The sequence below is a fragment of the Pseudonaja textilis genome, chromosome 5, assembly GCF_049901715.1.
Source record: "Pseudonaja textilis isolate UNSWEBS1 chromosome 5, rPseTex1.2, whole genome shotgun sequence".
Classification (NCBI taxonomy): domain Eukaryota; kingdom Metazoa; phylum Chordata; class Lepidosauria; order Squamata; family Elapidae; genus Pseudonaja; species Pseudonaja textilis.
Genome location: NC_141994.1, coordinates 20,771,029 through 21,059,386, shown reverse-complemented (window position 1 = coordinate 21,059,386; position 288,358 = coordinate 20,771,029). Strand labels below are relative to the sequence as shown.

Genomic DNA, 288,358 nt, shown 5'->3' with positions numbered 1-288,358 from the left:
CAGTTGTAACCCCATCTTGGAGGTCTTCTAATCCAAACCCAACAGCTCAAGCATAGATAGTCATTGTCCGGAAAGGTATAGAGTCTCCTGCTTGAGAAGGGGTTGGACTAGAAGACCTCCAAAGTCCCTTCTGACTCTTATTCTTTATCCCGCACAGGTCTGTGCTGCAGAAACGTGTTCAGTGCAATGCAAACCACATTCACAATGTGCCAACTTTTCCATCTCAGTGTAGTTTTTCAACCACGGAGTGGTGCTGTTGTGAAAGCCAACCCTTTGCTTTAGAAGTACCCCAATTCCTTTTGCCAGCAACCATTGGCAACGGCCCAGATTAAGATACTTCTATTCTGACCTGTCAATCTTTGTCTCTTGTCTGTTGCATGATCCACCAGCCGGGTGCCACATCATGTTCTTCTCTGACGGGGGCCTTCCCAGATTAATTTGAACACACAGTTTTGTACCCTTATCCATCCCCTCTAGTACCCCAAACATTATCCAGGTCTCAGTTCCTCAGATGCCCCAGGCGGCATCTAGTTTAATTTCAATTAGCCCTTCATCAAGGCAGATGCTATTTTTAATACCCTCAAAGTCTCTGTGCTTCCAAAGGTGCTTTTTTCTTTTTAAGAGGCAGCTGGACTTCCTTGTTTTTTTCTTTTGAAGACGTTGCACTTCTCATCCAAGAAGCTTCTTCAGCTCTGACAGGATGGGGACAGCTGGTCATTTGCATTCTTTTTAGAGAGTCGTTGAGGCCGCTTGGAGGTTTATCTGTGTCCTCAGGGTCCCCTGAGTGGTGCAAATGAGTGTGGAGAGCCTTCTTGGAAGTGTTGAAAGGAACTGTATTGAAGACTGGAGATGGAGGATGTCGTATCCTTTATTTTATTTATTTATTTATTTTTGTCAAGCGATTATAAGATATAAGTATAAACATAGTTATGAATAGATGAAATGGATACATGTAAGAAAAATAAAAAAGAAACAATAGGACAGGGACGGTAGGCACGTTGGTGCGCTTATGCACGCCCCCTACAGACCTCTTAGGAAGGGGGTGAGGTCAATAGTAGACAGTCTAAGGTTAAAGTTTTGGGGGTTTGGGGAAGAAACCACAGAGTCAGGAAGAGTATTCCATTGAACACTCTGTTGCTGAAGTCGTATTTCCTGCAATCAAGTTTGGTGCGGTTAACCTTGAGTTTGTATCTATTGTGTGCTCTTGTATTGTTGTGGTTGAAGCTGAAGTATTCATTGACAGGTAGGATAATTTTATATACTATACTTAGATCGGACTGAAGGTGGCATAGTTCTAGGTTGTCTAGGTCTGGAATTTCATGTGTGGGAAGGCATAAGGTATCCTTCCCCCTCTGTGCAGAGAGGGCTGTCCAGTTTTGACCTAGATGGCCACTTTGACCCCTCTTTCAAACCAGCAGTCCTCTCTGTCCAAAGTGTGGACTTTGCTGCCTCCAGGTGGCCTCAACGACCCTGTAAAAGGATGTAAATGACCAGCTGTCTGCAAGGAGTATAAATCCTTCCCATTTTCTTCAGCCAGAGCTGAAGAAGCTTCTTGGATGAGAAGCGAAACGTCTTCGAAAGAAAAAAAAATCAGAAAATCCAGGTGCCTCTTGAAAAAAGCTCCTTTGAGACAAACCGTGACCTGGAGGACCAAGAATCTCCATAGATATCTCCAGGCTTCCTTTTTCAAGCCCCACCCCAACTCTAAAGCAGCTTTAATTCACAAGTTGACATTAAAATGAAACGTGATTAAAGCTGCAGTGGAAGCTATTTCTTTATAAAGAAAGAAAGGCCAAGCTTTCCCCCCATGGACCTGATTCAGGATCTCTTCCTGGGCAAGTCTGGGAAGCCCCCTCCCCGAAAAAGGGATGGGTGAATCCCTGCTGAGGGCAGGTGGGAAGGGCAGCCTTTGAACTCGGAAGTAACTCCCCTTCTCCGAGAGCCCCTCTAGGAGATGCCTCTCGTGGGATTGGCTGCCCTCCTTCCTTCGCAGCCACTCCTGGTAGCGCAAGGCTTGCCAGCGCCTGGTCCTTTACATCAGAACGGGGTGGAAGGGTGCAAAGCAGGATTTTTAAATTGGGACAATTTAGAACAGGGGTGTCAAACTCGATTTCATTGAGGGCCACATCAGGGTTGTGTTTGACCTTGGAGGGATGGGGGATGGGTGTGTCCATGGTGGGTGTGTCTATGGTAGGTGTGGCCATCTCGGGGGCACCTATGGTGACCAAGTGCTACCCTCCCTCCCTCCCTCTCATTATTATCTCCTTCCTTCCTTTTCTTCTTTTTCCTTCCCTCTTCCCTCTCCTTCCTTCCTTCCCTTCTTTCTTTCCTTCAGTTCACTAAGTGAACTGTTGTAAATCGAGGACTGCCTGTAAATAATGTTGTTCTGTTGTTCTGTACTGTGCTGTGCTGTATTCTGTTGGATGGATTCCACGTGATGCTAGAAAGGATAACAGAACAGAATAATAGAGCTGGAAGGGTCCCTGGAGATCTCCCAGTCCAGTCCCTCACCCAAGCAGAAGACTTTTTGCCCCCACCAGAATAAATTTCCCTTCCTTATTCAAGGCATTTGTTTAGTGTGTTCAGAAATCCTTCGAAATAAAATTGGCTCGATTAAATAATTAGTTTGAAACATGTATTATGCGGGTGAAGGGGGAGAGCGCAAAACTTGGCTTAAAACAGTAAGAAAACTAAGATCAGGGCATCTGGCCCTCTCCATTCCTGGCAAATAGATGGGGAAGAAATTGAGGTAGTGACAGATTTTATTTTCCTGGGCTCCAAGATCACTGCAGGTGGGGACTGCAGCCAAGAAATTAAAAGATGCTTGCTCCTGGGGAGGGAAACTATGGCAAATCTAGACAGCACACTAAAAAGCAGAGACACCACCCTGCCAACAAAAATGCATATAATCCAAGCTATGGTTTTCCCAGTTGCAACGTGTGGCTGTGAAAGTTGGACCACAAGGAAGGCTGAGCGCCAAAGAATGGAAGGCTTTGAACTCAGGTGCTGGAGACGACTCCTGCAAGTCCTTTGGACTGCAAGGTGATCCAACTGGTCAGTCCTAGAGGAGACCAACCCTGACTGCTCTTTGGAAGGCCAGATCCTGAAGATGAAAGATGAAACTCAAACACTTTGACCACCTCATGAGAAGGAAGGACTCCCTGAAGAAGAGCCTAATGCTGGGAACTATTGAGGGACAAAGAAGAAGAAGAAGGGGACGGCAGAGAAGGAGGTGGCTGGATGGAGTCCCTAAAGCAATTTGCATGAGCTTAAATGGACTCCAGAAGATGGTAGAGGACAGGAAGGCTTGGAGGAACATTGTCCATGGGGTTGTGATGGGTTGGACATGACCTCGCAACTAACAACAACAACCTTCATTTAGTAAATTTATTGATCGCCCATCTCACTCCAGGGGTAACTCCGGCTGGTTTACAACATTAGAAAGACAACCTTTTACAAAACCTACGCACACCATGAACTAAATAACATAAAAAGATAACCGCTCAACCCCTAACTAAAAGATGAGGAGAAGGAATGTTTGCAGAGGGGGGGGGGCGCACATTAGAAATCGGAAGCCCCAGAACATAGAATCATAAGGCATAGAACATGGAATCAGAGAGCTAGAAGGGACCTCCAAGGTCATCTAGACCAACCCCCTGTTCAAGGCAGGAGACTTTTATATCATCTGAGTCAAACTGGTTGTCCAGTCTAATTTTGGAAAACCTCCAGTGAAGGAGTACCCCCCCAAATTCCGGCAGGCAAACTACTCAATTGAGAATCCTAGAGTGAAGGAAGGAAGGAAAGAATTCTTTATTGGCCAAGCGGAATTAGACACACAAGGAATTTGTCTTGGTGCATAGGCTCTCGGTATACATAAAAAGAAAAGATGCATTTGTCAAGAATCATAAGGTACAACACTTAATGTAGTCATAGGATACAAATAAGCAATCAAATCATACTAGGATACAGTCAATAAAAATCATAAGGATACAAGTAGCAAAGTTACAGTCATACTGTCACAAGTGGGAGGGGATGGGTGATAAGGAGTGATGAGAAGATTAATAGTAATAAGTGGTGCAGACTTTGTAATAGTTGAACAGTGTTAAGGGAATTATTTGTTTAGCAGGGCGATGGCGTTCAGGAAAAAACTGTCCTTGTGTCTAGTTGTTCTGGTGTGCAGGGCTCTATAGCAGCGTTTTGAGGGAAGGAGTTGAAACAGTTTATGTCCGGGATGTGAGGGATCTGTAGATATTTTCACAGCCCTCTTTTTGAGTCGTGCAGGATACAGGTCCTCCATGGAAGGCAGGTTGGTAGCCATTGTTTTGTCTGCAGTCCAAATTGTCCTCTGAAGTCTGTGTCTGTCCTGTTGGGTTGCAGAGCCAAACCGGACAGTTATAGAGGTGCAGATGACAGACTCCATCATTCCTCTGTAGAACTGGATCAGCAGCTCTTTGGGCAGTTTGAGCTTCCTGAGTTGGTGCAGAAAGAACATTCTTTGTTGTGCTTTTTTGATGACGTTTTTGATGTTAGGTGTCCATTTTAGGTCTTGAGATATGATAGAACCTATTTTGGGGCTGTAGGGAGGAATATTCCTAATTCATAACTAAGATTCTAGTAGGGGAGCGAGGTATATACAAATGGCTGGGAGAATTCTAATTTTTGGACCCAGCAAAACATTAATATAGGAAGTGTATTTGGTAGGAAGATGGGGTAGACTCTGGAGAAGACGTAAAATAAAGAATACCTCTGAAAGATTTCTTGCTCGCTTGAAATGAAAACGTGAACCGTGTCTTCTCTGAGAAATGATTCTAAGGGGCATATAATATATCCCCCTTGAATTATCAGAAATGTGACAAACAACAAGGGGTAATCCTCATTTTTCACAGTTTAATGGCAAAGTAACTGTTAAAAACGTTCAGCTTAAATTAATGGCAATTATCTATATGTGTCAGCAGTCAAGTCTTTTAATATTTGTGGTGGCCCTTATCTTATAAGGGAGCTGGCGTTTGGGTGAAAGGGAAGGTCCTGGATTAAGAGAGAGGAGATCTGGGTTCTAATCAATTAATCAATCAGAATGGAGCTGGAAGGGACTTTGGAGGTCTTCTAATCCACCCCCCTACTCAAGCAAGAGATCCTACACCATTTCAGACAAGCGGCAGTCCAATCTCTTCTTAAAAACCTTCTGTCATGCCCTTGTTGGAGTCTAATTCTGTGGGGGAGATTGAGCAGCTGACAGCGAGTGGGAGTGTGGCTCCGGTGGCTGTGGAAGAAATGGGGGAAGGGCACAGTCTGGCTTGGCATTCAGAGGAAGACCCAGGCCCACCCACTCTTCATCCTAGGGCATGCAGGGAGGAACGGAGAAGGGAGCAACCTGGCTTATGGGAGAGAAAAGGGCCCTGATGCCTTTCATTAGTTGCAGCTGGGAGAACAGGATATAAGTGGGGCGTTTGCACACAGCACCTTGCTGGAAGCAAAGTGTGCATTATCTTTGTCTGGGTGTGCTTCATTATCTTTTGGAAGTCTGCATTTTATTGTCCTGGCCTGTGGTGTTAATTACTTCAGTGTGGTTTGTGATGTTTTTTTTAATTTCTACTTTATCTGTATTTTGGGTTCGGACTGCATTTCTTCCCTTTGTAGACTGTTTTTGGAAGTTTGATCCACCAGCTGAGGATAACTGGACATTGGAAGCCAAGTTGGAGGTATTAAAAGGAATTAATCTACTTTTGTGACTTGGTTATTTTTGTGCCACACCCCAGGTCATCACATCTCCAATGATGGAGCACCCACAACTTCTAGTGGCAAGTTGTTCTGCTGGTTAATTGACCTCATTGTTACTACATCACTTTTTTGTTTATTAATAAATATGTTTTTTATTGATAAATAAATAATAATTCACTTTCCTCCAGCGCTGTTGTAAACTTTGAATGGTCGCTAAATGGACTATGGTAAAGACTATCTATTAAAAAAAAAAAGGCCAGGCCAAACGAGGGGAACACTGCAGCTGAGGGGTTCATCAGTAGTAGACTGACATCTTAAAAAGCACCCGCACGGGTTGACTTGGGTTGCTCCTCCGTTGCTCCTCCTCATATCCGTTTAAGAACTGGGTGGCTACTCACGAAATAGGATAAATTTGCTTTGGGGGTGACATTTCTCTGTGGACCACCAAAATTTTCTCATGGACCACCAGTGTCCCTGGCCCACTGGTTGGTGACCATTGTCTTAGAAGATGCAATATGGCTCTCTTTGCCTCCCACTCCGCACCCCCTTCTTCCCACGGGACCTGAAGCCACCTCCCTGCAGGGATGCCCCGGGGCGACCCCGGGCCATTGATCTCCCCCGGAGGGGCAGAGAGCCCAGCCTCCAGCAGAAGGCAAGAAAAGACGCGAGACCACGCGGTGAGCCAGAGGAGTGTGGCTGGTCCCGGAGGAGACAGAGGGAGCCGAGCGGGAGAATTAGAGGGGGCAGGAAACCCCCTCGCGTTTTCTGGGTGAGCGGGAGGGGAGGAAGAGGGCTACTCGGTCGGGCCGGGTCACCCCAGAGGTCGAACTTTTTCTCTGCCGGGAATCCGTCGTTGGCCCGCCAGGGCTATCCATCCATCCATCCATCGATCGTTGAGGCCAAAGAGAGAGCGATCCAAGGCAAGACGCGTCCGGTGCTCCGTTGGCAACCATGGTTGGGCCACCCCGCCAGGTTTTTCCACGCGTGTCCGGGAAACTGCGGCTCTTTGGAAGCGTCGCGGGCTCGCTGAAGAGCATCTAGACCGCGGCAAAGGCGCAGAGCGAGGCTGGCTTCGAAGGAGCGAGCCATCCTTTCTCCATCGGAACCACCGGGACGGTCTTCTTGCCCCGGGGGTGGGGGGAAGCATCCTTTGTCCAGTCCCCAGTCCCGCGGTTGGCCAGCCCCCCACACACACACCTAGGGCCACCCGGCGCAACCAGTAAAGGGTTAACGCTGCGCGCTTTGGCCCACGCTGGTGCCTTATAGCCGCGCAGCTCCTGCCCGAGGCGCAGAGGCTCTTCTCTCGCCGGGCGCGGGGCTTCCCTCCGCCCCTTCCTCCTCTTTCATGCCGCCCTCCCACCCCCGGCGAGGCTCCCCACGGATGCCAGGCTCGCTTCTCCCGCGGTAAGGCACCCGAACCCCCAAACCGGTCGGCCCGCGAGGCGATCCCGAGCGGGGGAGGGAGGGGATCGAGGGGAGGCGCCCGGCCCCTCCGGCCCCCTTCCTCAACCTGGCGCCGGGCGGGGGGGGGCGGGGGCGCGCTTCGTTCCGCTCGGCTTCCAAGGGAGCCGCGAGTCGGTGAGCGGCAGAAGCTCCCCGGCCCGTTCGGCCCCGGGCAAGAGAAGGGGGCTTCGCCCGGCCCCCGGAGAGACACAGGCGGGCGCGGGGAGAGGGGGACAGCGCGCTCCAGGCTTCTCGGGACTCCAGGTAACTCCGTTGAAGCTCCGCCGCCTCCTCCTCCTCCTCCTCCCTCCGTCCTCTGCCCAGCTGGGGTCGCCTCCCCCCTCACCCCCGAGAGACACAGGCGGGAAACCCATCTCCGTTTGGATCGCTCGCTCCCTTCCATCCCGGCGCGGCCGGAGACAGTCGGGCGAAGTTGGCCAAGGCGGGAAGAGGACCGGGAGGGCTTCATCCAAGGAGAGGAGGGGGCTTCCCTCCCCGGGAGCCTTGCAAGGCCAGCTCGGGAGGGGAAGGATGGTGAGCCCACCGCGCTTCTCCCTTTCTCTCTCTCTCTCTCTCTCTCTCCAGAGCCATTGGGCTGGACTCGCATCCCCGGGTGCTTTGGGGCTGCTGACTCGGATCCCGCGCGGCGCGGCGTGGCCCAAGGACGGGCGCTTGGCCGGGGTTTGCAGGGGCTGGGGGCTTGCGGGGTCTGTGGTACGTGGAAATGAGCGCAGGGCGGGGAGGGGAGGGGGCAAGGCAGGTCCAGGGAAATGGCTGCAAAAGGGGTGCGGGTGGGTGGGAGGCCGTGGCCACCCTAAACTCCCCCGGGGAAGCCCGGGCCGGCCGAGCGCGTTGCAAAGTTTAGCCTGGAGTCGCTTGCGCGGGGCGCCCGGCCTCGAAGGGGGAAAAAATGGAGGAGAGAATCTACAGTCAAAAAAACACCCGCTGGAAGAGTTAAAAAAAAAAAAGGGTCCCGCTTTTGATAGTTGAAGGGAGTTTTTTCTAGGATCTCGGAGGCTGTCGCGGAGTTGCGCCTTTTGGAAGGGCCAAGGAAGCGCGCAAGAGCAAACCTACTTTGCGCGCGGGAGTTTAAGCGGCGCCGCCCTCCTCCTCCTCTCCTCCTCCTCCTCTTTCTTCCCCTTCCATCTTCCCTTTCTAGGTGGAGCTTTGGGCCAGGGAAGGCGGCCCTTTCACCTCCTCCAATCCCTTCCTCCTCCCTTTCCACCTGAAACCACAGTCGCCAACGCGATCCGACTGGGGAGAAGTTGTCTGTCCTGGATCTGCAAGCCCTAAGGGCTCAAGGGGGGAAGGTGGGTGGGTGGAGGTGCCGAAAGGTGACTGTGAATGGAAAACGGTCCCCCTCGAAGGCTGTTTGGGAGCACCGTCGTGCTTGGAAGGTTATGGCCGAGCGTCGGAGGTGGAAATGAGAAAGGCGGCGGAGGCTCGGGGTAAGTTCGGTTTTTTTTTTTCCGCCTTTGACGCTTGAATCCTTCGAAGAAAAGCGCTCCGGGCTGAGCTCGGCGCGGTGGAGTTGGGGTGTGTGTGTGAGGGCTTCACCTGCGCAATCCTTGCAGGGGTGGGGGAGATAAGCAGGAGGGGGTGGATGGGAAGGGAGACCCACCTCCCCGGGTTTTTTTTTCTCTCTCTGTCTCGGGGCAGCCTTTTTTTTTTGCATCTCAATTTTTGCTGGGAAACAGAGAAAGTGTCACATTGCTGGAAGCGATTGTGCGGATTCCCCCCCAGATGTTGGGGAGGGATGGGGGCTTATTTATTCTCCCCCCAGCTCAAAAACTCCACGGAACATTCCCCGCCGGCGGTAACTTCGGGATTCGAAGAAGCCCTGGCTCAAAATCTAGATAGAAGGCGCAGTTTCAAAGCCGAGCCGACGGAGAAAAGGCGCTCCACGTGCAAAACAGGTGGTGCCTTCCTCCCAGTCCATTAACTCGGAAGGGGGAGGGGAGAATCTCTTTTGTTCCTGAAGGGTGCAGTGGAAATGCTTTTAAAAATGTCAAGTTTGAACAAGGTTGGCTCGCGTTTCTTAGAGAGGAATCTAGCCTAGGAATCTGCAGGCTAGGCTGCAGTCCCGGGTAGCAAGAGCCTTTAGACTCATATACCGCTTTATAGTGTTTTACAGCCCTCTCTCTAAGGGGCTTACGGAGTCAGCCTCTTGCCCCCAACAATTTGGGTCCTCCTTTTACCCACCTCGGAAGGATGGAAGGCTGAGTCAACCTTGAGCCTGGTGGGATTTGTAGGCAGTTGGCTGCAGAAGTAGCTTGCAGTACTCTAACCACTGCACCACAGAGACTCCTTGGTAGGAGGAGTAAAGTACTTGGTAGCTGGTATTTTCATACAAACGTCAAGCGATTTCTCTGCCTTCTCAGCTTGACATCGGAATCCCACTGGCATTTTGGGCTCAAGGATTAAGACAACAACACCCATGTTTAACAGAGGGGTTTGGTGTGTGTGTGTGTGTGAGGGTAGATTCTCTCTTGGGATGATGGACTCTCACCTTGGAGCTCTGGTGGGGCAGAAGGAAGGGAGGGAAGCGCAAAAGGTTTCAGGTTGCAAACCCTTCCAGACAGTAGTGGGATTAAAAAAAATTTTTTTTTTACTACTGGTTCTGTGGGTGTGGCTTGGTGGGTGTGGCTAGGCTTTGTGGGCGTGGCTTTGTAGGTATGGCAGGGAAAGGATACTGCAAAATCCCCATTCCCTCCCTACCTCACTAATCTGCTTTCCAGCTCTGTGCAGGGCAACCAAAGAAGACCCAGCCGATCAGCTGGGACTCAATGGGAGGCAGAGAATGGATGGGGTTGGCAGGGCCAGTCAGAGGTGGGATTTGCCGGTTCTCCGAACTACTCCAAGTTTCCGCTACCGGTTCTCCAGAACTGGTCCGAACCTGCTTGAAGACCCCCTCAGCTTCCAGACAGGAAAACGGTGGTTCTGGGTGGGTCTGGTTGGAGCCAAAGCTTGTCAGATGGCATCATTTTGAGTCTTGACTCCGTGGCTACCTTGGTTTTAATTCTTAACCATAGCCATGAAAATAAGAGGGATCAGCTATTAAGCGGAGGAAATCAGGAGTCTAGGGCAGTTCAGATGAATATAGCTTTATTTTATATTTTTTTTATAAAGGGTTTCACCGCAGCATTTTAGTAACGAATTTACATGTGCACAAGTTAAAAGTATAGGTGGCTGGCTTTTATTTGTTCTACAAAATCTTTCCAAATTGTGCACTGGGTGATTGCTGTGTGCGTGTGAAATGACTGAGATGGGAGATTGGCTCTCATCCCCGAAAGTGTTTCTTTTTCTCCCTCTGATAAAGTCATCCCGCGGGCAAGTTCAGCGCTTGTGGGAGTTACACAGGGGAAAATATAGGTTTATTGCCTGCTAATGCCAAAGGTCCCCAAACTTGGAAACTATGCTGGCTGGAGATTTCTGGGAGTTGAAGTCCACAAGTCTTAAAGTTGTCAAGTTTGGAAGACCTCTGCTAATGCTCTCTACAAGAATCTGAGCTACTATGGGTCAAAGCAAATTGGAAGTCACTGAGAGGCAATAGAAATTCAAGCCGGGGTGTGAAGGGACTCGAGACTGATGACACACTTGATCCCTCCCTCAGGCTCAGCCTGGTTGTCTCCTATACCGGTTCTACTTCAGTTGCTCTTGGCCAAGTTTGGTGGGGAGCAGCCCTGGCCGGCTCAGCATAAGAGTTGTCGAAGGCCACACTCAGATGCCTCCTGTAAGACACACTGACTGCTTTTCTATAGACAAATATTTTGGGGAAGTTATAGCTCTTGTGTGCATTTTGGGGCGGTTTGCTCTGTTGTGTTTTGAGGTGTGTGTGAGATGTAAATCGGAGCCCTGAGAATATTACAGGAGTGTTGCTAATAAGTGCTGATGAAGCCTTCCGGTTGGAAAATGAAAGCTCATGTTGCCTGGTTGTTGTTTTTGTTGTTGAGTTGTGGCTGAGGATTAGTATGCGACATTGAGCTTCTGGGCTCTATGTTGAAGAGTAAGGGCCCTCCTGCTCTCTCTTTCTCTCTCTCTCTCTCTCTCTCTCTCTCTCTCTCTCTCTTTTGGCTTTTGGATTATTGCTTCCTTTTAAGGACAGTCAGTGCTTTGGAAATCTGGTGCAAATAACCGGAAACAGAAGTAGAGTTCAAAGCACTAAAGATTTATTCCATGCTACCTATGCAATTATTGTCAGAGTACAACATATGTGTGCAATGAGATTGGCTGACCCTACAACAAGAATCTGATCTATTAACGGTGGGCACTAAATTGGGGCCAAATAAAAGACAATAGACTTCAAAGGCGGAGGGGAACTGGACTTGGGTTTTTTGTGGGAACTCAACAATTTCAAACTGATGATGCCTTTAACCCCGCCCTCAGGCTCAGCCGGCTCATCTCCCATGTCTGCGTCACTCTGCGCCAGCTCCGTTTGATCAAATCCCTCTTTAGAGTGAGGGTCAGCCAATGGGGCTCTTTTATCCCATCCCATCCACAGTGCAAATTACCAGCCTTCTAGAAATGACATTGACTAGAAAGCAGATAACATAGAAAGCAGGACATAGTATTAGACTTAATTTGACATCTGTTCCTTTCTCTGCAAAGAAATAAACACCTTTTCTTTGGGGGGAGGGTTTCTATTCTCACCACAGTTGAGTCCAGGGGCACAGCGGATGCTTCCATTTCAGAGGTGGTCTTTAGCAGGTTCTGATCGGTTCTGGAGAACCTGTAGTGGAAATTTTGAGTAATTCGGAAAACCAGCAAATCCCACCTCTGACTGGCCCCGCCAACCCCATCCCTTCTCTGCCTCCCATTGAGTCCCGGCTGATCGTCTGGGTCTCCTTTTGTTGCCCTGCACAGGAGAATGGAGCTGGAAAGCAGGTTAGTGGGTTGGGGAGGGAATGGGGATTTTACAGTATCCTTCCCCTGGAGTGGGGTGAGAATGGAGATTTTGTAGTATCCTTCCCCTGCCACGCCCACCAAGCTACACCACGCCCACCAAGCCATGCCCACAGAACCAGTAGTAAAAATTTTTGAATCCCACCACTGTTCCATTTACATCCTGTAAATCAGTGGCCCCCAGCCTTTTGGGCACCAGGGACCGGTTCCATGAAAAGAGGTTTTTCCGTGGACCAATGGTGGCATGGTTTCACATGCTGTCGATATCCCACGGCTTTGTTTCTTTGGGTGGACCGGTTGCTGGGCCATAGACTGGAGGTTGGGGACTCCTGCTGTAAATCCTACCAATACCATCCCACAAGTGGTGGGATTCAATTTTTTTAACTCCCAGTTCTGTGGGCGTGGCTTGCTGGGTGTGGCAGGGGAAGGATACTGCAAAATCCTATTTCCTCCCGACCCCACCAACCTGCTTTCCAGCTCCGTTCTCCTGTGCAGGGCAACCAAAGAAGATCCAGCCAATCAGCTGGGACTCAGTGGGAGGCAGAGTGGGAGGCAGGGTGTGGGGCCAGTCAGAGGTGGCAGTTGCCGGTTCTCCGAACTACTCAAAGTTTCTGCTACCAGTTCTCCAGAACTGGTCAGAACTGGCTGAATACCACCTCTGCATCCCACCATATTCCAAAATAATATGTGGGCAAAATATAGGTATCTTCAACATGAGCAAATTGAGCCCCACGTTTCTGTGGTTAAGTGAGACATTTGTTGAGTGAGTTTTGCCCCATTGTAGGACCTTTCCTGCCACCACTGTTACGTGAATCACTGCAACGGATCAGTTAGTCACCCAGTTGTTAAACGAATCTGCCTTTCCCCATTGGGCTGTACTTATCAGAAGGTCGCAAAAGTGGATCGCCTGAGCTTGGGACATGGCCCCACCGGTCATAAATACGAACCGGCAGCCAAGCGTCTGAATTTTGATCGCACGATCATGTGAAAAACGGTCCGACGTCACTTTTTTCAATGCCGTTGTAACTTTGGAACGGTCAGTAAACGAACTGTTGTAAGTCGAGGACTGCCTGTGTTTGGCTGATGGAAGGGAGGACCCAAAGAGGGTTCTTGTTGTTCAGCTCTTATTATTTGAAGAGTTTAAAGATGCACTGGTAAGAAGTTTGCTGTCTGGTTGGCTGGATAATTATCCGGTTAGCTCAGAGGTTGGTTCAATAATATAATAGAGCTGGAAGGGACCTTGGAGGTCTTCTAGTCCAGCCCCCTGCTCAAGCCACAGAACCTATACCATTTCAGATGAGTGGCTGCCTAGTTTCTTCTTAAAAACCTCCACTGATAGAGCACCCATGATTTCTGTTCCACCGCTTCATTGTTTTCGCTGTTAGGAAATTTCTCCTGAGTTCTAGGTTGCTCCGCTCCTTGATGAGTTTCCATCCATTGCTTCTTGTCTTGTCTTCTGGTGCTTTGGAGAATAAATTGACCCCCAGTCTTCTTTGTGGCAGCCCCTCAAATACTGGAATACTGCTATCATGTCACCCCTAATTCTTCTTTTCTTTAGCCAGACCTTAGAGCCGACCAGGGAAATAAACAATCCCTTCGGGTGGTTCACAGTCACAGAACTTGGGGAATAAAAAAAATCAATGCCTTCAACAGTAGCATCATTAAAGTCAGCCAACGGTTCAAAGCTTGGAAGAAGACACAGGATCTTATTCTTTGTCTTTATCTGGGGAGCTTGGAGTCCAAACCGGAGGTGGGTCTTCAGCAGGTTCTGACCCGTTCTGGAGAACCGCTAGCGGAAATTTTGAGTAATTCGGAGAACCAGCAAATACCCCCTCTGACTGGCCCCGCCCCCATCTCTTCTCTGCCTCCCATTGAGTCCCAGCTGATTGGCTGGTTTCCCTGCAGAGGAGAACGGGGCTGGAAAGCAGGTTAGTGAGGTGGGGAGGGAATGGAGATTTTACAATATCCTTCCCCTGCCACGCCCACCAAACCACACCCACCAAGCCACGCCCACAGAACCGGTAGTAAAAAATTTTGAATCCCACCACTGCACCAGCCTATTCCAGAGATCTGCCTGACCTCATCGAACAGTTTTCTGTAGCTGCCAGGCAGCACGGGGGCCAAGATAGAACCCTGTAAAACAATCCAGACATTGAACAATTGTTATATCTATAATTTAACTTCAGATATATCTCTTCTCTCAATCATCGATGCCCTGGTTATTTCCTGTATGGACTATTGCAATCCGCTCGACATGGGTCTACCTTTGAAGAGTATCCAGAAGCTTCTGTTGGTGCAGAACACGGCCGCATGAGAAATTTTTGGCACCCCCTCCAAGGATGGCACATGTAGCAGCTTAGGATCTCGGAGTGAGCTACACTGGGTGCTGGTTTGCTTCTGGGTCCAAGTCAAGGTGTCAGTTATTACCTTTAAAGACCTATATGGCATCTCATCCTCAGCATATCAGCCTATCCCACCTGGTCAGGAAGGGAATTATGGACCCGATCATCAGGGGTGGGATTCAAAAATCCCAGCAACCAGTTCTCTGCCGTTTGCATAAGAACCGTTTGCCAAGCCTCTGAAGGTCCTAACTGTGGAAAAAAAATGGGCCTAAGTTTTCAGTGCCATTGTAAGTTTGAACAGTCACTAAACAAACTGTTGCAAGCCAAGGACTAACTAACCTGTTTTCCCCAAAATAAGACCCTGTCTTATATTTTTTGCTACCCAAAAGGGCACCAGGTCTTATTTTCGGGGGATGTCATTCACTGACTAACCTCACTTGCGTGCATCGGCCCTGGTCTCCTTTTTGCTGTCAGAGGCCTTCAGGAATTTCTTCTTCTGCAGCTGGCAAGGCTTTCCTGAAGGCCTCTGCACTCGATAACAGAGCTCTGGATTGATCCAGAGCTTTGTTATCAGCTGCAGAAGCCTTCAGGAAAGTCTTGCCAGCCTTGCTGGCTGCAGAAGAAATGGGCCGGCAAGGCAGGTGTCAGGGTGTGAGAGGCCTGGCTACAACTTCCCAAAGGCAAGTAGTAGTGCCTGCATCCTCACCCTAGCTTAAATTTTACCCGTGCAGTCTGGAGTGGGCAAGATTTTAATTAGGGCTTACTTTGGGGGCAGGGCTTATATCTGGCAAATGTGTAAAAATTCAACTAGGACTTACTTTCAGGGTAGGTTGTATTTTCGGGGAAACAGATTATATCTCCCCCTTGAGTTTCGACCATCAGAGTAGTAGTTTGGTAGAGGAGAAAGTTGGCTATCAGGTTCTCAGGAACAAGAATAATAGGACATTGTACGGGTGGACAGTTGCTGGCTGCAGGTCACAATGTTGATTTGAGCGGTGATCAGGGAAGGCACTAATGAAACGAGTTGAGTTTTCTCCTCTGGCCTTCAACTGGCAGGTGTTTGGTTGAAAAAAATCAAACTGTCAGATACCTTTAATGGGGTCAGAGCCCTCTTCCAATCCACGAATGTTTCATAATCCTGTTTAGCCTGTTCTGATTGTACTTTCGGGACTTTGAGAACGGCTTCCAATTCCTGAAGAACCTGATTGACTGCAAGGTTCTAAACTCGGGGTGATTCTGCCCCAGGGAGAAAGCGTGTGAGCTTGTATGGCGTGTGCATCGAATGGGGTCGATGGCTGTGTTGCACAGCTGGGAGAGAGAGGCTGACCCAATTATCCTGGGATAATTAGCATGGCAGCAGAGGTATTGTTCCGGAAAATCACGAACGCGCTCTGTTTGCGTATCTGATTGGGAAAGTGGAGACAAATGTTCTCAAGATGGTATCTTCAATAGACTGCACCAAAACTGCGCGCTGAATGGAAACATTTTTCCGCGAGGGATTAGTGCATTCTCGCAGCCTGTTATGCAATTGGAAACTGTGTGCTTCAGAAAGTAGTGGGCCATGTTGCAAACTGAGGCCAGACAGAGAAGCAAAAGAGCTTCGGATGTCGAACATAGACTAAGGGAACCTCAGAGGTCTTCTGGACCAACCCCATGCTTGAGCAGGAGAGCCAATACCATTTCAGATAAATGTACGTCCAGTCTCTCTTTTTAAAGCCTCCAGCGTTGGAGCATTTACAACTTCTGGAGTCAAGCCGTTCCACGGATTAATTATTCTCACTGATAGGAAATTTCTCCTTAGTTCCAGGTTGCTTCTCTCCTTGGTTAGTTTCCATCCATTGTTTCTTGTCTTGCCTTTGGATGCTTTGGAAAATTGACGCCCCCCCGCATCTTTGTAGGAGTCCCTCAAATATTGGAATTTGCTATCGTATCACCCCATACCTTCTTTTTATTAAACTAAACATACCCAGTGCTTGCAACTTCATTCTTCATACATTTGTTGCGGTTAGCCGGCAGCAGGTACGGATGTCTGAGGAGAGCGAGGACTCAGATGAGGGGCCAGGACCATTAAGGAGTGGACTGCTGCCTTCAGAGATTGTGGGGGCTGGCAGCAGCGATGAGGAGGTTCCCGAGGAGCCTGTGCCAAGTGTATGTGCGCAAAGGGTTGCTTGCAGGAAAGAGCAGTTGCAGCAGCAGGGGCGACTCGGGAGTAAGGGTGCAAGGTGATGGCCTCTCCTTCAAGAAGATAAAAGCCAGCTGTGAAACGAATGTACTTTGCAGAAGGCAAAGATGTTTTGAAACCCCAGCCTCGTGGACATTCCAGTATGCTAAGTTTATATTTGAAGATTCTTATATTGCAAATTATTTCTTGTCTGTTATCTTTTGGCAAGTTTGGCACAGTTTGGCAAGACTTGTGTTTATCACAGCTAATTATTTTATAAAAGCATTACAAGTTTTTTGTTCCTTTTGGATTGTGTTTGATTTGTTGGAAAAGGGCGTGGGTCAGAACAATATTTTAGTCTCCAGTTGCCCCTTAATCATCTTTGTTGCTTTTCTCTGCATCTCTCTTTATATATGTGTGAGAGTGTGTGTGTGTGTGTGTGTGTGTGTGTGTGTGTGTGTGTGTGTGTGTATCTTTGGTTATTCAGGTTTTCTCCCATGTAAAATTGGAAGTATCTTGGCGACGTTTTGATGAAATCTCATTCGTCATCTTCAGGCTTGTGTCTTCGGCTTTGTGCTTCTTGGAGGACAAGAAGCACAAAGCCAAAGACATAAGCCTGAAGATGATGAATGAGATTTCGTTGAAACGTCACCAAGATACTTCCAATTTTATGCGGGAGAAAATCCGAATAACCAAAGATCCACATACAAATACCCACGAAAACCTCAGAAAACATATATATATGCAATATATATATATATATTGCAGTGACCAGAATTGAATGCAGTATTCCAAGTGTGATATTCTGGTCATGAGCACATGGGAACTCAGTAGTAAAATCCAGAGAAATAATCAAGGGCAAATTGTGTAAGTAGAGGCATGAAGAGATCTGTAGGTTTATTTTGTCCATTTCAGTATTAGAATTCTGTGATAGAATTCCAAGTCTCTTCCTTGATCTGTGACCACCAGAACTTGTGTAAAGTTCCTGCAACCATTCATCGTATGTTTTAGTTTCCAGTCCCCTAATCATCCTGGTTGCTCCTCTCTGCACTCTTTCTAGAGTCTCAACATTTTTTTTATAGTGTGGGGATCAAAACTGGATGCAGTACTCTAGGTGTGGTCTTACTAAGGCTTTATAGAGTGGCATTAATACCTCATCTGGATTGTATCCCTCTGTTAATGCAGCTTAGGATTGCATTGACTTTTTTGGCTGCCACCGCACACTGCTGACTCCCATTTAGCTGGTTGTCCACTAAGACTCCAAGATCCCTCTCACAGTTACTGCTATTGAGCCTGGTTTCACCCAGTCTATATGTGTACTTTTGGTTTTTCTTGCCTAAGTGTAGGACTTTACTTCTCTCTACATTGAATTTCATTTTGTTAAATAGGGCCCAGTGTTCTAGTCTGTCAAGATCCATCTGGATCTTGAGCCTATCTTCTTGGGTGTTAGCTATTCCTGCCAGCTTAGTATCATCTGCAAATTTGGTAAGTTCCCCTTCTATTCCCTCATCTAAGTCATTAATGAAGATATTGAAGAGTACTGGGCCTAAGACGGAACCTTGTGGCACCCCACTGCTTACTTCCCTCCATGTAGATTTATAGACTGTAGAACCCAAGAGCTACCTCGGTGATGCTGAATAGCAAAACTTTTCCAGTGGCTCATGCAATTGATTGGCCTAATTGAATGCACCTTGGAAAGGTGTGCACCCTGGGTTAGGTTATCAAAGCCCTTCGTCCTCCAAGTCTTCCTCATAGAACAGGTTCATTCCAGGTATGGTGCAACAGCTGGAATTCAGGAATATTGGTGGCAACAGAAAGCCCAGTCCTCTTGAAACCACCCACACCCGTGAACCAAGGATTCGGTCAAACGCCGTGATGTCTATTTAGTAGCAGAAGCCCAAAATGGGCGAATGAGGAATGCCATCCAAGGGCTGCCGATCTGTCAGCAGATCCAAAACCACATAGAGCAAGGGTGTCAAACTGAAGGCCCGCGGGCTGGATGTGTCTGCAATGCAGTCAGATCTGGCCCATGAGGCCATCCTGGTCTAAACTAGTGTGAAGAGGAAAGATTAGGTCAATGTGGCTTCGGCCCAGTCTACCCAATGCGAAGAGAGAACATGCCAGCAGTTTGGGGGAGTGGCATCAAGCTGGCCACACCCACCCAGTTGGTCATGACCACCTGCCCCCACTGAGGTCACCCACAGCCCTGATGTGTCCTTCAATGAATTTGAGTTTGATACCCCTGGCATAGGGGGTACTCGTAGCTCCATCTGGCATTTGCCTCTACGTAGCCCAGGTATTGATTAGCCTCAGTCTGAACCTATGCCAACTTGGCCTGTGTATTCTGACTCTTGGCTGCTCATTTACCTGTCCCTTCAGGGCTCAGTACTCATGCATTCATATCATCTCGTATTTGTCCATTATATTCCATTCTCTTTGGTTTAACAAAACTTTAACTTTCATTCCTGTAAAGCGTCAACCCTTTCTTTCTTTTTCCTTGACTCTAGCCATTTATGATTCTTGATTCTTAACGAATGTATCTTTTCTTTTATGTAAACTGAGAGTATTTACACTAAGACAAATTCCTTGTGTGTCCAATCACACTTGGCTAATAATTCTATTCTATTCTATTCTATTCTATTCTATTCTATTCTATTCTATTCTATTCTATTCTATTCTATTCTATTCTATTTATACATTTTACTCCAGACTTTATAATACTCTGTCTCACCCTTTGATTTCTAAAGTTAGTGTTGAGGTAATTCCCCATTAGGAGAATGAGCGCATACAGGGAGACGTATTTGAGAGAAGTGTTTGAATAATACACACACAGTACATAGATATACTGTACAGTAAATGTAGGTTTTTACTTCCAGAAAGGTTTAAGCAAAGTCCAAAATAAGCAGTCCAAAGTCATTCATAGGTAAATCAGTCAGTTTTTCAATCCAGGGATAATCCAATAACAAATTCCAGTGCCAAAAACAGTTCAGTAACAAACTTACATCAAATCCAGAAATAGCAGTCAATTAGGAAAAATGGAGGAACAGCAATACTTTCCAACAGAAGGAAACAGAGATACACTCGCACTCTCTTCTGAGACTCAGACTAAGACAAACCAGGTTTCTGGCTCCATCTTATGGCAGTTTGAGAAAAACCACACCCAATTGCAGTTTTTGCAATCTCTTAAAGAGACAGTAGTAAAATGTCTATCCTGGCTTATATATTTCTAACCCAAATACCTGTTAGGTGACTTATATTCCTAACAGTTAGTCTATCCATCTCTGCACAGACGAATATTTTCCTTATTATTTCACTTTCTGTTTCTTCCAGTTTTGGGCATACACCAATCTCGCAGCTGTTATTATAGGTATCATTAAATATATTGTTCCTTTACTGTATTTCTCATTAATAATTCCCAGTAAGAACGTTTCGGGTCCAAGGCTCAGTTTTCATGTATCAACACTTCCATCTATGCTAATGTCCCAAGGTTCAAACCAGGGGGCAAAAGCCAATCGGTGGGTCAAATGCTGGGGCAGAGTTCTTAAAACAGACCCTCTTGACCTCAAACTCCAGCTCAAATGAAAAGGTTCAACAGGCAGAGCTGTCTACTTAAAAGTGAATTTTCCAGAAATACATGGGTCCCTGCAGGGGTGGGATTCAAATTCGTTAACAACCAGTTCTATGGGCGTGGCTAGGTGGGCATGGCCATGTGACTAGGTGGGCGTGGCTTCTTCTTTTTAGTACCTCCCCATGCTCCGTTTTTGGGCCTTCTGGGCCTCAGGGAAGCCTCCTGGGGGGTGGGGGCATTTTTGCTCCCAGGAAGCTTTCCTGGGCTCCGGGAAGGCAAAAAATGGAGCGAGGGGGGGATGTAGCCCCCCCACGCCCCTTTTTGCCTCTTGGGCCTCAGGAAAGCCTCGTAGGTGAAGCAGTAAGACAGCGAGGGGGATCCCAGCACTCAGACCTGTTATCCTTACTTCCTTCAGTTCCAGCTCCCCCCCCCCACACCCCCTTTTCCTGCTCTTCTTAAGGAAAACTTGGCTAAAGGGGCAGTGAACAAGGTCGTAGAATAGGAGCTGGCAAAGTTCAAGAATAATATATTGGATCTGCATGAGTATTGAGAATAGAAGAGGATGAGATGATGACATGGATACCTAGGGTAAATGAAAGAAAGGAAGGAAGGAAGGAAGGAAGGAAGGAACAAAATAAATAAAGAAAGAAAGAAAGAAAGAAGAAAAAGAAGGGAAGGTAGGAAGGAAGGAAGAGAGAAGGAAAGGAGAAAGAAAGGAAGAGAAAGAAGTAAAAAGGGCAAAAAAAGAGAATGAGAAAGAAGAAAAAGAAAGGAAGAAAGAAAAAAAAAGGAAGGAAGAGAGAAAGGAAGAAAGAAAGAGAAAGGAAGGACAGGAGAAAGAAAGAAAGGAAGGAAAGAAAGAGGGAAAGAAAGAAATAGAAGAAATGAAAGGAAGGAAGGAAGGAAGGAAGGAAGGAAGGAAGGAAGGAAGGAAGGAAAAACTGAGATAAATTGCTATGAGTTGCCCAAAAGTGCCAGAAATCTTCAAACAGGGAAAACCACGTCATGTGAAGAATGCCCTTAGTAGAACATAACACCCTTCTTGTAATCCAGCATTTGGTTTCTGAAGGTCACCAGTGAGATAGTCATTTCTGAGTATTCACAAGTACATTCAGATCCTGATAACAGCCTTATCTCCTTCCCTAAAGTCTGGAAACAAACAGTCCTGTTTTGAAGATAAATGGGTATGGATGTAATTCATTTCTCTGGAGCAAAAACTGAGCATCCCCATCAGGTAAACATAGCAATGTCAAGTTTGGGTATTGTACTCTGCATATGTTGGGGGCTATTGTTTTAGCCTAGAAACTCTTGCTGGTGGCACAATGGTGCATGCTGGGGATCGCAGGCGTATACGCAAAGATGTGCGGCGCACGGCGAGGGGATTGCGCCCGCAGGGGCAGTGTGTGTGTGTGGGGCCCAGCATGCATTGCCTTCTGGGTGCTGGCACACGAGCGCCGCCCATGAGCACGTATGCAATTATCTATACGGCAGCCGAAAAAGGTTCTCCACCATTGTCATATACATTGATACATTACAGCAATTTCCCATATTTCTCATCTGCTACCTTAATATCCTTATTTTAATTTTAATTTTAAGTCCTTCCTTTTTTCCCCACCATTGGTAAAATCTATCCCATACTTTATAGTATTCAGTCTCGTCCTTATTTTTTTTATTTCCAACGTTAGTTTATCCATTTCGGCGCATGTCCATATCTTTTTAATTATCTCGGTTTCATCGGGAATTTCCTTAACTTTCCACTTTTGAGCATAAACTGATCTTGCTGCCGTGGTCATGTGTATTATTAGATAGTTCCTTATTGTATCTGTCTGTATTGATTCCCAGCAAAAAAAAAATAAAAAAAATTCCGGTTTATATTCAAGTTTAATCTCACCAATTTCTTCTAGCCAACTTTGAATTTTATGCCAGAATTCCTGGGCTTTCCTACAAGTCCACCAAACAGGATAATACAATCCATTTTCGGTGGCTATGACTGAGTAGATATTAGAGATATAATGTGATGACCCGGGGCGTGGCACAAAAATAACCAAGTCACAAAAGTAGATAAATTCCCTTTAATACCTCCAACTTGGCTCCCAATGTCCAGTTATCCTCGGCTGGAGTTCAAACTCTTTCAAAAACAGTCTGCAAAGGGAAGAAATGCAGTCCGAACCCAAAGTAAAGATAATTAGAAATAAAAAAAAAAACCAACACAAACCACGCTGAAGTAATTAACACAACAGGCCAGGATGATAAATTGAAGACTTTCAAAGGATAACAAAACACACGCAGTTGGGAGGACACCAAAACCCAGATAAGTCTCGACAAAAATAATGCACACTTTGCTTCCAGCAAGGTGCTGTGTGCAAACGCCTTTCTTATATCCTGTTCTCCCAGCTGCAACTAATGAAAGGCATCAGGGCCCTTTTCTCTCCTGTAAGCCATATTGCTCCCTTCTCCTTTCCTCTCTGCATGCCCCAGGATGAAAAGGTGATGGGCCTGGGTCTTCCTCTGAATGCCCAGCTGGCCTGTGCCCTTCCCCAGTTTCCTCCACAGCCACCGAAGCCACATTCCCGCTCCCTGTCAGCTGCTCAATCTCCCCCTCAGAATCAGACTCCAACAAGGGCATGACAGATAAACATATGCTTATTTTATGTGGAGCGTTTCTGTTTTGTAGGGAGCAAAGCTTCGTGTCTATAATTACAACTGGAGAGATGCCATAAGTGACCTTCTCCCAGCTGCTGTTTGTTTGTTTGCTTGTTTGTTTGTATGAGCTCATGCCCTTTACTCCTACAAAAGGTCATGGCATAGATATCCCTCTCTGAAGCTACGGTTCCCTCAAATGGCATTTGTGGGAAAGATTGGTTGGGTTACTCATTGAGTTTCCAGAGCTACGTGGGAATCAAATCTTAAACATTGCACCTCGTCGGCTCTTTTGTTTCTAATCTGCTGAGGTTCCAGATGATCTAGAAGAGAGGTCTCCAAACTTGGCATTGAGTAGATTTCAACTCCCAGGATTCCTCAGCTAGCCAACTCCCCTCAGCTCTGCTGGGGGGGAATTGACTGGCTGAGGGCAGTTGGAAATTGAAATCATGCTGGCTGGGGAATTCTGGGAGTTGAAGTCCACAGATGCAGTATGGAAGTTTACCTGGGTTCTAGATCAGGAGTCTCTAAATTTAGCAAATTTAAGAGTTGTTGACTTCAACTCCCAGAATTCTTCACCCAGCAAACTCTCCTCCGGTATGCTGGGGGGAGTTGGCTGGCTGAGCGGAGTTAGAAGTTGGCTGGCTGGGGAATTCTGGAAGTCCACAGATGTGGCATGGAAGTATACCTTGGGTTCTAGATCGGGGCTGTCCAAACTCAGCAACGTTAAGACTTGTAGACCTCAACTTCCAGAATTCCTCAGCCAGCAAACTAAACTCCCTGTCAAAGTAGTGATTTAAGAGCTGACCAAGGGCTGCAATGATGTAATGATGGAAATGAGTCAGCAAGGTTTTTGGCTGTTATCCCTTTAAGAGCCTGTATAATAATAAGAGGCCCCTGTTAGGGAATGTCTCTCATGGTGTGTGGAAGTATCCCTGAGTTCTAGATCAGGGTTCTCTAAACTTGGCAACTTTAAGACTTGTAGACTTCAACTCCCAGAATTCTTCAGTCAGCTATGCTGTCTGGCTGAGGAAAGTTAGAAGTTGAACCCATGCTGGCTGGGGAATTCTGTCTTAAAGTCTTAAAGCAGCCAAGTTTGAAGACCCCCTGACCTAGAACCAGTGGTAGGATTCATTATTTTTACTACCGGTACTGTGGGCATGGCTTGGTGGGCGTGGCAGGGGAAGGATACTGTAAAATCTCCAGTCGGAGGTGATATTTGCTGGTTCTCCAAACTACTCAAAACTTCCGCTACCGGTTCTCCAAAACTGGTCAGAACCTGCTGAAGACCACCTCTGCTTAGAACTCAGGGATACCTCCACACTGCAGCTGTTGAGCATGTGAATCATCTTTTTTTTTTTTAACAAATTCCCTTGACTTGTAATTAAAATGGAACTTCCAAACAACATGCAAACCAGAACCATCACGATTCCAACAGCCACTTGCCGTGTTTCTGGAAAAGGAAATGAACTGATGAGTACATTTGGTATTTTGAAAGGATGTTGTGGGCTTTTTGCAAAATGACACATGCAGCCACAAAACATTCCTTGGCCAGATGGCTGCGTTGGTCCCTTTCAGCGTCCACTGATAGCTTCTTTTCCGTTACTCAGAGAGGCAGGAGGGAATATATGGGAAGAAAACGAGGGATGGATCCAGCCAGCCTTTTTCATTTCCCTAAGGTTGCCTCTTGGGACGATCAGGTTTCTAGGAGGTCGACATACAATATGACTTTTTGGAATTAAACAAGATTTAGGCCACCCACTGTGAAGAGTTGGGCATCGGCGGAGATGCAGAGAGGCCCCCTCTACTGATTTGGGGGAAGGGTGCAACCAACTTGAATTTCGGACAAGTATCTCGCTGGTTAAATTGGGACGCAACCAAACAGCATCCTTGTGCCATCGCTTTGCTGTCCATAAACTATCAGTTTCCAGGAAGAGCCGAGAGTTACCAACTCTCAAAAAGATTTGAGGGCTGGTTATCTGAAGGACCACCCCTTCCTGCCAATACTCACTCACTGGAACATGTTTTCATATTTTTATTTTATTATTTTACTAGCTTGATACCCATGCTTCGCTACAAAACTATGTGGTCGGGCTTAGTTTTTGGGGAGGAAAACGGGGGGTGGGGGGGGGAATTCTGCCTCTGCCTACCAGCATCCATCGGTATTTATCTGGCTAGCTTCCTGTCAGTGTGTGAGAAAGTTGAGGGCTGTTTGGAAACGGAAAGAATATTTGCTGTGTGAGCGAGGAGACAGCAAGGAGCCTGGGCGTGGCTTAGCTCAACTGTTCTGTACTAAAGCTGCTTGGTTCTGTGAAACTGAAACTCCTCTCCTCTGCTTGTGTTTTGCATTTGGAAGAGATTTCTTTTCAGGTGGGGAAGGGGAGTAGAACTCCTTAGCATCAGAGCATATTAATAATAATATAGAAAATAGTAATGCTCTGGTGGTCATTTGGAAAAATCCTTTCCTAGTGAGCACCTCAAAACCAAGAGGAACATACGTGCCAAATTTCAAGTTTGTAGGCTTTACGGTTCTGGAGATTTTGTGATGATGTGTGTGTGGTATTTCACTTCTATATATATATATATATAGATTTTATTTACTATTTTTACAAATAACTTAAGGCAGTGAACATACTCAATACTCTTTCCTCCTCCTATTTTTCCTACGACAACTCTGTGAAGTAGATTGAGCAGACAGAGAGCGACTGGTCTGAAGTCACCCAGTTGGTTTTCAGGCCTAAGGAAGGATTAAAACACATGGTCTTTTGGTTTCTAACATGGTGCCTTAACCACTAGACCAAACTGCTTCTCCTGTTTGCCCTTCTAGACAGGGGCATGATTTGTAACTCACTCCTTCCTCAGTTGCCTCCAGTTAAAGAACTTTTGTGGTCCTTCAACAGGATGTAAAAATGCTTTACCAAATGCACCCAAATGATACTCATCGAATAAGTGGAGTTGGAAGGGATCTCAAAGATCATCTATTCTGCAGGAAAAACAATGAATGGCAGCCTATTTTGTTTTTTACTCCACTTCTAGTATTAGCACCATCAGATCTATTCAGTTCTATTCTGTCCTGTCCTTACCCCTTCCCCTCCCTTCCCTTCCCCTCCTATTCTATCCTACCCTGTTTCCCCTAAAATAAGACCCAACCACAAAATAAACCCTAGCATGATTTTTCAGGTTGCTTATAATACAAGCCCTATTCCAAAAATAAGCCCTGGTTAAGATTGTCAGGCAGATGGACACATTTAGTAACCACATTTCTCCCAAAATAATACCTAAGTGGAAAATAAGCCCTGATGCATCTTTTGGAGCAAAAATTAATATAAGACCAGGTCTTATTTTCGGGAAAACACAGTATCATTCCTTCCATTGTCTTAGTCCCTCTGATTGATTTAACACTAAAAAAAAAAAAAGAAATCACTCCAGTTGACATTTCTTGAAATGTTCATTAAGTACTGATCTTCCAATCATTCCCTCTTAATTCACCCCACTGGGAAGCTATTCTTGGTGTGGTCCATTGAAATAAAGGATAGCAACACATGAAGACCATTGCAATTATACTTTTTTTTTTCCTGAATGCCATTTTCGTTCTTGTTTTCTCTTATGCAGTTTCATATTGCTTATTTGGCTTTATCATTTGTTTTGGAAAGCTTTCCACAAAAGAGCATTATTGTTTTCCCCTGTGGCAGTTTTGTCCATAATAGTTACTTTAGATTAGTGCAAAATAAGAGGCAGTTGCCAGAAACTTGATTCATGGAGGTTTCATTCCCTCAGAATAATTGGTAGAATTCCCTTGATTTGATGTCATCCCATTTTTTAAAAAAATTTAGGGATGTGCTGAATGTTTGGTTTCAAACTACTTCAACTGTGTAACTTCCTAAAACTTCCTAAAAGTCTAATTTTTCCTGAAAGACCCTTGCTTTATATGTTTAATAGACTGTTCTAAACGTTTTGGAAATACAGAAATACAAATCCCACCAGGCTCTAGGTTGACTCAGCCTTCCATCCTTCCGAGCTGGGTAAAATGAGGACCCAGATTGTTGGGGGCAACAGGCTGACTCTGTAAAGCACTTAGAGAGGGGCTGTAAAGCAGTATAAAGCGGTATATAAGTCCAAGGGCTGTTTTGATAGCTATTATGGTAAGCAAAATATCTTGCTCAAAGGAAGCGGAAATGCAATTTTGAATGTTGAAAGCACCATGTTATATACGGTGTACATTTCTTTCTTTTTCATTTTCAGATCACAATATGAGTTTGAGTGAAATCATTCTGTCATATATATATTTTGGGGCCAAACAGATTTGTAGTTTCCCACCTTTTCTTAATATATCTGCCTCCACTTGACAAAAGTGTGTAGCCTGTGTGTCCGTGTGTGCTCAATACTTTTAGCCTGATTAAAAAAAAAAACCTACATTTTTAACCTTCCTTGGGTATCTTTGTTTGGTTCTTTTCATCAGCACTGTTTGCAACGTATCTCAGCTGAAGGCCATGTCTAACGTTGAATGTGACGCCGTTGGGCTTGCATCCACGTAATTGTGTTGTTGTTGTTAACGATAACAAGAAGTTAGGCAAATCCCGATGCTTATAAGAGCTGTTCTTCACTTGGCGGCTTGTTCTTGGGGCTTCATTTCAATCCATCCTTTGAGTGCAGATGCAGTTTGTGTAACATCTTGTGAGACAAATTGGATCCCCGATTCGCCGGAGAACTCTGTTTTCATCAATCTAACAGTTTCCAGGTGCCTGGGGTACTTGCCTTCCTCTCAGACAAATCTTGTAAACTGAGGTAATTCTTTTGCCGACAGCTACAGTCTTGTTCTCACTCTTGAGTTCCTTCATCAGCTCCCTGTGTTCCTCCTTCTCCACCGCTTCCTCTTCTTCCTCCTCTTCCTCCTTTGATTTTTTTTTAATATATATATATTATTTGTTTTCTTATTACATACAATATGTGCTTAATTAATAGCGTACTGTCTGGGTGAATTCGTTTACATAGTAATAACAAATGCCTATAGAGTGGTAAATGCTTAACAGAAATACTTCTACATCTACAAGAGAACAAATGCCTATAGAATAACTTTCTACTTAATGCTATAATATATTCTACATTTCTTTCTTTATTATTACTATTCAGCTTCACTACTTTTATCCAGCCATTGGTAAAACAAGTTCTAAGTTCAAAAATATTCTGTGTCTTCTTTTTTTTTAATCTTCAGTGTTAGTCTGTCCATTTCTGCACAGTCTAATGTTTTTTAATAATGTCTTTTTCCATAGAGGTTCCCTCACTTTTCCTTGCTGCTGTTCCTCCTTTCAACTTCAGCTGCATGTTAAAAAAATATTTACCAGAGTCTAGTAGTCCTCGACTTATAAACCATTCATTTAGTGATTGTCTGAAGTTACAATGGCAGTGAATAAAGGGGACTCATTTCCGTTTTCCACATTGGCGACCATTGTAGCATCGTTGTGGTCACATGTTCGATATTAAGGCACTTGGCAACTGACTTGAACTTATGACAGTTGCAGAGTCCTGGGGAATCCCGTGATCCCAGTTTGTGACCTTCTGATAAGATCAACGGGGAAGCCGGATTCACTGACCATGTTACTAAGTTAACAATTCCAGTGATTCATTTAAGAGCTGTGGCAAACAAGGTCGTAAAATGGGGGCAAACCTCGCTTAACAAATGTCTCACATAGCAACCTAAATTTCGGGCTTCAATTGTGGTCCTAAGTTGAGGACTCCCTGTATTCTCAGTGGAAAACAGAGTGGTTCAAAGAACAGTTCTGTTTCAAGCTGGAAATAGATCCGCAATTCTTAAAATAAGATGGTTCCTGCTTGAAGGTTTGCAGCAAAATATTTGATGCACTCCAGTTACATTTGTCTCGGTTTTCCTTTCTTTGGCCTAAAAATGGGGGAGCTGGTGGAGAGATATATATAACCACTGGCGCAGTGGTTAGAGTGCAGTACTGCAAGCTACTTCTGCTGACTGCCAGCTACCTGCAATTTGGTAATTCGAATCTCATAAGGCTCCAGGTGAGAGTCATCAGCCTTCTGTCCTTCCAAGGTGGATAAAATGAGGACCCAGATTGTTGGGGGCAAGAGGCTGACTCTGTAAACTGCTTAGAGAGGGCTGTAAAGCACTATAAAGCAGTATATAAGTCTCAGTGCTATTGCTATTATGGTAAGCAAAATATCTTGCTCAAAGGAAGCGGAAATGCAATTTTGAATGTTGAGGGCACAATATTATTACATATGGTATAAATTTCTTTCTTCTTCATTTTTAGATCACAATATGAGTTTGAGTGAAATCATATTGTCATATATATATTTTTGGGACAAACAGATTTGCAGTTTCCCACCTTTTCTTAATATATCTGCCTCCACTTGACAAAAGTGTGTAGCCTGTGTGTCCATGTGTGCTCAGTACTTTTAGCCTGATTAAAAAAAAAACCTACATTTTTAACCTTCCTTGGGTATCTTTGTTTGGTTCTTTTCATCAGCACTGTTTGCAATGTATCTCAGGTGAAGGCCATGTCTGACGTTGAACGTGACGCCGTTGGGCTTGCATCCACGTAATTGTGTTGTTGTTGTTAACGATAACAAGAAGTGAGGCAAATCCCAATTCTTATCAGTGCTGTTCTTCACTTGGCGGCTTGTTCTTGGGGCTTCATTTCAATCCATCCTTTGAGTGCAGATGCAGTTTGTGTAACATCTTGTGAGACAAATCTGATCTCCGATTCGCCGGAGAACTCTGTTTTCATCAATCTAACGGATTCCAGGTGCCTGGGATACTTGCCTTCCTCTCAGACAAATCTTCTTGTAAACTGAGGTAATTCTTTTGCCAACAGTTAAAGAACTGTAATGTCTTGTTCTCACTTTGAGTTCCTTCACCAGCTCCCTGTGTTCCTCCTTCTCCTCCGCTTCCTCCTTTGATTTCTTTTTTAATATATATATATTATTTGTTTTCTCATTACACACAATATGTGCTTAATTAATAGCGTACTGTCTGGGTGAATTCGTTTACATAGTAATAACAAATGCCTATAGAGTGGTAAATGCTTAACAGAAATACATCTACATCTACAAGACATACATCTACAAGAGAACAAATGCCTATAGAATAATTTTCTACTTAATGCTATAATATATTCTACATTTCTTTCTTTATTACTACTATTCAGCTACTTTTATCCAGCCATTGGTAAAACAAGTCCCAAATTCTAAAATATTCTGTGCCTTCTTTTTCTTTTATCTTCAGTGTTAGTCTGTCCATTTCTGCACAGTCTAATTTTTTTTAATAATGTCTTCTTCCATAGGGGTTTCCTTGCTTTTCCAATGTTGTGCAAATACAATTCTTGCTGCTGTTCCTCCTTTGACTTCAGCTGCCTGTTAAAAAAAAGTATTTACCAGAGTTTAGTAGTCCTCCCCTTATAACCATTTATTTAGTGATTGTCCAAAGTTACAACGGCACTGAAAAAAAGGGACTTATTTCTGTTTTTCACATTAGCATCGTTGTGGTCACATGATCCAAATTCAACTGCTTGGCAACTGGCATGCATTTATGACAGTTGCAGCGGCCTGGAGTCATATGATCGATCCCATTTTGTGACATTTTAACCACCAGTCAATGGTTAAAATGGCCTGATTTACTTAACAACCATGTTACTAACTTGATATCTTAGTTGGTTTGTCACACTGTACTCTTTTTCCTAAAAAAGGATGTTTTCCTCCTAGGAATGTAAAAGCTAATTATATATTTATAAGTGGTTATTTTATGTTTAAGGTATGAAAAATCAAGTTTGGGCTAAGTCAGTGCAGAAAAAGTGTGTTTATTCATAACCAAATGTCTATCAAATCTTTCAGGCTTGGCTCATGGTTAGTTTGATCTGATTTGGGAGTTTAGCATCTTGGTTAGAATCAAATTGTTGAATCATTTGAAAAGCCAGACTTGTGTGGCCCGCATAGACTAGTCTTTTGCATTTCATTAAGGCCTAGTTTGAACTCAGCCTGAAGTCTCAAATGTTCTGAAAACAGGGAACACGCTCATCTGCTGCTATACATCTGGCTGGCTTCACAAGTCATGGGAAACATCTGAAAAGCAGCTGCAAACTTTTTAAAAAAATCTAAAAAAACAGCCCTTCACTGAATCATGAGGTTTCAGCTGCTCTTCCTGTATTTTCTACCGTCAACTGAAGGTCAGAAAGCGAGATTTTCTTGGTGGATACAAAATTAGCTGTGCGAATTAGGAGAAAGGCAGCTTAGGATCCATCCTCTAATAGTCTAACTTTCCACCTGGAGGGAAATTATTCTTGTTTTAGTGCAGGAAACCTTGAGTTCATGCGCCTAGCTTCTTACAGGGGTGCGGGCCCCCTTGTCTTTTCTTCTGGTTTCAATTTTCTGCTTCTGTGTGACTTATGGGCCCTTTGCAATGAGATTGTATTGTCTTTAAAAATTGGTTGAAGTGGAAAAAGGCCCTGAGTTTGATTTTGCCTTAAGTGTTTTTGCAAGCTGTATGTTCATATACTCTTCCCGAATCTCTTTGATAGTGTTTGTTCTGCCAGATGAACTTCTAGGCAAGGCTTAGAAGTGGAATCCATGCAGCTTAATGAATTAACCAGTAAGCAGGCCTCATGGCCAGTAAGACAGGGATACTACGGCCCTAACTTGCAGGATATGATGATGCAATTCAAATAGTCCTTGACTTAGAGGAGTTCATTTTGTGACTGTTCAACATTACACAGGCACTGGAAAAAGTGACTTAGGACCAGTGGTGTGCTGTAAATTTTTTTAACAACTGGTTCTCTGGCTGGGTAGGCATGTCCGGTTGGTCATGTGACTGGGTGAGTGATGTCACTCATCACACCCAGGCGGCCATTCGCCTCAAAGGAAGAAGTAAGATTCAGCCGGTTGGGGCTAATTCCACCACTGGCTGGTCCTGCCCCCACCCATTTTTTGGACTGTTTTTAGCCTGGAAAATGGCTTGAAAATGGCCCCCAAATGGCCTGAAAACTGCCAGAAAAACTGACTGAAAACAGCCCACAAAAACAGGCTGTTTTGGGGCCATTTTTCAAGCTGTTTGGGGGGCATTTTCTGGACATTTTGGGGGCTGTTTTTGACCTGAAAAAATGGTTGAAAACAGCCTGAAAATGCCCCCCAAAATGGTTTAAAAACAGGGCAAAAAACCAAGCAGGGGTGGGGCCAACCAGTGGTGCGATTTGCTGGTTCGGCGAACCACACCTAATCTTAACTACCAGTCCACCAGAACCGTTGCAAACCGTCAGCATCCCAATCTGCTTATGACCAGAGTTATTATATTATTTTATTAATTTTTTTGTTTGATTATTCTCTTTTATTAGTTTTATTTTTATATATATATGAGGTTTTTATATTCCTGTAAGCCGCTTTGAATCACCATGGGCGAATAGATGGCAATATAAATTTCCTAAATAAATAAATAAAGAGACTTATGACCATTTTTCATCCTTACAAATCATTGTGGCATTCCCATGGTCACGTGATCAAAATTCAGATGATTGGCAACCGGTTCATATTTATGATGGTTGCCGAGTTCCCAGAGTCATGTAATCCTATTTTGTGACCTTCTGACAAGCAAAGTCTAGGGGGATTCATTTAACTGATTCATTTAACAGCTGTGGCAAGAAAGGTTGTGAAAGGGGACGAAATTCACTTAATAAATGCCTCACTTGCCCACAGAAATTTGGAGCTCAACTGGGGTCACAAGTTAAGGACTACCTATGCCCTAGCTCACTTCAGCCTTGGTATCATGTTTCATGGATTGCTAGCATTGTTTAGCAGAGAGAAAGATTCCTCTGGTTCATAAACTTGCTTGATCTGGATCTATTCGGTTGAAGGTAGGATCAGAAGGTGGACCTGCCCAGGGGTGGGATTCAAATTTCTTAACAACCAGTTCTGTGGCCGTGGCCCAATTTGTGGGTGTGACTTGGTGGTCGTGTGAATGGGTGGGCATGGCTTGCTGACTGGGCGTTGCTTGCCAACATGACTGGGTGGGTGTGGCTTGTGTGTAAATATTGTAAACATTTATGTAAATATTGCATTTTTTTTATAAAGAAAAGAGCAACTTTTACCCAAAATCAAGCAAAGCAGGCAGGCAGTTTGAGTTGCTTGAAGAATCACAGATTCACTCAGAGATCTACCTTTCTGCAGTCTGCTACCTAAGTCTGCACTGAAAAATAGAAGCTTCAGTCTTAAGGAAAGTTCAGCTCGGCTTTTAGATTAGGTAGAAAGCAAGAAACTCAACTATTTCCTGCTTTCTAGCTAATCTAAATCTCCCGGCACAGCTGATGGTCAGGGAAAAAAAAAAAGGAAAAATAGCAACTTACCAAAAATTGGGAGAAAGCACAACGCAGTCAAGTTGAATGGCGTGCATGCCAGGTAAGAGTGAGTGGGTGGGATGGGACGACCAGATAGAACCGGTCTGACCAGGTAGCATCCCACCCCTGGACCTGCTTTCTCTGTCTTTTTTTTTTTTTTTTATCATGGACACATTCTTCTCTGATCTGTAAATTGAGGCCACCTCTAAGAATAGTAGAAAGCTGATTAAAACAGTATTATATACAATATTATTATAATATACAATACTGATATAGTACACAATATTGTAAGTCCTGTTGATCTTTCAAGAGACTTCAACACTATTTGGATTGATGCCTTATAGATTTGAGTCCCCAGGAGCCATGTATGGCTGCAAGAGTTGGACCATAAGGAAGGCTGAGCACCGAATAATTGACGCTTTTGAACTGTGACATTGGAGAAGACTCTTAAGAGGAAGACCTTGGACAGCCAGGAGATCCAATCAGTCCATCCACAAGGGAATCCCCCCTGACTGTCCTTTCGAAAGGACAGATTCCGAAGCTGAAGCTCAAATACTTTGGCCACCTAAGGAGAAGGAAGGACTCCTTGGCCAAGACTCTGATGTTGGGAAAGATGAAAGGCAAAAGAAGAAGGGAAATGGAAGAGGACGAGAAGGTTAGATAGTGTCATCGACGCAATGAACATGAATTTGGACAAACTCCGGAAGACAGTGGAGGACAAACGGGCCTGGCATGCTATGTTCCATGGGATCGTGAAGAATCAGGCATGACCTAACAAGCAATAGCAATAGGATTTATACCGCTTCACAGTGCTCTCTCTAAGCGATTTTACAGTCAGCTTATTGCCCTCAACCATCTGAGTCCTCATTTTACCGACCTCGGAAGGATGGAAAGCTGAGTCAATCTTGAGCCGGTCAGGATCAAACCGCCGGCAGTCAGCAGAAGTAGCCTGCAGTACTGCGTTCTAACCACTGTGCCATCATGGTTTACCGAACAACAAGAACAGCTTTGGGTCAGGAGTGGTACATTCCCCAAACTTTTTTTATCTTGGGGCAATCAGAGTGTTTTTTTTTTAAACTGTGCTGAAGTTCTAAAAATGAGGGGCTGCCATTATCTTGCTGCTTTGCACTTTTTATCCTAACTGGCACCTCTCCCCACACCCCGATAAATAGTCTCAAAAACCTTATTTTAATTGCCCCAACTCTCCAAAATCATCATCTCCTTTTAATGACCTCATAATCCCTTGTGGAGTCTGGAGCTGAGTATTTTAGTGGCTGGATGCTCTTCCCGTCACCAATGCGGAGTTTTGTTTCAGCAGATATATTCTCAATGTGCCCAGAGAGAGAAATATCCACCTCTAACTGCGATCGAACTCACAGCCTCCTGATTGTGAGCCGAGAGTTCCATCTCTAGTCTACTGCACCAACCCAACTTTCCAAAACGCTACCCTCAATATTGGGCTGAACGTGTTATCCCCACATAGCCCGGTGCTGTCCCCCAAATGGGCATCCTCCTCTGTACCCCTTAGAAGCCCAAAAGACAGGAGAAGGGCATAGAAAGTGGCCAGTTTCTGATCATGCCATGGCTGGAATCCATTTTTCTAACCATCCATGTGTCTATTGTAGCCAATGGTTTTCCACGGACCAGAAGGCTGATTGGCCCCCATCTCCTGCCTGGTCCAGTCCCCAGAAAATGCCTCACCTTGATTCAATCAAAAGGAGCAACCCCCGCACTACACTTCCACACGGCTCCGTGAGTCCCCTCCTTTTCCATGTGTTTTAAGGTTCTTAATTGCACAGAGAAAAGGCCCTTCGTGAACCCTTGGAAACAGTGTTTGAAGTGCCAGAATTTTAAGACCAGAAAGTGGCGAATCTCTTTTTCCAATTAAACACTGTGTAGAGATTGCACGTACACCCAGCCTGGGTCTGCCTAAGGAGAGGGAGAAAGAGAGTGCGTGAGGGAGATGCTTCATGGTGCAAGAGGAGGTATGAGATTCAAAGAAAGAAGGGCCTTTGTCATAAGCCGGCAAGGTCTTGAGACGAACCTCAATCCAAGTGTTGAATACAATGTTTTATGTACGGATTAGGATGAAATGTAATGCAATATCGGTAGTGCAGATTTCAAATCTTGGGATGGTCATTCTGAAAACAGCTTGGCAGCATATGTCAGCATTACAATTTTCATTATTTTGTAAGCTTTGAGAGCAATTGCCAATTCCTTCCTTCTATTTCCCCTTTTTTCTATCTTTCATTCTTTCTTTCTCTCTCTCCTTTCTTCTCTTTTTCCCTCCCTTTCTTTCCTTCTCTCTATTTTCCTCCCTCCCTCCCTCCCTCCCTCCCTCCCTCCCTCTCTCTCTCTCTCTCTCTCTTTCTTTCTTTCTTTCTTTCTTTCTTTCTTTCTTTCTTTCTTTCTTTCCCTCCCTCCCTCCCTCCCTCCTTCCTTCCTTCCTTCCTTCCTTCCTTCCTTCCTTCCTTCCTTCCTTCCTTCCTTCCTTCCTTCCTGAGTCCTTTTATACTGGTTCAGCCATTAACTGGCTTAATTTAACATCTGTACACAACCATCATATTTATTACAGCAAAACTGCAGTATTTACAACCAAATGTCTTTTCCACCTTTAAGGATGAATTAATTCTTTAAAAGAAATCATCTTACTTGAAATTTTTAAAAAAGGAAAGATCAAGCAAATCTACAGTTATTAACAGAGGACTTCTCTCTGTAAAACATTGGAAAAATATTTTTGCAAGCGTATGTGAGATAGTTTTCAGTAAGAATATCCAGTGTGTCCCCTTTTATTTGAAACAGAGTACTATGGCGCTTGATTTATAATAGGACAAATACAAGAGGAAAAGCTACATTTTCCAGACCCAGAGATGACTTCACCTTACTAGAGACATTGTGAGGAATACTTACATAAAGGTAGCATTAGTGATAGACGCAGAAATTACAATGCATTAAAAACGTTTTACTTTTTTTCTTCCCTGGAATTTATATTTAACGGAGAGCCTTTGGGTGATTTTATTGTGAAGAAGTCACAATGTCATCGCAGGCCATATTATCTGACTCTTTCCCCAATCTCATGTTAATAATACAATAACAGACTGGATAGAAGGAGATGATGTAAGGGAAATGGATTGAATGATATAAAACACTTGTAATATTTTTCATAATTGGATAAGAGACTGGGAAATTGCTGTAAAGTAGTAAAAACATAAAACTAGACTAAAATAAAATAAATAAATAAGAGAATTGCATTGGTTTTTGGGAGATCCCTAGCATCCACTTTTGACCAGTGTGTGTTCTGATAGACATTGGAAATGGATCTCAAGGCCATCTGCGAGATGTAGGCCATCAACATGTTGAAATGGACACCTTGAGTAGAGGAGGAGGAAGAGGAAGAAGAAAAGGAAGAGGGAGGAGGAGGAGGAGGAGGAGGAGGAGGAGGAGGAGAAGAAGAAGAAGAAGAAGAAGAAGAAGAAGAAGAAGAAGAAGAAGAAGAAGAAGAAGAAGAAGAAGAAGAAGAAGAAGAAGAAGACGACTCAGGTCTTACTCATCTCTTTGGCTTCTTTAACTAGAGGTATAACCTCATCTAATTAATATACAGACCAGCCTCCCTGCACATTAACATCTTGGCCCAAACATAGGAAGTACATTAAGGAATGTACATCTCTTATCTACTCGTAAAGTGGAATTCAGTTCCTTTTCTTCTCCAAACTCTGCCCATGCTTACATACTTCAGAGCTGACAAGCCCATGCCTGTTCCTTGGATTTGTGGCCTGAATGGAGGCTTCCACCCTCAGTGACTTCACCGTTGTTTTAACATCCACCGCACAGTAGGAGGGAAGTGCTAAGTTCGGATCCTCTCAGCCAATTTCAGCACCCTGCCGTGTGGCCAAGCATCTTGTTTTGCTTTCTATCCCTGGGGAAAACTTTGGATGATGGAGATGTAGTGCTTACAACAAAACAAGCAGTCAACAAAAATTCTTTGGAATATCCCTTTATTTTTGTTTTGGATACCAAGGCGTGGACTGCTTCTCTTGAAAGCAACAATTGGATAAACTGACTCAGAGAAATGTACCCTGTAATTGATGTATCAGATTTTACACTTGTTTTCTCCACTTTTCTCCTGCTTTGCTTACATGCTCTTTACGGGTCCCTTCCCTTGCTGTCTGCTGGAGAAATTCCTCTCCCTTTGTCCTCATATGTTCCAAATTAATGGGCTCTCCTTCCCTCCCTTCTCGTTCTGTGCCCAATGTTTTTCTCATCTTGAGAGAGTTCACTGTTTTTTGCTGTGAAAATGTTTGGCCGCAAACTTTAAACCACTTTCTTGGGATGGCACTGAAATTTCAAGGAAGCCAACCCGAGAGGCACGTTCTAAGAGAAAGAAAACCAGCTTGGAAAGGTGTCTTCGGCAGCACAAATTCTTCTCGCTGGCAAATTCTTGTGTAGTTAACGGAGCCCAAAATTCCTGTTGCTAAGCCAGACAGTTGTTAAGTGAGGTTTGCCCCATTTTGCAACCCTCCTTGCCATGGCTGCTAAGTGAATCAGTGCAGTTGATTCTAGAACGGGTACAGAGAAGAGCAATCAGGATGATTAGAGGACTGGAGGCTTAAACATACGATGAACGATTGTAGGAACTGGGCCTGGCTAGTCTAGTGAAGAGAAAGACCAGGGGAGACATGATAGCAATTTTCCAATGTTTGAGTGGCTGCCCCAGAGAGGAGTGAGGCAAACTATTTCCCAAATCACCTGAAGGCCAGACAAAGAATAGTGGATGGAAACTGAACAAGGAGAGATTTGACTTGGAAATAAGGAGAAACTTTCTGACAGTGAGAACAATCAACCAATGGAACAGAAGTTGCCTTCAGAAATTGTGGGAGCTTCATCACTTGAGACTTTCAAGATGAGACTGGATGGCCATTTGTCGGAAATGGTGTAGGGTCTCCTGCTTGGGTGGGGGGAGGGGTTGGACTAGATGACCTACAAGGTCCCTTCCAACTTTGTGAATCTGTAAACTCTGCAAACAGCTGTTCAGTTAGTGAGATGGTTGTTTAAAAAAAATCCATTGACTTTGCTTATGAGAAGTTTGCAAAAGGGGATCACATAAACCCTGGGACACAGCAACAGTCATAAATCCATGCCAGTTGCCAAGTGTCTGGATTTTGATCATGTGACCGTGGGGATGCTTCAACAGGGTGAAAAAAAAGTCAAGTCATCGATCTATCTATCCATCCATCCATTCCATCCAAGTCCATCCTATTTATCTGTCTGTCTGTCTGTTCTATCCAGTGGTGGTATTCAAATTTTTTTACTATCGGTTCTGTGGGTATGGCTTGATGGGCGTGGCTTGGTGGGCATGGCAGGTAAGGATACTGCAAAATCTCCAGTCAGAGGTGATATTTGCCTGGACTATTCAAAATTTCCACTACCGGTTCTCCAGAACTGGTCAGAACCTGCTGAATACCACCTCTGATTCCCATCCCACTCCAGAGGATGGTTACTGTAAAATCTCCATTCCCTCCCCACTCCTGTGGGAAGGATATTGTAAAATTCCCATTCCTCCCCACCCTACTAACCTGCTTTTCAGCTCCGTTCTCCTCTGCAGAGCAACAAAAGAAGACCCAGCTAATCTGCTGGGACTCAATGCAAGGCAGAGAATAGATGGGGGCGGGGCCTGTCAGAGGAGGTATTTGCCGGTTCTCCAAACTACTCAAAATTTCCACTACCGGTTCTCCATTTTTTAAAACTGCAGATTAATAACTAAAGGAAGGAGAAAAGTAGAAAAAAGAAACACAGTGGATGGAATAATAAAATATCAGTAAATAAACAGGAAGCTTACAATCAACATGGAATTTCACGTTCGTTATTTCGTTAACAGATTAGCAGCTGATTATGTAGAACTAAGATTTATTTATTTATTGGATTTGTCTGCCACCCATCTTTTCTAGAGGCAACTCTGGGTTAAAACAAAAAACAAAAAAACCCCAACCGTATCATTTTAATACCCTAGCCGTCTATCATTATCATTATTTCAAGTATAAATGACAGTAATCGTCTAAAAAGAAAAAAAAAGAGAAAGGAAAAACAGAAAGAAGAGGAAAACTATCAATATAAACAATAATTATTTAATTTTAAGTTCCCCCCTATTGTATCCTGGCTGATAATTACATCAGTGTTTATAAATGTTGGAATTATTTCCAGTTATAGTCCTTATGTAAATTGCTTCCTCTTTAAAAATAAGCCTCTAAGTGTCTACCTTGCTGTATGATGTATCATATATAAGGGATATTAGCAGGCATGAAAAAGTTCAATTTAGCTGATTTAATTGCTTAAAGTCTGTTCACAGAATCTTTTCAACTAATAACCAAGCACCTAGTTACGGTACTGTTAGGTAAGTTTAGTGGCAATTAAGGTGGTTGGACTTACTTTGTGGCTATATTCTAGCGTAATGCCTCTTTTTATTCATCCACGGCTCTGCCAGCCCTTCTCCTACAGATATATATATTCAGAAGAGAAGCTTGACCAAATTTAAGCAAGAATATATATATATATTCTTGCTTAAATTTGGTCAAGCTTCTCTTCTGAATAGTGTTAATTTTGCCATTGCTGCATGCAAGCTTAATTTCCCAGTCTAATTTTGTTAGCAAAAAGTTTCTCTTCTGATATTGTGCCAGACTGAGCCTTGTAGCTGTCAGCGTACATCATAAAAGATTATGATATGGTTTATTTACATGTTCTCAGACAATTCCTAATTTTAAAAACAAGGTTTCAATTCAAACTTTGCTTTTAAAATGTTTTGAATAACACTGTATTTCTTTCCTGTACTCTTTAAGTTAATATTACATGGCTACCACATAGGATAAAATGCTCCTTCTGCCTCACAACATTATCCGTATGTATTATACAATGCATTAAAAAAAAACAATTGATGGGATTATATGGTGTCTATAAAACACTTTGTGTTTCTCTTGAGTTATTGTGCGGGAGAAATTTTATTGATTTTTCCCCCAAGCATGCTTCCTGTAATTGTGTCTTCAAAATTTTGCAACCACTTTATCATAACCTTTTAACTTGTTCTGTCTCTGGGTCATAATAATTTCATAGTAATGAGTATTTATGAGCGTGTGTGCATCTATCTTGGTAGGTGGTCTTGGTTCTGTATAAGTGTTTTGAATTTGCCTTATTCTTAAGATCATTTTTATTTTTTGCTCTTCCAGCAATTTGTAAATTCATTAACCATGCTAGATTTCGGACATGAGAGGATAATTCTGGCTGTCTCTTTTAGTCTGTTTCTGGAGTCTGGATGCACCCTAGCGAGACAACGGGATTTTTGAGCCAAACTGTACAACTGTTTTAACAGACCAGCTCCACTTTTCCGTTTGAAACAAACTTCTGGGATGTTGGTAAAACCAGGATTCATTTTGAAGGAAGCGTGTTAATTTTTCCTCAGCCGCTTTCTTTGATTTTTCTTTTTTTAAAATAGCCACTCAGGAATGGAGGTGGATGGCCTACACATTTTTCCTGTGTTCCCTTCAGTCTGGTTTATTTTTTTTAAGTGAAATTCCCTTGTTGTTTTCCACTTTCTGTCCTCATTTATCCACTCTTTAATTTCATCTGGTGCTGCTGGTGTTCCCTTTCGTCTCCTCAGTTGGGAAGACGCCATTTCTCCCCCCACCCTCAAAGGACTGATCTTACTTCCAGCATCCTCGCTAAATCTACTGGGATCTGGGCTGAATTTTCCCTTCACACGAAGCCCCTTAGTTTCTGGCTGCCCTTTAAATTTATTTTCACCTCTTTTCAGGGTATTTGTGATGACCCGGGGCATGACACAAAAATAACACAGTCACAAAAGTAGAATAAATTCCCTTTAACGCCTCCAACTTGGACTCCAATGTCCTATTATCCTTGGCTTGATATCAAACTATGAAGAGAGTAAATGCAGTCCAAACCAAAAGTAAAGATAATTAGAAATAAAAAAATCCAACACAAACCACACTGGAGTCATTAACACGACTGGCCAGGATGATAAATTGCAGACTTCCACAAGATAACACAGAAACCATAGTTGGGAAGATGCCAAAACCCAGTTAAGCCTTGACCAAGATAAAGCACGCTTTGCTTCCAGCAAAGAGCTTATTTAAAATGCCCCACTTATATCCTGTTCTCCCAGCTACAACTAATGAAAGGGATCAGGGCCTTTTTCTCTCCCATAAGCCATGTTGCTCCCTTCTCCGTTCCTCCCTGCGTGCCCTAGGATGAAGAGGGGATGGCCCTGGGTCTTCCTCTGAATGCCAAGCCAGACTGTGCTGTTCCCCCCATTTCTTCCACAGCCACCGGAGCCACACTCCCACTCCCTGTCAGCTCCTCAATCTCCCCCTCAGAATCAGACTCCAACAAGGGCATGACAGGATTGAATCCAACTGGATCTCCTCGAACATTTGATGACCTGGATTTGCTGGTCTTCTAAGCTCAGACAAGATCCAAAACATGCCTCCAAATCTGTGGGAGATCACGTTGATCAGCGCTTATGCGTGGATGTAGTCATCACAAAGCTTTTGACTCTTATCCAGAAATGAAGTGTGCAGTTTACAGGTAGACCTTGGTTTACGACCCACATTCACGGCCAAAATTTCTGTGGCTTAAGTGAAACATTGGTTAAGTGAGTTTTGCCCTATTTTATGGCCTTTCTCACCACAGTTCTTAAGTGAACCATTGAAGTTGTTCAATTAGTAAGATGGTTAAGTGAATCTGGCTTCCCCTGTTGATTTTACTTGACAGAAGGTTGCAAAAGGGAAACGGTCATAACTATGAGTCAGTTGCCAAGCCTCTGAATTTTGATTATATGACAATGGGGATGCTGAAACAGTGAAAAATGTAAAAAACTGGTCCTAGTTCACTTTCTTTCAGTGCTGTTGTAACTTCAAACGGTCACTAATGTTGTAAGTCCATGATGGCGAACCTATGGCACGCAAGCCCTAGCCAAACTTACTACAGCTGATTTTTGCCCCCTTTGAGGCCCTTTTCAGCCTTCTTCAGCCTCCCAGGGGCTCGGGGGAAGCCTCTGCAGCCTTGGGAGGCCGAAAAACGAGCCTACCGGAAGCGCCGGAACTAGAAGTGATGAAACCGGAAGTGATGAAATGAGCCCGTTTTTCGGCCTCCAAAGGCTGCAGAGGCTTCCCCTGAGCCTCTGGGAGGCCGAAAAAGTCCTCAAACAGGCAAAAAATCAGCTAGGAGGCACTCGCATGCGCAGTGCAGGTAAGGGGGCAGGGTGGTAGTATTGTGCACGCATGCGCAGGGGGGCACACCACAACAAAAAGGTTCGCTATCACTGTTGTAAGTCAAAGACTACCTGTGTTTTGCCTGTAGGGTCCTTGATGCTCTCTGAGCTTGGTGGTTATTGTGGTTTTTTTTTACATTTTATTACCCAACTAGGTAATATCATCAGTGCTAGTAGAGAGTGGGGTTTGCTCTCACTTTATTTACCAGTGGTTGGTGAGAATGTTTTTGATGGTTTCTTAGTTAGGCTATTGTTTGCTGTTTAATTGTTATCTATGTTGGCTAGTTTCTTGATTGGGTATTGTCTGTTTCTTGATTGTTAGTCTAATATTAATCTCAAGGTTAAGCTTTGCTTATCTGGGTGTTGACTGTTGGCTCTTTGGGTGGGTAATAAGTTACATATTTACTATGATTACTTCTTCTACAGAGGCCCGTCTCCATCAACTTTCTGTTTGAAGATCACTTCACTGGATTACAAGACTTTTGGGGGCCTTGAACCTCCATCCTGGCTCTGGATCTCCATTTGCTAAGGTTTTAGTTGTAGCTTGTTGGAATCTATTGCCAACAAAAGACACATCTCAGCACAATTTGTACCTGGAGATAATCTTAAGTTTCTGTTGTGTTGACTTCCTATTACCCAGCACTCTACTCTGCGTGTAGTTTTTGAAGTATAAACTTTTACCTACACATCCTCCTTCTAATCTTTCTGACCTTGGTTTGCCTGATATCTCTGTTTCCTTGTTCCTGTTGTGGCCCGCCAGACTCGGACAATGAGGAGGTTGGGAGGAACTTGGGCTAGTCCTGGAGTCTGGGGAAGGCTCTGATGAGGGCTCTGCGTCAGAGGCAGAGATGGAGCTAGGGACGTTCAACATTTATCAGATGCTTTCAGAGTCAGAGATAAGTGGGGAAGAACAGCTGAAGCCTGTTCCAGATGCGTGTATGCACAGAGCTGTCAGGAGAAGGGACCAACTAAGGAACAGGGGTCGACTTGGAAGAAAAGGCACAAGTGGACGCTGAATGGCTCCTCTCATAGGGAATAAAGAGGAGCAAAAGGGGAGAGGTGTTTGCAGGAGACAAGTGGTTCGCTTATTAGTGTGAAGATTTGCTTATCTGAGTTTGTGCCTCACAGAATTTCTTTGCCCAGTATATCATTTTACAGTTGGGACTGGAAGCTCTTGGCCGGGCCACTATCTAAAGACTGATAAGGTCTGTTCGTGCAATTAAACCTTTGAAGATTTTAATTTTTCTGGGTGTGAATCTCAGGATGGAAGGCTGAGTCAACCTTGAACCTCGTGAGAATTGAACTGCCAAATTGCCAGCAGTCAGCAGAAGTAGCCTGTAAGGCTGAGTCAACCTTGAGCTGGTCAGGATCGAACTCCACATTGTGGGCAGAGTCAGACTGCAATCCTCACTGCCCTGGTGTTCTAGTCTGTCAAGATCCATCTGGATTACGAATGATGATACCTGTAGCCCTCCCTAAAAAAGCATCAGCAAAATATTTAAAGGCTGAAGAATTGAAATTAAATTTAACAATTTAACCTGGGTATTTCCAGAGACCAGGAGAGGAAGAATATTCCACACTGTATTTGTTCGCTTCTCTGGTTTTGTTTCTGCATCTGAAGGTTTCTCTGTATCTTCCGATTTTTGTAAGTTGCTTTGGTTTTTGGAAGTTGGAGCGACCTCTCTGCATGTTAAATATTTGTCAGGGTTTGAATTTATTTGCGACAGATGGGTGTTTTGCTGGGCTTGAGGGGAGTACAGGTAGTCCTCGAGTTACGACCACAATTGAGCCCAAAATTTATGTCACTAAGTGAAACGTTTCTTAAGTGGGGTTTGCCCCGTTTTACCACTTTTCTTGCCCCTGTTGTTCGGTGAACCGCTGCATTTATGAAGTTAGCAACATGGTTGTTAAATGAATCTGGGTTCCCCATTGTTGGCTCGAAGGTCGCAAAAGGGGATCACGTGGCCCCTCTGAGACATGGCAACCATCATAAGTATGAGCCTGTTGCCAAGCATTTGAATTTCGGTGGTCACAGGACTGCCACGGTCGTAAGTGTGAAAACAGGTCATAAGTCCCTTTTTTTCAGTGCCATTGTAACTTTGAACGGTCACTGAATGAAGGGTTGTAAGTCAAGGACTACTCGTAGTTTGTTTACATTTAAATAAGGAAATTTTACATGAATGTACAGGGGTCCCTCAGCAGATAACCATTCATTTAGTGAACAAAGTTAAAAACGGCACTGAAAAAAATGATTTATGACTGTTTTTCATAGTTATGACAGTTGCAGCATCCACATGGATACGTGATCAGAATTTGGGCACTTGGTAACTGGCTCAAATTTATGATGGTTGCGCTGTCCTGGGGTCATGGGATAACCTCTTGCAACCTTCTGACAAGCAATATTAATGGGGAAGCACGGTTCACTTAACAATCTTGTTGCTAACTTAACTGAGCCAGGATTACTTGTACCTGGGATCAACCAAGATGTGATGACCCAAAGGGGCGTGGCACAAAGGCAACACAGTCAGATAATCAGTAGGAGTCCTTTTATTAGCTCCAACTTTGCCCCCAGTGTCCTGGTTATCCTTCTGGGCTGGAGAAAAACTCTCCCAAGAACAGTCTTTGGCTGCAGAGAATCAAGTCCAAAATGTGGGCAACAAAAACCGTAACTATAAGTCCAATCAAGACAGGGCAGGAGAAGGAATTCCAGACGTGAAGATATGGCAATAACTCAACACGGTTGGGAGGATGCCAGGAACGCAGATAACCAAAGTCAACACAAGATAAACTCACGTTTGTTCCCAACAGACGCCACACTCAGCTTGCATCTCTTTTAAACTCTCATTCCCAGGTGTGGCTAATGAAGGGAATCAGGGCCCTTTCCGCCCTCGTAAGCCATGCAACCCATGTTGCTCTCTCTTCTGTTTCTCCCTGCGTGCCCTAGGATGATGAGGGGATGGGCCTGGGTCTTCCTGTGAACCCCCCTCTCCCTTGTTCCACCTCTCCCCTGCTTTGCCCAGCCGGACTTTGCCCTTCCCCAGTTTCCTCCACAGCCACAGCTACACTCCCACTCCCTGTCAGCTGTTCGTCTTCCTCCTCGGAGTCAGACTCCGTCAGGGGCATGACACAAGACTTCTTTCATGAAGGATCCAGTACTGGTTTCACAATATCCATTTTGAGATTGGAGGGCAGAGTTCCTTGCTCCGAAGAGGCAGTCACCCCTCTGCCTCTGCTCAGAGAGATCTCCTCAGCTGATCTCGTACCACCAGTAATCTTGTCCACATACTCAGATAATCTGTCATTCGAAACCAATCTACAACACCGAACATAGAACAACAGAGTTGGAAGGGTCCTCAGAGGTCTTCTAGTCCAACCCCTGCTTGAGCATTTATACCATTTCTGACAAATGTCTGTCCTGTCTGTTCTTAAAAACCTCCAGTGGTTGATATCTATGGAGATACTTAGTCATTCAGGTCCTGGCTGTCCCAAAGGTGCTTTTTCAAGAGGCAACTGGACTTTCTGGTTTTTCTTTGAAGACGTTTCGCTTCTCATCCAGGGAAGTTTCTTCTGCTTTCCGTCCCTTCAGTCAGAGCTGAAGAAGCTTCTTGGGTGATAAGCTTCTCCTTAGTTCTAGGTTGCTTCTCTCCTTGATTAATTTCCATTCATTCCTTCTTGTCTTGCATTCTGGTGCTTTGGAAAATGGTTTGACCCCACGCGTCTTTGTAGGAGCCCTTCAAATATTGGAAGACGACTATCATGTCACTCGCAACAGCTTCCTTTCACTAGACTAGGCTTCAGAGGTGGTTATTCAGCCGGTTCTGACCCGTTCTGGAGAACCGGTAGTGGAAATTTTGAGTAGTTTGGAGAACCGGCAAATACCACCTCTGACTGGCCCTGCCCCCATCTCTTCTCTGCCTCCCATTGAGTCCCAGCTGATTGGCTGGTTTCCCTGCAGAGGAGAACGGAGCTGGAAAGCAGGTTAGTGAGGTGGGGAGGGAATGGGGATTTTACAATATTCTTCCCCTGCCACGCCCACCAAGCCACGCCTACAAAACTGATAGTAATTTTTTTTTGAATCCCACCACTGCTAGACATGCCCAATTCCTGAAAACATTCTTCGTATGTTTGAGCCTCCAACCCCCCTAATCTTTTCTGTTGCTCTTCTCTGCGCTCTTTTCTCACCATATGAGGAGATTTCAGTAGCATGAATTCAGTAGCCTCTTTGAGGCAAAGTAACCGAGTCTTACTACAGGCCAGAGATTTTATAGTAGTTTCCTTTCTGTTCCCTCCTTTGTAATTCACCCCCACCATTTCCCAAACAGGTCAAACTAAAGAGGATTTCAACAGAATTAGTTTTAAGCATCTTCTCCCATTACGGCAATAAAATAAAATAACAGTCTACATATGTGGGAATATTGGCAAGCTTTAGGATGGAAATAGCCCAAGTCATGAGGATGTCCTCTTAGCTTTTCAGTTATTCCACTTGTGTGTGTGTGTGTGTGTGTGTAATGAAAAGTTTCTGCTCTATTCCAGCTGCATTTTGCAGTTCTGGGAGGTGAGAAGGAGTTCTGGAGCTCTTTGAGAAGATGTACCAAGATGGCAATGTGGCGGGACAGTAATTTGGTTCCTACATGTTTTATTGGGCTTGAGCATAAATGTCGACTAGTTGCCTCAACGAGAAACCGCAGTCCCATTTCCAATTCCTTCCCATGTGTTAGATTTGTGTGCAAGGGATAACATTTTGGACTCTTCCACTTCATAAACGATCCACATGAAAGAATTACTACCTGGGAATTAATGGTGATCGTAATTGTTTTGAGCAACACTCATGCAAAAGTTATGTTCCCGTTGAGGCATGTCACTTTCGGAATTTAAACCATTGAAAGTAGGATATATAGTCTATTAACTTTTTACCACAACCTTGGTTTTGTTTTGTTTCTTTTTTAATTTATTTATAGAAGGCCAGAGAGTCCACTTCTAGTGTAGCTTTCTTGGCACGGCAATTTCTGTGAAGAGAAATGTGGCCGTTGGATGTGACGAGAGCATTCAGTCATGCAACTTCCCTATCTGAGAGCTAAATTTGGACAGCCTGGAGGCCCTGAGAAGATGCTAAAGAGGGCAGCTAAAATAAGAAATTGATAAGTTATTCCCATTAAAATAGAAGTTTGCCCAGACGCCGTTGAAGATTACAATGAAAAACAGATTAAAAATAAAAAGTCAACTTAAAAACAGCAAAAGTGAAACAGGAATAAAGTACAGGTAATCCTCGGCTTGCAACCATTCATTTAGTGACCAAAGTTACAAAGGCATTGAAAAAAGTGGCTTATGACCGTTTTTTAACCCTTGTGACTAAGCTGCTGAGACACATATAGCCGTTTCCCGTGATGTCTTATTGTGCAACCTCCCCCAAGAAAAATTACTTTTGGAAAATTTGTGAGGTATCTGTCTTACACAAATGAGAATCAGAAACTAATTTAAAAAAAACAAGGACAGCATATGGTTTATTTTAACGAGCCCTTAGAATTCAGCCCAATACATTTTCTGCTTGAAGGACAAAACCCTTTTGTGTTCTCCCAGTTGTGTAAAAAGTTGCATTTCACTGCAGCTCAAGACAAGTCCTGTATCACCCTTTGCAAAGGGGCCACACACAAGTCAGGAGATGCAATTTTGCCCTTAAATCAGTGGTTGCCAACCAGTGGGCCGGGGACCACTGGTGGCCCACGAGAAAATTTTGGTGGTCCTCAGAGAAATGTCACCCCCAAAGCAATTAATCCAGGCTGCGCGGGAACACAAGGCTGCGCCGCCCACATGGCCTGTGGGAACACAAGGCTTGAGTCGCTTGCATTGCGGACAACACAAGGCAGTGAGGGGAGGGGGGAAAGGACGGGGGGGAACTTGCCCCACTCGCCCCCCCCACACCTGGCCTGGCCACTGGTCTGCTTCTTTCCATTTCTTTCTTCTGCTTTTGGCTACACACAAGGAAAGCAGCAAAAGTCTTTCTTTCTCTCCCCCAAACTCCATCAGAAATGAATCTTTGGGACCCTGCAAGGCATCCTGCTCCAAGAGGCTGTGCTGGTGTGACAAGTCTCACAAAGACTCATTTCTGGCGGAGTTTGGGGGAGAGAAAGACAGACTTCTGTTGCTTCTGCTGCTTTCCTTGCATGAAGCCAAAAGTCTCTCTCTTTCTCTCTCTCTTTCTCTCTCTCTCTCTCCCTCCCTCCCTCCCCCTGAGAACGGAGCTGGAGAGAGTATCCTGAGATCCCAAATAATGATTGATCTGTAGGAAAATGGGGTGGGGAATTTTCCTGCAGACTTTTTGGGGGATTTTCCCACGGTCTCTGGTCGGGATTTAAAATTATGAGTTTGGTGGTCCCTGAGGTCCAAAAGGTTGGAGACCCCTGCCTTAAATCAAGGGGACACATCCAGGGATGGGCTGCTGAGGGTTTGCAGGGGTTTGGGAGAGCCCCTAGCAAAGATTCTGTGCAGTTCAGAGAACCCCCAAATCCCACTCTTAGTTGGCTCCACCCACCCTGCCCTTCCCCTCCAAGGAGTCCCTACGTGGCCAGATACGTGCAGGACGCACGCGGAGGCTTGAAGAGGCCAAAAAACAGGCCTCACGGAAGTTCAGGAAGACCGGAAATGGGCCTGTTTCCGGCTCCCAGAGAGCCTCCGGAGCCCGGGGAAGCTGTTTTCGCCCTCCTGGAGGTTCGAGGAAAGCCTCCAGAGCCCGGGAAGGGCAAAAATGCCCCACCCCCATCATAGTGCAGGAAGCCAACTCGCCCACGCCCATCATGGCCACACCCACCCAGCAATCGGGCAGAGAATCCGTTGCTAAAATTTTTGAAGGCCACCCCTGGACACACCTGCAGATTCAAAGGAAAGGCCGGGGAATTTCAAAGTCCCATCACCATCACATTGCCCCTGGCTGTGCCATCACAGGTAGCCCTGAACTTAACAGAGTTCATTTAGTGACCGTTCAAACAATTGCCACGGCCGTTTTTCACACTTATGACCGTTGTGGCATCCCCATGGTCATGTGATCAAAATTCAGATGCTTGACAATTAGATGGATGGATGGATGGATGGATGGATGGATGGATGGATGGATGGATAGATAGATAGATAGATAGATAGAATTCTTTATTAGCCAAGTGTGATTGGACATACAAGGAATTGACTCGTATTTATGATGGTGCAGTGTCCCTGGGGTCACGCTTTTGCGACCTTCTAACCAGCCTGGTCAATGGGGGAAGCCAGGTTCATTCAACAACCTTTAAATTTTCAATCAATTCACCTTGAATATCACTACAAGCACCTCTCTCTCTTCCTCTCTCCCTCTCTCTCCCCATCCTCTCTCTCTCCCTCCCCCTCCCACCCTCCCTCTCTCCCCCTTCCTCTCCCTCTCTCTCTCCTGCCCTCTTTCTCTCTCCCTCCCTCCCTCTCTCCTCCTCCCTCGCTCTCTCTCTTTCACACACATTCACACAAAACCTACAATATCAGCTGCTTAGTATGGAACTTAGTATTTCATCTTTTCTTGAGGATGTTTTACTCCCATCGTATATCACGTTCAGCAACCAATTCTTAATTCCACATTCATGCAATACATTCCATCATTCAAGCCTAACCCCTTTATAGAAGACTTTCTCATCATCAATAATAATGTACGATCAATTAACTATTCCACCATCCTACAGTTCTCAATGATGACCTGAGGAGCTAAAGTCATTTGCAAATTACTTTTCCGGACTTAAGGTCGCCTCGCCTTTCCCAAGTATTCCCCCTGGCCATCTCTTTGGTGGATTTTTGTTTCAATCAAAAAAATAAATAAATTGTGCCCTGCAGCTGCCCGGACACACCGAACAAATTAATTAATTACTCCCCTTGTAGTTGATCTATCCATTCTTATTCTTTGTAGGAAAGCAAGAGGGTGTTATTCCAGTTAATTTGTCCACCTTAGCCGCTTTCAACAGTCTGGAACTACAACTCCCCAAATTCCTCAGCCAACCTAGGCTAGCTGGCTGAGGAATTCTGGGAGTTGAAGTCCAGACAGCTGAAAATTCCCAAGGCAAACACTGTGTCATTCCAGTTCTCAGGCACTTTCCCACAAACCGAACAATTCGCGTAGCCAATCCTGAAGCAATCATGCCCAACTCTGAGTCTTTCTTCAGCTACTTCGTTCCTATCTGTAGAATTAAAGTTTTCCAGCGTTCTCACATCGTTAAGGACTTCTTTGAATTCCAAGCCTTGTAGAGGTCATCTCAGTCCCACTCTTGACATATCCCACTATATTGCATAAATCTCTCAAATATTCACGCTAGCATTCCTTTCCATCTGTTTCTTCCTAAATGAGTTTCTTGCTTTTATTTTTAATACCATTTCTTCTGCTGGGAGTCCCTTGTTTAGCTTTCTTTTCACATTTCCAAACTACTTTTTAAAAAATATTCCCACTAGAATGCCTCTGAATTTTCATGCCGCATCTCTTCTTCTCTCTTTTTGACTCTTGCAACTGTCTTTTTCTATCCATATACATTTTTCAATATATTTCTCTCGTCCTAATTTTTGAAACAATCCTTTGTTCTATGTGCATCCTTCTTAAAGCTGAGAGTAGAAGGCTGGGCCAAAGTCTCCAGCTACAATTGTGCCTAAGCCAGGGTGAGAACTCAGAGTCTTATGCCGTAACCACTCGATCAAACTGGTTCTCTTAGGGTGAGTGCCCAAGGCTCTTCTATATGAACATTTATTTATTGACCAGATTAAGAAGTTGCATAATGCTATAATCAGTAAAGATTCACAGCAGTTATTAATTAGATCTTTGAATGATTGGATGAACAGTTTTAATTCCTGTAAGGAAATTAGGGACTAATTGTTGGGTCGTGGCAGGATGCAAGTTGTAATCATTCCCAGGTTATCCTAGAAGAGGAAGGAATTGATGGAGCTAAAGGAATTTGGGACAGATTCACAGAGGGATGAGACCGAGAGTGGAAAGCAAATTTTGTTCCTGCCAGAAACTTTGGTGAATCCAAACATTGATGAATCCCAAAGTTTATGTCCTTTACAAATAGCATTATATTGTTTAAATAACATTCTGATTATGGATAAAAATGTCACCCTTTTATGGATAGCTAAGTCAAAGATATTTGGGGATGGTGATTATACAGGTAGGAGTCGAGTTATGAGCACAACTGAGCCTGAAATTTCCATTTTGATAGTTAAATGCCTATGGAGATTCTCAGTCATCCAAGTCAGGGTTGTCCCAAAGGTGCTTTTTTTCAGGAATAAGGTGACCAATCATCCTCCGTCTATTATACCATCCTCCGTCTATTATAAGTTCTGTCCTCTCTCGAAAAGTGTCCTCCTACATGTCCTCCTTTTTGATATTTGAAGACTAATCTGTAAATCTCCATATTTGATCGCTGCTGATCCGATCTGTTGTGTGTGATGTGACGAATTTGCATTTGACACGGTGATTTGTCAAGGCTCGGTACAGTGCGGCGAGACGCGATTATGAGACGCATGCGCTCCATACGGGAGAATTGTTTTGAGAGAGTGCGCAGCGCGCAAGTGGCTTTGTTTTTTTTCCTTCAATTTATTTGTGTCCTCCTTCTCATTGTAAAAAAGTTGGTCACCTTATTCAGGAGGCAACTGGACTTTCTGGTTTTCTTTGAAGACATTTCGCTTCTCATCCAAGAAGCTTCTTCAGGATGGAGGGGAATGGAAGGATTGATATTCCTTGCAGACAGCTGGTCATTTGCATTCTTTGAGAGGGTCATTGAGGCCACTTGGAGGTTTATCTGTGTCCTCAGGGTCACCTGAGTAGTGCAAATGGTTCATGTAGCCTGAAATTTCTCCTCTGGAAATCCATTCCTACTCTCACACCGTTCAAAGGGTGTCCATCCCAGATTGTGTAGCTGAAAGTCTGTAGAGATTCTCAGTTATCCTGGTCAGGGTTGTCCCAAAGATGCTTTGTTTTCAGGAGGCAACTGGACTTTCTGGTTTTTCTTTTGAAGATGTTTCTCTTCTCCTCCAAGAGGCTTCTTCAGTTCTCATCCAAGAAGCTTTTGGAGAGCTGAAGAAGCTTCTTGGATGAGAAGATAAACCTTCAGAAGATAAACCAGAAAGTCCAGTTGCCTCTTGAAAAATGCCCCTCTGGGGCATTTTGACAGTTGTGAAGTGAATTTCCTTCCATTCTGCCCCGTCTCTTCCCCACGCTAAGTTTGGAGAAAGCAAACATCTGGATTTATTTCTGCTATCTGGAACGCATGCTATGGAATTCCATATTAAAAAAAGAAAAAAAAAAGGAAGCAGTTACATAACCCAGAGTTAATAGCAAATCATATTTTACAAGACTTTCGATCGCTGTTTTGCATCCCTTTCCAAGTGGAAAATAGCAAAGGAAACCTTGCCTTTGTTCTAACTTGATGATGTTACTGTTTGAACAGTGGTGGGATTCAAATTTTTTTTACCAACAATTCTGTGGGTGTGGCTTGGTGGTTGGGGCATGGCTGGTGGGCGTGGCAGGGGAAGGATATACTGCAAAATCCACATTCCCTCCCCACCCACTAACCTGCTTTCCAGCTCCGTTCTCCTGTGCAGGGCAACCAAAGAAGACCCAGCCAATCAGCTGGGACTCAATGGGAGGCAGAGAATAGATGGGGGCGGGGCCAGTCAGAGGTGGGATTGGCCGGTTCTCTGAACTACTCAAAATGTCCTCTACCGGTTCTACAGAACTGGTCAGAACCTGATGAAGACCACCTCTGCGGTTGAAGTGAAGGAATTGTGGTGCTGTAAGAAAGTCCTGTTACATAATTTGTTGGCTCTTATGTGTCCTCAGGACCTACTCTTAAAAGAAGTCCCATTTACCCTTCTGCCTCCGATTGTGACTGAGGGTGGTTGATCCCACAGGGACACTTAAGAAAGGTGTAGATGTCTTTGACCCAAAGGTGATTTTTTTTTCTTCCAAGAGGCAATTGGGCTTTCTGGATTTTCTGTGAAGACATTTCACTTCTCATCCAAGAAGCTTCTTCAGCTCTGAAAAAGCTTCTTGGATGAGAACTGAAGAAGCTTCTTGGATGAGGAGTGAAACGTCTTCCAAAAAAAAAAAAAAAACCCAGAAAGTCTTCTTGGAAAAGATGGATGATAGATATAGATAGATAGATAGATAGATAGATAGATAGATAGATAGATAGATAGATAGATGCTACCAAGTAGATGGATAGATAGATATAGATAAGGCAGACAGACTGACTGGGCTTCTGTTTGTGGTCCTTGCCGGAGGGTGGTTCTATGGGGTTGGATGGAGTCAGAAAAAGGCCAAACCGCCACCAGTTCTTTGAACACAAACTCATATATTTCAGCCTACCAGGTGGCTCCAATGATTATTATTTTTTTTTTTTGGTGAAGGTTGAGGGAGAGTAGGGTAGAACCGAAGCTCCCGGAGAAGAAAGCAAAGGGCAAAATAGCAGGTGTATCCTCTCAAGTGAGGCCCTTCAGGGCTTCCGGTCAGCATAGCGCCTCTGTGGGTGCTGTGGGTGTCCTCTTTCTTTTTGATGGACGGGCATGTTGAGCCAATGGAGAATTTGCATTCGGCCTTTCTCTACGGCAACACCCAAGCGAGGGATTTGAAAGGGAAATGAAGCCGCTTTAAAGTTTTGGGGTGAGGGAGGAGTCCATCCACATTCTCAGTGGCCTTTCTTTATTTCCCTTCCTTTTTAGGAATTCAGACTCTGCTGCTCCAGGCTCTGTTCTTCATCTCCTCCTCCTCTTCCTCCTCTCCTGCTTTCAGGAATTCCCCACTGACCCTTCAATGCTGCAGAGTTAGCTGGAGGCGAAGGAGACAAAAGTCTCCCAATCAGATGCAAAAAAGGCATACTCTTAAGGGTCAGAGAAGAGACCAAAGACTCCCAGCCACCTCCTGCAAGGTAAGAGAGCAAAGCATTACAAAGAAACTCGTTTTACGCTCACAGTGGAGGCAGGGAAACACCCACCCACACACCCTCTCCATCTTACAAGGAAAATGTGGCGGCCCACCAGCGGCCAGCCAGGAGGTTGGGGAGGAACATGGGCCAGTCCTGGAGTCTGGGGAAGGCTCTGATGAGGGCTATGCACCGGAGGCAGAGATGGGGCCAGGGCTGTCTGACAGTTATCAGCTGCCTTTGGAGTTGGTGGTCAGTGGGGCAGAAGAACAGCTGGAGCCTGTTCCCAGCATGCGCATGCACAGAGCTGCCAGGAGAAGGGAACAGTTAAGGAACAAGGGTCGACTCGGGAGTAAAGCCACAGGTGGATGGTGAATGGCCCCTCCCATAGGGGTGGGAGGGGCCAAAGGCCACCACATTAATCTTCGTGGGGATTTTATTCCAAAGGGCAAACAAGGCCAGGACAAAAAATAATGGAGAGGCGAATTCGTCAACAAGTTTCTCAGTAAAAATAATGGTTTTGGCAGCAAAGAATTGGACTTGCCGTCGAGGTTTTTAGCTGGCACAGCTACACATTAAATAAAAGCTTTCTTCCCACTTAAATTCTCCCCAAGTCGAAAGAGAGCCCAGATGATGGACTGAAGGAGCAGACATTTCAAATTTCTCGCCGGATTCCAGACTTCTAAAGTCGCGGATTCTGTAGATAATTTTTACAAGAAAGAACACCTGTTTGCTGGATTTGAGAAAAGAATTATGTCTATGAATAATGGAACTTTTTCTTTCTTTTTCCCCCCCCATCTCTATGGACCATTTTTCGGTGTAATCTCGTCTAACTGTGATGAAAGTTGCTTGGTAAATACCAGCAGATTTTATGTCCCTTTTAAAAATAGAAACTGGCGGAGTTTATTTTAATGTTACCCTGCCATGCTGTTTGTGGCTTTTAAAAAAAACTTTTTTGGGGGGGAGGAATGATAGAAATGCTTGGCTTTTGCTGAGGGAATGTCAGATCCAGTTCAACCGGAACATCAAATATAGTTAGAAGTATGACAGCACATTTCTCAGTTTTAAGCATAAAGCCACCCAAACAGAGAGCCAGTTTGGTTTAGTGGGTGAAGACACCATGCTACAAAGCAGGAGACTGGGAATTCTAGTTCCATCTTAGATATGAACGTTGGTTGGGTGACTTTGGGCCAATCACCAGGAGATGGTGAGTTCTAGTCCCGCCTTTAGGCATGAAAGCCGGCTGGTGACTTTGGGCCAATCACCAGGAGATGGTGAGTTCTAGTCCCGCCTCTAGGCATGCCGCTGGTGACTTTGGGCCAATCACTGAGATGGTGAGTTCCCGCTTAGGCATGAAAGGTGACTTTGGGCCAATCACCAGGAGATGGTGAGTTCTAGTCTCGCCTTTAGACATGAAAGCCGGCTGGGTGACTTTGGGCCAATCACCAGGAGATGGTGAGTTCTAGTCCCGCCTAGGCATGAAAGCCAGCTGTGACTTTACTCGAGACTCTGGGAGGGCGAAACGGCCTCTGGAGGCTCTCTGGAAGCCGGAAACGGGCCCATTTCAGCCTTCCTGAACTTCCAGGAAACCCATTTTTTGCCCTCCCTGAGCCTCTGCACATGCCCTGCACTTACCTGCATCCCAAATTGGCCCTGTAGGGACTCCTGGGAGGGGCAGGGAGGGATGGGCGGGGTCAGCCAGGAGTGGGATTTGGGGGTTCTCCAAACTGCACAGAATCTTAGCTCGGGGCTCTCCTGAACCCCTGTGAACCCCCTACAGCTCACCCGTGCTCAGTTCCAGAAAACTATTTTCGTCACAACTTTTCCTATTTATTTCCCTTCTTTTCTTTCCCTCTGGCATTTCTCCTCTTCTGGGACATTTTTCGAAGGAAACCTAGGAGCCATTCATCACACAGATTCAAAATTCTTCCAGGCAAATGGTTACTCCGTGCCCAAGTTTCAATAGTCTTCCAACTTCAGCTTTGACCCTTCCCTTTACTTGGGGAACTATGTGTCATCCTATTAGTGCCAAACAGCTCTGCCTTTTTCTTTTCTTTTTTTAAGTGACCTCTTTCTGTCTCTGCCCTTGGGACAAAAATACTCCAAAATGTCAGGACCAGGGCAGAAATAATAGTGGTGGTAACCAGAAATATGTCCGAGTGGCGAAAGAACAAAAATCTGTTAAGTCCAGACTTCATCAGCAAAGAGGGGGCAGAGACAAGCTATCCGATGGGTGCTAGACAAGAATAAAGGGGTCTTTTTTGGAGGGGGGGGGATAATGGCGGGATTCTGAGGGCCAATTTTTACATCCAAAGAGGTTCCATTTTCAGGGTTGAGCAACCAGGACATAACCACAGAATAATTGGAAGAGGACCATATGTTCCAGCGCATCTATTCCTTTTCTATTTTAGAGTCATCGCTGGCAAAGCGAGTTAGGAAAATGAACAATCCTCACAAACCGCTGGTTTCTAATGAAATAAAAAGGCACTTTCTAAACAATTCCATATTCCAGAGGCTTGAAAATAATTGGAGCAAAATATAGCGTATCGTTTGGGTCAAAATATTTTATACACAATGCTAATGATAATAATACCATTTAAAGATACATAATCCTAACCTTTCAACTTCTATCGTTTGTGTATACATTGTAGTTATATATTCCATTCTATATCAGTATACATAATACTATTTTCCCAATTTCTACTTTCTACCTCTTTTTTCTAACACTCAATAAAATACCCACCATATTAAGAAGTATTCTATCTCTCTCCATCATCTCTTCTTCTTTTTAGAATTTCAACTCTTACTGACTTTGTGGTAAATCTTTCATGTTTCTCCCTTGGGATCTTGTATCTCCTTGTTGTTGTTGTTGTTAGTTGCAAAGTCGTGTCCAACCCATCGTGACCCATAGACAATGTTCCTCCAGACCTTCCTGTCCTCTACCATCTTCTGGAGTCCATTTAAGCTCACGCTGACTGCTTCAGTGACTCCATCCAACCACCTCTTTCTCTGCCATCTCCTTCTTCTTTTTTGCCCTCAACCATTCCCAGAATTAGGCTCTTCTCCAGGGAGTCCTTCCTTCTCATGAGGTGGCCAAAGTCTTTGGGTTTCCTCTTCAGGATCTGGCCTTTTAAAGAGCAGTCAGGGTTGGTCTCCTCTAGGACTGACCGGTTGGATCGCCTTGCAGTCCAAGGGACTCGCAGGAGTCTCCTCCAGCACCAGAGTTCGAAGGCCTCCATTCTTTGGCACTCAGCCTTCCCTGTGGTCCAACTTTCACAGCCACAAATTGCAACTGGGAAAACCACTCCGCGCACTTTTGTTGGCAGGGGGATGATGTCTCTGCTTTTGAGTATGCTGTCTAGATTTGCCATAGCTTTCCTCACCAGGAGCAAGTGTCTTTTATTTCTTGGCTGCAGTCCCCACCTGCAGTGATCTTGGAGCCCAGGAAAATAAAATCTGTCACTACCTTCATTTCTTCCCCATCTATTTGCCAGGAATTGAGCGGGCCAGATGGCCTGATCTTAGTTTTCTTACTGTTGAGTTTCAAGCCAACTTTTGTACTCTCCTCCTTCACCCGCATCAAGAGGCTCATTAGTTCCTCTTCACTTTCTGCCATTAGAGTGGCCTCATCTGCATATCTGAGGTTGTCGATATTTCTCCTGTCAATCTTAATTCCAATTTGTGATTCATCTAACCCCGCCTTTCTCATGATGTGCTCTGCATATAAGTTAAATAGGCATCTCCTTACATCACGCTTATTTAATCTTAAGTATTTCATCTACCACAACATCTATCTCTTGTTGTTGGATCTCTAGAGCAGGGGTCGCCAACCTTTTGGACCTCAGGGACCACCAAACTCATAATTTTAAATCCTGCAGTCCACTAATATGAATTTTGACTGACGGTGATTTGCTGACATTGGTGGGAAAGTCGGTCCCATATTCCAAAGCTGCAGTAGTCACAGGACTGGCCCTTTGGTCATCCCGGAGCAGCATCCCAGGTGCACCGGCCTGCCATGGACTGGAGGAGCTACTCTGGGATGACCGAAGGGCCAGTCCTATGACTACTGCAGCTCTGGAATGTGGGACCGACTTTCCGACCAACGTCAGCAAGCCACTCCAGGGCGGATTTTCCTCCCCTGCCATTGGTCTTCCAGTTCCAGCTCATGTGGCTCTACTCAAGGTTTGCGCTCGGCCGAAGGGTGAGGGCCAGTGGGTGGGTGGACCCTGTGGGCAGCACAGCCTGTGCAGCCTGGCTTAATTGCTTTGGGGGGAGGGTGCTTTGGGGAGGACATTTCTCTGCAGACCACCAGTGGTCCCCAGCCACCAGTTGGTGACAACTGCTCTAGAGCACCCCTCCATAATTCTTTCATCACTTTTGGGAGAACTTTCTCTCTATTTTCTTCTATATTTTGAGCTCTTAAAGAATAGACTATCTGTTCCATTAAAAACTGTGATTTTTCTCTGCTCCCTGGGAAAAGTCGAAGAGATCCTATTTATCTGAAGCGTCTCTGTCTAGAAGACATCCAGATTCAGCATCCAACAGAAGCAAGCAGAAGAAGTTGGGGGCCAGCCTTTAAGTAGGGTCTCCTGCTTGGGCCTGGGGTTGGACTAGATGACCTACAATGTCCATTCAACTCTCTTAATCTGTTAGAAGTACAACCAATCTCCTGCATGCAAGATAAAATATTTCCTGTCATTCCTTGTGTCTCCTTTGATGACTTTAGTTTTTATTTATGTACAGGTTAGTCCTTGACTTAACAAAAGTTCACTTAGTGACTGTTCAAAGTTACAACGCCTCTGGAAAAATTGACTTATGACTATTTTTCACCCTTACAGCCATTGCACCATCCTCCATGGTCATGTGATTAGAACTGGGAAGTTTAACAACTGGTTCACATTTACTTTACTTTATTGTCATTGGACATTGTAGAAAGAAATTAAATACCATTTTCAGTGTACATTATGACTATAAAAATAAAACACTAACACACCTCCTTCGCATTCTATACAATTGACTTGAAAACCCCTGATATTGCATTCATATTGCACTATACAGTAGAATTCAACAGAGCTACTGCCCTGGGATAGAAGCTGTTTCTCAGCCTATTTGTCCTTCTTTTTAATTATCCTGTACTGTCTGCCAGATGGCAATAGTTCAAAAAAAGGATTTCCAGGATGAGATGGATCTTTGAATGTTTTGAACTTTCTTAAGGCAGCGGGAGCTATAAAGCTCTTCCAAAGAGGGGAGAGGGCAACCCATGATCCTCTGGGCAATGACGTTAACCCTCTGGAGTGCTGTCCTATCTGCCCCTGTGCAATTGGCAAACCAGACATAGGTGCAGTAAGTTAAGATACTCTCTATGGTGCAGCGGTAGAAGGTCCCCAGCAGTTTTCCATTCAGTTGTTGTTTTCTGAGAAGTCTCAGGTGGTAAAATGTGAGCACCCCAGGTCAGGTCCTCTTTTAGGGTAAAACCCAGAAACTTAAAACTGGCCAGTTGCTCCACTTGGTCTCCATGGATAAGGAAGGGCTGGATGTCTCATCTGTTCCTTCTATAATCCACTATAAGCTCCTTGGTCTTATTGGTGTTGAGGACCAAGTTATTGTCTTCACACCAAGAAAGCAACCGGTCAACCTCATCTCTGTAGGCAGACTCATCTACCTCAGAGATGAGTCCCACCACTGTTGTATCATCTGCAAATTTAGCAATAGCATGACTAGCGTGAGTCATGCACATAAAGAGGATAGAGTAAGAGACTCAACATGCAACCCTGTAGTGTACCAGTATTAAGAATAAGGGCTGAAGAGGTATGATTACCTAATCTGATCCTCTGTGAGCGGCCAGGCAGGAAATCCATAATCCAAAAGCAGATTGAATAAGAAAGACCAAGGTCCAGAAGTTTAGACACTAATCTACGTGGAAGAATTGTGTTAAATGCAGAACTAAAATCTACAAAAAGCACCCTCACATAGCACCCCCCGCTGTTCTATGTTCTATTTATTTGTTTATTATATATCTATGTTCTTTTTTAAAGAAAGTTATTTGTTCAAAGTTTCAAAAATTTAAAAAAGAGAAACGAGTTCTCACATTTTACAGCGATATCATAACATTGTATATGTCCTTTAGTTCCAATTAGATCCATTTACCATAGATATATTTGTAGCTAATATACTAGTTCCTTACTTACTATACTACAGTTAAAGTACAATACTTATTTATCTACATTACTTTACATATATACACATAAGTCATACATCATATTCTTCTTTGAGATTTCTTTAGTCATTTTCACAAACATCTTTACTCCTTTTTTTTAGCCATTTATACCATAAGTTCCATCTCGTAAAATATTCTTCTTCCCTGCTTTTTAATGACATTGTTGGTCTAATCATTTCTGCGCATGGATGTATCTTATTAATTACTGCTAGATCTGTGGGCGTCACGGTCAGTTTCCAGTTTTGAGCATGAAAAATTCTTGCAGCAGTTATAATATGTAGTATTATAGGTGTTGGCATTTCTTATCCCACGTCGGTTCTGACATACCTAGCAGAAAGATCTCTGGCTTAAACTTAATCTTTTGCTTTGTTAATTCCTCCAACCATGCTTGAATTTTGAGCCAGTACTTTTGTACTTGGGGACACGTCCAGCACATGTGAAAACATGTTCCCATCCCAAACATGGCTGTGATTGCACTTCCAACATTTTGGTGACAGGTGTGGGGACAATCTATCTATGTTCTATTTACGACGGTCACAGCTGATTCCCCTTTTGCGACCTTCTGAGTCTGACTTACAACCACAATCGAGCCCAACATTTCTGCCATGAAAGCGAGACAGTTGTTAAGTGAGTTTTGCCCCCATTCTGGACTTTCCTTGCCACATTCGTGAAGTGGATCACTGCCGTCGGTAAGTCAATCACCCGGTTGTTAAGCGAATCCGGCTTCCCCCATTGACTCTGCTCATCAGAAGGTCGCAAAGGGGCCCTGGGACACGGCAACCATCATAAGTATGAGTCAGTTGCCAAGCGTTTAAATTTTGAGCACATGACCCTGGGGGAGGCTGCAAAGGTCGTAAGGGTGAAAAACAGTCGTAAGTCCCTTTTTTTTCAGTGCCGTTGTAACTTTGAATGGTCACTAAATGAACGGTTGTAAGTCAAGGACTTACCTGTATTAAAGTGTAAGGCGAGGTAGGCCATTGGTTTGGGGTACTGCTCGTAGAATGTGTCAATTTGACCAGTTGCTAACTAAATGGTTATAACTCAAGGACTAACTGAATGAGTTAAAGTGGGCTCTCCTGCCTGAGCAGGGGGGGTGGATTTGATGACCTCAAAGGTCCCTTGGAAATGGGTGTATATGTAATATGTGAATAAAGGTGGGAGGTTGAGCCCTGAGAACAATTGGAGCTCACTGTGTTTCCATCTTGTAGACATTCCGCTAATTTCCAAAGAAGTTGCTGGCTCCTCTCCTCTCCTCTCCTCTTCTCTTCTCTTCTCTTCTCTTCTCTTCTCTTCTCTTCTCTTCTCGTCTCGTCTCGTCTCGTCTCCTCCCCTCCTCTTTCCTTCCTTCCTTCCTTCCTTCCTTCCTTCCTTCCTTCCTTCCTTCCTTCCTTCCTTCCTTCCTTCCTTTCTTTCTTTCTTTCTTTCTTTCTTTCTTTCTTTCTTTCTTTCTTTCTTTCTTTCTTTCTTTCTCCTTGCTTCTTTTGCTCTGGCACAACCAAGAGAGTGATACTGGAGGGGGCAAAGCATTTCTATTTCTTTTTGTAAGGCAAGGCTTTATACTGTAAGCAGTGGAGTTCTAACTTGCAAAGGCAGGCTGGGTTTGTTGAACTGTAACATGACTACCTGTTCTCATGCGTGACTGAGGCTTTGTCATGGAGTTTAAGCTCTGCCTGGACCTCCTCCCTTTGATCTTTTGAAAAAGGTTGCTCTTAAGGTGGCTGCTTCTCCACCATAGGAAGCATCAGACCTGGTGGCAGTGTACAAATGTAATTGTATTTTGATCGTATGTCTCTTGGGTGCCAGGAAAGTTTCTTCAGGGAAGAAACATGTTGGATCTTTCTTCCTTCCTTCCTTCCTTCTTTCCTTCCTTCCTTCCCTCCCTCTCCCTTCCCTTGCCCTTCCCTCCCCTCCCTCATCTTCCTTTTTCTTTTCTCTCTCTCTCTCCCTTCTTTCTTCTCTCTCCCTTCCTTCCCTCCCTCCCTCTCCTTCTTTCCTTCCTTCCTTCCTTCCCTCCCTCCCTCTTCCTTGCCTTGCCCTTCCCCCCCCCCTCATCTTCCTTTCTTCCTTTCTCCGTCTCTCTCCCTTCTTTCTTCTCTCTCCCTTCCTTCCCTCCCTCCCTCTCCTTTCCTTCCTTCCCTCTGCCTTGTCTTGCCCTTCCCTCCTTCCTTCATCTTCCTTCCTTTCTCTCTCCCTCTCCTTCCTTCCTTTCCTCTCCCTTACCTTGCCCTTCACTTCCTTTCCTCCCTCCCTCCCTCTCTTATCTTCCTTCCTTCTCTCGCTCCCTTGCCTTCCCTTCCCTTTACTTTCCCTTCCCTTTCTCCCTCCCTCATCTTCCTTCCTTCCCTCTCCTTCTGCCTTGCTTTGCTTTGCTTTGCTTTGCTCCTTTCCTTTCCTTTCCTTTCCTTTCCTTTCCTTTCCTTTCCTTTCCTTTCCTTTCCTTTCCCTTTCCTTTCCTTCCTTCCTTCCCTTCCTTCCCTTCCCCTTCCCTTTCCTTCCTTCCCTTTCCTTCCCTTCCTTCTTCCCTTCCTTCTTTGTCTTCCCCAAAGATGCTAAGAGGAAATACTTCCTTCTGCTTGGTTGTCAAGAAAGTAATGGACAGGTGACTGCAGACCATGGGATATTTTTTTAAGGCAGCTCACTGGGGCACCCGTCCAAATGTTGACTAGTCAGGACAAAGAGAGCCATCCTTTTCTGCCCATGGAACTTTCAAAAAGAGGCTGGTGCCAGAGTTATGTAACCCCAGGGAGCCATAGTTTCACCCAGCAATTCAACTGTTTTTCAGCATCCAAAGGATGGCTAACTCTGATTGTTCTCCAAGTCAAGGTGTCGGTAAGGGATATCCCCCAAAAAGGCTACCGATTCCTTCAATTTTGGGAGAATGGAGAGGTGGAAATGATTCCATTCCCATGTCTATGGGTAGCACAAGACATTCCTTTCAACACTGTCTCAGCACTGATTATGTTACGTAGTTGGGTAATGAAACATCTGCAAGAAAACAAGGAAGCTCAGAGAGCACCAAGGACTCCTCGTTTTAACCCTGAGCTACAAATATTCTCCTTTATTACTACTGTGTAAAACTGTAGGGGAAAAAAAATCTGTTTGCTTTCTTAGTTTGCACAGAATAAACTATGGAAGAAAGTACATTTATTGCATCTTAAGCAAACAATTCCAAACTCCCAGGAGTGATATAAATGTCAACACAGCAGCCATTTTTCCAGGGCATTTTCTTCTTCCTTATGAAAGGCAGATCTCAGGACTATGTTGTGACTAAGAAAGAGAACTTAGTCACAGTTTGATTTTGCAAGACATCTGAGGATATCAATCTTGGAAAGAGATCTTGGCGGAACTAGGACTAGGATGAAAAGGCGTCTTGTCTTTGTTGAGCTAAACCCAGTTGCAAAATCCAGATATTACCACCGCATTAACCTCAACTCTCTGTTGTACTGCTCCCCCTCTTTTCCAGAAACAAACTACCCTGGAGTAATAATAGATAGCCATCGGTAGAATAATCTCCCACAATTTTGTCTAATCCTGGTAGCAGGAAGCCTTGATTTTCTGCTCCCCAATGAAAAATCGCACAACTCACCTGTCTGATATATTCTAGAAAGGGAAAGCCTTTGCTGAAGGATGATTAAATTAGTAAGAATGGAAATTTCACTGCAAAAACGTGTCTGTTGCTCAGCCTGAATTTTTGAATGAAAACCATGCACAAATATTATATGGGGTGGTGCTGGAAGGATACTCCCAGGATGAGTAATTCTTTACCCTCTGAGAATGGAGATTGTGATTTTAGAAATGGGGGGAAACAGCAGATTTGTGTAGCACTGATAATAGTTGTACCCAAGTCAGGTGAATTCTTTGGGAAGGAGCCAGAGCTGAGTCCGGGTTCTAGACTCCATGACAACTCACCATGCGTCTTTGGATCAGTTCATCCCTCAATTGGCTGTGGTTGTAGACTTGAAATAGGAGGAAAAACTTGCGTGTGCTGCCTTCAGCTCTTGGAGGAAATGTTGGGTTTCAATCTAATAAATAAAGGAAGCAAGCAAGTCAGAAGACATGATGAAACCTCCTTAATTGCATGACACTTGCACAGGCTTAACCATAATTTTAACTGGGAAACTGAGCATTTTAGACCAAGCCAATTAAAAAAAAAAAGCTAGAGAATTCCTGGAAGAGCAGCACTCAGACAAATCAATCATCAACGGGCACACAGAGATAAACAACGTCTACATACCATTCAAAAGAGGCAATCAGCAAGCCAAAAGGGAAGCATAAAGACCACAATATCTCCTCATGAGCAATCATTGACCAGAAGGGCAGAGAATGACATCAAGAGTAACATTAGACCAACAAACAAGAAGCAAACAATACCCTAATCAAGGAACTATTAGACAAACAAGCTAACGGTAAACAACAAACCCAATCAAGGAGCTACTAAGACCAACACTGATAGGGCAAACTGCTAGTATATAGACTAGAGGTCTCCAAACCTGGCAACTTTAAGACTTGTGGACTTCAACTCCCAGAATTCTCCAGCCAGCTGGCTGGAGAGTTCTGGGAGTTGAAGTCCACAAGTCTTAAAGTTGCCAAGTTTGGGGATGCCTGATAAAGACATGGAGCCAAGCCCTTTCTTCTAGCATTGATGATGTTACTTAGTTTGACAATAAAATGTCTTCGAGAAAACAACCAAGCTCAGAAGACCATCAAGGACCCTGCAAGAGAGTGTAATCGAGGTTCTGGCGACTGACAAACATTGCTGGTCTGAAATACCTTCATAGAATAACAGAGTTGGAAGGGACATTGGAGGTCATCCAGTCTACCCCCTACTTGATCAGGAGACCCTATATCATTTCAGACAGGGGGCTATCCATTCTCTTCTTGAAAGCCTCCCGAGATAGAGTGCCCACAACTTCTGAAGGCACTGCTTGATTGTTCTCACTTTCAGGGAATTTTTCAAATAGTTCTGGGATAATCCAGATGATCTTTCCATTTCATTTGCTGCTCGCTTCCTTTTTTTTAGCCTTACTCTGAAACAAAGCACGTCTCCTTGCTCTTTCACTTGGGCGGTTCTATGTGAAGGAAATGTCTTACACGTGTTGGTGTTTTTGTTTTGGTTCGCATCGTGGATGGAAATGGAAAAATTCAGGAGGTTAAACCGTTCTTAAAGTTCACATACGTGAATAGAAATTGGGCTCGGTGGGTGCTACGAAGAACAAAACCCAGATAGAAGGACTAATCAACAGAAGTTCATAGCAGTTAAGAAGGAGAGCCATTTCTCTTTCCCCCAGAAGTCCATGCCAAAAGACGTTGTTTTTAATGGAGTTGTCTGTCCATTTTTTTTAAATTTATGACCGAAGAAAGAAATGGAAGGAATGCTAATTCAACTGCAGATGACACAAAATTGGACGGGTGAGCTAAATACCCTGGATAATAGAAATAAAATTATATTAATGGTTTATAGAAATGGGCTGACAAGAACAAGAATCAAATTTAATGGAGAAATGTGCTGTTCTTCCCTCTGGAAACAGAAAACAAATTTAGAGGCATAGCTTGGTAATTATGCTTGTGAAAAATCCTCAGTTTGTTGCAAAACTAGACTGTTATGTAGCTACAAAAAAAAAAAAAAAAAAAAGGCAGAAATTTCCAGATTATTTTATTTGGTGTTGCTTAAGCACTCAACGGCATGCTGAGCTCAGTTCTGGGCACTGCAGCTTAAGGAAACAGACAACCTGGAAGAGATTTGGAAAAAGTGACCAAAAGGAACAAGATAATAATTTGTATGAAGAGGCTCTTTAAATTCCTGGAAGAAAATGAAGGTTTTTTTTAAAAAAAATTCAGTGTGGACACCAAATTGTGGGACAGATAACAGAAAACAGATAATCAGAGTTGGAAGGGACCTTATAGCTCATCTAGTCCAACCTCTTGCCCAAGCGGGAGACCCTACACCATTTCTGACAGATGGCAGTCCAGTCTCTTCTTGAGGGTCTTAAGTGATGGCGCTCCCACAACTTCCGAGGGCAACTTCTGTTCCATTGGTTGATTGTTCTCACTGTCAGAAAGTTTCTCCTTATTTCCAGGGTGAATCTCTTCTTATTCAGTTTCCATCCATTATTCCTTGTCTGGCCTACAGGAGCTTTAGAAAATGGCTTGACCAAGTCGAAGTCACACAGAAGTAGATTCTGACTGCATAACAGAAGAAACTTCTTAGCAGAACCTGGTATGCAGATGAGTTAGCCTACAAGTGGGAAAAACCTCTTTCAAGCTTACTTGAATTTGGATTTCTGTGCCGAGTTAAGACTTATCCTGGTGGCCCAAACAAGGTTTTCTAATTCTGTGAAACAAAAAAATAAATAAAATAATGGGTAACATTCTTCAAGATTAATCTTCTCTTCCAAATTTTTCAAATTCTTCAGTGGTGATCGACAAAAAGTATTTAACACCTCCAGATCCAAATGGTAGATTTTTGAAATAGAAAAAGGGATTCCCCTCCCCCCACTGTATCTGGTGAAAACAATTAAATTGGTAGGCAAAAGGTATTTCAATTGTCCCTCCTTTAATTTCTGTGACATCTGTTTTAACCTTATTTTTTTCTCGATGATCATAATGCCAGCCTTGCTACCAAGGACTGAATTCGATTTGGCTAACTTGACCTCACCAAATTCAGAAAGTGGTTCATTGTCCCAAGAGCTGCTTGGGCTCAGCATTATTGGGAAAATTAATTTGACTTGGAAATACGAAAGGGATATTTTACATATATCTGAAGACCTTTGTGAAACTTTGAATTGTTTCTCAGATTAGAATAAAAGGCATGTATGCAGAGTAAATTTGTACTAATAGCTTCTTATGAAGGCCCCTTTACAGTTACATATTTTGCCAGAATTTGAGGACAATTTATGGGAATGCAACTTTTTTGAAGTAAAATAAAACGTGCATATCCATCCTTATATGATTTGATTTGCTCGCTTATTACAGGTAATCATTGTCTTAGAACATTTTGTTTAGTGACCGTTTGAAGTTAGGACGGCACTGAAAAAAAGTGACTCATGGCCATTTTTCACAGTCCTTTGCAGCCTCCCCGTGATCATGTGGTCAAAATTCAGATGCTTGGCAACTGATTCATAGTTATGACCACTGCTGTGTCCTAAGGTCCTGTGATCCCCTTTTTGCGGCCTTCTGACAAGCAAAGTCAATGGGGAAACAGATTCACTTAACAACCGTGTTACTAATTTAACAACTGCAGTAGTTCACTTAACAAACGCAGCAGGAATGGTTGTAAAATGGGTCAAAACTCACTTTACAAATTGTTCACTTAGTAACATAAATTCTGGGCTCAATTGTGGTTGTGTAAATTGAGGGCTACCTGCATTTCTCTATTTTTTAAAAAAGAAATAATGCAGGAATTTAATGCCAAGTATGTTTTTTTTAAAACTAAACTCCACTGGCATTGGATTTATGTGCTTCCTGATCAAAAAGGTTAATTTAGCTGAAATTGTTGATGATTGTGCTAGACTTTTCTCCCCAGTTGTGTCTGTTATAGACTGGGTGAAACCAGGCTCAATAGCAGTAACAGTGAGAGGTATCCTGGAATCTTAGTGGACAACCAGCTAAATAGGAGCCAGCAGTGTGCAGCCACTGCCCAAAAAGCCAATGCAATCCTAAATTGCATTAACAATCAAGATCAAGTGAGGTACTAATACCACTCTATAAAGCCTTAGTAAGACCACAGCTAGAGTACTGCATCCAGTTTTGGTCACCACGCTATAAAAAAGATGTTGAGACTCTAGAAAAAGTGCAGAGAAGAGCAACCAGGAGGATTAGGGGACTGGAGACTAAAATGTATGAAGAACAGTTACAGGAACTGGGCCTGGCTAGTCTAAGGAAGAGAAGGACCAGGGAAGACAGGAGAGCAGTCTTCCAGTATTTGAGGGGCTGCCACAGAGAGGAGGAAGGGGTTAAGCTATTTTCTAAAGCACCCGAAGGCCAAACAAGGAACAATGGATGGAAACTGAACAAGGAGAGATTTAACTTGGAAAAAGGAGAAACTTTCTGACAGTGAGAACAATCAACCATTGGAACAGAAGTTGCCTTCGGAAGTTGTGGGAGCTTCATCACTGGAAGCTTTCAAGAAGAGATTGGACTGCCATTTGTCAGAAATGGTGTAAGGTCTCCTGCTTGGGAAGGGGGTTGGACTAGATGAGCTATAAGGTCCCTTCCAACTCTGATTATCTGTTATCTGTTGGATAGTCAGCTGACTGACAAACAATTAAGCAACCATAAGTTTTCCCTCTGCATCTAAAGCAGGCTTGTCCAACCCGCGGCCCATGGGCCGCATGCGGCCCAGGTCGCCTCGTAATGCGGCCCAATGCCCACCCCAACCATCGTGCCACAGCCAGCGAGAAGGAGGAAGAGAGGCAGGCGCGAGGCGGGGCGAGGCGAGCGCCAGGCCAAGCAGCAAGAGAAAAGGCGGGCGCCGTCAGAACGCCACCTCCTGCTGTTACCGCCACCCCTGCCGCTTCTGCCCCCGCCGCCACCCCCGCCGCTTCTGCCCTCGCCCCACCCCGCCACCCCTGCCGCCACCCCCACCACTTCTGCCCCCCCCACCCCTGCCCGCTTCTGCCCCTGCCCTGCCACCCCCGCCGCTTCTGCCCGCCATCACCCCGCCGCCCTTCTGCCCTGCCACTGCTGCTTCTGCCCCCGCGCCGCCGCCTCTTCTCCCGCCACGGCGCGGCTGCTTGGAGGCAGAACCCGCAGAAGCAGCAGCGGTGGCGGGGAAGTAGCGGGGAAGAAGCGATGAGGCGGCAGAAGCGGAGCGCAGCGGTGGCAGGGGAAGAAGCGGCAGGCGGGAAGAAGGGGCGGCGGCGGCGGCAGAAGCGGCGGGGTGGTGGCAGGGGCAGAAACGGCGGCAGAAGCAGCAGCGGTGGCGGGGAAGTAGCGGGGAAGAAGCGATGGAGGCGGCAGAAGCGGCGCGGGGCAGCGGTGGCAGGGGAAGAAGCGGCAGCGGGGAAGAAGCAGCAGCGGCGGCGGGGAAGAAGCCTGCCCCCGCCGCTGCTTCTGCCCCAGCCGCTGCTGCTGCTGCTTCTGCCTTCCAGTCCTGCCTCATCCAGCCGGGCTATTTGTAGGAGGAGGTAGGCGTGAGGCAGGCGAGCTCCCCGCAAAATTTGGCCGGAAAATAAACTGTGATAAAAACGGTGATAAAAATAAATAATTTTAAATAAATAATTAATAATAAATAATAAAAACATCTCACTAACTTTATTTCCAAATAAATTTAATATGTTAACTATGTTTTCTATGGTTTTTGGGGATGATTGGGTATCGTTACTGTTATTTTATTTTATGTGCGGCCCAAACCAAATTTTCATCTTCTAATGTGGCCCAGGGAAGGTGAAAGGTTGGACACCCCTGATCTAAAGCCTCCCCCAAGGAAACCTCTTGATGTGTCTCACTTTAGTCAAGATAGTTACGATAGCAAATTATGGGACATATTTAAATCCGACATGGGCAAGTGGGATGAATTAATTAGCCCCTTCAAAACCTGGGTATTTACATTTTCTTAATCTACTTCTGTAATTCGTATTTGGATGGGAAATATGAAACTTTGTAAAATGAACTTTATTTTTTTTACAAGCGTAATCCTCCTTGCTTACCTGCAGATGAAGTGCAAATATCCCTTGCAGCTCCAGATTATGCCTCTGAATTGCTAAGCAAATTCTAGCAACAGAAATGTTAGGCCCAATTGCAGTCGTAACCTATAATGCAGTCCTCAACTAACAGTTCCCGGAAAGCGTACCGCAGTTCAGACATTGGTATCAATGATTATGATGACCTTCTCTCTCATGCTGAGCCTGGAACTTGACTAAATCATCACCATCATCTTTTAATAATCCCTAGTGGTACAGTAGAGTCTGGGCAACTGAATGGAGCTAGCAGAGTGTTTTAATGGCCAGATGCCCTTCCTGTCGCCGATGCGGAGTTTTGTTCAGCAGATATATTCCCATAGTGCCCAGAGAGAGAGAAACGTCTGCCTCTACCTAGGATCGAACTCACAGCCTCTTGATTATGAGGTGAGAGCTCCACCTCTAGGCTATCGCACCACTCCTGGAACTTGGCTAAATAGATTCAATTAATTAACTAATTATTCTAACTGATTAGGAAGTGAGGGTGAAGATTCATTCTCCGGGCTTGTGGGTTGGTTTCCGAATGTTTCGTTACCAGGTTAGGTAACATCTTCAGTGGAGTTTAGGGGATGTCGGTGTCCTTCTGTTCATAAGGGCTTCAGGTATGGGTATATCAAGGGAGTGTCTTATATTGGATCTTGCGATGGGTCAGGTGTAAGTCATCCGTGAGAGTCTTGTGATGGGTCTTGTGATGGGGAGGTTACAACAGGTGAGGGGGGTGAAGTATGAGACTCGGAGGCTAGTGGCTAGGTTATCTGATTTCCCCAATGGGTCTCCCTTGCAAGTCCTGAGTGGACTGTTCATCTAGATTGCAACATTTTTACCAAATGCAAAATGCTCTTGGCTGAACGCCCAGAAGTTCAATTAAGCCTATTAAGAACTTTCCCTTGCTGCTGGTCTTTCTGAGGTTATTGGGGGCTCTCCAAACCCCACAGAGTCTTAGCTGGGGGCTCTCCCGAGCCCCTGCAAGCCCCCAGAAACCCACCCCTGGTTGCATCACTCTGGGGATAAAAAACGAAGAGAGAAAAATCTCTCACCTCTTCAAAACAGGCTAACATGATGATGAATGGGCCAGGACTTTTGCAAACAAGCAAGCGGTTGGAGCAGAAGGCGGAACCCATTAAGTTTTCCATGAATCCGTGATCTTCAAAATCTTCTGGTTCTCATCAGCAGAGCTATTTCATCCATGGAAAATGCTGCGGTCGTGAAGGCTTTTTCGTCTTAGGGATCTTAATCCGTAGTGAAATGCTAATTATCTCTCTTAAAAGAAAGTGTCAAAAGTGACCGCTGGTGCTAGGCGTGGAGTTCACCGCACACTTAGCTACTTATAGAGGGCAAAGGATTGTAGGAAGGGGAACACAATCCAGAAAACTGGGTGATGTGGCAGGAATGTTCCTGCTAGTTAGACAACCGATGGGGGGAATGCAGGGCTGAACTTTTTCCTGTGGGAAAAATAGAAAAAAAAGAAATTCCTACATCTTTGGGACAAACTATGCAGTCTTGATGCTAGGAGTCCTTCATAAGGAAGGAACATTTATTTTCCCCGGCTTGTAGTTGAACTAATATAGTTGAGAATTGACAGCATGAAATAACCGAAAACTACACTCAAATTTACCGGTTTGTAGATTTGGCATTAGATTTGATAACTGGATGGCCAAGGACTTCTGAAACAGCCTAACAGCAAAATTGTTCATCAGAGGACAACAACTAGAATTGTTTTGGTTACACAACTAATTCTGACCATCGAGCAGTCCTATTTTTAGCCACTTTGTGAAAGTTGGGTGGCTACTCACAAACAAGTCACTCTAATTTGATTACTTAATATACTACTTTAAATCTAGAGACATGCTGTTAAATACTCCTGGCAGGTTTTCCCCGCTCTCACACATTTCTATTCTTATAGAACAATAAAATATTTTATGACAAATGAAGTTTATTTTCATAAAGTGTCATTTCTTCGCTAAAAAAAAATCACGTCTAGACAAAACATAGAATCTATTGGGGTTTTCTTTTCCATAAAAGGCAATCTGCGCAGTGACAGAATTTGACTTGTTCTTGTGTTGGGTTGGCATTATGGAAAGCTAGATTTTCTCTTCCAAATCTAGCTAACATTTTATTGTGTGATGTATACTTTGAGTGGGTGGACTCATTCATTCAAAGAATCTGCAAGAATGAGAGGTTAGCACTCTTGCCTAAACCATTCCACATCTCTTGTACCAATAAAGGAGAATATTTATCGCTCATTTATTGAAATGAGAGGTCCTTGGGGCCTCGGAGCTTGGTGCTTTCCTTGAAGACGTTTCACTACACCAACTAGGTAATTTCATAATAACAGAAATAACAGGATAACGGAAAGGATGTTTGAGATATTCTAGTCCAATCTCCTGATCAAGCAGGATATCCTATACCATTCTGGATTGGACAATGGTTGTCCAATCTTTCCTGAAAAACTTCCAGTGTTGGAGCGTTCACAACTTCTGGAGGCAAGCTGTTCCGCTGGTTAATTGTTTTCACTGTCAGGAAATTTCTTCTTAGTTCTAGGTTGCTTCTCTCCTTGATTGGTTTCCACCCATTGCTTCTTGTCCTGCCTTCAGGTGCTTTGGAGAATAGCTTGACTCCCTCTTCTTTGGGGCAACCCCTGATGGAAGACTGCTATCATTGCCACTCCTGGTCCTTCTTTTATCAAACTAGACATACCCAGTTCCAGCAACCGTTCTTCATATGTTTTAGCCTCCAGTGCCCTAATCCTCTTTGTTGCTCTTCTCTGCACTCTTTCTAGAGTCTCAACATCTTTTTTAACATCGTGGTGACCAAAACTGGATGCAGTATTCCAAGTGTGGTTTTACCAAGGCCTTATAAAGTGGTATTAACACTTCATGTGATCTTGATTCTATCCCTCTGTTTATGCAGCCTAGAACTGCGTTAGCTTTTTTGGCAGCTGCTGCACACAGCTGGCTCATATTTAAATGGTTGTCTACTAGGCCTCCAAGATCTCCCTCACAATTACTACTATTGAGCCAGGTACCACCTATACTGTACCAGTGGTGGGATTCCATTTTTTTTACTACTGGTTCTGTGAGTGGGGCTTGGTGGATGTAGCTTGATGGGCGTGGCAGGGAAGGGTACTGCAAAATCCCCCTTCCCTCCCCACCCCACTAACCTGCTTTCCAGCTCCATTCTCCTGTGCAGGGCAACCAAAGGAGACCCAGCGGATCAGCTGGGACTCAATGGGAGGCAGAGAAGAGATGGGGGCGGGGCCAGTCAGTGGCGGTATTGGCCAGTTCTCCAAACTACTCAAAATTTCTGCTACTGGTTCTCCAGAACTGGTCAGAATCCGCTGAATAGCATTTCTGATACTGTACTTGTACGTTTTGTTTTTCTTGCCTAAAAGTAGAACTTTACTTTTTTCACTATTGAATTTCATTTAGTTAGATAGTGCCCAATATTCAAGTCTGACAAGATTCTTGATTAGTTTCCACCCATTGCTTCTTGTCCTGCCTTCAGTTGCTTTGGAAAATAGGTTGCCCTCTCTTCTTTGTGGCAGCCCCTCAAATATTGGAAGACTGTTATTATATTGTTTCTAGTTTTTCTTTTCATTAGACTAGAGATACCCCATTTCTGCAACCGTTTTTTCAAATGTTTTAACTTCCAGCCACCTAAACATCTTCGTTGCTCTTTTCTGCACATATCACCCCTGCTGCCATTGTGCATTTCAACGCATATCATCAGTGCTGGTGTCATGCCTCATCAGCAGCACTGGTGATGTTACCGAGTTGGGTAATGAAACGTCTGCAAGAAAACAACCCAGCTCAGAGAGCACCAAGCACCCTTTGTGTCTCTTGTTCAAAACCTTTAGGGCAAGGCTGGGCAAACTCCCATCTTGCACCATCTATAAATTATTGTTATTTCTTTTTTGCTAGTGTATCCAAGCCAAGTAATGTGTTTTAAATTTGTACAGCAAGAGCATCTGTGGCATCGCTACAAGCGATTTGAATAACACATGATATTTTCTGAAATACTTTCACATTCTCTGAATTAATCCAAGTTAAGTCATCTAGAGTGCGCTGTCCACATTAAGTATGTCTGGACCGTTTGAGAATCATGCCGAAGTTTAAATATCTTTGTAAAATTCCTACAACTAGTCCGTTTTGGCTGTTCTACCAGATTGAGGGTTGTGGTTTATTTTCTGCCTAGGTTGATCTATTGCTAATCATATAAGTGTGTATATAATTGCATCCTTAAATGGAGTAATTAAGTTATATGGTTTCCCACTCTGGTTTTCTGCCTTCATTGGTGGGATTGGGTTAGGGTGGGAGAAACTGCAGGCTAATGAGACCAAGTCATGCATTGAACATTCCTAAATAGCACAAAAAATGCTAAGGAAGATCTTGGGAACTGTGGTTTCCATTCGTGGTCATGTGTGCCTTGTGTAATCTAGTGTCAGTTGCAGTTTTCCTATCCATTCACACATTATGGCTTCCCAATTTCCCTCCACCAAATTCTCTTCCGGATTGTAAGGTTTGAGTTTCACCTCCATTCACACACTACTACTTCAGCTACTCAGGTAGCTGATGGCAGAAAGATAGATCTCTGAGTGAATCTGTGATTCTGTGAACAACTCAATCTGCTGCCTGCTTTGCCTGATTTTGGGTAAAAGTAGCTTTTTTATATATAAAAAATCAATATTTACATAAATATTTATAATATTTACATACAAGCCATGCCCAGCCAGTCACATGATCACCAAGCCACACCCACAAAATAGGGCACGCCCATAAAACTGGTTGTTAAGAAATTTGAATCCCACCTCTGCCTCTGTGTGTATGTGTGGGGTGGGGGTGGGGAGAGAGAGGTTAGATCAGATCTCTCTCTCTCTCACCAATGTCAGCAAGCCACCGTCAGTCAAAATTCATATTTGTGGTCCCCGGGATTTAAAATTATGAGTTTGGTGGTCCCTGAGGTCCAAATGGTTGGCATCCCCTGATCTAAAGCAGGGAACTGCAAACTTGGCAACTTAAAGACACTTGTAGACTTCAGCTCCCAGAATTCCCCAGTCAGCCATGGTAGCTCGGTCTCAGTCAGATGTTTTACAGGATCCCTTGTAATTGTTGAGCTTGCTAAGAGTTGACCCTGAATGCCAACACCTAATGAAATCAAGGGAGTGTCGTGGCTCAGCCGTTAAAGATGCCGAGCTTGTCAGCTGGAAAGCTGACAAAGCCGGGTTTGAGACCCATGTGTCACATGATGGGATGAGTTCCCGTTCCTTGCTCCAGCTTCTGCCCAACCTAGCAATTCAAAAGCATGTAAACGCAAGTGGATAAATAGGTGCCACTTCATTGGGAGGGGAGCAGCGTTCTGTGCACCTTGGCATATAGTCATACTAGCCACACGACTACAAAAATATCTTTAGACAACACTGGTTCCCTTGGCTAAGAAACGGAGATAGGCACAGCCCCCTAGAGTTAGATACAACTGGACAAGAGACATTTTTACCTTTACTTTAAAAGTTGACACTGACGTGATGACATCTAATGAAATCATGACATTATTGTGAAGAAGACAGATAACTGGTATTTGGTAAACTGGCAGCTAGTTTAAACAACCCAGTCAGAGGGTATCAATATCCTGGAAGCTAGTATTGACTGGAGTCCCCAAGAGCTCCCTTTTTGCTTCCAAATGCTATTCCAAACGTTTAAATGACCCGCAGGATGCAGTGTAAGGGATGCTCATTAAATGCACAGATAAACATGGGCAAAAGTCACAGGATAAAGTGACCTGGTCAGGTTGGGTGAGCTCCAAAAGGAACTCGCTGAGTGGTGACAAAAGTTAAACAGCTTCACATGACTATATGACTACCTTCCTGTCAGTGGTGGGATTCAATTTTTTTTTATTACTGGTTCTGTGGGCGTGGCTTTGTAGGCGTGGCATGGCTTTGTGGGCATGGCAAGGGAAGGATACTGCAAAATCCCCATTCCTTCCCCACCTCACTAACCTGCTTTCCAGCCCCTTCCTCCTGTGCAGGGCATCCAAAGAAGATCCAGCCGATCAGCTGGGACTCAATGGGAGGCAGAGAAGAGATGGGGGCGGGGCCAGTCAGAGGTGGTAGTTGCCGGTTCTCCGAACTGCTCAAAATTTCCACTACTGGTTCTCCAGAACTGGTCAGGACCTGCTGAATATCACCTCTGCTTCCTGTGTGCCTTATGCTCAGGGGTGGGATTACATTTTTTTAACAATCGGGTCTATGAGCATGGCTAGGTGGGTGTGGCCATGTGACTAGGTGGGTGTGGCTTCTTTTTTTTTTCAGCAGCAGCACACATTCTCAGCTCTGGTTTTTTGGTCTCCTGGGTCTCAGGGAAGCCTCCTGGGGTGCGTTTTTGCTCCCAGGAAGCTTCCCTGAGGCCCAGGAAGGCAAAAAGCGGAGCATGGGAAGGGGAGGTGCAGCACAAACACACCTGCGCACCCCTTTTTGCTTTCTGGCCCTCAGGGAAGCTTTCTGGCGACGCAGTAAGATAGCGAGGGGGATTCTGGCATAGCTGATTGTCAGAACAGCTGATCGTTGGAGGAAAAAAAATACCGTAAGGAGTGACTGGGAGGGGGAAAATGCAGTCAGCAATGTCGGGCATGGGTGTGAAGTCACATATGTGTGATAAGGATGGACTTGGCGGGGTGGGGAGGGGTGGGCAGAGAGGGGTGGGGCCAGCCAGGGGCACAATTTGCTGTTTCTCCAAACTGTGCAGAATCATAACAACCGGTTCTATGGAACTGCTCCGAACTGGTAGAAATCCCACCCCTGCTTATGCTTCTCCTTTGGGGAAATAACACCTTTCAAAAGTTTACAGAGACTGGGTGGGTTGCGGGGGTGGGGGTGGGGGCGGAGCTAAGCTCATGTAATTAAGTTGCCTCTGTATTCTTTTTTTCAGGCCTTACATGTGAACAAGGTGATGTCCATCTTGTTTTCTGTGACCTTTCTGGCGTTTCTCTCTGGCATCCAATCGACCAGCATGGACCAAAGGAGTTTATCAGAAGATTCCATGAATTCTTTCCTCAAAACGTTGATTCAAGCTGGCATTTGGAAAAACACCATCCCCAAGCAGGAGGCCCGGACGAAGGATGGCGTGCCGACCACAGGGAGGAAAACCGAGGCCGGACCGGAGTTGACGACAAGCCAAGATACTAAATTGGATTTCCAGCCCGTTGTTTCGTTGGATGCAGAATTTCTGAGGCAGCAAAGACGCTTCAGTTCTCCCCGGGTGCTCCTGAGTGAAAACACCCCGCTGGAACCCCCTCCCTTGTATCTGATGGAGGAGCCCGTGGCGCTGAACCGAACGTCTCGCCGGAAGAGGTATACAGAAGGCAAAACCCACCGCGGGGAATATTCTGTGTGCGACAGCGAGAGCCGATGGGTGACGGACAAAACTTCCGCGGTAGACATCCGAGGACACCAGGTGACTGTTCTGGGTGAAATCCGAATGGGTCCTTCTCCGGTCAAGCAATATTTTTACGAAACAAGGTGTAAGCAAGCCAAGCCCGCCAAAAGCGGTTGTCGCGGTATCGATGACAAGCACTGGAATTCCCAGTGCAAAACCTCACAAACCTTTGTGCGCGCATTGACTTCAGAAAACCACAAACTGGTAGCCTGGCGATGGATCAGAATAGACACTTCTTGTGTGTGCGCCTTGTCCAGGAAAATCGGGCGAACATAGGTTCGTTTCCCTCTGCCATATAAGTTATTATGACTAAATTATATGATATGCATGTAGCATATAAAGGTTTCTATTGTTTATATATTATAAGTGGTCCTTATTTATTAAACTCCAGCCAACTACTCTCTCTCTCTCTCTCTCTCGTGATAAAGAATAGTAAAGAATGGTTGTGTACCAGTGGCAACATCATTTCTCATTTCTGTTTGTGATTTCAGCTCCTCCACAGCTTTCCATATAAAATGGCTTGCATTTTATTAGGAAATATCAGTATTTTTTCACTCTAGGTGTTCAGTCTAGTGACCATTCAGTGAGAGGTTTAACAGATGATGATATGATGATGATGATATCCATTCAGTCATGTCTGGCATTTGGTGATTCTATGGGCCACATCTTTTGGTCTTGCACTACTTGTGTTAAAAGACATCGGTTCAAATGAGTTTGCTGATACCTCAGAAGTTCATTTTTGAGTTTCAGCCTCTTTAAACAACGCTCAACAACCACCTGAATAATCCATGAACTGCCAAATAAGTACAGGTAGCCCTTGATCACTGAACAGATACAGATAATACAGAGTTGGAAATGACCTTGTAGGTCATCTAGTCCAACCCACCCTGCCCAAGCAGGAGACCCTACACCATTTCTGACAGATGGGAATCCAATCTCTTCTTGAAAGTCTCAAGTGATGGCAGTTCATTTAGTGACTGTTCAAAGTTACAACGGCACTGAAAAAAGGGACTTACGACCATTTTTCGCACTTACGACTGTGGCGGTCCTGTGACCACCGAAATTCCAATGCTTGGCAACAGGCTCATACTTATGACGGTTGCAATGTCCCAGGTGGGCCACGTGATGCCCTTTTGTGACCTTCTGACAAGCAATGGGGAATCCCAATCAACAACCACATTACTAACTTAACCCATGCAATGATTCACTTAACAACTGTGGCAAGAAAAGTTGTAAAAAGGGGGCAAAACTGAAGCAACAAATGTTTCACTCAGCAACACAAATTTTAGGCTCAATTGGAGTCGTAACCCGAGGACTACCTGTACAAAACTTCTCTCTGGTATAAATGTTTCGGTCATCCAGGTCATAGTTGTATCAAAAGTGGTTTTATTGATTTATTTCACTTCACAAGCGCATGGCACAACATAGGCGATCTGACCCATCAGATAACAGATAATCAGAGTTGGAAGGGACCTTATAGGTCATCTAGTCCAACCTCCCGTCCAGGACAAGATTCAGCCATCCATCTGCATTTAAAAGACAAAGGGCACTCTTTTGAAGACAGCTAAGTCCACATTTTAGACAGACAGGTCCATTGGCTTAAAACAGGGATCAAAATGTCCATCTTTGTTATAATTGAACAACCCTCCCTCAACAAGGCAGGGGGAATTCGACACTCTCTATCCCCAATTTACAACACAGCCTTTTTGGCTGTTCCAAGAAGAGTCCACACCTCTGATTCAGGTGACCCTGAGGTCACAGATAAAACCCCAAATAGGTGCAATGGCTCTCAGAGAGTGTTGAGACCGTTAAGTGCAAACCGCCCCCCATAATATTCCCATTCCCCCCACCAGCATCTTAGAATGGAATGGAATGGGATGGAATAGAGCAGGGGTCCCCAACCACCGGGCCGTGGACCGGTACCAGTCCATGAAACATTTCCTACCGGGCCGCCGGTTTGCTGGGCGCCGCCATCTTGTTTGATGAGAAAGTGCTTCCGGGTGAGCTTTTCCAGTTGGAAAGCAGCGTTTGGGTCCTGAAGGAATCCTGGACCTTAGTTTCATCGAAGGGGGGGGCTTCGAATGAAACTAAGGCGTGAGGATTCTTTCAGCACCCAAGGCAAGGCGAGCCGAGCGACCGTCCCGAAGCCGTCCCGAACTGAAGCCCATCAACAAAGGTACAAAGGAGGCATTGAAGGTGGTGGGAAGAAGCGGGGGACAGCTGGCTGGCCGGTCGCTCGGCTCACCTTGCCTTGTCATATATGCTGATGCCGGTACCGGGCCGCAGATCATTTTGTGATGCTGGTACCGGGCCGTGGCACAAAAAAGGTTGGGGGCCACTGGAATAGAAAATGGAATAGAGAATTGAATAGAGAATGGAATACAATACAATACAATACAATACAATACAATACAATACAATACAAATGAATGGAATGGAATAGAGAATGGAATGGAATAGAATAACAGAACAGAATAGAATAGAATTAATGGAATGGAGTAGAGTAGAGTAGAGTAGAGTAGAGTAGAGTAGAGTAGAGTAGAGTAGGAGCTGGAAGGACCTTAGAGGTCTTCTAGTCCAGTCCCCTGCTGAAGCAGGAGAACCTGTACAGTCTCAAGACAATTGACTGTCCAGTCTCTTCTAAAAAGCCTCCAGGGATGGAGCACCCACGATTTCTGAAGACAGACTGTTCTACCGGTTAACTGTTAGGAAGTTTCTCCTTAATTCCAGGTTGATCTCTCTTGGATCAGTTTCCAACCATTATTGCTTGTCCTGCCTTCTGGTGCTTTGGAGAAAGCATGTTCCTGTCAGAACCTATCATTGCCCCTCCCACCAGTGAATCCCAACTGTCAATAACTGTCCTTCCATCTCCCACAGCATCCGATACAACTGATGAAGCTCCTGGGATAGGAAGTGAAACGTCTTTGTCTTTTTCTTCCTCAAAGAAAAAAAATCAGCCCAGTTGCCTTTTCAGAAATAAAACCACTTTTGATTCTCTCCAGTATGTTGTTATTTTACCATGAAGCTCACCCCCCATATGGTCTCCCATTAGTGTTCTGGAATTAGGGCAAATAATCTTACAATGTTAAGTTTCATTTTTATTTTATTTTTTGTAAACACATATGGGACTGCAGTTATGTTGCCAGCTCCTTTTTTGGAAGCCAAGAAAAATACTAAACAATTTGTAATGAAAACTTTAGAGTGCCAAAAACCACACTTGAAAAGGATCATTAACATAAATATTTAAAAGCTAGATTTCCTCAAAATAAGGCTTTTTTTAAAAAAAAAATCTGAGTCCTTTTTTCCAAGATTTTCCTTTCCTGAACTTTCGGTTGATTTTGCTGCTCTGTGAATTGCTTTAGAATCCAAATACAGCTTCATTCTTGGAATGCACATCCGACCGAAACCAATTCAAAAAAGTTTACAAACTTTTGAAGAAAACTTAATGAGAGAAGATACCAAGAACCTTGGTCCCCACCCTTCCCACGCCTTGTGCTGACTATAAAACAAAAGGATCAGACAAGTTAATCCACCTAAACCCTTAATCCATTTGTAACTTTCCAAAGTCAAAGTTCTAGCCACACTTTGGATGGTTATTTCCCCTCTCCCATTTTTTTTAAAACTCCTTAAACTTGTAGTTAAAATTCTTTTCATTAAGAATTGAAGAAAACTCACACGATGCTGTAAAATACATCAATGCCAAGGTTTGAAAAAGCAGTTAACAAGCAATTTCTGACAATGATTAGAAAAGGAAGTATGGGAATTTAATGTCCTTTCAAAGGTGTTGTCCATTGAGCAAAATTATCTTCTCTTCCAGAGCTCTAAGCACACCGCTATTTTGCAATTTTTCCCATGGGGAGCAACTGTACAGAGCACTTGTGGGTGATCTCATAGCCTCTCCTTACTCAGAAAGGAATTATCAAGAACTAATCTACTTAGTATCTCCACCATTTAGCGTAGCCATCTTCTGATCATTTTCTTTCCCAGAAGTCAGTCCATTAAAGAAGATTTCAAAGAGGGGGAGGTTTTTTCACACACTAAAGTTGCCCAGTCCAGCCAGAGTCACTTGATAGCAAGTTGGACAGCATATAAATTTGAGAGAGAGGCAGAGAGAGACAGCGGGGAAGGGGGGACAGGGAGGGGGGAGAGAGACAGAGATAGAAAGACAAAGAGAGATGGCTTGATGCTCAAACCAGGACATTTCCATAGATTACCCTAGTGGACAACCATTTAAATATGAGCCAGCTGTGTGCAGCAGCTGACAAAAAAGCCAACACAGTTCTAGGCTGCATAAATAGAGGGATAGAATCAAGGTCACATGAAGTGTTAGTTAATACCACTTTACAATGCCTTGGGAAGGCCACACTTGGAATACAGCATCCAGTTTTGGTCGCCACAATGTAAAAAAAGTTGTTGAGACTCTAGAAAGAGTGCAGAGAAGAGCAACAAAGAGGATTAGGGGACTGGAGGCTAAAACATATGAAAAATGGTTGCTGGAATTGGGTATGTCTAGTTTAATGAAAAGAAGATCTAGGGTGACATGATAGCAATATTCCAATATTTGAGGAGCTGCAAACAATTAACCAGTGGAACAACTTGCCACTAGAAGTTGTGAATTCTCCAACACTGGAAGTTTTTAAGAAGGGACTGGATAACCATTTGTCTGAAGTGGTGTAGGGTTTCCTGCCTAAGCAGGGGGTTGGACTAGAAGACCTCCAAGGTCCCTTCCAACTCTGTTATTCTATTCTATTATCCAGTTTAAAATTTTATATAGGAGGAGAATTCTTTCTGAGAAGAATTTCTTGGGTACATCTGGGTAGAGGGAAGAAGCCGGAGAGTTAAGACTTCTGGGAAAGAGTAGACAGCTAGAATTCCCATGGTTGTCTTCTATGAAATGGCAATTGTTCTCCATGTGTGGCTGAGATCAAGTTATAGGGGGAAAAAAAGAATTTAAATGGTTAAGCACAGGGATTTTTGAGGGCTGGACAGAGCTATCTAAACAGACTAGATGGGGCTAAAAGTGGTGCAGGAATACTGCACTGTAATTTAATTTATTATATTTATATGCCATTTGATTCCCAAGGGCTGGGAAGTTGACAGACTTTAGTGGGATCATGCGAAGAAGTGGGGAGAAGTAATCACACTTCATTTAAGCAAGAGAGAGCCTTTGAGTGGATAAAAATTTTCCTCATTCAACTCTCAATGGCTGGAGAGCACAATTGCATTGGGTGGTCATTTCCCCTGTTGCAGATCAGGGATTTTAGCATCTACACTGGATTGAACTAGAGTGGCGGTGTCAAACTGAATTTCTTTAAAGGCCGGATCAGCATTGTAATTTTCCCGCATAGGCCGGCCTGGGGAGGGGGTGGAGATGGGATGGTCTCCTGCAGCACTGTGCTGGCCAAAATAGGGTGCGGGGTGGGTGGGTGCATTTGGCCAGCAGAGTACTGCAGGTGGTCATCCAGGCTGAAAATGGGGCACGGGGTCACACCCAGCCCCCGTGCCCCATTTTGGTTGCCAGAGCCACAGCAGGCTGGTCCTTTGTTATTTCCAGGCTGGCATCGCCGGCCCAGATTTAAGCATCCCCACGGGCTCAATATGGCCCATGGGCCTTGAGTTTGATGCCTCTGAACTAGAGGCACTGCAAGCTATGTCATAAGGTCACAGATTCCTTTCCTTAGCTCTAAAATAAATCACAATCAGTGAAGCAGAATGGATACACTACTACAGTCATGGGCAGAAGCAGAGGTGGTCTTCAGCAGGTTCTGACCAGTTCTGGGGAACCGGTAGCAGAAATTTTGAGTAGTTCAGAAGATTGGCAAATACAACCCCTGACTGGCTCCGCCCCCATCTATTCTCTGCCTCCCAAGTCCCAGCTGATTGGCTGGCTCTTCTTTGGTTGCCCCGCACAGGAGAACGGAGCTGGAAAGCAGGTTAGTGGGGTGGGGAGGGAATGGGGATTTTGCAGTATCCTTCCCCTGCCACGCCCACCAAGCCACACCACATCCATCAAGCCATGCCCACAGAACTGGTAGTAAAAAATTTTTTGAATCCCACCACTGGGCAGAAGGTCAATCAAACTCTGAGGGGTTTGTGGGGAACGATTGTGGAGAAGCAGAATTGAGAAAGATACTTAACACTTAGCTAAATACAATTTCTGGACAAGCAAGCAGAAAGACCATCCAATCTTACAGAAGAGTAAGAAGATCTAATAATGTTCTAGAGTCTTCTACAAATATGCCTTTTCAGTGTTCTGCAGGTGAGATGATCACGTGGTGGATCAGGAGGACGAATCTGGTTGTTAAGGCATAGCAGAGTATACACACCCAGAGGAAGGGAGGGAGCGCAGTGGTGGAATTCATTTTTTTTTCACTACCGGTTCTGTGGGCGTGGCTTGGTGGGCGTGGCAGGGGAAGGATACTGTAAAATCTCCAGTCAGAGGTGGTATTTCCTGGTTCTCCGAACTATTCAAAATTTCCACTACCGGTTCTCCAGAATTGGTCAGAACCTGCTGAAGACCACCTCTAATTCTCTTCTCTTCTCTTCTCTTCTCTTCTCTTCTCTTCTCTTCTCTTCTCTTCTCTTCTCTTCTCTTCTATTCTATTCTATTCCATTCCATTCCATTCCATTCCATTCCATTCTCTATTCTATTCTATTCTATTCTATTCCATCCCATTCCATTCCATTCTCTATTCGATTCGATTCCATTCTCTATTCTATTCTATTCGATTCTATAATACTTGCAAGAATGCCCTTTTAATCAAAATGGCAACACAACAATGTAAATTAAGAAAAAGGGACTGCATTTGTGCACTTACATTAAAATTAAATCAATACTGAAGCTAAACACACTAGAATGGAAAAGAGTGTCTAAAAATACCACAACTAGTGATGGCTAAAAAAAAAAACCCAGGAAGCTGAATTTTGGAAGATTCGGAAGCGACAAATGGAAGCAACAAGGAATGGTGAAACTGGAACTAACTAACAACACTCTGTATCGGTTATGTCTCTTATTCATCTTGCATCAATAAAATGCCTTGCGAAGGCTGTGGTCCTTAACACCCACAATTTCCTGTCATCTCAGAGGCTGAGTGAACGCAGAACGCCTTTAGTGTGAAGTGAGGGAAATATGTAAATTTACTTGCAAGTGGAATTCAATGGCGTTTTTGAGGCACCAAGTCTGCCATTCTCGGGAGGCATTTGGGAAATTGCAAAATAGACACCTCAGAGAAAGAAGGAAAAAAAGAAACACAATTGATTAAAGGTTTGACCTAGAATCCTTCATTTAGTGAGTGACCATTTGAAGTTACAAGGCCACTGAAAAAAGTGACTTCTTATGATCATTTTTCCTATTTAAGACCTTTGCAGCGTTCCCCATGGTCATGTGATCAAACTTCAGGGGTTTGGCAAGTGACTCGTATTTATGATCGTTACAGAGTCCTGGGGTCAATGTTTTGCCACCTCCTGACAAGCAAAATCCATAGGGAAGGCAGATTCACATAATGACCATGTTACTAACTTAACAACTGCAGTGATTCACTTAACAACTTTGACAAGAAAAGCCATCAAATGGAGCAAAATTCACTTGTCTCACTTAGCAATGGAAATTTTGGGCCCCAACTGTGTACATAAGTTGAGAACTACCTGTAATAAGGACTCTGTGAGGAAATTCATGAGTGGTTAACAAGTGCCCTAAATAAATAATAAAGGAATAAATGAATAAATAAATAATATAAAATAAAATAAAACAAAACAAAACAAAATAAAATAAAAAATAAAACAAAATAAAAAATAAATTAAAATAAAATAATAAAATAAAAGTAAAGTAAAATAAATAAAATAAAGTAAAATTAAAGTAAAATTAAATAATAAAATAAAATGTGTTTAGAAGACTTGGAATTCATGTCAACATTCAATGATTCATAAGTGAAAAATCTGAATTTAAAATGTTGATCACAACCTATTGGTTGTTTTTCCAGTTCCTTCAGTGTTTTCTTATATTTTTACATGCTAATCCTAATCGGTTAAAATAATAATTAATAAAGAAAAAAAAGGAGGGAGGGAAAAAAATCACAAACAATGACAATTTATAACTGGAGTTTTGAATGTGCTGCACGTTTCAGTTGAGTCTCCAGGCCTTTAATCATCCTAGTTGCTCTTCTCTCAGGAGTAGGATTCAACCGGTTCAGACTGGTGCTATAGAACTGGTTGTTACAATTCTGCACAGTTTGGAAAACCAGCAAATTGTGCCCCTGGCTGGCCCCACCCCTCTCCACCCAGTCAGTCCTTATCACACATGCACGACATTGCGCACATGCCTGACATCGCTGACTGCATTCCAGTCACTCCTTATGGCGAACCTATGGCACGCATGCCACAGGTGGCACGCAGAGCCATTTGTGCTGGCACATGAGCTGTAGGCAAACTTACTGCGTATGCACATGCCTCACAGCTGATTTTTTAGCTGGGTTGAGGCCTTTTTCAGCCTCCCAAAGGCTTGAGGAAGGCTTCTGCAGGCTTCAGCAAGCTTTGTGGGCTGAAAACTAGCCCCATTTCATAACTTCCGGTATTTCCGGAAAAACAGGAAGTGATGAAACGGGGCTAGTTTTCGGCCTACAAAGCTTGTTGAAGCCTGCAGAAGCCTTCCTCAAGGCTTTGGGAGGCCAAAAAAGGCCTCAAATCAGCTGAAAATCAGCTGTGAGGCACAGTGCAGGTAAGGGGACGGTGGGGGGTGGGAGAGATTGCGCGTGCATGCATAGGGGGCATGGGGGCACGCACATTGCCTTATGGGTGCTGGCACGTGAGCGCGAGCATGCAAGCGCGTGTATAACCTTTGACACAGCAGCCCAAAAAGGTTAGCCACCACTGCCTTAAGGTATTGTATTTTTTTCCTCCTGACGATCAACTGTTCTGATGACCAACTGTGTCAGGATCCCCCTCGCTGTCTTACTGCTTCACCCAGGAGGCTTCCCTGAGACCCAGGGGGCAAAAAGAGGTGTGTGGAGGGGTGGGATGCTGCACACACACACACACACACACACACACACACACACACTCTGTTTTTGGCCTCCTGGGCCTCAGGGAAGCCTTCTGGGTGCAAAAACGCCCCTCCAGGAGGCTTCCCTGAGGCCCAGGAGGCAAAAAAAAAAAATATGGAGCATGGGATGTGTTTGTGTGTGTGTGTGTGTGTGTGTGTGTGGTGCTGCCAAAAAATGACGAAGCCACGCCCAGCCAGTCACATGGCCACCCCCACCTAGCCACGCCCACAGAACCAGAAGTAAAAGTATGGGCATCCCACCCGTGTCTTCTCTGCATTTTTTTTTAATGTAAGTATCTTACATAAAAGGAAGTCTTCAGATATTTTTTTTTCCTCTGCTAAATCAAGCTGATTGGTTTATCTGTGGTAGTCCTTCTCAAAAGAAATCTAATTTATGAACTGATTACAGAACTCGAATAAAATGTCAGGTGACCAGCATCCAGAATAGTACATGTTCTCATAAAATAGTTCCAGAAAGGCCTTTCCCATTTTGTTTACTAGGTAGCTTGCTTCACCATTCTTCCATCTGTCATCCATTGTAACCTAATAAGGGTCTGATTATTTTGCAGAGCAAATCCCCTCTGCAGCCTTTTAGCCTTTGCTTTTCACTTCTTAAAGCACAAGCGTGAATTCTGCTCCCATTCGGGGAGCGAATTACACCCCTGGAATGAGGAGCCTAAAGATCGTGGAACCCTGTTACCTTTATGCGGTTGGTTTTGAAATGCTTCTAGTGGGATCCTGTGTTTCAAAACAAAGCAAACAATGGATTAAAAGCAAACAAACTTCTACTTCAACCACCTTGTTGTAAACTGCTACTCATATCCCATAATGAGAGCCCCCCCCCGACCTCTCTCTCTGCAGCTGCAGATCATAGGTAGCACGGAGACAGGAGTGGTTAGTCTACAAAAGAAGAAGGACTCCGCATGTAGAGACAGGCCTGGGATACATCCTTACTTGTATCCATTGGAGATGCCAAAATCTTTTTTCCATGTTAGTCCAGTGTTGGATTTGTACCGGCACCAACCATTCCAAAATTGCTTGGGCTTGATCACACCAAGACATGGAAGTTGTGTGTTTACATACTTGGAAGACCAATCATCTTTTCTGGCCTATCCAGGTTCTGGAGAAGTGTGGAATCCATTCAAGAACCAGAAGAAACCATTCTTCTACTCCTTACCTCATGGAGGTTTCTTAACCGTGGTCAAGGAAGGAGGGGGAAGATCCATTTTTGTGGTTGATAATCTTCTGTGGTTGATAATCTTCTGTGGTTGGTTCACTGAATCTGAACCACGGAGTACCCCGCAAAGAGCCAATGCTGGCACTGAGCAGTTCTGCAATCACAAAAAGGAAAAGGTCAAGCTATTCTCCAAAGCCCCTGAAGGCTTTCAAGAAGAGATTGGACCAGAGGTGGCATTCAGCAGGTTCTGACCAGTTCTGGAGAACCAGTAGTGGAAATTTTGAGTAGTTCAGAGAACCGGAAAATCTCACCTCTGACTGGCCCTGCCCCCATTTCTTCTCTTCCTCCCATTGAGTCCCAGCTGATCAGTCGGGTCTTTTTGGGTTGCCCTGTACAGGAGAACGGAGCTGGAAAGCAGGTTAGTGGGGTGGGGAGGGAATGGGGATTTTGCAGTATCCTTCCCCTGCCATGCCCACCATGCCACACCCACCAAGCCACGCCCACTAAGCCACACCCACAGAACCGGTAGTAAAAAATTTTTTGATTCCCACCACTGTAAAACACATGTGGACTGTGCATTATCTATTCTGTAGGGCTATATACAGAATTTCTAAAAAAATCACAGTGGAAAGAGAGTGTGTTGGTTTGTTGCTATTCCTTAACAGTACAGTAGTGCACTTTATTCAGAAAATGATACAGAATTTCCGTTAGCAATGTTTCTAATCAGAGGTGGGTATTCAGCAGGTTCTGACCAGTTCTGGAGAACCAGTAGTGGAAATTTTGAGTCATTTGGAGAATTGGAAAATCCCACCTCTGACTGGCCCCACCCCTATCTCTTCTCTGCCCCCCCATTGAGTCCCAGCTGATCGGCTGGGTCTTCTTTGGTTGCCCTGCACAGTAGCTGGAAAGCAGGTTAGTGGGGTGGGGAGGGAATGGGGATTTTGCAGTATATCCTTCCCCTGCCAGGCACACCAAGCCACACCCACCAAGCCACACCACGCCCACCAAGCCATGCCCACAGAACCAGTCGTACATTTTTTTGAATCCCACCACTGAATGCAGACTAATCAAGGAGAGAAGAAACCTAGAACTATGGAAACATTTCCTGACAGTGAGTACAATTAATCAGTGGAACAGTTTACCTCCAGAAGTTGTAGGTGCTTCATCACTGGAGGCTTTTTAGGAAGAGATTGGACAGTCATTTGTCTGGAATGGTATAGGATGTCCTGTTTGAGTTGGGAGTGGACTAGAAGATCCCCAAGATCCCTTCCAACTCTGTTATTCTGTTCTGGAGACATCTTTCTGCCAAGTCCCCTTGATGTTCCTTCATCATGCCTCAGCTGAGAATAAGGCGGCCTTGAGTCATTCTTTGCTGGACTGGGGTTAGGAAATATTTCGCCCTTATTCTGATCCCATCCAAAGGCATCGTTAAGTGTAGAACATCTGTTAGGCTTTGTCATCCATTATCTTGGAGGGAAGCCAGAAGACCAGTGAAGACTTGGAAAAGAAGACTGGGGAGAAGTTCTGGCAACGTCAACATAGAAAGTGGTGGAAACCAGAGCAGTATGTACTAGTGGGGAAAGCACCAAAATTAAACATAGAATGCCAATAATTTGGGGTACAAATCACCATGTGTTTATGTCCGGGATACACATTAAACAGCCACAGAACATCGTATCGCTGCCATAAAGTTACTACAGGCGATGTTTAGTCTAACCCATGCAAATGTCAGATTGTACGAGACAAGAAGCAGAAATTAGAAATTATGGATCGAAATTCATCACACACACCCTGCCATGCTGTAGAAGGCGCCCCAAGCATTTCACTGCTCAAAATCTCTGAATGGCATAATGGAAAGCTTTTTCTCATTTTAAACCAGGAGTGGGGAACTGTGGTCCTTTCTATGACCAGTGGACTTAAACTCCCAGAATTCCTGAGTCAGCCAGGCTCACATGCTAGCTCAGGAATTCTGGGAGTTGAAGTCCACAAGTCAAAAATGAACCGTAATCCCTCACCTTTGTTTTAAATAAATGGAGACACATATGTTGTGGCCCACCAGCAGACAGCAGAGCTGGTGGCAGACTTAGACAATGAGGAGGTTGGGGAGGAACATGGGCCGGTCCTGGAGTCTGGGGAAGGCTCTGACGAGGGCGCTGCGTCAAAGGCAGAGATGGGGCCAGTGTCGTCTGACAGTTATCATCTGCCTTTGGAGTTGGAGATCAGTGGGGAAGAAGAACAGCTGGAGCCTGTTTCCAATGTGCACATGCGCAGAGCTGCCAGGAGAAGGGAACAGTTAAAGAACAAGGGCTGACACAGGTGGACGGTGAATGACCCCTCCCATAGGGAATAAAGAAGAGCGAAAGAGGAGTGGCGTTTGTAGGAGACAATTAGTTCATTTAATTAGTGTGAAGATTTGTTCATGACTCACAGAGACTCCTTGCCAAGTATTTTCTTGTACAGCGTTGCACTTGGAAGCTATCGGCGTAGCAGCTCTCCAAGCCTGATAAGGTTTGTGGTTATAATTCACCCTTGTAAGACTGCTGGATGTGAATGATAGGAATTCATATTAGCCTAATAAAAAGGGGTTTTGTTGGGACAAGGAGACTGTTTCATGATTTTGTGAAGCCTAGGTCAGAACAACATATTCAGTTGAGTCCCCTTGAACACCAGGGCACTGTCCGGGAGGTGTGATGACACAGGGTGGAATGCAAAATAAACACAGTCACAAAAAACAGCTTTTATTTCCCCTTTTATTTCTTCACTTTGCTTCCAAACTCCAAATATCCTTGACTGGAGACAAAAAACTCCCACAGAAGCAGTTACAAGGAGGAGGAAATGCCATTTAAATTATAAAGAGTAAAAAAAAAAAACACAAACCAGGCAAGATAAGGGCTTGAAGACATCCAGGGATATCAGAACACATACTGGGAAAGACGCCAAACTCAGAGAGGAACAATAAACTAGAGATATTTGCATGCTTTGTTTCCAGCACTCGCCCGTATACATGTCTGTACTCTTATCCAGTTGTCACAGCTGCAGCCCATGAAGAGAATCAAAGCCCTCTCTTCCTCTATAGACCACATCTCTCCCTTATCCTCTCCTCCCTGCATGCCCTAAGATGGAGAAGGGATGGGCCAGGGTCCTCCTCTGACTGCCTAGCCGGCCTGTGCCCTTCCCCAGCCTCCTCCACAACCTCCAGAGCCACACTTCCTCTTCCTATTGGCTGTTCCTCCTCTCCCTCAGAGTCAGTCTCCACCAGGGGCATGACAGGAGGACAGAGGACATTCTTCTCCAAAGCTGTATCTTCATTTTTTTTTTCCACCCATTGGGGAGGGAAAGAAGACCTCAAAAGGAACCTTATGTATTCTGGATAGGTTGACTCTAAAATAAAGTTTAAACTCTATGGCAAAAGGAAATCCGCTTGCCTGTTTTCCCTTCTGACAAAAACAGATTCTGAGCCCTCAACGTTCTTCCACATGGAATTGCTGGTAGTCCTTGACGTATGACTATTAACAGATCCTGCCCATTTTGGTCATAAGTCATGATAGTCATCAAACAAATCACCCACACGAGTTGACCTGATTTTACAACTTTTTTTTTTTTGCAGTGGCTAAGCGAACACCACAATCATTCCCGTTATCCGCTGTGGGATGTTTTTGCTGAAAACTCAAAGAAATGCCAGCTTTCAGCAAAAATGTCATAAATTGAAATCGTGTGACTGTGGGATACTGCAAAGCATTGTAGAATGCAAGGACCAACATGCATTCATGTGCCCAGAGGGTGTATGTGGCTGCTGGAACTTTGGAACTGGGTTGTAACTTGTAAGTATCTTTTTGCAGGGTCTCTTGTAACTTTGAATGGTTGCTAAACAACCAGTCATAAGTCAAAGATTACGATAACTGGTTGGTGAAAGGGGTGGTACTCCAATGGCTTCCAGCTATGAAACCATCATCAGGGCCTGTTGCCACAATGGTATACTTGCTTTCTGGGAGACCTCCAGATTTTGAATCTCAGCTGTCCTCACAGAATAAAAGAGTTGGAAAGGACCTTGGAGATCTTCTTGTCCAAACCCCTGCTAAGGTAGGAAATCTTATACCCGTGATGGCGAACCTATGGGATGCGTGCCACAGGTGGCACACAGCCATTTGTGCGCGCATGCGAGCCCCAGGCAAACTTACCTCACTGCGCATGCATACGGCTCCCAGCTGATTTTAGGGCCTTTTTAGGCCTCCCTGAGGTTTGAGGGAAGCCTCTGCAGCCTTTGCATGGCAAAAAATAGTCCCATTTCATCACGTCCTGTATTTCTGGAAATTCCTAAAGTGATGAAACGGGCCTATTTTTTGGCCTGCAAAGGCTTCCCTCAAGCCTCTGGGGGGCCAAAAAAGGCCTCAAATGGGCCCAAAAATCAGCTGGGAGGTGCAGTGCAGATAAGGGGTGTGTGTGGGGGATCGTGTGCACAAGCACAGGGGGCGTGGGGATCACGCAGATTGCCTTCTAGGTGAGCGCACACGAGAGAGTGTGTGCACAATTTTTGGCACAGGAGCCCAAAAAGCCTATACTGTGCTGTCCAGACAGTATATAGTTAATGAGGAATTGGTATAGTTAGTTAGGAATTGGGAGCTGTCCCCTTAAGGGAATGCATCATGGTAAATGTAGTTAAGGTATCCTGGGAATGTAGTCCATGTCATGTGGCCACATCTGTAATCCTGATTGGTCACTGAATTGACCCTTGGTGGGTTGGGGAAGATTCCTACTTGCTTGCTCGGACCCCAGCATCGTGTTGGTGCGTCTCTCCTGTTTGCTCCACTACTATGGGATGAAAGATCACTATCCTTTCACACCAGAAAGTCAGCTATGCAAAGAGTTGGACATTGAGATGAATCTCGACGTAACCGTGAGTTATATATGAGGATGCCTGATGAACCAATAGAAAGACTTTGTATGGATGCTTTGTGGAGTTAATCTATCTGCCTTTATACATTCAGTCAGTAATTATAGAGGACAGAATACATACCATTTCAGGCAAATGGCTGTCCAATCTCTTCTTAAAAGCCTCCAGTGAAGGAGCACCCACAGCTTCTGCAGGCGTTCCATCGGTTAATTGTTCTCACTCTCAGGAAATTCCTCCTTAGTTCTAGGTTGCTTCTCTCTTTGATCAGTTTCCATCTGTTGCTTCTTTTCCTGCCTTCTGATGCTTTGGAGAATAGGTTGACCTCGTCTTCTTTGTGGCAAACCCACTGCTATCATGTCAACCCCTAGTCTTTCTTTTCATAAGACACTAGAGATGCCCAATTCCAGCAACCATTCTTTATATGTTTTAGCCTCCAATCCCCTAATCATCTTGGTTGCTCTTCTCTGCACTCTTTCCAGAGTCTCCACGTCTTTTTTCCCCCGAATCCCAGAGAGAGAAGTGTCCTTTCAGCTGTAACCCATTGTTGTAATCCCTACCCCAAAGCATCAGAGTCTCATGTAACTTTCAACACTTGCCTTTGCCCTTATTTAATCCCTCGGTGAATGATCAGCCAACTAGATCCATGACTATAGAGTTATATTCTCTGAGCCTGAGCAAACCTACTTCTATAAAGTAGGGATGGCAAGCGACATGAATAACATTGTGGGGCCAGTGTTTGTGAGCCTCATGTCTTCAGATTGACAGCTGGCATGTTTGCAGCTTTGGGGTCCAGGTGTTGCTACTCTCCTTTGAACAAAATTTGCTCCTGATTGTGACCCAAAGGTGCTTTTTTTCAAGGGGCAACTGGACTTTCTTATTTTTTTTCTTTGAAGAAGTTTTGCTTCTCATCCAAGAAGCTTCTTCAGCTCTGATTGGATGTTGGAGAATGGAAGGATTTATATTTCTTGCAGACAGCTGGTCATTTGCATCCTTTTAGCAGGTTGCTAAGGTCACCTGAAGGTTTATCTGTGCCCTCAGGGTCACCTGAGTAGTGCAAATGGGTGTGGAGCATTTTGGAACTGTTGAAAGGACCATGTTGTAGACTGGAGGTAGAGGATGTCATATCCTTCCCCATCTGATGAGAGAGGGCTGTTCAGTTTCGACACAGATGGCCTCTTTCACCGCTCTTTCAAACCAGCCATCCTCTTTGTCCAAAACATGGACTTTGCGGGTTCCAGGTGGACAAGCTGTATTCGAGAATTGGTCTGGCAAAGGTTTTGGGAAAACCTTGAGCTGGATGACAGAGAATCTCCATAGACCTCCCAATCGTGAATCCCAGCTTGTCAAGCAGGGCAGACAGAGGATTTGCTATTGAAAGTTTGTGATAAGGTTCAATAGACTGTCCGGAGTAGCGTTTCTCGACTTTGGCAGCTTGACGATGTGTACACTTCAACTCCCAGAATTCCCCAGCCAGTCTTGCTTTCTAGCTTGGGAATTGAAGTCACCACCTCTCCAAGTTGCCAAGATTGAGAAACATTGAACTGGAGGGATGTGAGATGACTTCTTTAAAACTCCTCCTTGGAGTTTCATGTTGCAATGGCTGCATTTTCACAATAGACTGGACTTCTGTGGCTGGGCAGTTCCCTTTCTTCTCTTTCCAAACATAAGCTTTCCTACAGTTCCTAATTTTTTCTCCATTGTGTTGTGCCTGTACATATAATGTGCCAGTAGTATGTAAAATTACTTTTTTTTTTAAAAAAAAAGGAGGCGTAGGGATTTGGACTGTCTCTGTATTTTATGGTTTTTTGTATTGGGATTTCATTCCTGTAAACCACCCAAAGTTACTGAGAATAAGTTGGGCAGCCATATAAATTTTCAGAAGGGAAGAAGGAAGGAAAGGGAAAGAAAAGAAAAAAAGGAAGGAAGGAAAGGAGAGAGGAAAGGGAAGGAGAGGAAGGAGAGGAAAGGAGAGGAGAGGAAGGAGAGGAAAGGAGAGGAGAGGAGAGGAGAGGAGAGGAGAGGAAAGATCTAGGAAATTCCTCTTCTTTGTCCTGGCACTTGACTTCTGACACAGCCTCTCTCTGAGAGTCTTTTGACTTTTCCCCCTTCGCCCCAGATAATGTTCTGAGAGTCCTTCAAACCCTGGCTGATCTTCCATGCTTATGGGTAGGAATGGTTGCTGAGCCACACTGGTGGTTCTTTGCAAGGCCCCCTTTGGTTTCTCCTAATACCCTCAGATGTACACAATCTTTTTGTCTTCTGCTTTCCTGTTCTTGAATTTTTGAAATCATTCCTTCAATCAATGAATTCATATGGAATACCCAAAAGGGCTGGTCTTTGGTTATCCCAACTTTATGATGTACATAACAGTACATCAACCTGGTAGTCTGTAGAGATTCTCCATCATCCAGGTCAGGGTTGTCCCAAAAGTGCTTTTTCAAGGAGGCAACTGGACTTCCTTGTTTTTCTTTTGAAGATGTTTCGCTTCTCATCCAAGAAGCTTCCTCAGCTTTGACAGGATATAAATCCTTCCATTCCCCATTACCTGTCAGATTTGATTTCCTTGAGGATTGACTGATTGGATCTCCTTGCAATTCAAGGGTCTCTCAAAAGTCTTCCCCAACACCACAATTTGAAAACATCAATTTTTCGGCACTCAGCCTTCCTTATGGTCCAACTCTCACAGCCACTTTCTGTTATTCCTTTCGGCAAATCTTGGGTTTCATCGGTCATATATAGTCTCCTTTTTTAATTTAAAATTTTATTAGAACAAACACAAAAAAGAAAAGAACATTAAAATCAGTGAACATGGTGCAATCCTCCTGACCCACATAATTGTCATACATTGCTAAGTCACATATAAAAATGCTACATATTTACATTTTGTATACGTAGTACAATGTATACATATAATCATTTCTTATTATCCCAATCCTTCCTCCTTTCTAACCAACAATCAAACTTATCCCAAACTTTGTAACAATCCGTTTCATCTTTATTTTTTAATTCTTTTGTCCATTTCTGCACACATCCATTTTTTCTTAATTATTTCTATTTCACTTGGAGTTTCTTTACATTTCCACTGTTGTGCATGGGCCAATCTTGCAGCTGTGATTACATGAATTATTAGGTACATAAGTCATATATAGTCTTGAAAAGAAGACCATCAGTAGTTAGATTCTTGGTTTTGGGGGATGCTTTAATCCACAGTACGTGGGTCTTTTTTTTTTTAACCCAATTAATTGCATTGTTGTTATTTCTTGGTTTGTTTGTTTTGAAGAAGTACAGTAGGCACGGTCATATTTTCCTAGCAAAGGGCCAGGTTCTTCATTTCCTTCAATAATTAAACCCATGTTACAGCTGAATTGAGATAAGTGCTCCGGTCAACTGGAGTCAGGAGTGTTCAAGATGGCCCAAGTGAATTATCTCGGCAGGGCTCTGGATGGGCTGCAAAGAAGCCATTAATCCAAGTGGACCGTAGGAAGCCTGGCAGTTAATGATTCACCCCACCCCACCCAGCAGGGATGGAAACCTGAATCCCTCTAAGAGGGAAATCAGATTGGATTTCATGGGGGCTTTTTGTGTGTGTGTGTGTGTGTGTGTGTGTGTGTGTGTGTGTGCTTTGCTTAAGCCTTCGTTCCCCCCAACCCACCTAAGTCGAAAGGAAAGCAGATTAGAAGAACAAAAAGTCTACAGAAGGAAAAACATGGCTCATTTTCTTCAGTGACAATGAAACCTTATGAGCTTGTTGTCAAAAAAAAAAAAGAAAGGAAGATCCTGGTCTTTTCTAAATCTTTTTCATGTCGACTTCAGTCAAAGCTGGGGGAAATTGCTGGGGGTGAGCCAAGCAAGCCATAATCTAAGGAGACATAGAACATGCAAGAAGCAGAGACTGTGTGTGTGTGTGTATGTGTGTGTGTCTTTCAATCTAGCCCACACCACACCTGCCTCTCCGTGCAGCACAATCCCATACAAAGGGCACAATACATTCTGGCTGTTGTTGTTCTGGGCACCCCCCAAAAAAGTAGATTCTACAAAAGAGTTGGCAGGATCAAAGTCCGCGTCGAACAGACCACCAATGCAGAGGAAGTAGATGGGTAAACTTTGATGTAAGTACAGGTGAGGATCAATACAGAGAACATCCATCTGAAGAGGCAGGAGGGAAGACAGGAGGAGGAAAAAGATGGAGAAATTCACCTCAAAGGAAAAAATTACAAACCAACACTGCAGAGAATAGAATAGAATATGGAATATGGAATATGGAATACGGAATACGGAATACGGAATACGGAATACGGAATACGGAATACGGAATATGGAATAGAAGAATAGAATGGAATATGGAATATGGAATAGAATAGAATAGAATAGAATAGAATAGAATACAGAATACGGAATAGGAATGGAATAGAAATATATGGGATGGGATGGGATAGACTAATAGAATAGAATAGAATAGAATAGAATAGAAGAGAAGAGAAGAGAAGAGAAGAGAAGAGAAGAGAAGAGCTGGAAGGGACCATTGGAGGTCTTCTAGTCCAACCCTCTTCTCAGGCAGAAAGACCTATACCATTCCAGACAAATGGTTGTCCAATCTCTTCTTTTAAAAACATCCAGCACTGGAGCACCCACAACTTTTGAAGGCCAGTCGTTCCACGGATTAATCGTTGTATAACAAGTTGACATACAGTCTTTTGTGCTCCTAGTTGTGAGACTTCTACACCTTCAATCACCCTGTGGCAACCGTGATTTGCCAGTTTGCTTTCTTCTGAGGAAAAAGGACAGGGGAGACTTCCCGTTCCGAAGCTGTGTAGACAATTAAGCGTTACCTCACAGCAGAGATGGCAAGATTAATTAAACTAAGAGACACGGAGCCATAAGTATTCCACGAACGGGAGGCTAACAGATGCAGAAAAACGGAACACGATGTCAAGTCCTGTTATGCTCAAATAAATGTAGGTTGATTGGCTATCATCTCGAATGACTCTTGAAAGGAGAAAAGTGGCACGACAGGAAAAAAAACACGGCCAAAATATTTCTGTCTAGGACACAGGTTTCCCATCAGAGCAGAATCTGTCAAAACCATGCCAAACATTAGCTAAAACTGGCAAGCTGTTTTAATGTAATCCACGATTGGCCGCAGAGAACAACTGCAATTCCCATGTTGTAATGCTCTTATTTATTTATTTTTAATTTTCACCACCTCCTTAGCAGAGAATTTGACTCCTTGAAATAGTCGCCTAAGCCCACAAAAAGGTCGCTGATCTCACCGATCCAACAAAGGAAATGTAGTCCTGCTTTAAGACGAAATGAACTCCCTTTCTTAAAAATAGAATCCCGTCAGAAGTGACATGCAGAAGGACCCAGAGGCTATTGGCTTTAAAAATAAAGGATGTGGGATGTGTGGACTCTATTTTGCCAATTTAAACAATTTCATTGTCTCAGATATTTTGCTCAAAATGGCATCTCCTTATCTCCTTTAACGTGCTCATTTTATGCAACGTTTGGGGGCCAACATTATCCAGAGTTTATCAAGTTTGGCACTATTTTTTTTTTAAAATGCCCTGACTGCTTACATTCTCCAAAGAGGGCATCTAATGATGGGAACAGGAAGAATGCCACCCCCATTGCCATCTGAGCTGAACCCACAGCTTCCGGTGGGGGAGTGGAGGAATGCCTGGAAGGAATGTTGGGCCTGAAGTTCTCCAGAAGATTTCACCAACCTGAGTTGTAGCAGTAGGTGGTCTGTCTCTTCCACGTTGCCTTGCCTTGCCATCCCTCCCACAGGTGGGAGGAGGGGGGTTGGCAGAACTTCAACCAGAATCTATATACTCTCAGGAAAGTGTGGTTGGGAGTGGAGAAGTTATTATTAGTGGTCAGCAATGGATGGCGATGTTTTTATTCCCAAGGGACACGGAGATCACGAAAAAGGTTTTGGCAAGAAGGGCAGGCAAAGTTATCTTAGAGCAACCTCTGGCCTGGGGACTGCTGGGAGGCCACGATGGCTTAGAGAAATATTATGACTTAAATCTTGAGTTAAGTCTTGGGGTCCATGGCCACAAAAGGTATTTAAAGAGGGTTCGTGGTGAAGAAAAGGTTGAAAAATACTGTTTTAGAACATAGAATCATACGACTGGAATGGCCTGGAGGTCTTTTAGTCCAACCCTTTGCTCAAGTAAGAGGCTCTATACCCGTGATGGCGAACCTATGGCACATGAGCCATTTGTGCTGGCACGCGAACCGTAGGCAAACTTACCCCACTGGGCATGCCTGCGCCTCACAGCTGATTTTTTTCCCGGTTGGTTTGAGGCCTTTCTTCGCCTCCCAGAGGTTTGGAAATATCCTCTGCAAGGCTTTTCAGGACAAATTATAGGCCCATTTTGTCACTTCCTGTTATACTGGAAGTGACAAAATGGGCCTATAATTCATCCTGAAAAGCCTTGCAGAGGATTTTTCCAAGCCTCTGGGAGGCGGAGAAAGGCCTCAAACCAGCTGAAAAATCAGCTGTGAGGTGCAGTGCAGGTAAGGGGGTGGCGGAAAGGGGGATTGCGCACACATGCACAGGGGATGTGTGGAGGGGAGCATGCATTGCATTCTGGGCGTTGGCACGCGAGTGTGTGTGTGCTGGTGCGCACACAAATTTTGGCACAGGAGCCCAAGAAGGTTAGCCACCACTGCTCAATACCTTTCTGGACAAATGGTGATTTTCTTTCTCTCCCTCTCTCTTTTTATTCATAAGCATTTTGAATACAGTGTATTGCCAGGGCATATTAATTACAGAAAAAAAGAACAAAAAGAAATAATAACATATTTACTAATAACAATAGTAATGGTGAAACAGAATAGTTTTAACTAAGTTTCTCTTTGTATTAGCTTATTTGTAATTCTATTGGGTATATTGGTACATTTATAGTTAAAAAAAACATCTTTATATTTAGTTCATACATAATAATCATCTTTCTTTATCTAATTTCTACCTCTTGACTCTAACTACTCATAAACTCTGTCCCATGTTGAGTAATATTTTGTATCTTCTTTGTCCTTTATTTTTAATGTCAATCTATCTGCACAGTCCAATATTTTCTGAATTACATCCTCTTCTGAAGGAGTGTTCTCATTTTTCCAATACTGTGCAAATATGATCCTCACTGTCATTGCATTCAAAACTAGGTATATAGTCTCTTTATCATAGCCCTCCTGAACAAATGGTGATTATCCATTGTCGATCTCTGTTTCCAATGTCATTGGTCAACCTGGACCTTGAAGGTCTTCTAGTCCAACCCCCCCAGTAGGGGAATCCTAAACCATTCCCGACAAACATGAATAAATATGATGATGAATAAAAGTGGAGCTTTGTGACTGAGCACAAGTGCCCTCTGCGTGTGCGAGTGGAGCTTCACACACTTGCCCATTGCTTGTGCAGCCCAGTTTCAAACAGGCCATGGCTCGGTAGTGGTGGGCTGTGCAGGGATGGGCTGCTACCAGTTTGTACCAGTTTGGGCAAACCAGATGATAATTTTACACCTGGTTCACCAAACCGGTAGTTCTGGCGACTAGCTGGCCCCGCTCCTCACAGGAGTCTCCACACAGCCCATTTTGGATCCCAGGTAAGTGCAGGGCTTGTGTGGATGATCGGGAAGGTGAAAAATGGGCCTTGCGGAGGCTCCGAAAGGCCGGAAATGGGCCTGTTTCTGGCCTCCAGAGAGCCTCGGGAGCCTGGGGAGGGGGGAAATAGGCCTCCCAGAGACTCAAGGAAAGCCTCCAGAGCCTGGGAAGGGAAAAAACAGGCCTCCCTGAAGTTCCAGAAGGCCGGAAAGGGGCCTGTTTCCGACCTCCACAAATCCTCCGCAGAGTCCGGGGGGCCATTTTCACCCCCTTGGAGGCTCGATGAAAGCCTCCGGAGCCCGGGAGGGCAAAAATGCCCCCCCCGCCATGGTGCAGGAGGCCAACTAGGCCACACCCACCATGGCCACAGCCACCCAGCAACCAGGCAGAGAACTGTTACTAAATTTTCTGAAGCCCACCCCTGGGGCTGGGACTTTGGATTTGGAGACCCCTGCACTACGACGCCCAGATCCCTTACACAGTTACTACTACTGCTACTGAGTCAGGTACCATCTATTCTCCACTTGTGGATTTGGTTTTCCTTGCCTAAGTGTAAGGTCTTACTTTTCTCACCATTAATATGAGATATTAGACATTCAGAATCAATTGAGACAGTCCTTTTGGAATTGGGGAGAATATTTCAAAACCTATCTTAAGATTTATGGATAAAGTGCCTGAAAGAATATTGTGATTCTTGTTATTATAAATGACACCGATGTAAAAAAAAAAAAAGGTGTAAATGGAAAGATACATTATTTCGCACAATGGGGAAGAAATGAATGAGGAAAAATGAATGTGGTTGAGATGAAAAAACGGAGCTGCTTTAAACAAAGAGGAGACTTTATCTAGCGTAGTTTTCATTTGAGAAATCTCTTCTGAGTTTTTTTTTAATGTTCAAAATAGAAGAATAAAAATAAAAACTTAGGCTTTAGTTTGAAGATTGAATAACTGAGTAAATTGTACAAGTGGATTGTAGGACTTACAGGAAATGTAATGCAGAGTTGAGGCTACCAATGTCATTTGTATTTTATTTCTAAAAAGAAAAAGTTGCTAGTCAATGCTTTTCTTTTTCTTTCTTTCTTTCTTTCTTTCTTTCTTCCTTCCTTCCTTCCTTCCTTCCTTCCTTCCTTCCTTCCTTCCTTCCTTTCTTTTTTCTTCCTTCCTTCCTTCCTTCCTTCCTTCCTTCCTTCCTTCCTTCCTTCCTTCCTTCCTTTCTTTTTTTCTTTCTTTCTTTCTTTCTTTCTTTCTTTCTTTCTTTCTTTCTTTCTTTCTTTCTTTCTTTCTTTCTTTTTCTGTCTCCTTTCCTTTTTCCTTGCACCCTTTCTTTTTCCTCTTTTTCTAATTTATATTTTCACCGTACTTTATATTACAATAATAAAATTTAATAACATGCTTTTTTAAAAAAGCACCATCTTAAGATTTCTGATGGAGAGATTTCCCCCTGCCCCCATAACTTTGATCTTAAATTCATTGACCTCTCCTTAAAATCTACCATGTCAATAAAACCAAAGAGAATTGAGAAGGAGTGGAAAACTGAATGTTAAATGTTATCAGCTACCATAACCGACCATAGAATGAAAGGTGAGTGTTTAAATAGTCAGTTTGAGAGGGAAAGAAATATCAAAAGAAGATAATCTTTTCCGAGAATGAAGACTAGAATTTAAAAAGGACAAATGTGTGGAAGGCAGAGATTGTAGGTATAGGGTGAAGAGAGAAAGAGATGGGGTGGCAGATACAGGACAGGAAGAAAATAGAGGCAAGTCAATGCGAGTTTTAATAAAATGCAAAGGAAAAAAAGAGGCAGCTTTCACATAAGAAGAAGAAAAGGTAACATGAGCGCAGAGATGACTAAAACAGATTAAGAAACAGAAGAATTCCAGACCACAAAGGAAAAAATTTATACCAGTGCAGCCTTGATGCTGGAAACTTAGAGAGGGATAAAAGTTTGGACAGTTCAATCAACAGTTTTGTTGGTAGGTTTAGGATTTTAAGAACGTCTTGGTTTTTCTGATGGTTTTTAGTGTAGCTGTTAAAAAGTTTTGGCAAGGGCAATTTGAGAATATTCGTATAGAGAAAGGACTTTTTGAACACCTTCATACAGTGGTAGGATTCAAATAATTTAACAACAGCTTCTGTGGTGGTCATGTGACTGGGTGGGCGTAGGTGGTCATGTGACTGGGTGGGCGTAGCTAGGTGTTCATGTGACTGGGTGGGTGTGGCTAGGTGGTCATGTGACTGGGTGGGCGTAAATAGCGCTAAATCATTCTGAAACTCTACCAAGCATTTTTGGTTTTTTTCCCCTTAAATATCAGCCACTACTAACCCTCAAAGGAAACCTTGCAAGGTGCTCTATCTTTTTTTAAAGTGGAGTGAGGAAAGAAAGAAAGTCACTTTTAAAATGTAATTGATATTTTCTTTGCTTGCTAATAAAGGAAATGTATGCTGCTTGAGACACCCTATCGGGTAATATTGCTCCTCGCCTTCTAGCTTGAGTCTTGGAAGTAGACGTAGGCTTGAAAAGCAAAATAAGTGTCGTTTTATTTCATAACAAAGTTGGGTCTTCTTCTTTGTTGTGAGAACAACAGTTGAAAGTATTATACAATAGTTACACATCTTTCATATAAAGAGAAACCGAAAGGATGAGAAAATAATCTACTTGGATTCTTGCAAACAGCCCATAGTTGAAATATCAACTGATGACAAGTTTTGAATAGAAACAATTGAAGGGATGTTTATAGCAGAAGGGCAGAATCAAGAGAGGAATCAGCCTAGAATCTTTACACTCTCACAAATGTCTAATAACGTAGATGATCTGTGGCCGTATATCAAGACATGCCATGCTGTTCAGTGGTGGGATTCAAATTATTTTATTACAGGTTCTATGGGCATCGCTGGGTAGGTATGGCATGGATTGGTGGGCATGGATTGGTGGGCATGGCAGGGGAAGATTACTGCAAAATCCCATTTCCTCCCCACCCCACTAACCTGCTTTACAGCTCCGTTCTCCTGTGCAGGGCAACCAAAGGAGACCCAGCCGATCAGCTGGGACTCAATGGGAGGCTGAGAAGAGATGGGGGCGGGGCCAGTCAGAGGTGATATTTGCCAGTTCTCCAAACTACTCAAAATTTCCGCTACTGGTTCTCCAGAACTGGATTCAGAACCTGCTGAATACCACCTCTGATGCCGTTCCATACCATTCCGTAATCTGTTCCCATTATTAGGGGAATACAATTAGTCCTTGACTTACCACCACAATTGAGCCCAACACTTCTGTTGCTAAGTGAGTCAGTTGTTAAATAATTTCCCCCCCTTTTTGCAATCACTTTTTCTTGCCACTTGATTAAATGAATCGCTGCAGGTGTTTAGTTAATAATATGGTTATTAAGAGAATCTATTAACGGAAGCGGTATATAAGTCTAGGTGCTCTTCTTACTCTTGCTATTAAGTGAATCTGGCTTCCCCATTGTCTTCGCTTGTCAGAAGGTCACAAAAGGGGATCACATAACTCCAGGATGCTGCGACTGTCATAAATATGAGTCAGTCGCCAAGCATCTGAATTTTGATCACGTGACTGTAGGGATGCTTCAGTGGCCTGCCATCAATGCAAAAAATGGTCTTAAGTCAAGGAGCTGTGGTGGCATAGTGGTTAGAATGCAGCATTGCAGGGTAATTCTGCTGAATGACAGCAGTTCGTTCTTGATTGGCTCAAGGTTGACTCAGCCTTCCATCCTTCCCAGGTCGGTAAAACAAGGACCCAGATTGTTAGGGGAAATAGGGTGATTCTGTAAACCACTTAAAGAGGGCTGTAGTGCACTATGAAGCGGTATATAAGTCTAACTGCTGCTGCTAAATAACACTCCCTTTCCAGTGAAGGTGCTTAACAAGAATTTAAGCAAAAGAATGCAACATGCATTCATGAAACCAACCATTTGCATCTACTTCTTTTGGGGGGTTATATAATGGAATAAATTCATCACCCGTCCTTACAAAATACATTAACAGACAACTGTATTTGGCACCCATCATGCATTCAGAATTGCTAATGTGTTGGCAGCGGTCATCCACTTTGAGCCAAAGATGAGTAACACTACACTTTGTTAAATTATGTCTCTGTATAAATAAAACAAACCAATGGATCATCCAATAAATCAATCCAGGGTTCTCCCTTGAGGCACAAATGACCAGGATCAAATCCTTCTACTTCGGAGACATTATGGAAAGAAACAGCTCTCTGGAGAGGGTTTGAATGCTGGGAAAGCGTTAGATGATAAGATGATGATCAGCATCAAGATGAAGAATTCAAGAACTTCTTCAAGATTTTAGTGTTCTTTACTGACTTAATTTGCAGACTTAATGGTGGAACCTACTCTTGAAGGAAGCGGAAGTTATATCATCTGAATTGCGTGGGACTCTATTCCCTTACAGAATTAATTTAAATCACTTTGATCTTACCTAACCTTGTTATAGGGATGCGGTGGCCCGGTAGCTAAGACGCTGAGCTTGTCGATCAGAAAGGTCAGCAGTTCCGCGGTTCGAATCCCAAGCACCGCGTAACCGAGTGAGCTCCCCTTACTTGTCCCAGCTTCTACCAAACTAGCAGTTGGAAAGCACATAAAAAATGCAAGTAGAAAAATAGGGACCACTTTGGTGGGAAGGTAACAGAGTTCCGTGCGCCTTCGGTGTTTAGTCATGCCAGCCACATGACCACGGAGATGTCTTTGAACAGTGCTGGCTCTTCAGCTTTGTAACAGAGATGAGCACCACCCCCTATAGCTGGAAATGACTAGCATGCATGCCCGAGGGGAACATTTATCTTTACTTAGCCTTGTTATAGTTCTAGATGGATGGAGTGGGCTTAATGTCCGTTCCCCCTAACAGATGTATTATTATTGTTGCTCTTCAGTTGCTACCTTGTTTCCCCCAAAATATGACCTACCCCAAAAGTAAGTCCTAGCTTGATTTTTACACATGCACCCAATATAAGCCCTATCCCACAAATAAGGCTTAATTAAGACCCCGCCCACCCCAGAGTGGCTCCACCCATTCACCCCTGCCCTAGTCTATCCTTTATTTTCTTGTTTTGAAGCTCAGCTGATCAGCATGGCGGAGTGGATTGCTGTGCCTCACTGGAGCTGCAGGAGAAGGTAAGTTTTAGCTGAAAATGGCTGTTTTTAAAATGCTGTGCACACGCGTTCACCAAACCGGTTGTTATACCAGTCGAATCCCACCCCGTCTCAGATGTATTATACCTATCGGTTAAAATGATAAGTATTTTATGGGATCCGATTTTTAGGAGCCCTCGAAAACAAAACATAAAAAAAACCACCAACCACAATAACCTGCCAATAACCAGAACAATAAAACTTCCCTGTCAGTCATTTCTCAGTTTTGAGCTGATAAGGGGATTATCCTACTTTGGACCACATTATGGAGGAAGGAAAGTGCTTTCAGATAAGGATTTAGAAAGGTCCTGTCTGGCAAGAAAGATGTAACTTCAGCTGCAGAAAGATTTCGTCCGCTGTTCTCCAATTACAGGCATCTGAGGATAGTTTTCATAGGCAATTTGATGAGAGAGAGAGAGAGAGAGAAAGAGAGAGAGAGAGAGAGAGAGTCTCAAAAGTTTCTGTGGGAATGTTAATCCTCAGGGGGAGAACCATGGCTAATCTGCAGAGACTTCACTTCAGCTGAGCTTTCCGGATCGAGATAAAAACAGAAAGTGCGCTTTGAGGAGCCATCAAAGGGAAGCTCCATTACTCCCTCAGCCCCTTCAAAGCCGCTCAGGTTGCTGGTTGCTTGCTCCCTTCCCAGCTCTGGTGGGGCTGAGGGGGAGACCTACCTAGGCAGGACTCCAGGGAGCTTCCCAATAGAACAAACATACATTAGCTTTCTCTGAAGCAAAGGGGTGAAAACTGATACCCCCTTTAAATGTGGCCACCTGCCCTTTTTTTCTCTATTGCTTGGTTTTCTCCAATTCTATGGAACAATGAAGGCTGCACAAAAGCAGGAGGCTCTTCAGCCTCTTTGTCAAGATGTGTTACATTATCTGTCCTCGAAGGCAAACACAGCTGACTCCGGCTCGCTCACTCAATCATTGGGGATGTCTCCGTCTTTTTGGAGGTTACTCATACTCGTTTTCTGTTTGCACAGCCTGTTTTCCGGGGCTCAACCAAGCGGCGGTTGTGTGTGTGTTATTTGCAGACCTGCCTGAGAAAGGTGGAGAGCATGAACGAGAAATGGCTAAATTGCAATTTCATTTACTTAAGAGCAGGGGTGGGATTCAATTTTTTAAACAACCGGTTCTGTGCTTAGGTGGTGGGCGGGGCTTGGTGGTCATGTGACTGGGTGGACATGGCTTGGTGGTCATGTTATTGGCTGGGCGTGGCCAAATCAATATCACTCACATTGAGGCACACTTCTCCTCGCCTGGCCTCTCATGACTGTGGGGATGCTGCAGCAGTCATAAGTGTGAAAAATGGTCATAAGTCACTTTTTTCAGTGCCATTGTAACTTTGAATGGTCACTCCACGCAAACAAAGTACCAGCAAAGGAGGAGAAAAAAACTCCAGAGAAGTTCCTGAGATAGGAAGTCTAGTCCTGCCAAGAATGTAATAAGAGTTAACAGAGAGGCAGTTTCTGTAAGCAACACCAGAATGTTTCCTTCCTGCCTTCCTTACAGGATTAGGCCAGTAATTTCTTCTAACAACCGGTTCTTCAAACTGCTTAGAATATTAACAACCTGTTCTAGGTGCGAATTGGTAGAATCCCACCTCTACTTAAGAGGCAGGCAGGGAATTTATACTTCCCCACGCCGACTGCAGCTAAAGTGATTCTCAATTTTGAAATCAAAACGAATCAAGCTCTTTCTTTCTTTATCCAACTACAGGTAGTCCTCAGCTTACAACAGTCCATTTAGCTGTTACAACAGCCCTGGAACTAAAAAAAAAAGAAAAAAAGACTGATGACCACTTTTCACTTTTATGAGAGTTGCAGCATCCCCATGGCCACGTGATTTATACCTGAATGCTTGGCATCCCCATGGTTGAATGCCTAACAACTGACTCACATTTATGATGGTTGCAATGTCCCCGTGGTCACGTGATCCCCTTATGACCATTTCCCCACACTTACAACCTTTGTCGTATCCAGTGGGGAGATTCAAATTTTTTTTTATTACCGGTTCTTGGGTGTGGCTTGATGGGCTTGGTGGGCGTGGCAGGGGAAGGTTACTGCAAAATCCTCATTCCCTCCCCACCACACTAACCTGCTTTCCAGCTCCGGTCTCCTGAGCAGGGCAACCAAAGAAGAGCCAGTCAATCAGCTGGGACTCAATGGGAGGCGGAGAAGAGATGGGGGCGGGGCCAGTGGTGGGATTCAGATTTTTTTACTACCAGTTCTGCGGGTGTGGCTTGGTGGGTGTGGCTTGGTTTGGTGGGTGTGGCTTGGTGGACATGGCAGGGTAAGGATATACTGCAAAATCCCATTCCCTCCCCACCCTACTAACCTGCTTTGCAGCTCTGTTCTCCTGTGCAGGGCAACAAAAGAAGCCCCAGCCAATCAGCTGGGACTCAATGGGAGGCAGAGAAGAGATAGGGGCGGGGCCAGTCAGAGGTGGGATTTGCCAGTTCTCCGAATGACTCAAAATTTCCGCTACTGGTTCTCCAGAACCGGTCAGAACCATCTGAAGACCACCTCTGGTCGCATCCCATGCTCATGCTCATAAAATCCAGATGCTTGGCAACTAGGTTCACACTAATGACCATTGCTGGGCCCAAAGGTCACTTGATCCCCTTTTGCGACCTTTTGACCAGCAAAATCGACAGGGAAAGCCAGATGCACTTAACAATTATGTTACTGACTTATCCACTGCAGTGATTCACTTAACAACGGTGGCAAGAATGGTCGTAAAAGGCAAAGGGCAAAACTCACTTAACAAACATTTCACTCAGGAGCAGAAATTTTGAGCTCAATTGTGGTTGAGGACTACCTGGATTCATTTCTCGGGCCTCTATGCTGCTTCATTCACAAACTGCTCTTAACGATTCTCATTCTGCCAACCTTGGTAAATCACCTTCTGGCAGATCAGGATCCTAAAAGAAGGACAAGCTGTTTGCTAAAGGTTGCAATTGATTTGAGGTTGTACTCCAGGATATTGCATTAGCCGCTAAAATACGGCATCCGCCTTACCTTATTTTATTGCATCTCTCTGTTGCTTTCCCTTTTTTCTTGTTTTGTTGTATATTTTTTGTTTTGAGAAGCTGGGTGGATTTGTGCTCTGGAGAAAACCTTTTGGATTTGATCCTGGGGAACGGAGGGGGCCAAGGGATTTATACCGTTAAGGAAGCCAGTAATAACAAAAGTCTACTCTTCCACACCCTTCATCAGGCTGCAGAGCCAAAGGCAGTTGTTCTTTTTTTGTTCTCTCTCTCTCTCTCTCTCTCTCCTAGCCAGGAAAGCTTGACTTGGAGACTTGGCCTTTAATTGAAGGAACATCTTCTCTGAAAGCGAATCGTCCAAAACAGCCAAGTGATGGGAAACGGTCATAACTCCAGTTGTCTCTTCAAACACAACGCTGGGCACTTTCTGAGGTTCTTAAGGCCTTTTCAGACAGAGGAAAGTGCATCTTTGTCGCTGAGAGTGAAATCATGCTTGGAGTAAGGGCAGAATTCATTGGTTGATAATCTATAGCCAGGAGCCACATGGTTATTCCAGTTATAGGAACACATAATTTCCTCTCCCCTCCCTCCTTTCTTTCTCCCTCTCCCCTTTCCTTCTCCCTCTCCTCTCCTCTCCCATTTCTCCCTCTCCTCTCCTCTCCCCTTTCCTTCTCCCTCTCCTCTCCCATTTCTTTCTCCCTCTCCTCATCTCTCCCCTTTCCTTCTCCCTCTCCTCTCCTTCTCCTTGTTCCCTCCTCTCCCTTCCTCTCCCCTCAATCATTCCTTGTCCATTCTGACTCAAGTTCACAAAATTGCAATTGAATGCCAGTGCAGAAGGGAAGCAATTGTACTGGGTTTGTGGCGTTTGTGTTAAAACCTGATAGCAATAGCACTTATACACTGCTTCACAGGGCTTTTACAGCCTTCTCTGAGCAGTTTAGAAAACCAGCATATTGCCCCCAATAATATGGGTCCTCATTTTACTGACCTTGGAAGGCTGGAGGGCCGAGTCAACCTTGAGCCTGGTGAGAGTTGAACTGCCAAATTGCAGGCAGCCGGCAGTCAGCAGAAGTAGCCTGCAGTACTGCACTCTAACCACTCATCACCCTGACTCAGTACTGACACCTCAGGTGATCTTGATTCTATCCTTCTCTTATGAAGGAATCCTTTTATTGCTACACAAACTTCTGAATAACTATGGTAGGCCTAAATCACAGGTGAGAAGGTAGCAGATTACAAATTGAACTTCTCCAGGTCCACTTTGATTTGGAAACTGAGTTGGAGGTAAGTCCTCAAATTACAACCGTTCGTTTAATGACCATTCGAAGTTACGGCGGCACTGAAAAATGTGGCTTATGACCAATTTTCATACTCCTGGCCATTGCCACATCCCCCATGGTTGAATTCAAAATTCACATGCTTGCAACAACTCATATTTATGACGGCTGCAGTGTCCCGGGGCTCCCATGATCCCCTTTTGCAACCTTCTGGCAAGCAAAGTCAATGGAGAAGCCAAATTCGCTTAGCGACCGTTTTACTAGCTTCACCACTGCACATTGACACCTCCATCTCTAATGTCAGAACAGGCAATTCGTGAATTTTCATCCATAAATACACGAAGCAAGAAAGAGAACATCTTTGTTTTACGGTCTGTTCCATGTGGAAGCATTCAATTTAATCTCACATGTGCTTCTCTTCCCTCATTAACTGCTTTTATTGCACCCATAAAGCAAAACCTTCAATGATCAATGATTAACGTCAAACTTCTGGTTATTAGCCCTCAATATTCCTTCCAATATTTATTCCCTCTGTGTCATGCCCTTGGTAGAGTCAGACTCTGAGGGAGAGGAGGAACATCCGACAGGGAGTGGAGGTGTGGCTCCGGAGGTTGTGGAGGAGGCTGGGGAAGGGCCGAGGCTGGCTGGGCAATCAAAGGAAGAATCAGGGCCACCCTCTCCTCATCCTAGGACACACAGGGAGGGACGGCGAAGGAAACAACTTGGCTTACGAGAGAGGAAGTGGCCATGATCCCCCTCATTGGTTGCAGCTGGGGAGAATAGTATATAAGAGAGACGATTACAACACAGTGTTGCCAGAAGCAAAGCGTGTTTTATTTTGGGCTGAAGTTATCTTGGTTGGCGTCCTTCCAACAGACTGTGCCTTGTTATCTCCTTGAAGTTGGTAATTACTTATCCTGGTCCATTTCTTCATTGTAGTTTGTTTTGGGTTTTTTATTTCACCTCTCATTAACTTTGGACTGTATTGCTTTCTTTTAAAGACTATTTTTGAATACGTTTAATCTCCAACTGAGAATTATTGAACAGCGGGGCCAAGTTGGAGGCATTAAAGGACATTTACTTACATTTTGGATTTTGTTATGTTGTGTTATACTCCGGGTCATCACACATTAGCTGTTGCCAGAACAAACAATGGTCTTTTTATGGCCATTTCAACGCTATTGACCAAGGGCACAAAATGTTTAATGTACTCAGCTTGTTTTAGGCAAGAGACCCACACTAGGGTTTTATATCAATATGGAGTAAAATGCTAATATGGATAGTCCTTAATTTAGAGCAATTTATTCAGTGGTAGGATTCAACCAGTGTAACAAGCTTGGAAAGGTGTCTTCTGCAGTGCAAATTCTTCTCATTGGCAAGTTCTTGGGTAGTTAATGATCACAGCAGAGCCCAAAATTCCTGTTGCTATGAGGTTTTCCCCATTTTGCAACCCTCCTTGCCACAGCTGCTAAGTGAATCAATGCAGTTGACTCTAGAAAGGTGTCAGAGTATATTCATGAGCATGGTAACAAGGTCAGCCAACGAATAGGCATAGCAACTCAATCAGCCAATGAGGACAGTTTAGAAACTGAAACTAGAAGTAGCCTAGGGGTGGCTCTATATTAAGCTCTGCAGCTGTGTTGCGCTCTGAGTTTGTCTATTGAAAATAAAACTGCTTCTCTCCTCTGCTGTGTGTCTTGCTTGCCTGCTGAACTAAAGTGAAACTGATGCCTGTTTCTGAGCTGCCGAAGTTGCTGCTGAAGCTCTGAGCTTGTAACATGTTTGCTGCTGTTTGAGTTTGCTTCATGTTGGAGAAATCTACTTATTATGTTTATAAAGATGTTAAATGAAGCACCAGCCATCTGTGTTTATTTTTCTGGTGCTGAATTAACACTGCAAAACTCTGAATTAAAGGATACAGAGAAGAGCAATCAGGATGATGAAGGGACTGGAGACTAAAACATATGAAGAACGGTTATAGGAACTGGGCTAGTGGTGGTATACTACCAGTTTGACCTGGTTCCAGCGAGCCAGTAGCAGCAATGAGCAGCGGAGACCCAACCGTTTCTCTCCACCAGTCAGCTGTTAGGCCCACCCGCTTGCCCGGGGTCCCATACTCACCTTTATCCGCTGAATTTGAAGCACAGCTGCTTTGCACGGCACAGAATTGTGTCGTGCGGCAGCCGCTGAAGTGACCAGGATCATGCAGGCTTACAGAAGGTGAGTTAGAATGCCTCTGTGCCTGCGCCAATGCCTCTGCGCCAAGTGCACGTTTGGCACTCGCATGTACACAAAGCGTGTGCACTTGCACAAAGCACGCCCACCAAGCCACACCCACTGAACCAGTAGCAAAAATATTTGAATCCCACCAGTGAACTGGGCCTGGCTAGTCTAGTGAAGAGAAGGACCAGGGGACACAGGAGAGCAGTCTTCCAATATTTGAGGGGCTGCCACAGAGAGGAGGGAGGGGTCAAGCTATTTTCCAAAGCACCCGAAGGCCAGACAAGGAATAAAAGATGGAAACTGAAGAAGGAGAGATTCAACCTGGAAATAAGGAGAAACTTTCTGACAGTGAGAACAATCAACCCATGGAACAGAAGTTGTCTTCGGAAGTTGTGGGAGCGCCATCACTTGAGGCTTTCAAGAAGAGAGGATTGCTTCTACAACGCAAGAAGCTGTGTGAATAGCAAAAGAGACTGGACTCTGTTTTTGTGCATGTCTGTGCATAAAAATTAATCCCCTATTTCCTATAAGCTCAGTCTCCATTTCTGTGTATTCCGCCTTGTAAGGAATGACACGATGCCACATGCTCCGATAGAGTGAAACACCTCTGTAAACGGAAGAATAGTTGCATCTATCGCTGAGAAGCAGTGTCCATGAACATAGCATAGCGTCGTAGTAGAGAGACCAAAGGCTCAATTAAAAACCAGTTTTATTTCATCGTCACACTCAGAAGATGCTCTCCATCTATGCAGAACCCTGGGCCCCCAACGAAAGGTTGAGGAAATTCAGAATTCTCTAAGTCAAGGTTACATAATTCTGAGTGTGAAACCACCTATGTACGAGAGATGCTGGCTAACATTATATTCTGTACTAGGGAGAGGTATAGACAGAGGTGGGCTGCTGGGGGTTTGGGAGAGCTCCTAGCTAAGAGTCTGTGCAGTTCGGAGAACCCCCAAATCCCACTCCTGGCTGGCCCCGCCTACCCTGCCCCTCCCCTCCCAGAAGTCCCCACATGGCCCGTTTTGGATCCAGGTAAGTGCAGGGCGCGCATGAAGGCTCGGGGAGGACAAAAAACAGGCCTCCTGGAAGGTGAGGAAGGCTGGAAATGGGCCCGTTTCCAGCTTCCAGAGAACCTCCAGAGCCCAGGGAGCCCTTTTTCACCTTCCCGGAGGCTCCAGAAAAGCCTCCAGAGCCCAGGGAGAGCAAAAATGCCCTCCCCGCCATGGTGCAGGAGGCCAACTAGGCCACGCCCACCATGGCCACGCCCACCCAGCAACCGGGCAGAGAATCCATTGCTAAAATTTTTGAATCCCACCCCCGGGTAGAGTCTCATCTTTATTAGTTAGTGCGGGCCTGCTACCCACTCTGAAGAGATTGTCTCTGATAATTAACTCCAGGGTAGGCTGGTTGGTAACTAATCCTAACTTGTCAGAATTTTGCAGTGTTATTTGCAACCTTCATCAGTGGAGGCTTTCAAGAAGAGATTGGGCGGCCATTTATTAGAAGTAGTGTGGGGTCTCCTGCTTGGGCGGCGGGGGGGGGCGATTGGACTAGATGACCTACAAGATCCCTTCCAACTCTGTTAATCTGTACTCTGTAATCTAACGCAGGAAAGTGTGAATAAATGGCTAAAGCGTCTTTATTTGTATTTTTTATTTTATTTTATTTTTGACCCAAGATGATCCTTTTAGAAAATATAGAACAATGGAAATGGAGGGATTGTGGCCAATTTAAGAGAAACTACACTGCCAGGAGTTCTGAATGACATACATTTACAGCTTGTTTTTATGGTGCCCTTAGCGTTCCAGTCGGTTATATAAGTTGTGACCTAATGACATTTAGAGCAAAAGTCGAACCTATAAGTAAGCCTGAGTCTGGGAGGAAATGTCAAAACAAGTTTATGGTTTTGTGCAAAAAAAAAAAAAAAGGTCAAAACTAGGTCCCTTTGTAAAATAGATTGAAGCCAACCGTCGGGGGATTGCAGTGTGTGTGTGGGTGGGGGGAGGAGATCTAAAAGGTACATTCACCCCCACCTTTTCCAGTAAAGAAAATAGGGACCATAAGTCAGTCCCAAGATAAAAAGAAAAATCTTTTTTTAAACTTCTAAGGGTGGGTGATGGAAAACACTGACACTCAACCAGTTGGAGCAGCTTGCCTTCAGAAATCTGATGGGTGCTCCATCACTTGGAGGCTTTTAAGAAGAAACTGGACAGTCACTTATCTGAAATAGTATAGCTTCTCCTGCTTTGAGCAGGGGGCTGGACTAGAAGACCTCCAAGGTCCCTTCCAGATTCTATTCTATTCTATTCTATTCTATTCTATTCTATTCTATTCTATTCTATTCTATTCTATTCCATTCCATATTTTCTACTCTACTCTACTCTACTCTACTCTACTCTACTCTACTCTACTCCATTCCATATTTTCTATTCCATTGCATTCCATTTCATTCCATTCCACTCTACCCTACCCTACCCTACCCAACTCTTCTTATTTCTATTCTATTCTCTCAAGTTCCCTTACTGGATCCTTAATGTGTTCTGATGGGGCCAGTTGGTGGTCATCTAATAGCAAAGGCCATTCCTAGTCAGTCACTGAAGAATCTAGAATTATCTCTCCCTCCGACATGACATTTTAGAAGGCCATGAAGCCACCCAAGGCAGGATTTGGAAAAAAAACCAAATAATCTTTCACCCCTTTTTGGCAACTGTGCCTCTTTTAATCTAGGTGAGCAACCACGCTCAGGCTTGTGGGTAGGTGGGACAACGTTCCATCAGAGAGAGAGAGAGAGAGAGAGAGAGAGAGAGAGAGAGAGGGAGGAGGGAGAGAGAGAGGGAGGGAGGGAGGGAGGGAGGAGGGAGGGAGGGAGGGAGGAGAGAGGAGAGAGAGAGAGAGAGAGAGAGAGAGAGAGAGAGAGAGAGAAGTGAATTTCAAAACGAAAATCTTGCCAACGGCAGCCAAGCTTGGAGAGTTGGCTCCAGGTCTATTTACAGCTTCAGCTGAATGAATTTCACATTTAGGAATATATATGTGTGTGTGTGTGTGTGTGTGTGTGTGTATAAAGCGTTTTCACGTTGAGGAACCTACAGTAATTTAGAACCACAGAAATGAGAGACCCACCGGCGTCGGCATCCCCATCCAAACTGTCTTTACGGTTGGGCGCAGTGGGGACTTAAACCGGTTAAAATCATGGGTGTCTGTAACCTAAGAGAGGGTCCTGAAACCCACGTTTGCTGTTCTAGATCTCTCTTGGGTCTCTTCCTCTCAACCCCCAAGGTGAGATCGTGTGACAGGTGGACGGTTATAAGATTTCGTTCCTAAGTATGGTTCGTTCTCTTCGGGCATAGGCTCTACTAAGGGCCTTATAGCAAGCACGGTTATCACCGCTTCCTCGGGTGAGCAATGAGGATCTTCTGCTAAAAGACCCCCTGAACTCCCTTGGTGTTACTACAGCTCTCATCGTTCCTTGGAGGAACCCAGTGCGTATGCGGGCAGGCCCTGGGTGGTTCAAATACGGATCGATCACACATCGCTGTGTCTTGAACTAAGAGACGTGAAGCTCCCCCGGCGACTTCGGTAGAACTGGGAGAAACTGGCCGCCCGACTCCTTTTCCTCTTCCTCTCACTCCTGCTCCTTTGTTTGTCCCGGGTGATAAAGTTTTCTATCAGCTTCAGTTTCTCGTGCTCTTCCTTCAAAAAGAAATCCACCAGCACGCTCTTCTCCTTCTTGATCTGCTCACTGATGTCCTTGGGGATGTCTGGGATCAGCCAGTCCACCAGCACGCTGAGGAACATGACCAGATTCTGCCAAGGAAGAAGAAGGAGAAGGAGGAAGAGGAGGAGGAGGAGAAGAAGGAGGGGGGAGGGGGAGGAAAAAGAGAAGGATCAGGAGAAGAAGGATGAGGAGGAGGGGAAGGAGGGGGAGGAGAGAGCAGAAATGGATCACAATTGGGAGGAGACTGCAGGCCACCAGCTATGGAGACCAAGCAGATCACTAAAAGTTTACTAACTGAATGGCATTGAGTCACAGCTGTGGTGACACAGGAGTTAGAGTGCAGTACTGCGGGCCACTTCTGCTGACTGCTGGCTGCCTGTAATTTGGCAGTTTGAATCTCACCAGGCTCAAGATTGACTCAGCCTTCTGTCCTTCCGACATTGGTAAAATGAGGACCCAGATTGTTGGGGGGACAATATGCTGACTCTGTAAACCACTTAGGGCTGTAAAGCACTGTGAAGCGGTATGTAAGTCTAAGGGCTATTGCTTTTCCCCTTCCTTCCTTCCTTCCTTCCTTCCTTCCTTCCTTCCTTCCTTCCTTCCTTCCTTCCTTCCTTCCCTCCCTCCCTCCCTCCTCCCCTCGCCTCCTGCCCTAATGGCTCAGTGGTTACAATGCAGCATTGCAGATTAACTCTGCCCATTGCCATCAGTTCGATCCTGACCGGCTCAAGGTTGACTCAGCCTTCCATCCTTCCGAGGTGGATAAAATGAGGACCCAGATTGTTGCGGGGGACACAATAGACTGACTCTTTAAACCGCTTAGAGAGGGCGGTAAAGCACTGTGAAGCGGTATACAAGTCTAAGGGCTATTGCTTTTCCTTCCTTCCTTCCTTCCTTCCTTCCTTCCTTCCTTCCTTCTTCCTTGCTTCCTTCCTTCCTTCCTTCCTTCCTTCCTTCCTTCCTTCCTTCTTCCCTTTCTCATTCTCCTTCCTGGTGGTGCAGTGGTTATAATACAGTATTCTATAATTCTGTTATCCTATTGGCTCAGGCTCATTGCACAGGAAGTCCCAAATATATGTTTTTTACTCAAGGGAAAAGTAACACGAAAATGAAAAAGTTTACCTGAAAGATAATGACAAATGCCAGACGGGCAGACAAAACAGACCAATACTGCTTGGAGAATTCATATGGGCTTTCGGCCCATGGTGGTTCTCTGTAGTCCTTAAACCTGAAATACAGAACCGGCACATTAAACAATAATTTTAAGAGAAATATCCATTCTTCTTTACTTCAAAAAAGTGTCAATTTTCCAGTTTGTTTAATATTCAGGGATCAATGTCTAATTACACCATAAAAATTAAGACGCCCAATAATATGGGAGCAACTAGGATTGAAAAGAGCATTGTATCTCTATATATATTTATGCGAAATACCCCTCATGCATCATCACAAAATCTCCAGAACCGTAAAGCCTACAAACTTGAAATTTGGCACGTATGTTCCTCTTGGCTTCTCGGTGCTCATTAGGAAAGGGTTTTTTCAAAATAACCATCAGAGCATTAGTATTTCCTATATTATTATTATTATTATTATTATTATTATTATTATTATTATTATTATTATTATTATTATTACGCTCTGATGCTAAGGAGTTCTACTCCCCCTCCCCACCTGAAAAGAAATCTGTTCCAAATGCGAAACACAAGCAGAGGAGAGGAGTTTCAGTGTCATTTTCAGTTTCACAGCACCAAGCAGCTTTAGTACAGAACAGTTGAGCTAAGCCATGCCCAAACTCCTTACTGTCTCCTTCTTGCCCACACCGCAAATGCTGTTTCAGTTTCCAAACAGCCCTCAACTTTCCTCACTCACTGACAGGACACTAGCTAGTTGAATATCGATGGATGGTGGTAGGCAGAGGCAGAATTTTTTCCTCTTTATTTTCCTCTCCAAAATTTAAGCCCGACCACATAGTTTTGTAGCGAAGTACGGGTATCGAGCTAGTTCTGAATAAAAGCCAAAGAAACATTTGCAAAGAAAAACATGTCAGAATGTGTATAGATAACATAGATTCTCAGCGCTTCCTGTCTTTGGGCCTCAATATTTGCTTTTGTTCATGGAGCTTGAAAACAAGTGAAAATAAAAACTGTCATCTACAAGCTACAGGTAATCCTTGATTTTAAATGAGCCTAAAATTTATGTTGCTAAGTGAGAAACTTATTAAGTGAGTTTTGCCTCATTTTATTACTGTTCTCACCACGTTTGTTAAGTGAATCACTGCAGTTGTCAGCTAGTAACTCAGTTGTTAAGTGAATCTGGCTTCCCCATGGATTTTGCTCATCAGAGGGTCTCCCAAGAGGTTCACATGATCGCAGGGACACTGAAACCCAGAGGTGGGATTCAGCAGGTTCTGGCCAGTTCTGGAGAACCGGTAGCGGAAATTGTGACTAACTCGAAGAACCGGCAAATCCCACCTCTGACCGGTCCCGCCCCCATCTCTTCTCTGCCTCCCTTTGAGTCTCAGCTGATTGGCTGGGTCTTCTTGTGTTGCCCTGCACAGGAGAATGGAACTGGAAAGCAGGTTAGTGGGGTGGGGAGGGAATGGAGATTTTACAGTATCCTTCCCCTGCCAGGCCCACCAAGCCATGGCCAACATGCCACGTTCAAAGAACCGGGAGTAATTTTATTTGAATCCCACCTCTGCTGCAACCGTCATAACTATTAATCTTTGTTCAAGCATCCAAACATAAATCATGTTACTACAGGGATGCTGCTGAAAAACGGCTGTAAGTCGCTTTTTTGCAGTGCCGTTGTAACTTTGAACGGTCACTAAATGAACCGTTGTAAGTCGAGGACTATCTCTATCAAACGCTTTCTTGCCAGTCCTGGTTTTCTTAAAAAGAGGCCTTTCTTGAAGCTTCAGGCCAATCGTTAGCAATACATATATTTTTTTAAAAAGGCAAATTTAGAATAGAAGGAAACCTAGGTTGGTTAGCCTGTGCAACAGCGCTCCAGAAACCCCACTGCAAGGATTACAAAGACTATATTGTGTGGCTCTCGAGACAGGGTGCTTAGCATTCTTTGTGGTGCCCCTTAAAAAAAAGGCAAGGTTATGTACAAGAGATAAACCAACCGAAGCGCTTTAGGCTAATCCTGGACCTGCCCAGATAAAAAAACCCCATTATCTCAAGATATGAATGAGAGGGTCTTTTATCTTGAGATAAGTTAAGTTCTAGGGTAAAGGAAGGGTGGTAGGCAGCTGTAGTCCCCTGCTTTCACGCCCTGTGATTGATTATCCACAATCACTCCCACTGCTGTTTAACTTGGGGTGTGGGTCAGTGGTGGGATTCAATTTTTTTTTTGACTACTGGTTCTGTGTGCGTGGCTTGGTGGGCATGGCAGGAGAAGGATCCTGCAAAATCCTCATTCTCCCCCCAACCCCACTAACCTGCTTTCCAGCTCTGTTCTCCTGTGAAGGGCAACCAAAGAAAACCCAGCCATTTTGCTGAGACTCAATGGGAGGCAGAGGATAGATGGGGGAAGGGGCCAAGCAGAGGTGGTATTTGCCAGTTCTCCAAACTACACTAAATTTCCGCTACCGGTTCTCCAGAACTGGTCAGAACCTGCTGAATACCACCTCTGGTGTGGGTGGGTTTGGGGAGACAGCACTGCAGTTGCATATAAATGCAGTACAAAGTCAGTTCCATGGTCGGTATACAGGCAGTCCTCAAATTTTTAAGCCCAAAATTTATGTTGCTAAGTGAGAAATTAATTAAGTGAATTTTGGCCCAAGGTCTATGGCGGGTATCAGCAATCTGCGGCTCTGGAGCCTCATGTGGCTCTTTGGGCCCTCTGCTGTGGCTCCCTGTTGGATGATCCCATTACTGGCTGGCCCCGACCCTCACCCTCTCCTCCCAGTCACTCCTCGCCTGGCCTGAGAAGGTAAAACACAAAAAAAACAGAAATGAGAGGGAGGGGGAGAGAGAGAGGGAGAGGGAGCGAGAGAGGGAGAGGGAGATTGAGAGAGAGAGAAAGAGAGAGAGAGACCCATTTCCCACAGAAAACATCGGGAGCCATAAAACCTGGGTAGGCGTGGTGGTGGTGGATGTCATGTGACTGGGTGGGCGTGGCGTAGAGTTGGCCATGCCCACCCAGGTTTTGTGGCTCCTGGTGTTTTCTTTTCTGTGGGAAATGGGTCCAAATGGCTTTTTGAGTGTTTAAGGTTGCAGGCCCCTGGGTCTATGGAGATTCTCAATCATCCAGGCCACAGCTGTCCCAAATGTGCTTCTTCAAGAGGCAACTGGGCTTTCTTGTTTTTTTGTTTTGAAGACGTTTTGCTTCTCACCCAAGAAGCTTCTTCAGCTCTGACTGGATGATAGGGAATGGAAGGACTGATACTCCTTGCGGACAGCTGGTCATTCGCATCCTTTTTAGAGAATCCTTGACGCCACTTGGAGGTTTGTCTGGGTCCTCAGTTGTCCCAGAGGTGCTTTTTTCAAGGGGCAACTGAACTTTCTGGTTTTTCTTTTGAAGACGTTTCGCTTCTCCTCCAAGAAGTTTCTTCAGCTCTTTGGGCCCATTTTGGCTGACTTTATGTGATTTTCCTTGCCGCATTTGTTAAGCGAATCACTGCAGTTCTTTAAGTAGTAACACGGCTCTTAAGTTAATCTGGTTTCTCCCTTGAGGTTGCTCATCATGTGGATGCAAAAGGGGATCACGTGTCCCCTCCCACCGGGACATGGCAACCGTCATAAATGTGAGCCAGTTGTCAAGCATCCAAGCGTAAATCTCTTTGACCATGGGGGATGCTGCAATGGTCGTAAGTGTGAACAATGGTCATAAGTAACTTTTCTCAGTGCCGTTATAACTTTCAACGGTTATTAAGTGTACTATTGTAAGTCAAAGACTACCTGTAGAATAGAATTCTTTATTGGCCAGGTGGGATTGGACACACAAGGAATTTGTCTCTGGTGCATAAACTCTCAGTGTACATACAACACTGCAAGTAAATAGGTTGTAGGTCATAAATCACAGTTACAATCATTAATCACAAGTTACAAACCACAACTGGTAAATCTTCTTTTTTTCTGCAATCCTAACTATCCGTTAAAGTTCGTTACATTTCTATTCGGGTTGCTGTGGCATTAATTCCATCAGAATAGAGCTGGAAGGGACTTTGGAGGTCTTCTAGTCCAGCCTCCTGCTCAAGCAGGAGAACCTATACCATTTCAGACAAGTGGCAGCCCAGTCTCTTCTTAAAAACTCCAGTGATGAAGCACTCACAACTTCCAAAGGAAATCCGTTCCACGGGTAAATTATTAATTATTATTAATACCACATTTGTTTATATAACACTAATAAAACTAATATAATAAAAACCATACATTAAAATATATATCCTTGAAAGTATCGTTTGATTATATTTCAGAGACCGATAATCAGAGTTGGAAGGGACCTCATAGGTCATCTAGTCCAACCCACCGCCCAAGCGGGAGACCTTACACCATTTCTGACAAATGGCAGTCCAATCTCTATTTGTTTTATTAGTGTTATATAAATAAATGTGGTATTAACAATTAACAATTAACCAGTGGAATGGATTTCCTTTAGAAGTCGTGGGTGCTTCATCACTAGAGGTTTTTAAGAAGAGACTGGACATAAGGACTGAGTGGAGCTATATTGGGGGTTGTGTAGAGGGCAGACATTATTTATTTATTTATTTATTTATTTGTTTGTTTGTTTGTTTGTTTGTTTATTTTCTCAAGCGATTATTAGATAACAGGTACAAGTATAAACATGGTTATGAATACATGAAATGGATACATATAAGGAAAAGAAAGAAACAATAGGACAGGTATGGTAGGCACGTTGGTGCGCTTATGCACGCCCCCTACAGACCTCTTAGGAAGGGGGTGAGGTCAATAGTAGACAGTCTAAGGTTAAAGTTTTTGGGGTTTGGGGAAAAAAATCACAGAGTCAGGTAGAGTATTCCAGACATTGACCACTCTGTTGCTGAAGTCGTATTTCTTGCAATCAAGTTTGCTGCAGTTTACCTTGATTTTGTATCTATTGTGTGCTCTTGTGTCGCTATGGTTGAAGCTGAAGTATTCATTGACAGGTAGGACATTGCAATATATAATTTTATGTACTATACTTAGATTGAACCGAAGGCCTTGTAGTTCTAGGTTGTCTAGGTCTAAAATTTCAAGTTAGCAGAAGAATCACCTCTCCTGAAGATAGCAGAAGAGTCAGAGGTGAATCTTGGAAAGAGACATAATTGAGATAACAGACGCCAGCCAGGGTCTGTTAACCAAGGTCAGAACAGTTGCTGGAAAACGCATAATCGTGTCATCCTAATCTCAACTCTGTGGCAAGTCGATAAAAATGGAATGCTGTGATTTTCTTGGAGTTTCTTATCCAATGCCAGTGCTTACAGTAAAAAAAAAAAAAGACAATAAAGGCTATCTTATCTTCACTAGATGTTTGCACGCTATGGAGAAGCTGGAAGACGTAGCCTTGGCTTTTTACATAACGCAAAGATTTTGAGACCAATGGAGAGGTTCTGCATGGTTTAAAAAATGGTTTGTTCTCTGAACTTTTAGACCACAGAAAGAGCTCCAACATATTCAAGGATATAGAAAAAAGGTAGACGCTAACAGATTATGCACCACACGAAAAGATGATGTTTGCCAAGAGACACATCTGGATGGTGAAACACGTTTTTTTTTTTAAAGGTTGACATTTCCTGACTGATGTGACTGCCACCAAAACCACAACTTTTGGGATTCTACCCCCTGGGAAACACAATAGCGAATGCTTGAAAGAAATTTTCTTGTTCATTGCCTAAAGACAATAGCGGAAAGAGGACACAGTGTATATTATTGTGGCTTTGCAGAACTTAGGTATGCGGATGTGAACAGGTGGCGCAGATGTAACCCAGAGAAAGAGTATGAGTCTTTGATTGCACTGGCAAGGAAGAAAGTGGAAAATATTACATAAATATGAGCAGAGGTAAATGAAGACCAGCGGTACTGAGAACGCTGTGCAATGCCATCTGCTTAATACAATAAAAAATTTCCCTTACAAGGTTTCGTGACAGCCTTTAAAAAAACAAACCCTCACGGGCCATGAGATGGAGGGAGATTGAAATGTCCCTGATGGCAGAGAGTTCAGTTCTACATAAAGAGAAGGAAAGTTTCCAGAATGGTTGAAAAACAAAACAACAACAATAAAGACAAGGAAAGCTGAGACTATTGTTACATTCCTAGATAACATCATAATGTTCCACTGGACCATAGCAGCCATCCTGGTGCATCAACACCAGGGGACAAATATGTTCCTTTCACTGGAACAGCAATTCATCAGGAGATCTCCCAGGGAGGCTGCAGATGTTTAAAAAAAAGGGATTGGCTCTGTATCTCTTGGATTTTCAGCCTCTGAAGATTTCAGCCCTGAATAGAAAGTCACGGTTTAGCTGTCGCCATCTTTATCCGCCAAACGAGAAGGTCACGATCTATTGGGCCCATTTTTCAATATGTCGCTTAGGCACCTGGGGTGATTCAAAATGGTGGACCTGCCTGTTCCTTTAACAACTGTAGAAGCCCTTGAAAAGTTCGTTTTTTTCAAAGCCCTTTTGGAAGCCCTTGAAAAATTCAATACACAAAGCCTGCAGTTCAGTGGTGGGATTCAAATTTTTTACTACCGGTTCTGCAGGTGTGGTGTCAGGATTCTGGCAGTTACTCCAATTAAATCATGAGCCTCGAGCCACACTCCCAACACTAAAAAAAGATTTATTTGAAGTTAACATTCTACATTTTGTATACACATTTTATAGTTGACACGTGGCTTGGTGGGTGTGGCTTGGTGGGCATGGCAGGGGAAAGATACTGTAAAATCTCCATTCCCTCCCCTCTCCAGGGGAAGGGTACCACGAAATCCCCATTCCCTCCTCACCCCACTAACCCGCTCTCCAGCTCCGTTCTCCTGTGCAGGGCAACAAAAGTCCGGATCAGCTGCGACTCAATGGGAGGCAGAGAATAGAGGAGGTCGGGGCCAGTCAGAGGTGGTATTTGCCGGTTCTCTGAACTACTCAAAATTTCCACTACCGGTTCTCCAGAACTGGTCAGTGTCAGAGCTCTGGTATATTTTTTTTTGAAAATGTTTCTTTGGCTTTTATTCAGAATACAATGCTCTTTTCAATCCTAGTTGCTCACATATTATTGAATGTTTTAATTCTCATGGTGTAAGTAGTCATTAATCCCTGAACAAATGACCAGATTTGTTTAATGATGGTGTTACTAACTTAACAACTGAGGGGATTAAACTTCACAATTGTGGCAAGAAAGTTCGTACGATGGGGCAATAAATCCATATGTGGTGGTCATGCCCCAAAGGAAGAAATTATTGGAATAAAATAAGGAATTGGTTGCAGGAAATTATTGGTCTCCAAATTGAGTTTAAACCGGAAATGATTTTATTAGGAATAATTAGAAGAGTATTTGACAAAGGAAGCAAATGTGTAATAATATTGATGGTGGCAAGAATCAGCAAGAACAAATTTAGAAACTAGATAGTACCCCCTCCAAAAGTATGATAATAAAGAAAGTAATGGATTGCGCAGAGATGGTGAAACTCACATTGAAGCTGCAAGATAAAGAAGATATGGAATACTATACGGTCTCGGAAAAGTGGTATAATTGGTTAGAAAGTAGAAACAAAAATTAATGTAAATATGTATGTTGACTGAAACGAAAATGTCGATGTTATAGCACTGAGAAGATTGCATATGTATTTGTTTTTAAATTTGAAAAAGTACAAAAAAAATGTTTTTAAAAAAGAAATGCTTCAATACTTAAATACTACATACCAGTGGTGGGATTCAAATTTTTTTTACCACCGGTTCTGTGGGCGTGGCAGGGGAAGGATACTGTAAAATCTCCAGTCAGAGGTGGGATTTGCCGGTTCTCCAAACTACTCAAAATTCCCGCTACCGGTTCTCCAGAACTGGTCAGAACCTGCTGAAGACCACCTCTGTGGAGGTTCTCAGTCCTCCAGGTCATGGTTGTCCCAAAGGTGCTTTTTCAAGAAGCCACTGGACTTTCTGATTTTTCTTTGAAGGCATTTCGCTTCTTGTTCAAGAAGCTTTTTCAGCTCTGATTGTTCTTCGAAGACATTCTGCTTCTCATCCAAGAAGCTTAGAGCCAAAGAAGCTTCTTGGATGAGAAGCGAGACATCTTCAAAGAAAAACCAGAAAGTCCAGTTGCCTCCTGAAAAAAAGCCCCTTTGGTACACACCACATACTTAAATACTGCACACTACACACAGGCTTAAATAATACAATGTCAGACTGTGAGAAACATGCCTATCGGAGACTAGATGTAGAATTTTGTGAAATGTGGCAAGCTGCTTCATCGGGGATCAACAATAGGGGGAAATATCCATCTTCCCATCCTGCACACCGATCAAGTGGCTTTGCACACGGAGAGACGGCTTTGAAGTCTTATTTTGAGCTAAATTTACTTTACGTTTGCCTTGAGGGGGAAAAAAAAACCCATAATGGCTAATCACATGACAGAGACCTGGCTGCAATGTTTATTTAGAACCGAATACCAGAGCACGGAGAAGGGAGGGTGTAAAATCCAGCCTATTTCAAGAATGCGTCCTCGTCGGGAGGGTTTGAACCTTTGTGATTAAGATGGTTTAATCTCTGGGCTGGGGGTGGCCTGGTTTGGGTGAGATCACACAAATTTAAGAACAAAAGGGGTTCGCCATTTCCCCAGCCTGTTTTCAAAGATGGGCATGTTTTGCTCAGTAGGGAAAGATCATTGTTGGGGGAAAAATATCCATCTGGTTCGGTTCCAAGCCGGGAGAAAGACACTGGAAACACGGAGGCTGATTGGAAAGATGGTTAAATGATGAAGCAGAACCGTATGGGTTCTGGGCAGCTGACCACCTGGAGTTGAGAGTGGGGATATTTATACCTTCTCTTGGTGCTTGCCCTTGAACTTCCTGTTCCTGTGCAAGAACGTCATTGCCCAGAGGATCATGGGTTGCCCTCTCCCCTTTTTGGAAGAGCTTTATAGCTCCCGCTGCCTTAAGGAAGTTCAAAAGATTCTCAAAGATTCATCTCATCCTGGACACCCTTTTTTTTTTTGAACTATTACCATCTGGCAGACGGTACAGGATAATAAAAACAAGGACAAATAGGTTGAAAAACAGCTTCTATCCCAGGGCAGTAACTCTATTGAATTCTACTGTATAGTGCAATATCAATGTAATATCAGGGGTTTTCAATTCAATGTATAGAATGTGAAGGATGTGTGTTTATATTCATAGTCATAATGTACACTGAAGGTGGTATTTAATTTCATTGTATAAGGTGCAATGACAGTAAAGTAAACTAAAACAAAAACATGTATTCTATTGGCTGTTGTCAGACTCCCATGGGGCCATGTACAAATCCTTGGAGTTTGTCTGAGCTCAGTTTGGTTGAAGTTTGGACTGCTGATGCAATGAAGGGGCTTGTTGGGCAATTCCTACTGTGGCTGAGGCGAATCCAGTGTCTAATCCTTTGTTTAGACCTTGCTCCACGGAATTTTAGAGCTAGCTAGATCTCAATAATAATGAATAGAGCTACCTAGATCTCAATAAGCTCTTGATCTCTTAAGCGCTGGCATCTGCTGAGGGCCATTAAGAAAGGAAGAAACTGCTTTCTGTCTCCAAGAGCACGTTTCTCCATTTCTCATCCAGGAAAATATAATATTCTGCATTTTTAATATTTCTCAAAATATTTCATTCTTCTAGGAGAGGGGTGGGTGATCACTTTCTACAACACATTTGAAGGAGACCAGAGCATCTTTTCTTCTCTGGGGGGGTCACTACTCAGGGGCTCAGGATGGAGCTGGTGCAAACCATGGACAGGGCCAAAGCAGGTGACAACCAAAGGTGGTATTCAGCAAGTTCTGACCAGTTCTGGAGAACTGGTAGCAGAAATTTTGGGTAGTTTGGAGAACCGGCAAATACAACCCCTGCCTGGCTCCGCCCCCATCTATTCTCTGCCTCCCGAGTCCCAGCTGATCAGCTGGGTCTTCTCTGGTTGCCCTGCACAGGAGAACGGAGCTGAAAAGCAGGTTAGTGGGGTGGGGAGGGAATGGGGATTTTGCAGGATCCTTCCCCTACCACGCCCACCAAGCCACACCCACCAAGCCATGCCATGCCCACCAAGCTATGCCCACAGAACTGGTAGTAAAAATTTTTGAATCCCACCACCGCTGACAGCTGTCAGGACTCCAACAAATCCACCCCCATTCAAATCATAACTCTCTAGCCGCACCTCTCAGAAATAATAAAATTGATTTATTAGAAGTGGCCATGTTGGTGTTAGTTGGATGCAGACAATACTAAAATACATCATTCATTACCCCTTTGACCCTGGTCTCCCCCCCGCCCCGGATTTTTATTCTCCAATGGGACATTTCCATCCACAAGAGTCATCAATCATGCTCTCCAGTAATATTCTTGCACTCCGACAACTTTGGGCTGCCAGGGTGATTATCTTGGCATTTAAGGAATGCACTGTTTCCCCCGATTCCCTTTTTCCGGCAGCTAAAAAGACCGAAGGAGTATCTTTTTAATTGACAACAACGCTCATCATAAATACTCAACATGCAATGATTTTCATTCATTGCACACCGAGTGATGTAGACGTCTCCCTCAAACGAATTTTGGACATGTAAAGAAGGAATTTTGACCAATGATGCATGACAAAGCAAAGAAATAGTAGAGTAGGATTCACATCTTAAAACAGAAACTTCTCAAAAGTGAATAGAAAGCTAAAACCAGAGATTTTTCGTTTAGGCTTAATGGATAAAGAACTATAAAAGAAAAATAAAATAGAACTTTGAGGCTATACAGGTAATCTCAAATTATGACCACCATGGAGCCCAAGACTTATGGTCTTAAGTGAGAAATTTGTAAATTTTGCCCCATTTTACAACTTTTCTTGCCATGTTTGTTAAGTGAATCACCAAAGTTGTTAAATTAATATCGCGGTTGTTCAGCGAATCTGGCTTCCTTGTTGTCCTGGTTTGTCGACAGGTCACAAAAGGGAATGACATGACCCCAAGGATTCTGAGACCGTCATAAATATGAGTCGGGTGTCAAGCATCCAAATTTAAATTACGTGACATGGGGGATTCTGCATAGTACACATGATAGTATTGTAGCAGTTGTATTTGTATTAAAAATAGAAAATTAGAATTTTATAAGATTTAATAAAAGATCAAAACATTAAGGTACAATGTTAAAATGTTTAATAATGAATGATTTTAAGTTTTAAAAAAATATTAAAGGAAATGTTTAAAATATTAGTTTAATTATAGAGTTTAATGGGCTAATGTGTTGATTATTATAGATTTATTATTGTAGTATTTGTTTTTGAAATAGTAGAATGTACTAAGCAGAATCAGATTGGGATTTAGGTGTTATTTCAAACTTCAGTTTAGGGGAATGATAGAAAGGCATCATACTCTGATAGTGATTTCAGGAGAAATTATCCTTTTTTTATATTGGGAATGAGATAGATGTAAATGGAAAAATGGACATAAGATATAAAAATATTGTCTTAAAGGAAGATGAAATATATAAAATAGAATTAAGAAGAGGGAAAAGTGGGGAGGAGTTATATAGAAGATATAGAAGGGTAAAGAAGATAGGTAATGGTATATAAGAAGAGCATGAATTTAATTGAAGTCCATACAAAAAGAGGTAATCTGGGGCCAAGTTACTTTCTAAAAGGAAGTTTTATGTTTTTTGTGCTTTATGTGTGTGTGTTTAATTGAGAATTAATAAAATCTCGGAGGAAGGCCAGATGAGAATAACTGTAAACAAGCCAGAGGAAAATATAAATGTGATGATTGAATAGCAGATAAATTAGAAAAGAAATGTGACTGAATAAGAGTAAAGAGAAATAATGTGAAATTTGTTAAAGGGAATTTACGTATCTACATGGAAAGGGGATAAATTAGAAGAATGTGATATAAAATAATGTGTTACCTGCCTTGTAAAGATTTATAATGGAAAGAGGTTTTATGTTTTTAATGTCTAATGATGTTTTGTTTTGTTTGTTTGTATTTAAAATTAATAAAATTTGCCTAAAAAAAAAAAAAGCATCCAAATTTAAATTACGTGACATGGGGGATGCCCCACAGTTATAAGTGGGAACAAACTCGCTTTTTTTGAATTCCGCTGTAACTTCGAATGCTCACTAAATGAACTATTGTAAGTCGAGGACTACCTGTATAGGCTGACACCGACAAGAGTATGCACAAACAGAATATATATGGAAGGACACTTTGAGTCAGTGGTTGGATTCAAAAACGTTTTAATGCCGGTTCTGTGGGCATGGCTTGGTGGGCGTGGCAGGGGAAGGAACATCCCCATTCGCTCCCCACCCCATTAACCTGCTTTCCAGCTCCATTCTCCTGTGCAGGGCAACCAAAGAAGACCCAGCGGACCAGCTGGGACTCAATGGGAGGCAGAGAACAGATGGGGGCGGGGCCAGTCAGAGGTGGGATTCCAAACCACTCAAAATTTCTGCTACCAGTTCTCCAGAACTGGTCAGAACCTGCTGAATACCCACCTCTGCTTTGAGTCCCACAGGGGATGAACGGCTTCAAAAGTTGATGGCGCTAGCAGAGAGGGCTAAATTAAATGGTTTGGTTGAAGAAAATAATACAAATAATTTTGCTTCTACTTGGAAGCAAACTTAATTTGCAACAGCAGATAAACAGCAGGCTGGATCCAATTCCTGTTGAGATAGGAACTGCTCCAAAATTGGTTGCTGGGCAGGCCAGAGGCTGAGGGAGTCACATGGAAGCTGAAGGTTGAAATAGAGGAACTTTTCTCTTTGACTTTAGAAATGCACCCTTCCTTTCCATTTATTACAACCCCATTGTATATTCTTTAGGCTGTTTTCCAACTGGTCTTCCCTCCTGCCCCCATTTACTCTGAATTAAATTGCATTGTTTGGGTTAAGGCAAAGAGTGGGTTTTCCCCCCTTTGGGCAAAAAGCTATTTGTCCTAACATGTTCTGGCTCTTTAAAAAATCAAACAATTCCACCCCAGCTACTGTGCATGAAATGGCCAGGTGTTCACTATATCGTGCCTTGACAGCGTGTCTGCACATGGGAGCATGGCTGCCTCCAGACACACAAAGACACACGTAGCTTAGAGACATTAGAGGAAGGGGTAGGATATGTTCAAGGTAGACATTTTAATAGAATAGAATACCTTTATTGTCATTGCATTCCACGAATACAATGAAATTTGAAAGCTACTCCGGCACAGTACCCCAAACACCACATCACAATCACACTACAGAGTTTTTTTAAAAAATTAAAATAATTATAAAAATAATAATAGGACTAAATCACAAATGCACTGTTTGATTCAAGACAATTACTGCCTTGGAAAAGAAACTGTTTCTTAATCTATTAGTCCTCATTTTAAGACACCTATAACGCCTCCCTGATGGTAACAGTTCAAAATATGAATGTCCAGGATGAGAACGGTCTGTGGAGATTTTTAGTCTTCTAGAGAGGAGTCTGGTCTTTGCAATCTCTTCCAGAGAAGGAAGAGAGCAACCGATGATTTTCTGTGCTGTGTTTATAAATTTTTGGACCATCTTCTTATCCACTGCAGAGCATCCAGCACACCACACTGTTACACAGTATGCCAAAATGCTCTTGATGGTAGACTGGTAAAAAGTAACCAGCAACTTCTCACCCAGACCACTCTTTTTCAGCGACCTCAGAAAGTGCAGGCACTGTTGGGCCTTCTTTGCAGTGGCCATAGTGTGGACCGACCAAGTAAGGTTGTCGGAAATATGAGTTTCTAGAAATTTAAAACTAATCAATATCTATTTAAAAGGCAAATGAGGAGTTCCAGGTAGGAAGCCTCAGAAGGGAAAAATATAGCCCCATAGTCCACTAAAAATGTTGGGCTCTCAATTTATTTATTTATTTTTAAAAAGGAAAAATGCAAGAGATTCTTTAAATCACCCTCTATAATAAAATGTAGCATTTCTTTATCCAGTCTGGTGAAGAACTGCTCTGGAATACAGGTAGTCCTCAACTTGCAACTATTCTTTTCAGCTGAGGAAGTTGCTTTTGAATACTTAATAATTCAAAATTATAAAGGTACTGAAAAAAGTGACTTATAACTGTTTTTCAAACTTACAGACTTGCCATGATCAAACTTCAGGTGCTTGATTCATATTTATGCTGGTTGCAGTGTCCCCAGGGGGTCGTGTGGTCCCCTTTTGCGACCTTCTGACAAGCAAAGTCCATAGGGAAGCCCGGTTCGCTTAACTACTGTGTTACTAACTTAAATGCTGTGATTGACTTAACAACCTGTGGCAAGAAAGTGGGGCATTGGGGCAAAAACTCACTGAAGAACTTCACGTTTAGCAAAAGAAAGTTTGCACTCAATTGTGGTTGTAAGTTGAGGACTTTCCTGTATCAAAACAAGACCATAAGAATGTTGGTTCCTAAATCTGCCTTCTTTGACTGGCAGTACAATGACTCCCTTGTTTGAAGGACTGAACATCTGCAGCTGGATTGATCTCCCCAGAGGTTGACAGTCACAACAAAAATTAAAGGCAGCTGCTTTACCTGCAGAATGAAACCTCGTTTTCAAATGGCGAGTTTTCTGGCTGGGTTCCAGCCTTAAAGTCACTGACGTTGAAATACGACAGGGTGTGATTGATGAAGCCGTGCATGGTTCCGTTGTGACTGTACACATATTGGTAGACAAGGCGTGGAATAAAATCCGAAGTGACTGAAATGACAAAGGCCTGGAAGAAAACAAAAACGTTTTCCACGTGAATCTGCAAAGGGTACTGTTAGAAACTCTGTTTATCTAAAGCACCACATAGAGCAAACAAAGAGCACAGTCACCATGTGCTTTACTGCTCAATTATATAACTGTATCAAGAAACAGGAAACTACTTAAAACAAAAGAGCACCCAGTACTTAGCATAGATCCAAACTTGTAAACACTGCCATCTACTGGCTAAATACTACTGTAGTTGTTGCATAAAAATACATCCCAACAATCAATTCCAACAGGTACACAATATAGAGGCACCTCTTTTGAATAACACAATAATATAGTTGGAAGGGATTTTGGAGGTCTTCTAGTTCAACCTCTGCTCAAGCAGGGGACCCTATATCATTTTGGACAAATGGCTATCCAGGCTCTTCTTAAAAGCTTTCAGTGATGGAGCACTCACGACTGCTGAAAGCAAGCTGTTCCTTTGACCAATTGTTCCCACTGACAGGAAATTTCTCCTTAGTTTTAGTTTATCACAACATTGTCAGAAAAAAGTTCTAGACATAGTCAAGGAGAGAATGCCCTATAAAGTGGTATCCATCATAAATGCACCATCCATCTGAATTTGCAGGATGACCAAGGATTTTGGCTGTTTACAGGAGTTTAGTTGGATCGGGGACCCATTCTGGAATGCAAAAAATTGGACAGCCACTAGATGTCAGTGACTTGAGGGTTCATCAGTGATTAATCTAAAAAAAAGCAGGATCAGCCGAGGAAGTTGCTTTTGAATACTTAATAATTATTAGATAATTAAGAGCAATGCAGTATTTCTTATCAAAATGTTACACTTTGGAAGTATTCGGATCATTTCTAGAGGTGTAGAGTGATTCTACAAAAGTAAGGAATGGAATGTAAACAATATTTGATTTAGCTCATGTAACAGGAATGTCACTTTTGAAAGATAATTCAATATATAGTAGAAGAAAAAAGGTACAGAATCGCTAGAAGATAGAAAACCTCTTGTGCCTCAAAAGTCCTTAAGTATTAGATAGTTGAGTTAAAAAAAAAAGCAGAATGTTTGTATTTTCAACAGACAGTTGAGAAATTAAAAGAGGAAGAGGGACTTGATCGGTTTGATGCAGAATTACTGTTTTGGTGATTGGATTTGTAAAACAACTGTTTTCATATTCAAATTACTTTAAACGAATTTCTAGAAAATATACTGTGATCAAGGAAGACTTGATGGTCTTTATAACGGAAATAAGAGAAGAATGGAGTTGGAAGGGATCTTGAAGGTTTTCTAGTCCAACTCCCTCCTCAAGCTGGAGACTCTATACCCTTCTGGATAAATGGTTGTCCAATCTCGTCTTAAAATCTTCCAGTTTTTACATGCATTGTCCATTTTATATACATTGTCCATACTGGGTTTTGACTGCAAGATCCCAGCTGAGGTAACATCCTGTTTTTTTTTAACATCTTCATGCTGGCCTTGGACTAGAAGATCTCCAAGGTCCAATCCAACTATTCTATTCTATTCTATTCTATTCTATTCTATTCTATTCTATTCTATTCTATTCTATCTATTCTGTTCTGTTCTGTTCTGTTCTGTCTTTTCATTCAATTTCCTATTCTATTCTATTCATTCTATTCTCATTCAATTTTATTCTATTCTCATTCAATTTTATTCTATTCTCATTCAATTTCCTATTTTTTCTTTCTATTCTATTCTATTCACTTATTCTATTTTTTTTCTATTCAATTCTATTCTATTCTATTCTATTCTTTCTATTCTATTCTATTCTATTCTATTCCTATTCTAATTCTATTCCTACTCTATCTCATTCTATTTTATTCTATTCTCATTCAATTTCCTATTCTATCTATTCTATTCTATTCTATTCTCATTCAATTTCCTATTCTATTCTATTCTATTCTATTCTATTCTATTCTATTCTATTCTATTCTATTCTATTCTATTCCATCCCATTCCTATTCCATTCCCATATTTTCTCTTCTCTTCTCTTCTCTTCTCTTCTCTTCTCTTCTCTTCTCTTCTCTTCTCTTCTCTTCTCTTCTCTTCTCTCCTCTCCTCTCCTCTCCTCTCCTCTTTTATTTTTTCTTCTCGTCTTCCCCTCTCCCCTTGTAATGCCTCTGACAGTGAAACGAATATATGTTAGAATTTCATCATTCCATACTGGCAGATCACCAATATGGTGTCCATTGGCCCATCAAAAAAGAAAAGATGGACGACTATATTTATGAATAAAAACCCCCATTGTATATTTCATGGGTTAGAGGGGAGAGGAGAATGGAGATTGAAATTTCCTAAGAATTTGGCTCCATCTTCGCAGGTTAGATTTATGAGGAAAAGCTTTTTAAAAATGATGTGCTGAATTGTCAACAAAGACTTGAATACTGGCACACAACTTTATAGAAGAAAAATGAACAGAAAATTACATTTGACTGACTCTGTCATATTTCTTATGTTGCACCAGTAAGCTTGAAGCCAATACTTACATTAATTATGACTGAAAATTTTCCGATGCCACTCAAAATATTGAACCAAATTCCTGCAAGAAAGCATAAAACTTTGTTAAGAACTCTTGGTCAAGTTCTTGTTAAGCAAATTCTGAACACAGGTAGTCCTCAACTTATAACCATAATTAAACCTAATAAGTCATAAGTGGAGATGGTCATTAAGTAGATCATCATGCGACAGTGCTCAATTTTAAAACCTTTTTTATGGCAGTCGTTAAGTGAACATCGCAGGTATTATATGAATGCCTTGATCATTAACTCGTTTGTTACGACTCGTCATTTGCTGGAAATTGGAAGTAACCCCCCCCTCCTTTGTGTCAACAATGTTGCAAATCACAGTCCCATGGCCACAGTCAAGCTGCAAATGGATATCAATGAGGACTAGTTGCCTAGTGCCCAAAATGCAGTCACATGACCACAGGGAGAATGTGTCATGCCTTTGTTGGAGTCTGAATCCGAGGAGGAAACTGAACAGCTGACAGGGAGTGGGAGTGTGGCTCCATTGGCTGTGGAGGAAACTGGGGAAGAGCAAAGTCCAGCTGGGCAGAGCAAGGGAGAGTTAGAACAAGGGAGAGGGAGTTCAGAAGGAGACCCAGGCCCTCTTCATCCTAGGGCATGCAGGGAGGAACAGAGAAGAGAGCAACATGGGTTGCATGGCTTATGGGGGAGGAAAGGGCCCTGATTCCCTTCATTAGGCACACCTGGGAAGAGAGTTTAAAAGAGATGCAAGCTGAGAGTGGCATTTGCTGGGAGCATATGTGACTTTATCTTGTGTTAACTTTCGTTATCTGCGTTCCTGGAATCCTCCCAACCAGGTTGAATTACTGCCATTCCTTCATGTCTCCAATTCGATGTAACTTAGAACGGTTGTTAAGTGGCCCATCATAAGTTGAGGACTGCCTACATCATATTTCCCTTAACACGGTTTTCTTAATCTTTATTATTTTAAAAAATAAACAACCCTCATACCTATATCCTTTGCTCTCACAGTATCGGGCCTTCTTAGTTCAGCCACAAACTTTTTGGCATCGAGTCGAACTTCAATGACGTTGTTCAACAAGGCAAACACTGGAGCCAGAGGAAAGGAGGCCACAAAGAGAGTCACAAAGCCAAACTGTATGACTAGAAGACAAGAAAGGAGGAGGAGGAGAGGGATGTGAAAGGAGGGATAAATGACCACTATAAACATTTCAGGTGGCAAGTATCTCCTTCTAGAGAAGGTGTATTCTCTGACTCGGACCTAGGGGTAGGCTGCCCGCGTCCCTCCTGAGCTCCATTTTTGCTGGCAGAGGCACTGTAAGCTGCTCCTTTGCTGTTTCCAAGCCAGATCCAAGTACCCTGTGGGTCGGATCAAGCCCATGGACCTTGAGCTTGACACCCCTGACTTAGAGAGTGCTGTAAAGCAGGGGTCGCCAACCTTTTGGACATCAGGGACCACCAAACTCATAATTTTAAATCCCATGGATCAGAGACTCTGGGAAAATCCCCCAAAAAGTCTGCAGGAAAATTCCCCACCCTGTTTTCCTACCAATCCATCATTCTTTATTTGGGATTACAGCTCTGTTCTCAGGGGGAGAGAGAGACTTTTGGCTTCACGCAAGGAAAGCAGCAGAAGCTGCAGAAGTCTTTCTTTCTCTCTTCCAAACTTTGCCAGAAATGGCTCTTTGTGAGACTTGTCATGCCAGCACACCCTCTTGGAGCAGGATGCCTTGCAAGGTCCCAAAGACCCATTTCTAGCGGAATTTGGGGGAGAGAAAGAAAGACTTCTGCTGCTTTCCTTGCGTGCAGCCAAAAGCAGAAGAAGAAAGAAGCGGAAAGAAGCAGTCTGGTGGCAAGGCAAGGCATGTGGGGCGAGTGGGTCAAGTTCCCCACTCCACTCTTTCCCCCCTCCCCTCACTACCACATGTTGTTTGCAATGCTAATGATGCAAGCCTTGTGTTCCCTCAGGCCATGTGGGCGGCGCAGCCTTGTGTTCCTGAGCAGCCTGGATTAATTGCTTTGGAGTTGCTTTGGGGGTGACATTCCTCTGCAGACCACCAAAATTTTCTTGTAGACCACCAGTGGCCCCCGGCCCACTAGTTGGTGACCACTGCTGTAAAGCATTATGGAGTGGTATGTAAGTCTAAATACTATTGCTATTACCTGATTTGATATTATTATAATTATTATTATAAAACAATAAAATACAGATTAAATTTAAGGAGCTTTGGATTTGGTCATCGATAATACACAGTTGCTTGTTGTTTAACCAGCTGTGAAGGAATCTGACATTTTCTTGAGATTTTTCTCCTTCTGACCTAGAGACCAGATGTGGCAGTTCAACACCATGTTTATCAGCTCCAAGGCCTTTAGTTTCATCACATCGCTGTTTTATCACTTCTAATTGCTTGAGAAAACGCTCTCCTGTATTTTGCAGCCTAGAAACCTTTTGAAATTCTAGTACCGGCAACGATTTCCCATGTAATTTTTTTTGGGGGGGGGGGTTGATTAATGTATACAACATGTCTCCACGTGCTGCCCCCCAAAGAAAACATTCAAATCCTAGAATGTCATGAAGATTAGAGTGGAATGTGGTTTGTCTCTTTAAGGACGTTTAGTTTGTTGGCGTCGGGGGGTAGAGCAAGTTTTGATGGTTTTTCCTGCTTTGGGGAAAACATTTCCACAGCTTCAAAATTAATTCTGCTGGATTAAGAGATACTGAATTTAATTCTGCCTTTGCCTGATGTTTATCAGAAGGACAATCTTACTGTCTCCAAGAGAAAAAAGAATTAATTGCGTTTTATTGATTGTTTTCCCCCAAAGGTTTCCTGGTCTATTTCTGTGGTATGAGTAGTTCTCGATTTACGATCACCATGGAACCCAAGATGTCTGTTGTTAAGTGAGACATGTCCCATTTTATGACATTTCTTGCTCCAGTTGTTAAGTGAATCACTATGGTTGATGGATCAGTAACTTGATTGTTAAGTGCATCTGGGTTTCCAATTGACTTTGCTGATCAGGCGGTCACAACAGGGGATCATATGACCTTGGGATACAGCAACGGTCGTAAATATGAACCAGTTGCTGAGTGTCTGAATTTTAATCACATGATCATGGGGAGGCTGCGAAGGTTGTAACTATGAAAAATGGTCTTAATATAAACAAGATGAAAATTGGGAATGTGAGTTTTATCTTCTTATGGATATCAGGCAATGCTGAAGAAAGGCATAGGATAGTGGTGGCTAACCTTTTTGGGCTTCTGTGCCAAAAAAAGTGAGCATGCTTGCACACTCGCACACGTGTGCCAGCACCCAGAAGGCAATGCGCGCGCCCCATGCCCCCAACCCATGTGTACTGAACATGAACTGTTTGGAACTGGGCCACAGAAGTGGTAGGCGGGTGAGCGAGTGTGCATGTGTATCCTCACTTGTGTGAGCAGCGAGCAACCATGTGTGCACATGCTCCAGTTGTATGAGTGGCGGGCATGCTTATCTGTGGCTCACGCAAATGGAGCTGGGCAGGGAAACATCTCTCCCCACCCCCAACTGGTTTGCAAAGCTGGAAAGACTGGGGAAGTCTGGTATAGAGGCTTACTATTCACCTCCTGTGATCTTGTTGCTAACCCTCTGTTGATACAGCCTAGGATTGTGTTGACAAGTTGACAAGCACAGGGGTCGCCAACCTTTTGGGCCGCAGGGACCACCAAACTCATAATTTTAAATCCTGTGGACCCTGGGAAAATTGCAAAAAATGTCTTCAGGAAAATTCCCCACCCTATTTTCCTACCGATTGGTCATTCTTTATTTCAGATCACAGGATACCGTCTCCAGCTCCATTCTTGGGGAGAGACAGAGAGAGAGAGACTTTTGGCTTTATGCAAGGAAAGCAGCAGAAGCAGCAAAAGTCTTTCTTTCTCTCCCCCAAACTTTTCCCGAAATGAGGCTTTGTGAGACTTGTCATGCCAGCACAGCCTCTTGGAGCAGGATGCCTTGCAGGGTCCCAAAGACTCATTTCTGGCGGAGTTGGGGGGAGAGAAAGAAAGACTTTTGCTGCTTTCCTTGCGTGCAGCCAAAAGCAGCAGAAGAAAGAAGCAGACCACCAACATTTTCTCACTGATCACTAATGGTCCCCAGCCCACTGGTTGGTGACAACTGGGTTAGCAGGTACTGTGTTGGCTAGAAGCTTCCTTGTTCCCAAAAGGTGCTTCCCTTGCTATTTTCCTGACAACGGTGAGATGGACTTTAAACTATCTCCCAAGTTTGGAGAATTAGGTAATTAACACTTTGATTTCAAACGGTTATTGAGCGGAATTAATGCCTTCCAGCATAAACTACCTGTTTGACCTGAAGAGAACTTTTACTCAATTAATGGAAGATTATTAGTAGACATTTGCCCTGAGAACAATATAAAGCCAGATGCTTAAAATATGTAGGATTTCCAAAGGAGAACATTTGCAACATTTGCCAGATTTTATTTGCTCTGGCACAGATCCCCAGCAGAATACCTCACCTCCTTGTCTTCTGGCCAAAAAGCCACACACACAAAAGGAAAGAAAAGGTGTGCCATAAAAAGACACATGTTTCTGACAGTTCCTCACAAAATGTCAAAACAAGTCTTACATTATATTTATATTAATGCCATCCGCTGCTGAAACATGACATTAAAAAACCCTCAGGGGTAATTTTCCTCTGAAAAGTACCTCAGGAATATATATATATATATTTCAGAATATTTAGAACTTGTGCAGCCTGGCACTCAGACAAATCAGCCATCAACAGATACATAGGGATAAAACAACATCTACATATCATTCAAAAGAGATAAAAATAAAATAAAATAAAAAAGAAACAAAAAGACCAAAATGCTTCCTCACCAGCAATCAACAAGATATGTGCAGTTTAACATCAAGATTAATACTAGATCAATAATTAAGCAGTAAACAAAAATCCAATTAAGGAACTGCCAGCTCAGGCAACAAACAAACAGTAAACAACAGCTTAATCAAGGAACCAACAAGAACACTCCCATCAACATTGAGAGGGCAAACCACTGGTATATAAACTGAGAGCAAACCCCTCTCCCTCTAGCACTGATGATGTTACTTCGTTGGGTAATGAAACATCTGCAAGAAAACAACCAAGCTCAGAGAGCACCAAGGACCCCATAAATAAGAATTTTAATTCTGTAAAAAAAAAGAATGAAAAGAAACAGACAGATACTTTTAGTGCAGAAGCAAAATGGATCCCAGTTATGCTGAACCGCTCTCCTTCATTCAAACAGCCAAGGAAAATCATAGGGCTGTTTATTCTTCTTTGTTAGACACATCTAAAACAGGCTTCTCACCTGCAGCTTTAAGATGTGTGGACTTCACCTTTAAGATGGGTGGACTTCTGCTGAATTCTGGGAGTTGAAGTCCACATGTCTTACAAGTTGTGAAGGTTGAGATACACTGATCTTAAAAGGAATAGCCAAATCTGAAGGCCACCTTCTACTACAAGAACCAGAGATCCCAGCCTCCTTCTTCCACAGCATGTTGAAGGTTGATTTAAGGCAGGGGTGTCAAACTGGATTTCTTCGAGGGCCAGATCAGCATTGTAGTTCTCCTCTGTGGGCCAGTGGAGGGGAGGGAGATGAGATGGATGCCTCCTGCAGCACCCTGCCGCCCAGAATGTGGCACGGGGAGGCGGCTCGCGTGTTCCCCCATGCCCTGTTTTGGCCAGCAGAGGGCTACAGGCTATCCAGGCTGAAAATGGGACACAGCGGGGAGGCATGTGCCAGAGGTGGGATTCAGCAGGTTCTGACCAGTTCTGGAGAAGCGGTAGTGGAAATTTTGAGTAGTTTGGAGAACCGGCAACTACCACCTCTGGCTGGCCAATCTCTTCTCTGCCTCCCATTGAGTCCCAGCTGATCGGCTGGGTCTTCTCTGGTTGCCCTGCACAGGAGAACAGAACTGGAAAGCTGGTTAGTGGGGTGGGGAGGGAATGGTGATTTTGCAGTAACCTTCCCCTGCCATGCCCACCAAGCCACGCCCACCAAACCAAGCCACGCCCACCAAGCCACGCCCACAGAACTGGTAGTAAAAAAATCTGAATCCCACCACTGGCTCTGCCCCCATCTATTCTCTGCCTCCCATTGAGTCCCAGCTGATTGGCTGGCTCTTCTTTGGTTGCCCCGCACAGGAGAACGGAGCTGGAAAGCAGGTTAGTGGGGTGGGGACAAAATGGGATTTTGCAGTATCCTTCCCCTGACACGCCCACCAAGCCACACCACACCCACCAAGCTACGTCTACAGAACTGTTAGTAAAAAAATTTTTGAATTCCACCACTGGCATGCACGTCCCTCTGGTAGCCCATTTTGGCTGCCAGAGGTACCACGGGCTGGTCCTTTGCTATTTCCAGGTTGGTCCCGTGGGCCAGATATAATTACCTGATGGGCAGAATCCAGCCCACGGGACTTGAGTTTGACACCCCTGATCTAAGGTCATCAGATCAAATGAAATCAATTGAGCCTTCTGCCTCTAGGAGCTTCTACCCTCCACGCTCCAGAAGGTACGTGTCCAACAGAACCGTTTATTGCACATACAGTACGAAGGATGCGTTTTTTGGACAGCCTGACACTGGGGAGTTACGACAAAGGGAAGTCGGGGATGTCTTAAATCTTGGACAAGCAGGTTTTGAGGGAAAGCGAAGAGGGATTTATGGATGCCCCAATCTTACTCATTTCCATGTACTCCGGGGTCAGCCCCGTGTATGGTTCCAAGACGTAATCCAGCTCCCATTGCTGAGGCTGCTTAGATGGATCTGAATGGCTTTCCTTCTGCTCCGACCGGTCGTCTTTTAGCTTACGGAACAGTTTCTTTAATTTCCTGGAAATGTAAAACAGCATGCCATTAACTCAATTGAAGGGCGGGGGAATCATTCTATTTTTAAGGGACTTTGTGCACGACAGAGCTTTGCACTCTCTCTCCCTCTCTCTCTCTCACACTCTCTCTCTCTCTGTGCCATCTGGCACCACAGATACAGGCTAATTCTTACCGTTTGTGATTTAGAAAGCCCCAGCTTTCTTTCTTTGTGTGTGTGTGTGTGTGCGCGCGCGTGCGTGCGTGCGTGCTTTTAAAATCCACTGACGCGGATGTCCTTTTGAAAGTCTTCCAATAATACACTTTTACTCTGCTTCCTTTTGTGCGGTCATTTTTTTAAAGCATCTCGAGAAATTAAATCAGGTGATTCAGAGGGGAACAATTCATGAAAATGATCCATTTTTTTAAAAATAATGGTAACCACCCTTCTCTTGAGAATTCCAGGAGAAAGCTCACAGGGATCTATGTATTTAGGTGTGTATGTATAGGTAGTCCTTGACTTACAAAGCTGTCATGCACCTGTCTGAATCCAAGGAGGAAGATGAACAGCTGAAAGGGAATGGGAGTGTGGCTCCGCTGGCTGTGGAGGAGGCTGGGGAAGGGCAAAGTCCGGCTGGGCAGAGCAGGGAAGAGGTAGAACAAGGAAGAGAGAGTTCAGAGAAAGACCCAGGCCCACCCCCTCTTCATCCTAGGGCATGCAGGGAGGAACGGAGAAGAGAGCAATGTGGGTTGCATGGCTTATGGGGGAGGAAAGGGCCCTGATACCCTTCATTAGCTGCAGCTGGGAAGACAGTTGATAAAGGCAGGCTGTGTGTGGCAGGCTACATGTGGAAAGGCTGCATATGGCAGGCTGCTGGGAGCAAACGTGACTTTATCCTGTGTTGTCGTAGCTTATATGTGTTCCTGGCCTCTTCCCAATCGTGTGAGTTTTGCTGTGCCTTCAAGTCTGAAATTCTCGCTCCTTCCCTGCCAAACTAAGTACTTCAGTTTGGCTTGATTGGACTTAAAGTTACAGTTTGTGTTGACAATGTTTTGGAGCTAATTTTCTGCAGTCAAAGGCTGTTCCCGGGAGAGTTTTTCTCCAGCCAGAAGGTAACCTGGACATTGGGGGCAAAGTTGGAGATAATCAAGAGACTTTTATTGATTATCTGACTGTGTTGCCTTTGTGCCATGCCCCAGGTCATCACACCAAGCATTCATTTAGTGGCCATTCAAAGCTACAATGGCACTGGAAAAAAAAAAAGGATTTATGAGCGGTTCTCACACTTAAAACCCTTGCAGCATCCACATAGTTATGTGGTCCAAATTTGGGCACCTGGCAAATGGCGTGTATTTGTTGTGACCCGCCGGCAGTTGGCAGAGTCGGACAGTAGTGAGGAGGTTGGGGAGGAACCTGGGCCAGTCTTGGAGGCTGAGGAAGGCTTGGACAAGGGTTCTGCATCAGAGGCAGAGATGGGGCCGGGGCAGTCTGGCAGTCATCAGCTGCCTTTGGGCTCAGACAGCCGTGAGGCTGGGGAGCAGTTGGAACCAGTTCCCAGCCTGCGCACGCATAGAGCTGCTAAAAGAAAGGAGCAATTAAGGATTCAGGGTCGACCTGGGAGCAAGGCCACAGGTGGATGATGAATGGCCCCCTCCCATCAGGATTAAAGGAGGAGCAAAAGGGGAGGGGCCTTTTGCAGGAAACAACTTGCTTGTTTTGGTCGTGTGTTTGTCCCAGCATTGTGGATTTTCTCAGTTCTCCGTGCCAAGAGTGAGTGTGGAACTGTTCACTGGGCAGCATTCCAGGATTGCTATCAGTTGGAGATAATTAGTCCACCTTTGCGTGAATGTGTGCCAAGCCGTTGGCTGACTGTGAATAAACTAATTCACAGTATTGTAAATGAAGAGGTTTTTGCCGGGGCTTCGAATTGACTGAGTGCTTTTGGGTGAGGCCTAGGACAGAACAGTATTTAGGATAGCAATTGCAATAGCACTCGGATTTATATACAGCTTTATGGGGCTTTACAGCCCTCTCTAAGCGGTTTACAACGTCAGCATATTGCCCCCAACAATCTGGATCCTCATTTTACCCACCTCGGAAGGATGGAAGGCTGAGTCAAACTTGACCTGGTGAGATTCGAACTGCCAAATTGCAAGCAGCCGGCAGTCAGCAGAAGTAGCCTGCAGTACCAGAGTCTCACCACTATGCCACCATGGCACTCTGCAAACCATGGTTGTAGCATTGCAGGGTATAGTGGGGGTATCATTTGCAACCTTCCTAGGAGCTTCTAAGTCAAATCAGATTCGTGTTGTAGTTCATGGCAGTCAATGCAGATGGCAGCAGAGTTGGACAGTGAGGAAGAAAGGGGACCAGTCAGGGAGTCTGGAGAGGACTTGGATGAGGGTCCTGTGTCCGATGCAGGGATGGGACCAGGATCATCTGGGAGTAGGGTGTTGCCTTTGGAACCTTTGGAGTCTGGCAGCAGCGAGGCAGAGGACCCAGGGGAGCCTGCTCCCAGTGTGTGTGTGCACAGAGCTGCTAGAAGGTGAGAGCAGCTGAAGCAGAAGGGGTGACTTGAGAGTAAGGCTGGGAGGTGATTGCCCCTCCCATAAGGGATAAAAGTCAGACCTCAACGACAAACTCTTTGCAGGAAGCAAAGTAATTCAATAGATTCCAAGTCCTTCGAAGCTCTGCATACTCTGGTCGTTTTTTTCTGATACTTTGAGTGAGTTCTGTCATAATTACTTTGGAGACTTCTGTTTTTGGCAGCATTCCCCAGCACTGACAAGTGTGGGCTTATCTTGGGGAACTCTTTATAATTAGTTCTGCTGGAAATGAAAGTAATTCTCAGTGTTGCATTAAAATAGGTTTTGCTGTTCAAACAAGCTCGTGTTTCGTTGCGTTTGACGAAGCCTGGGCCAGAACAAATTCGTTTAACCACCATATCATTCACTTGTTAAATCGAGGACTATCTGTATCATTGAGGCCAGCCAATGGTCCAGGCCTCCGAACCCACAAAAAGGGCAATGGCAATGGCACTTGAACTTATACTGGTAGTCCTCGACTTATGACCACAGTTGAGCCCAAAATTTCTGTTTGTTAAGGGAGTTTTGACCCATTTTAGCGCATTTCTTTCCACAGTCATTGAGTGAATCACTGCAGTGGATAAGTCAGTAACCTGGTTGTTGAGTGAATCTGGCTTCCCCATTGACTTTGCTTGTCAAAAGGTCATAAAAGGCAATCATATATAACCCTGGGACACAGCAACGGTCATAAGTGTGAACCGGTAGCCAAGCATCTGAATTTTCATCCCACGACCATGGGGATGCTTCAAAGATTGTAACTGAAAAACGTCCGTAAATCTCTTTTTTTCAGTGCCATTGTAACTTTGAATGGTCACTAAGTGAACCATTGTAAGTTGAGGACTACCTGTATACCATTTCATAGTGCTCCACAGCCCTCTCTAAGTGGTTTGCAGAGTCAGCCTCTTGCCCCCAACAATCTGGGTCCTCATTTTATCGACCTCGGAAGGATGGAAGGTTGAGTCAACCTTGAGCCGGTGAGAATCAAATTCCTGGCAGTGGGCAGAGTCAGCCTGCAATACTGCATTCTAACCACTGCGCCACCAGGAAGAAGAATGAGAAAGGAAGGAAGGAAGGAAGGAAGGAAGGAAGGAAGGAAGGAAGGAAGGAAGGAAGGAAGATAGATAGATAACATTTAGACTTTTGGACTGCTTCACACTGCTCCACAGCCCTCTCTAAGTGGTTTATAGAATCACCCTATTTCTCCCCAACAATCTGGGTCCTCATTTTACCGACCTCGGAGGGATGGAAGGCTGAGTCAACCCTGAGCCAGACAGGATCGAACTCTAGGTGGTGGGCAGAGTTTGCCTGCAATACTGCATTCTAACCATTGTGCCACCAGGCCCACCCGTACTGCATGCTGATGTTTCCAGTCTTGTGGCACAGAAAAAAGTGAGAGGGAGAGAGCAGCTGAAATACTTACGGGACGCCTATTTCAAAGATATTATTCTGAATCAGCTGTTTCCCCAACATGATGATGCTGAGCTGGATGCAAAGTTCCATCAAGCATCCCCCAGGGGCACACTGCAATGGACAAGAAACACACAGGGAGACATGAGAATCAGGCACAACAATCTCCTGGCAGTGTATATGCAACACCTAAGTCTAACTAAAAGCATCACAATTCCAAACTAACCAAAAGGTGCTTTTTCAAGAGGCAGCTGGGCTTTCTGTTTTTTTTTTTCTTTGAAGGCATTTTGCTTCTCATCCGAGAAGCTCCTTCAGTTCTGACTGGTTGGTGGGGAATGGAAGGATTTATACTCCTTGCAGACAGCTAGTCATTTGCGTTCTTTTGGGAGAGTTGTTGAGGCCACCTGGAGGTTTATTTGTATTTCCTGAGTGGTGCAAATGGGTGTGGAGCTTTCTTGGAACTGCTGAAAGGACTGTGTCATGCCCCTGTTGGAGTCTGACTCCGAGGGAAAGGAGAAACAGCCGACAGGGACTGGGAGTGTGGCTCTTGATGTTGTGGAGGAAACTGGGGAAGGGCACAGGCCGGATGGGCGTTCAGAAGAAGACCCAGGCCCATCCCCTCTTCATCCTAGGGCACGCAGGGAGGAGAGGATAAGGGAGAAACAGGAGTGGCGTGGTCTCCGGGGGAGGAAGGGGCCCTGATCCCCTTCATGGGCTGCAGTTTTGAGGGTTGTTTAAAAGGACAAACTGCACATGGCCCAGTGCTGGAAGCAAAGTGTGAAATAATTCTAGTTTTTCAGTTCTTATCTGAGTTTTGGCATCCTTCCCAGTGAGTGTATTTTGATATCTGTGGACGTCTTCAAGCCCTTATCCTGCCTTGTCTCATTAATCGCTTCAGTGTGGTTTGTGTTGTTTTTTCTATTTATAATTTATATGTATTTTGAGTTTGAATGGAATTTCTTCCTTTTCACAACTGTTTGTGGAGGAGTTTTTTCTCCAGTCAATGATAATTGGAGCTCTGAAGCCAAGTTAAAGGGACTTCACCTGTTTTTGTGACTTTGTTGCTTTTGTATCCCACCCTGGCTCATCACACGACTGTGTTGTAGACTGGAGATGGAAGATGTCATATCCCTCCCCCTTTGTGGAGAGAGGGCTCCAATTTTGACATAGATTGGCCTCTTTGACCCCTCTTTCAAACCCGTGGTCCTCTCTTTCCAAAATGTGGACTTTGCTGTCTTCAAAAGAGTGGCCCTTTGTCTTTTAAATGCAGGTGGACATCTGAATCTTGTCCTGGTGGGTTTGTTCTCCTGTGTTGTGCCATGCGTTTTGTTTCCCCAAATGTACAGCTCTGCATGTGGCTCACTGCATTGCACTGCACATACCACATTGCTCAGTGTGTGTCTGGGTGTGGACACCAAAACCCCAGTCAGAGCTGAAGAAGCTTCTTGGATGAGAAGTGAAATGTCTTCAAAGAAAAACAAGAAAGTCCCGTTGCCTCTTGGAAAAAAAGCACTTTTGCGTTTGATATAGATGACCTCTTTGACCCCTCTTTCAAACCAGTGGTCCTCTCTGTCCAAAATGTGGTCCTTGTTGTCTTCAACAGAGTGGCCTTTGTCTTTTAAATTCAGATGGACGGCTGAATCTAATCCTGATGGTTTTGTTCTCCTGTGTTGTGCCATGTTGTGGCTATGTGGTACCTAGCCTGGTGCTTTAACCACTACCACCAAGTGCCTCTCATAATCTCCATAATTATGCTTAATAGGGTTGGGGAGAACAGATCAGATACGATTCAAGTCATGCATAATGCTGGGTATTTTTAATGTTTCTGTAGCGTTTTTATTGCTGAAATCGTTCTAGAGAAGCCAGAAATGACTGGAAAGACTAGAAAAGAAGAAGGAAAAAAAAAAAAGACCAATTTTGGGGGGTTTGAGTCAATTGTCAATCAATTTCAGCAAGTATTTTAATTTAATTTAATTTTAATTCCGATGATGTTTCTGACATTACGCTGGTAACATAATGCTAACCACAAGGTTTGGAAATTATAACCTCAGGGATCGCAGCAGAGCCATGAAAGTTCAGATAGATTTTAACAGAAAAAATGCTCAGTGTAGAAGATTAGTCCTTGACGTATGACCACAACTGAGCCCAACATTTATGTTGCTAAACAGGACAGTTCCTAAGTGAGTATTGCCTTATTTTACGACCTTTCCTGCCACAGTTGTGAAGTGAATCACTGAAGATGTTAAGTTACTAACAGGGCTGTTAAGGGTATCCGGCTTTCCCCATTGACTTGGCTCATCAGAAGGCCGCAAAAGGGGATCACATTAACCCCGGGACGCTGCAAAGGTCATAAATATGAGTCAATTGCCAAAGCATCTGAATTTTGATCAAGTGAAGATAGCGGGGGTACTGCATGTGAAAAATGGTTTTAAACAGTGGTGGGATTCAATTTTTTTTACTACCGGTTCTGTGAGCGCGGCTTGATGGACATGGCATGGCTTGGTGGGCCTGGCGGGGGAAGGATACTGCCAAATCTCCATTCCCTCCCCACCCCACTAACCTGCTTTCCCGCTCCGTTCTCCTCTGCAGGGCAACCAAAAAAGACCCAGCCAATCAGCTGGGACTCAATGGGAGGTGGAGAATAAGTGGGGTTGGTGGGGCCAGTCAGAGGTGGGATTTGCCGGTTCTCCGAAGTACTCAAAATTTCCACTGCTGGTTCTCCAGAACTGGTCAGAACTGGATGAATAACCAGCTCTGGTTTTGAGTCACTTTGTTCAGTGCCGTTGCAAACTTCGAATGGCCACTAAATGAACAGCTGTAAGTCAAAGACTACCTGTATGAGCAATTACCTCTTCCATTCGGTAACCAGCAAACATGTAGACATACTGCCCAGGGCGTCCCACAAACCTGAGGACAGACAGATATACGAGAGAAATCAGTAACAGAAAAATATACCCGTGATTATATACTTCTATAAAAGAAAAGTGGTTTTTTAAAAAACATAAACACAAGGTATAAATCCTTCCATTCCCCACCATCCAGTCAGAGCTGAAGAAGCTTCTTGGATGAGAAGCGAAACGTCTTCAAAGAAAAAACCCAGAAAGTCCAGTCACCTCCTGAAAAAGCACTTTTGACACAACTATAACCTGGATGACTGAGAATCTCTTCGGACTTTTAGCCATACAATTTGGGATGAACACCCTTGGAATGGTGTGGGAGTAGGAATGGATTTCCAGAGGGGAAAAAATTGCAGACTACAGGAACCAGGAGCCCCACTCAGGTGACCCTGAGGACACAGAGAAACCTCCAAGTGGCCTCAACAACCCTCTAAAAGGATGCAAATGACCAGCTGTCTGCAAGGAATAATAAATCCTTCCTTTCCCCACTATCCTGCCAGAGCTGAAGAAGCTTCTTGGATGAGAAGTGAAATGTCTTCAAAGAAAAAAAAAACCAGAAAGTCCAGTTGCCTCCTGAAAAAAAGAACCTGTGGGACAACCATGACCAGGATAACTGAGAATCTCCATAGACATGTTTTTTAAAAACAGTGGGGCCAAGTCTTTCTGTTTATCCCAGCAGCTATTTCCATTAGGGGAGGCAGCCTGCTGCAAACCCTCAATTTTTTGCAAGCAAGCAAACTTCGTGGGGAAACAGGGCCATCTGCAGGTAGAAAACCCTGGGGAAAATTTTTTTGGGAACGGTGATGTAAGTTTCTAGGCTTTTTTTTACAGGTACATCCATCACTTCCCAGGATCCCCTGCAGCCTCCTGTCTGGTTTTTCTGACCGTGATTCTGCCGAAATCCTGTTGCTCCTTTAATGGGCAAGTTGAAGAGGATGATTTTAACAGGTTTTCCAAAGAAGGAAAACCTAAAATGGTTTGGAAGCCTGATTTAAGCACAGCGTTTCCGGCAAGGAAAGGAAACTCCTCATCCTCCAAAGCAGATGTCCACCCTGGAAAATATCTTCATTAACGACAGATGAAGGAATAGAAGGGGAACTTACCAAATTTGCAGATGATACTAAGCTGGCAGGAATAGCTAACACCCAAGAAGATAGGCTCAAGATCCAGATGGATCTTGACAGACTAGAACACTGGGCCCTATCTAACAAAATGAAATTCAATGTAGAGAAAAGTAAAGTCCTACACTTAGGCAAGAAAAACCAAAAGTACACATATAGACTGGGTGAAACCAGGCTCAATAGCAGTAACTGTGAGAGGGATCTTGGAGACTTAGTGGACGACCAGCTAAATAGGAGCCAGCAGTGTGCAGCAACAGCCAAAAAAGCTAATGCAATCCTAAGTTGCATTAACAGAAGGATACAGTCAAGATCAATGGAAGTACTAATACCACTCTATAAAGCCTTAGTAAGACCACACCTAGAGTACTGCATCCAGTTTTGGTCACCGCATTATAAAAAAGATGTTGAGACTCTAGAAAAAGTCAGAGAAGAACAACCAGGGTGATTAGGGGACTGGAGACTAAAACATATGAAGAACGGTTGCTGGAACTGGGCTTGGCTAGTCTAGTAAAGAGAAGGACCAGGGGAGACAGGATAGCAGTCTTCCAATATTTGAGGGGCTGCCACAGAGAGGAGGGGGTCAAGCTATTTTCCAAAGCCCCCAAAGGCCAGACAAGGAGTAATGGATGGAAACTGAACAAGGAGAGATTCAACCTGGAAATAAGGAGAAACTTTCTGACAGTGAGAAAAATTAACCAATGGAACAGAAGTTGCCCTCGGAAGTTGTGGGAGCGCCATCACTTGAGACCTTCAAGAAGAGACTGGACTGGTATTTGTCAGAAATGGCGTAGGGTCTCCCGCTTGGGCAGAGGGTTGGACTAGATGTTCTACAAGCTCCCTTCCAACTCTGATTATCTGTTATCTGAAAACTAAAGCCCAGGTGTAGCTCTGCAGCTCAGACTTTCAATGGGGTAGCCCATAAAAAAAATAAAAAAAAAATAAAGGAGAATTTGTGGATGGCCACGTGCCCACTTGGTGACATTTTCAGACCTCCCAAGATATCTGGCATGGAAAACAAAGGCAGTCCGCTTTCTGCTCGGCACGAAAACCCCATGCACATTTCATGTCCTTAGGAAGACGATGCCAGGAATTCGGTGGATGGAAAGAGAAAGGTTTCTCTGATTCTCCCGGCGGGCTAGGATGGATCCAAGAAACACCCCCCAACACACACACACACTAAACAGCACATGCCTGGGGGTGAACTGCAGTTCCTCCAAGTGTGTGATTCTTCCCTTTTTTTCTTCCCCAGCCTCCTCTCCCCCCCCCACCGGACACTTTGGGAAAGAAAGATCAGGATACGCAAAGATCTGTTTGATGGACAGTGTTAAAACTTTTGCAATTGGTTTTTTCAACCCCCCTTGGGTCCAGTTGGGTCCGATTCACAGACCATCTCTGCAAGTTTTTTGGCAAGGTTTTTCCCGAAGGGGTTTGCCATTGCCACTTTCCTAGGGCTGAGAGAAGGGGACTGGCCCAAGGCCTTACTCAGTGGCCCCCAACCTTTTGGGCACCAGGGACTGGTTCCTTGGAGAGAGATTTTTCCACTGACCGGAAGCGGGTGTGGTTTCGTGTGCCGCCTGCATCCCACGGATGCAGAGGTGGCATTCAGCCCCCCGTTCAGTGGCCTGTTGAAACTCAAAGGTGCTTTTTTAGGAGGCAACTGGACTTTCCTTTTGTTTTTCTGTTGAAGACCTTTCACTTCTCATCCAAGAAGCTTCTTCAGCTATGGCAGGATGGTGGGGAATGGAAGGATTTATATTCCCTGCAGATAGATGGTCATTTGCATACTTTTAGCGGGTTGTTGAGGCCACTTGGAGGTTTATCTGTGTCCTCAGGGTCTCACCTGAGTGGTGTAAATGGTTCCTGTAGTCTGCAATGTTTTTCCCCTCTGGAAATCCATTCCTACTCCCATACCATTCCAAGCGTGTTCATCCCAAATTGTATAGCTAAAAGTCTGTAGAGATTCTCAGTCACTCAGTTTCATGGTTGTGTCAAAGGTGCTTTTTTCAGATGGTAACTGGACTTCCTAGTTTGTTTGTTTTTTGAAGAAATTTTGCTTCTCATCCAAGAAGCTTCTTCAGCTCTGGCATAATAGTGGGGAATAGAAGGATTTATATTCTTTTATGTATTTATATATATTATATATATTAAACACTGCTCAAAAAAAATAAAGGGAACACAAAAATAAAACTTCCTAGATCTGAATGAATGAAATATTCTCATTAAATACTTTGTTCATTACATAGTTGAATGTGCTGACAACAAAATCACACAAAAATTATCAATGGAAATCAAATTTAGCAACTCATGGAGGTCTGGATTTGGAGTGACACTCAAAATTAAAGTGGAAAAAAACACTATAGGCTGATCCAACTTTGATGTAATGTCCTTAAAACAAGTCAAAATGAGGCTCAGTAGTGTGTGTGGCCTCCACGTGCCTATATGACTTCCCTACAACACCTGGGCATGCTCCTGATGAGGTGGCAGATGGTCTCCTGAGGGATCTCCTCCCACACCTGGACTAAAGCATCCCCCAACTCCTGGACAGTCTGTGGTGCAACGTGGTGTTGGTGGATGGAGCGAGACATGATGTCCCAGATGTGCTCAACTGGATTCAGGTCTGGGGAATGGGCGGGCCAGCCCATAGCATCAATGCCTTCGTCTTGCAGGAACTGCTGACACACTCCAGCCACATGAAGTCTAGCATTGTCATGCATTAGGAGGAACCCAGGGCCAACTGCATCAGCATATGGTCTCAGAAGGAGTCTGACGATCTCATCTCGGTATCTAATGGCAGTCAGGCTACCTCTGGTGAGCACATGGAGGGCTCTATGGCCCCCTAAAGAAATGCCACTCCACACCATTACTGACCCACTGCCAAACCGGTCATGCAGGAGGATGTTGCAGGCAGCAGAACGTTCTCCATGGCATCTCCAGACCCTGTCATGTCTATCACATGTGCTCAGTGTGAACCTACTTTCATCTGTGAAAAGCACAGGACACCAGTGGCGAATTTTCTAATCTTGGTGTTCTCTGGCAAATGCCAAACGTCCTGCACAGTGTTGGGCTATAAGCACAACTCCCACCTGTGGATGTCAAGTCCTCATACCACTCTCATGGAGTCTGTTTCTGACCATTTGAGCAGCCACATACACATTTGTGGCCCGCTGGAGGACATTTTGCAGGGCTCTGGCAGTGCTCCTCCTGTCCCTCCTTTCACAAAGGCGGAGGTAGCGGTCCTGATGCTGGGTTGTTGCCCTCCTACGGCCTCCTCCACGTCTCCTGATGTACTAGCCTGTCTCCTGGTAGTGCCTCCATGCTCTGGACACTACGCTAACAGATACAGCAAACCTTCTTGCCACAGCTCTCATTGATGTGCCATCCTGGATGAGCTGCACTACCTGAGCCACTTGTGTGGGTTGTAGACTCCGTCTCATGCTCCCACTAGAGTGAAAACACCACCAGCATTCAAAAGTGACCAAACCATCAGCCAGAAAGCATAGGAACTGAGAAGTGGTCTGTGGTCACCACCTGCAGAACCACTCCTTTATTGGGGATGTCTTGCTAACTGCCTATGCTTTCCACTTGTTGTCTATTCCATTTGCACAACAGCATGTGAAATTGATTGTCAATCAGTGTTGCTACCTAAGTGGACAGTTTGATTTCACAGAAGTGTGATTGACTTGGAGTTACATTGTGTTGTTTAAGTGTTCCCTTTATTTTTTTGAGCAGTGTATATATATATTTATATTCCTTTATATTCCTATATTCCTTTCTTTATATATTTATATTCCTTTATATTCCTATATTCCTTCCTCTTAGAGGGAAGGATGCAAATGGCCAGCTGTCTGCAAGGAATATAAATCCTTCCATTCCCAGCTATTCTGTCAGAGCTGAAGAAGCTTCTTGGATGAGAAGCAAAACATCTTCAAAAGAAAAAACCAGAAAGTCCAGCTGCCTCTTGAAAAACACTTTGGGACAACCATGACCTGTCCTGGATGACTGAGAATCTCCACAGACTTTTGGCCTGGTGAAAGTTACAATGGCACAGGAAAAAAAAGGTGATGTATGACTGGTTTTTCACACTTAGAATTGTGACAACTCCCTACAGTCATGGGATAAAAAAAATCAGGTGCCTGTAATTATGACAGCTGCCTGTCAGGTCATCACTCTTTATAACTTTCTCAGCTGGCTCCTGACAAGCAACATCAATGGCGGAATCCAGATTCTTTTAATATCCACACGCATCACTTAACAACTGCAGTGATTTGCTTAACAGCTGTGGGGAAAAAGGTCTTAAAATTGAGCAAAGCTCACTTAACAACTGTCTTTGCTTAGCAGTGGAAATTTTGGGCTCATTTGTGGTCGTAAGCCTAGGACTATAAATGCAGTTAAAATCTACAACCCCATGAGTAGGGGTGGGATTCAAATTTCTTAACAACCGGTTCTGTGGGCATGGCCTAATTTGTGGGTTGGCTTGGTAGTCATGTGACTGGCTGGGCGTGGCTTGTATGTAGATATTATAAATATTGATGTAAATATTGATTTTTTTTATAAAAGAAAGAGCAGCTTTTACCCAAAACCAGGCAAAGCAGGCAGGCAGATTGAGTTGCTCCCAGAATCACAGATTTACTCAGAGATCTACCATTCTGCAATCTATTGCCTGAGTCTGTCATATATATAATTTGCTTACAAGCAAATTCACAAAATTAACTCACAACATACCATGTATGTAAATAATGAACTTTTTATAAAAAAAAAGAGCAACTTTTACCCAAAATCAGGCAAAGCAGACAGACAGAGTGAATTGCTCACAGAATCACAGATTCACTCAGAGACCTACCATTCTGCAATTTGCTACCTGAGTCTGCACTGAAAAATAGAGCTTCAGTCCTAAGGAAGGCTCAGCTCTAGTTTTAGATTAGCTAGAAAGCAAGAAATCCAATGATTTAAATCTAAATCTCCCGGTACAGCAAAACAGCTGATGGTCGGGGAAAATAAAGGAAAAATAGCAGGCAAGTTGAATGGTGCTCATGCCAGGTAAGGAGTGAGTGGGCGGGGTGGGGCAGGGTGGGGCAGGGTGGGGCGGGGCCAGCCAGTGGAGCAATTTGCCGGTTCTCTGAACTGCGCAGAATCATAACAACTGGTTCTATAGAACCGGACTGACCAGGTAGAATCCCACCTCTGCCCATGAGCATCACATAGTAAAACTATCACAACAATAACAAGCCGAACTGGGGCCATGTATTAAAACCAAATGCTATTAAATCTGATCCGACTTACCTTCCCTTAAAAAATGCCACGTAAAAAATGGGCGCGTAGGAATTTACGAATTTCAGCAGGAAAGCCTTCAGAATTAACCTCTCCTCAAATGTTTTTTCTGTTTTGGGAACCTCTGCCATGAAGAAAACATGAAGGAAAGAAAACTTGTTAAGCGTTACTCATGCCAGTGATACAAACAAAGCAATGATAGTTTTGCAGTTTCCAGGAAAATACAGAATCTGGATTTCGAAAAGTCATACTCTGATTTAGTCAAGCTATATACTGTCATTTAAAGAATCCTAATTTCATTTTATTCTGGAAAAGAAAAGATTTTGCAGGGAATGAAGGTGTCTCGATACCAGGCTCCAACAAGACATGGCATGTTCTTTTACAAGCTATACAAGATTAATTGCTGGCTTCACACTTAGTTTGCACAAACTAAACACTTATTTTTTTATTTTATTTTATTATTTTATTTTGTTTTTATTTTATTTTATTTGTTTTTTATTTTACTATTTCCCAGCTTTATTACTGTATAAGTCAAGGTGACAAACATAAAGAATGAAAAAAGGGCTGTGAAAATATCTACAGACCCCTCACATCCTGGACATAAACTATTGGAACTCCTTCCCTCAAAACGACGTTATAGAGAACTGCACACCAGAACAACTACACAGAAGGACATTTTTTTCCCAAACGCCATCACTCTGCTAAACGAATAATTCCCTCAACACTGTACAACTATTTACAAACCCTGGAATACTTTTACTATTAATCTTCTCATCACTCCTTATCACCCATCCCCTTCCACTTGTGACTGTATGGCTGTAACTTTGTTGCTTGTAACCTTACGATTTATATTGATTATTTCCTAATATGATTTGATTGCTTATTGTACCCTATGACTATTATTAAGTGTTGTACATTATGATTTTTGACTCTTGACAAATGAATTCTTTATGTATACTGAGAGTATTTACACCAAGACAAATTCCTTGTGTGTCCAATCACACTTGGCCAAAAAAGAATTCTAGTCTTGTCTATTCCATTCTATTCCATTCTATTCTCCTTCTTATTTTCCCCCAATAACAACCATGTGGGTTGAGTTGGGCTGTGAGAGAGTGACTGCCCCAAAGTCATCTAGATCAGGGGTCCCCAACCACCGGGCCCCGGACTGGTACCGGTCCGTGGATCATTTTCTACCGGGCCGCTGGTTTACTGGGCACCGCCATCTTGTTTCGACGAGAAAGTGCTTCTGGGTGAGCTTTTCTGGTTGGAAAGAGGCGTTTGGGTCCTGAAGGAATCCTCACGCCTTAGTTTCATCGAAGGGGGGGGGCGGCTTCGAATGAAGAGCCGTCCCGATGGCGGAGGGGATTAAGAAAGCACAAAAAAGGTACAAAGGAGGAGTTGAAGGTGGCGAGGAGAAGCAGGGGACGGCTGGCTGGCCGGTTACTTGGCTCGCCTTGCCTTGTCATGCGTGCTGATGCCGGTACCGGGCCGCGGATCATTTTGTGATGCCGGTACCGGGCCGTGGCACAAAAAAGGTTGGGGGTCACTGATCTAGATGGCTTGCAGGCCTAAGGCAGGACTTGAACTCACAGTCTCCTGATTTCTAGCCTAGCACCTTAACCACTAGACCAAACGGGCACACATGATTCTGTATGTATGACATTGGAAAACCCAGAAAATCCTCAGGACCTCTGTGGCCCTAGGACTAAGTGGTGGTACCTAAATTCATCTTATGTGAGTTGTGTCTGTTTCTCTGCTGCTCCCCCCCTGCCCCCAATTTCAGACAGGGATGCTTCTGTTTCCAAGTCAAACATCTTTCCTAGTTCTTCAGCTCCATGACAACCTTCAACAAAGACATAATTGCTCCTTCTCAGTTGAGGGCCCTGCTCCACATATGTTCATGTGATCGTGTTTGTTTTTTGGCCTTACTCTGAAGAAAATATTGGATAATCATTGGTCCAGGATGGCATAACTAAGGACTTCTGTTTAGAGAGGGAGTTGGACTAGAAGACCGCCAAAGTCCCTTCCAGCTCTATGATTCAATGACCCACGTTTCCAGAGTAAGAATTCCTTTCATTCATTAGTGGAAGTAGTATGAGAAGAAACAATGAAGAGAAGAAAAGAAGGAGAATATATGGCAAGAGAGATGCCTGGTGCATTGGGGAATACTCATAAGGGTGAAGTAGCTTATATCAGCCTTCCTCCTCCCTTTCATTTAGTTGGACCAGAGGAGATTGGGAGAAGTCCAACATCTCTCTTCTTCAGCTCCACAACAACCTCCAACAAAGACATGGTTGCTCCTTCTCAGTTGAGGGCCCTGCTCTACCCATGTTCTTGGGGCATGATTCCATGAGTCTAACATTTCATGATTCTATGGTTCTATGGTTCTATGATTCCATGATTCCATGGTTCTATGATTCCATGATTCCATGGTTCTCTGATTCTATGGTTCTATGTTTCCAAGGTTCTATGGTTCTATGATTCCATGATTCTCTGATTCTATGGTTCTATGTTTCCAAGATTCTATGGTTCTATGATTCCATGATTCCATGGTTCTATTGTCCTATAATTCCATGATTCCATGGTTCTATGGTTCTATGACCCAAGTTTTTAGAGTGAGAATTCCATTAGTGGAAGAATGAGAAGGAACAATGAAGAGAGGAAAAGAATGAGAATATATGGCAGAAGGGATGTCTGGTGCATTGAGGAACATTTATAAGGACACCTTGGGGTGAAGCATCTTAGATCAGCCTCTCTCCTCTTTTTTATGGTTGGACCAGAGAAGATTGGGAGAAACTGAAGTGATTCCTTCCTTTTTGTTCTGTCTAAAACTAATCATCAAGATCTAGTCCTATAAGGGGATCTGCATGAGCAGAAGCACATTGTTGCAATCTGCTTCTTGGGAAAACCAAAAGAAAAAAAAAACACTGGCAATTTTATTTTCATGCTTATTAAAGCATGATTGGGAAATGTTCTCATAATTTTCTTCCCAAAGCATTCCAATTATGTACACAAATGATAGGTTTTTAAAGGAATAATTTAACAGACCGTTGCAATAGCCTTTAATTTACGTGTTAGCCACAAATATTTACTAATAAGTTAAACCCCACTCTCGACATTATTTTTTCCAAGAATTTTCATGCTGTGGGTGTCTGAAACAGGGTAGGGAAGGACTGCATCTCCCCTTCAGCTGAAGTAAAATGTAATTATTATTATTTTTTAAAGAGACTGATTTCATTAAAAAAAACACTATGGAGTATAAATTACTCTATTTAAAACTTCCCCTTTACAGAATCCATGGATTAAAATTTACAAAATTATAGAAGCATCTTAATAAAGAAGAATTATTAGTTTTTCTTGTGTGAGGTACAATTAATTCATCTTTAGTGTCAGATGAAGGCCTTCTGTTAATTTACTGACTTGTATTTGCCCATTTTGCTGCTCTCTTTCTCTCTCACAGTCACAAATATCTTCACTAAAGGTACTATTCCCAGCAGTCTGCTGGAAGGTGTTCTGACTGAGCTCCACAAACATGACACACCCTTTGACGTGAACTCAAAAGATTGCTTTAATTAGGAATGCCTGCAGCCCTGGCAAAATGTTTCTCTCACAGGCTAACAAGTCCGTCTGGCTGGAAGACGAATAATTGTTTGCCACACCTATTCATCTCTTTCCCCTGCCTTTTATCCCCAGAGCTAAGGTGGAGCCTCACTAGTAGCAATGGCTTTTCTGTCCCAAGGACCAGCCTATAGATTTCCACTGCTCTCCTCTCCTCTCCTCTGCCTTCTGTGCAGCCATGCATCAGGTACTGGACCCAACTGTTCCTCCTCTTCCTCATCAGCCACCTCCAGACCTGGCTCTTCTGTCCCAAGGACCGGCCCATAGATTTCCATTGCTCTCCTCTCCTCTGCCTTCTGTGCAGCCGTCCATCAGGTACTGGACCCAACTGTTCCCCCTCTTCCACATCAGCCACCTCCAGACCTGGGGGCTGTTGAGTCTCCATCTGAGGGCTGACAGGTGACCCAGGCTTCACCTCTATCTATCTCTCTGCCAACTCCATTCCCTCTTTCCCCTTGGAGCTCCCAGGTTGCCCTGATGCTGACTCTGACTCCCACACCTCTTCCTCTTCCTCTGATTCAGCTGCTGGAGGGGCCAATGGTGGACAGGCCACAACAGTAGGATCCTGATTGATGAGAAGCTATGTGACCACGTGCTGAACAAGGGACATTCCATGGGAACATGACATCCTCAAGATCCCCAGGCAGCAACTTTTCCTTCTTTTCCCACACCTTAGAAAAGAAGTACCTGAACAAACTCAAAATAGATTTCAAGCAAGCAAGGAAAAGACCAAAGCAAAGAGAAGAGGAAGAAAGCACAAAGAGAGAGAAAATTAGCTGGCAAAAATGGAAGGCAGAAGGCGATGCCGCAGCAAAGGCCCGGATGTGAAGGGACAAAAGATGGGTTTTGCCACTGTAGGAGAACGTGTGGCAGAATCTGGGGGCTGTATTGAAAAGAGGAACCAGCCTAGCATCCCTATAAGTGGACCAAGGCCAACTTCCCTTGAATTTTATTGACCCTTATCAAACTCTAAACAGGTGCTAAGGTGAGATGAGATGATTCCTGTGCATGAGTAGCAATTACTGACACTCACTCATGCCCTAGTCATTTCCCATTTTGATTATTGCAATGTGTTCTACAAATACATGGGGCTGCCCTTGAAGAGCATCCGGACACTCCAGTTGGTGCAAAATGCAGCGGGCAGATGGTTTTGTGCAGATCCCGGTGTTCACATGTTTCGTCTCTCCTGCAGGAGCTGCATTGGTTGCCGATTTGCTTCCAGGTGCAATTCAAGGTGCTGGTTGTCCCCTTTAAAGCCCTTCATGGCTTGGGACTGGGTTATCTGAGGGAACATCTCTTGCCGGTCACATCCACCCAACCCACCAGAGAGAAGAGGCAAGGAATGCTGCAGGTCCCATCCCTAAGGGAGATACACCTGGTGGGACCCAGAAGAAGGGCCTTCTCTGTGGTGACTCCCTCTCTCTGGAACATCATGCCCCCAGAGATTAGAATGGCCCCCGCTCTAATACTCTTCCGGAAGGCACTGAAGACCTGGTTCTGCCAGCGGGCCTGGGGAACCCAGAGCGGGATGGAGCCCATCAAATGGCTCATGTGATCTGCTGTCATCGGGGTGGGGGATGGGAGTTGTTCTATTGTACTTTATTAATTTATTGGATTCTTTTTGTTACTTTTTATTGTTTTTTTATTTTTTGTTTTAAATATAGTTTCCATGTGTAAGCCACCTTGAGTCGCCATGGGCGAATAGGTGGCAATATAAATTAAATCAATCAATCAATCAATTTAATTGGACCCTCATGTATGGACCTGGTCTTTCCCCCAGACAGTTACTGGTATACGTCAGGACTGAGGACCACTCAACTTTGGCAACAAGATTGGGGAAGAAGAGTTCAATGGAGGCCACCCTGAACCCTTTTGGTTGCCCAAGCATTTCTATTTTAAAAACTTAGCTGTCCCAAAGGTGTTCTTTTCAAGAGGCAACTGGACTTTCTGGTTTTTCTTTGAAGGCATTTTGCTTCTCATCCAAGAAGCTTCTTCAGCTCAGAAAAGAAGACGCTTCTTGGATGGGAAGCGAAAGGTCTTCAAAGAAAAACCAGAAAGCCTCGTGAAAAAGCACCTTTGGGACAACCATGACCTGGAAGAATGAGAATCTCCATTAGATGCTCAAGAACTTAGTAAGTGCAAATGGGTGCACCAATAAGATCAGGTAAAAAAGAACACCTTGGAAGGAAGACATTTGCTTATGATAAGTTGCTTATGCCCAGAAAAAAAAAAAAAGCATTACCCATTTCGGTCAATTTTTTGGCAACAACTCCGTAAATCTCATCTAGGATTAGAATCACCACGAGGTTTATGATGACTGCTGTCGCTGTCACGGTGACTCTCACGTTGGACTTGGATGACCCATTGGTGCTCATGGAGAGTGCGGCTGCTAAGGTTATCCGGTATGCAATCACACCAAAGACTATGGAAAAAGTCAGTGAAATCTGGAAAAGAAAGGAAATATTAATAGAATGATGTATGTACTATATAGATCAGTGATGGCTAACCTATGACACGTGTGTCACTCGTGACATGCCGAGGCACTTTGACTGACACGCCTGTTGGTGTGGGGAAAACCTGCACATTTAGAGGCTGCCTGTGCTCTGCTCCAATCCCTGCTCTCTGCTTGTTGTGTGGAGGCGTGGTGCCACCGCTGCCGCGAGATCTTTGCAGCAGAGAACCAGTTTTAACCGCCATAAATTGAGGTTTGTCAGTTTCATTACCTCAGGAATGCTACAGGAGGAAAGGAGATCCATGAGGTTCACAGCCCTGTAAGGTGGCCTTCCGATCCCCACATCCTGCACCTGCAGCCCTGAGACCAGGAGACGAGTTTCACAGCCCTGTGTGATCACCCCAGCCCAGTCCGTCATAAACATCGCAGGAGGACTGCACCACAACAACCAGACACAGTGCTCACGATAAGCAGCATCGGGTGGCTGTCCTGTAAGTGCAATTAATACTAAAATCTGCATTTCTGTCTTTGTGGCTCTCCCTTCTTCTCTCCCACTGTAAAACGCTTGGATGTCTAGTCTGCAGCATTCAGCCCCTCTCCAGCTCCTCTCAGCTTTAATTGCCTCCATAGCAGCTCTTGCAGTTCTTGCTTCTCACCATCCTCACAGAGCACCATGCAAACCCTCCAAAAAAAATCTCCAAAACTTTTAGCTTTCTGAACTAATAAATATAATAAAAATATTAAAAATATAACTCTTTCTTTATTAGGGCTGCAAATATTACCAAATTATTGATATTTCTTGAAGTGACACACGACCCGAGGAAGGCTACACTTTTTCCCGATTTTCGACACACCAAGCTGAAACGGTTAGCCATCACTGATATAGATGTTCTTATGGAGCTCAGTGATCATGGCTGAATAATGATGGGGTTAAAGAAAGAGGAAAAACATTATTCCTGGAAGATTCCATGATCAATTCGGCAGCTTCTTATATTCTTCAGCAATAGAAAATGCTCTTGCTTGTGTTAGGGTGCCTTGTAAGTAGACTATAGAAAGGTGCCTCTTTATTAGCTAGCTAATTACAATTGTCTGCTTGCTACCATAATATTCATAGGACACAGACTTTCACTCAAAATCTTCTGCATCTGTAACTTTTCCTTTGTTTTCCATTTGACTAAATCCATTGTCCATCTGTTTTGCTCCAGAAGCAGAGACTCTATTGGTAATATTCCTACTACAGAGCTTATCCATTTTCCTAAACAACAGCAATAGCACTTACTTACATACCATCCCATAGTGCTTTACAGCACTCTCTGGGCAGTTTACAATGTCAGCCTATTGCCCCCGACAATCTGAGTCCTCATTTTACCAACTTCGGAAGGATGGAAGGCTGAGTCAACCTTGAGTCAGTCAGGATTGAACTCCTGGAAGTGGGCAGAGTTAGCCTGTAATACTGTATTCTAATCACTGCACCACCAGGAAGGAGAATGAGAAAGGGAAGGAAAGAAGGAAGGAAGGAAGGAAGGAAGGAAGGCTGGAAGGTCAACTTTGAGCCAATCAGGATTGAACTCCTGGCAGTGGCAGAGTTAGAAATACTGCATTCTAACCACTGCACCACCAGGGAGGAGAATATAAAGGGAATAAAAGAAGAAGGGAGGGAGGGAGGAACGCTGAGCCAATCTTGAACCAATCAGGATCGAACTGCTGGCAGTGAGCAGAGTTAACCTGCAAATACTGCATTCTAACCACAGCTCCTAAACAAACAGGGTTATCCTTCTGAATATGGATATAACAAATATTTGCCCATTGGATAGAGTGAAAACCTGAAACCTAGTTGGGTAGCTATTAAACAAGGATTTTTAAAGGTTGATTAGCAGGGCAAAAATTATTACATTGAGCAACTCCTCCCAAAGGGTTACACCAGATCATATTTATTATGATTACCAATTTATTTCAGACAACCCCCCCTTTTTGATGTTACTAAGTGGCAAATATATAACTCCATATGTGGGCAGAAAGAAGTGGTGGGATGGCCTAGAGGTGGAGACTCTATCAGAAGGCTGTGAGTTCGATCCTAGGTAGAGGCAGATATTTCTCTCTCTGGGCACACTGGGAATATGTCTGCTGAACAAAACTCCACATTGGTGACAGGAAGGGCATTTCCTAGTATGATTTCATTGCTTATTTGTACCCTATAACTATCATCAAGTATTGCACCTTATGATTCTTGACTCTTGATGAATGTATCTTTTCTTTTATGTACACTGAGAGCATTTGCACCAAGACAAATTCCTTGTGTGTCCAATCATACTTGGCCAATAAGGAATTCTATTCTATCCTATTCTAAACACTCTGCTAGCTCCATTCAGTTGCTCAGACTCCACCCCACAAGGGATTATGGGGTGGTTAAATGATGATGATACATGGGCAGAGCGAAGAAGCAACTCGCAAAATAAAAGCAGAAGATCCAGCACCACCCAGCTCCATCCACCATGGAGAAAATGCTCCATGTCTCAGTAAAGAATACAAAGGCACAATCTAACTTTGGCACAACCTGTTTAGATGGACGGAACATCTCACAAATTAACAGCAATAATAACCATAACAAAATTGTGATTCCGCCCCCCCCAAAAAAAGAAACCCCCTCCACAATTAGGATCCCACCCAACTAGCTTAAATGATCTTCTTGCTTTCTACTGCTGAGAGATCCACCCTGGCTGGTTAAGGTTTGTTCAAGAGGCTGTGGCTTTTATCGTGCGCAATCTTGAGGCTACTAATGGCTGTCCAGGTGATTTAAAGGTATTTATTCAAACACCTGAAAGTGAAAAGAACAGATTGTTTCCTTTGGATTAATGGTAATATAATCAATCAGCCAGAAGCCTACCCTCTTAGCCTTGCCATAATATTTGGGCCGAAGCCGAAGCTGAAGGGAACTGTTTATGTTCACACCAGGACATTTTATGTGAGAATATAATTTATGGCCCTTGCTCCTCTATTGGTCAAAAGGTAAAGTCCCATAACTTCAGCAAGTCTCCTGCTTATTCAACGCAGGTGATGGGGCAACACAAGAAAAATAAATCTGGAGCCTTTATTATTTTTTTAAAGCCCTGCTTAAAACGATCCCATATGTGGCTTTCAGGGGGACGTCCATCATTTTTATTCTCAGGAATTGCCAACTCAGGTAAGGTGAAGTGGAACAAAAAGGCACTTCGAAAGAGGCGGTGTGTGCATGCTTGCTTGCCAAGAGGGGAAAAAAAGAGTGACCAAGGGTTGAAACCAGCTTGGAAAAGACAATGGTCTCAGCTTGCAGAGAAAAGCTCTTCTGTTAGACCAGGGGTGTCAAACTCAAGGCTTACAGGCCGAATCCAGCCCATGGGGTGGTTAGATCTGGTCCACGGGCCGCTCTGGAAACAGCAAAGGACTGGCCTGAGGTGCCTCACATAGCTCAGCCAATCTCTGTTTTGGCTGGCAGAGGGTTGCAGGAGACCATCGCAACTGAAAACGGAGCTCACAGTGGCTGCACACAGTCCTCCCGAGCTCTGTTTTGGCTGGCAGAGGGTTGCAGGAGGCTGTTGCAGCTGAAAACAGAGCTCTTGGGGGCTGCATGCAGCCCTCCCGAGATCCATTTTGGCTGGCAGAGGGTTGCAGGAGGCTGTTGCAGCTGAAAACAGAGCTCTTGGGGGCTGCATGCAGCCCTCCCGAGATCCATTTTGGCTGGCAGAGGGTTGCAGGAGGCCGACGCAGCTGAAAACGGAGCTTGGGAGCCCGTTTTCGCTGGCAGAGTGCCCGGGCCCCCACAGGCGTCTCCCAACATGAGTGACATTGAGCTGGCCACACCCACCCCAAAGACAAACACAATCCTGGTGTGGCCCTCAATGAAATCGAGTTTGACATCCCTCTTTTAGACCAGGAGTAAAGCTGAGCCTTTGTGTGGCTGGCCTTGTCTGACCTTTGCCTTTTGATCATACCTATCTATTTTTAATAAGAACTTCTAGAAATCATTTGGGGATGCTTGGAATTCAGTAAAGACCCCCCATTCCTGGGAGGGACATAGAGGAAGACTAAAGGGTGCCATGTTTGCAGGCAGGATGTTAGGGAAGGCAGCTAGGAAAGACTGTGCAGAGTATGAGGCCATGAGAGTGGAAAGGCCTGCTCCATTATCAGTAGTTGGCAGGGTTATTTGCAGCCTCTCCCTGGCTGTATCTCCCCATCCTGTCAGGTATGCTCCACATCCTGTCCACCAGGGAGTGTCCTCTGGTGGATCTAGGAAGAGAGGGCTTTCTTGTTGGTGACCTTGCCCTATGGAACATTATTGCCTCAGAGACTAGACTTGTCCTAACCCCGCTGGTCTTTCATAAGGCCTTGAAGACCTTCTTTTAACAGAATGTTGGAAGGGACCTTGGAGGTCTTCTAGTCCAACCCCTTGCTCTGCAGGAAACCCTGTACCATTTCAGACAAATGATTGTCCAATCTCTTCTTAAAAACTTCCATGGTTGGAGCATCCACAACTTCTGGAGGCAAGTTGTTCCACTGGTTAATTGTTCTCACTGTCAGGAAATTTCTCCTTTGTTCCAGGTTGCTTCTCTACTTGATTTGATTCTATCCATGGCTTCTTTTCCTGCTTTCAGGTGCTTTGGACAGTAGCTTGATTGCCTCTTCTTTGTGGCAATCCCTAAGACAAGGATCTTCAAACTTGGCAAGTTCAAGACTTGTGGACTTCAACTCCCAGAATTCCTGAGTTATCATGACTGGAGGAGGAATTCTGGGAGTTGAAGTCCACATGTCTTAAAGCTGTCAAGATTGAAGGCCCCTGCCCTAAGACAAGGATCTTCAAACTTGGCAAGTGTAAGACTTGTGGACTTCAACTCCCAGAATTCCTGAGCTACCATGATTGGAGGAGGAATTCTGGGAGTTGAAGTCCACAAGTCTTACACTTGCCAAGTTTGAAGGCCCCTGCCCTAAGATATTAGAACACTGCTATTATGTCTTGTTTTCTTACTGAGCCTCGGGCTCCAGGTGAATGGTTGAGCACATATCCCAGTTGTGTTACTTGTTGTGTTGGTTGGTCTTTTATCTTGGCTACCGTACACGGTATTTATTTGCTATAATGTTTCTATCTTGTTTTCAATCACTGTTAGCCACTAAGAGTCCCGTATCTGAGATGGGAGGTCACATAAATAAAACAGTTCAATCAATCCATCTGTCAGTCAACCAATCAGTCAATCAAAAGTCTACATTAGACTTGGCAGGAGAAAAGTCATCTCCAGTGCTTTGAGAAGGTCAATTTTGCACAATTGAGGGGAAGATCCTCCATTCGTTGTTGTCAAACTCTGGACCAGTTTGCCAGTTTGACCACTGCCCACTTTGCAGGAACTCTTGAAGGATGCAACGTATGGTAGAATAGAATAGAATAGAATAGAATGGAATGGATGATTTTCCCATCCCCCCTCTTCTTTGTGGCAGTCCCTCAAATACTGGAATACTGCTATCATGTCCCCACTAGTCCTTATTTTCAATTTTCTAAATTAGACAAACCCAAATCCTGCAACTGTTCTTCATATGTTTTAGTCTCCAGGCCTTAGATCATCTGAGTTGCTCTTCTTTGAACTTTTTCCAAAGTCTCAACAACTTTTTGGTAGTATAGTGACCACAAAAGAAGCAGCAACGGCCCACTATGTACAAGGAAGCCATTGCACAAAATTCATGTCCATTGTGTAATGATCTCACAGTTTTCATGACATGCCTCCTCCCTTCTCCTCACCCACCACCACCACCTCCCCCCAACATTTTTGGGACTGGTTGCCAGGAACCATCTCATCTAAGACACCCAGGAAGCCATTATCACCAGCTGACATGAAGAACTTACCATGGGCATTACTGGCCCATTCCAAATACTTCAATCTATCAGTCACGTTTTATTGATCAAATGTCAAACTCTGCACCAGAGATTAAGTCATACTTTGGATTTGGCTGACAGGGGCTGGAAGGAATGCCAAAGTAATCTATCTCTCTGAGAGGGGTGTTTCAGGCGGAAGATTTATGTGGGAAAAGACAGTTGAAGGAAACTTGAAGGTGTCAGTGCAAGTTTTCTATAAACCTCAAGGAAAAGAAGACAAAGAGAGTTACCATAAACAAGATGGAAGCACAGTTCACTAAGTAGCCAGGTGTGCGGTCTTTCCAGGTGAGTTTTTCCTCTTCCTCCTGGAACAAGATAAAAGGTTGAAAATGGAAGCTGCAAAACTATACTGTGTTAAATAAGCAAAAAGACACTTAGGTAATAATCAATAACATAATAATAAAAAAGCAAAGGCAGGCTTAATAGTACTAGGCATTTTGGGAACAATCCCAAAACTGGAGCACCACTTGAACACCATTGGCATTGACACATTCCCCATCCGTCAATTGCAGAAGGCAGCTTTGCTTGGAACAACTTACATCCTGTGACGATATCTGTAACACCATCAAACATCCATTTCTGTCTATCCCAGGAAGGGACTCAATAGGTCAACAAAGGTGTCAAATCCAATTTGAACATCTGGCTGACTTTGTGATGAATCATAATACTTAAATAATAATTAATCAAGGAACAGCCAAGGATACTCCCAGCAAAAATGACAGGAAAAGCCACTAGTATGTAAAAATAAGAGCAAACCCCACTTCTTTCGAGCACTGATGTTATTAACTAGTTTGGTAATGAAATGTCTGCAAGAAAGTCACCAAGCTCAGAAGTCCCAAGGAGCTCACAGTTCAACCCTGAGCTACAAATAATTTCTTCTATTGGTAATAATTCAGCTTCATTAAACAAGACAGCAATAATTCAGTCCAAAGCAGCATCAATCAAAAGTTATTTTGGGGCATTTCTATCATTACAGGATTCTCCCAAAACTCCATCTGCTATCAATAATCCATAGATTTCAATACAGAAGTCATGCTTTTTGGGTCATGGGTTTCCCATAGAACACTTCAAAATAATAACAATAAAAAAACCAAACAGCAAAGGGTATACCGTCTCTGCCAAGGTCTTTCGTGGAGGGAAGCATTCTCCTTCAGAAAGAAATTGGCGGCAGAATGTGGATATATCACGATACATCAATTCTTCCAATACCTTGCCTCTGCTTAACTGTGTAGCTTAACCATATCCAACATTTGCTGGATAGTAGCTAGCAGGAGAGGAGATTAATGTGCCCCAAAGCATATTAAAAAGAAGGCTGCTTTGATGACATGGTCAAAGTACCCAATACTGCATTTGAAGATTGATGCTTTGATCTACAGTTGGCAGAATAGCAATAGAAGTAGCACTTATATATCACTTCACAGTGCTTTCCAGCCCTAAGTGGTTTACGGAGTCAGCCTATCGCCCCCAATAATCTGGGTCCTCATTTTACCGACCTCAGAAGGACGGGAGGCTGAGTCAACTTTGAGCCAGTCAGAATCGAACTCCTGGCAGTGAACTGGAATAGCCTGCAATACCTCATTCTAACCACTGCACCACTACGGCTCCGTGGGCTCAGAAGAGCCCATGTTATTCAATATACATGCTTCCCTCTACATGCCTTTTATCTCAACATTGCACGCAGACCACCATTATGGCAACGAGACAAACTCAACATCTCTTAAAGCAGCCACGTTTGAGAAAGCATGGATTAAGAGCCTGGGAGCCAGGACATGGAGTTCATATTTATGGATTCCCACATTGTTAAACAAGACGTTATCAGCTCCGGTTAGGAGGAACCAAAATTTCTGAGCAACGTCTTCTAGTGACAATAGCAGTAATTGCCATTCTGGGTTGGACATGATTGGTGACCTTCCCCTCCCCTAGCCTCGCCCCATTTTCAGGCCCTGCTCCCCGCTTCTAACCTGCTCCAGCCCCTGCTCCCCACCTCTAACCTCACCCTATTTTATAATCATTCTCCTAATCATCAAGAGCAACACCTCTACATTAGGCCAAAGCAGAGGTGGTATTCTACCGGTTTGGACTGGTTCTATAGATCCGGTTGTTATGATTCTGCGCAGTTCGAAGAACCAGCAAATCGTGCTTCTCACTGGCCCGACCCCTCTCTGCCTGCCCCTCTCCTCCCCGCCCAGTCAGTCCTTATCATGCATGCACGACATCACGCACATGCCCGACATAGCTGACTGCATTCTCCCATGCCCAGTCACTCCTTGAGGTATTTCTTTTTTTCCTCTTCCCGACAATCAGCTGTTCCCATGATCATCTGTGCCGGGATCCCCCTCACTGTCTTACTGCTTCACCCAGGATGCTTCCTCGAGGCCCAGGAGGCAAAAAGGGACGTGCGGGGGTTGGGGTGGGAGTGCTGCACATCCACCCCATGCTCTGTTTTTTGCCTTCCTGGGCCCTAGGGAAGCCTTCTGGGAGCAAAAACAGCCCCCCCCAAGAGGCTTTCCTGAGGGCCACAGGGCAAAAGAAATGGGGGGGGGGGTTTCCTGCAAAAAAAGAGCCATACCCACCCAGTCACATGACCACACCCATCTAACCACGCCCACAGAACTGGTTGTTAAAAAAATTGAATCCCACCCCTGGGCCAAAGTCATGTTCTTCTCAAAGCTTGCTCAAAAAAGCCAATGGCCTCTGCCTGCCAAAGGGACCACCGCGCTAATCTAGCTTCATCGGTGTCTAATTAAGTGAACAAATAGGGCATCTGGAAACTTTTACATTAATTTTCCTAAAATGTGTGTCCTCCTCATTATTGTTATGAGGAAAATATGTGTTGTTCTTGAAGACTTATTATTTCATAATATTTTGCTCGTCACAGATGAACTCGATCAAATTCTGGAAAACCTGAGAAAGAGCCCGTTATTTGTTTGTCTAAGAAAATGAATGATTTGTTCTACGTTTTGGAAAGGAGGAGATTCAGAATGGCACCGAGCGCTGAAGGCTGGAACTGGATTCGGGATTCCACTCAGTCTCGGAATGCTCTATTCCCCACGGGAGGGGAGGCAGGGAGGATGAAGTTCAAATTACGCTGCCTTGCCCTTGAACAAATTTCCCCTGGACTTGGATTCTTTAATTATTAATTCCGACAACTACAAAGCAGCTTGGGGCCCCAATTTAATTGGGATGGTTTGGAGACATATCATTGCACTGAACCCTGAAGTGGCTTCATTTGACAGGAATTTTTTTTTCAGTCGAGTCCTAACATTTTGGTGCCTTAATTGCAATTGCAATAGCACTTAGACTTATATACCACTTCACAGTGCTTTACAGCCAGTGTAATTGTCTCCAACAATCTAGGTCCTCATTTTACCGACCTCTGAAGGATGGAGGCTGAGTCAACCTTGAGCCGGTCAGGATCGAACTCCAGGTTGTGGGTAGAGTTTGCCTGCAATACTACATTCTAACCACTGTGCCATCATGGCAGAGACAGCAATAGCACTTAGACTTATATACCACTTCAAAGGGCTTTACAGCCTCTCTAAGTGGTTTACAGAGCCAGCCTATTGCCTCCAACAATCTGGGTCCTCATTTTACCCACCTCGGAAGGATGGAAGGCTAAGTCAACCTTGAGCCGGTGAGATTCTAACTTCCAAAGTGTTGGCAGCTGGCAGTCAGCAGAAGTAGCCTGCAGTACTGCATTCTAATGACTGTGCCACCACGGCTGTTAACCTGTTTGTACTCCCACACCATTCAAAGGGAGTTCATCCCAAATTGTATACGTGTGGGAGTAGGAGTGGATTTTCAGAGGAAAAATTGCACTACTCAGGTGACCCTGAGGACACAGATAAACCTCCAAGTGGCCTCAAGGTCTCTCTGAAAAGAATGCAAATGACCAGCTATCTGCAAGGAATATCAATCCCTCCATTCCCCACCATCCAGTCAGAGCTGAAGAAGCTTCTTGGATGATAATGGAACAACTTCAAAGAAAAAACAAGAAAGTTCAGTTGCCTCCTGAAAAAAGCACCTTTAGGACAACCATGACTTGGATGACTGAGAATCTCCACAGACCACACTTGGAATTCTACATCCAGTTTTGGTCGCCATAGAATAGAATAGAATTCTTTATTGGCCAAGTGTTGTTGGACACACAAGGAATTTGTCTTGGTGCAAATGCTGTCAGTATACATAAAATAAAAGATACATTTGTCAAGAGTCAAGAAGCATCAGGTACAACACTTGATGATAGTCATAGGGTACAAGAAGCAATCAAATTATACTAGGAAACAGTCAATATAAATCATTAGGATACAAGCAACAACGTTACAGTCATACAGTCACAAGTGGGAGGGATGAGTGATAAGGAGTGATGAGAAGATTAACAGATTAACATGATGTAAAAAAAGATGTTGAGACTCTCAAAAAAGCACAGAGAAGAGCAACCAAGATGATTAGGAGGGGGCTGGAGACTAAAACATATGAAAAACAATTCCTGGAATTGGGTATGTCTAGTTTCATGAAAAGAAGGACTAGGGGAGACATGATAGCAGTGTTCCAATATCTCAGGGGCTGCCACAAAGAAGAGGGAGTCAAGCTATTCTCCAAAGCACCTGAGGGCAGGATGAGAAGCAATGGATGGAAACTAATCAAGGAGAAAAGCAACCTAGAACTAAGGAGAAATTCCACAATTAACCAGTGGAACAACTTGCCTCCAAAAGTTGTGAATTCTCCAATACTGGAAGTTTTTAAGAAGGGATGGGACAACCATTTGTCTGAAATGGTGTAGGGTTTCCTGCCTTAACTGGGGTTGGACTAGAAGACCTCCAAGGTCCCTTCCAACTCTGTTGTTCTATATTCTATAGTATAAATAGCCTTTGACTGGCCGAGGGGTTTCATGATACTCTCCTTCTTCCTTCAGGGTCCCTGGTCAGAGCAGCAGTTCCCAGGAAGACGGTGAAAAGTTGTTATTTCATGGGAATTGGCCTTTGCATTTCATTCTGGGAAACTAACTCCTGCCACTCTATTTCTTGCCATCAGGACATTCTGTTTTTGGCTTGCTTACTGCTATCAGGAATTCCCAGCAGAGCCGATAGGCAGCCTCAGGCCTGGGAAAGGACTTGTTCTCCTGCTCTACCAGGGACCTCCTTCTCCTCCAGGTGTTCTTTGCTAATGAGAAATTACTAGAGGAATGCAAAAGGGAAAAAAAAAAGCAGACCAGGGGCTGAGCTACTACCTGCCCTTCTGCTACAGAGTTCAAGAGCTCAAGGAGAACTTTCCAGAACTCCAGGAGGGGTTGTTGAATGTTTTGAGGATTTTCCATGCCTGCTGGCTGGTGCTTATTGAAAGATTAACAGATTAACAGAGTTGGAAGGGACTGTGTAGGTCATCTAGTCCAACCCCCTGCCCAAGCAGGAGACCCCACACCATTTCTGACAAATGGCAGTCCAGTCTCTTCTTGAAAGCCTCCAGTGATGAAGCTCCCACAACTTCCGAAGGCAACTTCTGCCCCATGGGTTGTCAGAAAATTTCTCCTTATTTCTAGGTTGAATCTCTCCTTGTTCAGTTTCCATTCATTGTTCCTTTTCTGGTCTTCAGGTGCTTTAGAAAATAGATTGACCCCTTCCTCTCTGTGGCATCCCCTCAAATATTGGAAGACTGCTATCATGTCTCCCCTGGTCCTTCTCTTCCCTCGACTAGCCAAGCCCAGTTCCTGTAACCATTCTTCATATGTTTTAGCCTCCAATCATCCCCTAATCATCCTGGTTGCTCTTCTCTGCACTCTCTCTAGAGTTTGCACTTTTTCTAGAGTTATGAAAAAGGCGTTGCTGTAGAATCAGATGGGAAGTATTTGAGGGGCTGCCACAAAGAAGAGGGGGACTCCAAAGCACCAGAAGGCAGGACAAGAAGCAACAGATGGAAACTCATCAAGGAGAGAACCAACCTAGAACTAAGGAGAAATTTCCTAATAGTGAGGACAATTAACCAGTGGAATGGGTTGCCTTCAGGAGTTGTGAGTGGTCCATTGCGGGAGGCTTTTATGAAGATACTGGACAGCCATTTGTCTGGAGTGGCATCGGGATTCCTGCTTGAGCAGGGGGTTGGACTAGAAGACCTCCAAGGCCCCTTCCAACTCTGTTATTCTTTTAGAATAAGGAGCTAATTGAAACCAATTATCCTCTTCAACAACATGGACATTCTGTTCCAAAGTATACTCTGTTATCTTCTCACCTCTGCAAGATTTGTCATGGAACATGCCTACATATTATCGGATGAAACTGCATTCTCCATATATTCTGAAATAGCCCATCAGGAAGCGAATTCATCTACCACACCAGTGGCTGTAAAAGTCTTATCAGGGCACCTTGTATGAAACATTGAAGCAATACCATTTTTTCCTCTGAGTTGCAGGCTTTCAATTTCCTCTAACCACAGCACTCAATCTTCTCTATATTACGGGAGCTCTGGGTTTTCACTTTAAATGCCTCCTTTCAATTTCCTCTGTCATTAGGCTGTTGCATAAGCCACCGCCAAGAGGGACCATTAACCTCTGGAGGAATCTCTGCTGAGGATCTTAAGCACCCAGCAATATTTTATCCACAAATTGCTCTTCAAAAAGGAAACAAGAAAAAAAAGAAAAAGAGCACTCTGGAATGATGATGTCATCAAGAATAAATGCACATCTGCAGCTATCCTTTAATAAGGTTTTCATTAATGGTACAATATGCCCAGGGATGGGCTGCTGGGGGTTCGCAGGGGTTCGAGAGATCCTCTAGCTAAGATTCTGCACAGTTTGGACAACCCCCAAATCCCACTCCTGGCTGGCCCCGCCCACCTCTCCTCTCTCCTCCCAGGAGTCTCCACGTGGCCCGTGTTGGATACAGGTAAGGGCGGGGCATGCACGGAGGCTTGGGGTGAGTGGGTGAAAAATGGACCTCCCAGAAGTTCAGGAAGGCTGCGCCTCTTTCCAACTTCCAGAGAGACTCCAGAGCCTAGAGAGGCCATTTTCACCCCCTTGGAGGCTCAAGGAAAGCCACTGGAGCCTGGGGAGGGCAAAAACACCCCTCTGCCATGGTGCAGGAGGCCAATTAGGCCACACCCACCATGGCCAAGCCCACCCAGCAACCGGGCAGAAAACCCGTTACTAAAAATTTTTAAGCCCACCCCCGAATACGCCCTCCCTTTAATGCTCGATGCAGAGAGGAAGATTTAATGTCATCGAAATGTGAATCGAAACCTATAAAGAAAACTTGTATAAAATGTTTTATACTTGGCATTTTGCACCGGTGAGATTGGCAAAGATGTTTAAAGATAAGTCACCTAAATGTTGGAAGTGCCACCAGATACCTGGGTCTTTATTATCATATGTGGTGCAGTGGTGGTATTCTACCGGTTTGGGCAATCTGGTAGTAAAAAAAAATGCTACCATTTGGCCAAACTGTAGTAAAAAGAACATCTACCAGTTCGGCCTAACCTGTATTTCTTACTATTTTTTCCCTCCCGTTGATTAGCTGTTCTGACGATCAGCTGTGCTGGGATCTCCCTCGCTGTGTTGCTGCTTCATCCAGGAAGCTTCCCTGAGGACCAGGAGGTGCAAAGGGGCACTTGGGGTGTGTGTGTGCTGTGTCCGCGCCCCACGTGCTCTGTGTTTTGCCTCCTGGGCCTCAGGGAAGCCTCCTGGGAACAAAAATGGCCTCCCAGGAGGCTGCCCTAAGGCCCAGGAGGCAAAAGAAATGGAGCCCAGGGGATGGGGTGGGTGCTGCACAAAAAAAGAAGCCACGCCCACCCCATCACATGGCCACACCCACCTAGTCACTCCCACTTAGCCATGCCCACAGAACCAGTAGTAAAAGTATTTCTATCCCACCCATGATGTGGTGGACATGTGTAGAAACAAAAAAAATATTGGACAGAAATACACAAGTGGTTGGAAGAGATGATAAAGCAGCATATTGACTTAAAACCAGAAATATTCTTGTTGGGGATCTTACCTGAAACTTATAGTAAAGGGAATACATAGTTAATAATCTGTAGGTTAATTGCAGCTAGTATTTTTGTACTTTTGTATTTGCACAAAATTGGAAAAGTGAAGAGGTGCCGACTGATGAGAATGTGATTAGAAAAATATTAGAATGTGCAGAAATGAACAGATGAACACTTGAAATTAAGGAGAAAGAACAAACTGAATATTATATGATGGGGATTATTTTATTGATGGTTAGAGAAGAAAAATGGAAGCTAGAAATAAAAGGAGATCAGTGAAATATAGAAAGTATGTCAAGATAGAGATGTATACAATATGATGACTGTAATTGATATGACTATTAGGTTTGCTATGCTTAATATTATTATTATATTCTTATCAGAAGACATGTTAAGAGGGAGAAATGAATAGGTTTACTATAAACAATATTATTATTGTAAGATAAGAAAATTAATACCAATACAATGTATCCAGTGATAAATTTTGATTGCTATTGCACAGAGATATTTGTATCTGAATGACACACTGTTTAATGGAAGATGGAATGTTCATATATATATATATATATGTATGTATGTATGTATGTATGTATGGATGGATGGATCTTAAAATTGGAAGTATCTAGGCGACGTTTCGATGAAGCCTCATTCATCATCTTCAGGCTTGTGTCTTCGGCTTTGTGCTTCTCGGAGTAATGTGAGCTTGCAGCTGCTTCTTCCTTTTAACTGCTAGTGGGGGTGGGACTTGATTGGGTGGGGGCTTGGCTGTGTTCTGATTGGGTGGGGGCTTGGCTGTGTTCTGATTGGGTGGGGGTGTGTTCTGTTCAGGTGGGGGCTTGGTTGTGTTCAGGTTAGTCTTAGTTGCTGGGGGATTTGAGCTGATATATATCAGATATCAGATATCAGATATCCATACATATATATGTGAAATGTGAATCGAAAAAGGAACACGGGTCTGCAAGATTTTGCCCATTGCCGAGTTTCATCTTTTATATTGAGAACTTCCTGCAAGCCTCTCGCAATAATTTCATAAAGAAAGCATTGTCTGAACTGAACAGATTTCCACTTCTTGATATCCATTTACTTGTTCTAAAAGGAGCCATAAGGAGATTTGAGTTATATGCAGTGGTGCAATTCAACCAGTGTAACAATCGGTTTGGTGAGCATGCGCTCAGTCTCTTCCATCCCAAGGACCGGCCCATAGATTTCCACTGCTCTCCTCTCCCTTCTGTGCATTTGCGGGTCAGGTACTGGACCCAGCTGTCCCTCCTCTTCCTCATCAACCACTTCCACACCTGGGGGTTGTTGACTCTCCATCTGAGGGCTGACAGACAACCCAGGCTCTGCCTCTGTCTCTGTATCTCTCTCTCTGCCAGCTCCATTCCCTCTTCCCCCTTGGAGCTCCCAGGTTGCCTTGATGCTGGCCCACACCACCGCCTCCTCCTCTGATCCAGCTGTTGGAGGGGCCGGTGGCCGACAGGCCACAACAGAACTGTTGTAAGTTGAGGACTACCTGCAATTGGTTAGAACTCTACCTGTCTGGATCTGGTCGTTTGCACCTGACAGTAAAGAACAGGGAATTTCCAGGAAATCTGAAAAAATTCCTGAAAACTGAAAAAAATCCAGTTTTCCCCACCTCCCCATACACCAAATAACAAGACTGGAAAGTAGAAAGCTGAAATGTATTTAAGAGAGTCAAGGCAAACAATTAAATAGATCTACTAATTGTACTTTTATTGTGCCAGATATTCAGGTGTATTCTAGACGCTGGCCAGATCTTTCTGCATTTGTAATTCAGCTGGAGATTATTATAAACAAAGCAAGTGAGAAAGATTTCTGGTAATTCTTCTAACCCTCTAGACAAAAGGATCCTAACAGAGACTCAAGTTTGATTTGTCCTCAATTTACAGAATAACCAGACATGATATCAAAGAAATAAGATTAGGGATAAGGTTTCTGCCACATCCATAAAATAATGGCATCAAACTATATAAAACAGCATTTTATGCTTTATTCCCATTTACTTCAATATTCCTAAATTTTTTCACTATGCTACAGGAAGATAATAAAAATAAAACGAGAGACTGGGCATTCTTATGAACACGATAATGCACTTACAAAATAATAATAAGAGAGGGCCCATACCTTTCATTAATACTTAAGTTCCAGAGACCAAATAAATAATGCCCTTCTCAAGAGGCTTTCAGAAGCTTCAAATATTATCTAAATATTATCTTTTCCAACTTCGAAAACACAAAAGAGATTCAGTCTATATTGCAAATTAAATTGATAAGAAACCAAATAAGGTCAGAATCTTGATGATGACCCACATAGATCCAACCTGGACTGGATTCATAGTAGTTGGAAGTTCACAAGCTTTCATCTATGGATCAGAGAAGAAATCTGTTTTCCAAGAAAAATTATACAGCAGAATGCGTAATAGAATTCTGACCCAACTTGCAAAGAACTATGTTATACGCCTCATTAAACGTTGGTGATGAAAGTCTTCTAGAAAGGCCATCACTGTCTTTCTCCTAATTTCACGGTATTTTTGAAAGGACATTACTTTCACCTCCAAGAATGAGATTTAGGGAGATGTTATGTCATAGTGCCTACCTGAACTAGTTTATGTTATACACATTTGGCAAAACACTTTAAAAGTTTTTGGGGGAGTGGAACACATGTAGCTAAAATAAGGATCAAAAGGGCCACTTTCTTAGATATAGAGTAGCCAAAGAACATAGAATGATAGAGTTTGGAAGGGACCTCAGAGGTCTTCTAGACCAACCCTCTGCTTGAGCTGGAAACCCTATACCAGTGGTGGCTAACCATTTGGGCTCCAGTGTCAAACATTTTGTGCATGCCAGAACCCAGAAGGCAATGTGCATGTGCCCCCACACCCCTTGCGCATGCACGTGCACCCCCCCCCGGCTGCCCCCTTACCTGCACTGCACCTCACAGCTGATTTTTCAGCTGGTTTGAAGTCTTTTTTGGCCTCCCAGACGCTTGAAAAAAAGCCTCTACAGGCTTTGCAGGACGAATAGTAGGCCCGTTTCATCACTTCCAGTACAGAACTACTGGTTCTACTACCAGTTCTGTGGGCTCAGCTTGGTGGGCATGGCAGGGGAAGAATACTGTAAAATCTCCATTCTTGCCCTACTCCTGGGGGAAGGTTACTACAAAATCTCCACTCCCTCCCCACCCCACTAACCTGCTTTCCAGCTCCGTTCTCCTGTGCAGGGCAACCAAAGAAGACCCAGCCAATCAGCTGGGACTCAATGGGAGGCAGAAAAGAGATGGGGGCGGGGTCAGTCAGAGGTGGGATTTGCTGGTTCTCCGAACTACTCAACATTTCTGCCACCGGTTCTCCAGAACTGGTCAGAACCTGCTGAATACCACCTCTGATCTTGAGCTTGCCTTCTTTAAAATAGTTTTTTAAAAAAGAAGATAAATCTAGTATCAGCTCCTCTTGATGCTACTCCGATATGCCACACTGTAGGGGAAGCAATATTTTGTCCTGTTCGTTAAAAAGCAAAAAATCTGATTAGCCATAAGAACAGAACGACGACAGATCCCCTCAAGTGTCTTACAGCACAAAGTATACAAGAGATTTTGGAAGCCTGTTAGATAGCTTTTCAGAAGGGAAAATGCATTAGGCAATTCACTTTGCTTTCTGGAAAGAGAACAAAGTGGGTAGGAATTCACAGGAATTCCAGACATTCAAAGTCTCACTCCTTTAAAATCACTTATGAGTTTATCTTTCATCATGCACCAAAGGCCTCTGGGATTAATTGGGATTCTCATCTTTAAAACAAGAGGGGGGGGGGGAGAAAAAACCCCTATTTTTCAGATTGGTGTCATGATCTTTCTTCTCCATTTCCCCCCCCAGTACTTTATTCCGATCGCCTTTAATAAATCGGATATTGTTCAGCAGAAGGTTAAGGAAGAAAACACACGAGTTTTACGAGCAGGGTCCCCAAGTTTTAAGATTTGGGTGTCTATTCTGGCTGCTGGTTTTTAAGGCCAGACTGGTGATGCGTGCAGCTTCTCCATCGGTGGAATCTGTCAAAGCAGCACCTGGGATGCAATTGCTAGATTTTCCATGCATGATGTAAATGACCAAGTTTCTGGCTAAGAATCAGAGGTTTGGGGTTTTTTTTGTTTTAAAGTACGGGTTGTCCTTGACTTATAACAGTTTGCTTCATGACCGTGAATTTAAAAAACAACAACATGGATTTTGTAGCCTTTAATGATTCCTTCCCTCCCTCTAAACAAGGGGTCGCCAACCTCAGGGACCACCAAACTCACAATTTTAAACCTGCAGACCAGAGATCCTGGGAAAATCCTCAGAAAAGTCTGCAGGAAAATTCCCCACCCTATTTTCCTACCAATCCATCATTCTTTATTTGGGATCGCAGGATACCATCTCCAGCTCCATTTTCAGGGGGAGAGAGAGAGAGACTTTTGGCTTCATGCAAGGAAAGCAGCAGAAGCGGCAGAAGTCTTTCTTTCTCTGCCCCAAACTCTGCCAGAAATAAGTCGTTGTGAGACTTGTCATGCCGGTGCAGCCTCTTGGAGCAGGATGCCTTGCAGGGTCCCAAAGACTCATTTATGGCGGAGTTTGTGGGAGAGAAAGAGAGGTTTTTGCTGCTTTCCTTGTGTGCAGCTAAAAGCAGAAGAAGAAAGAAGCAGAAAGAAGCAGGCCGGTGGCCAGGCAGGTGTGTGGGGCGAGTGGGGTAAGTTTCCCCTCTCCCCCCCTTTCCCCCTCCCCTCTCTACCTCGTGTTGTTCACAATGCAAGTGACGCAAGCCCTTTATTCCCGGGGCCCATGTGGGCAGCACAGCCTTGTGTTCCCGCACAGCCTGGATTAATTGCTTTGGGGTGACCTTTCTCTGAAGACCACCAACATTTTCTCATGGACCACCAGTGGTCCCCAGCCCACTGGTTGGCGATCATAGCCCTGGGGAATTCTGGGAGTTGAAGTCCGCCAAGCTTACAGTTGCCAAGGTTGGAGGCCCCTGCTCTAAACTTCACGCATCTGAGGAAATAAAATGAGAATACAGGAAGTCCTCACTTTAGAACCATTTGCTTAGTGAGGGTTCGAAGTCACAACAGTGCTGAAAAAAAGCGACTTATCTTTCTCAGGCTTACAACTATTGCAACATCCCCAGGATCACACGATGAAAATTCTGACACTTGGCAACTGATTCGTGGTTATGATGGTCGCAGTGTCCCCAGGGTCACGTGGTCCCCTTTTGTGATCTAATGTGATGACCCGGGACATGAGACAAAAATAACAGTCATCAAAGTAGAATAAATTCCCTTTAATGCCTCCAACTCGGTCCCAATGTCCAATTATCCTTGGCTGGAGATCAAACTCTTTGAAAAACAGTCTATGAAGGGAGTAAATGCAGTCCAGACCCAAAGTAAAGATAATTAGAAATTTAAAAAAAACCAACACAAACCACACTGAAGTAATTAACATGGCAGGCCAGGATGACAAATTGCAGGCTTTGAAAGGATAACGCATCACCCACAGTTGGGAGGACGCCAAAACCCAGATAAGGCTCGACCAAGATAATGCACACTTTGCTTCTAGCAAGGAGCTGTGTGCAAATGCCCCACTTATATCCTGTTCTCCCAGCTGCAACTAATAAAAGGGATCAGGGCCTTCTTCTCTCTCGTAAGCCCCTTTGCTCCCTTCTCCGTTCCTCCCTGTACCCTCTAGGATGAAGAGGGGATGGCCCTGAGTCTTCCTCTGAATGCTCAGACGGACTGTGCCCTTCCCCAGTTTCCTCCACAGCCACCGGAGCCACACTCCCACTCCCTGTCAGCTGCTCAATCTCAGCCTCAGAATCAGATTCCAACAAGGGCATGACACCTTCTGACAAGTAAAGTCATGGGGGAAAGCCAGATTCACTTAACGACCAAGTGACTAACTTGACAACTGCAAGTGAATCACTTAACGTCTGTGGCAAGAATACTAGTAAAACGACCCAGGGTCACATGATCACTATTTGCAACCTTCCTACCTGTCTTCTGACAAAGTAAAGTCGATGGGAGGACCTGGATTCACTTAATGTCTTCATGATTCACTTAACAATCTTGCAAACAGTTGCAAAAATGGGTACGACTGAGCTTACAACCCCTTTGCTTAGCAGTAGAAATTCTGTTCCCAATTGTGGTCGTAAGTGGAGAACTATCTGAGTGTCTGAATTAGGGTTAGTAACAAAGAGACAATTTCTTTAGGCCTTGAGCCTCTCCAGGTATCAACCACCAACCCTAAAAAGCCGTTACTTTCTCGGAATTTTTCTCCAACTTCAGTCATTGAAACATGATTTGCCGGCACCAAAGGCATCAGCTTAATTTTAGCTATTTTTCCAGCATTGGTTCAATTTATCTTTACGACACGTCACATTTCATTCTTTGCGAGGGTCTAACTGCCTTCAGCAGGGAAAATGTCACCATCCTAGACCAGGCCGTGTCCAAAAATGCCAGGGAATTTCTAGAAGCCTGGCACTCTGACAAATCAGCCATCAATAGACACGTGGACATTAACAACATGTATAGACTCAAACTACCAGCCCAAAAGAGAACCCCCCAAAAAAACCTTCATCACCTCCCCATCAGAAATCAGCACCCAGATCAGCATAGATTAACTCCAAGGTTAACATCAGACCAACAATCAAGTAAGCAATACCCCAGTCAAGAAACTGCCAAAGAGCCAACAGCAGCAGACAGCCCAATCAAAGAATCTCTAAGACCGTCCCTACCCACACAGACAGGCAAGTCACAAGAATATAAACTCACAGCAAACCCCACTTCTTATTAGCACTGATGATGTTACCCAGTTTGGTAATGAAATGTCTGCATGAAAACAAGCAAACTCAGAGAGCAGCAAGGACCCTACAGCCCTCCTCCTCCTCCTCCTCTTTCTCCTTATCTTTCTCTTTCTCCTCTTCCTCCTCTTCCTTTCCACAATCCCCACCCCCTTCTAGCACTGATGATGTCACCTAGTTAGGGTAACAAATTGGCTGCATGAAAACAACCAAGCTCAGAGAGCACCAAGGACCCCACAGTCCTCCTTCTCCTCCTCCTTCTCTTCCTCCTCCTCCTCCTCTCCACAAACCCTACTCCCGTCTAGCCTTGATGATGTCACCCAGTTAGGTTAATGAAATGTCTGCAAGAAAACAACCAAGCTCGGAGAGCACCAAGGACCCTGCCTTCATAATATTCGGGTTACTTGCAAGGCCATATAAGGACTCCGCGAATACATCTCTGCAGGCACCAGGGCCTCTAAAACCCCTAGAATCCGGCACGGACTGTGAAAATCTCTTTAGACCATCTGGTGCTCAGGCGTCGTGGAAACAGATGCGTATGCGGTACAAAAATAGGGCAAATCCAGAACTATTCAGATCATCATGCAAAAGAAAGCTCTTACAATAAATAAAGGCATAAATAAATACATAAACAAGTAAATAATTAAATAAATAAATTCTGAATGATATGCAGGTAGTGCTCGACTTACAACCGCTATTCAGCCCCAAATTTCTGTGGCTAAGTGAGGCAGTTGTAAAGTGAGATTTGCCTCATTTAACAATCTCTCTTAACCGAACCTCTTGCAGTTGTTGTAAAACAAATTTAGTTTTCCCCATTGAATTTGCTTGTTGCAAAAGGTGATTGAAAGACACCGGGACACTGCAACCGTCATAAATATGAATCCGTGGATAAGCATCTGAATGTTGATCACGCGACTGTGAGGATGCTGCAATGGTTGTAAATCATTTATATTTCAGTGCCATTGTAGCTTTGAATGTTCACTAAACTACCTGAACTTTAGGGATAGAATCAAGATCACGTGAAGTGTTTAATGTCACTTTATAACGCCTTGGTAAGGCCACACTTGGAATATTGCATCTGGTTTTGGTTGCCAGGATGTAAAAAAGATGTTGAGAGTCCGGAAAGAGTACAGAGAAGAGCAACAAAGATGATTAGGTGTCTGGAGGCTAAAACATATGAAGAACGGTTGCTGGAACTGGGTATGTCTAGTCTGATGAAGAGAAGGACTAGGGGAGACATGATAGCAGCATTCTAATATCTCAGGGGCTGCCACAAAGAAGAGGGAGTCAAGTTCAAATCACCTGAGGGCAGGACAAGAAGCAATGGGTGGAAACTAATCAAGGAGAGAAGCAACTTAGAACTAAGGAGAAATTTCCTGACACTGAGAACAATTAATCGATGGAACAACTTGCCTCCAAAAATTGTGAATGCTCCAACACTGGAAGTTTTTAAGAAGAGATTGGACAACCATTTGTTGGGAACAGTATAGGGCAGTAGTGGCTAACCTTTTGGGGCTCCAGTGCCAAAAATTGTGCACGCATTAGCATGCGTGCACTCGCGTGCCAGCACCCAGAAGTCATTGCGTGCATCCCCTGCAGGCTTTGCAGGCCGAAAACTAGCCCTGTTTCGTCACTTCCTGTTTTTCCAAAAATGCTGGAAGTGATGAAACGGCGCTAGTTTTCAGCCTGCAAAGCCTGCAGAAACCTTCCTCAAGCCTTTGGGAGGCTGAAAAAGGCCTCAAACTGGCCGAAAATCAGCTGTGAGGTGTACACATGCCCAGTGAGATAAGTTTGCCTGCAGCTCGCGTGCAGGCACAAATGGCTCTGTGTGCCACCTGTGGCACGGGTGCCATAGGTTTGCCATCATGGGTATAGGGTTTCCTGCCTGAGTTGGACTAGAAGACCTCCAAGGCCCCTTCCAATTCCTCTCCTCTCCTCTCCTCTCCTCTCCTCTCCTCTCCTATTCTATTCTATTCTATTCTATTCTATTCTATTCTGTGGTGGGATTCAAAATTTTTTACTACTGGTTCTGTGGGTAGGATACTGTAAAATCTCCATTCCCACCTTACTCCAGTGGAAGGATATACTGCAAAATCCCCATTCCCTCCCAACCCCAATAACCTGCTTTCCAGCTCTGTTCTCCTGTGCAGGGCATCCAAAGAAGAGCCAGCCGATCAGCTCGGACTCAATGGGAGGCGGAGCATAGATGGGGTGGGGCTAGTGGGATTTGCCGGTTCTCCAAACTACTCAAAATTTCCACTACCGGTTCTCCAGAACTGGTCAGAACCTACTGAATACCACCTCTGATTCTATTCCATTCCATTCCAATGTATTCCTCGAGATAAAAATTATAATGTATTTGGTTCCTTGCCCGTCATTCTGAAAATGATTTTTAAGCAATTCTAGCTATATCCATACCTAGCTAGATCATCAAAATGATGTAGAAAGACTTGGATCATTGTCTTAAATTTCCTTCCAGTTGGAGGGCTACTGACATATACAAAGAGGCCTGAAGCCTATTAACACTTTGGGGTCATTTCAAAGCATGTGCTTATTGGGAAGCAGTTCCAAGTGACCACCAACCTTGGCTTCCACTGCCCACTTCATTCTTATGATCACTTGACGTCCTTTTCTGGGAATAAAACTTCTTTTTTTAAAAAAAAAATAGTTAACATTCCCCTGAGGATAATGCTATGTCCTATTTTGTATCTGGTAAATACGTATGTTTTCCCTGTTAGCTGTACCTTAATTTGGGAGAGAGGGGGGAAGATTGGAAAGTAACATGAGAATTAGATCTCATGACAGATAAACCACCAAACTATGAACTGATCCTGTTTCTTTTTCTGCCTCCCTTCTGAATAATAATAATAATAATAATAATAATAATAATAATAATAATAATAGTAATAATAATAATAATAATGGCTAAGAGCAGGAAAGTTAAAGAAAGAGGCCGAGGGATTCATTCTGGCTGAGCAAGACCAAATCTTAAGGACAAATGTATACAAAGCCAGAATTGAGAAGACAGGAATAGAGAGTAAGTGCCGCCTCTGCAAAGAAGCTGAAGAGACAGTGGACCATTTGGTGAGCTGCTGCAAGGAGATTGCACAAACTGACTTACAAGCAGCAGCATGACAAAGTAGCAACAATGGTGCATTGGAAGATCTGCAAGAAATATCATTTCCCTCTAAGCAAGAACTGGTGGGACCATAAAATAGAAAAAAGTCATAGAAAATGAAAAAGTTAAATTGCTCTGGGATTTCAGAATCCAGACAGACAGGCACTTGCCCACATAATACCCCGGACTTAGCAGTTGTCGATAAGAAAGACAAAAAAAGTCTGGATAGTGGATGTGGCAGTGCCTGGAAACAGCAGAAGAGAAGAGAAAGAACTGGAGAAGATAACAAAATACTATAACAAAATACTGACTTACAAATAGAAATAGAACGACTATGGCAAAGGCAAGCAAGGGTAGTACCAATAGTAATAGGCGCCTTGGCTGTGTCCCAAAACCACTGGACCACCACTTGAACACCATAAAGGTAAAGGGTAAAGGGTCCCCTCGCACATACGTGCTAGTCGTTTCCAGCTCTAGGGGGCGGTGCTCATCTCCGTTACAAAGCCGAAAAGCTAGTCCGAAGATGTCTTCATGGTCATGTGGCCAGCATGACTAAACGCTGAAGGCGCACAGAACTCTGTTCCCTCCCCACCAAATTGGTCCCTGTTTCTCTACTTGCATTTTTTTACCTGCTTTCGAACTGCTAGGTTGGCAGAAACTGGGAAAAGTAATGGGAGCTCACTCTGTTACGCAGCGCCAGGGATTCGAACTGCTGAACTGCCAACCTTTCTGATCGACAAGCTCAACATCTTAGCCACTGAGCCACCACGTCCCATTGAACACCATAGGCATTGACAAATTTGCCATCAGTCAATTGCAGAAGGCAACTTTACTTGGAACAGCTTCCATCCCTGCGGCAATATCTGTAACACCATCAAACATCCAGATTTGCCTATCTTGACTTGATAGCCAGACAAAAATGCCAAACCCAGTCTGAACATTTGGCTGACTCTGCGATTAATAATACTAATACTAATAATAACAATAATAATAACAATAATAACAATAATAATAATCACACAGTCCTAAATGCTTGGGAAGTGTTTGATTAGTGATTTGTGATACGAAACTCAGCATAGTTATCTCGTTTGCTGTGTATACTGTCATTTTTGTGTATTATTATAGTAGTAGTAGTAGTAAAAACAATAGTAATAACAACAATAAAAACAAAAACAAAAATCATGAGGATTATAGGCTTTTCATCTGCAAACAGAGCAGTTCTGTGGATTCTTGTTTTGTGATTTAATCTTCCTTCTGATAAACATAATTAATAAGTTCTCCAAGATTCTTATCCCTGACGTTGACTTTTCTGTCCAGATGGTCAGAGGGAAGCAACTATGCAAACGGGATGAGGAAGGATCTTTGGGGAATTCCAAATCTATCCCTTGTTTTCCTTGGGATTTTAAATCAGCAGCCAAGGGTGGATCTCGCAAAAGGCACACGAGTTAGTCTGTCACAGATCTGATCATAGCCTTTCAGGAGTTTTCTGTTTACAGAATAAGAGAGTGCTTTCTGAGCGTGCTTGTTTTCTTGCAGATGTTTCATTACCCTAACTAGGTGATACCATCAGTGCTAGTAAGAGAGTAGGGTTTGGGGAATGGAGGAGGAGGAGGAAGTGGGGGGAAGAAGAAGAAGAGGAGGGGGAGGAGAAGGAGGACTGTGGGGTCCTTGGTGTTCTCTGAGCTTCTTGCTTTCTTGCAGATGTTTCCTAACCCAAACTAGGTAATATCCTCAGTGCTAGTTACGTAGTCTGGGTAATAGAATGTCTGCAAGAAAACAAGTGTGCTCAGAGAGCACTAAGGAGCCATCATTTCAACCCTGAGCTACAAATATTCTCCTTTGTTGGTGAAGAATAAGGGTTGGAAGGGACCTTGGAGGTCTTCTAGTCCAACCCCCTGCTCAAAACGAGAGACCTCGTACCAGCTTCCTCAAATGGCTGCCCAATCTCTTCTTAAAAGCCTCCAGTGATGGAGTATCCACAACTTCTGGAGGCAAGTAAATTTCTCCATAGTTCTAGGTCAGATTTCTCCTTGATAGGTTTCCATCTGTTACTTCTTCTCCTGCCCTCAGGTCCTTTGGAAATCTCCCTTTTTAATTCCATGCCACCCCTTCTGTTACAACTTGGTTCTAATTTTTTACATAGTTGTTTTTTTTTAAATAATTGTTTTTATATTTAACCGTTTACTATTTGTAAGCTGCCCAGAGTTACTGCACCAGTGAGATAGGCAGAAAGTAAAACTAATTAATAAAGAAATGTCTGAGTTTGGCAGGGAATGGTTTCCTTCTACAGTCTTTTTTGGCAAGGTGCATGGTCAGTTTTTATACCTGCGGGGTGGGAAGGGTGTGATGTGGGGAGGGGGAAGTAGAGGGTTAGACTAGAAGACCTCAAAGTCTCTTCTGTCATTATATTATTATTTTCAATTCTGTCCATTTTCCTAGCAAAATGGAGAAGGTGCTAATAGAACATAAAGTCAATCCTTCAGTCATGCCCTTGTTGGAGTCTGATTCTGAGGGGGAGATTGAGCAGCTGACAGGGAGTGGGAGTGTGGCTCCAGTGGCTGTGGAAGAAATGGGGGGAAGGGCACAGTCTGGCTTGGCATTCAGAGGAAGACCCAGGGCCATCCCCTCTTCATCCTAGGGCACGCAGGGAGGAACAGAGAAGGGAGCAACAAGGCTTATGAGAGAGAAGAAGGCCTTGATCCCTTTCATGAGTTGCAGCTGGGAGAACAGGATATAAGTGGGGCATTTGCACACAGCTCCTTGCTAGAAGCAAAGCGTGCATTATCTTGGTTGAGCCTTATCTGAGTTTTGGCATCCTCCCAACTGTGGGTGCTGCGTTATCCTTTTAAAGCCTGCAATTTATCATCCTGGCCTGCCGTGTTAATTACTTCAGTGTGGTTTATGTTGGTTTTTTTATTTCTAATTATCTTTACTTTGGGTTTGGACTGCATTTCTGCCCTTCATAGACTGTTTTTGGAAGAGTTTGTTATCCAGCCGAGGATAATTGGACATTGGGGCCAAGTTGGAGGCATTAAAAGGAATTTATTCTACTTTGGTGACTTTGTTATTTTTGTGCCCCAGGTCATCATACCTTCAATAGCTCTCCAGGCTCTCTTGTGGGGAAGCCATCAAATGGGTTGGGTCCTCCTCTTTTTCATCAGTTACCTCCAGACCTGGGGGCTGTTGACTCTCCATCTGAGGGCTGATGGATTGCCCAGGCTCCCCCTCTGTCTCTCTCTCTCTCTCTCTCTTTCTCTACCAGCTCCATTCCCTCTTCTCCAGAGGTGGTATTTAGCAGGTTCTGACCAGTTCTGGAGAACCAGTAGAGGAAATTTTGAGTAGTTCAGAAAACTGGCAAATGCCACCTCTGACTGGCCCCACCCCCATCTGTTCTCTGCCTCCCATTGAGTCCCAGCTGATTGGCTGGGTCTTCTATGGTTACCCTGCACAGGAGAATGGAGCTGGAAAGCAGGTTAGTGGCGTGGGGAGGGAATGGGGATTTTACAGTATCCTTCCCCTGCCTTGCCCACTAAGCCACACCACGCCTACCAAGCCACGCCCACAGAACTGGTAGTAATTTTTTTTTTGAATCCCACCACTGCTCTTCTCCCTCAGAGCTCCCAGGTTGCCTTAATGCTGACCCTAACTCCCATGGTTCCTCCTTTTTCTTCGATTCTGCTGCTGAAGGGGCCGGCAGTTGACAGGCCACAACGTTGGATCTACAAGGTGTAGAGGAAGGGAAGGAGGCCTGCAGGTCTCTACTCATTTTCAGAGGGGGAGGGGGCGTTCTCCTAGTCAAAGGCAGCACTCAAAACAATGAAGAAATGCCTTCAATATCCCAGGTGGAGGGTGATTTATTATCCTAGCTGTGTGGCTGCTTACGTTCCTCTCTTCCTTTCTTGAAGTATTCGTTTGGTACTTAAACCAGAGTAGTAGCATGGCTTGAGCAAAAACCACCACCACCACCACCATCATCATCATCATTATTATTGATGCTGGGAAGGTGGATAGTGGGTGGAAATCCCCTCTCTGCCTTTTGACGGGGAGAACCTCTCTTTCAAAGTTGCCGGAATTGAGTATGACTACTCTAGAGAAAAGAAGGACTAGGAGTGGCACGATAGCAGTCTTCCAATATCTCAGGGGCTGCCACAAAGAAGAGGGAGTCAAGCTATTCTCCAAAGCACCAGAGGGCAGGACAAGAAGCAATGGGTGGAAACTAATCAAGGAGAGAAGCAACCTAGAACTAAGGAGAAATTTCCTGACAGTGAGAACAATTAATCAGTGGAACAATGTGCCTCCAGAAGTTGCATGTGCTCTATTACTGGAGGTTTTGAATAGAATAGAATAGAATAGAATAGAATAGAATAGAATAGAATAGAAAATATGGAATGGAATGGTATAGAGTAGAACAGAACAGAACAGAACAGAACAGAATAGAATAGAATAGAATAGAATAGAAAATATGGAATGGAATGGAATTCTTTATTGGCCAGATGTGGTTGGACACACAAGGAATTTGCCTTGGTGTAAATACTCTCAGTATACATAAAAGAAAAGATACATTCATCAAGAGTCAAGTATCATCAGGTACAACACTTAATAATAGTCATAGGGTGCAATAAGCAATCAAATCATACGAGGAAACAGTCCATATAAATCATTAGGATACAAGCGACAAAGTTACAGTCATACAGGCACAAGTGGGAGGGGATAGGTGATAAGGAGTGATGAGAAGATTAACAATAATCAAGGAAAGATTGGACAAACATTTGTTCAAGGTGGACTAAGCAGGCCTTTCTTTGGCAGAGAGTTGGACTAGAAGACCTCAGAGGTCCCTTCCAGCTCTTTCCTGATTGATTGATTGATTGAAGACTGTTTCAGGCTTCAAGGACAACCTTCTGAAATAACCCCCAATCTATAGATTTGTTGTTGTGAAAATGTCACAGAGCTGGCATCGAAATGAACGCATCCAAGGAGGAAAGGAATCAATTCATCCTGATTTTGGAATTCACAAACAGCTGCAAGCCTCTTTAAAAAAAAAATTTTTTTTTTGACCTTTAATATATGACCCCAGTGATTCCTTCTTCCTTACTCAGCCTCTCTGCTGGCTCAAGACCTCCTTCATTTACCAAAATTCGTGGAATGAATACTCTTTCTCTCCCTGCTTTCATTTTTGAATGGAGAATAATGAAAATGTCACTGATGATGTATGTTTTGCCAAAATTTCATTGTAATCTTATTAAGGGATATTTCCATTTTGCCTCAAGATGTGCTACAGGCTAGGAAAATACTACCAAGAAGTCTATTGCTATTAATTTGCAATTGGGGTAGACTTTTTTTTTTTTTTAAAAGGCAAGTAATCAGAAAATCAATCATTGTGGGATTGATATTTTGGAGTTCAGAAGTTAGAAAACTATTTTATAACCAGTGGGCTCTGAAATCTTTTTATAAGAAAATGTAGATGTCCTAGAGAAATGTCTTTACATGCTATTTGTCGAACTATATTTATATCCAGTTTGAGAAATCCAAGGCAAGAGATTTGTGCAGAAATCATTTTACCTAAATCCCATATTGGGAAATTTCTGATAAAACTTGAGAATATCCAGGAGCACAAGATTTTTACTTCTTAATAAAAAATATATATGTGGTGTAAGCATCTTTCAAAAATGAAATGACAAAACTTTTAAAAAAACAGAATTAAAGGGCAAGATAAATAGGTGATAAAAGAAACACAAGAGAAGAAATGAACAAAAATTGGGACTGTACGTATTTTCGTAAACGTGTGTGATTTCATACATAATACCAACTAAAAGTCTATTTAATGTTTCTGCTCTGGATTATTTTTGTAGATTATACATCTGCAAAAATCATGCAGAGCAAAAATGGATGGATGGATGGATGGAAGGAAGGATAGATAGATAGATAGATAGATAGATAGATAGATAGATAGATAGATAGATAGATAGATAGATAGATAGATAGATAGATAGATATAGATGATAGATAGAGAGATAGATGATAGATAGAGAGATAGATAATAGATATAGATGATAGGGAGATAGAGAGATAGAGAGATAATAGAGAGATAGATAATAGAGAGAGAGATGAGAGAGAGAGAGAAATGATGATGACGATAGATAGATAGATAGATAGATAGATAGATAGATAGATAGATAGATAGATAGATAGATAGGCAGACAGGCAGGCAGACAGGCAGGCAGGCAGGCAGGCAGGCAGGCAGGCAGACATATAATGTATACAGATGCTCATCTTTCTATAGCAGTGCTGGATGTCTAGCAAAGACTAACAGCCTAAAAGCATAATATCAGATAGAACTGACACTCATTTTTTTTTCTAAATCTGCCACTAATCAAACAATAACCCCAGGAGCTCAAAAGAATTTGCAGCAGAATCAGCTGGTGAGAAAACAGCAGGAGCTAAACCATCTGGGCTTTTCAGGAGGGGCTCCTAACGATGCTGCAGGTGGAGGACTTAAAAAGATACATTTGTAAAAGTAGACAGCCCAATGAATGATTACATCCTGGAAAGACACAACAACCAAGTGTTTTGGTACTCTTGCTGAGAGCTATATTAATAATGCTTTTTTAGTGAAGGATTATGCCTATCAAAGTCATGCAGAGAAGAAATATTAAATAGGGACTTTTAATTAGTATCATCTTCTCCTTATTTATTATCCAGGATGCTTTAAAATTTAGAACATTTGTTGAGTCCAATTGCAGCTGGACCTATATTGCTAGAAGCAGTTTTTTTAAAAAATGGGTTTAAGGGTTGTTGGATTCTTTTTTGCACATCTGTTAAAAACACTAGCAATAGCTTGTTTGCTCAGTATTAAAATATTAAGCCCATTAATAAAGACACCACAATTCTGCTGCTGTCTTCAGCATCTTCATTTGCTAAAGAAAGCTTGCCTGTTTTCTCTCTCTTGTCTCTCCCAAAGGGATAAAGCAGAAATTCATTTGAGTTTGCATTTTAATAAGAAGTGACCTAATTTCTGCTTCCTTTTCCATTCCCCCCACCAATTTTGTGATGCAGTTTTTTTTCTGGTAGGGGAAAAAAAAGTGCATTAGAGAGAGCCACCTAATACTACTGTGTGAGCAGAAAGAAAAGTTGTGCATAAAAATGGAAATTAAAAGAAATGCAAAGTTTCATCTAGGTTTCTAAGAAAGAAAGGAAAAAAAATCATAAACAGATGCAGAAGTGGAATGGAATTAATGGAACTAACATCTATGCCAAAAAAATGTTCAAACCTTCTAGAAAAAGAAATACTGTCCGGATTACACCCCACCCTTTGCTTTGGGTTTCTGGCACCCTGAAACATTTTCTCAAACTGGTTGTCACACCAGAAGTCTCCAAGATGTATCTTGCTGGTGGACCAGTTTCCTGCTTCATTGCGACACTGCCACCACGTGTCGAATTTGGGGGTTTTCTTTCTCACTGTTCCTTGGGTTTAGACAAGGGAGGAAAACCTCTCTGGAGCCCCAAGTTTCCAATAGAGCGATTAAAGATTACAGCAATAATAGAAAAAGATAAATATATTGATTTCCTATGCACAATTTTGGAAGCAGGAAAATGTACCATCAGAGGATGATGTTATAAAAAAAAATTAGACTGTGCAAAGATGGACAGACTAACAATGAAATTAAGAGACAAAGAAGAATCGATATAATGTCTGGGATGCCTGGTATGAATGGTTTAAGAATAAAAAGAAATAAAAATGACAATTAGGTAAAGAATAAGAAACTATGTAAGTACTTAAATCTATATTCATATCTATCTATATTTATTTATATATTAAGTTGAAATTGTATAATGAAAGAAATGTGTATATAGAAAGATGACAAGGAAATGTAGAAGATGTCTGGACGTTGATATAATGATGTATAAAGTTTTATTTTATGTTTTTAAATTTTGAAAACTAAATAAAATTTAATTTAAAAAAATAAGCAAACAAACCAACAAATATAATTTTAAGTATTTGCTCACTGCCCAGCAATGGTTTGTTTGTATTTGGGACAAAGTCTAGGATTTTTTTTTCACCCTAATTTTATTCTGCCACTGGGTAAATATATTAAATTAGTTGCTTACTGAGAAAAAAAGCAAGCATGTAGCTAAATTATTTTTGTTAAACATATCTGTAATGTGTTATTAATAAATTGATGTTCTTTAGCTTTCCTTAAAAAATAAAAACAAAAATCACAGCACAACCTGGCATGGGATAAGGGACATCTAGAACTAGTCCTTAACAAAAGAATACATTGAGCTGAGTAGAATTCATGTCAAGTGTTTCCACTCAACGAAAGACACACTGGAGTAGTCATGCGCTATTAGGAATGTCGTTGGAGACACGCAACGAAAGGAACAAACAAGAGAAACTATAAACAAATGTTCTCTCACAATGACAACCCTTTCTCTAGATTCACTATAGATATATATCAGCTTTTCTTCAGTCAGATTTGATAGGTAATCTTTCCATTAGGCAAGACAAAGACTTAGTGTTCCAATATTTGAGTGGCTTCCCCAAAGAAGAGAGTGGGTCAACCTATTCGCCAAAGCACCAGAAGGCAAGAGAAGAGACAATGGAGGGAAGCAACCTAGAACTAAGGATAAATTTCCTAACTGTGAAGACAATTAAGTAGTGGAAGGTCTTGCCTTCAGAAGTTGTGGTGCTCCTTCGCTGGAGGCTTTTAAGAAGAGACTGGACAGCCACTTGTCTGAAAGGGTATAGGCAGAGGTGGTATTCAGCAGGTTCTGATCAGTTCTGGAAAACCAGTAGCGGACATTTTGAGTAGTTTGGAGAACCAGCAAATACCACTGGCCCCACTCTGACTGGCCCCACCCCCATCTATTCTCTGCTTCCTGAGTCCCAGCTGATTGGCTGGGTCTTCTTTGGTTGCCCTGCAGAGGAGAACGGAGCTGAAAAGCAGGTTAGTAGGGTGAGGAGGAATGGGAATTTTACAATATCCTTCTCCCAGGAGTGGGGAGGAAATGGAGATTTTACAGTAACCATCCTCTGGAGTGGGATGGGAATCAGAGGTGGTATTCAGCAGGTTCTGACCAGTTCTGGAGAACCGGTAGCGGAAATTTTGAGTAGTCCAGGTAAATACCACCTCTGACTGGAGATTTTGCAGTATCCTTACCTGCCACGCCCACCAAGCCACGCCCGTCAAACCAGTAGTAAAATAATTTGAATCCCACCCCTGTTGGGAATGGAGATTTTGCAGTATCCTTCTCCTGGAGTGGGGTGGGAATGGAGATTTAACAGCAAGGGTCTTCAAACTTGGCAAGTTTAAGACATGGACTTCAACTCCCAGAATTCCTGAGTTAACAAAAATGTCCCCCTTTACCATGGTGCAGGAGGCTGACTAGGCCACGCCCACCATGGCCACGCCCACCATGGCCACGCCCACCAAGCAACCAGGCACAGAACCTGTTGCTAACTTTTCTGAAGCCACCCCTGGAGATACCCATTGCTCTTTTATGATTGTCTAAAGTAAGAAGAAGGGATAGAATTTATCCTGAGGCTAATAAATGCTCTGGGAATACCTCATTCCCTTCAAGGAATTCAAATCTTCAAGACAAGGTGATTTGCATCCAGTTTGTTCATGAAAATCTTTGAAAAAGAATTTGGAGAGCACACGGACAAAGGGCAATGTGACAGATGACTGTGGAGGGCGCATTTTATCCCTTAACTTTAAAAAAAAGATTCGGAAGGGAAACCCTGAAAAATCACAAGCCAGCCAGTCTGACCTGAATAGATCAGAATATTCCAAGCAACATCATACAGAAATTGATCTGGAAACGTTGCAATTAAGTCACTCAAATTATTCGGTGACATGAAAACACGTCAGATCAATCTCATTTCATTTTTAGACTGGAAAATCAGGAGTGCTGGGGGAATAATATATCTTGATTTGAGCAAAGTCTAGCAAATTATGGGCTAGATGGCTAATTTGGTGAATCCATTTCCCAGATCAGCAAACTGGAAATAGGTGTTATGTCAAGAGTCAAGAATTGAGGCTGAACTCTCCAATGTTTTTACCTATAAAGTTGCCAAGAGTCGGACAGGATTAAATGATTACAATAACAACAACATAGGCAATTTGACTCAATGGACTCTTCCACCCTATAGCTTACCTGCATAAAACCATGGGACTCTTCAGGGCACATGAGGAGGAAGTTATATCATATATACCACGACATTGTCATGCAATGGATAAAACTTCTACCAATTGCACTGTGGTTACCATCAGATGATTAGGGAAGTAGGAAATAGACACATAGACATTAACAACATCTATAGACTATGCAAAAGAGACAATCAACCAGCCCAAAAAGGAACAAAAAGACTCCAGCACACCTCCACCAGGAATCGGCACCCAGATTAGCATAGATTAACTCCAAGGTTTAACTTCACACCAACCATCAAGTAAACAACACCTTAACCAAGAAACCGCCAAAGAGCCATCAGTAAACAGCCCAATCAAAGAATCCCTAAGACCGCTCTCATCCAGGGGTGGGATTGACAAACCATATGTAAATTTAACATCCGGTTTGCCCAACCCAGTCCAAACTGGCTGAATCCCACCTCTGTTCCCATCCACACAGAAGGTTAATATAATCATACAGCAAACCACACTCCTTATTAGCGCTAATAATGTTACCTAGTTGGGTAATGAAACGTCTGCAAGAAAACAAAGCAAGCTCAGAGAGCACCAGAAAAGAAAATCATTCTTTTTTAAAACATCGATGTTGGATCAGTCATCAGGAATCATCTGTTGCATGTTTTTCAGATTCCAGTAGGATGTAGAAGAATAAATGGGAGGGAGTAGATTAACGTGTCCTTTTCTTTTGAAATTGTAAAAATTTTATGAAATTAAAAAGGGGGGAAACTACACAGAATCTGATTTATATATCCTATGTAGCTATAAAGGGATTATAAATTTTAATGTTTTAAGTAATAATGCTAAATACTTAATGGGATTCAATAGGGGTGATAATTAATGAATATGTAAGAGGTGGCTCAGTTATATTGATATTTCAGGGGGGAAATCAATTTATAGAAGGAGTGGTTTTTTAAAACTACAATTTAAGAGGAAGTAAACAAATGTGACAGTTAAAAGTATTAAAGTATAATGATCATGAAGTTAACACAAGTGAATTAAATAATAAGATAAGTATTTTGAATAACACAATAAAATAGAAAATGTATAAAAGCATTGTTAAGATAAGAAATTGTATACAAAAATTGAATATGAAACTATGGTCATATCTGTATGTATATGTGAAACCTGTAATCATGCTGTTCACTAGAAAGAGATGTTAAATGTGGAAAACTGAATAAAACTTGTTTTTTAAAAAAGAATATATGGGAGGAACTATAAAGCAAACATGAGCCAGACTAAAGACCTGTGGCCAAAAAAAAATAGTTCTCAGAATACAGGTAGTCCTTGACTTCCAACAACTTACAACTTCATTTAGTGATCGTTCAAAGTTACAACAGCACTGAAAACAGTGAGTTAGGATTGTTTTTTACGACCTTTGCAGCACCCTCATGATTACGTGATCCAAATTCAGATGCTTGGCAACAGGTTCATATTTATGACTGTTTCCGTATCCCCAGGTCATGTGATTCCCCTTTTTGCGACCTTCTGACAATCAAAACCAATGGGGAAGCCAGATTCACTTAGCAACCGGGTTACCAACTTATCAACTGCAGTGATTCACTGAACAACCGAAGCAAGAAAGGTTAAATGGGGCAAAACATCTCATTAGAAATTTTGGGCTTCATTGTGGTCGTAAGTCAAGGATTACCTGTAGATACATACATTGAATCAAGACTTGTATATCAGCTTCTTGAAAAAGAGAGTGAATACACCAGTAGTGGGATTCCAAATTTTTTACTATCGGTTCTGTGGGTGTGGCTTGGTGGGTGTGGCTTGGTGGGTGTGGCTTTGTGGGCGTGGCTGGGGAAGGATACTGCAAAATCTCCATTCCCACCTTACTCCTGGGGGAAGATTACTGTAAAATCCCCATTCCCTCCCCACCCCACTAACCTGCTTTCCAGCTCTGTTCTCCTGTGCAGGGCAACCAAAGAAGACCCAGCCAATCAGCTGGAACTCAGGAGGCGGAGAATAGATGGGGGCGGGGCCAGTCAGAGATGGTATTTGCTGGTTCTTCGAGCTAATCAAAATTTCTGCTACTGGTTCTCCAGAATTGGTCAGAACCATCTGAAGAAAACCTCTGGAATACACACTTAATATTTTTTTGCCGGTGAATTTGTGCATAAGGATATTTCTATGTCCTAACCAGGCAAAAAAAAAAATGGTATTGTTTTTAACAGAAAGGCTCTTAATCAGAATTATGCATGTTTATCCAAATATTTTCCAAATCAGTTTCTTAGAATCTGTTACCTGTTGCCTCTTTTCCGGTACAGATAATTATTTATAATTATTCTGTTTGTTTTGCGGGTTCTCCTCACGTGCCCATTGTGAGTGTTACAGCTCTCTCTACAATTTTAGCAAAAATCATTCTTCTAAAATATTAGCACTTTTGGGGCACCCTTCTGGCGATAAATTACCATTTACCTTTTTGTATTGGATTTCTTCGCCTGACAAGTTCTTTTACCTACATTCAAGGCAACTGATAAAATATTTACAGCAACATGAAGTTCATTACGTTAATGGCAAAACCTGTGCTTCGCTTTAACTGTATTGCAATACCTAAATTGCTGCCATTAACTGCAATGGAATCTCCTGTTTTATGAGACTCACATAGGTGACTCTGATTACAAAGAAACATGCAGTTAATGCCCTCTATTAAAAAAAGGGGGGGGGGAAATGTAGTTTTAGGATTATCAAAGGCATGTGAGGGGCCGCTACCAAGCCCAGATCAAATTGTATAGTCAAAAGATATTTAAACTGATGGTTTGCCCTTCAGTAGTTATGGACAATGCAAATTCTTGTTGTAGCCCTAAAAGACTGATGAAAAATAAGCTTATCTAAGGTATCGTTTCACCCACAGTTCCAGAAAAAAAAATTCTGCAAATCTCAAATTGTGGTTATCCCAGAATATCAATTTCTCTCAGGAATCAAATTTAAGCCTCCAGCAATGTTCACATATAACTTTCTGCTTTAAATGCAAAAGAAATACAACCAGGTTTAGTGTAGCAATAACTAAAATGGCAAGGGACAAATAATATCTATCCAATTACACCCACAATTTTTTTAAGAAGAAACATTTAAATTCCCAAAAACCAACTTAAGCTAATGATGAAGCTGAAATGCCAGGAAGTTAAAACCCCTTCTTCATATGAAATCAGAATTTGAAAAGAGAAAACCTATCATAAAAACCTGCTCTGAATCCTATCAATTTGTTTAAATAATGTAGTAGGTATTAACATGGATATCCTGATGATGAGAGAGATGATATAGATGATAGATAGATAGATGATAGACAGACAGATGATACATATAGACATAGACAGGTGATAGCTAGATGGATGAATGGAGGGAGGGAGAGAGGGAGGGATAGTGAGAGGGATGGATGGATAGACAGATAGATAGAGGTAGGTAGGTAGGCTGGCCTGCAGATATAGACACAGATAGATGATACCTAGATAGCTCGATAGCTAGATGGATGGACGGATGGACAGACAGGCAGACAGGAGGGATTGATGGATAGACAGACAGAGTAGGTAGACTGGCCTGCAGTTTGGCAGTTTGGCAGGCAGGCAGACAGAGATACAGGCAAACTGACATCACTTTAGGAGTGACACTAATTTTGTAAAAAAAATCTTTCCCGAAGACCGATAGGCATTTTAAATCATCAGTTAATATCAACATCTCCAGTTAAATAGTTGGATATGTTTGTCACTGAAGAGGTCTTCCTAGGATATTCAAACTATATTTAAAATACCAAAATTTACAGATTCCCACAGATATCATACAGCTTATGGGAAATATGTTAGACTTCTTCTGGTTGAGTGAATAATCTGAAATCTTACTAAACTGTTGCAATGAGCCCTAATTTTTTGGATAAAGATCATCAAAAATTATCAAGTCGGCTGCCCCCAGGCAGTGCTGGCATGTTAACTCTCAATAAATCCTTTTTAAGTTTTGGAAGTTTGGTTCGAGACTCATGAGGGTAACTGCTGGAATCCGGAAAGCACTATCACCGAACCGATAGGGAAACTGGTAGAATCCCACCACTGTTAGCAACAGATAGTTAGCGCTTAGTTGTGGTCATAAGACAATGACTACCTGTATTAAATAGGCCTTCTGAGCTAGAAGTTTCTTGGGTTGATGGGCAGCTATGTCATTTGATTAAATAAAGAAACATGTTTCTCCAAAAGAGAAAATTCTGCTGGAGAAAGTAGGCTAATCTGTGTACTTCCTTAGAACATCTGCCAAGTATGCCTAAAAAGCATATTCCAATCCATATATTTTTAACGCACCGTAACAGTCTGAGCACTAGCAAAGATAATGCAAGACTCTATAAGTTTTATTTGACTTTCCTTGCCTTTTATGGTGAAACAACAACCCAGGGAGCAAATTGTCGTTACTTCCTTAGTATGGAACTCCATTCTTCCCCAGTATTATATATTTGTAACTCGTCATGCCGTAGACTTGGTACACACCCTCCTTAGTCTTCTCTGAAACGGTTTTGACATCTGTCAAAGTTCTTCCACTACTTTGCTTCATACTTCCAAACTGTTAAATTTTACTAAGCGAACTTCACGAAAGACTGGGGGATTTGGTGGGCATTTCCTGCTCCCAGACAGTTTGTTAACTGTGGTGGAACCTGAAGCTTCTAGTGATGTTTACCAGAGGTATGGCTATCTCCAAAATTCTCTCAATTATTTTGCTTAGGATGGAATTCATGGGCCTTCAGGATTCAGATTGATTCCATCAAGGGCTGCTGTTCTGAGGGCTCTATAACTCCAGGTGGGTTAGAAGATAGAAGAATAAAGCTGGAAGGGACCTTGGAGGTCTTCTAGTCCAATCACCTGCTCCAGGAGGAGACACTATACCATTTCAGATAAATGGCTGTCCAGTCTCTTCTTGAAAGCCTCCAATGATGGAGCATCCACAACTTCTGAAGGCAGCCTGTTCCACTGGTTCATTGTTCTCACAGTTAGGAAGTTTCTCCTTAGTTCTAGGTTGCTTCTCTCTTTGACCAGTTTTCATCCATTGTTTCTCCTCTTGCCTTTTGGTGTTTTGAAAAATTGTCTAACCCCCTTTTTGGATCTTAAAACTTGGTTGGAGGAAGGGTCATGGCATCAGCTTTCCAAAAAGGCCCAGTCAAGAAATAGACACAGCAGGAAGAATTTCAGGAATGCTAATCTATTAGGTCAGGTCTATTAACAGATTCCTATCCCAAATCTTCACTGAAAATGGGGTCATGGCAGAGGTGGTCTTCTGCAGGTTCTGACCAGTTCTGGAGAACCGGTAGCAGAAATTTGGAGTGGTTCAGAGAACCGGCCAATCCCACCTCTGACTGGCCCTGCCCCCATCTATTCTCTGCCTCCCATTGAGTCCCAGTTGATCGGCTGGGTCTTCTTTGGTTGGCCTGCACAGGAGAACGCAGCTGGAAAACAGATTAGTGGGGTGGGGAGGGAATGGGATTTTGCAATAACCTTCCCCTGCCACACCCACCAAGCCACGCCCACAGAACCGATAGTAAAAAGTTTTGATCCCACCATTGCCCCCCGAGCTCCATTTTAGCTGACAGAAGGCTGCAGGAGGCTGTTGCAGCCAAAAATGGAACCTGGGAGGGCCACGCGCAGTCCTCCAAGCTCCATTTTCACTGGCAGAGCACTAGCAGAACAAACTACTAGCAAAAGTTGATCCCCCCAGCCCCTTCCGGGCCACCACAGGTGCCCTCAACATGAGTGACGTCAAGCTGGACATGCCCCCTTCAGCCCCCTAAGGTCAAACACAACCTTGATGTGGCCCTCAATGAAATCAAGTTTGACACCTCTGCCTTAGATAATAAGGCCCTACCCATGAAGGCCTTTATAGTCAGTAACAGCACTCAGAATCTAGGTAAGGGTAAAGGGTTCCCCTATTGAGTTGTGTCTAACTCTTAGAGCAGGGGTGTTAAACTGGCAGCCCATGGACCAGATACGTCGCTCACAGTCTATGCCCACCCCAGCTCCGTGAAGGGAAAAAACTTTGTGATACGTCATGTGATGGCAACGTGACGTGGTGAGTTTGACACCCATGCTCTAGAGGGTGGTGATCATCTCTATTTCTGAGCTGAGGGAGCAAATGTTATCCTAAGACATGATCATGTGGCCAGCATGACTATATGCCAAAGGTGCACAGAACTCTGTTACCTTCCCACCGAAGTGGTACCTATTAATTTACTCGCATTTGCATGCTTTCAAACTGCTAGGGGCAGGAACTGGCAAGCAACGGGAGTTCACTCCATCATGTAGTGCTCAGATCTCTTTCCAGCTGACAAACTCGGTGCTTTTAACCACTGAGCCATCGCGCCACCTACTGAGAATCTAACAGTAATCAAAGTAGACCATTGTGTCCTAAAAGTATTCTGACCTAGGCTTCATAAACCATAATTATCCACAAACTTGTTTTAAAAACAAAACCTATTTTATTGCAATGCTGGGAATTGTTTTCATTCCCAGCCAGAATTCATTTCAAACAGTCTCCCAAGGTAAACACACTTTTCAGTTCTGTGAAGTGCTGCCCAAAACAGAAGTATCAAATTAACTAGAAAAGAAACCAACCGAAGTACAAGAAAAACCAACCAAAGTACAAAGAGCTTCAAGGATAACTCGGAACTGGTCGAACTACTTTGCTTCCTGCAAAGGTTTCATCATCTTGGTCTGACTTTTATACCTTATGGGAGGGGCAATCACCTCCCAGCCTCACTCCCGAGTTGCCCCTTTTGTTTCAGCTGCTCTCGCCTTCTAGCAGCTCTGCACATATGCGCACTGGGAACAGGCTCCCCTGAGTCCTCTGCCTTGCTGCTGCCAGACTCTGAAGGCTCTGAAGGCAGCACCCCACTCCAAGATGGTCCTGGCCCCATCTCTGCATCGGATAAAGGATCCTTGCCCGAGTCCTCGCCAGACTCCCTGACTGGTCCCCGTTCTTTCCCACTGTCCAATTCTGCTACCATCTGCACCAGCTGCCGGCGAACCACAACAAGAAGGGCACAATGAAATCTTTCCATCGTTGTCCATGCTGGTTCAATCTGACCCAGCTGCAGCTGATGAATGGCCTTCAAAGGTAGCCCCAACTTCACTGCATTGCAATAGTCCATGAAGGAGGCAACCAAATCATCAGTGAACATTGGTAGTCTGCTAGTCCAGGTAGAGGTGGAAGTGGTATACAATGTCTATGGAGATTCTCCATCTTCCAGGCTATGTTTGTCCCAAAGGTGCTTTTCCATGATTGAATTGAAGAAGCTTCTTGGATGCGAAGTGAAACATGAAAGTGTGAATATGTGAAAATTTAAGGGCAAACAAAGAAAGTTCAGTTGCTTCTTGAAAAAGCATCTTTGGAACAAGTGGCTCGCAAAATAATTTTTTGAGAAGGCTTCCAAGCTACAGCTCAATGTTCCTCAGTTTTAATTTGAAAATGCATAATTTTGCATGCATTTTGGTACTTTGTTTCAGGCAATAAATACATCGTCAAGTATGGAGAACAATCGTGTAAGACAAGAAATGTGAATTAGGTCAGTTAAACTGTGAACCAGGCTAAATTCTCAAAGATCACTCCTTCCGATAGTTTATATGAAATTTCTGCTTTAATCAATCAACCACTTCCCTTGTGTATCCTCAGTCAATTAATTTAAAATATATGTAAATAAATGTCCATCATATTGAAAACTCAACAGTTTTTTTTTTTAAAGGAAAGGAACATATAAAGAAGAAATGCCACAATTACCAGAATTTCAGAATTGCAAAAGGCAATGGTACTTTAATTCTTAACCCATCCACATTTCTTTGATTAAAATTTATCAGTAAAAAAGTGAGTCAAATAGATGTTAGTTATGAATATTACACAATATTTTATTACAGCATGCAGCTGTAGTAGAATCATAAAACGGGAATGAAAAGGATCACAGAAACTTTGGTGTCCTACCTCATCCTGAGTCACGATTTTGGTATTTTCCATTCTGGCTTTCTTCTGTAATAATCTTGTTTCATACTCTGGCCTGGGATGTTCCTAAATCAAATTTAAAAAAAAATGTGGAGTGAATTTAACATCTGAGCAACAAGCCACATAAAAAACAACAATAACATCCAAGTACTACTGAGATCTTGGCTCCCGCACACTTGAACATGAGCAAGAACACTGGTAAGAGATGCTTGTGACATAAGAGTTATGAGGGTTTGAATGGAACAAGAAGCCAAACTGATAGATTCTCCTTGTTGTATTTGGGTAGCAGAAAGGGTGGAAGAACACGTTGCAAGTAAATGCTTTAAAATACAGACTAAGGGTGCAAGAGTATAATGGATTCTGGAAACACAATCCCTGGGAATATAAAGCTAATATTCTACAAGTAATCTACTAGAAATAACAGAATAACAGAAGGGACCTTGGAGGTCTTCTAGTCTCAAGCAGGAGACCCTATACCATTTTAAGAAGAACAACTTTATTGTCATTGTACAAGTACAATGAAACTGTGGATGCACCCCAGCAACTGTTCGCAATACAATAAAACCAAAGCACTTTAAAATGAAGATAAGAAAGATGGAGTACCCACGTCTCCATTTGCAATTTGAGAGTACAATATCTACGAATATACACAAAATATACATCCAACACTGACTGTAATGCTTTGCTGAGTGTAATACGCAAGAGATGGATTGTACTGTAATATGTTATTATACATCTGAACGGGGTATTGAGATTTCACATCTTTTCCCATCTTAATAAGGTAGTGACTTTGTGTTTATTTCTGGCCTGGGCTCCTGCACATATGAACATGAGCAAGCATACTGGTAGGAGATGCTTGTGACATAAGAGTTATGATGGTTTGAATGGAACAAGAAGTCAAACCTTTAGATGCTCCTTGGCGAATTTGGGTAGCAGAGAGGGTGAAAGAACACATTGCAAGTAAATGCTTTAAAATACAGACTAAGGGTACATGAGTATAAGGGATTCTGGAAACACAATCCCTGGGAATATAAAGCTAATATTCTACAAGTAATCTACCAGGAATAACAGAATAACAGGAGGGATCTTGGATGTCTTTAACCCACTGCTCAAACAGGAGACCTACACCACTTCAGACAAATGGCTGTTCAATCTCCTCTTAAAAACCTTGAGTGATAGAGCAGCCACAATTTCTGGAGAGAAGCCATTCCACCGATTAATTGTTCTCACTGTCAGGAAATTTTTTCTAAGTTCTAGGTTGATTCTCTCCTTCATAGTTTCCATCCATTGCTTCCTGTCCTGCCCTTTGGTGCTTTTGAGAATACGTTAACCCCCTCTTCTTTGTAGCAGTCCCTCAAATATTGGAAGACTGCTATCATGTCACCCCTGGTCTTTCTTTTCATTAAACTAGACATACTCGATTTCTGCAACTGGTCTTCATATGTTTTAGCCTCCAGTCCCCTAATCATCATAAGTTGATCTTCCATTCTCATTATAATGACTTGTTCTGGTTTTCATCTTAGGTAAACCAATCTACCTTCTAATTACACAGTCTTTGAATTTTTTTTTTAAACGTATGCAATTTTTATGCCATTCAACTTTTCATTGTTGGATTACATAATAATATTGTTATTCTAATTGACTGGCTTGCCAATTCAAGGTATCGGATACAGGGACCAGCCAAAATCAGATTTGAATTTGCAAGCCAAGAGCCTAATTGCATTTGCCTTGGCCATTCAGTTCTAAGAACTGAATTACTTGCATTTGGTTTTGGGGAAATGAAATCATCGGATCAATTTGAAGAATTGAACGGCTAAAAAGTCTAGGTGCACATGAGCAAAAGAAATGTTTGAACGGTTTCGAAAGCACTTACTTCTTCTTCCTCCAATCCTGTGAGATCCCAGAAATAACACAACCTCATCTGCAAACGCTTCCAGTTTTCAAGAAACATTGTGGCTGAAATGAGAGAAACCCAATTCTGTTCATTGTAGGAGAGCTTGGTGTTTAAACAGTGGTGGGATTCAAAAATTTTTTTTACTAACGGTTCTGTGGGCGTGGCTTGGTGGGTGGGCATAGCAGGGGAAGGTTACCGCAAAATCCCATTCCCCCCGCACTCCACTAACCTGCTTTCCAGCTCTGTTCTCTTGTGCAGGGCAACAAAAGGAGATCCAGCTGATCAGCTGGGAGGCAGAGAATAGATGGGGGCGGGGCCAATCAGAGGTGGGATTTGCCCGTTCTCCGAATTACTAAAAATTTCCACTACCGGTTCTCCAGAACTGGTCAGAACCTGCTGAATATTCACCTCTGTGTTTAAAATACCCAACTAAGATTGTGTTTCTTACCAGCAAGGTTCCCTTAAGCCAAGTTCAACTCCTGAGGGCTACACTGTCTATTTCCCTTTTCTGGTTCCTTGCTGATTTCTCTGCCTGCTAATTTAATCCTCATTCTCTGGATCCGTGTGCACAAAATGAAAGAAAGACTGGCACAGTGATGCAACCTTACAACTCCTAAACATAATGGTCTCCAACCCATGTACTGTATGTGAGCTTCTGATTGAAGGAGCTACGTCCACGCATAGTTTCAAGCCATGGACTGTCCCAGGTTAGGAAGTCTGTGGAGGAACCCATAGAGGCTTGGAAGTACCAGGAGTGTCAGGATACAACATCATGTTGAACAATTGGGCCTATGTTCAGCCATTCCCAGGGGTCTCCCTCTCTCTCTGGTTTGGATGGCTTGGCTAGAAAAGCACAATAGATAGATTTAACTATAATTTGGCTAATCTGCAATTAAGAATCATGTGAGCATGAATGAAATGGATTATTTCTACCAAGATGGTATTTCTACCAGTGTTTAAAAAGTGCAGATTCCTTCCTTCCTTCCTTCCTTCCTTCCTTCCTTCCTTCCTTCCTTTCTTCCTTCCTTCCTCCCTCCTTCCCTCCCTCCCTTCCTCTTCTTTTCCTTTCTCATATTCCTTGCTTCCTTCTTCCTTCCACCCCTCCTTCTTCTTTCCCTTCCTTCATTCTTTTTTTATTCCTTCCTTCATTCTTCTCTCCCTCCATCTTCTTTCCCTTCCTTAATTTTTTCATATTCCTTCCTTCCTTCTTTTCCTCCTCCCACCCTCCATCCATCTATCAGCTTTGGAAGCCGCATTCCATGCTGCCACATAGACTGGAAGAGTGGAAGCGGGTGTGTGATTTCAATTAAGTAGCTCTAAGTAGACAAAATAAAATTCTTTTGTTAGTCCAAGGTCATTGAGTATGGCGCAGGATGAAATAAGGATCTTACTTTTGGATGGACTGTGATTGGGCCATGTGATGCGATGACGACCAAGGGAGGGTGGATTTGTAGTTTGGGAAATTGTGGCAAGCCCGAAAAAACTTTTAGATTCGGGTTTCCACAGATGTTGCCAGGTGCTATTCTAATAAAGGTACTTTTGAGATATGTTTGCCTCAGAGTTACTGATTGGAATGGAGGTTTGCTGGAACGCTGACACCATCCATCCATCCATCCATCCATCCATCCATTCTTCCCTCTTCTTTCTCTTCCTTCCCTTTCTCATATTCCTTCTTCCTTCCTTCCATCCATTCATCCATTCTTCCCTCTTCTTTCTCTTCCTTCCCTTTGTCATATTCCTTCCTTCCTTCCTTCCATCCATTCGTCCATCTCTCTTTCTTTCTTTCTTTCTTTCTTTCTTTCTTTCTTTCTTTCTTTCTTTCTTTCTTTCTTTCTTTCTTTCTTTCTTTCCACCCTCCCTCCCTCCCATCCTCTTAGAAATGGGGGGGTGGGGGACGACGAATCCATTAAGCTGAATTTATTACCACATTCCACCCGGAATACATCTCTCAACAACTTTGATTTAATTTGGATGCTTCTCAGCAGGGCTTTGTACACTTGGCCACGCTTCCTTCAGGGCACCAAGGAAGCTCCCTAGTCTCACGTCATGGAAACACACTAAGTTCTCAGGGTTTGTGTCCACAGCCTGACAATTGGACAATTATAAGTCAAGACAAGAGTTTGTTATGGGTGACAGGGAATACCTCCAGGCCTTTCCACAGTCTATTTTTAAAGTCCTCTGAGCTGCTACCCATTAGCAAACTTCCATGGTAATGGCTTCCTTATGTTCATCAAGTACTCTGCAATGCAGCTCTTCCTTTTTGCCTCTGCTCAACAAGCTGTCAATCAGTTTCACCCTATGACTCTCATTCTAAGAACGCGCATGGGTGAGGGAGGGGAGAACTGTGGTTTGAGAGATGTATATCTCCCCCTTAGCTTAACTAAAGAATCTTTTCTGGAGTCTGCCCTGTATAGCGTGGGCAGTTTCTGACCTGCCCTAGACAGGCAAACTTATGGTCACAATGGAGCTGAACATTTCTGGTTGCTAAGCAAAGACAAGCGTTCAGTGAACCTACCAGAGCTGTGCTTAGAATAATACAATTTTATCTGCTTTGTAAGATGCAAAGTGTCAAGGTAATACATCCCCTTCAATGAGAATTCTGAGGCAAGCACATACCTCAAAGAAAATTTTATTGGGACATCCCAAATTGGCACAGACTTGGTGGAAAACTGGCTCTAAGTCAAGCCGTGGTGGCGCAGTGGTTAGAGTGCAGTACTGCAGGCTACTTCTGCTGATTGCCAGCTGCCTGCAATTTGGCAGTTCAGATCTCACCAGGCTCAAGGTTGACTCAGCTTTCCATCCTTCCAAGGTGGGTAAAATGAGAGCCCAGATTGTTGGGGGAATATGCTGACTCTTTAAATCGCTTAAGTGGGGGCTGTAAAGCGCTATACAGTGGTTTGTAAGTCTAAGTGCTGTTGCTATTGCTAGGTTCCCGCCAGTTTTACACCCAATTAAAAGTAAATGTTTGTCACTTCCCCCCAAGAGTCCCCAGTCACATGGTCCAATCAGCATGTGGTTCAGTTGCTAGGTGACCTCTCGAACACCTACACGAATGCCCTTGATTCCCAGGGGAAAGAATGTTATTTAGGCTACAACACACCAGCTATCTCTATACCCTTTCCCTTTCCATTTCCCTTCCCTTCCCAGCTGGCATGCAAATGGCGGCGGCGGCTACATGGAGGAGGAAGGGAGGGATTGTGAGAGTGGCTGGGAAACTGTCACAGAACATTGAAAATGAAAATGAAATATCTGCAGCATCTCAGCGGTGTAGCAGCCATCAGTAACAGCCACAACATCCCCAAATTTCATTTTCTTGGGCATCAGAGATGCCCAATTTTGGACACACACTATAAATTAGCCCATTTAAGGTACTCTGGTTCAAAACTTAATCCCCTGTGATGCACTATTTCTCCCAGTTAAAGGTCACGACCAAGAGAGTTTTAGTAGTATATACGGAAATACTGCAACGGGGAGTGAGGAATAATAGTCCTCATTCCAGTCTAAATCTTAGTGTCTAATTGCAAATGGACTTTGCAGGACATTCATTCATGAAATTTACAGCCCACTCTACCCTGTGATTCCAGAGTAGCTTTTAAAGTAATTCTTCCACTTTCAGGCACACACATTACCAGAGTCAGAGACCAACAATTCCAAGTTATAAATCAGTAGCGAAAGCCAATTCGGTAAGTAAAGCCATTCCTTCTTCTAATCTAAGATCCTTCAGAATAACAACAGAATTGGAAGGGACCTTGCAGTTTTTCTAGCCCAATCCTCTGCTCAGAAAATCTGCTGTCCCACCGCTCAGGAAACCCTACACCATTCCAGACAAATGGTTGCCCAATCTCTTCTTTAAAACTCCACCGATTAATTGATCTAACTGTCAGGAAATTTCTCCTTAGTTTTAGTTTGCTTCTCTCCTTGGTTAGTTTTCACCCATGGCTTCTTGTCCTGCCCTCAGGTGCTTTGGAGAATAGGTTGACTCCCACTTCTTTGTGGCAGCCCTGAGATATTGGAAGACTGCTATCATGTCACCCCCAGCAGTGGTGAGATTGATATTTTTTTACTACCGGTTCTGTGGGCGTGGCTTGGTGGGCGTGGAGTGGAGTGGCTTGGTGGACATGGCAGGGAAAGGATACTGCAAAATCTCCATCCCCTCCCACTCCTGGGGGAAGGTAACTGCAAAATCCCCATTCCGTCCCCAACCTACTAACCTGCTTTCCAGTTCCGTTCTCCTGTACAGAGCACCAAAGAAGACCCAGCCGATCAGCTGGGACTCAATGAGAGGCAGAGAAGAGATGGCGGCGGGGCCAGTCAGAGGTGGGATTTGCCGGTTCTCCAAATGACTCCAAATTTTCCCTAACGGTTCTCCAGAACTGGTCAGAATCTACTGAATCCCACCTCTGATTCTATTCTATTCTATTCTATTCTATTCTATTCTATTCTATTCTATTCTATTCTATTCTATTCTATTTCAATTTGTCTTCTCTTTTGGTTAGTCAAGTGTGGAAATATTTGAAGCAAGCTTACCCCAGAGGGCCATGAAAATGGAGAAGAAGACGGTGGCTGGATTATCAAATAAGTGGCTGGCACGTGCAGTTCCACAAGCTGTGCTGAGGTTCCAGTAGTCACATGTCTTGTCACACAAAGGGCACATGGTGAAGGCATTATGTTGGTCACACATCTCCTTGCTAAAAAGAGCAAAGCCCAAAAGATCAGACATGAGCTTCATGCGGGGAAAGCTTCCAGCTGTTTGCTAGTACAGGTAGCCCTTGACTTACAACCATTCATTTAGTGACCACTCAAAGTTTCAAGGGTGACAGAGCGTTTGCAGTGTGACTGCTATTATGAGACAACCCAGGGACAAAACACAGCACACAGAGACTTAGGTATTTAACAGTGGTTAATTTGCAACAGTTATATACAGAAATATACATGGTAGGCAAAATACCTTACAAGCAATCAAACTTCTTCTTAACTCTACATGAAGAACTCTGCAATGAATACCAGAGAACAAGGAGAAAGAACATGCCCTCTAATGGCTGCCTTTATATAAACACCTCTTAAAGGAGTAGAACCACTGGTGGGATTCAATTTTTTTTTATTACTGGTTTTGTGGGTGTGGCTTGATGGGCATGGCAGGGGAAAGATACTGCAAAATCCCTATTCTCTCCTCACCTCACTAACCTGCTTTCCAGTTCCATTCTCCTGTGCAGGGCGACAAAAGAAGTATGTGTGGCCAGGGTGGGCATTCCAGCTCAACGTGACTCATGTTGGGGGCACCTATAGTGGCATGAGTGGTCTGCCAGCTGCAACAGCCTCCTGCAACCCTCTGCCAACGAAAACAGAATTCGGGAGCACAACACGTGCCTTCGCCGGCCAAGGCACCGCAGGCCGGTGCTTCTCTATTTCCAACACGGCCCCATGCAGAGTTGCTCTTCAGCAGGTTCTGACTGGTTCTGGAGATCTGGTAGCGGACATTTGGAGAAGTTCAGAGAACCAGCAAATACCACCTCTGCCTGGCCCGCCCCCATCTATTCTCTGCCTCCCATTGAGTCCCAGCTGACTGGCTGGGTCTTCTTTGGTTGCCCTGCACAGGAGAACGGAGCTGGAAAGCAGGTTAGTGGGGTGGGGAGGGAATGGGGATTTTGCAGTAACCTTCCCCTGCCACACCCACCAAGCCACGCCCACCAAGCCACACCTGTTCTGACCTAGGCTTAGTCAAATGTACTGAAGCACAAACTTCTTTCAAAAGCAAAACCTATTTTAATGCAACGCTGAGAATTACTTTCATTTCCAGCAGAACGAATTATAAACAGTTCCCCAAGATAAGCCCATGCTTGTCAGTGCTGGGGAATGCTGACAAAAACAGAAGTCTTCAAAGTAATTAGAACAGAACCCACGCGAAGTATCAGAAAAAAATGACCAGAGTATGCAGAGTTTCAAAGAGGACTCGGAATCTAATTGAACTGCTTTGCTTCCTGCAAAGGTTTCGTCATTGGAGTTTGACTTTTATCCCTTATGGAAGGGGCAATCACCTCCCAGCCAGAGGTGGTATTCAGCAGGTATTGACCAGTTCTGCAGAACTGGTAGCAGAAATTTTGAGTAGTTTGGAGAGCCAGCAAATACTACCTCTGACTGGAGATTTTACAGTATCCTTCCCCTGCCACACCTACCAAACTATGCCCACAGAACCATAGTAAAAACATTTGAATCCCACCACTGCTCCCAGCCTTACTCCTGAGTCACCCCCTCTGCTTCAGCTGCTCTCGCCTTCTAGCAGCTCTGCACACACGCACACTGGGAACAGGCTCCCCTGGGTCCTCTGCCTCGCTGCTGCCAGACTCTGGAGGTTCCAGAGTCAGCACCCCACTCCCAGATGTTCCTGGCCCCATCCTTGCATCAGACACAGGACCCTCGTCCGACTCCTCCCCAGACTCCCAGACTGGTTCCTTTTCATCCTCAGCTGCTGGCAAACCACAACAATGCCACACCCACCAAGCAACGCCCACAGAACTGGTAGTAAAAAAAAATTGAATCCCACCACTCTCCCCATGGGCCAGATCTAAACACCCTGTGGGCTGGATCTGGCCCCAGGGCCTTGAGTTTGACACCTCTGCCTTAATCTTTCATTCAAAGATTCATATCTTTATTTTAAGGAAACCAAGCAAGCAGAAGAGAACACAGATAGTCCTTCACTTATGACAACCACAGGGCCCAGAATTTCCATTGCTGAACAAACAAGGTAATTTGCCAGCTTTTTTTGCCACCATTGTTAAGCAAATCGCTTCAGCGGTTAAGCAAATTACGTAGTCACTAAGTGGATCTGGCTTCCCCACCCCCCGCAATGATTTTGCTGTCTGGGAAGGTTGCAAAGGGAGGTACCAAGACTCGAGGATGCTGCAAACTTTGTAAATACATGCCCGTTGCTAAGCAACCAAACGTTGATCCCATGATCTTGGGGATGCTCCAATGGCCATAAGAGCAAGGACTGGCTGCACTTCTTCTTATGACTTCTAATGGTGTCTAAGTAAATGGCTGTAAGTCAAGGACTACATAAGGACAAGGAAGAGAGGAAATAATCAGATTTATCGGAGACCGGAAGAAAAAAGTAGCATTGGTGCTCTTAATAGGTCTTCTTCTTCCAGCTGAAAATATTCAGCAAAGTGTTCAGCTCCACACTTGGTATATTTTAGCAGGAGTCCAAAAGACCAAACCTTGCAATATTTTTTTTAGGACAAAGCCTATATAGCAGTGGTGGCTTATCTTTTTGGGCTCCTGTGCCAAAAATTGTGTGCAGGCTGGTGCTCGTGCTCTTGCATGCCAGCACCCAGAAGGCAATGCGCCCCCCACGCCACCTGCACATGTGCGTGCAATCCCCCCACCCACCCCTTACCTGCACTGCGCCTCACAGCTGATTTTCAGCTGGTTTGAGGCCTTTTTCGGCCTCCCAGAGGCTTGAAAAAAGCCTCTGCAGGCCAAATAGGCCCATTTCATCACTTCTGGTATTAACAGGAAGTGACAAAACGGGCCTATTTTTCGGCCTGCAAAGGCTTTCCTCAAGCCTCTGGGAGGCTGAAAAAGGCTTCAAACCAGCCGAAAATCAGCTGTGAGGCATGCGCATGTGCAGTGAGGTAAGTTTGCCTGCGGCTCACATGGCAGCACAAATGGCTCTGTGTGCCACCTATGGTACATAGGTTCGTCATCATGGCTCTATAGTGTGTGATGCCTCACCTTGGAACATCTTCTTCAATGGTCAGACACCCGTACACAAACACGATAATCCCAATGACAGAGGATGGAATAAGAAATTCGGTATATAACCCCAGCCAGGCAAAATACATTCCGATTTTTTCTCCAAAATACTTTCTAAAGGAAGGAAACACAACACACAGGTAAAGAGAAGAAGGTGTACTTTGCTACAATTTATCTTCTTTAAAATACATGGGCGTGGTTTTTTTCAGGAGGCACGGGTCCTGGAGGTTTCTCTGGAGATTTTATGCTATAATGGAGAATAATTCATTAATTGGGATGGCTTGACTTCAAAAGTCACAGATGCTCCATCATTGGAGGCTTTTAAGAAAAAACGGGACAGTCACTTGTCTGGAATGATACAGGAGGGTGGACTGGAAGACCTCCAAGGTCCCTTCCAACTCTATTCTATTCTATTCTATTCTATTCTATTCTATTCTATTCTATTCTATTCTATTCTATTCTATTCTATTCTATTCTATTCTAATTCAATTTCCTATTCTATTGTACATTCCATTCCATTCTAATTAAAACAGTAACTTTATAATTCTATTTCTGTATAAATGTTCTATTCTATTATATTCTTTATTCTCCATGCCATGCCATTCCACTCCACTTCACTTTACTCTATTATTCTATTCCATTCTAATTAAAACAGCACCTTTATTATTCTATTTCTGTATAAATATTCTATTCTGTATTCTCCATGCCATGCCATGGCTTTCCATTCTATTCTATTATTCTATTCCATTCCGTTCTAATTAAAATAGCAACTTTATTTTTATATTGCTGCATAAATATTCTATTCTATTCTACTGTACCCTACTCTTCTATTCTATTCCATTCCATTCTTTTTTTAAAATTTTTTAAAAAGTACTTTATTAAAGTTCAAGATATTAAAAAGTTTACAAAAAGCAAAGTTTACAAAAGTTTCTGTAATAGAAATTATATCGACATCTTTCAATATCATTTTCTTGGCAGTACACTAAGTATCATATGTACACTTAGAATTTGACAAGTTTTTTTCATATTAACTATATTAATTTGCAGTTCTTAATTAATGTTAATAAATAAAGCTGTATCATCTTTATGGGTCACTAATTCAAGTAAAAAGGGAAGAAAAAATAAGAGAAAAAAGAACATCATATTGACACTTAATATATGTACATATTTATCTAAAATAAACATCAAGAGTATTTATAGACTGTGTGCTGTAGTTAATATTCCATAAGTATGGGAGGAGGAAGGGAACACATTTTTATCATTCATTATTGCATATTTCTGTATATTTTTACAGTATATCTAGGTAATTATAAATCCTAATCTAAATATCTATCTAAATCTCGCTTTTTTTCCTAGCAGCTCCTCAATTTCTATAACTTCTCCCTCATCCTGTCAGTTTGCTAATATTCCAATTTTATTTCCCTTTTTTCCATTCCATTCTATTCCACCCCACCCCATCCTTGGAGGCTTTCATAAAGAGACTAGACAATTGTTTCTCTGAAATGGTATTGGGTCTCCTGCTCAAGCAGGAAGTTTGACCAGAACACCTGTAAGGTCCCTTCCAGCTCTATTATTCTATGTTCTATGTATCAAGGTTTGTGTTGGAATTCTGCTTATCTCCTGCTCTCCTCTCTATTTATCTTTAAAAGCGAAGATTTCTGAAGTTGCCCTTAACTCTTGGCAACTTTGCAGATACCCAATAGGCTTTTCTTGGTTATGAAACAGAGGGCGTTCATTTTGCCTTCCTCTGGGTGTTTCATTGCTGTTGCTTTTTTCTTCTTCTTCACAACTTCCTACTGCAGCCTCCAGCCCCAGGATTTCCTCCCAAGAATCAACTATCCAAGGATTAACCAGGCCAGTCCCTGATTAGTTTTAAAATCCAGACAAGGTCAGCCAGCTCATCAGCTATACAGGATTAATGCACAGGAAAACCTGCCTTAATCCCTTTACCAGTTAATTCTAAGCCTCTTTTCTCTCCCATACAAACAAACAAAAAAAAATCTATATTTTTCTGGAACGGTGTAATTAATTTATCAGGCTGTCGATCAGGGTAGAGGCAAACATGCAACAATATAGATTCAGCCCTACAATTTATGATTGTTTTTATGATTCAAAGCAGCCTGAAAAATAGCCGATGGAGAGATGCTGTTTAAATCTTTCTTTCTCAGCAAAGGTTATGATTCTGAGCTGATCAAACACAGCTCATAAATGCTGGAACGGGATGATAACAACAATTTGACTTAGGAAAGGAGAGCCTTAAAGATTCTTCCTAGGATTAGTTTAGTGGTAAATACAGGCTCTCTTTTTCTGATGCTAGGAAATAATATCCCCTCTCCTGGAGAACCAAGATGGTTCAACCAGTCATTAACTTTTTTTATGTCGAGCAAGAAGGTAGACATTATTTGATGCTCTCTTTACACTTCTGTAATCATTTGCTTTTTCGCACAAGGGGAAAAACATGAAGATTATCATTCTCCTATGGCTTAAAAAAGAAAAGAAACAATAACGTTGCTTATTTCTTTTTTCAAGAGGCAACTGGACTTTCTGGTTTTTCTTTCAAGATGTTTCGCTTCTCATCCAAGAAGCTTCTACAGCTGGATGGAGGGGAATGGAAGGATTTATACTCCCTGCAGACAGCTGGTCATTCGCATCCTTTTAGAGAGCCATTGAGGTGACCCTGAGGATACAGATAAACCTCCAAATGGCCTCAATGACTCTCTAAAACACAGGTGTCAAACTCAATTGTGTCATGTGATGTATCATGATGTATCGCAACAGGGGTGGGCATGACACATGCCCCCAGTTTGACAGGCCTGCTCTAAAAGTACGCAAATGACCAGCTGTCTTTAAGGAGTATAAATCCTTCCATTCCCCACCATCCAGTCAGAGCTGAAGAAGCTTCTTGGATGCGAAGGAAATGTCTTCAAGGAAAAACGAACAAAGAAAGAAAGCCCAGTTGTTCCAAAGGTGCTTTTTTTCAAGAGGCAACTGGACTTTCCATTTTTTCTTTGAAAACATTTCACTTCTCATCCAAGAAGCTTCTTCAGCTCTGGGGAATGGAAGGATTTATACTCCTTGCAAACAGCTGGTCATTTGCATTGTTTTAGAGGGTCGTTGAGGCCGCTTGGAGGTTTATCTGTGTCCTCAGGGTCACCTGAGTAGTGCAAATGGGTGCGGAGCCTTCTTAGAACTGTTGAAAGGAACTGTGTTGTAGACTGGAGATAGATGATGTTGCATCCCTCCCCCTCTGTTGAGAGAGGGCTGTTCAATTTTGACACAGATGGCCACTTTGACCCCTCTTTCAAACCCGCTGTCCACTCTGTCCAAAATGTGGGGGGGAAAAAGCACTTTTGGGACAACCATGACTTGGATGACTGAGAATCTCTGCAGACTTTTGGAGAAGTGACATTAGGTCCTTTGTTTTGCAACAGCCTAGTTGGTTAGACAGTGTCCTCAACACAATGAACGTGAATTTGGGCAAACTCCAAGAGACAGTGGAGAACAAAGGGAGTATCTATGGTCACCGGGGTTGCGAAGAGTCAGACACGACTTGGTGACTGAACAACATCAATGAAGATGATGTCAAAAGAGAGGCAACTTTGCAAGATCCACGTATGAGATTAATGCACGGTAGTGCGCATCATAGAAAGGATCACAGATATCTATTAACCAAGGAAGTTTTACCTTATGAGGTCAATAGGCTGAAACTTGTAAAACGCTCCATATCGTGCCCACTCTCGATATAACAGCTAAGAAAGGAAAACAGACAAATGAAAACAGATAAGGATTGCATAGTGAGACTGTGTTACAGAATCGGCAAACATCAGATGTGGTACTATCTGCAAAAGGGGGATGTTTGTGCATTGGTACATTCATCTTTTAATATAGTATTTATTATTATTATTATTATTATTATTATTATTAATTTAATATGGTTTTTTATTATTTATAAATATTTACAGACCCCTCACATCCTGGACATAAACTGTTTCAACTTCTACCTTCAGAACGATGCTATAGAGCCCTGCGCACCAGAACAACTGGACACAAGGACAGTGTTTTCCCAAATGCCATCACTCTGCTAAACAAATAATCCCCTCAACATTGTTCAACTATTTACAGTCTGCGCTACTATTACTGTTAATCTTCCCATCACTCCTTATCACCCATCCCTTCCCACTTGTGTGTCATGCCCCTGGTGGAGTCTGACTCTGAAGAAGAGGAGGAACAGCCAACAGGAAGTGGGAGTGTGGCTCCAGAGGTGGTGGAGGAGGCTGGGGAAGGGCAGAGGCTGGCTGGGCAGTCAGAGGAGGACCCAGGCCTATCCCCTATCCATCCTAGGTCACGCAAGGAGAAGATCGGGGAAAAGCGAGGTCTACTCAAGAGATTACCATGATCCTCCTCGTGGCTTGCAGGTGGGAGCTATGTATATAAGTTTGCAACTACACAGTTAGAATTGCTGAAGTCAATTAGTGTACACCTTGAAAGAGGTTTATCTTTGCTGGCGTTCTTCCTATGGACTTTTCTCAGTTATTATCCTGGACTTTATAATTAGTTATCTCGGCTTGCTTCAGAACTCTCATCAATGCGGTTTGTTTTGGTTTTCTGTTTGCCTCCTTAATTACTTTTGTGACTGTAAACTGTGCCTAATAAAACAATGAAGTTAAGTTGAAGGCTTTACCGGACTTTAATATATGTTTTGGGTTTGGGGTTATTTTGAGAGACTACGGGTCATCATATTGTGACTGTATGACTGTAAGTTTGTTGCTTATATCCTTACGATTTATATTGACTGTTTCCTAGTATGATTTGATTGCTTATTTGTACCCCATGACTTTTATTAAGTGTTGTACCTTATGATTCTTGATGAATGTATCTTTTCTTTTTATGTACACTGAGAGCCTATGGACCAAGACAAATTCCTTATGTGTCTAATCACACTTGGCCAATAAATAATGTATTCATTCATTCATTTATACTGTGACATACAAAGAAAATACAAAAGTAAATATTAGGGAAATATTTCTTGCCCATCCTCCTAAAAATGGTCTTTAAGCAGCATTTTTCTGCACTACAATTCTAACTATAATCTATACCTATCTGGATAATCAAAATGACATACAAAGACTTGGACCCAGTTAGAAATTGAATAAAACCCGTTTACTTTCCTGGACTTGGTGATAGATCTTAGACCAAGGCATGCTATAGCAAGAACTGCTGTGAAAGAACTTTGCATAAAATTGCTTCTGTAGGTCTCTACTTCATTTATTTATGAAATACATTTATTTATTATTAAATTTATTTGCCACCCATCTCACTATCAACCAAATTTGGCCAGCTTACGCTATCATAAATAACAATATAGGTGGATTTAAAAGTCAGAAATATTAAAACATTAAGTATTAAAATATGAACAATATATTAGATGAAAGGATCAATGCATAAGCTGGAGGTGGAGGTGGCATTTTATCTAATCTTACTAAACACCTCCAGCATTTATGTAGCCACCATCTATTGAAAGGAAGTAATGTCTGGTTTTCTCTTTCTTAAAAAAAATAACCACCACCATTTTTGATTAGTTTATAATATCACATACAAAGAAAGTACAAAAGTAAATAATAGGGAAGGTAGGGAAGGGAAAATGGAAGGGAAAAATTAGGGAATGAAAAGAGGGGAGGCATTTACAAAGAGATAGAGAAAGAGACAGACAGAGACAGAGATAGAGACAGACAGAGAGACAGACAGAGAGAGAGAGAGAGAAAAGAGAGACAAAGACACAGAGAAAAACAGAGACAGAAAGATGGGGGGAGAGAGAGAGAGAGAGAAAGACAGAGAGAGAAAAACAGACAGAGAGATAGAGACAGACAGAGACACAGAGAGAGAGACAGACAGAGAGACAGAGAGAGAGAGACAGAGACAGAGAGAGAGCGACAGACGGAGAGAGACAGAGAGATAGACACACAGACACACACACAGACAGAGACAGAGACAGTGACGGAGAGACAGAGAGAGAGACAGACAGAGAAATGGAGAGATGGAGAGAGAGAGAGAGGGAGTGGGAGAGAGAGAGGGGGAGAGAGAGACAGAGAGAGAGAGACAGAGAGAGAGAGAGAGAGACAGACAGACAGACAGAGACAGACAGACAGACAGACAGACAGACAGACAGACAGACAGACGGAATCTGGACTTCATATCTTTGTTCGTACCAAGCCACACCTAATCCCTGCTTCACAGCAGTACCAACAATTAGCAACAAGGGAAATATTAGCACTTGATTCCAGTCTGGATTAAGCCACAAAAGGTGTGAATTAGACCTGATACTTCCTTTTCCTATTTGGCCTTGGATTCTAAATATAATAATAAGCTCAGGTGAGTCCTTTCTGCATATGTCAAATCCCTGGAATGAGAATACGAGCAGTAAAAGACGATGCACATTATTCAAACATGAAGTATCCTTTTTACATAAAACCAAATTGATTCCCCCCCCCCCATCTGGAACATCATCATCCATTGTCTTTATAGCACTGTCAATGTTAGCCCCATTCATTAAGTAATTCTGGCCACAGACGCTGCCGTGGGATTAATCAGAATAATGGTACAGGTTGTCCTCAAATTACAACCGTAATGGAGCCTGACCATCAGAGTCATAAGTTGTGATGGTCATAAAAATCACAACCAATTTGATTTTATGACATTTGTGGTGGTCATTAAGTAAATGTTAATGGTTTGCTGTGGGCATAATTTTGCTAGTTTGGAGCAAAACCATCGTAAAATATTGTCATACGTTTGTAGGACATTGTAACCGCTTGCTGATCACTTAAAATGACCGATCATAAGTTGAGTACTATCTGTACTGAACCAGCATTAGTAAGAATCAAGAATTAAGCATAATGGAGTGGTTGCTTATGTGCAGCTGTATTTTTTCCAATTGTCATCTACCGTACACAATCACATGTGCCAGACCTGGTTTTGCCCAGAACACAATTTGGAACGCCGTAGCATTCAGAAAGTTTCATTCCCAAAGTGTGTTTCTCATACTTCTCTTTTTTTATTTATTTGATTTATATCCCACCTACCTGCTCTGAGGACCACTTAGAAAAGATAACAAGGTCTCAAATGAGGCAGGGATTGCTAAAGAAATCCCTTTGCTTTCTAGAGCTAGGCAACTATGTCTGTCTGTAAGTCCCATTTGGAAGCTATCTTGTAGATTTGAACCTCAAATTTCATACACCAACCTCATACACAATTTTCTAGCCTTAATTTTTTTATCAATTAAACTGACTACAGCTTTCTTTCTTTCTTTCTTTCTTTCTTTCTTTCTTTCTTTCTTTCTTTCTTTCTTTCTTTCTTTCTTTCTTTCTTTCTTCCTTCCTTCCTTCCTTCCTTCCTTCCTTCCTTCCTTCCTTTCCTTTCCTTTCCTTTCTTTTCTCTCTCTCTCTCTTTCTTTCCTCCCTTCCTTCCATTCATCTAGTCTTGCCTTTATTGTTTTTACAAATAACTTAAGACAGAAAACATATCCAACACACCTCCTTCCTCTTATTTTCTGCGACAATGGCAAACCTGTGCAGTGGATTGGGCTGAGAGAGCGTGACTGAGAGAAAGTCACGCAGTTGGCTTTCATGCCTAAGGCGGGACTAGAACTCATCGTCTCCTGGTGATTGATCCAAAGTCACCCAGCTGGCTTTCATATCTAAGGTGGGACTAGAACACACAATCTCCTGGTGATTGGCCCAAAGTCACTCAGCTGCCTTTCATGGCTGAGGTGGAACTAAAACTCAAGGTCTCCTGATTCCTAACCAGGTATCTTAACTATTAGACCAAACTGGCTCTCAACAATGATAACTGTATAACATGACCATACATGTAGAATTAGGGTTTGTTTGTTTGTTTATGATGTTCTCCCCCCTTTCTTTATGAGGGCCTATCTTTTAAATGAAGTGAATGTGAGATTCCCATCTTGCTCTAGAAAATATCCCGGGAGCTATTAAATTAATTATTCGTAGGGAGAACATGAGCTGCGCATCATGTTCCTTTGTGAGGATGTCCGGCCTGCTTCTCTCACAGAGGCTCTTTTTCCCTAATGAGAATGTGAAGAAGGCTCACAGGATTTACCTTTTGCCCGATGATCTGGTCCATAAATCTTCATCAGCAGCCCTTCCATTCCAAGATAATGCAAGCCAGATGACTTGTTGTCTACCTTGGAAAGAAAGTGGAAGCCACTGCATTGCTGACAGGGGACAAAATTTGCGTCTGTGTTTTAAAAGGGCCACCGGCCAAAGGAGAGGCCGGTAGAAAACAGCTATGGAGAAACCCCTCTCTCTTCCTTTTAAATCTGATCTGGGCAATCCAGGAAATTGAAGCCCGAAACTGTTCAGGCCCAGATAGAAAACAGATGATCTTATGCACAGAAAATCTACAGTCCTTGCAGCCCTGCTAGGGGAACACATGTCAGCAATTCATGCAGCATTTCCAGTGGGAAGGAGGGAACCTTTTATGCATTTGATGCTTAACACTTTGCAAGAAGACCAGCCCAACTAGAATATTTTTCCAGGCAACTTAAAGGTGTCCCCTTCCACCACCCTATCCATCCCACTTATATTCTACTAGTCTTTCGGATTTAGCTGCTCTTTTAATATTTTGTTGTCCAGTTGCACTGATGCAACAACCTCCCCTTCGCATAGGAAGGAGATGTTCCTTCTCAGGCAGGAACGTCAACTTTGAAATGTGCCTATGCTGTCGCAGCCACCTTTTCGTTTCTCAGCCTGCCACAGCCTGTGAGGTGGAGGGAAAGGGTTGGAATGCTAACTGCAGACGACAGCAAGAAGCCGTCCCGTGGGAACCAAGGTCATGTCAACAGATGTTTGGCAATGACCTGAAGGAGTTGCCATGATGTTGTTGTTAGTCTGTCACAAAGTCGTGTCTGACTCATCATGACCCCAGGCCTTCCTGTCCTCTACTATCCCCTGGAGTCCATTTAAGCTCACGCCGACTGCTTCAGTGACTCCATCCAGTCACCTCATTCTCTGCCGTCCCCTTCTTCTTCTTTTGCTCTCAATCTGCTCCCAATCTTTCTTACACTCTTCTCCAGGGAGTTCCCTTCCTTCTCATGAGGTGGTCAAAGTATTTGAGTTTCATCTTCAGGATCTGGCCTTCCAAAGAGCAGTCAGGGTTGGTCTCCTCTAGCACTAACCAGTTGGATCGCCTTGCAGTCCAAGGGACTCGCAGGAGTCTCCTCCAGCACCTGAGTTCAACGCCTTCCATTCTTTGGCGCTCAGCCTTCCTTGTGGTCCAACTTTCACAGCCACACATTGCAACTGGGAAAACCATAGCCTTGACTATATACATTTTTATTGGCAGGGTGATGATGTCTCTGCTTGTTAGGCTGTCTAGATTTGCCATAGCTTTCCTCCCCAGGAGCAAGCATCTTTTAATTTCTTGGCTGCAATCCCCACCTGCAGTGATTTTGGAGCCCATGAAAATAAAATCTGTCACTACCTCCTTTCTTCCCCATCTATTTGCCAGGAATTGAGAGGGCCAGATGCCCTGATCTTAGTTTTCTTACTGTTGAGTTTCAAGCCAATTTTTGAACTCTCCTCCTTCACCCGTATCAAGAGGCTCGTTAGTTGCTCTTCACTTTCTGCCATTAGAGTGGCCTCATCTGCATATCTGAAGTTGTCGATATTTCCTCTGGCAGTCTTAATTCCAACTTGTGATTCATCTAGTCCTGCCTTCCTCATGATGTGCTCTGCATATAAGTTAAATAGGCAGAGCGACAGAATACAACAATGGTGGCTAACCTTTTCAGCACTGAGTGCCCAAAGCACGCATACGTGTGTACAAATGCATGTGTGCACACACAACTCCCCAAAATTCAATGTGCGTGCATCTCCCATGCATGCACCCCGTCCCACCCCAAGACCCGAAGACCAGCTGGCCGGTGGGAGGTGCACAAGCATGGTTGGTGGAGCTGAGCTGGGGCACACGTGCCATAGGGCTTTTTGTGCCACCTCTGGCACACATGCCATAGGTTTGCCATCATGGGTATACAGCCTTGCCGAACTCCTTTCTCAATTTTGAACCAATCAGTGGCTCCGAGTTGCCATGGAGGCACCAAAACAATGAAATCAAGAGCAAGCTATTTGAACAAAGGCAATCAAGACCAGAATCGAAAAACCATCTAGATTGTGAATAGAAGCAGAAGAGACACTAGATCGTATGCTCAGCTCACTCACGAAACCCACACAAACTGTTTCTATTTTGAAATTGCTTCTGGATTTTGTGCTTACAAAGGGGAAAAATAGATATATGAAACTTTGACTTTGTTTTTGTAAACTAGACAGCCTTATTGTTATAGAAATGGCTTGTCTATACTGTTGGGTAAAGGCAAAAAGTTGTGGTTGTAATGTTGTTACTTTCCACTATGCTAAAGAGAGTGCAAGTCAGTGCCTTTTTCTTTTTCTCCTGTTACACTATATGCCACCTTTTCCCCTCCTTCTCTTCTAACTTTTTCCTGCTATTTTTTCTTTGTATTTTGTACTTTGATAAACTAATAAAAACGTTAAATGAAACTCACACAAACTTTAGGAATAAAGAATGACATAACATATTCGGCAACATTATTCACTACCACATCTTTGCATTGCCAGTAATAAAAAAATTGGTTGGAACGTATGGTTGGAAAAGTAGTTGAAAACAAACAGAAGAAAGTGGGGATAGTTGATGAAGTAATGTACCATGGGATGGTAGATTAGAAGACAAAGAATTATTTGAGAAGATCATATAGTATCCAGTTCTGAAAATCAAAGTGGAAAGATTATGGCATAAACCAGCTATGGTGATTCCAATGATTATCAACACCTTGGGTGTCATACCAAAATCTTGGATGACAGTTAGAAAAACTGCACTGATGAAATTCCTTCTTTAAATTACAGAGGGCCATAACTGCTTGGATCTGGACATACACTATGAGAACAAATTATGACAGCCTAGGTTCTTGGGAAGAATGCAATGCATAGCAAGGCCAACACCAGCTAACGATCTGGCAGCAATGATTTATATTGTTGCATTATATTATAATTAGCTTGATACCCATGCTTCACTATGAAACTATGTGATAGGGCTTAGTTTTTGGGGAGGAAGATAAAGGGGGGAATTCTGCATCTGCCTACCAGCATCCATCAGTATTCATCTGGCTAGCGTCCTGTCTGTATGTAGGAGAGTTGAGGGCTGTTTGGAAACCAAAATAGTATTTGCTGTGTGAGCAAGGAGACAGCAAGGAACCTTGGCTTAGCTCAACTGTTCTGTACTGGTTGCTTCTGTGAAACTGAAACTGAAACTCCTCTCCTCTGATTGTGTTTTGCATTTGGAACAGACATCTTTTCAGGTGGGGAGAGGGAGTAGAACTCCTTAGCCTCAGAGCATGTTAATAATAATAATATACAAAATACTAATACTCTGATAGTCATTTTGAAAAATCCTTTCTTAGTGAGCACTAGAAGCCAAGAGGAACATACGTGCCAAATTTCAAGTTTGTAGGCTTTACAGTTCTGGAGATTATGTGATGATGCATGAGGGGTATTTTGCTTTTATATATATAGAAGATAGATACACTGACTCCAAAATAGTGAAATATCCTTTTGTGCAATCTCTATCAAGATAAAACAGCTGTGAAAGATCAGGAGAAATTCAGCTTTGGTTGCGTCTTGTTTGTCTAAGAGTCTTTTAATGACAGACCTATTGGCAAGGACTTGTCTGTAGTTATAACTTTCATACCAACCCAAATGAAGCTGCAAATATTTTACCTTCCTTTCATTCATGTCCTTACTTTCACCTTCATATTCGCCCTGAAAAAAAATCAATGACATGCATGTTAAAATATACGTTTCATAGTAACATAAGACTGTACATTGTAATGTTTTAAGCCAAGCACCGTCTATAAAAACTGCTCATTAATCCAGGCCGATAACGGGCTTGCAGTTCAGATATTTCTCATTACTAGCTGAGCTATCAAGAGTAATTTTTCTCTTTATCTCATAAAATGAAAGTGCTGACCTAGATTTCTTAAACTCCCCAAAGTACTGTATTTTACCGATAAAGCACACGATTTCCTTGAGCAACTTCCAAAGGCAATATTAATAACTGGATTTTCCCATATCCTTCTCCATTTTATCACCTTCTAATCTTGCCTTCGTTATCATCCTTTACCCTGAAGACTTCCTGAAATGTAGATCTAATTGGAGGATGGATGGAGATGGTGTTAATGAGGTGAAATATATTATAGAACATATTGAATAAATAGAGCCTGTAGTGGTTGCTGTCATATCAAATTACTGATGATAAGAAAGACTATTTCTGCTCTGTCTTTGTTGGGTGAAGAAAAAGAAGACTCGTGTCTAAAAAGTAGCATTTGATGGCAAATCTTAAGTTTCTGCCAAGACTTTGATCCTGAAGGCCTTTCCTTAGCATATAAAGGTACTATATAAAGATACTAGCTGGCTACCAGTGCTTCGCGACAAAACTTGGTGATCGGGCTGTGCAGGAGAAATTCGGTTCACAATCCATTGGCTCAGTGGTGGTCGGTGATTGAAGCACATAAGATAATATCGTTCCCACTGCCTTGAGTCCAGAAGCAGTTCCATAGGTGGAAGACATAGACATTTTGGTGAGGTACCGATGTTTAGTAATGTAAGGAGTCCCAGACTGCTCCTGAGTGAAGGAGTGGAACCTCTGCCAGTTTGAACTGAGGTAACGGAATGTGAGGCAACTGGCAGTTGGAAGAGAGTTCTTTTCAGGTGGGGAGGGGGAGTAGAACTTCTTAGCATCAGAGCATGTTAATTACTGTATAAGAAATACTAATGCTCTGATGGTCATTCCAAAAAATCCTTTCTTAGTGAGCATCTAGAAGCCAAGAGGAATATACATGTCAAATTTCAAGTTTGTAGCCTTTATAGTTCTGGAGATTTTGTGATGAGTGAGTGGTGTTTGACTTTTAGATAGATAGATAGATAGATAGATAGATAGATAGATAGATAGATAGATGGATGGATGGATGGATAGATAGATAGATAGATAGATAGATAGATAGATAGATGATAGATGGATGGATGGCTAGATAGATAGATAGATAGAAAGACAGACAGACAGACAGACAGCTATGGATATATAGATAGATATAAATAGATATAGATATATAGATTGTTAGTCTCCCTGTCAGCCTTGCCAGAGAAACTGAACATAGAATAAAAGGGTTGGAAGGGACCTTGGAGGTCTTCCTATCTAGCCCCCTGTTCCCTATACCATTTCAGACAAGTAACTGTCCAGTCTCTTTTTTTCGATGCTTCCAGTGATGGAGCACCCACAACTTCTGAAGGCAAGCTATTCTATTGATTGATTGCTCTAACCATTAGGAATGTTCTTAGTTCTAAGTTGGTTCTCTCCTTGGTTAGTTTCCATCCATTGTTTCTTGTCTTGCTTTTTGGTGCTTTGTAAAATAGGTTGACCCCCCCTCTTCTTTGTTCCTGTTGTGACCCAAACCTTGTTCCAAGGAAACAAACACGAAACGGAGGTAACAGCAAAACCTTTTAATGATTCTTTACGAATTCCATTCCTTCCCAGTTGAACGGCTGTTTCAAACTAATTGTCTCTGATAAGAACGAGTCTTGCCAAGATTGTGCAAGGACGCCAAGAACACTAGATAAAGTTACTAAGAAATATTTCAAAGACAAAGAATCTCCAAACACCAACCAAGATACTCCAAACCTCCACAAGGCTTGAGTGCAAAAACTTCTTTGCTTCCTGCAAAGAACTCTGATTTCTCAGCTGGCTTTTATCTCCTAAGGGAGGGACCATTACCTTGCAGCCTTACTCCTGAGTCGCCCGTGCTGCTGAAGCTGCTCTTTCCTTCAAGCAGCCCTGCATGCACGCGCACTGGGCACAGGCTCCTCAGGGACCTCTTCATCACTGCTGCCAGCCTCCACAATCTCTGAAGGCAGCACTCTACTCCCTGGTGGTCCTGGCCCCATCCCTGCCTCACATGCAGGCCCCTCATCTGAGTCCTCGCTCTCCAAGACGTCAGCTATCCTGACCTGCTGCCGGTGAACCACAACAGTTCCCCAGCATAATATTTGGGACCATGCTGAATTTAATGTGAAACAAATATCAATGATATTGTCATTCTAAACTTGGTCCTTATAAAAATTAGGATTAAAAGTGTATACTTACATCATGTAGAGGATAAGCTGCTTCATAAACATTATTTGCTATTAATGTGTTAATACCTAAAAAAGGGTACAAGTTAGGATATTATCAGTATTGTTTTATTTTGTATTATTTGTGTGTGTGTGTGTGTGTGTGTGTGTGTGTTTTCATCTTAAATTTAGAGCTGAAATTAATTTTCCAAATTATAATTTTGGGGTAGCAGGAAATCAGATTTTGTCCCTGGAAATGCAACTTTAAATTTTAGCCCACATTTGAGTTTTAGAATCCAAACTTAAATTCAGCTGATTGATTTTTTTCAAATATTCAAGATGCTTTTTACCTATAATTATATCTTTATTCTTCATTTTAATAAGATTTATGAATGCAATTGGAAGTTATGCTGCTATTGAAAAGGCACCATAACTTAAAAACAGATGCAAATGCCAAATATTTACTGAATACTAAAAGGCATGAATCTTTTTTATGAGAATATATATATATATAAATTACCATTTCATCGAAAGGAATGGTATTAAAATATAACCCACAAATATTGCCCATAAAAATCCAAACAACATTACTGTCATTTAAGGAATGTGTTCTCAATCCTCCAAGATACCTAACGATTCCATTTTGGGCTATTTTTCAAGTTTTACGACTGCCTGCCTCTAAAACCAGGAATGATTCCATTGGCCAAACATCCTTAGCCCTTTTGCTAGCCTTCTTTGGAGAAGGAGACAGGCTGATATTACAACATGGAAGTCCTCCCTTCAGTGATTCAAGAAATAAAGCCAGTGAAATTATACAAAGATCCCCATCCTGATGTCTGAATCAGGCTGGCATTTCCGATGGTTAATGTATCAGATTTCCAGGGTTATACTTTTCAATGCAGGAGAAAAAATACATATATACCTTGATCTAAAGATATGGTTTTTTTTAAAAAAAATAACAAGTTGATGTTATAAAGCAGGGGTGTAAAACTCAGTTTCACTGAGGGCTGCATCAGGGTTGTGGTTGACCTCATGGAGCCAGGTGGGTGTGGCTGACTGGGTGTGGCCAGCGTGACGTCACTCCCCAAACTGCTGGCATGTTTCCTCTTTGCATTGGGTAGACTGGGTGTGAAGCAATGCTGGCCCGATGTTTCCTCTTCACATTGGGTAGACTGGGGCGAAGTGATACAGGACAACCGCTTACATTTTCCAGGACGGTCCTGTGGACTAGATCCAACCACATCACGGGCCCCCTGTTTCCAACACCCCTGTTGAGAAGCAATGTTTCTCAACCTTGGGAACTTTAAGATGTGTGGAATTCAAGGGATACTGTGTAAAATAGCAAAGTACGGACAGAGCACGGACAAAGAACGCTCCATGGATAAAGAAGGGGAGGGCACATTAATAATGACCCTTTCTCTCTGATTGGATAGTTTCTATCAGCGTAAAATGTGTATAATACTCTGAGCCACTCTCGCAGGGTGTGGCTATCCCTTACATGCATTTTGCCTCTATGTTTTGAACACAGGATTCACACAGACCTTTTGCTTTGGCCAAATAATTTTTAAAAAGCTGTTATTTTTGCAAGCCTCGTCTCAAGTGTCACTCTTTGGCATCTCCGTGGCACTGGGAAACTTCTGGGACCTTACAAACATAATTGAGAAGTTCCACAATGCTCTATTTAAGATCCAAGCTTTTTCTTACCCATGCTGTTTTTGGCTTTTGAACTATATGTGCGCTTCAAAATTTCACGGACCTATATTTGAAGAAAAAAAAGAACAAAAAAGAGTAATCACTTACAAATGATTTCCCATGATTTAGTAGAAACTAATCAGTCAATGTACATTTAAAAACAAACCTCCCCCCACAATAGCGCAAATTCTGACTACCATTTTGCCACAATGCTGTGATTCAGGGAGTTATTTATTTATTGCATTTTCACAGTTGTAATAATTGGTATAAAAAAAGAGGAAGAAAGAAGAATGTACCAGGCAAAATTTGAAGAAGAAAAAACATTCAGGGGTTGAAGGATAGAAGGATGTACCTCAGTGGTGGGATTCAATTTTTTTTTACTACCAGTTCTATGGGTGTGGCTTGGTGGGCGTGGCATGGGAAGGATACTGTAAAATCTCCATTCCCTCCCCACCCCACTAACCTGCTTTCCAGCTCCATTCTCCTGTGCAAGGCAACAAAGAAGAGCCAGCCAATGAGCTGGGACTTGGGAGGCGGAGAATAGATGGGGACGGGGCCAGTCAGAGGTAGTATTTGATGTTTGCAAATACTTTGCAACTACTCAAAATTTCCACTACCGATTTTCCGTACTATTCAAGATTTCCACTACTGGTTCTCCAGAACTGGTCAGAACCTGTTGAATACCACCTCTGACATACCTATCTTTAGGAAACTTGAAGACAAAGTTTTCCTTCTACTGTAGAAAAACCTTTCCTGTGTTGTAAAAGGTAGCATAACTTTACAATATTCCAGAGGGGTGTCAACCCATAGAGATGACTGACTTCCAGGTATATCAGAGAACAACGTGGAAGGAGACATTATGTTCAGCAAACCATGAACCTCAGGAGAAGTTCTGCCAGACGTTCCTCACAAGTTGTAGGTGCTTCATCATTGAAGTCATGCCAAAGGGGCTTTTTCAAGAGGCAACTGGACTTTCTGGTTTTTCTTTGAAGATGTTTTGCTTCTCATTCAAGAAGAAACTTCTTCAGCTCTTTAGAGAAGAAGAGAAGAAGCTTCTTGGATGAGAAGGGAAACATCTTCAAAGAAAAACCAGAAAGTCCAGTTGCCTCTTGAAAAAGCCCCTTTGGGACAACCATGACCTGGAGGACTGAGAATCTCTATAGACATTCATCATTGGAGGTTTTAAAGAAGAGATTGGACAGCCACTTGTCTGAAATGGTATAGGATCTCCTGCTTGAGCAGGGGTTGGACTAGAAGACCTCCAAGGTCCCTTCCAATTCTATTCTGACACAGATATTACAAGAGCCGTGTTGGTATAGTGGTTAGAATGCAGTATTGCAGGCCGACTGCCAGCAGTTCGATCCTGACCGGCTCAAGGTTGACTCGGCCTTCCAACCTTCTGAGGTCAGTAAAATGAGGACTGTTGGGGGCAACATGCTGACTATAAACCACTTAGGGAGAGCTGTAAAGCACTGTGAAGGGATATAGGAGCCATGGTGGCACAGTGATTAGAGTGCAGTACTGCAGGCTATTTCCGCTGACAGCCAGCGGTCTGTAATTCGCCGTTTTGAATCTCGCTAGGCTCAAGGTCGACTCAGCCTTCCATCCTTCTGAGGTGGGTCAAATGAGGACCCAGATTGTTGGGGGCAATGTGCTGACCCTGTAAACCGCTTAGAGAGGGCTGTAAAAGCACTGTGAAGGGGTATTTAAGTCTAAATGCTATTGCTATTGCTATATAAGTCAAAATGCTATTGCTATTAACTGAAATTCTGAGCCTCTACACTTGAAATAGCATTTTGAAAGATGAATCCTCTTTGTTTCTCTTATCTGCAGATAAAGTGATAGAAAACATTCTAAGCCACAATTCAACAATAACTTTCTTGTGGGTTTACTTACAATTCGACTGCGGGTGCCGTTGTCAAAAAAAGTATCTTTATCTTGAATGTTGTACCTTGAAACGTGAAAAGAACAGAAAAAAAAATTAGCTCTGTGATATTATAAATGGTTGCGTAATACCCTATAGAACAGCATTAGGATAATTTTTATTCCAAAGAAACAGGTTCTAATATTACAAAACAACAAACCTGATTTACTTCAAGCCCCAAAAGTGGCTTATTCAGCTAAGGTTAAAATGGATTGGATTCTTATTTTTTTATTCCTTTGAACTTTTAATGGGTTGTCTGAACGATAAGGCTTTAAAGATTTGATTATAGATAAAATATGGGAAAAGGGGGTTTTCTTGCGTTTTTAGAGAAAATCATGTACTGTGATATTAAAATTGAGAAGGATGAAGAGAAGAAATTAATTAGTGGGACATCATTTGAAGGGATTAAAGATTACACATTTTAATATGTTGTTATTTTTGGGAGCCCCTAGTGGAATTTTCCTTGATTAAGTTTTAATAATGAGAGTTTAAAAGATTTATTTATAGATATAAAACATGAGAAGAGGGTGTTTTCCCCTTCCTCTGTGTCTCTAGAGAAAATGACAAGGTACGGTGTAGACATTTGAAACAGTTTTATTTGTTTTATACATAGATACCAGGGGTAGGATTCAATTTTTTAACAACCGGTTCTGTGGGCATGGCTAGGAGGGCATGGCTAAGTAGGTGTGGCCATGTGAGTGGGTGGTGTGGCTTCTTGTTCCTTTTTTTGCAGCCACCTCTCCCCCATTTGGGGCCTTCTGGGCCTCAGGGAAACCTCCTGGGGGGGGCATTTGTGCTCCCAGAAGGCTTCCCTGGGGCCAAGGAAGGCAAAAAATGGAGTGGGGGGTGGGGAGCTGCCCCCCCTCCATTTTTTACCACCTGGGCCTCAGGGAAGCCTCCTGGGCGAAGCAGTAAGACGGAGAGGGGAATCCTGGTACAGCTGATCATAAGAACAGCTGATCGTCAGGAGGGGAAAAAAAGAAATACCTTAAGGAGTGACTGGGCAGGGAAGAATGCAGTTAGCATGAGTGATAAGGACTGACTGGGCAGGGTGGGGTGGGGCAGGCAGAGAGGGCGGGGTCAGCCAGGGCACAATTTGCCGGTTCTCTGAATTATGCAGAATCATAACAACCGGTTCTATAGAACCGATCTGAACCGGTAGAATCCCACCCCGATACACACCTAAATTATTATTTCTGGTAACTTAAATGAACTTTTGCTAAATAAGATTGAATTGTCAGCCTTTACTATTTGCTAATAGATACAAGATGAGATATGGGCTAAAGAGATTTTTGATTGAAATAATAGAGAAGGCATTACGTTATTGTAAATACACTTGACTTGATGAAAGGGGAAGTAATTTCTTTCTACAGATAGTCCTTGACTTACAACAGTTCATTTCGTAACCAAAGTTACAGTGGCACTGAAAAAATTAACTTATCACCGATTTTCACATTTATGACCGTTACAGCATCTCTATGGTCACGTGATCAAAATGCAGACACTTGGCAGGTGTGTTGGGTATATCGATACACCAACTAGGTTTGGGTGACTAAATATATAAACCTAGGTTTAAGTGTTTGTAGCTTTAAGCACCAAACTGCAATGTAATTAGATAATTAAGGGTGCGGTTGCAAGCAGCAATATAAGGCAGTAAGAGAAACGTAACACTTCCTGGTCTCTGGTTACTGTTCTGGTCGCTGGTCTCTCTGCTGTCTGCTGCCTGCTGTTTACTCCTGTATGAGACGTATGCTTGTTGGCTACTGTGCTGGATACCGTTTCTACTGAACAAAAGGACTGTTTACTTGGTGAGCTGATATCCTGTGCATACTCAGCGTTGTCTTCGAGAGAAAGGTATCGGAAGGAGAAGATAAGGACATTGTACTGACTAGTTAATGGACTAGGTTACTGGATGGATATATTGGATTACTGACATATGGACTGAATGACACTGCTTAAACTCTAAATGAATAAAATAACTATTTAAAACTACAAACAGTGTTTTTGTCTCCAGTGTGTGCATACTCTTGGGCCCAGCCTCTCTCTCATTTGGCTGCCTGGCTTGACTGCTGCTGTGCACTCTGCTTGGGGGTTTGTCCCCAAACACTAACATTGGTTATGGGCCCAGCAGTGAGCACAGTCTAACTAACCAGGTTATAGCAGAGAGAGTTTTGGGGTGAGTTACACATTACTGTAAAAACAAACTGTTTGTTGAATAGTTATTTATCTGAAGAGCAATGGCACAAGTAAATTTGCCAAGTCTGTCCATGATATCCAGACTAGATGGAACAAACTATGTTTCATGGTCAATGAAATGTAGTTTACTGCTACGAAGAGAAGGTTTGTGGGACATAATAACAAACCCACCAGATGTATCTAACTTAGATCCTAATGTTGAAGAGGATGCCAAAAAGATACAAGACTATGAACGAAAGAATGAGCAGGCTTTATGCATCATAGGACTGACTCTCTCAGACCAGCAACTGATTCATATCTGTGGAGAGGAGATTGCTGCAAACTGCTGGGAGAATCTCAGGAAGATTTATGTTCGAGACAGTGTAGGAGCTCATATCAATCTTACACGGAAGCTGTTTAGAACACATCTTGAGAAGAATGGAGACATGTTAACTCATTTAAACTGTATGAAAAGCATTTTTCGAGAATTACAAGAAAAAGAGCTTATATTTAATGAGTTACAACAAGTATACATCATACTGTCTTCTTTGGATCGAAGCTATGATGATTTTGTGACTGCTTTAGAGGTATTGCCAAAAGACAGTTTATCAGTAACTGAGATTACCGGCAGGCTATTAGAAGAAGCCAGAAGAAGGTTTGAACGTGACCAGCTGAGAGAAGATAAACCTAATAAAGAAGAGAAATTATCTTCAAAGCTTGAAAGAAACCAACTTTGTAAAGTAAAGCACCCGGAAGAAGAGAATTTATCTTCGACGGCATACACAATTAAAAAGTGTTTTAATTGTGGAGGCAGAGGACATTTGGCAAGATTCTGCAGAAAAGGAAAAAGCCAGAATGTAAGAAAGCCAAAGAAATCCTTTGAACTAGCCACGTTTAGCAACTGTGATGTGAAGAGTGATTTATGGGTGGTGGACAGTGGTGCATCCCACTGCATCACGAGAGATAAGACAAAGTTTATAAAAATGTCTACAAGCTCTCAACATATATCACTCGCGAATGGCTGGCACCTCAAAGCCAAGGGTGAAGGTATTGCATACCGTCCATGTTTAAACCAGAATATAAAAATGTTGTATGTACCACAGTTAAAGATGAACTTACTTTCTGTAAGAGTATTAGATAAACTAGGTTATGTGGTTACATTTAAGAATAATAAGTGCATACTGGAAAAAGATAACAAAAGGGTAACTGCAGCTTTAAATGGAACATTATATGTCTTACATGATAGTAAGAAAGGGGAGGCACAGACTGTATTTAACAATATAAAGCCTCATAATGAATGTATCCATTTATTGCATAGGCGTTTGGGGCATGTAAATTTTAAGATGCTAAAACGTACAGTAGAGTTATCTGAAGGAATAAGGTTAAAACCTTGTGATAAATATTTGCGTTGTAATGTCTGCTGTGAAGATAAGAGTACAATATTGCCTGCAAATAGGCTAAATGGTTTCAAAACTAAAGAACCTTTAGAAGTAGTATTTGCAGACATTATAGGGCCAAAGAAACCCAGTATGGGGGGTGCTCGATATATACTGAGCATTATGGACCATTACTCTAGATATGGGTTTTGCTACCTAATGAAAAGCAAAACTGAAACATATCAACATTTCTTCAACTGGTTAAAGTTTGCAGAAAGAAAGACTAAACGGCAACTGATAACCCTGGTGACAGATAATGTGTACGGAATTTGTTAACAGCAAATTCCAGAATAGATTAAAGGTAGCTGGAATAGAGCACAAGAAATCTGCACCATACAGACCACAACACAACGCATTTATTGAGAGAAGAGGCCAAACACTACAGGCAATGGTTAGAACGATGTTAACTGATTCTGGATTACCTGATTCTGTGTGGGGGGAGGCTGCAATGTGTGCTAATAACACATTGAACAACGTTGTTAACTCAACTACTGGTGAAATACCATTCACCATGTGGCATGGCAGGAAGCCTGATCTGAGTTACCTGCACACATTTGGTGCACCAGCATGGGTGCATATCCCTACACAACTCAGGCGTAAAGGGCAACACAGAGCTAAACAATTTTTCTTCGTTGGTTACCAAGCTAACCATAGGGCATATAGATTTTGGGAGAAAGGCACATCTAAGGTGTTATGTAGTGCTAATGCCCAATTTCTAGAGTACGTAGGATGGGATAAGTTAGAACAGGATAACAATAAAGAAGTGATTATTGAATCCTATAGAAATCCCATTAATTATCCCTGTAACTTTAAAAATAAAGTAAAGAGAGAAATACAGGAAGAAATTGTGCCCATAGAAGAAGAAATAGAACCAATAGCTGAGCAAGATGAGGAACATGACCAGGTAGTAATTCAAAAAAGTCCTCATACAAGCCCTGTAATTCCCAGAAGAACTACACGAATATCTAGACCGCCTGATAGATACCAGGCTAACACAGTGTGCCAGGAAAATAGAATTCCATATACTGTGGATGAAATAAAAAGGTATCCTTCTAAAGATAAGGAAAGTTGGTATGCAGCAATGAATAAGGAATTGAAATCCTTGAAGGATATGAAAGTATATGAAAATGTGAAATTACCTGTAGATATTAAACCCATTGGCTGCAAATGGATTTTTAAGATAAAAACTGATAAGGATGGAAATATAATCCATAAGGCAAGATTAGTAGCCCAAGGTTTTTAGACAAAGTGCAAATGACTATGATGAGGTATTTGCACCTAGTCTTAAAGCAGCAACATTAAGGGCAGCCTTAGTGTGGGCAGCAAGCAAGAAATATATAGTTAACCATTTAGATGTGGAAACTGCTTACTTGCACGCTCCATTAAGACATACTGTATATATGAAAAAACCTAGTGGATTTAAAGGTAGAAATAATAATGATTGTTGGTTGTTAAAGAAGAGCCTCTATGGTCTTAAACAATCGGGCTATGAATGGAACCAGTATATTGTAAAGGAACTAAACAATATAGGGTTTAAAGCTGGTTTAGCCGATCCATGTCTATTTAAAAGGGAGACAAATGGTAAAATATCATTATTATTATTGTTCACTGATGATATTGCCTTGATTACTGAGACTAATGATGAAGCAAATAAAATAATAGCATCATTAGCTAAAAAAATAAAAATCAAGCAATTAGGGGAGATAAAGAAATATCTAGGTTTGAATATACTGAAAACACAGAAAGGTTTTAAGATATCTCAGGAGGATAAGATATCTAAATTGCTAATAGATTATAAGATGGAACTTTGTAAGCCTGCAAAGACTCCAATGAGTCAGGATATTTGCAAAATGGATGCTCAAAGTCCCAAGTTTGATAAGGTATTATATCAATCTTTGATTGGTAGCTTATCATACATTAGCAATTGGTCAAGGCCAGATATAGCTTATAGTATTAATCAACTGGCACGACATAATAATAATCCGCTTCAATGTCATTGGATAGCATTGAAGAGAATCTTAAGATATCTTAAAGGAACATTATACCATGCACTGTATCTAGAACCAAAAGGTGATCTCATACTGAGTGCTTATGCAGATGCTAGTTTTGCATCAGAAAGAGACACAAGAAAGTCGACTTCAGGAACAGCCATAATGCTGGGTAAGACATTAATAGGTTGGAAGTCAATAAGACAACAGCATATAAGTTTGTCTACTATGGAGGCAGAATTCTCCTGTTTATTGCTATTATGTACTGAGTTAATTATGTATAAACAAATGATGAATGATATGGGTATAACTGTAAATTATCCTATAATTGTACATGAAGATAATCAGGCAGCAATTCAAATGGCCACAAATATTGCAGTAAAGACTAGGAGCAAGCATACGGATTTAAGGTACCTAAACGTTAGACAATCTGTAAAGAGTAAAATGATACAGCTGGAGTACTGCATGTCGGAGGACAATATAGCTGATAATTTTACTAAAGCCCAAGGTGCCATTAAGCACCAAGAGAGTTGTGTAAAGTATGGGTTTAGATTGTAAGGGTATTATATATTTATATCACCCAAAAGGGGAGAATGTTGGGTATATCGATACACCAACTAGGTTTGGGTGACTAAATATATAAACCTAGGTTTAAGTGTTTGTAGCTTTAAGCACCAAACTGCAATGTAATTAGATAATTAAGGGTGCGGTTGCAAGCAGCAATATAAGGCAGTAAGAGAAACGTAACACTTCCTGGTCTCTGGTTACTGTTCTGGTCGCTGGTCTCTCTGCTGTCTGCTGCCTGCTGTTTACTCCTGTATGAGACGTATGCTTGTTGGCTACTGTGCTGGATACCGTTTCTACTGAACAAAAGGACTGTTTACTTGGTGAGCTGATATCCTGTGCATACTCAGCGTTGTCTTCGAGAGAAAGGTATCGGAAGGAGAAGATAAGGACATTGTACTGACTAGTTAATGGACTAGGTTACTGGATGGATATATTGGATTACTGACATATGGACTGAATGACACTGCTTAAACTCTAAATGAATAAAATAACTATTTAAAACTACAAACAGTGTTTTTGTCTCCAGTGTGTGTATACTCTTGGGCCCAGCCTCTCTCTCATTTGGCTGCCTGGCTTGACTGCTGCTGTGCACTCTGCTTGGGGGTTTGTCCCCAAACACTAACAAGGTGACTCATGGCAGCTGACTTTGCAGCTTGGCAGCTGACTTTATGACGGTTGCATTGTCCCGGGGTCATATGATTCCCTTTTGCGACCTTGTGACAAGCCAAGTCAACAGGGAAGCCAGATTCACTTAACAACCATGTTATTCACTTAACAACTGCAGTGACTGACTTAACAACTGTGGCAAGAAAAGTCATAAAATGGGGCAAAATTCACTTAACAAATGTCTTATTTAGCAACATAAATTTTGGGCTCAATTGTGGACTCCCTGTATATTTTTTCTAAAAAAAAAATGTTTTTTACATTTTCCCCTTTTTCCTTCCTCCTTTTTCCTTCTTCTCACTGCACTTTTCATTTTTTAAAAAAATTATCTTCTTAATTTGTCTCAGTTTTTTGCATTTGGATTTTTAAACTTCAATTAAAAAGTATTATTTTTTAAAAAACAACAAATTCTCTTCCCAGGAACCTATGTAGGTCCCAAAGAAAAAAAAAGGAGGAAAAAGTTCTTCTCTCTTTTTGTATGGTTTAGAAAAGGATGCTAAACTTATTCCATATTCTTTAATTGATCAAATGATTGGCATTTTGCCTCTGTGACACCCAAGCAACCCTCTAAAGTATATCGGTATTTTTCAAACTTGGCAATTTTATATTATGTGGACTATAGAAGCGCTGAGGAATTCTGGGAGTTGAAGTCCACACATCTTAAAGTTGCCAAGTTTGAAAAACATTTCTCGATGCCGTGCTCGATTGGTATCTATTCAATTTCTGCAGAAGTAATCTGTCAAATACTCACAAATATATTTTTTCTCTGGAAAAGGGATAAGATAAATTCTTCATCCTAGTGGTAGTTTGCTCTGGCACTTTAGGCTGCAAAGGTTCTGTACATTTCTGCCATATCGATGATAGCTTCTTGACAATTCCTCCTTCTTCTTTGATTTCATAAGTCTAGAGAAACAAAAACAGTGCACATCACAGGGACAGAACTTCCAAAAATTACTAAATTCATTTATTCATATATTTATTTATGATTTATTACAGTTTATGTAATATATTATGATTATATTACACTTATTCACATCCTGGACATAAACTGTTTCAATTCCTACCCTCAAAACAACACTATTTTTGCCTTCCCACAGGCTCAAGGAAAGCCTGGTGCAGGAGGCCGATTAGGCTAGGCCCACCATGGCCACGCCCACCCAGCAACCGGGCAGAGAACCCATTGCTAAAATCTGAGCCTGAATTGGTATTCCCCGGCAATTCTCTGCACTGGGACTAGCTCAACCCCAATGAGTTCCACAGGCTACTCAAATGAAGCCAATGCAAGGCCTCAAGACAAAGGAGAGTCCAGTCCATTAGGCCAAAGCCAGTACCCAAGGCTAAGGCAAATCCACAGGCCAAGGTAAGAGACATGATCCAAATGAAGTTCAAAATGAGAACTCACAGCAAGGAACCAACACATTGTTCCCAGCATCGTCTCTGTGTGCCTACTGTATTAAATAGCAAGGCTTCCAGTGCAACCCATCAAAGGGGTGAGGCTGCCTCCTCACGAGTGATCTGGATGACCTTCTCTGCGCCTGCCTTTCCTCCGCCCTACATGTTCTTGGATCAGTTGCAGAAGGCAGTTTCTCTTCCTCATCATTGACCTGCTGCAGCTGCGTGCCTTCTCCACCTGAAGCCTCGGGGCTGTCCTGCTGCAGCTGTGCTTCAGCCAAATCCCTCTCAGACAGCTGCTTGGAGCTATTGGCCAACTCCCCTCCAGATGTGCCGGGAACCGGTTCATCCTCTTCCGAGCTGACAGCTGGAGAAGTATCTGGGGAAGCCTCTGGGGGATGTCATCACAGAGTGGAGTTTAGTTCACACTGTTATGGCTTCCAATTGTCTTTTGTGAACATACCCTGTGGCCTACCCGCTATTTCCCTCTGTTTCTAACCTTCAAGGGTGATAAAAAGAGAATTGATCCATACTTACTCTTTTAGTGGGCATCTTGATTTTCAGAATCTCAGCTTCTCGGCTTAGGACATTCCATGGTGCGTGTATTCGGACAAAACTTAATCCTTGACTCTTATCCTAAAATATGGGGGGGGAAACACCATATATTGTACTGAAAGCTATCAAACCAGAATGCTATCCATAAAATGGTTTGTGTCTCTTGGAGTATGCAGAAATCACTTTAGGGATCTGAATTTCAAACCTGGAAATAGCCAGCTGTTTAGCAAGATCATCCAGTTCAATTAGTGATAAGGTTTTTAGGTAGCAACTCATTAACATCTGATAATTAAGGACTATCTGATCTATCTATCTACCTATCAATCATCTATCTCTATCATCTCTATATTTCTCTCACACACATACACACACGTCTATCATCTATCAATCATCTATCTATCTATCTATCTATCTATCTATCTATCTATCTATCTATCTATCTACAAATATTCTCCTTTATTGGAAACTCTAATGATCAGAGTTGACATTTTCAAGAACAGGGCAAATGTAGGATGCAAATTTCCTTTCAAATTGTGGTGTTGGAGAAAACTCTTGAGAGACTCTTGGACTGCAAGGAGATTCAATTACTCAATCCTAAAGGAAATCAACCCTGACTGTCCTTTGGAAGGACAGATCCTGAAGCTGAAGCTCAAATACTTTGGCCACCTAATGAGAAGAAAGGACCACCTAAAGATGTTTGATACGAGATGGGCAGCAAATGAATTTAATGAATGAATGAATGAAAGAAAGAAAGAAAGAAAGAAAGAAAGAAAGAAAGAAAGAAAGAAAGAAAGAAAGAAAGAAAGAAAGAATAGATATGTTCAATCATATCCACCTGCTGGTGGAAATCTAGAACCCTGTTCCACGTGCCTAGAGATGGATAAAGGAGCCTAGAGTAACAGGTTTCTATAAATTCTCTACCGTTTTCGGACTTGGCTTGGTCTAGGATGGTCACAGTTTCCCAATTGCAACTATGTTGAAGTTAAGTCTGTCCACATGTTGTGAAATTAAAGAGTTGTCATCTTGTCTTCTGCCTTCTAGTTGGTGTCTGATGTTAATCTTGAACTAATTCGATACTCATCTGGGTGCTGATTGCTGGTGGGGAAGTGTTTGGTTAATTTTTGTTCTCTTTCTGGTTTGTTGATTGTCACTTTTGCACAGCATATGGGTATTGTTTATGTCTCTGTGTCTGCTGATGGCTTATCAGAAGTAAACCAAAAGACCCAACAGCCCCAGAAGGAAAAACAGGAGTCATCTACGACATACAGCAAAGTGATTGCAACAGCCATTATGTAGGACAAACAGACAGAAAGCCAGCAAAACTCATCCATGAATGCCAGAAGACATGATGAAAACTCTTTAGTTTCACAACACATGGACAATCTTAGTGGCTAAGATGCTGAGCTTGTCAATCAGAAAGGTCGGCAGTTCGGCGGTTCGAATCCCTAGGGCCGCCTAACAGAGTGAGCTCCCATTACTTGTCCCAGCTTCTGGCAACCTAGCAGTTCGAAAGCACATAAAAAATGCAAGTAGAAAAATAGGGACCATTTTGGTGGGAAGGGAACAGCGTTCCATGCACCTTCGGCATTTAGTCATGCTGGCCACATGACCACGGAGATGTCTTCGGATAGCGCTGGCTCTTCGGCTTTGTAACAGAGATGAGCACCGCCCCCTAGAACCGGGAACGACTAGCATATATGTGCAAGGGGAACATTTACCTTTTAATCATAACTTCAATTAGGAAATTGTGACCATCCTAGACCAGGCCAAGTCCCCAAACGCTAGGGAATTTCTAGAAGCCTGTACTCTAACCTCCTCTATTCATCTCTAGGTATGTGGAGCTTTTGCTTTTCTTCAGGGTTCCAGATTTCCATTAGCAGGTGGGTAAGATTTATACCATTGAGCTATATAGGCTTCGGAAGACAGTATACTTCTTTCTGTGACTCAGGGGGTTCCAAATTTGGCAACTTTTAAGACTTGTGAACTTCGCCTTCAGAAGTTATGGGTGCTCCAACACTGGAAGTTTGTAAGAAGAGATTGGACAACCATTTGTCTGAAATTGTGTAGGGTTTCCTGCTTGAGAGGGGTTTTTGGACTAGAAGACCAATTCTGTTATTCAGTAATTCAGTAACTCCCAGAATTCCCCAGCCAGCATAAAGTCCTCAAGTCTTAAAAGTTGCAAAGTTTGGAGACCTCTGAGTTACAGAACAAAGACTATTTTTCCTCCAAACATGTTATAATTGTAACTGTAACTGAACATTCATTTCTTTCTTTCGGGCCAAATATTTCTATTGAACGAGTTCTATTCCTCCTTACATTGAAGAAACCAAATACTCCTAAAGAAATGTAGTCGTTTATTTAATACTTTTCTTTAGTATGTGTTTCTTGTCTGGGGCTATTTCTCCTCGCCACAACCACCACTATTTGAATATTTAGTTTCTTGCATGTTTTTTTTTTTAATGTCTGCGGGAAGGCAATAATCCTTAAATGAAGAAACTGTGCCAAGGGAGAGTCGTGAAACTGTAAGATATTCGCCATTACTGCTATGAAAGAAATTTGCCAAAATTATGCTCTATTGTCAATGTTATAGGAACTCTTAACCAGATGTGTGTCTGAATGTGTGCTAAGTTTAGCAATGTGTCTGGGGACCAGATGTGGTCACAATTTGACCAAGATTTCTCCAAAAAGAGAAGGACCAAGGGAGATTCAGTGGCTTGGCAGGACTCCTTAGTGAAATAGAGATGATGAGCAGAAGAAATGTTAAGTCAATTTTCCTCATCATATTCTGGAAAGTGACAAAGCTCTAGACCCCTGTGGTGATCGGGGGCATGGCACAAAAGCAACAAAGTCACAAAAGTAGGTAGAGTCCCTTTAATTCCTCCAACTTGGTCCCCAATGTCCAGTTATCTTCGACTGGAGAAAAACCTCTCCCAACAAGAGTTTTTAAAGGGAAGAAATTCCCTCCGAACTCAAAGTACACATAAATTATAAATAAAAACCAACACAAACCACACTGCAGCAATTAATGAGACAAGGCAGGATAAGGAATTGCAGACTTCAAAAGATAACAAAACATACACAGTTGGGAGGATGCCAGAACTCAGATAAGACATGACAAACAAAGATAATTCACGCTTTGCTTCCAGAAAGGTGCTGTGCACAAACACCTTTTTAAAATCCTGTTTTCCCAGCTGCAGCTAATGAAGGGAATCAGGGCCCTTTTCTCCCCCGTAGCCCACGTTGCTCCATTCTCCGTTCCTGCGTGCCCTAGGACGAAGAGTGGGTGGGCCTGGGTCTTCCTCTGAATGCCCAGCCAGCCTGTGCCCTTCCCCAGTTTCTTCCACAGCCACTGGAGCAACACTTCCACTCCCTGTCAACTGCTCGACCTCCCCCTCCAAATCAGATTCCAATAGGGGCATGACAGTCTCTCTTGAACCCCTGGAGAAGATGAAGACTATTGTTTCTCCTAACACAGAACCTTTTCCACTTTTTATTTTTATTTTTGTTTGGAACGCAAACATCTCCAAGTGCTTTTGGGGAGGTGTCCCAGAGGCAACTGGACTTTCTGATTTTTCTTTGAAGAGTTTTTGCTTCTCATCCAGAGATGAAGAAGCTCAGAGAGCATGATTTTAAGAGTCGGATATACTTTGCAATGGTCTATCTCAGTGATGGCGAACCTTTTTGGCACCGTGCCGAAAGTATGCACATGCAAGTGCGCATGTGCGTGCATGCATACACATATTCAAAATGCAAGGCACATGTGTCCCCTCCCCCTGTGCAAGTGTGGCAGAGACCCGAAGACCAGCTGCCCAGTGAGAGGCACATGCACATGCATGGCAGAGCTGAGCTGGGGTGACTGTGTAAATGCCACAGAGAGGGCTTTGCATGCCACCTGCGGCACTCATGCCATAGGTTTGCCACCACTTGTCTACCTGTTGTGGCCTATCAGCCATCGGCCCTTCCAGCTCCTAATAAAGGAATCATTGATTTAACTACAGAGGGTTTGTCCTGTTTGGGAGCCAGGTCAGAACCAGATAACAGATAATCAGAGTTGGAAAGGACCTTGTAGGTCATCTAGTCCAACCTCCTGCCCAAGAAGGAGACCCTACACCATTTCTGACAAATGGCAGTCCAATCTCTTCTTGAAGGTCTCAAGTGATGGCGCTCCCACAACTTCCGAGGGCAACTTCTGTTCCATTGGTTGATTGTTCTCAACCAGAGAATATCTCCTTGTTCAGTTTCCATCCATTATTCCTTGTCTGGCCTTCAGGTGTCTTGGAAAATAGCTTGACCCCTTCCTCCTCTCTGGGGCAGCCCCTCAAATATTGGAAGACTGCTATCATGCCTCCCCTGGTCCTTCTCTTCACTAGACTAGCCAGGCCCAATTCCTGCAACTGTTCTTCATATGCCTTAGTCTCCAGTCCCCTAATCATCCTGATTGCTCTTCTCTGCACTTTTTCTAGAATCTCAACATCTTTTTAATAATGTGGTGACCAAAACTGGATGCAGTACTCTAGGTGTGGTCTTACTAAGGCTTTATAGAGTGGTATTAGTACATCCCTTGATCTTGATTGTATCCCTCTATTAATACAACTTAGGATTGGGTGGTTGGGCTACAGTGGGCAGGGTGGGTGGGTGGGAGAGAGAGATTCATCCAAGGATGAAAAATCTGTCTCTTTCATGGATCTATGTAATTGCAGGTGTCTTAAAGTGACACCAATGGGTTTATTTTAATATGACTTAGAACTTCATACTAAAATTAGGGAATCAGTATAATGGTATTTCAGTTCAATTTTAGGTCCCAGTAGTCCACGACTTACAACCATAAGTTTTTCTTCAAAAACTGATTAGATGACTGAAGCTTCTGCCACGCAAAAATCTAATTGGAGAGCATGATTGATGACTCTTGGCTATGGACATGTTTCGTTGGTTGATACACCCAGAGGGGTGGGGTGGGGGAAGCAGGATCAAGGGTGACAGTGAATTACGTATCTCAGAGTTGGCTTTGCCCATGCTTTGCCGGACATAGAACGTTACTTTTAAATAAATCTTTTTTAGTTTTGAGAGTGTGACTCGAGGCTCATGATTGAATTGGAGTAACTGCTGGAATCCTGACAGTGTGTTTGTGTTTTATTTTTTATTTACAATGTAAACTGAAGATGGCATTTAATTCCCTTGTACCAGGTGCAATGACAATAAAGTAAACAAACTAACTAATCACTCCCACACCTTCTCCGGCAGTGTTTCATTAATGAATCCCTTTTAGTTTGTGAGAAACATTGTTTTATAAGCATGGTGGAAGTTGCAAGTACCCTGTGGTGCTTTAGAAACACCGAGAATCTGAGCAAACGTTGGAAATTGTCTTTTAGAAGAAAAAAAAAAGGAAAGAAATGTTTTAATTACAGCCCTGTGTTTCCTCAGTGGTGGGGGTGGGGTGGGGGGAGGTTTTGCCAGAACTATAGGACAAACCTTTTAAAACAAACTCAAAATTCAGACCTACTGTAAGCTCTGCACAACTTCTAGTTTAAATGGCCCATTTAGTGAAGTAAGCAGAGAGAAGAGAAAAGACCAGGCGCTCAATGAAAAATATGCCAGTGGTTGCATTTTTGAACCAACTTTAAAAAACTGTTTTACTGGAAAAGTCTGGAAGAATGAAAGGAGTGGGTTTCAATTTGCGTGTATAATGTTGACACATTCCGTGGTACCTCTCTCAGAATGCTGTCCAGGGCATCCTTTGTACAACAAAACTGTTTATTCAAAGTTATTGTTTGTGTCATTATTTTTTCTGTAAGAACATTGTTATGGTAAAGATGCCATTCTGGGAACAGAACAGTTGCTAGAAGAATAAGGCATAAAATACAGAAAAGAGGTTGTTTTATTATTATTTTTCTTTCTAAATGAAAGCATTTTCTTGCAATAGAATCCCTTTCCTTACAACCTCAACCCACACATTTAAAGTTTGATTCCTTGAATGCTTGAATTTGATGGGAAATGGGGTAGGTGGGAGAGAACCGTCATAAAGATCCATAAACCCTACCTTCTGATAAAATCTGATTTTTGCTACACCCAGCAAAAGGAAACAAATTTAAAACAACAGATAAAGGTGCCCCTTGTCTCACTTGTGTTGGACTCTAGGGGTTAATGCTAATCTCTGCTTCCTAGCCAAGGGAATCATCATTGTCCAAAGACACTTCCGTGGTCAGGTGGCTAGCATAGTTTTACACAGAGGCACGTGGAACACAGTTACCTTCCCACTGAAGTGGTACCTATTTATGTATTCACATTTGCATGCTTTCGAACTGCTAGATTGGCAGGAGCTGAGGCAGGAGTGGGAGCTCACCCTGTCATGCAGTGTTTGGGTCTCGAACTGCCAACCTTCCAGTCTAGAAATTCAACATCTTAACCACTAGGCCACCGTGTCCCTATTAGTAAACCTTTTAATAAAATAGCAGCTAAGAACTCTTAGAACTCATAGTTATTTTTTTAAATTTGTATTTATTTATGTGTAAATATTTTGAAAACAGTCCATTGTTCAGGCATTTCATTTTACTGACAAAATAGGTATGGTAGCAGTAATGTGTGTATGTGTGTGTGTGTGTGTATGTGTGTACGTATACATATATGATAATTATAGTTGTATTAACTTATTTGTTCTTATATTAATTATACTGGCATACTTATAGTCATACATAACGTTCATCTTTTACATGCACATAGCAATAATCTTTCTTTTTCTAATTTCTACCTCTCGTGTCTAACCACTGATAAAACTTATCCCATGTTGAATAATAGTCTGTATCTTCTTTATTCTTTTATTTTTAATGTCAATCTATCCATCTCTGCACAGTCCAATATTTTCCGAATTGTATTTTCGTCTGGTGGAGTGTTCTCGTTTTTCCAATATTGTGCAAATACAATTCTCGCTGCTGTCAATACATGAAGTATTAAGTATATAGTCCCTTTATCATAGCTTTCTGGTATTATACCTAACCAAAATATTTCTGACTTTAGATCTATGTGCTCATAGTTCTATTGATCCAGTGATCATGGATTCAGTTGCCGGTGCCTACTGAGAAGTCAACTGGACCTTCTTGCTGTACTTGGTTGATTTCCACAACTAAATCCCCCTAACCCACTTGCAAAGCCAAGCCTTTGTGACCTTACATAAAAGCCACTAGGGCAGGTGTCAGCAATCCGCAGCTCTGGAGCCGCATGCGGCTCTTTTGGCCCACTGCTGTGGTTCCCGATTGGGTGATCCTACCACTAGCTGGCTCCACCCCTGGCCCTCCCTGTCACTCCTCACCTGAGAGAGAGAGAGAGAGAGAGAGAGACCCATTTCCCACAGAAAACACCAGGAGCTACAAAATTTGGGTAGGCGTGGCAGGGAGGGGGGTCATGTGGCTGGGTGGGAGTAACGTTGAGTTGGCCACGCTCACCCAGGTTTTGAGGCTCCTGGTGTTTTCTTTTCTGTGGGGAATGGCTTGGGGCGGAGACCACCCAATTAAACAAACACCCCCACCTTATATTTACATCTTTAAGAAGGTGAAAGGTAGCACTTTCAATTTGCATGTCTTGTAGGCCTTCTCATCCACTTCAAACATTTTTCTTTAAAATAAAAAAAAAAACTCGTCCTCAAAATGCATGGATTATTTCATGCATCTCTTTCTATAATGTTAGTCGCTGACTGAATAAACATTGCTGGTACTGATATTTTCCACAACACCCAGCCTTGGCACAAAATATGCTGGCCAAGAAAGCTGTTCAATAGATTTTTCTCAGTGAAGGGGCTGGTTTCCAGGTTGGCAAAAGAAGAGACGTCGTTGTATACTCTCCGTTTATTTACTCAAACTATATGCTGAATACATAACGAGGGAGGTTAAATTGGAAGAATATGAGCATAGCTTTAAAACCGGAGGAAGAAAAACTGTGCTGTGCTATGCTACAATATTGTTACTCTGAGAAGCGAGCGCGTAAATGATCTGGAAGCTCTAGTACTGAAACTTAAGAAAGACTGTGAAAAAAAATATGGGACGAAGATTAAATATAAAGAAGATCAAATTACTGACAACAGGTTCAACAACCAGCATGGAGAACTGACAATGAAGGCATCTAAGTGGTGGACACTTTCTGCTTTTTAAGATTGATTATTCACAGTAAAAGAACAAACAAAGCCAAGAAATGCGGTATGTTGCAGACTAATGCTTAGTAATTAGCCATAAAGGCCTGGGAAAAGATATTTAGATGTTGTAATATAAAGTTAAAGGTTTCTCCCTTTCCAGTCGTGTCTGACTTTAAAATGGTTGGTGCTCATCTCAGTTTCTGAGCTGAAGGAGCCAGTGTTGTCTGTAGATACTTCCGTATGGAACACTGTTACCTTCCCACCAAAGTGGTACCTATTTATCTACTTGCATTCACATGCTTTCGAACTGCTAGATAAGCAGTAGCTGGGGCAAGTAATGGGTGAAGATGGTAATCCCAAATTCTTTCCTACATTAAGTCAGCTGTTAAAGCGTTATTAGCAACAGCATGTTCTCATACCTTACAGTCCAGCTCACACAAATCGAGACAGCAACTGAGCGTGCCTAATCTAATGAAAAGAAGGACTAAGGGGTGACATGATAGCAGTGTTCCAATATTTGAGGGGCTTCTACAAAGAAGAGGGAGTCAACCTGTTTTCCAAAGTACCTGAAGGCAGGACAAGAAACAACAAATGATAACTTATCAAAGAGAAACTTCCTGACAGAACAATTGATCAGTGGAGGGGCCTGCCTCCAGAAACTGTGGGTTGCTCCATCGCTAGAGGTTTTGAAGAAGAGATTGGGCAGCAATTTGTCTGTAGTGGTATAGAGTTTCTGGCTTGTGAAGGGTCCCTTCCAACTCTGTATAACCATCTGATTTGGTTCTGCAACCCAACAAGACAGACACAGACTTCAGAGGATAATTAGGACTGCAGAAAAAAACAATTACTACCCACCTGCCTTCAATTGAAGACTTGTATACTGCACGAATCAAAAAGAGAGCTGTGAAAATATCTACAGACCCCTCACAACCCGGACATAAACTGTTTCAACTCCCACCCTCAAAACAACGCTATAGAGCACTGCACACCAGAACAATTAGACACAAGGACAGTTTTTTCCCAAACGCCATCACTCTGCTAAACAAATAATTCTCTCAACACTGTCCAACTATTTACAAAGTCTGCACTACTATTACTGTTAATCTTCTCATCACTCCTATCATCCATCCCCTCCCACTTGTGACTGTATGACTGTAACTTTGTCACTTGTATCCTAATGATTTATACTGACTGTTTCCTAGTATGATTTGATTGCTTATTGTACCCTATGACTATCATTAAGTATTGTACCTTATGATTCTCGACTCTTGATGAATGTATCTTTTCTTTTATGTATACTGAGAGCATTTGCACCAAGACAAATTCCTTGTATGTCCAATCACACTTGGCCAATAAAGAGTTCTATTCTATTCTATTATTCCTGTGATTCAAGCAAAACACCTTGACAGAAGCATTCTTCTGACGATCGCCAGATTATCTACCAATGTGGCTGACAATATAGCAAAGGTCTGAGAGAGGCTGTTAGGCCTCAGATGGTAAGATTTTCAATTCTATTTTTCTCTCTATCGCCGTGTTTCTCAACCTTGGCAATTTGATGATGGCTGTTCTTTCAACTCCCGGATTTTCCCAGGCAAAGAAACCCTGCTGTATAGCCTTGATGATCCCCAACAACTGATCCTTGGGGTTCTATCATTCCATTCTGTTCTACTGTCTTCCTATGGTCCAGTTTAGAATATGGTAAAATATCAGCAGAGAAGGAGCACAAAACAGGTGAAGTTGTGAGGAAATTGTGACAGAGCTATTTTGAGGGGGCAACATGTCGGTGAAAAGGGCTTGGTACAGATCAGTCCCCAGATGAGGAAGGATTGTGGACAAATCTCTGGTGTATTTGGATCTCTGGGGTGAGTAAGAGGAGAGTTCTCTTGCCAAAAAAGATTAACCATTGGATCACACAGTATGGATGCCCTGCAAAAGACATTCCCTCCCTGACTCCACAGGGCAAATAATAGTACTATTAAACAGCTATTACTCCTTCTCCCTTGGTGCTCATTCTGTTCTGTTGGCAAACTCTGAGATCCATTTGTTTGTCCTCCTTTTAATTTCCCTGAAAACCTTCTACTCGGCCCCTCACACACACCCAATCTGTTCCGGCTGTGGCTGACCTCAAAAAACCTCAAGAAACCCACAGCTGCACCCTCAGCTACCTATCTATATATATAAAAGCAAAATACCACTCATGCATCATCACAAAATCTCCAGAACCGTAAAGCCTACAAACTTGAAAATTGGCACATATGTTCCTCTTGGCTTCTAGGTGCTCCCTGAGAAAGGATTTTTCCAAATGACCATCAGAGCATTAGTTTTTAATATATTATTATTAACACGCTCTGATGCTAAGGAGTTCTACTCCCGCTCCCCACCTGAAAAGAAATCTGTTCCAAATGCAAAATACAAGCAGAGGAGAGGAGTTTCAGTTTCACAGCACTAAGCAGCTTTACTACAGAACAGCTGAGCTAAGTCACACCCAGGCTCCTTGCTGTCTCCTTCTTCTCACACAGCAAATACCGTTTCACTTTCCAAACAGCCCTCAACTCTCTCACACACTGATAGGACGCTAGCCAGATGAATACCAATGGATGCTGGTAGGCAGAGGCAGATTTTGTTCCCCTTATTTCCCCCCTCCCCCCTCAAAAAATTAAGCCTGACCACATAGTTTGGTAGCGAGCCACAGGTACCCAGCTAGTATTCTATATTATTGCAATGGAGCTGCAAGCTAAGCACTGTAAGTTCACTAAAGAAAGATCATAAAATGAGGTCCAAAACTCACTCCACCCATGTCATGTTTGTTAGCAGCAGAAACTTTGGGCCGAATTGTTGTACGTCGAGGACCATCTGTATTTTGTATTTTAGAGTTGTCTTTTGTAAATCATTTGGGGCAGCTTATATACATGTCATAAACAGAAGACACTGCCTGCCAGCTGCTTGCCCCCTTTCCAGAAACAGCCTTTTGTTTTGATGTGCAACATTTTCAAGAACTGGTTGCCGTTGGTGAGAGGAGAATACTTACGTCCTCCGGGGATAAGAGAGAAGCGATCTAATTTCTATAGAGATTAGAGGTGACATTTATTGACTGGCCACAATGCAGAATAACAGAGTCGCGGGGGGGGGGAGAACCTTGGAGGTCTTCTAGTCCAACCCCTTCCTCAGGCAGGAGACCTCACTGATTCGTATACATGTAAACACAGAGAGAATAGCAGAAGTGGAAAGGATACTGGAGGTCATCTAGTCCAACCCCCTGATGAAGGAGGGGTCCTCACTGATTTCATTACTCATAAACACAGAGAGAATAGCAGAGCTGGAAGGGATCTTGGAGGTCATCTAGTCCAACCCCCTGCTCAAGGAGGGGACCTCACTGATTCACATACAGAGAGAGAGAGAGAGAGAGAGAGAATAGGACAGCTGGAACGGACTTTGGAGGTCATCTAGTCTAACCCCTTGCTCAAAGAGGAGACCTCACTGATTCACATACAGAAAGAGAGAATTGCGGAGCTGGAAGGGATCTTGGAGGTCATCTAAACAACCCCCTGCTCAAGCAGGAGACCCTACTGATTAACATACCCATAAACACAGAGAGAATAGCAGAGCTGGAAGGGACCTTGGGGGTCATCTAGTCCAACCCCTTGCTCAAGGAGGAGCCCCAATACTATTTCAGACAAGTGGCTGTCCAATCTCCTCCAGTGATGAAGCCCTCATAACTTCTGAAGGCAAGACGTTCCACTGGTCATTCTCACTGATGACAGACTTCTCCTTAATTCCAAGTTGGATCTCTTTTCATTAAGCTTCCAACTGTTTTCAGGTGCTTTGGAGAATAGGTTGACCGCCCCTCAGATATTGGAAGGCTGCTATCATGTATCCCCTAGTCCTTCTTTTCATTTAACTAAATATACCCAATTCCAACAACCACTCTTCATATTTTAGCCTCCAGTCCCCTAATCATCCTTGTAGCTCTTCTCTCAGCCAGTCCTCAAGTATTGAAGATTTGTGCTGAAATGAATACAAACTCCAGCTCCTTTGTAGTGCAATGGTGGTTTATTCATTAGCTCAGCAAACAACAAACACCCTTCTCTGACAAGAAAGGCTAAATGCCAGGCAAGGTTAGAGTTGGGTTTAAGTTTGCTCCCTTTCCTTTTATTACCATTATCACGAGACACACTCCACCACACCCAGGCCTATACGCAGTTCTAATTCTGGCCGTGCCTAACCCATTATCCCTAAATGCTATTAACCCTATGTCTACATCCCCACCCTATCCTGACCCTCACTAACCGATCCCCACCTGGTGCCACCTTCACCATGTTTTAACCTAAGGCTTAATTTCCACCTATATGTGCCCCAACCCCCCTTTAACAATATGCACCCCATCAAAACATGAAAAGAGCCATTTCCAGCAACCCTGCAGTTGTTTCAGAATCCATCCTGCAGCCCTGCAGTTGCTTCAGAATCCATCCTCCATCCCCGCAGTTGTTGCAGAATCCATCCTCAGCTTTGCTGAGTCATTCCAAAGCCATCGGCCAGCACAGAAGCAGAAATACAGATCCGGCAGCAGCAGAGATAAGGTGACATGGCCAGCTGACTGGCTGCGATGCATATTCAGAGCTGACGGGCTCCGAGTGAACTCGGAACCAGACATCTTCTATGGACTTTTTCTAGAGTCTCCACATCTTTTTACGCACTGGGGATTTACTAATCAAGTAAGACCATAGTAGCCATAGGGAGACAGAAACACCCCCTTGCCACCAATCAACACCTCGATAAGCAGAGAATAACACCAACATTGGACCAACAATCAAGCAGTAAATAATACTCCAATCAAGGAACTACCATCTCAAACAAACTAAGCAAGGACTAGTCCCACCAACAAGGCAAGCCACTTGTGTATAAGCAGAGAGCAAACCTTACTCCCTCCTAGCACTGATGATGTTACCTAGTTTGGATAATGAAATGTCCGTAAGAAAACAACCAAGCTCAGCAAGCATCAAGGATCCCACAGTTAAAAGTTTGTTAGTGAATTCTCTTCTGGTTCTACCATTGTAGCTTGGTCATGCTGTAAGAACAATCTTGCCATACAATACTGTAGGTTCCTTCAAAATGCTCGTCCTCTTTCCACACTGATTTGAGAGGATTGAGAAATAACACAAAGAAGAATGAGATTCAGCGTAATGGATTTGTCAATGGAGGTTCCAGATGGAGTTCTAGTTGTCCTGGCAGAGCTGATGTCAGGATTCTGGTGATTGCCCTAATTAAATCATGAGCCTCGAGCCAATCTTCAAAAGAATCCAAAAGATTTATTAGGAGCAACTTGTTGGCACTGACCTATATGAGGCCAACTGTGCCACACACAATTTATGTTCACCTGTGACCCTGTTTTCCCCCTCCCCTCTGGATGTGTCATCAATCAGATTCTCCAAAAAAGCCCGTTCATGGGCTGGGTGTCATCAATCACATTCTCAATCTCTGTAAGATAAGCGTGGAATGTACTTCTGTTTTTAATTGCTGTACTGCTCCTTCAGGTTTTTCCTCCCTCTTGCTTATGGCAACTCGGAAACAGGCATAGGAATTTAAACCAGAGTCTTTTCCATTAGGGATCTTTGATAAAGAACTACCCCAAAAAGTGAAATATATAATAATACATATTTTGACAGCAGCCAGATTGGCTTTTGCACAATGTTGGAAACAGCCTCATGTTCCATCAGAGGAGATGATTATTCAAAAAATTTCAAGTTGTGCAGAAATGGACAAATTAACCTTGGCATTAAAAGATAAAGACACTTCAATATATTACGACAGTTGGAACTGCTGGTACAAATGGATAGACCAAAGATAGGTTTCACACCAAAAGGCAAAAGTAGATATGATAGAACCATAGTAGTGATATACAGATATATGTAAGGATTAATTGTGTATATTGCATAAAATAAGGGGGAAAAAGGAGGTCTCACAAACTGTTGAAGATGAAAATGGTTTTAATTGTTTTCTATCTTTTTCTTTCTATTCTTTTTTTTTCTTGTTTTCTTTTTCTCTCTTGCATTTATGTATGTGTTGTTGGTCTATTTTATTTGTAATATCAATAAGGTATATTTTTTAAAAAAGGAATGCTTTATGAGTTGACAGCTGATACTCAGAGCCAAACTTAGCCTCAGAATAGGAATATGTGGCCATTCTGATGCGTTTTTGTCATGCCCTTGGTGGGGTCGGACTCTGAGGGAGAGGAGGAACAGCCAACAGGGAGTGGAGGTGTGGCTCCGGAGGTTGTGTTCAGATACTCCAGGTCCCTGCCTGCTTCATAGGATGAAGCCCCAGGGGACAGGCATGTCTCTAAACTGGAAAGCTTTAGCAAGAGGTTGGGATGATATAACAGATTTCATTTTTTTCCATTGTATACACACATGGTTTGTTTTGTTTTTAATCAGTAGAGTCTCTGGTTATATCCTTTTGGTACACTCAAAAAGCCCTGGGAAGAGCTTCCTGGGAAGACAACATCAGAAGATGAACAAGGGTGAGCTATCAACCTCAGCTTTCTAAAACCAAAGAATGGTTCTCTGTCTTTGAATGGTCTGCACATTGCACTATGTCACCGTTAGTTTTAGTAAAATAAGGAAATGTAAAGGTTCCCCTCACACATACATGCTAGTCATTTCCAGCTCTAGGGGACGGTGCTCATCTCCATTACAAAGCCGAAGAGACAGTGCTGTCCGAAGACGTCTCTGTGGTCATGTGGCCGGCATGACTAAATGCTGAAGACGCACAGAACGCTGTTCCCTTCCCACCAAAGGGGTCCCTAATTTTCTACTTGCATTTTTACATGCTTTTGAACTGCTAGGTTGGAAGAAGCTGGGACAAGTAACAGGAGCTCACTCCATTACATGGCGCTAGGGATTCGAACTGCCGAACTGCCGACCTTTCTGATCGACAAGCTCAGCGTCTTAGCCACTAACAAAATACCTTTATTCAAAATCTTGAGCCAGAATGAAACAAGCCACATGATGCTTTCGTGCAATGCAAGGCCCAGATTTCTATTTACCTCAATGCCATCAGCTGAGATGACAAGTGCATGGAGAAACTGGCCAGAAGCAGGACTGTCTCTCCTACAGTGGCAACCACAATGCATCTCCATCCAGCAAGGACATCTGCCCTTTTGGGTTGCATCTCCAAGACTGCAGCCAAGCATAGTTTAGTAGGGCCCACTCTGTTGCACCAGCTGCCTTGCTGGGCTTAGAAGCAAAAGGGATTCTCTTAGCAACTGGGCAGATTAAGGAAGGCTGATTAAGGCCTGTCCAGATCTGCAATTCAGCAGAGTCAGTAAACAAAGAATTAACAAAGGAAGCTGATCCCCTACCCACACGCTCCATTTCTCTCTGTCTGAGTTTTTAATTAATAGTTAAATGTGTTCAACTAAAAGAACCAGCTGTATAAATTTGATAAATAAATAGAACAAAGAATGATTAGGGGATAAAGATGATTGGGGGACTGGAGGCTAAAACATATGAAGAATGGTTGTAGGAATTGGGTACGTCTTGTGGACAGAAAAGAGGGACGCGGTGGCTCAGAGGCTAAGACGCTGAGCTTGTCAATCAGAAAGGTCAGCAGTTCAGCGGTTCAAATCCCTAGCACCGTGTAATGGAGTGAGCTCCCGTTACTTGTCCAGCTTCTGCCAACTAGCAGTTTGAAAGCATGTAAAAATGCAAACAGAAAAACAGGGACCCCTTTGGTGGGAAGGTAACAGCGTTCTGTGCGCCTTCGGTGTTTAGTCATGCTGGCCACATGACCACGGAGACGTCTTCGGACAGCGCTGGCTCTTTGGCTTTGTAACGGAGATGAGCACCGCCCCTAGAGCCAGGAACAACTAGCATGTATGTGTGAGGGGAACCTTTTACCTTTACCTTAGTGTACAGAAAAGAAGAACTAGAGGTGACATGATAGTAGTGTTTCAATATTTGAGGGGTTGCCACAAAGAAGAGGGAGTCAAGCTATTTTTTAAAGCACCAGAAGGCAAGACAAAAAGCAACGGATGGAAACTAATCGAAGAGAAAAGCAACTTAGAATGAAGGAGAAATTTCCTGACAGAACAATCAACCAACGGAACAACTTGCCTCCAGAAGTTGTGAGTGCTCCAACACTGGAGGTTTTTTAAAAAAGAAACTGGATAAGACATTTCTCTAAAGTGGTATAGGGTCTTCTGCTTGAGCATGGGGGGGTGGACTAGAAGACCTCCAAGGTCCCTTCCAACTCTGTTGTTCTGATTCTAATGCTTGGGTTCAGATTTATTTCCCAATGAATTGTGAATTCTTCAATTAAAAACCTAAAGGATATAGTTTGAACCTCAGCATAATACTTCGAGTTCTGTGCACTGGTTCATCACTTATGTGTGTGCATCTTCTTTGTATGAAACAATGCTGACCCCCACGTCACATCTTTTAATATAAACCTTCACATTTCTGCCAGCAAATGCCATCTGTCCAAACCTCAAATCTTGGAGGTCCGGCTTAATCCTCAGTGACTCTGCTGTCAACTTAAGAGTCGAGCTGTCAACTCAACGGGCAATACCAGCTCATAGAAAATTCAGCGCTATGAGATGCCATGAGATGACATTATGTTTGAATGTTCTGCTATTGTTCCTCCTGGGGAGCTTCTCCTGTGATGAAAACGGCACATCCCCTTTGAAGAAAATCCTGAAGAAACTGTTTAGACATCATTAGCTAGTAAACCAATTCCCTGCCCTGAAGCCACCTGAACAATAACAATAAAATTGCAGGGTGCAAATTATGCATTCATAAATCCTGTACATTGCATCTAATCATCTCACATCATAGATTCACGGTGCTGCCACGTGGTATGACTGAATCATGGAGCTACATTTTTACATTTTTTCCCCAAATCTTTTTACCTTGCCAGGGCAGAACATGGAAGGGGCCAAGTTCTGCTCCCTTCCACGGCACAAATAAAATCTCTGTTATATATATTTCTCCAATATTGCGATGACCTGGGGCATGGCACAAAAGCAACTAAGTCACAAAAATAGTCCCTTTAATACGTCCAATGTCTAGTTATCATTGGCTGGAGAAAAACTCCCAAGAACAGTTTTCAAAGGGAAGAAATTCCATCCGAACCCAAAGTACATATAAATTATAAATAAAAACCAACACAAACCACACTGCAGCAATTAATGAGACAGGGCAGGATAAGAAATTGAAAACATCAAAAGATAATGAAACACACACACTTGGGAGGATGCCAGAACTCAGATAAGACTTGACAAACCAGAATATTTTCAAGCTTTGCTTCCAGTAACTTTGCCATGTGCAGTTTGCCCTTTTAAACATTGTGTTCCCAGCTGCAGCCAATGAAAGGGATCAGGGCCTTTTCCTCACCCATAAACCACACAACTTACATTGCTCCTTTCTCTGTTCCTCCCTGCATTCCCTAAGATGAAGAGGGGGTGGGCCTGGGTCTTCCTCTGAACTCCCTCTGCCTTGCTGTACTTCTCCCCGGACTGTGCCCCTCCCCAGTTTCCTCCACAACCACCAGAGCCACACTCACACTCCCTGTCAGCTGTTCCACCTCTCCCTTGGAATCAGATTCCAACAGGGGCATGACAAATATAATCCCCTTTACAAAACAATATTTGTACATCAGGGTTGAACAGTGGGCTCGTTCGTGCTCTCTGAGCCTGGTGGTTTTCTTACAGACATTTCATGACCCAACTAGGTAACATCATCGGTGCACTGATGATGTTACCTAGTTGGGTCATGAAACGTCTGCAAGAAAACCGCCAGGCTCAGAGAGCACCAAGGAAACCACAGTGTGTTCTCTTGGTTTTGAAATGGGGGGAAATGATGTGAAAATGATGTGAGTCCTCCACTCCTCTACTCACAACAGAATGCCTTATGCCACCAGATCTGAAATTGCAGGCTTAGACAACTTAGAACTATGCCGCATTCGATCTGACCTAAGCGTAGCACATAAAATTATCTATTGCAATGTCCTTCCCAATATTTGGAATAGACTCTCCTGCTGAAGCAGGGGGTTGGACTAGATGACCTCCAAAGTCCCTCCCAACTCTGTTATTCTATGATTACCCATCAATGATTACTTCAGCTTCAACCACAAGCACACAATAGATACAAACTCAAGGTAAACCACACCAAACTCAATTGCAGGAAATACGGCTACAGGAACAGAGTGGTCAATGTCTGGAATGCTCTACCTGACTCTGTGGTTTCTTCCCCCAAACCCCCCAAAACTTTAACCTTAGACTGTCTACTATTGACCTCACCCCATTCCTAAGAGGTCTGTAAGGGGCGTACATAAGTGCACCAATGTGCCTACCGTCCCTGTCCTACTGTTCCCATGTATTTGTATCTATTTCTTGTATTAATAATCATGTTTATTCTTACATCTGTTATCTAATACACATTTGACTAAATAAATAAATAAATAAACCTGTCAGGCACACTTCAAATGGCTACAGCAGGACAACTGCATGCTCAAGACATATGTGAACAGCAGCCAAGAAACCGTCAATGGCAAGACAACGGAACGTGGGCTATTGAGTTTCTCTTACCTCCGCTTCCTTTTCTAACTCCAAACCAGCTTCCACCAGGTTGCGTTCGAACTCCTCCCTCTGCTGCTCTTCTGCAACCTCCAAAGCATCTTGTGGAGTGACATCAATGATTTGGGCTTCTGGAGTAGATCCATCCTGTTGCTTCTGCTGGCTTTTGGCGGTCTCCCCATTAGAAATAATCGCCAAAGAGCCCGGCCTATGTAAGGGCCCTTGAGAATCCCCACCGTGGTCCGAGGAATGCTTTCGATAGTGGTAGACTAAGACGTAGTCCACTTTCCTTTTGCTGTCTCGGAAATGCATCCCTCCGGCTGACGGCGACGGGCTGTCTGAGACACCAGACTGAGCCCCATCCACATAGTTGTTAATCACCTGGAAGAAAAGCGGGAAGTATTTAGCAAAAAATGCAATGAACAGAACCCCTCCTCTGCTTCCTACTTGTAAAACCAGAGGGGGAAAAAAAGAGAGAGGGTGTCAGATGGGCAGAGAATTTATATATTAACTGTTGCATTTGAAGGAAAGGAGCAGATGGGACTCAGATTAAACCACGCTGGAGGTTTTGATTTCACAAGCTTTGGGCACCAAAGCATTTGACAGAGTACATAATTTTAGACGATTGATAGAAATAATCCCAGAATGGTGTGCAAAGGAGGAAAGTCCAACCCTCTTTAAAAAAAAAAAGAGAGAGAGAAAGAAATAAAAGAACACTAAAGTTGGAGGAAGCTCACGTTTATTATATGTTCTCCTTTCCACATGTGCCATAGCTCATATTCCCTTTGCTTTTCCTCTTAGCAATATAAATAAAAGTATAAAATACATCCTCCTTCCCCTCTCCCTTAAGCTCATAGACATCCTTAGCAATTCAAGGATTTAACCTGTTTCTCTCCAAACATATATACACACCACTGAAATTCAGTAACCCTCAGTGTTCTGGTAGTCTTGGAAACCACCAAATATGCAGTTGTTGTTTTTTTTAAATTGCAAAGTATTGTTTATATACAATGAACATAGAATCTAGGACTCAGAGGATTAGCAGAGTTCCACTTGGTTTGATATTTATTTAATGAAATAATGGCCCAATCTATTGACTGTTTTTGATATTCACTAGCCAGCTGAGGCTCAATAAAACAGTATTGACTTCCTTACGTTCATATACGTATCCTATTGATCTCAAGTAACCCACAATTGGGTGGCTTCATATATTATGGAGTGCACAATGGCTTGTATCACTGAGCCAAAATATAGTTTTCTTAAGAAGTTAGAATTGCTAGACTGCGTGAATACAGTCAGATGATTTGGTTTTCAGTCTTACAATATTTAAAGGGCTGCCACAAAGAAGAGGGAGTCAAGTTATTCTCCAAAGCACCAGAAGGCAGAACAAGAAGCAATGGATGGAAACTCATCAAGGAGAAAAGCAACCTGGAATTAAAGAGGAATTTTCTAACAGGGAGGACCATCAACCAGTGGAACACGGTGTTTCAGCTAACTAAGGAGTCCCAGGAAGGACATTTTGGAGGGGATCATTCTGAGAAGCCATTTCATCTGCTCTCCAACTTAATATGACAAATATTTCATGCAGGTATCCTTGGTTTATCGTCTCAGTTGAGCCCAACCTTTCTTGTTGTTAAGCTGGACATATGTTGAGTGAGTTTTGTCCCATTTTGCAACCTTGCTTGCCGCAGTTGCTAAGTGAATTACTGCAGTTGTTAATAACAAGGTTGTTACGGGAACTTGTATTCCCCCATTGACTTTGTTTGTCAGGTCGCAAAAAGGGACCACGTGACCCCAGGGACGCTGCAACCGTCATAAATAGGCCAAGCACCCGAATTTCGATCATGGGGACCCTGGGGACAGGGCGACAGTCGTAGGTATGAAAAATGACCTCAAGTCACTTTTTTTCAGTCCCATTGTAACTCTGATCAGTTACTAAGTGAGCTGTTGTAAGTCTGAGACTACCTGTATAGGAGATTGGGGGATTCTGTGCCGTTGTAAGTTCGGTCATTAAACAAAAGGTTATTATACGTTGAGGTACTATCTGTATGTGGTTAACTCCAGGAAGCAATGTTATGGTTTGTTTCTCTATCTGAGTTCCAAGACGACAATGCTTCAGCTTCTGTGAACTCTCCACAAGAACAAGGGAATAGGGGGTTATGGTGTTATTGCCTGGGGAGTCATCAATTTGAAAACAAGTCCTCCTTAGAAAGCCCAGCTTAGCAACAGCATGCAAATAAGCAGGTAGCTCAATGTGCCCTTTTTGCATTTTTGTAAAAAAAAATAACAAATACGCCTTGTGAAATGCAGAATTCCTTGTGCATGAGACATAAGCCAAGATCCCACTCTCTTCTTTTGAATGCCTCCAACAGTCTGTCTGTCTGTCTGTCTGTCTATCTATCAATCAACTATCCATCCATCCATCTATCTATCTATCCATCTATCTCTATCTCTATCATCTCTATCTCTATCTATCTCTATCTATCATCTATCTCTATCTATTTATCCCTCCCTCCCTCCCCATCTATCTATCTCTATCATATCTATCTATCTATCTATCTATCTATCTATCTATCTATCTATCTATCTATCTATCTATCTTTCTATCTATCCGTCCATCCATCCATCCATCCATCCATTTATCTATCTACCTATCTATTTCTATCATATCTATCTATCTATCTATCTATCTATCTATCTATCTATCCATCCATCTATCTATTATCTATTTATCTATCATCTCTATCTATATTTCTATCTATCCGTCCATCCATCCATCCATCCATCTATCTATCTACCTATCTATTTCTATCATATCTATCTATCTATCTATCTATCTATCTATCTATCTATCTATCTATCTATCTATCTATCTATCTATCCATCTATCTATTATCTATTTATCTATCATCTCTATCTATCATCTATATCTTTCTATCCATCCATCCATCCATTTATCTATCTACCTATCTATTTCTATCTATCTATCTATCTATCTATCTATCTATCTATCTATCTATCTATCTATCTATCTATCTATCTATCTATCTATCTCTATTTCTATCTATCTGTCCATCCATCCATCCATCCATCCATCCATCCATCCATCTATCTATCTATCTATTATCTATTTATCTATCCTGGTATATATATTTGCATTTCATCAGATTCACTTTTTCCTTGCTTTTAAGTTTCTTTCTATTCTTTTTGGTCTGCCATTATAGAAATATGGATGCTCCATCAAAATAAATCCAGTTTTCAAAGCTTTGTTTGTAACAAAGGTGTTGAGACTTTGGGAAAAAGCGCAAAGAAGAGCAACTAAGATGATTAAAGGCCTGGAGACTAAAACATGACAAACAATAGCAGGAACTGGCTATGTTTAGTCTAGAGAAAAGAACGACTCGGGGTGACATGATAGCAGTATTCCAGTATTTTTGAGACTGCCACAAAGAGTATGGGGTCAATTTATTTTCCAAAGCACCAGAAGGGCAGGACAAGAAATAATGGATGGAAACTCATCATGGAGAGAAACAACCTGGAATTAAGGAGAAACTTCCGAACAGTGAGGACAATTAACCAGTAGAACAGAAGTTGCCTTCAGAGGTTGTAGGTGCTTCATCACAGGAAGTTTTTAAGAAGAGACTGGCCAGCCACTTGTCTGAAATAGTACAGAGTCTCCAGCTTTACCAAAGTCCCTTCCAGCTCTATTCTGATCATGATTTTACTTTCCATAGCATTATTTTGCAGAAGGTGTGTTTGTGTATATGTTTAATCTGATGTCAAGAGTGCCAAGAAGAACAATGATAAGAGATCTGGAAACTAAACTGTATGATGAACGCTTGAGGGAACTAGGTGTGTGACTCAGTCTATCAAAGAGAAGGATTGGGGGGTACATGATGCGATAAAAGTCTTCCAATATTTGAGGGGCTGCCCCAAAGAAGAGGGAGTTGAGCTATTCTCCAAAGCACCTGAAGGCAGGACAAGAAGCAACAGATGGAAGATCACCAGAAGAAGATCCAACCTGAACTAAGGAGAAACTTCCTGACAGTGAGAATTATTAATCAATAGAACAGCTTTGCCATCCAGATTTGTGGGTGCCCCATTATCGCATGTTTTCAAGAAAAGATTGGACACCCATTGTCTGGAATGGCATAGAGTCTGTTGCTGGAACAGAAGACCTCCAAGATTCCATCCAGCGATATGTTTCTGCATAATTCTACATAACTGTGCAAAGCACAAAATATTAGCCTATCTTATTGTCCCTTCACAGCAGATAGAATTTCACTATCCTGTTATTAGTTTATTTTATTTATTACAAAATTTATTTGCCACCCGGCTTGTACCCGATGACTCTGAAAGGCACTATTATAATGCCTTCCATCCTTTCCCCGCTTTTTCATTTTTTCAGAAAACAGGATCTTTAAAAGCCACCCATGCTTGCAAGATTTGACTATAAAATACCCAATTAATCAAGGGGTTCCCTTCGTTTAAACGGAAACATTTACAGGATGAGGGAGCTACCGACGTTCAGGTTTGTACAGATTGCACAACTACGGGGGTGAAAAAACCACCACAGGATTTGGTGCTGATAGTAGAAAGAAAACAAGTTTCCAGTTCTTATGCTTGCTAAAAAAAATAAATAAATGCAAGCCACACTAGGAAAAAAAAATGTCTGGAACCAACCACAGTGATTTGCATGGAATTGTGGTCTGTTAGGAATTGAAGGTTTCATGCCACACAGAATATATTCTCCTTCCTCATGACTGGAGAAAAGGAAGGACATTCGGGTTGATCTGTTGATTTGCCTTCAGAAATTGTAGGTGCCCCATCACTGGAGGCTTTGAAGAAGAGACCGGACAGCCATTTGTCTAAAATGGTGTAGATTCTCCTCAAGCAGGAGGTTGGAAGGTCTCTGAGGTCCCTTCTAACTCTGTTGTTCTATAAGACTCTATCATTTCAATAGTCTATTAATGACAGAACTGTGCCTAACACCAGCAGAGATTATTTTGCATTTTATTTCACCCCAGTCAAATCTTTCATGGTTTTTTTTTTTTTTTTAACATGTCCTCGTAGTATTATTTCTAGGTTGTACTTACAGGCAGTCCTTGCAGATTCTCTGGCTCCATTTCTGCCAGAGCGGGGAAGTCTTAGCCTGAAATTTCCAATCTACCTTTCCAAGTGGGGAGAGACAGAGCACATCCCAGCCGCTGGCGTCACCATGTCCGGCTTGCAGATCTGGGAAGAAACCTTGAGAAATCCATCAGACAAGTCTAGAGAAGAACGGTTATACTCTCTGCTGTCGTTCTTTCTTTCTAGGTAGGAGAGTTGAAACAAGAAAGCTGCACGGAGAACCCCAAGGAGCAAAAACACAACCAGTGCGGTTGCAAAGAAGTTACTGAAAAAGCTGTTGTGCTGTTCGTGTTCTTGGGCTCCCCGGTGGATTCGTTCCAGGAGCTGCCATCGGAGAGGTCGCCATAGTAACTCCAGGGAGCAAGAAGCAGGTGCAAACACAGAGAGAGAAACTTTCAGAGTCTGGAGAGATGCTCGTGTTGAGCCTGCAGAAAAGGGCCAGGCCCAGACTCAACGGAGATTAGGCTAATGAAGGATGGGATGGTAGCTCTGGAATCCTTATTGGAAAAAGGCTCCATGGAGCTTCTGTCTGCTAAATCCCACGGTGGGCGTTAGCACAATGAGTGAGGCCTGCTAAGAAGGCATCTATTTTGTGACAAAGCACTACTCATTTTTTATTGATTCAGGGTAACTGAGGTGGAAAAGTCATAGATTGTAATGACCCGGGGCGTGGCACAAAGGCAACACAGTCAAATAAGCAAGAAGAGTCCCTTTATTATCTCCAGCTTTGCCCCCAATGTCCAGGTTACCTTCTGGCTGGAGAAAATCTCTCCCAGGAACAGCCTTTGACTGCAGAAAAGTCAGTCCAAAACAAGGTACATATAAACTGTAACTAAAAATCCAAACAAACCAAGCTGAAGTAATTAACTTGATAGGGCAGGAGAAGGACTTTCAGCCTTGAAAGCATGGGAAAACACACGGTTAGGAAGACGCCAGGAGCACAGATAAGCCACAACGATACCAGATAAATTCACGATTTGCTCCCAACAGCTTGCTGTGCACAGCTTCCCTTTTTAAACACTGTGTTACCAGCTGCAGCTAATGAAGGGAATCAGGGCCCTTTCCTCCCCCATAAGCCACACAGCTCACATTGCTCCCTTCTCCGTTCCTCTCTGTGTGCCATAGGATGAAGAGGGGGTGAGCCTGGGTCTTCCTCTGAATTCCCTCTCCCTTGTTCTACCTTTTCCCTGCTCTGCCCAGCCAGACTTTGCCCTTCCCCAGATTTTTCCACAGCCAATGGAGCCACACTCCCATTCCCTGTCAGCAGTTCAGCCTCCCCCTCCGAATCAGATTCCTACAGGGGCATGACATAGATTGATAATGCTGGAGAAGTCTTTTGGGTTTAATGGAAAAAGAACTAGAGAAAATTTTTTGGAACATTGTTATTATATATTTTGACCACAGCAAGACTATTGTATGCACAAAAATGGAAGGATACTTCCATTCCTACCTTGGATGAATGGTTGCAGAAGTTGATGGAGTTGGCCAAAACGGCCAAAATTGACTATTTTGATTAAAGAAAGGAACATAAGTACTTTTGTTTCCACATGGAAACCACTTCTGAACTTCGTGCTTGATGTGGAGAAGAATGAAACTCTGACTTTGGGTTTTACAGATTAGATCGATAGGTCTTTATAGAAATGGCTTGTTTGTATTATTATGAAAAAGCAAAAAGTTGTCATTTGATGTGAATGCCTTGTTTTACTGCAACTGAGAGAGTGGGAAGTCAATACTTCTTTTTATTTTCTTTTTTCTTATCTTCCCTCAGCTCTCCTCCCCCTTTCCCTCCCCTTCCTATTTACTTTGTATTTTGAATTTTACATCACTTTATAACTCAATAAAAATGTTAATAGCGACAATGCTGGAGAAGGCAAGTCGTGATGGTGTACACATGGGTTTGTCTGCCTCTTGTTGCAAATTAACAAAATGGAGAGCAATAGTTTGCTGTTGAAATTCTGAGACATAGTCTTGTGTGGTCCTGGAGACTAATCTTTTGGGACCAGCTCATGGCTAGTTGCTTTGGATGATCACGGATTGGGACAGAAAATATAGTTAAAGCAAACAGATAAAAGAATAACAGAGTTGGAAGAGACCTTGGAGGTCTTCTAGGCCAGTGGTTGTCAACCAGTGGGCTGGGGACCACTGGTGGTCCACGAGAAAATTTTGGTGGTCCGCAGAGAAATGTCACCCCCAAAGCAATTAATCCAGGCTGCACAGGAACACAAGGCTAGGCCGCCCAGATGGGCCACGGGAACACAAGGCTTGCATCACTTGCATTGTGAACAACATGAGGTAGTGAGGGGAGGGGGGAAAGGGCAGGGGGGGACTTGCCCCACTTGCCCCACACACCTCGCCTGGCCACTGGGCTGCTTCTTTCTGCTTCTTTCTTCTTCTGCTTCTGGCTGCATGCAAGGAAAGCACAAAAGTCTTTCTTTCTCTCCCCCAAACTCCTCCAGGAATGAGTCTTTGGGACCCTGCAGGGCCTCCTGCTCCAAGAGGCTGCGCTGGCAAAGACTCATTTCTAGAGGAGTTTGAGGGAGAGAAAGACAGACTTCTGCCACTTCTGCTGCTTTCCTTGCATGAAACCAAGTCTCTGTCTGTCTGTCTCTGTTTGTCTGTCTCTGTCTCTCTCTCTCTCTCTCCCCCTCTGAGAATGGAGCTGGAGCGGTAGCCTGCAATCCCAAATAAAGAATGATTGATCGATAGGAAGATGGTGTGGGCGATTTTCCTGCAGACTTTTGGGGGGATTTTCCCAGGGTCTCTTGGTCCGCGGGATTTAAAATTATGAGTTTGGTGGTCCCTGAGGTCCAAAAGGTTGGCAGCCCCTGTTCTAGTCCAACCCACTGATCAAGCAGGAAACCCTCTACCATTTCTGACAAATGACTATCCAATCGCTTCGTAAAAACCTCCCGTGATGGAGCACATACAACTTCTGGAGGCAAGCCATCCCATTGGTTAATTCTTCCAATTGTTCCAATTCCTTGATACGATTCCATCCTTTACTTAGTCTGCCTTCGGGTGCTTTTGAGAATTGGTTGATCCCCTCTAATTGTGGCAAACCCTTAGATATTGGAACACTGCTACCAGGCCAGTCGGAGTTCTTAATTCTTATTTATCCATTGTTTTTGAATATAAGTGGCCCATGGTTGCAATATTTTAAACCTAAATATCTCATTGGAAGACTTTGTGAGATGTAGCCATTGAGTAAGCTGCCCTCTTCCAGATGTTGTTAAATGAGAAACTTCAGTAGCTTTTTGTCTAATAGCTAGTCATGATATTTACTTGCCTACATCTTTTTAATTAGAAAGTGTTAGATCGGGTAGATCGGTCCACATTGAGAGGCGAGACTCGGTAGTGTACATTCAGCTCTTTATTGTAAGTTAAGAATGGAACAGAATAGACTTGCGAGCCGCTTGGCTTTATACAGCCGGCCGGTGGCTCGGCAGCCAATGGCAGCGCTTTGAATCTCCCGCGATCGGCTCGGCCAATCGCGGTAGATTCTTAGTGCTCCAATCACAGGAGTTCAGTCAGCCAATCACGTTGCGGTCCGTGTGGACCAATCGGAATGCGAGTCTTCAAGAATGTTAATACAGAACAGAAAGAAACAAAGTGTGTTCATATTAACCTAAGATATGAAGTTGACAGTAAAGCTATGGGTGACCAAACCCCAGGTGGTCAACCCAAAGATGCTTTTTTTTAGGAGGTAACTGGACTTTCTTGTTTTTTCTTTTTCTTTTGAAGACGTTTCACATCTCATCCAAGAAGCTTCTTCAGCTCTGGCAGGATAATGGGGAATAGAAGAGCTGAAGAAGCTTCTTGGGTGAGATGTGAAACATCTTCAAAAGAAAAAAAAACAAGGAAGTCCAGCTGTCTCCTGAAAAGGCACCTTTGGGACAACCATGACCTGAATGACTGAGAATTTCTACTATAGACTTTTACCTAGATGGTCAAGTTCAGTGCAAGCTCAAAATGTAAGATTGAAGATCTAACAGAATAACAACGGTGGTCGGGACCTTGGGGATCTTCTAATCCAGCTCCCTGTTCAAGCAGGTTAAACAGAATGAGAAGGGGCCTAATCCAGATTACCTATAGAGATTACAACGCATGGAATTCGAGAGAGCCATCTGAAACTGTTATTTCTGTGGCATTTGGAGCAGAATGGGGATAGCAAGCATTTTAAACCAAAGCTTGTCCTTTTTAACTTATAATGGATCGCACAATTAGAGCACAGATCTAAAATACAAGCCATCAAGCATGTAACAGCTTCTTGCACTTATCATAGTTCCTTCCATAATAACTTTGGTGTTGCAAACCAATAGTTATGCTTTGCTACTTACAAAAAGAGGCATCATTTTTCAAAATATACATTTTTAATAAGAATAAAAAGTGCCTCCTTTTTGATATAGAAATCATACACCCAATTTAAGAGCGAGGTGTGATCCTGAAGGCATAGAAAGCCTTCAGAAAGGAGAGATGTATTCCTACCCTCTCTTTTTTCAAATTATACATCAATTCTTCATAAACCAGAGACTGTCACACCCTTAAACAAGCAGGGTGAAAACTCCCTATATTCCTCTAGGTAGATGCTGCTGCCATGATTCCACAAACTTATCTACAAAAAATATCTACAGACCCCTCACATCCTGGACATAAATTGTTTCAACCTCTGACGTTATACAGCATTGCACACTGGAACAACTAGATACAAAGACAGTTTTCCCCCCACATGCCATCACTCTGCTAAACAAATAATTTCCACAACACTGCCAAACTATTTACTAAGACTGTATTACTATTATACTTCTCATCCTTGCTATTATCTATCTCCTTTTCTACTTATGACTATAACCTTGTTGCTTTTATCTTTATGATTTATATTTTGTTATTTAGTTTCCTAGTATGATTTTGATTGCTTATTTAGTATCCTATGACTATCACTAAGTGTTGTATCTTATGATTCATCATGAATGTATTTTTATGTATACTGAGAGCTTATGCACTGAAGACAAATTCCTTGTGTGTCCAATCGCACTTGGCCAATAAATTATTCTATTCTATTCTATTCTATTCTATTCTATTCTATTCTATTCTATTCTATTCTATTCTATTCTATTCTACCCTACCTTATCTACCCTACCCGACCCTACCCTACCCTACCCTACCCTATTATCTATTATGTTCTGTTGTTCTGTTCTGTTCTATTCTGTTCTATTTCTATTATTTCTATTTCTATTCTAAACTTCTATAGGGATGAAAAGAGCAATAGGCACAATATTTTGGCACAGTAAGAATCACCTGAAAGGTCCTTGGTGCTCTCTGAACTTGGTAGTTTACTTGCAGATGTTTTATTACCCAAACTCGGTAACACCATCAGTGGTAGTCCAGGCACTAATCCAACCAAACTGGACTAACAATTGTTAAGCAACTTCTTATTCACTATAGGATATGTGTATTTTGTAATTGCGTTTGTTTTTAAAAAACTGGAATTTTCTCATTCATAACTGTTATACTAGACAGATTTCAGAGAAGTTTAAATATCTTGGTGGTCATCATACATTACTTACAGATGTTTTGCAGGTATTCCTGTGTTTCGTTGGTCCTGATATCCCGTTGACTTGGTCAACATGCATAAAGGGGAGGCCTTGAGGGACAGTGAGGTATTTCTTGCTTTCTTTTGACAGTGAGGTCCTGATGGCTTTTTTATGGAGAATAGACGAGGAAGATAAAGGAAAATCTGAGGAATAAAAATAAAGATGAGTTGGGATCTCAAAATATGACTTTAAAAAAAAAAATTATTATATTTTTTTATCTTAATCAACATAAGTGCTTAGTGAACATTACATTGTCTGGGTTATTTTATTTATACAATGCAATATTAATAGCAATGATACTGATAATATTGTTAATAATAATAATAATAATAATAATAATAATAATAATAATAGTAACAACTGTTGCTACTAATGATAGTAACAACATATAATCATAATCTTATACCTTATAACTTGTAACTAGAAGTAATCTTTTATCCTTTAATTTCTACTTCTATTTTCTAGCCACTGATAAAATACATCCCATGTTTAAAAAAAACATTCTGTTTCTTCCTCGTCCTTTAATTTTCGTGTCAGTCTATCTATCTCTACACAGTCTAATATCTTTTTAATTATTTTCTCCTCTCTGGGGGTGTCTTCATTTTCCCAATATTGTGTATTCCCTTTATTATAGTTTTTCTGGTATCATACCTAACAAAAATATTTCTGGTTTTAAATCTATAGTTGCTTTATCATTTTTTCTAACCAGGTGGGTATTTTCGTCCGAATTTCTTTTGCCTCAAAATATTACTTTGATTAATCAATGCCCTATTCCTGATTTGAAAAACCTGATATGGAGTCAGTAAGAATGTTCTGCTGGTGGAGTCCACCAATCCTCAGAGAAGACAGATTGGCTGCATCTGCACTCAGATATCCTGATCTGGCGGGATCTACAGAATCAGGATCTACAATCTGTTGAGCACAAGTCCCACTTTGAACTGCAACATCCATATCAGGGTGCAGACAAACTCAGAAATTCTTCTTTGAGGTGGGAAAATGTAAGAGCAGACTGAGCTAGAACGTGCTGTTAAATGTGTCATAGGTTTGGAGTCCTTGCATTACCACAAAAGGCCCAAGTCTAGCCTCCCCCCCACTTCCCCCCATGAATTCTGTTGACTATTCTCTAATGCCAATTCAACACTGATCATTAGTTGACTGGATCAGCGGTCTTCAAACTTGGCAATTTTAAGACTTGTGGACTTCAATCCCCAGAATTCCCCAGCCAGCATAGCTGGGAAGAGGAGTTGAAGTCCACAAGTCTTAAAATTGCCAAGTTTGAAAACCCTGGATTAAATTCTTGTGCATAGGCAGGGGGTGGGCTGCTACCAAGTTCGTACTGGTTCGGGCGAACCGGAGGTTAATTTGAAAATCTGGTTCGCCGAACTGGTAGTTGAAACAACTGGCTGGCCCTGCCCACTCCACACACCTCCTCCCAGGAGTCTCCACATGGCCCGTTTTGGATCCCAGGTAAGTGCAGGGCCACGTAGAGGCTCGGGGAGGGTGAAAAGCGGGCCACCTGGAGGTTCTGGAAGGCCAGAAATGGGTCCATTTTCCACCTCCAGAGGGCCTCCGAAGCCCAGGGAGGCTGTTTTCATCCTCCTGTAGGCTCAAGGAAAGCCTCCGGAGCCCGGGGAAGACAAAATTGCCCCACCTGCCATGGTGTAGGAGGCCGACTAGGCCACCCCCATCCAACAACCGGGCAGAGAACTGGTTGCTAAATTTTTTGAAGGCTACCCCTGTGTATAGGTGGCAGGAATAAACTCTTCTGTGCTTTGAACTCAGTGAATGCTCCTGGCCATTTGCGTCTGACAGGAAATTATCTGGTGGCCCCAGATTGACAAGCAAAGCAAATCCACCAGAGTTCATAAACCAGATCCGAGTTTTTGGCCTACATTTCTTTCCTTGCTTACTCCAAGATATCTAGTTGCCCTAAAAGGCTTTAGGGGGGCACCTGGTTGAAGATGCATGAGAATTTTAATACATACAGCAATGGATCCCGGGCATTAGAAAATTGCTGTGTTTCTCTGCTTGGGCAAGAGCCAAGAAATGTCCTCATAACCTCCCAGAGAAGCCTCTCTGAGAGTTGTCAAGAAAGCCACATGCTATGGCCTGGGGCCAAATTTCACTGGGCACTTGTGCTGAGTTAAGAGACTATAAACAAACCTGGGCACATCGACTCCATAGGGCATCCCAGGGGACATAACTGTTTAATAAGTCAAGTTAACAGAAGCTTGCCAAAAGGAACAAAAAGAAAGAAAGAAAGAAAGAAAAAGAAAGAAAGAAAGAAAGAAAGAAAGAAAGAAAGAAAGAAAGAAAGAAAGAAAGAAAGAAAGAAAGAAAGAAGAAGAAGAAGGAAGGAAGGAAGGAAGGAAGGAAGGAAGGAAGGAAGGAAGGAAGGAAAGAGAGGGAGGGAGGGAGGGAGGGAGGGAAGAAGGAAGGGAAGAAAGAAAGAAAGAAAGAAAGAAAGAAAGAAAGAAAGAAAGAAAGAAAGAAAGAAAGAAAGAAAGAAAGAAAGAAAGTAAGTAAGAAAGAAAGAAGGAGGGTTAGGGGTCAAAAAAATTCAAGATGACAGCCTCAGCCAACTTCCATTCCCCAGTGAGATGTAAAGGAGAGAAGAATGGCAATTAATCTCTATTTAAGGCTCATTTCCCTGAGGCAAAATCTCTTCCTCTCCCTCTCTCCAATGCTTAAAAAGGGGCACAGGCTCTGATAGCATAGGAGTGAAAATCCTGGGTTCCACCCCCCACCCCGAAACAGTGGTGGTATTCTCCCGGTTTGGCTCAATTCAGCCAAACCAGTAGCTCCAAGGATCATCTGTGAGCAAACCAGTTTGCTCCGATGATCAGCTGCTGGGTCCAGCCATCCGCCTGCCCCAGCTCCATTCTGACCTTTATTTCCTGGTTTTGACGCTCAGCTGCTTCTTGTGGCACAGCCGATTGCCGTGCGTCAGCTGTTGAAGATACAGGGAGCATGCAAGATTGCAGGAAAAGGTCAGTATCCAACCCTCTGTGTGCATGCGAAGCGCGTGTGCATGCACAAAGTGCACCCATCAAGCCACGCCCACAGAACCAGTAGAGCTGGAAGGGACCTTGGAGGTCTTTCTAGTCCAATCCCCTGCTCAAGCAGGAGAACCCAGACCGTTTCAGACAAACAGTTATCCAGTCTCTTCTTGAAAACCTCCAGTGATGGAGCACCCACAACTTCTGTTCTACCAGTTAATTGTTCTCACTGTCAGGAAGTTTCTCCTTCATTCTAGGTTGCTTCTCTCCTTGGTTCGTTTCCACCCATTGCTTCTCATCTTGCCTTCTGGTACAATCACTTGACCTCCTCTTCTTCGTGGTGGTCCTTCAAAACTCTGCTGTCATGTCCCCCCTAGTCCTTCTTTTCTCCAAACCCAAATCCTACAACTGTTCTTCATATGTTTTAGTCTCCAGGCCTTTAAGCATCTTAGTTGCTCTTCTCTGCACTTTTTCCAACATCTCACTCTTTCTTCACTTTTTCCTTTCTGCAGTATCTTTCCTTCCTTCCTTCCTTCCTTCCTTCCTTCCTTCCTTCCTTCCTTCCTTCCTTCCTTCCTTCCTTCCTTCCCTCCTCCTCCTCCTCCTCCTCCTTCTTCCTTTCTTTTGTGGCTACTTTTTCCCTTCTCTCCTGTTTGAAAGTGACCAATGGTGTCCTCAGTTTCCTAGCCATGAGCCTGCTCTGCTGATGAAGAAGGTTCCCTCTTGCTAATCTATTTAATCCATAGAAAATTTCATTTTCCCTCCTACCTCTGTGGATCTCATGCAAGGAGTTTGGTTTAAAACGGGTATTAAAACTCTGTTTTGGCTCAGGGCAGGTATGCCAATGCCCTAAAGGTCAAGCAAGACTTAGGAATTTACATGGATACACTTCAGGATGCTGGAACTCATTAACCTGGTGCCCTTTTGCAATCAAGTACCGGAAGAAGCATGGTGAAGAAGGTTAACAGAGACTACAGCCCCAAGCAAATAATTTCCCCTGCAGTTGACTCAATTATCATTCCAAAATTGGGGGGAGGGGAATCACAGCCAAGGAAAAATAACCCAAGTAGACCCCCATTTGCCTTTCCCTCCCCCTCAATTTTTATTTGTACCATTTTTGTCTGAAAAAGCAAAGACCAATTTGGAGTTCAAGGCTTATATGTTTGGAAGCTAGCAGAAATGAATCCTTCCCATGCTGGACCCAGAAATCTGATCCCAATTCTCTCTAAATCTCCTTTCCTTTCCTTTCCTTTCCTTTCCTTTCCTTTCCTTTCCTTTCCTTTTTCCTCTCCTCTCCTTTCCTTTCCTTCCATTCTTCTTCCTTTCCTTTCCTTTCCTTTCCTTCCTTCCTCCTTTCCTTTAGTTTCCTCCTTTCCTTTCCTCCTTTCCTTTCCTCCTTTCCTTTCTTTTCCTCCTTTCTTTTCCTTTCCTTACCTTTCCTTTCCTCCTTTCATTTCTTTTTCTCCTTTCCTTCTTTCCTTCATTCCAAAATCCTTTCTTTTCCTTTAATTCCCTCCTTTCCTTTCCTTTCCTTTCCTTTCCTTTCCTTTCCTTTCCTTTCCTTTCCTTTCCTTTCCTTTCCTTTCCTTTCCTTTCCTTTCCTTTCCTCCTTTCCTTTCCTTTCCTTTCCTTTCCCTCCCCTCTCATCCCCTTCCCCTTCCCGTTACAGCATCCTCATCCTCACATAATCAAAATTCAGATGCTTGGCAACTGATTCATATTTATGATGATTACTCTGTCCTGCGAGGTCACGTGATCCCCTTTTGCAGCTGTTAAGTTAATAACACAATTGTTAAGTGGATCTGCAGGATTCCCTAAACAATCATGGTAAGAAAGCTCATAAAATGGGACAAAATTCACTTAACAACTGCCTCTCTTTCCAACGGAAATTTTGGGCTCAGTTGTGGTCATAAGTTGAGGACTACCTGTATATCTTATGGTAAAACTTTTCTAAAAAGCTCATCTCTCTCAGAAATTTGTCCACTCAATCTTTCTTCCTTCTGCAGAGAAGATGGCCTACCTTTGAATGGAATGGAATGGAACAGAACAGAACAGAATAGAAAATATGGAATGGAATGGAATAGAATAGAATAGAATAGAATAGAATAGAATAGAATAGAATAGAATAGAATAGAATAGAATAGAATATATGGAATGGAATGGAATTCTTTTATTGGCCAAGTGTGATTGGACACACAAGGAATTTGTCTTGGTGCAAATGCTCTCAGTGTACATAAAAGAAAAGATACATTTGTCAAGAGTCAAGAATCATCAGGTACATCACTTAATAATAGTCACAGGGTACAATAAGCAATCAAATCATACTAGGAAACAGTCGATTAAAAAATTGTAAGGATACAAGCGACAACATTACACTCATACAGTCACAAGTGGAAGGAGATGGATGAAAGGAAGGATGGGAAGATTAATAGTAATGGTAATAGTAATGCAGACTTAGTAGATAATTGAATAGTGTTGAGGGAATTATTTGTTTAGAAGAGTGATGACATTCGGGAGGGAGGGAAACTGTTCTGATGTCTGGTTGTTCTGGTGTCATTTTGAGAGTAGCTTCATTTTGAGGGAAGGAGTTGAAACAGTTTATGTCCGAGATACGAGGGGTCTGTAAATATTTTCACAGCCCTCTTTTTGGCTCATGCAGTATACAGGTTTTTTTTTTCTGCAGTCCTAATTATTCCCATCCTTTCCCTCTCCTGGGTAGCTAACTCCTCAAAATTTCTCCAGAGGTCCTCTCAGCACACAAGGTCAGCTGAACATTACGATCGGCTCCATCCGTACTTGCTCCAAATATCAAGAGAGTGCTGGGGGTGATTATGGTGACAACTGTATAATTTTTCACAAAGCCTTCTCAGCCATCTGTCCAGCTTATCACAATGACAGAATCTCCCAATAGGGTCACAACCGCTCCTCCAAATCCAGTCGGATGAGTCACAGGCTTTGACCGCAGGGTGTGTTTTCTTTTTCTATATCTTTTCTATCTGTCTGTTATTTTTTTCCCCACTTGTCTCAAATTATATAGGGCTTCCTGGTTGAGAAGGGTGGTGGTTAGACCTCCAAAGTCCCTTCCAGCTCTTTTTCCAACTGAAATTAACAGATTATCAGGTAACAGATAAACAGGTTGGAAGGGACCTTGTAGGTCATCTAGTCCAATCCCTCTCACCCAAGTGGGAAACCCTAAAGCCATGATGGCAAACCTATGGCACGTGTGCCACAGGTGGCAAGCAGAGCCATTTGTGTGGGCAGCTGATCCCCAGCCAAACTTATCTGCATTGCACATGCATGTGCCTCCCAGCTAATTTTCGGCCCACTTGAGGCCTTTTTCGTCCTCCGGGAGGCTCGAGGGAAACCTCTGCAGTCTCGGGAGGCTGAAGAACAGGCCTTCCAGAAACACCGGAAGCGCCAAAATGGGCCTATTTTCAGCCTCCAGAGGCTCTAGAGGCTTTCCTCGAGCCTCCAGGAGGGTGAAAAATCCCCCCCCCCCGGGCTCCCGAGGCTGAAAACGGGTACTTCTGGTATTTCCGAAAGGCCTGTTTTTTGGCCTCCCGAGACTGCAGAGGCTTCCTGGGAGGGCGAAAATGGCCTCAAATGGGGCGGAAATCAACTGGGAGATGTGCACATGTGCAGTGCAGATAAGAGGGTGGGGTGAGGGTGTTGTGCACACATGCACAGGGGATCGGAGTGCAGTGCATTGTGGGTGCTGGCACACACGCGCTTTCGGCACACCACAACAAAAAGGTTCGCCATCACTGCCCTACACCATTTTTGGCAGTCCAATCTCATCTTGAAAGTCTCAAGTTATGAAGCTCCCACAACTTCTGAAGGCAACTTCTGTTCCATGGGTTGATTCTTCTCATTGTCAGGGAATTCCTCCTTATTTCCAGGTTGAATCTCTCCTTGATCAGTTTCCATCCATTATTCCTTGTCTGGCCTTCGGGTGCTTTGGAAAATACCTTGACTCCCTCCTCTTTGTGGCAGTCAAAAATATTTCGACTATAGCCACAGCTGTCCAAGCAACCCTTAGAATTTTTTCCCAGTTTGAATGAGAAAACCAAGTCTCAGGATTTTCTCAGTCTCTTCAAGGAGTCCACTGTGTTAACTAATTAAGGTGTGACTTCACACCACCTCTTGATAAACTGGAGACTGTAGCATTCCTTCATCATCAAGCTAGTTCCTCCTCTTGCAACTTAAAAGCAGGTTGTGCCACACAATCACGGGTGGGGTTCTACCGGTTCGGTAGCTCCGAGGTTCAGCTGGGAGTGAATAGGTTCAGTTTGCTCCAACAATCACCTGTTAGGCCCACCTGTCTGCCCGGGTTCTAGGCTGTACTTTATATCCTGTTTTTAAAACTCAGCTGATTCGTGTGGCATAGCGGATTGCCACGTGTCAGCTGTTTAACACATGGGGATTGCTGGAGCAAATGTTCTGTGCAGGCACCAAATGTGCGTTTCATGCATGCTCACCAAACCAGTTGTTACACCGGTTAAGTCACACCTCTGTACACAATAGTCATTTCTTGGTCCATCCTCATTTATCTCCCTTAGTTCCAAGTGCTCCAAACTCCAATAAAGGAGAATATTTCTAGCTCAGAGTTCAAATGAGGGGACCTTGGGGCTCTCTGAGCTTGGTTGTTTTCTTGCAGATGCTTACTTATAGGTGACGAAACACCTGCAAGAAAACAAGGAAGCTCAAAGAATACTTAAGCTTAGTACACAAAATTGTCTGCTACTATTTCCTACCTGTCAATGACTACTTCAGCTTCAATCAGAATAATATACAGGCAAACAATAGATACAAACTCAAGGTAAAACTACATCAAACACGATTGCAGAAAATACGACTTCAGCAACAGAGTGGTCAATGCCTGGAACTCACTACTTGACTTCGTTGTTACATCCTCAAACCCCCCAAATTTTAATCTTAAACTGTCTACCGTGGACCTCACTCCATTCCTAAGAGTTCTGTAAGGGGGCGTGTATAAGCGCACCAGCACGCCTACAGTTAGGAATCTGTACACCAATTAGTTGGGTTGGTAATATATAAACCAACAATGTATGTTTGCAGCTTTAAGACAAAATCACTGTATTGATTTATACTATATTCCGATTGGTTGATTATATTGCAAATTACCATAAGAGGGAGCTAGAGATCATAGCTTGCTCTCTCTGACATTCTGTCTCTCTGACATTCTGTCTCTCTGACATTCTGTTGCTATCTAAGGTTCTCTGTTGTATTTATGCTGTGCTTATATTTTGATATTTTTGTTTACTGTAAATGACAAAGGGAACCGGTAAGAAGACTTTTTAATTGGATATTCTTTCAACTGTAAAACGTATATGACCTAGACTGTTTATTGGACTGTTCTATTTCTTAAAATTAACTCAATTTAGTGTATCTGTGTGTGGCTGAATAATTATTCATAACTACTCTCATAAATATTTCCATGTGCATTCTGTACATATCATAACACCTACCATCCCTGTCCCACTGTTACCATTTATTCATACGCATTCATATGGATATACTATACTTATACCAGCTTATACTTATATGTTTATATGTTATGTTCATACTTGTTTTCTTATACATGCTTGACAAACTAAACTAAATAAATAAATACCAACGATCCCTCTTTCCAAACTCCATTTGAGAAAATTTGCACTAAGGGAAATGCTTCTTTCTATAGATACAGGGATTAACTTTCAGCTGGCCGAGATAATAGCTTTGTATTTGTTTATTAACTCTGTTTATTTAGATCCTTTGACAAATGTTGAATATAAATGCATCTGAAAAAGATCCATTTGTCCCACCTGCTCCAACTCTCCAAAAACCTAGAGATTGCAGCATTAAAAACTTTTGTGATCTTCTTTGCTTGCTGAATGGCTTAATTAATCAAATAATAAAGCAAGATTAGGTGAACAAAGGATTTCCACTTCTCAAACTGTGCCACACGCTTCCCCTTTAGAAAAATGAACAGGCTAAGAAGATAACTTGTCCAAGATTCTCACATACCATTTAACCGTCTAAGCATCAGTAAAGGGTTACCAAGTTTGGGTAATGAAAAGTCTGCAAGAAAACAACCAAGCTCAGAGACTACCAAAGACCCTTCACTCTCTAAGAATATTATTATGGATATATGGATTCTGTGTGTTTGTTTTCCTTTTATTTTCTTTATTAGGCCTTGATATTGTTTATTAGTTGTTTTTTTCTTCTTTGTATTTTTGGGTTTGGGGTATTTACATGTACTTATTTTTTTTAAAAAAAATGTAATAATTTTTAAAAGATGTTTGGCTATCATGAGCCACGGTGGCGCAGTGGTTAGAGTGTAGTACTGCAGGCTACTTCTGCTGTCTGCCAGCTGCCTGCAGTTTGACAGTTCAAAGCCCAACAGGCTCAAGGTTGACTCAGCCTTCCATCCTTCTGAGGTCGGTAAAATGGGGACCCAAAATTGTTGGAGGCAATAGGCTGACTCTGTAATCCGCTTAGAGAGGGCTGTAAAGCACTGTGAAGCGATATATAAGTCTAAGTGCTACTGCTATTGCTATTGCTATCATTGTTTTGCCTTGCATTTCACTAGAGGCAAGGCAAAAGATGAGTCACCAGACTTAATAGAAGAGGAAATTCAAAGGTTCCTATATAATAAACCAGTGTTTCTCAACCTTGGTCACTTGAAGATGGGTGGACTTCAGCTCCCAGAATTCCTTAGCCAGTGGTTGGCTGGGGAATTCTGGGAGTTGAAGTCCACCAGTGGTGGGATTCAATTTTTTTTTACTACTGGTTCTGTGGGCATGGCATGGTTTGGTTGGCATGGTGTGACTTGGTGGGGAAGGATACTGCAAAATCTCCATTTCCTCCCCACCCCACTAACCTGCTTTCCAGATCTATTCTCCTGTGCAGGGCAACCAAAGAAGACCCAGCCAATCAGCTGGGACTCAATGGGAGGCAGAGAATAGATGGGGACGGGGCCAGTCAGAGGTGGGATTTGCCAGTTCTCCAAACTACTCAAAATTTCCACTACTGGTTCTCCAGAACTGGTCAGAACCTGCTGAATGCCACCTCTGAAGTCCACCCATCTTCAAGTGGCCCTGGTTGAAAAACACTGTAATAAACTCTCAGTGATCTGTTAGTGGTGGTGGTGGAGAAGACCCCTGAGACTACTGTGGATGGCCAAGAGAACAAACCAATGGATCATTGAACGAATCAATGGAGAGTTGTTACTCGAGGCACAAATAACCTGGCTGAAATTATCCTAACTTCAGACACATCATGGGAAGGCTGTAAGACTGGGAAAGGTGGAAAGGAAAAAAAGAAGACCAGCAGCAAAGTGGATAGAGACAATTACAATAGGGATGGGGACACTGCTAGAAGAGTGTCCAGATCAGTTTTAAGGACAACCTCTTTGATCAAGTTCAAGGAAGGGAATCATTCACTGTTAATTTCAAAAGGAGGAATCTCTCCAACATATGAGGTTAACACCCATCGGCAACCTTGACTGTTCTTTGGAAGGACAGATCCTGAAGCTGAAGCTCAAATATTTGGGCCACCTGATGAGTGTTCTGGTCCGCTGGCAGCCTGAGGAGACAGCAGCAGAGTTGGACAGTGGGGAAGAACATGGGACAGTCTGGGAGTCTGGGGAGGACTTGGAGGAGGGTCCTGCATCCAATACAGAGATGGAGCCAGGGCCATCTGGGAGTTATGTGCGGACTCTGGAGCCTCCAGAATCTGACAGCAGCAAGGCAGATGAACAAGAGAAGCCTGTTCCCAGTGTGCGTGTGTGCAGAGCTGTCAGAAGGCAAGAACAGTTAAGACAAAAGGGGAAACTCGGGAATAAGGCTTGGAGGTCCCTCCCATAAGACATAAAGGATGAACAAAGGGACAGGGACCTTTGCAGGAAGCAACTTTGTTTGCTCTGTTAACCTTGAAGCTCTGTGTGGACTTTGTACTCTGGTTGGCTTTTTACAGTTGATTTGGCATTTTAGTTGTTGGCAGCAATTCAAAGTAGAGAAAGGTGGGTGCTTATCTCAAGGGACTGTTTGGGACTCATTACAGGCTGAGAATGAACATAAATCCCAGCGCTGAAATAAAAAGAGAGTTGTTTGGACTAAGTGTGTGCTTAATTGTGGTCTCGGGAAGCCTTGGTCAGAACAATGAGAAGAGATGACTCCTTGGAGAAGACCTAGATGTTGGGAAAGATGGAAGGCAAAAGGAGAAGGGGAGGATGAGATGGTTAGATAGGGTCATCGATGCAATGAAATGAATTTGGACAAACTCCAGGAGACACTAGAGAACGGGGGTTCTGGTAAGCTACGGTCCATGAGGTCGATTTAGTCCATAAACAACCACAACCACACTATCCAGCATTTTCCCCCTGAACGTTCACTGCAGCCTTAACCTCCACAGTGCTTTGTGTATTCTTGCACCAAGATATCAAGGCAACATCAACCGAAAACGTTCATGGAACAGCTATGTAAAAACTGAGTGATGACATGCTGTATCTGAGCTTCTCTGTAACATAGGAGCAAACTGCCCCCTCCTGCTTCTACTCCTAGAAGATAATCTGTTTAATGAGTAAAGAAGATCTGTGCTGGGTTCATATGGTTAATTGGAAACTTTAGCCTTGTGAAAAAAAAAAGAGAGAGATGGTACTTGATGGTATCATAGCTCAGTGTCCCCACAGTTATTTGCAATCGCCAGACACCATTTTCCAAGCAATGATGAAGTGCCCTTCCTTCAGTCCCATGGAAGGGCAATTTCTGAACCAGCCAAACTTTTCACGGGGAAAAAAAAAAATCAGACACGGGGGGGCATATTTTATATTTTGCTATTTTTAACTTCAAAAAGACTCCAGGAAACACAGACCAGCATGTTTTTTTTTTCTCCAACATGTAAGAATTGGGATGGAGACGGCTCTCATTATTTACCCATCCTTCTGAATGCTGAGGGAACAACAAAGACTAATACAAATGGTGGAGCAAACTTGCAATAGACTGGGTTAATTCCTGTAGGTGTTCCACTCATGTACAATCATTGGTTTCATTCCTACCTGATTTTTCTCTTCACTTGCATGATTAATATTGCACGAAGGATCCCTTCTGACTCATCCCAACCTGGGACACAGATTAGTTGATGTCACACGCCCTCACCATGGCAGGAAGTGTTACCATGGCAGCCTTGCACACTCAATACTTCACCCAGACCTCTGTAACTTTCCCAGGGCCATTTTTGAAGGAAAGGAAGAGGAAATAACAACCATTGGGTTGAAGCCCAGAGATGAGGCAGTGAGATCCAATCGAGTCCAATCCTTTATGTGCTTACACCTAACAGACAGAATCTTGCCGGACTAAACTATAAGCGTCTAACTTACTAAACCCATCCTAAGGAATTTTTAGGGTGTGCGTGCTACCCCAAAACTCTTCTTCCTTGCCCCATCCAGCTTAGGACTGTGCAGTCTTTTCATCTGGATTTCTTTCTGGGAAGGCTCTGTCTTGTCAAAAGCTTTTTCTATTGCTCCTGCAGGTGCACATTCCATCGCAACAACCCTCAGAATGTAGCATTAGCTTTTTCTTTTAGTTTAGTTTACTTTATTGTCGTTGCACCTTGTGCAACAAATCAAACACCATCTTCAGTGCACATCACGACCATGAAAATAAACACAAACACGCATCCTTCACATTCTACACATTGAATTGAAAATCCTTGATATTGCATTAATATTGCACAATATGGTAGAATTCAAAAGAGCTACTGCCCTGGGATAGAAGCTGTTTTTCAGCCTATTTGTCCTTGTTTTTATTATCCTGTACCATCTGCCAGATGGTAATAGTTCAAATAAAAATCCAGGATGAGATGGATCTTTGAGAATGTTTTGAACTTTCTTAAGGCAGCGGGAGCTCTAAAGCTCTTCCAAAGAGGGGAGAGGGCAACCCATGATCTTCTGGGCAATGACATTAACCCTCTGGAGTGCTGTCCTATCTGCCCCGTGCAATTGGCAAACCATACAGAGGTGCAGTAAGTTAAGATACTCTCTATGGTGCAGCGGTAGAAGGTCACCAGCAGTTTTCCACTCAATTTGTTTCCTGAGAAGTCTCAGGTAGTATAATCTCCGCTGGGCCCTTTTGATCAGGGCTGCAATGTGAGCACCCCAGGTCAGGTCCTCTTTTAGGGTAACACCCAGAAACTTAAAACAAATATTACTATGCAATATTTGGAAATTGGACAAAGGGCTTGCTCCCATTTGCTTCAGCAATACTTACTCATCCTGGTTCTAGAGACCAATCCCCTGCCCAATTCTGTAAACAGCCAAAAATTAGAATGGAGGAAGGTCAACAAAGAGATTCATTAGACTTTACTCGTTCTAACCCAGTATATTTAGGGCCTACAGAGAGGGTGTGTGTGTCTGGAATGGTATAGGCTCTGCTGCTTCAGCAAAGGGGTTGGACTAGAAGACCTCCAAGGTCCCTTCCAACTCTATTCTGATTTATGATATCAGGGAAGGCAGTGCATTGTTTCCATCTGTTTTTGCTTCTTGCTAGTTTGATTTTTTTTTTATTTAATTTGCTCTTCTGGTTAATCGTTGGCTTTTTCCCCCCTTTTCCAGATGGCTGTTTCTTCTATTTTCTTTTTCTTTTGAACAATTATGATAATTCCCTTTCAGCTATGGAAAGATGGCCCATATACACACACACACTTCCATAATAACTTCAGCACATAATTTAAACCCATTGGGAACCTAGATTAATTGTGAGCTGGGCTGGATCATCAGACTTGCAGCAGCTCCACAGATTCTAGTTCTTTTGTGCCAGATCAACACCTCCGCTTTCTAAACTAACATCACCAGCATTAAATACAAAAGAGACCAAGCACTATGGAAACGGTAGGAAGGGGGTGTTTCTCCATTTTAAAACTGCTTCCAAGACTGCCAACTCCAGCTGGGATTAAGCCTGGAGGCCTTATTCTGTACCATCTGCCCACTGACAGGTGACGGTGGTTGTTTTTTTACAGTACCTGAGTGAAAAAAAGAAAGTTTGACCGACCTATCATTCTTTGCATTTTTTAATTTTTTGCTTTGCAACTTCTGTTATTTCAACATCTCTGGTCTGTAGTATAAACTCTGTAGAACTAGATAGAGGAGCCCACAGGGGGTTGGGTGGGAATGCCATTTAGTATCCCGACTCTGCAAAGAAGGTCAATCTATAAACATGTTGCTGGAGTTAACAATCTGAGGAAATCAATCGGGAAAGGTTAATTGGCACCACCCACTAAGCCACCTAATTGGGCGGATTAGCTTGCATTCCCAAACCAATTAAGGTGCCTGTCAATGTAGAAGAAACTTCAGAAGCAAAGGAGGGGAGACCTTTTGACAGAGCTAAAAGAGCGAAAACCCAGCGTGGTAGAAAAACAAGCCGAATCCCCCACCATCATTACAGACTGACCGGCAATTAGGAACAAAGCCGTGGATAATCTTACCGGAGTCTTCGGCTTCCATAGCTCAGCGAAGGACCTGAAAGTGACAAATTGCTCCCAGCTTGAGAGGGCACAGCTGTGCTGCCCACATGAACTTGGTCTCTGGGTGCCCTCACTTTCTGGTCATCAGCGGGCAGCCCCAGCCAGAGGCCAGGGTTTCCACCTGGAGAAGGAAGGGACCTCCAAAGGTCTTTGGCCAGGACTCCTGTTTCAATTATGGCCATCCGACACAGCATCCCAATAGCCCTGTGGTGACCCAAGGCATATCCAACTGGGGTACCAGCTGCTGTTTGGAGGCCACCGTAAGCTACTTGCTGGAGGAGGAGGAGGAGGAGGAAGAGATGGTGAAAAGAAAAATCCAGGACAAGAAGTCTGCTCTCTCTCCCCCCCACTCAATACACACTCCTCCAAAGTGAGCAGCCGTTTCTGCCAGCGAGGATTAGATGACAAATCCCATCTTCTTATCAGCCACCGTTTAGTACCAACACCGCACACAGCTATTTAGCAGGAGAGAAGAGAGAGACGGGCTTTTTATAAGACAACGCCTAGGTTTTCTCATGTTACCCCTCCTGCTTGCATGCTCTTACTTCAGCATGAAATATTCACAGGATTACCTTGTAATCAACAGTCTAATCAAAGCGCAACTATCGGGCTCTGGTTGAGCCTTGAACCCGAAAGCGCCAAGTTAACCGGCACACGGGAGACACCTCTGCAACACTCCGGAGGAATTCTAGTCTTGCCTTTGCAATCTCACAATCAGGGATTCAGTCTCCTTTGGCACTCCAGAAAACATTCAATACCCTTTAAAAAAAAAAAATGTACACCCCTTTATTTTCATGGCGTTGCACACGACTTGTGGTATTTTTGGGTTTTTTTTGTATGGGACGTGCAGCCTACATGGATTTGGAGATGGGAGAGAAACTGATCCTGGCTTAATCCTACCAAGATTGTATCGCTGTGGGTTTTAGATCCAGGGATTAAGTGGGAGCGGGGGAAGGAGAAGGGTTGCATTTTCTCATTCAAGAGTTATATGCAATCTGATAATCTTTTTGGACTCATAACTCTTGCTCAAAAGGAGAAGGTAATTGTGGCCAAGAAGACTTTGCACAACTATTTTATTTTATTTATTTTATTTTATTACCATGTTTCCCTGAAAATAAGACCCTGTCTTATATTTTTTTGCCACCAAAAAGGCACTAGATCTTATTTTGGGGGGATGTCACCCACTGACTAACCTCACTTGCGTGCATTGCCCCAGCCTCCTTTTCGCTGTCAGAGGCCTTCAGGAGCTTCTCCTTCTGCGGCCGGCAAGATTTTCCTGAAGCCGATAACAGAGCTCTGGATCGATCCAGAGTTTTCTTATCAGCTGCAGAGGCCTTCAGGAAAGCCTTGGCAGCTGCAGAAGAAATGGGCCAGAAAGGCAGGTGTCGGGGTGTGCGAGGCCTGGCTACAACTGTCCAAAGGTAAGTAGTAGGGCAGCTCCACCCCCCTCATCCCCACCCTCGCTTAATTTTTACCTGTCCACTCTGGAGTGGGCGGGATCTTAATTAGGGCTTATTTTGATTGTAGGACTTATATTGTGCAGAAGTGTAAAAATTAATCTAGGACTTACTTTCAGGGTAGGTCGTATTTTGGGGGAAACGGTATTATTTTTTATTTTATTGTTTATCCATCCTATCCTATTTTATTTTATTTTACTTATCCTATTCTATTTTACTTTGTTTTACAGGTAGTCCTCAGCGTACAATTACAATTACCTCCCTCCCTCTACTTCCCTCCCTCTCTGCCACCCTCCCTTCCTCCCTTTCTTTCTTTCTTTCTTTCTCTTTTCTTTCTTCTTTTTCATGAAAAAGTAAAAAGCTGTCACTCAAGAAAAGGAAATGTGTTATATATTTAATTTTTCTTCTCTTTAACTAATAAGGAGTACATAATATGTAAAAATTATGTTTCCTTCTTTTTAGTGATTTAGCAAGTGGCAAACAATTAACACTAGATGGCAACAGAGTATTCGGGTTTGGGGGTCTCTTTGCTACCTTCCAGTGGCTGTCCATAGTTTTACACTCCAGGTACGATTATATTTGGTCTAGAATCAGTCCAGACTCAACTGGATGGAAACACTGAAATGGATTTGCAGCAACATGATTTTGGACAAGTCCTGACCAAAAGATTAGAAAATTTGCCTACATATGAATCCCATCTGCAGAGCCTGGCTTCCCTCCTTTTCCACTTGGATTGAAACTCCCACTGAGAGTAAACCCAAAGTTTTCCACTCACAGATGTGCTCATGTAGTAAAAATGGATGCCAAGTGTCCGAGCATCCAATAATTCTAGGCCGATCGCGCCAAATAAATCATGGCAATTCATTATTCATAAGCAAGTCATTAGGACAAACAACTAGCATAGATGAAAAACAATTAGAAATTAAATTGGCATTGACATGACGGTCATAAATTAAAAATAAATAAATTTAAGTTTAGACAATGCCAGCAGCCCAATGAAATAAGATTTTAGATGTCAAATGCAGAGAGAAAGAACTGCCTTGGCTACCCACTGAAGAGCATGCAATTTAGGCCGTATCCTGACCTAGGAGGAACATGAAGGTGGAGGTTGCTATCAGGATGAACAGGGCAAGCAGATTCTGTCCTATTGGTCAGGAGTATCCAATCTTGGTGACTTTACGACTTCCTCCTCCTCTCTTCCTTCTCCTTCCCCTCTTCTTCCTCCTCCTCTTCTTCCTCCTTCTCCTCTGCCTCCTTCCTCTCCTCTTCCTTTCTTCTTCCCCTTCTCCTCTTCTTCCTCCTCTTCTTTTTCTCATCCTCCTCCTTCTCCCTCTATTCCCCTTCTCCTCTTCCTCCTCCTTCTCCTCCTCTTCTTCTTCCTCTCCTCTTCCTCTTCTTCCTCTCCTCTTCCTTTCTTCCTCTTCTCCCTCTTCCTTCTCCTCCTTTTCCTCCTCCTCCTCCTTTAATGAATGAATCAGACATTTGCCTCAGCTCCCGCTGCAAACTACCCCCTTGTTCATCCCTGATTCCCAGCTCCATAGGGAGAATTCAACACAAAAATTCAATGGCTTTACATTGTAAGCCTTTTGGGTTGTTTGGGGGAAAAAAAGGCTTTTGAAAGACTCGGGTTTTAATCCACTGTTTTATTGAAGCTTGTAACAGAAGCCGAATAATTCTGATTCGAAAGGTGAGCCAGACTTATTCATTCATCATAAAAGTAACTACTGAAATGAAAAAAAAATATATAACTATATGCTGAAACTTTCTATCAGTTCACCACGATGGGAATATCCGTCCTCAGCACTACTCCAAATACTGTGAATTCTTTGGGCTTTTTCAAAATACGGCACCCGTGAAACAGTCCAAAGTAGAACATCCCAAGTATGTAGTTTCTTCCTTGGCTGCTTACATGGCTTTGATTAGACCACTATCAAAATTCTCTTAATATCCCCCCAAAAAAAAATAATACACTCAGATTGTACATGTTCTGGCATCTGGAGAAAAAAGCTTGACATGTGTCCGCTCCCCATTGGCAATTACGGCTGGCATTTCCGTGAGAGACATTCACACTCTTGAGCATTAAACACTTGGTGATGAACCCGGGAGCCATTGGCGCAACGCAAGGGGATGAGCATGGCGTTGGTTGTGGTAGCCGAGCAGCAGGTGCAGATGTCTTCAAGGCGGTTCAGGGTTATGTTATAAATGGCTTTGCTGGTACACTTGCCCTGAAAGAAAAAGGCCAAAGGGCTGGAACTTAAAAGTCCTGATTTCTCCATGAAAACTGCTGGGAGGATGTAAAAATTACAGACTGTGTCTAGCTGGTGGAAGGAAGAAGATGGCAGGAAGTAGAAGAAGGAGAAGGAGAAGGGGAGAAGAAGGGGGAAAAGAAGAAGAAGAGGAGGAGCAGGAAATGGAGGAGGAGGAGGAAGAAGGGGAAGAAGGAAAAGGAAGAAGGAGGAGAGGAAGAGGACAAAGGAGAAGGAGAAGGGGAAGGAGGAGGAGGAGCAGAAAATGAAAGAGGAGGAGGAAGAAGAGGAGGAGGAAGGGGAAGAAGGAGGAGGAAAAGGAGAAGGAAAAGGAGAAGGAGAGGAAGGAAGAGGAAGAGGACAAAGGAGAAGGAGAAGGGGGAAGGAGGGGGAGCAGAAAATGGAGGAGGAGGACGAGGAAGAGGAAGAGGAGGAGGAAGGGGAAGAAGAAGGAGGAGGAGGAGAAGGAAAAGGAGAAGGAGCGAAAGGAGAGGAAGAAGACAAAGGAGGAGGAGGAGGAGGCAGTGATTGTCTTACATTAACACATTACTGTGTGTGCAGGTCATCCTTGACTTACAACCATTCATTTGGTGATTGTTCAAAGTTAACAACACCACCGTACTAAGTGACCTGTGAGAGTTTTTCACATTTACAACCGTTGACGCATCCCCATGGCCATGTGATCAAAATCCAGAAGCTTGGCAACCTGCAATGTACTTATGACGGTTGCAGTGTCCCCGGGATCACATGATCCCCTTTTACGACCTTCTGTCAATGAGGAAGCCCAGTTCACTTAATGACCGCATTACTAACTTAACAACTGCAGCAATTCACTGAACAGATGCAGCAAGAAAGTTCATAAAATGTGGCAAAACTCAATCGTCTTGCTTAGCAACAGCAATTTTGGGCTCAATTGTGGTCATATGTTGAGGATTATCTAGAGTTTGGGTATTAATCTGAAGCATAATTTACTGCTCCGTGCAATTAGACACAAGCTCTTTGCAGAATTTTAAAAAAAGTTGTTTGCTTTCATAGGCTCCAGATCAGCAGATCTTACCTCGCAGTAGTGGAGATTCAGCTGGTTTTCATTCACACAGTTGTCTACTTTCACAAACTCTAACCTGCCTGTGGTTAGCCTGCACTCTGGCTCGACACCTAAAATGCAAGAGGAAATTTTAGTTGTGTTCCCTTCTACTGCTTATACAAAGAAATAGAGATTTGCACTTAAGCAAGTAAGAAACTATTCCTTTTAACAGTGCATGGATTATTAGTCAGAAGTAATCAGCTTACAGTATTTCAATAATATTACTACTCCTTTAAGAATTATGATCATGAGAAACCTGTTATACAAAAAATTATGAACTGTGAAGAAATGGACAAATTAACATTGAGCTTAAAAGATAAAGAGACATCAATATTTTATAAGGTGTGGGAGCAATGGTATAACTGGATAGAACAGAGATCGATTAAAGACAGATAGTTATTAACCATAAGTAATAGATATAATAAGAATGTAATTATGCATAATTTAATATCTGTAAATAATGTATGGATTATTGACATAAGAGAATCACCACTAATTGCTGTTGTTGAGTGATTTTTTTTGATGTTTTTAATGTAATAAAAGTTTAATAAAGTACAGTTTAAAAGAAAAAAAGGAACATGAAGGAATTTAAGATAAGCAATTTATAGATTAAATGTAAATTGCTGGGTGGGCGTGGCCTAGTTGGCCTCCTGCACCATGGCCGGGAGGCATTTTTGCCCTCCTTGGGCTCCAAAGGTTTTTCTCGAGCCTCTGGGAGGGACAAAATGGCCTCCCTGGGCTCTGGAGGCTCTCTGGAAGCCAGAAATGGGCCTGTTTCTTGCCTTCCCAAACTTCCAGGAGGTCCATTTTTCACCCTCCCTGAGCCTCCATACCAGAAGTGGTATTCAGCAGGTTCGGACCAGTTCTGGGGAACTGGTAGCAGAAATTTTGAGTAGTTCAGAGAACTAGCCAACCCCACCTCTGACTGCCCCTCCCCATCTCTTCTCTGCTTCCCATTGAGTCCCAGCTGATTGGCTGGGTCTTCTTTTGTTGCCCTGTAGAGGAGAACGGAGCTGGAAAGCAGGTTAGTGGGGTGCAGAGGGAATGGGGATTTTGCAGTATATCCTTCCCCTGCCACACCCAACACACCATGCCCAGCAAGCCATGCCACACCCAGCAAGCCACGCCCACAGAACCGGTAGTAATTTTTTTGAATATTACCACTGCTCCGTGCATGCCCTACACTTACCTGCATCCAAAACGG

The 288,358-nt window shown here is 43.1% G+C and overlaps 3 protein-coding genes across 11 annotated transcripts in view; 1 reads left to right on the top strand and 2 right to left on the bottom strand.

Moving 5' to 3' along the window:
• Positions 1–78,026, top strand: part of NTF3 (neurotrophin 3) — an 86,039-nt gene extending 8,013 nt beyond the window's left edge. Inside the window, exons 1-3 of one of the 8 annotated variants that reach the window (XM_087934252.1) lie at positions 7,074–7,122; positions 54,107–54,312; positions 77,121–78,026. In XM_087934252.1, the coding sequence (XP_087790378.1) occupies positions 54,247–54,312; positions 77,121–77,903 (849 nt within the window). In that variant the 5' untranslated portion in view covers positions 7,074–7,122; positions 54,107–54,246 and the 3' untranslated portion in view covers positions 77,904–78,026. Of the gene's footprint in view, positions 1–7,073; positions 7,123–7,262; positions 7,426–8,196; positions 8,610–29,413; positions 29,598–44,021; positions 44,040–54,106; positions 54,313–77,120 lie in introns of those variants that run through there. The other 7 variants (XM_087934248.1, XM_026701953.2, XM_087934246.1 and 4 more) reach the window with 7 other exon arrangements.
• A 34,655-nt stretch (positions 78,027–112,681) lies between these two features.
• On the bottom strand, positions 112,682–282,698 carry ANO2 (anoctamin 2). Of its 2 annotated transcripts, XM_087934259.1 has the most exons (25): positions 282,329–282,698; positions 267,822–267,991; positions 257,140–257,508; positions 238,421–238,519; positions 237,243–237,394; positions 229,635–229,689; positions 227,751–227,802; positions 226,081–226,136; positions 223,662–223,703; positions 215,545–215,609; positions 211,840–211,974; positions 208,636–208,796; positions 204,088–204,170; positions 202,197–202,280; positions 166,365–166,439; positions 160,029–160,230; positions 154,181–154,292; positions 147,732–147,789; positions 144,896–144,996; positions 140,768–140,916; positions 135,041–135,193; positions 134,051–134,103; positions 131,374–131,555; positions 116,828–116,933; positions 112,682–115,794 (listed from the first exon to the last, which is right to left on the bottom strand). In XM_087934259.1, exons 1-25 carry the CDS (start codon positions 282,345–282,347, stop codon positions 115,513–115,515), a joined length of 3,015 nt encoding a protein of 1,004 aa, XP_087790385.1. In that variant the 5' UTR covers positions 282,348–282,698; the 3' UTR covers positions 112,682–115,512. The 2 variants fall into 2 exon arrangements, with proteins under 2 accessions (XP_087790385.1, XP_026557751.1); XM_026701966.2 differs by lacking the exons at positions 267,822–267,991; positions 282,329–282,698 and adding an exon at positions 262,224–262,531.
• A 2,749-nt stretch (positions 282,699–285,447) lies between these two features.
• The window catches only part of VWF (von Willebrand factor), a 193,873-nt gene continuing 190,962 nt past the window's right edge, over positions 285,448–288,358 (bottom strand). Inside the window, exons 51-52 of the mRNA XM_087934258.1 lie at positions 287,128–287,225; positions 285,448–286,049 (exon numbers count right to left, since the gene is read on the bottom strand). Coding sequence (XP_087790384.1) covers positions 285,861–286,049; positions 287,128–287,225 — 287 coding nt within the window. The 3' untranslated portion in view covers positions 285,448–285,860. The remainder of the gene's footprint in view (positions 286,050–287,127; positions 287,226–288,358) is intronic.

Coding starts and splice junctions, on each gene's coding strand:
- ANO2 (XM_087934259.1), bottom strand. Junction 237,395..238,420: donor TCAAGATGCCCACTAAAAGA/GTAAGTATGGAT, acceptor TTGTTTCTCTAG/ACTTATGAAATCAAAGAAGA. Junction 160,231..166,364: donor GTGCTTCCATCTTGTTTATG/GTAACTCTCTTT, acceptor TTTCTTTTCCAG/ATTTCACTGACTTTTTCCAT.